The following is a 273,010-nucleotide window of genomic DNA, read 5'->3' as shown; positions in this document are numbered from 1 at the left end:
ACATTTACTTTCCAAGTATAAGGAAGGCAGGGACTGGGCCATAGCTTCCATAATGAAGAGCATTCCACCTCTCCAGAATCATTAAGTTAAAAACAATCTCATCTTCCAGTGGTATGGTATGATGGGAGTTGAAAGAAATCTAGTCAATTCAATCCAGATATCAGCTGAACTTGGGAGAGTTGTTCCTAAGAAGGAAGCACAACAATAAAAACAAAATTGTCCTCAATGACTCTTACTATACCCGACAGTGGGCATGGTGAACCCAGGCCTACCTTGCTGCTGTTATATCCAAATTTCTTCTCTCCTTTTCCAAGTTAGCTTTCTTAACTGATCGATATCCTTTCCAAGATGGTAGTCACATTAATATAAAAATTCTATTCACAATGTTAAAAGCTGTCCCCTCCCACCCTCTCTAGGTTTTTTGGAAGCACATTTATGTCTTCTACTTAGCTAATTTATGAGGTAAAGTTATGGTTCCTGTCACTGAAAGAGCAAAGTTGATCAGATACAAATTTGGTTTTTTAAAGGACAGGTCTAGTTGCAGTGGCTTCTTTGCATTTTAAAACCAGAAAATGCCTATGGAATTGCAGCCAGTGCTGAACTTAGCATTCAATTTATACAATTTAGGAATCTATCCTTGTAGTTTGAACACTCAGGAGGCAAATTCCTCCTTCCTTGGTCTCACAGATCCCACCCTTCCCTGATTGTCCTCTTCCTACCTTTTTCAAAGCTTCTTCTCTTGGCTCCTTTGCTAGTTCCTAATCTTTTTCTCAACCCCTGAAAGTGGGCGTGCTTTTATGGTTCTTGGCCCTCTCTCTATAATCTCATGCTTGGCAGTCTCATGCACTCCCACAGTTTCATCTCAGAAGACTCCCTTAACTGAACTTCCAGTTCTGATCTCTTTTCTCTTTTATTCTCAGACTCCTGTTTGCTATCATCTAAGGGCAGTCTATCTAATGCCCTACTGACATCTTAAATTCAGCTTTCCCCCTAGCAATTCTTCCTGATTTTCCTCTTCTATGTCTTTTCATATTTTTCATATTTTCTATATTTTCACCATTGGCTCAGTCTCCCAGATGGGAAATAGCTTTGATTCTTCCTTCTCAAATTTAATCAATTGCCAAGTCCTCCTCAATTGCTGTATCTCCCTCATCAGTCCAATTACTATTCTTTTTGCTTCCATACTATAGGCCTCTATGTGTATTATTATAACACCATCTTAATAGATAGTCCTATTTCTGTTCGCTTGGCTTTTCATCCTGATCCCAAGTCATCCTTCATACTATTGCCATAATAATCTTTTTACACATAGACCTGGGTGTGTGATTCTTCTGATCAAAAATCTTCAGTGACTTTATTTATAATTTAATACCATATTATGATTATGTTAGAAATATTATACTTAATATATGATTTCATATACTTAGTATTAATAGAATAATACAGCATTTATTATGTTATGGTGTATATTATGTTATAGATGCCTGTCAGGCATTTAAGTGTCTTATAATCTGACTAATCTAATTTCCCTGCTTAATCTCATATCAACCCCATACTTGCTCTAGGATCTAGTCAGACTGTTGGACTCTATGTCCCATCCCCCCAAAAACATACACTGCATTCTCTCATGCCTTTTGTCTTTGCCCAATCTATTACCACATCTGGAATGCCCCCCTTTCCTTCTTTGCCTATTGAATAGCTGCCCAGTTTTTAAAGATTGCCACAGTCTCTGGAAGGAATGCTAATTACAGATTGTGGAGTGGAAGGATTCTTAAGGGTTAATCTAGTCCAGCATTCTTATTTTATAGATGAGGAAAGTGAAGCTCAGAGACATAAAAATGACTTTTTTGAAGTCACAGAAATTACAAATGGCAGAAGGATGCTCATTGAAGTAATGAAAATGGACAGTCTTGTCACGAGTCAGAATACAAAAAGAAGGGACAAGGTTAAAGAAGAGCTCTGATAACATACCTTTTAAGAGGTGAGTAGACAAAAAAGAAAGTGTCTATGAGGCAGCGATTTGCGACCAGAAGATTGCAATCCCTCAGAAGCCAGGGGAGGTAAACGTATCAAGAAGTTATCTGATGTCCTAAATCATTGATACCACCCTCCAATGTCAAACTTAGTCTAACAATTTCCTGTAATATTTCATGTAATATTATGTGTCAAACATTATGTTCCGTCTTTATTATATTATATCCTTTCCTGACTGAAGGCTCAGAGCAAGAACTATGTCTTATCTAAACTTTGCATCTTTCTGGAACCAGATTGAGTCATGGTGAATGGGTACTGCATGGATGTATTATATTGTGCACATCAATGAGGCCAGAGATACAATCAGTACTTTAGTACCTGAGTGTTATTATTTTGTTACTGTTATCATTGAGACTGTGTCACAGAACAAAGTTCATTATTTTTTCTGCTTATACGATGCAGAAAAAATATTACCATTCCCATTTTTCATTTGAGGGAACTGAGGTTAAGTGACTTAACCAGGATCATACAGCTAGTAAAGATCTGAGACTAGATTTGAACTTGGGTCTTCCTGACTCCTGGGTTAACTCTCTAAAGACTCTACCACCCAGCTTCCTAATAAGAAAACTGAGCCTATAAAAGGCTAAATGATTTTGGCTGGAAACACAAAGCTATTGAATATCTCAGGTAGAGTTTGAACCCAGGTCTTCCTGCCTGCATCTTGCTTTCTATTCATTCTGTTGCATTCCTCCTTCTGCTAGTATGACAAGTACTAAACAAGAGATATATTTAAAGAATTTCTTCAATCTCTCAAAAAAGCAACTACTTTGATGTATTTGGTTTTTAAAATTTGTATAATATTTTTCTTTTCCAGATTACAGGTAGATATAATTTTTAATACTTGTTTTGTGACTCTCCCTCCCTCTTTCTCCTCCCCACTCCTCCCCAGACAGCAGGTAATGATATGATATGATAGAGGTTGGATGTAGGCGTTCATGTAATATACATTTCTGAGTTCATCATGTTGTGAAAAAAGACATATTGCCTATAGGGAAAAAAAACCTTATGAAGGAAATAAAGTAAAAAATAATTTTCTATGGTAGCCTTTTTCTGTCATGTGTCCCTTGAAGTATTCTTGATTCCTGCCATTGCTGAGAATAATACTTAAGTCATTAACAATTGATCATTGACTTTATTAGTGTTACTATATTTTGATGTAGTTGAAACTAAAACCATCTTCTCAGATTCCCCTCTGCAGAGAAGCAGACCTTGAGTGTTTTTCAATGAAGAGAAACTGACCTCAGATTTCTACCAAAGTCCATCTTAAAAACTCTACCAAAGCTGTGGAGAGATGTAGAAATTCCTAGAACTTGGCCAGCAGCAGGAACAGGGAGCTTTTATCCTGAGGAAATGAAAATCCTGGTTTCCAAGGGTCAGGATCAAGGTATTTCTTTTGACAGCCCTTCCTTGGCATCTGGATTTATCATAATAATCTCCATTTGAGTGCCAACCCATTCAGGAAGGAGACTGCAGTAAATAGATAGCTAAGTTTTATACAATAGAGTCTTTTCAGCAACCGGTTTTTGCATTGGATACTAACATCTTGATTATTACCACTAATCCAGATGTAGCAGGGGGCCGACCAGTCACTAATAGTACAGAGCACACATGAAAAGTAATAATGTCAGATCTAAATGCATCCAGAAAAAGATGCTTCCTAGCCACAACAGGAAGTATGACAGCTTCACGGGCCTGCAATTTCTGGATCTCCACTTGGGCAGAATGTGGAACAGATGGTAAACATATATAGTCACCATTTTCCCCCTCCAACTTCTCTGGTAATGATTGAGCCTATAGCAGATTGGGCAATCATACCAGGTGAGTCATGATTATGGAATAACTTAATTTCCATCTGAAGGTAGATAGCAAAATGTAGTGGGTTTTTTTTTTTAAATGAGATGATGCATTAGATCTTCTTATACATATTTTGATGAATTTAAATTGTCCCAGCATCTTTATCTCTGGGAATTGATCTGAGCCCTGATTTATTGACCCAGAGGAATGTGCAGAAAGTCCCTTGACCAATGCCCATCATCTAATATTTATATAACACTTCAAAGTCTGCAAATCACTTTACATATATTTGCTCTTTTGATCATCATGACAATCCTAGGAGATAGGTGCTCTTATTATCCCCATTTTAAATTGAGGTATCAGTTAAGAGATTTTCTTGGGAGTCACATAGATATACAGATGAAGTAGGATTCTAACTCAGTTCTACCTGACTCCAAGCCCTGCACTCTAGCCACTGGTACAGCCACTAAACAGTAACTTTTGTTCTTAGAGAGTTACTACCAAGGACCCTGAGAAGTTAAGAAGATCATAGTCACAAAGCTAATGTGTTCAATGCAGGATTCAAATACCAGCCTTTTCCATGTAGGAGTAAGGAGCCAAGCATAATGGGAAGAAAGGTGAATTTAGACTCTGCTATGAATAAAAAATAACCTTGGAGACATTTTACCAAATTTGTAAGTGTTTATTAGTAAAAAGAAAGAAATAGAGAAAGAAAAAAATACTACCGAGCCTAATTTTCCAATGTTGCCTGCTGAGTTGCTTCTGCCTCATCAGCTCCTAGATTTCCTCTGGCCCCAAGTCCAAAGGACCAGAGTTTCTGAATTCCAGGTGGCCGCCTGCTGTGCCACTTGTCAGAGATGGCACTTATCTCTAAGTGCAGAGATGGTTGTGAGAGAGACAGACAGATAAACAGAGAAAGAGAGAGAGAGAAGAGAAAGGAGAGACGGGGGCAGGGGATGTGTATGTGAGAAAGCCCAACTCTTCCCCTAAGATTTTCTAATTGGCCAGTGTTTCACTTCAGTCCCTCCATGTCACATCCTCAATTGCCTGTCAGGAATCTCACCTGCCATGCTGGCAAGTTAAGATACATGACTCTGTGACCCTATTAGGTGAGGCTTCCAAGATCTGGTGGTCTAGATATTCAATTCACACACTCAGAGGGCTGAGTTCAGATCTTGGCTGTTTGACAAACCACTTAATTTCTCAGGGCCCTGATGTAAAATTAGGAATTAGACAAACTGACTTCTGAAGTCTCTTCTGTTTCTAAATATATGACCTCTAAATCTATGGCCATATAGCTCATGGATTCATACGTCAAAGGAAGGACTTGAACCTATATCTTCCTAACTTTTAAGGCCAGTCTTCTATTCATGGAGATAGGGGTTAGTAGAAAGAAATTTGGAGTTGCCCTGGCTTTAAATCCTATTTCTACAACTTCCTACATATATGACCTTGGTCAAGCTACAACTTAAAAAAACATTTTTTATAATTTTTCTCTAGATTATATGTAGATACAATTTTTAATAATCATTTTCTAACATTTTGTGATCCAAGTTCTCTCCCTTCCTCCTTATCCCCCATTCCCAAGATGGAAGGTAATATGATACAGGTTGTATATGTGCTATCATATAATACATGCTTCCATGTTTGTTATGTAGCAAAAGAAAGCACATATCACTTATACAAGAAAAAACTCATGAAGGAGAAAAAGTGAAGAACTGCATACTTCAATCTGCATCCAGACTCCATGAGTTCCTTCTTTGGCCACGGATAGCCTGTTTGTCCTGAGTCCCTTGGAATTGTCTTGGATCCTCGCATTATTGATAACAGTTCAGTCATTCACAGTTGATCACTGAAAAGTATTGCTGTTACTGTGAAGCCACAACTTTTCTGGGCTTCAATTTTATCGTCTGTAAAAGAAGAGAATTGAACCAGATGATCTTTAGTATTTCTTCTCCAACTCCAAATCTTTTGATCCCAACCTTTATTTCCAATGGGACTACAAATCCAGCTTTCCAGTTTCTTGTTCTCAGTTTGTTTGCAATATACAGTATCCTGTAACTCCTAAGAATAGAGTAGAATGTTTTGTGATAATTTGTATTAATTTATCACAAGAAAAATTAATTATAATAATGATTATTAATACTAAATGCATCAGATGAAAGTATACTCTCACCAAAGTCAGATATAGTTGATATACAATACTTGGTAGACAGTAAATAGGTTTGTAATGTTCATTTTTTTATTATATTATTCTTCAAGGCAAGTAAATTGGTTGCATTGTATAAAACTCTTAAAAAATTGATTAGGTGTGTTGCTCAAGGTCATAGACTAACCCAGTGGTTGGAGGCTTCATTTTCAGAACTGGCTCCCCAGTGTCTTCCAGATCCCAGATATTCAGGGCTTAGGAGACACTCTGTGAATTTTAGATTTACTCCATCCTGCTTAGTCTAACAAAACAGGAATGTCTACACCCCTACTTAAGGATTAATTGTTGAGAAGGATGGCCTATGACAGACATGTGCTAGCAAATGACAAATCAGAAACAACTGACCGACTCCTGAGCTATCCTAAGTCAAGCTTAAGCTACCATTGTGAGATGCAGGAAGTGATGTAAAAAAATGGTCTATATATTTCATGTTACTACCTTTCTCTGTGCTTTTTGGTGGAGAGGTGGCTGGTGGCAGCATGCTGGGCATCTTGGCATCTTGGCGTGCCTGTAGCTATTGTCTGGGTTTGGTGGTGAGTGTCCTTGATACAGTAACTGGGAGAAGCTTAATATCGTGGGTCAGGTGAGGCATCTTCCCTGAGCTCTCTTGGAGTTTAGACTGATTCCTTTTTTCCTTTATCTTTCCTAAAAACGCCATCCTCCTTGGAGGCCCCTCATCTTGAAGGAGACCTTGTGGCTGGAAGGTCTCTGAATTCCCCTTGGCTCAGGCTAGACCAGAGCAATCTTATACCCTTTTCCCTCTCTCTTCTTCTTAATTCCTTCCCTCTATATTAATTAAATCAACATAAAATTCCCAAACTGACTTGAGTATTTTTATTGGGATTTGAATTAATCACTGGCAACCATAAGGATAATATATTAGTCAAAACTCCTAAATTTATCCCTTACAACTCCCAGTAGTAATTCCCAGAAAGCCTTTCCCTTTGCCCCTGACTTCACCTTGCCTTGAAGCCTTCCCTTTATTTGTTGGGTTGCCACAAGTTTAAGTAGGAGGGATCTCAAAGAAAGATCTAAAGAATGCAAACCCTGGAGGATTTCTGAGATCAGAACAGTTAGTTTTCTCTCTAGGGTGGATACATGCTTTTGATATGTCTAAATAATATCCTGGGAGGCACTAATTGCATACAGAGAAAGCTCTTTGATCTCCTGATACTGGAATTTAGCAACCTTCCTGGCTACCTACCCATTTACACTTGTCCCAAGATAGCTTCCTTGGGGCTATCCCTTTCTCTCCCACTCCTGAAGTGGGAATGGTGTCATTCATCAGGGAAATGTATCCTGTCTCTTCCCAGACCTCTAGGGAAGCAGCATTTGCTCTGCCCTTCTTCTGGGTTGGTCATCCTCAACAGTCTCTCCCAATTTCTGATCCTAAGGATTAGATGCCTTTGTCTCTTTACTTCTTCTTTTTCCAGGAAGGTTTGTACCATTCTTTGCCAGAGGACGAGGATGAAATGAGAACACAAGAAGTCACTGCCCATCTGTGAGAATTGCTCAACTCGGCTCAGTCCAGGGGTGGCAGCTATTTACAGCTCTGAGCTTCCTGACTCTTATGTATGGCAGCAAGGGCCCCTTGGCGGCGGCACACTTGTCACATGCCTAAAACCAGCTCTGCTCCAGTGTTCAGGCAGATGAACATAGAGCATGGTCAGTTTTTTAAAAAAGAAAGGCCTGCAAATGCTTTTCAGGCAACTCGCAGTTTTTCTTGGAGAAAACAGGACTTGTTTTGCTAGAAAGAAATAATAAGATCTCCTTTCCTCAATTCTCCACACAAATAAATTCCCCCAACTACCACTATTCCTTCCCTTCCACCCCACTGAGGTGACATAACAACATGAGCTGGAGTACTTTAGAAAAGATGAAGCTGTTTAAAATAGAGAGTAACACTTTCCTCACAGCCCCATTAATGACTTAGTCATGTAGCTATAGAATGTTCCAGCTGGTAGAGAATCATAGAGAAAGATATTTTATAAATGAGAAAACCTGCTCCCAAAAGGAAAGTGACTTGTCCAATTTCATAAAGCTGATTAATGATAGAGCTAGAATTAGAACCCATGTCTCTGGATTCCTAATCTGGTGTTTCTAAGTGAGATCTAAAGTATCTTGAATACATTTGGTTGGATCCATTTATTCATTCAACATGTGTTGAATCCTCTGATTGTTGATCACTCTATAAGGTATTGGGTCGGGGAGGTGAGGAGGAGGAGGAGGAGGTAAGGCCAACCCCAGGAAAAAATTCAAGCCAGCAACGTTTGTTTTTGCTTCCAAGCTTCCTGTGTCCTTTAGCTTAGGTCCCAGGGACTCCAGCCCTCAGTTTTCAATAAGAGTTTCTAGGACAATTAAAAGCCTTCAGTTCACAGAGAACAGGATACAGAGGTATTTGGAAAGGGAGAACGGATCATCTTCCCAATACCCCTCAAGTCATACCTTTTAGGTAGCCATTTATTTATTTCACCTGCCTGTAATTTCAGTTCTGGCAATGGACTCCTGGTGACCACAACAAGTCGCAGAAAGAGAGCTAGACTGGTTTCAATCCTGCCTCTAATATTTATTAGTTTGGGGACCTTGGGCAAATCAGTTCCCTCATTTATAAGGTGGAGATAATAATACCTGCAATGCATATTTCACAGGGTTTGTATACATGTCAAATGAGTTAATAAATGTAAAATATTTTAAGAGATTTTATAAAAGTCATATATCAATATTTCAAAGTCACATATTAATCTAGTTGGGGAAATCTCTATACCAGAGCCTTGCTTACTAATAAGTATCTAATTAAAGTGTTTGTTAGATTAAGTATTGGAACAAAACCAAATAATATATCCATAGGTACAGAATAATGGAGTATAAACAAGGTTCATTGTTGCTAAGGATTTGAGAAGCTTTGTCAGTAAGGAATTATTATGGAATGCTTTCAAAAGTACAGAAAAGTTTTGAACTATGCTTTCAAGAAAAATGTAGACACGGACTAGCAGAGAAGAAAAAGGTGAAATGCTTTTAAAGGGGTGGATGGGAATAAATGACTTATGGAAAAGCAGGAATGAGAATGATAGTTGCAATAAGAGGCTTATTCTGGCAGCAGGAGGCCCAAGCTTAGTGCCCATTGGAGACTGGAGCTTCCCTTAATGGAGGGAAATGTTGGTGGTAGAAGGGGTCAAGAAAGGAGCAAGGAGAACAGGGAGAGAAGAGGCACCCTCAGAACCAGTAAACCACATCTCCACTGCACAGCAATACAAAGAATGCAATGCCTACAGAACACTTCTCTGGTAGGAATTCTTTATAAAAGAAATTACATAGAAGAGGCAGCAAAAGGGAAATCCACAACAAGAAAAGAAATGTTCCATATCTGAAAAACCAAGGTAAAAACAGGAAGAAAATGGCAGCAAAATACAACCCAATGAAAATGATATCGTAACCCCCAAAAACATTTTTCTGAGACTTAACTATGCCATGTTAATGTGAGCTTGAAGATACCCACTATCATCAGCAAGACCTTTCGGAGGCATTTTCTTTGAGTGTCACCAGCCTACAGCTCCATTTTAAACTTGCTGTATACATAGAATGCTCTGTGGTATCAGGCACACACTCAGAGGGGCAGTGATGCCTGCTCCATTGTGGTGTGCATTTTTTACATGGGTGAAGGGTTTTCTCATCAACCTTTATGGCACCCTCTTTTTTTTTTATCGTTTTTCTCATGTCTAGAGAGGATGAAGGCTAATTATAATGCCAACTTTAGTAGCTTTTGCACATTGAAACTTCACTATCAGATTCTTACTGGTTCTATGAAAGCATAGATAAAGTATCGTTATGAAGGGCAGTTTCACAGAAACAATGTTGTAAATAAGTGAAGGGCTGAGTAATGTTACAACTGGATTGGGTTATGGTTTGTTTACAGTCTATTTGTGATGTTACTATGAAATAATATGGCATCATCCCTGGAGTGTGCTTCTGTGTGCATGGGGCATGCATGTGTAGGGAACTCCCCAATATAGAACGTCCTTCTACCCAGAAGGATCTGTAACCCTTCTATGCTCGGTCGTCAAACCTTGCCATTGCTCCCCCAACACCATCTCTCATATCTGTCTCATTCTTAACACTCACACGTCATCACCCTAGTTCAAGCCACCATTATCTCATGCTTGTTGTAATAGGAAAACCATCTAACTGTTCTCCTTCTCTCTGTTCCAGTCTATCCCCACACAGCTGACTAAATGATCTTCCCAAAACATAGGTCTGATCAGTTCATGTCCCTCCTCAATGAACTTCTTTGGGTCCCTATTATTAGCACGATCAAAAAGAAATTCCTCTGTTTGGAATGTAAAGCCATTTAGAACCTGGCACCATTCTAGCTTTCAGTTTTATTATACATTAATTTCCTTCAGAGATATTATGGTCTAGCTAAGCTGAGTTTCTTATTATTCCTCACAGATAGGATTCCATCTCCTACTCCTTAGAATTCCTAACTTTCTTTAAGGCTCATTTCAAATACCTCATTATAAATGAACCCTTTTCTGAGCTTCCCAGCTACTAACGTCTTCCTCTTCCAAATCATTCTGACTCTTTTTAATGTATTTTGTATATTCATAGTATCAATGATCTGTACATATGTATATATATACTCGTGATATATACATCACATACTTACAAATACACACGTGCATACATGTAGATACATGTATGTATGTATAAATACATATGTATAAATACCTACATACATTATATATGATGTGTGTATTGTGTTCCCTCTATAGATTGTAACTGCTATTGTAGTTAATATGCTACTATTTTAGTTTTGACTTTTTCTCTGCAGCCCCAAACATGATGCTGGCCACATAAATTCTTGATTGATTGATTGACCCAGCACATATTCTCATGAAATCAAGGATCCGTGAAGTCTTGGAAGTGTAACATACTTTGATGAGCACATTAAAGCATAGAATTCATGTTTATCTAATACATATTAGGAAAATCTGGTCTTTCCCTCCCAGCTCTAAAGAAAAGCAATAGAACATTTCAGACCAAACTTGAATTATTGTTGACACGTACATTTTGTTTCCTCAAACCAAGTGGGGGAACAAGCAGCTAGAAATGCTTGACTTCAAAGTCATATTACTTAAATAGACCCAAGACCAAATTCATGTAATTCCAACCAATCTGAAATGAGTCACACTGGTTGCCCTTTTCATATTCCTTGGGAGGCCCAGAAAAATGAAACCATTTTTGAAACAGTTCTCGAAGAAGTGCTCGAGGCTTGGTATCTTCAGTCAAGGAAAAGACTGTTGGGCAAATCTTAGATGGTACACCAATCACATGCTAGTGGAGAGGATTTCCCCCCAAACTTCATATATCCTTCCACAGAACAACAACATCTGATTATTATTTGTTACCATTTAAGTTAATTTTTATATAAAAAATAGTATATGCGACATAATAATATAAAACTCACTATTATAGCAATAATATATATCAGGAATATGCTAAAACATTACCTTTTTAAAATATTTAATTTTTCCCCAGTTATATGTAAAAAAACAATATTTGACATTAAAAAAATTGAGTTCCAAATTCTCTCTCTCCTTTCCCTTTCCCAGACATATTAAGTAATCTGATATAGATTTTACATGGGAAATCAATGTCATTACTTTTTAATTTTGAATCCAGACCTGCGATTTCACCAAAGTCTGGAGCTCCCTGATAAGGAAACTCCTTCTACCAATGCAGATCATCACTTGCTCTTTGGTTTGGAGGCTTTAAGAGTTGCCCTGAGTCACTATGTCATTAAGTTATTTGCCCAGGTTCACATAGTCTGTTTATCACAGACAGGACTTGAATACACATCATCCTCATTATATAGACTATTGCTTAAAAACTATTGAGGATTCCAAAGAGATTTGGTTTACATGGGTTATATATTTTAATATTTATCATAATAGAACTTAAAACATACATTTTGAAAATATTGATTTATTTCATTTAAAATAATAATAATAAACTCATTATAAGTAACATGAATCTTCTATGAAGAGTAATTTTGTCATCCCAAACAAAGCAATGTAATGAGAAGAGTGGCATTGCTTTTCATAGTTTTATAAATCACTTTTATGTCTTGTTTTAATAGAAGATGTGGAATGCTTCTGCATTCAATCTGTTGTGAAATATAATTTTGGTTGAATTATCTGAAGAAAATCTATCCTCATTCATATGTAGTTGTAAAAGGGAAGAGTGTTTTTTAATAGGCAAATAACAACTTAATAGTATTATTAGTTTAATTTTGCCTCAGGAACTATCTAGTTATGTGACCTTGGGTAAGTCATTTAAACTACAATTGCCTAGCCCTGATTGCTCTTCTGCCTTGGAATTGATACTTGGAATTGATTTTAAAATGGAAGGTAAGGGTTTAAAAAAGTTATTTTTGACCTTGGGGTTCCCCCAAAGGTCTGCTGACTAGGTTATGTATTGAGAACTACCATGCTAGACTTTTTTTCTATCTGATATTCCACCTTGCCTCTTTCCCCTCTTCTTCAATATAAAGAATGGTATTTTAAGCTAACAACACAGAAATTGCAGGCAATTAACCCAGAGCCTTAAAACTTGGCCACTCTGGACAGCTGAAGGAGGATTCTAACAAATCCATCCTCCCAGTTCACCATTTTGTAATTTTAAAATTGTGTTGTTCCTTGAGACTTCAATTTTCTCAAAGAAATGTATAACCCTTCTATTTGGAAGGAAACTTGTTAACTCTTTGATAGTTGTTTGTGTCTGTAAATTATAAAGTCATCTTAAGATCTGAGATGTGGAACATCTATTTATGGAAGAAGGATTAGTTGTGGTGTTACTCAGTGGTGATTAAGTAGTTATGAAGAACTCAAATACTAAAGGAGGATTTGATCTGACTCATAGGCAGGCATTTATCATAGCCCATAGAGCTGCAAATCTCATCTAGTCAGAGAAATCATGGGACTTAAAATTAGAAGTTTCCTGAAAGATTAAGTTTAATCCCTTTATTTTACATAGGAAGCCACTGAGGTCCTCAAATATTAAGTCACTCAGGAGTAAGTTGCAAATTTTGAATATTCAACCAAATCCTTGGCATTATCCAGTGCTTTTTTCACTAAATGTCCCACCAAAAACCCTGGACTCCCAGTTCATGAACCTTCTTGAATCCCAAATCCTATATTCCCATTCTACCTTACACTGATCACAACTTGGATCCCTCACAGTCGGTCACCATAACTACATGATTTCAAAGCCCAAGATCCCAATTCCTCACTTTATTTCTTCCATGAATTTTCTCTAGTTTAAGCAATCTGTATCTTGTTTCACAATATAACAAACAGGGAATGTTTATTATATGGAAATATACGTACAACCTATAGCATATTATATGCCTTCTTTGGGAGGGGAGCCCGGTAGGAGGGAGGGAAGGAAAAAGAATGAGACGTGGGTTTTTGGACATAGTCAATATGAGAGTTTCTTTTGTTTAATCATATTTATTCTAATGTGCTACACATTTATAACAAGACATGTTATGTTACATATTCTAGTATATATATAAAATAAAAATAAATAATATGAAAAAGAGTAAACTGGTTAAATTGATTACACAATGAATAAAGAAATTGTAACTAAAAAAATTATTAGGCACCTGCTATGAGCCAGGCACTTGGCTAGGCGCTAAGAACACAAAGACAAAGAAACAGTCACTGCCATCAGAAGTTTACATTGAGAGAAAACAATACATACATAGAGGCTTAAGTACAAAAATATATGGAATAAGATCCAAGGGAATTCACTAATAATTGGATGATCACAATAGGCTTCTCGTAGGGGGTAGTGTCTGAGCTGAGTTTTGAAGGAAGTAGGTAGGTGGCTTTGGGCAGCTAGGTGGTGTAATGGATGGTGGGCCTGGAGTTCAAATCTGGCCTCAAACACTTACCAGCTGTGTAACCCCAGGCAAGTCACTTAATGCTGTGTGCCTCCATTTCCTCATCTGTAAAATGAGCTGGAGAAGGAAACGGAAAACGAATCCAGTACTTTTGCTAAGCAAACCCCAAATGGTGTCACAGACACAACTGAAAACCACTGAATGACAACAAAAGAGATTCTATAGAGCAGACATAAAGAGTTCATTCTAGCTAGGGCCAGAGGACAGAATGTACAAAGGTACAGGGTTGGAATGTTATGCACCAGAAATAGCAAATAAGCCAGTTTGGATTTATAGAAGAAAATAATATGCAGTAAACCTGAAAAAGTAGAGCAAAACCACATTGTACTGTGGTCCAAAAACAAAAGTTTTTTTTTTTTTTTATCCTAGAGATAAGAGGGAGCCACTAGTGTGGTATGCTTTAGGAATATCATTTTGGCTTCTGGGTAGAGGATGGATTGATTACAAAGGGAAGATGCTTGATTAAGATGCTATTACAAAAGTCCAGGCAAGACATGATTAGAGAGAGAATCTCCTCTACTTCCATCTCTTCCTTTTCATACTCTTAAACCTATTCTTTCACCTCCGGCACCTCCATCCTTCCCAATTTTCCTAGTCAGCTGTCTGTCTTCACTTTTCTCCCTTCATAATCTTTTTAGCTGGTGCTACAATTCAAGTGTACACTCTCCTCCCCACCTCAAGTCCTGTGTCTACATGTTCCATTTCCACATGGACCCAACAAATCTAGGTTTCTGATATTATCTGTCTTTTCTCCTCTTTCTCTTGTATTGCTGAATTCCACTGGAGGGAATCATCTAGTCATGCTGGTTTTACTACAAATTTATATCTAATCTTGGTTAATCTCCAATATTGCTGTATGGCAGACCTTTGGGTCTTTCTTGGTTAAATTTCAGTCATACTCCTCACAGTGACTATTTCAAGTCTTCTACTCTCTTTTTAAGATCTAAAATTCTTTCTTTCTTAGTGGATTGCTTCACTTCCTATCTAGTTGAGAAAATGAAGCTATCTGTTATGACCTCGTCATTTTTCCTAGTTGTCCTCCCCTTTCTGTATTATCAATTTATCCCCTTCTTTGTTCCAGGCTCTGAAGTAAAGCTCATTTTGATAAATCCAGTTGTCTATTTATTCCCCTAATCCCATCCCTCTTGTCTCTTCCAGTGCTGGTCCCTTCAAATATGTTCCCCTGATGCCTTTACTTCTCATATTTATTTTTTCATTACTTCCTATTCTTCTGCCTTAAAGCATGCCCATACCTTTCTTGACTTTCTTGACCCTGATGTATTTCTTCTCTCCTTCACAATCAGACTCCTTTAGGAAAAAAAAAAGTCTCCTATACTCCTGACCTCTGCTTCCTTGTCTTGTTTACTTCTCAACACCTTGCAGTTTGACTTTTCATCCAAAACTGTATTTAAATTGTTCATTGTTCTTTTGAAGTTAACAGCAATTTGCTAACTGCTAAATCCAATGACATCTCTTCACCTTCATCCTTTGAACTCTCTATTTTTTTACATTATTACATTTTTACATTTTGTAATGTAAATTACAAATTACATTATTACATATTACATTGATCACTCTCAGAAAGAGGGCCAGGTTTAAGGGGAAAGAAAATAAGGTGTTTGGAACTTGTTAAGTTTGAGGTCACCTTGGCAGAAGCTTTATTGGTAGCTGAAGATAAGGAGCTTCATGATTCTATAGTGTTTCCTGTCACCCAGTTTGGCTGGGAACTAAACTGAAAAGTAGGTGTAGAAAGAACAGTTATGACTTTCATGATTCATTTACCTGCACCTACTCTGCCACCATCTGCTTGCTTACTTTATATACTGTGTGACTGATGATGGGGAAGCCACTTTTGAGATGGCCTCTTCTTCTGAAAACTCTTCTGGCCCCAGGTGTTTTCAGTATAGATGATGTGAAGATTAGTTAGACAGATAGTCCTCAGTCATTTCAAGGCAGTAAGACATTCCTGAGCTACTCACCACTTTTTTAGATTCTTGGGAACCATGTAGTAAGTACATCATGACTCCAAGGTAATATAATAGAAAGGTTGGGCAGGGAGGCCCAAGGAAATCTAAACTGCCCCCTCCTCAGCACAGCCTTCTCTCATTACATGGAAATGATGTGATGGTCTTCCTCCCCCGTGATCAACTCAGACATTTCTCAAAATGAAACTGACAGATGCTGAAGCTTGCTTTTGCTGTCTACAGAATTTGGTGGCCAAGTTCTTGACACAGCACTATTGTTCTGTGTTGTACATCTAGCCTCATTCCTATATAGAGCAAATACAAACAAATATTCAAAGGATTCAAGATTTTTGTCATCATGAGAAATTCTCCAGATAGAGATACTCTCTATCTAGGCAGAAGACACTTGGTAGATAAAACTTTAAGGAATTGATGGAGGCACTGGAAAAGTGAAATAACTTTGCCCAGATTTGCAGAGTTGGTAAGATTAGAGGTGAAATGCGAACTTGGGTCTTCCCGAACCCAAGTTTAGCATCTTGTTCATGTTACCATGATGCTACATATATACATACATAAGCATACATTTACCACACTGAATCAGACCTTCGGCATGTAGATTAATGCTCTCTTTTTCAAAGTAATCAGATTAGAACAATATACACTTATTTTAGTGATACTGTTGTCACTCCAAATATTTTTGGAATTCCTTAGGATTTACTTTCAAGAATGAGTTTATAAATAATAAGAAAATCAGAATCATTACATTATTGTCATCTTTAATAGGCATTGATGAGTTTCTTTGTTTTCTTCTTCCTTCCTTCTTTTTTCTTTCTTCCTTCCCTCCTTCCTTCCTTCCCTTTTTTCTTCTTTCCTCCCTTCTCTCTCTCTCTCTCTCTCTGTCTGTCTTAGAATGAATACTATGTATTGGCTTCCAATGCAGAAGAATAATAAGGGCTAGGCAAAATAGGCCTAAGTGGCTTTCCCAGGGTCACACAGATAGGAAGTATCTGAGGTTAATTTTGAACACAGGACCTCCAATCTCCCGCCTTGCTCTCTATACATTGAACCACTTAATTGCTTCTATTAATGCGAGTTTCTAAAAGGCATGAACTCTATGTTTGTTTATAAACATTGACACAGAGCACTTTAATGTTTGTAATACTCTTTACATATAGTATTTCATTTGTGCCTCACCATAACCCTATGAAAGAGATATTAAAGATATCATTCCCATTTTACAGATGAGAAAACAAACTCAGAGAGGGAAAATGATTTGCCCAGGGTCACACAGCTAGTGAGTGTTGGGAAAAAAGGATTTGAAGCTATAGCTTCCTAATTTGATGACTTTCAGTCCCTTAATACAAGCATAACTGAGAGAGAATCGGCACTTTGGGGAATCAGGGAATTGCAGAGGAGGGTCAAAATCATTGTGAGAGCTCAGTTCTGTTGAATTCTTCTACCACTGTCCTTCCCCACACATGTGGGAAGTTGTTGTTGGTTTTTAGTCATGTCTGACTCTGTGACCCCATGGACCCTGGGGTTTTCTTGGCAAAGGTACTGGAGTGGTTTGCCATTTCCTTCTCCAGTAATTTAAGGCAAACAGAGGTTATGTAACTTGCCCAGGGACACACAGCTGTTAAGCATCTGAGGCCAGATCGGAACCCTTCCTGACTCCAGGTCCAAAACTCTAGCCACAGAGCCACCTCACTGCCTCCTGAACAAACAGAAGTTGAGTGACTTGTCCAAGGTCACACAATTAGTAAGTGCAATGGAGCATTAACAGTACCATTAAAATAAGTGTATATAGTCTTAATATGATTACCTTGAAAAAGACAGCACTTATCTGTATGTCTAAGGTCTGCTTCCTTGTGGCAAATTTGTGTGTGTGGATATGTGTGTATATATGAAGCCCCAACATATAGTATATATGATAGGGAGTCATGTCTTTAATACTTCCAAAATGTATCAACATCAGAAATAGTAGTGAAAATAATGAAATTGTTCTCATAGTGGAAATACCATTTTGCGTACTGATTTAAGGGATAAAAATTGGATTTTATAAGACTATAATTTCAGTTTTGTGGATTGCACTGTGTGGTAGAAAAAGTGATGGATTTTGAGGCAGAGGACCAGTCAAATATTAGCTGTGTCAGTCACTCACCTTCCATGCCTCAGTTTTCTCATCTGTAAAATGTGGACTTCTAGGTGGTTTACCATATTCCTTTTATCTCTAAATGTGGGATTCATTGATACTGGAAAAGAGCCCTATGCCTGAAGTCTAAAAGAAACTAGAAAGGACAAAAAACACAATAACAAATAACTGTGAAACAAGTCAGAGCAATTTAACATCCTTTGCCTCTCTTCCTTATTCTATTGTTATTTATTATTCATAGGTCTTCAGAGGGGGAAAGTGGACTGGAGATATGGCAGACATAGGAGGAGAAAGGTAGGGATGAATGAGAAGATGAAAAGGTAACCCTCAAAAATGCAGATATTGTGTTCAATATAGATTTTGTTGGTAATTATTGGGGAGGGAGACTTGAAATGCTTATATTTCACACTATTGTTAACATTCCCAAAAGCATTCCTGCCATCATTGAATTTAAGTGATTCAGAATAAATGTCTTTAATGGTAATCTGTGTGATATATGCCTACTTTGAAACAAGTGTGAAATTTCAAATATACTGGAATGAGAGACAGAGAGAGATTGCAAGAGAGATGGAGATAAAGAGAGATAGAAGGAGAGTGAGAAATAGAGAGAGAGAGAGAAAGAGCAAGAAAGAGAGAGAGAGAGAGAGAGAGAGAGAGAGAGAGAGAGAGTATATATCTTCCTTAACCAAAGTCCCATGGGTAGATATCTTCCCTAGTGAGATCAAAGTCAGAAGAAAGGATCTCATAGATAATAGAATATTCATAGTTAACATCTTATGTTTTAGCAAAGAAATGGAAACAAAAAAGATTCCCATGAACTAATAGCAGTTAAATAATTTATTTTCCATCAATGTCACAGGATATTACTGCACCATAAGATGGATATGAAGAATTCTGAGAAGCATAGGAAGATATATGCATATACCTTGAGACTCAGTTGATGTGTTAATTTATTTTACTGAACTTCTTCCCCTCCCCTGCTCCCTTTTCTTTTATTCTTTGTTATAAGGAATGGCTCTTGGGGTAGGGGAAGTAGAGAGATAAATTTGGAAATGAAAGGCATTTAAAAACCAAAAATATTGATAGAAATACATTTTTGGAAACACCAAATGCTACTTTTTGCTAAGCCAGCTTCCCTCCTTATCCTGTATTTCATTTTTTACAAATTTATTTTATTGATGTCTCATGACTTTATAATTTCCTTTTCTGATTGAACTCTCCTTTATGACAAAGAAAATAAGGGTAAACATTCAATACAGAGTCCATATATGATGAGGTATATAGTATTCTGTCCTAGGAGTCTAATGCCTCCAATTCATTAGGATAGAAGCATATTTCATTGCTATTTCTCCTCATTTTTCATTGGTTTTCCCATCCTTCAGAGTTCAATTTCCTTCTAAGAAGGAACAGTAGTACTATCCTGGCAGAAAGCCATGCTGCTGCCATTACTACTGTCATGGAAATCAGTGGCATATTCTACCCTCAGCTTCTGGTTCCTCTTCAGTGATAGCTTCAGATGAGAAAGGTCTGGATGTGTCTCCTTCTTTAAGTTGCTCAATACCGTTACCACTGTCAATACACCTGCCATCTTTGCCAATATTAATCAAATAGCAAGAAAGTGGCCATCCTATAAAGATCCTGTGGTCTAAGTGTATATATACATGTACACATATGTATGGATGTGTGTATATGACAGATGTATGTGTGTGTGTATATATACATATATACACATATATATGAGACAGAACCTAGGTAAGTCACCTAACTTTTCTGTGCCTCAGTTTTCTTATCTGAAAAAATGAGAGGCTTAGTCTCAAAGGGTACCAACTCCCCTTCCAGTTCTAAGTCAATGCCTTCTATGAATTTCCTTGCAACTTAGGAAGTTGAAGAATTGCCCGAGACACTGAAAAGTTGTCATTTACCTAGGTTCACCCAGTCCACATGTGTCAGAAGCAGGGCTTTGAACCTAGGTCTTCTAGATTCCAAAGCCAAATTTATTTTCACTGTCACTACAGGATTGTTGCTTTGAGCATCTGTGTATGAATTGGGGGTACAGTAGAGGCTCAATAAGAAAACAGGTGCTATATTGTTATTTTCTCAATAGAGAAGGCATGTATTGACTGGGAAGATCTGCTTTAGTATTCCTTTATCCCTCTAGAGAGAGTAATTCCAGACTGGGGCTCCTGTATTTTAGTCATCCTCTTTGTATTTTAAAAGACTTTTCTTGAGGTTGGATTAGAGGAGGGGACATTTAAGGCTAGCTGCCATCTCTACTCCACCCTCGTCATTTCTCTCTCACTACATTGATGAAGATAGCTCAAAGAAAAAGAGGCTGGTCCTCCCCTCACACTCTCTTGATGTGGCTGACAACAAATCAGAAACATCTCCTATAGATTGAGAGTATTAAGGCAGAGATTACTCAAGAGGGAGAGCCTGCCATCTTTCCATTTCCATGCACCTCACTCACAACTCTCCATGGAGCCTTCCTTCTCACTTGAAATCCTCATCTATTCCTGGGTTATGGTCTCCAATACATTACAGTATGGTTTTGTTTTTTGATCATATTCATTAGGGCCTGCTGTTTTGGAGTCTTTTTTTTCATTTAATTTGTTTTTAATATTTTTACTAAGTATTTCTACTCCTCCATAAAATACATTACAATTCTACAGTTTATTGCAAATGAATTTCTTATCTGCTGATACTGAAACTATAATACATATTATTTAATTATAGGCACTGTAGAAATTAATATTAGATCTAAATAATAAAATATTATATTTTAGGAGGTTTATTAATGATTATTAGAAATCAAGGAATAAAGAGGATACAAAAGTAAAAGACCATGTGCCCATGTCTGATTAGCCATTTCAAAATTCCCACTCACCACCATCACATGCTGACAGGAAGCCCAAGAGTCAGCAGGACCACCCACTCAATATTTATTCCCTGCCTACAGGAAGTATGTAATGACAGGAAATCAGTGGGCTCCCAGGAAATGTAGTTCTTTTTTAGGGTAACAGATTTTCAAATATACAGAACTATTTACTCTATAGCACAATGGAGAATACCTTTCTAAATAAAGGGAAAAATAGCAATTCAATAGGAAAAATGTCAAAACAGAAGGTTCTTTTACCAAGATAATTATATATCCATACCAACTGTACACTGAAATTGCTAATTTCTGAACAGGAGCAAGATTAAAAAGTCATTATGAAAGTTAGCCAAGTTTTGTCCAGAAATGTGAGATGTGTGTGTGTGTGTGTGTGTGTGTGTGTGTGTGTGTGTGTGTAGCCTGTACTGTTTATTATTACTATTATTTTTTTTAGCAAATCCTAGTTTGCCAAACTTCAGAAGACAAAAGCCTAAAGTGTAAGTTTCAGTATTGTCCAACTAGTCTTCTTGCTCAGAAGAATCTGGTAACCTGTACTACTTTGCAAGAGAGCACACCATCACCAATGTTTTTATTGTTATTCCATCAAGTCAGCAACATTCTTGTCTTTACAATGCAAGACTAGCAAAAAGCTTCCCACAAATCTGCTGAACACCACTATATTCTGTTTAATAAATTCTGTTGGCTCTTCAATTATGGTATTGATTTCAGGTGCAGCTTTATTTGCTTTTCTTTTAATTTGTCTGTTTTGCTTTATTTAAATCTTTTTCAACCCTCTTTGAGTCTACTTGCACATACCCACTTTGACTGGCAATCTGCAAGAAAAGAAAGCCACCACCCACTGCAGTTGCTTCAAGTTTTCCAACTTTCTGGAACAAAAATCCTGCACACCATCCAGTAACTCCACCCATTACAATCTGAGTAGCTACAGAATATTTCTCTACAATAGGTCCAGAGCTATGGCCAAAAATATGGTTGCACCAATGGTGTCTTCTTGCCTACTCTGTTAAATCCAGGACTTCATGAGAGTCATCATCATTGTCATGTTCTGTGAGACAAGGGTCGCTGTTTGTCATGATCCTGTCAGCGGCCCATTGTCAAAAAGACACCCCTGCCCCCGGCCCCTAGGATCCCCATTTAGAGAACTGCTCTCCCCACCCATCTAGGGGCTGCTCTCTGATTTGAAGTCTTAATACTTCTCTACAACTGTCTTTTGGAACACAGTGATTGAAAGAAGAGAATTGGGAATACATTATTAACTATATTTCCTCCTTCTATTTACTAAGTAAGGGAAGTCATATTGTACTCTGTGCTCAAGTGGCTTTCAGTCAGAATATGCAATCTCACTCTTTTACAAAAATAAATAATATGGAAATGGGTTTTGAGTGCGAATACATGTATAACCCAGTAGAATTGTGCTTGTCAACTCCAGGAAGGGGGAGGGAGACCAACGTGAATCATGTAACCTTGGAAAATATGTGTAAATATGGTACAGGAATAAAATAAAGAAAAAAATACTTTAAAAAAGAATGTGCAATCTCATCAGGTATATGAATAATGATACACTTGCCAGCTACTGGGGGAAAAAAACCACAGCAAAACATGTTTGATATTAAGATATTTAAGTTTTTTTTCTGTAACCATATTATTCATGTAGTGAAGAAAGTCTACTGATAGTTGCATTGAAATATTTGTTGATATTCCAATAAAAAGACATAACTCTCATCTGAATCACTTTGCAGTTTTTGACTCTCTTGACCCCTTATCCCTCCTCCAGGATTGTTCCTTAACCCTAGTTCTTTTTCTTGTTCAAACACTCAGCCAGAAATATAGACAGACAAGAAAAACAACTCATTATAATTTTGAAAGTAAGATGCTCTTTTCAGGGATCTTAAATTCAGAATTTAAAAATAAAAAAAGAACCCTCCTCACTCTTCTCTTTTGGATCATCATCTGTGTCCTTTCCCCTAACCATGGATATCTCCCAAGCCTTTCTCCCGGTTCCTCTTCTCTTTACTCTCTATATTCTCTCACTTCGTAATCTTATCAGCTTTTTCTTGGTAAGCCCATCTGTTCCAGTTTCCATTATCATCCCTTTGTAGATGATTCTTCAATACAAATTTCTAACTCTAATTTCCTGCGACTCCAGGCCCACATCACCAACTGTTTGTTGGAAATCTCTGTCTGGATGTCCTTAGGCAACATGTTCAAAAAAGAACTCATTATATCTCCCTACCATATACTCCAATAAAATGCCATACCTCAGCTAAACTTCTCTGTTCAGGTAATGAATGCTGTGACTGTTAAGTTTATGTCAAAATTTTCCTTGACCCCTTCTTCTCCTTTATCCACCATATCCAATAAGTCGCCAAGGCTTAACGATTCTACCTCTATTCAATCTCTGAATATGTTCCCTTTTTTCCATTTACACAGCCTACTTCAGGCTCTCTTCATCTCTTGCCTAGACTATTCCAATAGTACCCATTGAACTGATTCCATCTTTTGTACATATGCCAAAACAAAGTTTGAAAAAAGTTGATTATATCTGACCATGAAATCCTTGTCCTAGCCCTACTGAAGAAAAGTCAGTGACTCCCTATTGTCTCTAGAATAAAATATAAATTTTTTTTCATTATCATTTAAAGATCTGGCTCCAGCCTATCTTTCCAGACATCTCATATTCCTCCTTTCATGCACTTCAGACTTAAGCTAAACTAACCTCCTTTCTATTCCCTGAACATTGTGTTTCATCTGCCATCTTTTTGCTCTTTGCACAGGTTGTCCCCAGTGCCTAGAATGTACTCTCTCATCATCACCTCCATCTTTTACTCCTTTGCAGACTCAACTCATATTCTCCTTCCTACAGGAGGCTTTTACTGATCACTAGAGTTGTTAGTGCCCTCTCTCCTCATTATCTTCTATATTCTCTGCTTTCATGGTGTATCTCCCTAGTAGACTATAATGTTCTTCAGTGAAGAGATTGTTTTTCATTTTGTCACTGTAACTCTACTGAAAAGTACAGTGCCTTGAACATAGTAGGTGCTTACTGAACTGGATTAGATTTGATTGAGTTGGATTGGGTTGGATCATCTGGGTTCATTGTGGCTGGCTGCCTTAAGACTAAAATCATTTAGGTTAGATTGCTGACAATTGTCAAACTGTCTTAGAGCTGGAAAGACTCTATCTCATCCAACCTTTCTATTTATTTAATTTTATAAATCAGGAAATAGCAACATTCTTCCATGGTCAATAAATCATAGAGCAGAACAATCTTTATAGAATCCTAATTGCGGATGATACAAAAGGCAATCTAGGTCTGATATCTAAATATACAGAGAGAACTTTGTCAAATGTATAAGAATATGTCATTCCCCAATTGATTAATGATTAAAAGATATTAATTGATAATTTTGGATGAATAAATCAAAACTATATAAAATTATGTGAAAAATACTCTAAATTATTATTGATTAAAGAAATTCAATAAAAACAGCTCTGAAATATCATCTCATGCCTACCAAATTGGCTAAAAGGATAAAAGGGAAAATGACAGATGTTAGAAGGAATGTGGAAAAATGGAAACACCAATACACAATTAGTGGAACTGTGAACTGATCCAACTATTTTTTGCTATTGTTGTTTTTTGTTTTAATTAGAATCACTACTGTGTATTGGTTCTAAGACAGAAGAGAGGTAAGGGCTAGGCAATGGGGGTTAAGTGACTTGCACAGGGTCATACAGCTAGAAAATGTCTGAGGTCAAATTTGAACCCAGGACTTCCCATATGCGGGCCTGGCTCTCAATTTACTGAGCAGCCCCTGATCCAACTGTTTTTTTAGAAAAACCTAGAATTATGCTCGTAGAGTTATAAAACTGTGTATGCTTTTTGATCCAGCAATACCATTATTAGGTTTATTTCCTAAGGGGATCAGGGAAAAAGGAAAGGAACTTTTATGTTCTAAAATATTTATAGTGGCTTGCTTTGTGATGGCAGGATGTCCATCAATTGGAGAGTGACTAAACAAGTTGTGGCATGTGATTGTGATGAAATACTACTGTACCAATAAAGATGACAAGCAGGTTAATTTTGGAAAAACATGGGAAGACCTACATGAAATTATGAGGAGTGAAAAAAAAGCAGAACCAAGAGAACATTACATACAGCAACAAAAATATCATTTGAAGATTGACTTGTGTATTTCTATCTCCAGAGAAAGGACTAATAAATAGAGATAAGTAAGACATAAATTTTTATATACATACATATTTTTTGTCAAATAATACCTTCTCTAATGGAGGGCAGGGAAGGGAGGGAGGGAATTTACTGGGGAATTTTAATATAATAAAAAACTAATAAATAAATATACTTTTTAAAAAATCATGGAGAATTGCCTAGAAGGTTAAAAGTTTTGGTCAGTGGCTTATAGTCATTTACAACTTCTCATGATCCCTTCTTGGGGGTTTTCTTGGTAGACATGAGTGTTTTTCCATTTCCTTCTCCAACTTATTTAAAGACAAGGAAACTGGAGCTGGCAGTGTTAAGTGATTCAGCTAGGATCACACAGCTAGTGTCTGAGACTGATTTGAACTCAGGACGACGAATCTTCCTGACTCCAAGCTCAGTGGCATCCTATCTACTGTGCATAAAGCAGCATATTATCACATATGACTTGTGCAAAAGAAATAGTAATTAAATATTCCATGAAGGAAATATAAGACTAGAAAAGTGTCTGATTAGTCATATTGAGAGAGACAGCCCAAACACTGCAATGGTAGCTACAAAATATTAAAAGACATTGAGACCTTCAGTGAAATGGGGAAATCTATGAAGGATTTATAAGAGAACACAGGCATGGAACAACTAGGAGCACTGGGTAGGAATAAGTATTTATTAAGTGCCTACCGTGTGTCAGATATTGCACTGTACGATAAATGTTAACTCATTTGATTTCAAAATAAGAAGGTGTAACTCTTTACCTTGGGAAGAGAGCAACATTGATGGGCTTATCAAAGTAGTTAGAAAGCTGAAAGCTATTAAACTCATTGTGAGCTTTTTTTTCTTTAAACATTATTTTATTTGGTATTTCCAAACATTATTCATTGGAAACAAAGATCATTTTCTTTTCCTCCCCCCCAACCCCTTCCCACCACCTCTCCCATAGCCAACGCACGATTCCACTGGGTATCACATGTGTTCTTGGTTCGAACCCATTTCCATGTGAGCTTTTTTTTTACTTTATACTTTACTGGAGGAGTAGTATCTCTGTTATGGAGGGCTTGTCGTGCCCTCCTAGGGCAGCTCTCCAGCCTCTGACCCCCACCTGACCCCCAGCTCTCACTTGTGGCTCCCAGTAGCTGCTAGCATGCGGCAGAGGCCACATCCTGAGCAACAGCTTCGACAGGCCGGCTAAACCTTGTGAGGGTAGCCATCGGGTCTTAGAGCCCTGGTGAACCAGGGCTTTGCTCACCCAGCATGTGAAGACTGCTTCGGCCGAACAGACGGAAGAAACCAATAAGAAGGTTCAACGGCTGAGAGGGCGACGCAGCAAAGCACTGTGGAGTGCTCGGGGCGTGTTGGAGCACAAAAAACAACACGGCCATCCAGTGCAGCTGAGGAAGTCTCCAGATGTAACAATTTTTCGTGCCACTGGACCCAGGCTTCTGTAAAAAATAGACTCGAATACAGGACTACAATCCCCATGAGCCTTTGCTCCACTTCCCCAGAATGCCTTGTAATCTCACCTGGGCCGAGATCGAGAATGGGAACCCCATTGGCATGGGAGGTTCCTTCTCTTCCCTTCTTAAGACTACTTTAGGACAGAAACCCTTTGCTGAACAATGGAAAGGACTTTGACCTATGCTTAAGCATAGAACAGGAATTTCTTTGAGTCTTGATTGATTTTAGAATTGATACAATGGAGATACTTGGAATAAATCTCCACCCTATTCAGTCCTAATAGGATTGAGTAAGGGCTGCAGCCTAGATCAAAATTTAATTATTCCAATCTCTACCATACTCAAGTTAACAGGATTTAGAAAGGGCTGTAGCAAAGGAGTAAAGATTTAATCATTTGAAAAATATGACCTTCAACAGACATGTGCAAAAGCCAGAAACTCTGGGCGGTCCTGGGTTAAGCGAGAGCCTCCATTGACAGGGACAATGCTGAGATTAGATTGTCATTCTTAAGAATTCTTAAATTAGATTAACAATAACTAATATGTTCTTTAACAATAACTAATATATTCTTGGCGCTACATAAATCTTAAACTGATACTAATATCTATCTTAAATGTATCTTTCTCTATTCAATGTTATTTCTCTATTTTTTAACTATAGGATAAGTTAACTGTAGAGTAAACTATAGAGTAAAACTCTATAAACTCTAGAGTTAAAAACATCGGGGGATATAAGGGCTAATCGCGATTGGTGCTGTGAAATTTGTCCCGTAAAAGACTTAGTTGAATTTATTCAACTAAGTTATTGTCCCCGTAAACCTATTGTGGTGTGCCATAACCAATTTATATTATGCATGTATATGTTGATATCTTAAATGTTTATCTATGTAACTCTTAAATGTTAAATAAATGTTTGCAAAATTAAAAAAAATCTCCAATGCCGAGAGAGTGGGACTGTCTCTGTGCATCGGCTTTTCCATTTAAATCTCCTTCACGCACACGTATCTTTGGGCACACTCATCTATCCTAACCCCGTACACCCTCTTCGAGACCTGCAGCGATGGGGGAGTGACGACGCAACAGGTGGAGGTGACCACTGGCAGTTGTAGTCACAATCTTGCACATAGGCGGCCCATGGACCAGTGGTCGCTCGGCCCTGTGGGCAGCAGGGACGTTCGGCAGCATCCTGGGCGACTGAGCAGCCCTCTCTAGGACAGCACTGCTCACCCTAATCAAGGGAGGGGACTAGAAAAGGTGTCCCAAACATTGCCTGCCCTACAAACACCCAGTCAGCACACCGCGGCTGGCGGGTCATCCCTTTAAGCGGTCGAAATCAAAGAAAAAATACAAAGAAACTCCTACTAGGAGTATGGAACATCAGGACATTACTTGACAGAGAGAATACCCCAAGACCTGAGAGAAGAACAGCTCTAATCGGTAAAGAACTGGCGCAATATAACATCGGCATCACAGCCCTAACCAAAACACACTTACCAGAAGAGGGATCACTCAGCGAACCCACCACTGGATACACCTTCTTCTGGAAAGGTAAAGCCTCAAATGAAGACAGAATCCATGGTGTTGGCCTGGCCATCAAGACCAGTTTGCTCAAACAGCTGCCAGACTTGCCTGTGGGCATCAGCGAGAGGCTCATGAAGATCCGTTTGCCTCTCAGCAAAGACCGGTATGCCACAATCATCAGCGCATATTCCCCAACACTGACCAGCACAGAGGAGACCATCGAGCAGTTCTACTCTGACCTGAGTGCCGTCCTGCAGTCAGTGCCCACAAATGACAAGTTGATACTACTGGGAGACTTCAACGCCCGCGTTGGCCAGGACCATGAAAGATGGAAAGGAGTGCTCGGCAAACACGGCATGGGCAAAATGAACAACAACGGCCTACTGCTACTCAGCAAATGCTCAGAGTTCAAACTCACCATCACAAACACTGTGTTCAGAATGGCGAACAAATATAAAACAACGTGGATGCATCCAAGATCAAAACAGTGGCATCTCATTGTCTACATCATTGTATGCTGGCGAGACATCCAGGATGTAAAGATCACCAGAGCCATGAGAGGAGCTGAATGCTGGACAGACCACCGATTAGTTAGAGTGACTCTTCAAATGCGCATTGCGCCTCACCATCCAAAATGCGCCCAGACAGTTCGCGCATTTTACAATGTGAGTCATCTTAGAGATCCATCTTATTTGCAAACATTCCAGTCCTGCCTGGACAACAAGCTGTCTGCCAAGGGAACACTCACTGGAAGCTCAACCGAGAAATGGAACCAGTTCAGAGATGCAGTGAAGGAAACATCAAAGACAGTCCTAGGCCCAAAACAACGCAACCACCAGGACTGGTTCGACAAGAACAACACTGCTATTGAAGACCTATTGAGCAAAAAGAACAAAGCCTTTATGGAGTGGCAAAATAACCCAAACTCTGCTCCTAAAAAGGACAGATTCAAGTCTCTCCAAGCCACGGCTCAGCGTGAGATCAGGAAGATGCAAGACCGATGGTGGGAAAAAAAAGGCAGAAGAAATCCAGCGCTTTGCTGATATGAAAAACTACAAACAATTTTTCAGTGCCCTCAAGACTGTCTATGGGCCATTAAAACCCACCACCACTCCCTTGCTATCCTCTGACGGTGACACTCTCATAAAAGATAAAAAAGGCATCAGCAACAGGTGGAAAGAACACTTCAGTCAGCTTCTCAACCAACCCTCTTCAGTCGACCAAAGCACCCTTGACCAGATCCCCCAAAACCGTTCCATTGAACAACTTGATGTCCCTCTTTCAATAGAGGAAGTCCAAAAAGCCATTAAACAAATGAGTGCAGGCAAGGCACCCGGTAAAGACGGGATCCCAACTGAGGTGTACAAGGCCTTAAATGGAAAGGCGCTCCAGGCATTCCACATAGTGCTGACCAGCATATGGGAAGAAGAAGACATGCTACCAGAACTCAGAGATGCCTCCATCGTAGCCCTATACAAGAACAAAGGCTCATGAACAGCCTGTGACAACTACAGAGGAATCTCACTACTCTCCACTGCTGGAAAGATCCTCACCCGTGTTATATTCAACAGACTCCTGTCATCTGTTTCAGAGCAGAACCTGCCTGAATCACAATGCGGCTTCCGACCAGATCGCAGCACCATCGACATGGTCTTCACGGTGAGGCAAATGCAGGAAAAATGCCTTGAGCAGAACCTGAGTCTCTACATTGTCTTTATAGACCTGACAAAGGCGTTCAACACAGTGAACAGGGACGCATTGTGGGTGATCCTCAGCAAGCTCGGTTGCCCAGCAAAATTCGTCAAACTGATCCAGCTCTTTCATGTCGACATGACAGGGGAAGTCCTATCTGGTGGAGAGACTTCCGATCGCTTCAACATCTCCAGTGGCATGAAACAAGGCTGTGTCCTCGCTCCGGTACTAGTCAACCTATTTTTCACCCAAGTATTATGACATGCTGTGATGTATCTAGACCTGGGCATCTACATCAAATACCGACTGGATGGATCACTATTTGACCTTTGCCGCCTGACTGCAAAAACAAAGACAACAGAGAGACTCATCCTGGAAGCTCTCTTTGCAGATGACTGTGCTCTCTTGGCCCACCAAGAAAATCATCTCCAAACCATTGTGGACAGGTTCTCCACCACAACAAAACTCTTTGGCCTGACTATCAGCCTCAGCAAAACAGAGGTGCTGTTCCAACCTGCACCAGGGAGGCCAACGAACCAGCCGTGCATTACAATCGACGACACACAGCTTTCTAATGTCAACACTTTCAAGTACCTGGGCAGCACCATCGCCAACGACGGGTCCCTAGACCACGAGATCAATGCCAGGATCCAAAAGGCCAGCCAGGCACTCGGGTGGCTGTGCTCCAAAGTCCTCCAACACAGCGGTGTAAGCACTGCAACGAAGCTCAAAGTGTATACCGCAGTGGTCCTCAGCTCGCTCCTGTACGGTTGTGAGACATGGACACTGTACTGGAAGCACATGAAACAGCTGGAGCAATTCCACCAACGCTCTCTCCGGTCAATCATGAGGATCCGATGGCAGGACCGAATCACCAACCAGGAAGTCCTCGACAGAGCCAACTCCACCAGCATCGAAGTCCTGGTCCTCAAGACCCAGCTACGATGGTCTGGACACGTCATCCGCATGGACTCACAGCGAATACCAAGACAGGTATTCTATGGTGAACTGTCAGCTGGACTCAGGAAACAAGACCGACCAAAGAAAAGATTCAAGGATCAGCTAAAGTCCAACTTGAAGTGGGCTGGCATCACACCAAAGCAACTAGAACTCGCTGCCTCTGACAGAAGCAGCTGGCGAGCCCACATTCACCATGCCGCCGCCACCTTTGAAGATGAGCGACGTCGACGTCTTGCTGCTGCGCGTGAACGCCGACACCAGGCCACAACCGCACCTCTCATAACAACTGGCGTCCCAGGCCCCATGTGCCACAGACTCTGCGCCTCAGCCTTTGGACTCCAAAGCCACATGAGGGTACACTGTAGATGATAATGCACAAAGGCAATAGTCATTCTCGGACACCAAGAGACTACCACTACTACTACTACTACTTTACTTTTTACTTTTACATCTTAGGTCTTTTTTCAATATCCATCAGACTTCCGAGTTCTATTGCCACCACCAAATGCTGAAGTAATAGCCACATTACAGAAACCTAACTTCCTACAAAGTATATACATTTTTTTCTTACCCTCTAAGATAAGAATTCTCAAACTTTTACATGTTGTGAGCACCTTTGGAAGTCTAATTTTCAGAATAATGTTTTAAATATATGAAATAAAACATGTAGGATTATGATGAAACAAGTTCTATTGAAGTACAGCTAGGTTTTTTTTAAGTTAAAACACTGTACATTAAAAATCCCTACTCTCAGAAGTATTTCTAGATTTAATGCTCTGTGACTGAACTTACTACTGTACTTCATGCTTTTTACATTTATATCACAGTCATTTACACTCATATACATGTAGTTTTATAAATATGTGTAAGAGAGATCTGAGGATTGGGGTCATAGTTTCTTTTTTTGTATCCTTTCCTTTTTCTTTATTGTAACTAGTACTATGCTTAACCTAAAGTAAAGCATGAACTCTTCCCAGTGTTAACTCGTCCTTTAAATTCCTCTGCTTCTTGACTCCTTTTGGCAAACTGTCTTAAGGTTTTCAGGTCTTGTTCCATTCTTCTTCTCCCTGGAGTCATAGTAGCGTATTCAGCTGGAAAAACCATGAGTTGACAAAGTACGTGTAGAATTTTCTCGGTATAAAATCACTTAAACGTTTAGATGTTTTGGTCAAACTTTCAGTTTGGTGACTCTATTACTGAATAAGGAGTTCAATGAATAGGAGTTTGACTCCAAACTTGGTTGTACTGGCCCCAGAAGTGACCTAAAATTCTAATGAATTTTAGCTAACTGTGAGCAAGTTATAAGCTTCTTTCTCCGAGTAGAATTGTTGAACAGGTGGCCTTCAAAGGGATCACTCAGTATATTTAGCTTCTGAAACTTGAGCAACTCGACATCCGATTGGCTGTTCTTGCCATCTGATAATTCGGGAGCTGGTGCATCTGGGTTGCTCTTGCCTGGGGTTCTCAGGAGGGAAGAGTTGGAGAGGCGTTGCTGCTTAGGAGATTTATTTTATATATTAATGGTAAGACTGACTTCTTCATTTGGGGGAGAGATTATTCTAGCATGGGAAATTGTAAAGCTTCTCCTGAGGTTTTTTATAAAACTTGGGGTTCAAACTGGGGGAAATGAACGAAAAAGAGAGGAGAAATTGGAGTCTCTGGCATCTCTTGCTACTTATTCATGTCCCAAATTCAGTGCTTTTAGTTAGAGTTCTTACTAACTAATTTGTTCATTCTTTGGTGATATTAGTACCCTTGCCTAAGAAAATCTATTTTTTTGCCTTCCATATTTCTCCTAATGTATTTGTACTAAAATGGGGACCATGTTGTATGTTCCTATATTTAACCTGCTCTACTGGGCTCCATTTGCCTCAGAAGGAATGACTGTTTTGCTAGCTAAACAAAACCAACCAATGGTTTAGGGGTATTGGCTTACATGGCAAATATCTTTGCCTCAAGGAACAGCTGTTCCAAAGTGTCATCTCCCACCATCAAACTTCAGGACTCTGTACACTCACATCAAACCAGGGAGTTCAAATCTGACAGGGAAAACCTTTCATTAGTCACTGAATTAGGAATTTATATCAAAGATCCTTCATCCGTGTATTTTAAAACCCATATTGTATGGATTTTGATATTTTCCAGGTTTGAACAATATTTGCAGGAAAAAACGAGAGAGTACCCATTCAAGCCAATGGTGCGTGGGGAGAGACTAACCCCAGTACTTTGAGGTCATTGTTTGTTTCTTTGTTTTTATTTATTTAGAGACATAATTTTGTATGTGTGACAAGTTTGAGTGTTCAATCAAGGCCTTTTCTCCTAATATATTCAGCACAATCCATGCTATACAATAAGGATATCACAATGTTTTCTTGTACTTTCAGTTAATTTCAAGCTTTTTCATAAAAATCACAATGAATTTTTCTTTTCTTGTCTATATTAAATGGAAATGCTTTTGATCCAAGTTGGTAGAAATGTCAACATTGTGCTTCCCATTTTCTCTCTAACTCTAAAAGCAACTCTAAGAAAGGGTATTATAAAACATAACTGAGGAAAACCAGTGAAAGGAAGATTTGATTTTGATGTCATAAAAATTGTATTTTAAATTTCTAGTCTCGCTTTTATGACAAAAATCTCTGTGCGTTTAATATTCATGTTGCTTTAGACTACTAGTGTTGTATACTCATTTTCATTCCTGAGAATAATGTCTAATGTGTTTTATTTCTCTGTAATATTAAAAGGTTAGAGATAACAGAGTACTACTCTAAACATGGCGGATGACGAAGAATATGAAGAAGTGGTGGAGGTAAGATGAATGATGTCTGATGTCTGAGTTGTTTTGTTTTGTTTTGTTTTTAATAGGGAATCAATCATTGCCTTGTAAGTGAATTAATCATTTTAAAGGGAGATTGTCTCTTTTACATTCACAAAGGCATTGCTAGTGTATAAGAAGGTGGATATTTTTAGTTGAGTTTAACTATAATTATGTGGGAATCAGGACTGAAAGGAAATCCTGCCACTGTAGCCAAACGTTTCTTTTCTTCTTAAAAAAAAGTGAGAACTAAAGGTTATTTTTCGTTTTACTTGGAAAACCCACCCCTGCTGTACCCACTTATTCTTTCCACTCCCCAACATGAACAAAGCATTAGTGAGGAGAGGAACAGAGGAGGAAGTATGTTCCAGTGAATCAACACCATTACTTACTGCTTACCAAAGAGTAAAGAAATAAATACTAGTCTTGACTTCAAAGAGAATTTCTGCAATATGTTATGGGTCAGGTTCTCATTCCTTGAAAAAATCTTTTTATGGATTCAGATTTATTTATCCAATTCAAAGCCTCCTCAATCTGCAGTTTCCATGAACAATTTCCCACTGATTCTCTGTTTTTGCCCAATAGAAACAAATTTGTATTTTGCTTTAATTAAAAATAGAAATCAAGAGAGAATGAGCCTGTGGTTGCATCTCAAAAACCTGATTTTCATGCTTTTTTTTTTCTCATAGCATAATATTATTCTATTGTTGAAAATCTAGGCATGAATGTTTAGGTTTGAAACACTATAGGATAGCTGGGTAAACTCTTAGGCATTCGTGCAATTGCAAGTGAAGTTCCATATAATTCGTGGTACACCTAGTGAAACTCTCCCAGCAAACCTTTTGAGGACTGATCCTTTTGGATCTTCTTTTACAGATTGGTGGTGTGTTTTGTTTTGTTTTTAAGTCTTAATGTCTTGAGTTTTTCTTCCTCTCCTTAAACAAACAAAACCCCTCAAAAGTCAAAACAAAAACAATATCACAGACCCATTCAGTCTATCTTTCCATCTCTCTCTTCCCCTTCCCTGCCTAATTGCTTCTTCCTCATGATATTCAATGTTCTATCCTGACTTCAGCCATATCGTTGTTTTCTGGTTCTTTTCCTGCCTCTCTGACCAGTCCTTCTTTGTCTGCCTCACTTGTTTACTGTCTTCCTAGTGAATATCTCCTGAAAATCTTCCTCTTTGTTTACACTCTCTTTTTTCTGTAAACCCTTGCCTTCTGTCCTAGAACTGATACTGTGAATCACTTCCAAGGCAGAAGAGCAGTAAGGGAAGTTAAGTGACTTGCCCAGGGTCACTTGGGTAGGGCCAATTTGAACCCAGGTGCTCCTGACTCTAGTCCTACTCTCTATGCACTGAGCTGCCTATCTGTTCCTGTCTATACTATCTTTGCTGGTGATATCATCCACTCTTTGCTTCAGCAATCAGATAACTCTTAAACCCATACATCTCGCTCTAAGCCCAAGCCCCAGCCTGTTGGATGCATTGACCACCCAGGTCCTACTGATACTCCACAACCAGCATGTCCAAAATTTCCAATTATCCCTCGAATTTAACCTGCATTTTGATTTCTCTGTTTTTATTTCCACACGGTCATCCTCCTAGTTACTGAAGCTTAAAACTTCAGTTTTGTCTTTGACCCTTCTGATGTCTGATCATTGCCAGGTCCTCTCAGTTTTCTCTGATGAGTATCTATAGCATGAGGAAATGACTATAAATTCTAATTAAAGCCTAAATTTTTATTCAATGAAGAGTAATTTTTAAATTTCCCTTTCCATTTACTCTGAAAACAACCTCATTTTGTTTTCAATTATCTCTCACTTGGTTAAGCTTAATAGCTTCCTGGATTATCTCCAAGCCACTAGTCTTTCCCCTTCTATTATATATCTCTGACTCTCTCTAATGTGCATATCTGAACATGGCATTCCTCTGCACAAAAGCTTCAAGTGAATCCTATTGTCTCCTGAACAAAAAACCAAACTCCTCTTGGCTCTCAAGATCCTTCAGGATCTCATTTTAACCTACCCTTTCAGTATTGTTTTATCTTTCATCTATCTTGTATTCAGCCAAAATGAATTACTTGCCCTCTCCTATCTTTGGGTATATATGCCAAACCCTTTTCCATTCCTTGAATTCTCAGTACCTTGAAATCCTCCTCTTCCCTCAAAGTCCACCTCTCCTGTCATTTCCTTCATGAAGCCTTCCCTTATTGCCCCACTTAAAAGTAATCTCTCCCTCTTCAGATTGTTCATGGCCCTTTGCCTGGCTCTTTCCTTTGCACTTTTCACATTTTACCCCATGTTGAACTTATGCAAATATCTCATCCCTCTGATTAGACAATGTCTTTTGAGAATGGAGATTGGGTAATTTTTTTTCATCTTTGTATTCTCAGCACTTCACAAAGGGCCTTGTACCTAGAAGGTATTTTACAAATGCTTTTGACTTTAATTAAATTTCCTTACACTAATCTCATTTCTTGCCTTAACATTCAGAGATGGAGACAGCAAGAGAGACAGACAGACAGACAGATAGAGAGAGAGACACAGACAGAGACAGAGAGAGGGAAGAGAATGGCAGAGACAGACAGAGAGATTCTTCTTTGGAAACAATTTGACTCAGCTCTCTACTGTCATGGACATGAAAATGTTCAGTAATTAACTCTTGATCATGGAGATAATAGAAATATCATCTGAATATTTCCAAATATTTCCTTTACTTGGGTGGAGCTCTGGAGAAAACATTAATTTCTCCATCTGACAATTGAGTTATTTCTTAGACTGAGGTTCAAGATCATATTTCAGATGAAATATTTGAAAATTCTTTTAACAAATTTTATGACTAACCTGAAAAAAAGTTTCAAAAAAACAGTAATGAAAAACTGCATTACTACAATCTTTTGGTTAAGAACTAGGCTAATACCTATCATTTCCCTATTTATTTGTTAACTTCATCAATGTCCTTATTAATCTGTGATGCCAAAATTGAACAGTCCCCCAGAGGAGTTCTGATGAGAGTGGAGGATAATGGGAGTATCACTTCTCTATTCTTAGAATTAATGCTTCTTAATACAGCCTAGGATCACATTAGTTCTTTTGCCTGCCACATCACACTGCTGACTCACTGTGAGCTTATAGTCCATTATAGCTCCAGTTTTTTTTTCCAGAACTGCTGCTTAACCATATCTTATACTAATTGAAGTTGATTTTTTGTATCAAAAATTTGCATGTATCCATTTTGAATTTCATCTTATTAGATTCAGTTTAATGTGCTGCTAGCCTGGCAAGATCCTTATGGATACTGTCACTAGTTAATTATCTCTGCTCTCCCTCCAACTCTGTGTCATTTGCATATCTGACAAGCACATAATATCTCTTTTTAGCCAAGATATTAAAAAAACTATTAGTCAGTCCATTATCAAGTATAGATCCATGTGGCATTTAACCGCATACTTTCTACATTTTCATTGAACATTTGTAGATACTCTTTGAGTTCACTCACCCAAACAATAATGAATCTATATGATTGTGTTATAATTAAATCTGTATTTCTCCATCTTCATCTCATAAAAATAATGTGGCATACATTATCAAAAATTTTGCTAAAATCTAGAGATCTATAGACAGCATTCTCTTCATTTGCTAGCTTGGTGAGACTGTTACAAAAGGAAATAAAGTTAGGCAGACTGTCCTGGTCTTGATAAAACCATGTTGCCTTTCAGAAAATCACCACTTCCCCTTTAAAAAACAAACAAACAACCCTTACCTTCCATATTAGAATCAATACCAAATATTGGTTCCAAGGCAGAAGAGTGGTAAGGGCTAGGCAATGGGGGTTAAGTGACTTGCCCAGGGTCACACAGCTGGGAAGTATCTGAGGCCAGATTTGAACCTAGGACCTCCCATCTGTAGACCTGACTTTGAATCTACTGAGCTACCCATCTGCCCCCTTTTGTGATACATTCTAGAAATTTTCCAGGAATTAAAGTCAAGTGTGCTAGCTTCATGATCTATTTCTTAGCATTGCCTCTACCTTCTATACACTTCTTATAATAACCTAAGTTGGTTGATAAAGTCCATGTGTATCCACATTAGTCTATTTAGAAAAATCCCATATTTCTTCCTCTTTGGAATTGTTTCTTTTTGTGTCTTCAGGTATAGTCCTATCTCCTTCCACTTACATGAATTGTCTCTACAATAACTCTGATCACGGACCATCCAAGCTCTGCTTGAATCCCTTCAAGGATGCGTAGCATTATATTTCTTGAGGCAACCCACTGCATTTGGGTTTAGCATGAATTATTAGGGAGCTGAAGCTTATAATGACCTGAAATCTTCTTTGTCTATCTTTTATTTATTCTAGTTTTGCCATCTGAGATCACACGGAATAATCCTCTTCCAAATGACCAACCTCTAGCTATTTGAAGTCAAGTATATAGCATTTCATAGTAAACTAATATTATTCTATAACACTAGCTTATAAGAGAGGGAAAAAAGTGATTTCTTAAGGGAAAATCTCAGGAACATCCATATTCACTCTGTCTTTTTAGGTCAATAAAATTATAGTTAGTACTTGAATTAATGTCATGAAAATATAGTAGGCAATTTTTAGTGATTATATCCTTGCTGTTTTGTTCCTCTTGTTTCTGTAATCTATTCTCCGCTCTGAGTCTGACCAGTGAAAATTAAATAAGTTGTGAACTGCTGTTATATTCACATCCATCAGAACACTCAAAATGGGGTGGTTGTATAAATTAGAGCAAAATGATCAATAAGGAACTCTACAGAGAGGAACTTGTTAAAAAAAAACATTTCCTTCTGAGGATATTAATCAGCTTTAAACATATGAAATAAAATTGTCCTGAGAGTATCCATCAGAGCCCATGTAAACATGAAAAGGAAGGAAATGATGAAGGCAAGGATGGAACATCTAATTAGAAGCACTAGAGTAGCAGATAATTATGGCTTGACATAGATGTTAAGGCCACCAATCTCAGTGTATCTTGTATAAGCAATACTGTGAAAGGTTTTTAGTCATGTTTCTAAAAGATGTGCTTGCTGATACTGAGTCTGTAGCAGAGGCAAAATGGAAGAGGCAGCAGAAAGCTATTTTAGCTTTTTGCTAAGCCTCCAAAATATTTCTAAATGTCTCTGGTTAGTTTAGTTTTCCCTCTAGATGCAGTGAATCTTTCTTGAATATGGAATAGTATCATGGTAGCATCTTCATCAAGAACTTTTCTAGGGCTTCCCACATAGTATCTCATCTGATCCTTACAACAATTCTGGAAGTTAAGTGTTATTGTTATCCTTATTTTACAGATGAGGAAAGGAAGACATTCAGAGGTTAAGTGACTTATCCAGGGTCTGAAGCTGGATTTGAACTCAGGTCTTCTTGATTCAATATGCAGTGTGTCCTACCCATTGTACACTTAGCTGCACAGAGATGTTTTCTTCCTTTTAGTAGAATATAATAAAAAAACATATTCAGGTAGACCACTGTGGAGTAAAACTGATAGAAAAGGCATTTGAACTCAAAGAATCAGAAAAGAAGTATCTATAAATGTTGCTAATCAAGACATGGATCCCTCAGTAATTGCAGGCACAAAAATGTTTGTTTGATATAAATGATTTGGATGAAACCTCTTAGTAAAGAGCATGATCTACTTCAGGATGACTTGAGAATGTGTCTTCCAAAATGGAGGACAGTGATGGAAAAAGTAGTGCTCAGGATTTTCCTGCTCCTCTGAGTGCATATTTTAGTGATGACAATAAAAAGAATGAAAAATATGCTGTTATATAAGTATTTTGATGACTGGGGAAATGATCCAGATCCTTTATTTTCATCTCTTTTCCTGTTGCATTTGACCTGAATGAGCCTTTCCTGCTACTTTATCCAACAGGATTGAGTAAGGCTGAGGCAGAGGGAGCTAAATTCTACTCCCTCTTACGTGTCTTCAGCAAAATGTCAGCCAGCTTCTAATTGTGGTCTCTTTATTGCTGATGATGTCAGAAGAACAAACATGGGCTTGGTTTACAGATATAGGTTACAGATTCCACAGAAACTGGTGATAGCAGAAAAGTTAAACTTACACCATCACTGTGATGGGTAAGACATCTTGCTTTGCTTCTCTGGCAAGGGCAAGTCTTGGAATGGACTTACAGGACTTGGAAAGATTAATTCAGCACTCTTGTTAAATGGGAAAGAAAGATCAGAACTTTAAAAAATATAAAGTATAGTAATATTTCAGATGAGACAGACTTAAAGAGAGAGAGAGCTGTTTTGTTATCGTACAGACATTTACTGAAAAGTAGCATATTCCTGGGGGTAAATTTAATTCAATTTAAAAAGGATTTATGAAAACCCTATTTATACACAAGGCAGTGTGCACTAGATATTGGGGACACAAAGACAAAACAAAAAGAATATATCTATTTATTTTTAACTAGTTTAAAGTAAATTAAAATGTATGCACTATAAATATATGTCATTGTTTTGTCTTCTTTATTTAGGATGAGGTATAATGTAAAGAATACTGGCCTTCTGACCATATATATATGACCTTGAACAAATCACCTCTCTCTGGGTCTCAGAAAATGTCCTTTCTGGCTCTAAAACTGGATGACTATATGAAAAGTTTATGGAAAGTGGGTAGTCAGTGAGTCAATTGCCATTTTTTACAGTTAATATTTCTCTATACAATATGCATAACTCTATAAATTCTTATTTCTGTTATCTGAATATTCTGAGCTTCTGCATCATAAAAGACATATTTCAGAAAGAAGATATTTGGAAGATTTGCATCATTACTTTGATTGTTGACTTACACCTTCTAACCTAAGAATTTCACATGTCCTAGCTTCAATGAGGGACAAAACAGCACTGAATTTTCTTGTCAACACTTGTCATCATTATACTTCTTGAACTGTTGAATGGGACACTGTGGGACCTAGATATAGAAAACTAAACAAAGAAATAGATAGATGGATGGATGGATAGATAGATAGATAGAAAGGTAGATAGGTGGATAGAGAGATAGATAGAGATAGATAGATAGATAGATAGATAGATAGATAGATAGATAGATGGATAGAGAGAGAGGAAGATGGATAGATGGATAGAAATGTAGATAGATGGATGGAAAGATAGAGATAGAGATAGATAGATAGATAGATAGATAGATAGATAGATAGATAGATAGAAAGGTAGATAGGTGGATAGAGAGATAGAGATAGATAGATAGATAGATAGATAGATAGATAGATAGATAGATAGAAAGGTAGATAGATGGATAGAGAGAGAGGGAGATAGATGGATAGATGGATAGAAAGGTAGATAGATGGATGGAAAGATAGAGAGTTAGATAGATAGATAGATAGATAGATAGATAGATAGATAGATAGAAAGGTAGATAGATGGATAGATGGATAGAAAGGTAGATGGATAGATAGAGAGGAAGATAGATATATGGATAGATAGATAGATAGATAGACAGACAGACAGACAGATACACTTAAGAATAGAGATATCCTAGGAAAGTTACTAAAACTACCTTAGGGAACAAAAAGCAAAAAGTCCTTTAATATCCACATAAGCTCTCTATTTATCACATTTCTCTCTTTGGCTTCTTTTCCATGGAGATCATAGTATCACAGACTTGGAACTAAAAGGAATCCTTGAATCATAGGTTTACAATTCTAAATCTAGAGACCTCAAAAGCCCTCTAGTCTAATCTGCTAGTTTTATAGATGAGATAAATGATACTTAAGAGACTAAATAACTTGTCCGAGGTCATCCAGGTAAGTGACAGAGCTGGGATTCAAAATCTGGTTCTTTAACTTCAAATTGAGCATCCTTACCACTGTACCTTTCTAAGCAAATGAGCTACTGGAATATAGAGAAGGATTCACATGAAGAGACTCAGGTGAAAACCAACATAGTCTCTTCTGATGAAGTGATGGCATTTGTACTCTGTTTTTAGTACTACACAGAAGAAGTTATCTATGAAGAAGTGCCGGGCGAGGTAAAGGCTCAGGACACTTGCACGTACAGCACACTCATAAAATCGCCATGGCTGTGGTGGTGTGCAAAGTCTCTATAGTACCATTTGGGGGAGGAGCTATTCACATCTGGATGGGGGACTGGGTCTGAAGGGTTATTTCACCATCTTAAAATTCAAAATAATAAACAAAATACTTGAGAATTATTCCTTAGAAAATTTTTTGGTAAGTCCTGGTTATGGTATGGATAATGTTAATTAGAATTGAAGGTCAAATATCCAATATTCATACCTGTGGTTGCAGTTATGATCTGCGATGCAGATGCATGCAGCATCATTGACAAAGACTGCCAACTTGCACATCATCATTTATGTCAACAAGGATGGCATCTGTCTGCTTCTGGGCCCTGTTGACATGATATATGTAATGCTACTCAGACTTAACTAATTTGAAATTCTGAGTAAACCATTCAGATAGATATTCCAACTTGGAATTCTTTTTTCAAGGTGAAATACCTCTCTTGTGATGGAGCTTCGTGTGGTTTTCTGCATGCAAATATTTCTTTTAATGCTTGGCAACTTATGAGTCAAGGGGTTAACACTGAATGCTTTCCAGGGACTATTATATCTGTGTAGAAACTAACTTCTTTAGAGAATAGTAAAGGGGCTAATTTTCTAATTAATACAACTCCATGCCTAAAAAATAATTGGATGGCCATGATTTGACAGTGCTTGATATCAATCTTTTGCTTATACATTTTCATCTTTAATTAAATGTCTCTATTCATAACTGTCCAGAGGAACTTTTGTGTCAAAGAAGGTCATTTTTGTTGGTTTAAAGAATATGTTATGATGGTGCTCAGCGCTTGGTGTTTTTTGTTGTTTGTTTTTTTCTTCAAAGACCACATGGTATGGGTTTCTTTGCTTATAAAATATAATTCAAATTTCCCAATTATCAGATAGGGTTGCTATAGAAGATAAATGGCATGCTATATCTGAAGCTATTTTCCCTCGTATGAAATAATAATTCATCAGTGAACATGACATTCATACTCATTTAATTAAAGAATAAGAAGGTAGCTTATTAACCTGCTGTATTTGATGTAATTAATGTCTGTGGTTTAAGGTTAATTATTGCTTTCAGTATAGTCTCAGAGGGATGAGAAAAGAAATAAAGCCTGTAAAATAAACAAGTTTTTTTTCATTAAAGCTGCCAGCCTTTTGTACCTTGCTCCTGCCTAATCTATTTCACAAGCTGCTATGAGAGCCACAATGTGAACTTCATGTGTGTCCATTTTCCCAGCTTCAAAATAATTTGAATTTAGTTTTTCCTTTGGCATGCTGGTTTTAAAAAGAACCAATGAAATCTTAATAACAAAAAAGAATGAAATAACATTTAATCCTAGTGCTTATTACCATTAATAAATGTCTGACAAAATGATATATATGAATAAGAAAAAAACTTTTAATATATGCTATCTATAGGAGCAGTCTTAATATGGTGCATCCAATGGTATGATATTGCATGCATTTATTTGTATATTGTGTGCTATATCTTATTTTATACAATATTATTTTCTTTGGTAAAATATGACCAGAATAAAATGTACTGACCTAGGTCAGAACTGTGATTCAGAACCCTAGTGTAATATTTTTCTCTTTATGATAATCTTGATTTGCCCATCACAATTTTTAGACCATAACAAAAGTTTATGAAACGACTACTACACGGACCATAACTGACCAGGATGTACAGCCTACTATATCTTACCACGAAGAACGGACAGTATCTCATGATGAACCAACAAAACCAGCAGAGAGGAAAAGAGTTATCAGGAAGAAAGTGGACCCTTCAAAATTCATGACCCCTTACATTGCACATAGCCAGAAAATGCAGAATCTCTTTAGTCCGGTAAGTTTGTATTGAAATGGAGTTCCCAAGTCATCTCCTAAAAACTGTCTTGTCAGTGAGAAGATGATATTTTGAAAGAGACTAGACTCCTCACGGGATTATAGGCTATCTTACGATTTCCTCTAAAATGTTTTCTTCACATATATAATCCTTGGGAGGCACTGTGACATAAATGGGTGCAGAGATGGACTCAGATTCCAGAATAACTGGATTCATGTTCTGCCTCTGGTACATAATGACTATGTGATCCCAAGCAAGTCAATTAATACCCTCCTGAACCAAGCAACTCTTTAAATCAAAAACTTTGCATAGCATTTGCCAAAATATTGGTAAAGCTGAATTGTTTTTGTCTTAAACTATATAGATGAGACATTACTATGTCTCTTAGGAGTTAATCCTACATTCAGAATACATATGTGTATGTCAGATTATTCTATAATAAAATCCTTCAGAATATATATTGTATATTATGACATTGTGTGTGTGTGTGTATATATGTGTGTAGGAGAGAGAATGTGTGTGAGAGAGAGAAAGAGAGAGAGATCACTATTTCAGCAATTAACACTATATAATGAGGCTAAGACCACTTTCAAAGACAAATTTTATTTAGTCATTAATCATTAGTCAATTTGACCTATAATAATGGTATGTTTGGGTTTGGTTAAATATATAGAAATCATGTCTGAGAAGAGTGTTTCTTTTTTAATTTTACATTTTTATTTTATTTTAAAAATATTTCCCCATATTTACCTGATTCATTTTTCCCCTTCCCTTTTCCCTACCTCCTCCAAGAGCTGACAAGCAATTCCACTGGGTTGTACAAATGTTATCATTTGATACCTATTTCCACATTATTCATTTTTACCATAGAGCAATCTTTTAAAGCCATATACCCATATAACCAAATGATAAGTGATGTCATAAGTTTTTCTTTGGCATTTATATTCCCATAGTTCTTTCAATGTGGATAGCATTCTTTGAGAAGGGTATTTCTTAATCATATAACATATAGTTAGATTAAACACACTATTATGATTAATAAAATAGGTAATAATATATAGAATATTCATTGAAAATACATAACAAATCTGCCAGTTGCTTAAAAAGCATCCCTCTTTCTCCCATCTTCTAACTTCTAAAATTATGATCCAGAATCACATCAATTCTGTCACTGTTCCTAAATGAGGTGCACTGATAACAATCCTCTGAGTCCCCACCTCATCTTACCCTTATCCTTCTGGACCATTGTGCTCCTTCCTGGTCACAACTGTCCTATCTGAGTTGTTTCAACTGTTAGCACATCAGTTCCTTGTAATCACAAGCTTCCACTTGCCTTCATGTTCTTACTTACAATTCTGAAAGTCATGTCACTGGCAGCAAATTTGGATCTCAGATCGATAAAGCAACTCTCTAAGACTATAAGTTACACAAAACGTTACAAATCTCTGTTGGTAAAGAGAGTTAACTCATTGGTCATTCCATATGTAAAAACACACACTCATAAGTCTCTAGTAAGTGTTTTAAGACAATATACATGTCAATTTTATATTTATCAAGTATCCACTAATAGCATTCAATTTGGTGTTGGGGATGTATATTAAATAGTGATAGATATGAGGACTACTGTATCCCTGGATTTAGTGTCTTCTAGTTTAAATGCTGACTTTTTTTTTTCAGAATAAGTACAAAGAGAATTTTGAGAAAACTAAAGGATTACCTTATGCCAGCACGACTGATACTCCAGAACTTCGAAGAATCAAGAAAGTACAAGATCAACTCAGTGAGGTGGGTTGGTATGTCTACATCCATTAGCCAATCAATGAGTACTTATCAGTATATGGCAGGCACAGTGTGAAGTGCTGAGGACACAAGCACAAAGAATGAGGGAACCCCTATTTACAATGAACTTACATTTTATTTGAGTATTTAACAAATCAATATACAAATATATACAGCAAAATAGAAAGTTAATAAATACATGTATGCAAGGATGTGCTGAAGCCAGCTGAACTGGCTCATACTGATTGCTAAATTTCTAGTGTGGATATTTACACAGCTAAGAAACTAGCATGTGCTACAAATTAGGGCTTAATTTTTGGTTGTGTTGATTGTCTAGATTTAAGAAAAGGAGGGAGAAAATGTTAACAATGCAGATTAAACTTGAAGCGTGTCAAGGATATACATTTTTCCCCAGAGAGCCAATTGTTAAACATTTACCAGTAAAATTCTATGTATATACAAATATGCATATTTGTGTATATATGTGTGTGTATACATGTTTCTAAATTATATACACCCAAACATATGAATGCATATATGACCATGTATACATACATGTATGAGATAGATTATATATTTGTATACATATACCTATAAAAGCTGTAGTCACAACACATGTGTGTATGCATACATGCATCTGTATGCTTACATATATTGGACATGTGTGTATATTTATAAAACATGTGCCTATAATACAAACCTATTTAATGCCTGTGTGGAATATCTATGCATATATTATGTGACATGTTACATGCATGTTTGTATATACATATTTATAAGCCATGTGCCCACAATAAATATGATTGTGTATACATATATGTATGACAAAGAGGCGGGAGATGGAGAGTTATGAGTGAGGAAAAGAGAGGGTAACATTGGAGATCACTGGGAAAATACATTGAACTCGAGAATGTTTTATTTTGGAGGTCACAGAAAGCCAGTGGAATTGATTGAATGGAAGAATATGGACTTTAACTACATGTTCAAAGTATAGAGTTATGGGAAGTTAAACAAGCCCAGAGGTTTAGAGGGAGCATTAACTCTAAGTTGTGGTACTTGGTATAAACCTCATAGGGCTGGTCAGAGATCCAAAGAGCAGTATGTATTTAGAGGGGGATGTTCAAAAGAACCTCCACTAAAATTCTGTTTCTATGCCTCTTTGTGGCATGGGGTTGACCCTACAATCTTGCAGGGTATGCCAGAAGGAACCCTTCAAGCTTCTCTTAAACACAAAAGTTTCAAATACAGACCCACTAATTACAAGAGAAGCACTCCAACATATGACCACTCATGAAGACTCCTAAGGCATGAAGAGGTTGTAATCTGTGTTGATGGATGGAGTAACACGCTGATAAAATCGCGAATCCCTGAAATAAGTAGAGTCAAAATAAATAGCAACTCAATCATGGTTCTTCGTGGTGATTCATTGGTGAACCCAAGCAGCAGCAGGCAAAACTGAATCCAAGAAACAATCTGAGAGGCTTGTAGAACCATAGATGGACAGCTTTAAGGGACCTCCAAGGTTAACTGATTAGTGTTTATTAAGTACTTTCTACACACCAGGTCAGATGAGATGATAGGAAATGGACAAGGAAAACTGTGGTTCCAGCTCTTTGAGCCAAAATAACGGAAGTATCCAGAGTTTGGTGTTAAGAAGCTGATATGTCTTCACTTGTGTCATCCTCTGTGCAACCAGAAGTTCTATAAGGTCACTACCTCTCGCTGACTTGTACTATTATTGTTGGTATAGGTGAAGTATCGTATGGATGGCGATGTCGCCAAAACAATTTGCCATGTTGACGAGAAGGCAAAGGACATCGAACATGCAAAGAAAGTGTCGCAGCAAGTTAGCAAGGTAAGACCAGAATGGTTCCCCAGAAGGTCAGAGGCAAAGAACCCAGAGGCAGGACTTAGAGGACCTGGAATCAAATTTTGCTTCTGATTGTTACTACCTGGCACAAGTCACTTGAGTTTTCTTGGCTTCCATTACCTCAACTTTTAGATGAGGGGATTGGACTAATGGTCTCTGAAGTCTCTTCTAATCCTATATCCATGTCATCTTTTATTGTTAGAGGAAGAAAATTGAATATAAAAGCCTAATCCTGAACATTGCAAGTTTATTTCATGTTCACTACTTCTGTTTAATTCCCTGAGTGGCTTAGAGCACCTAAAGCTGGACCTGGAATCAGAAGACTCATCTTCCTGAGTTCAAATCTGAATTCTGACACTTATTAGCTGCGTGACTCTAGTCAAGTCACTTAACTTTGTCTACCTCCATTTCCTCATCTGTAAAATAAGTTGGAGAAGGAAATAGCAGACCACTTCAGTATCTTTGCCAGAAAACCCGGGGGGGGGGGGAGGGGGATCATGGAGAGTCAAACATGCCTAAAATGACTAAACAAAGTGAGTTGACCTCTCTGGGCCTTAGTTTCCTCATCTGTAAAGTTGAAAAGTTTGGACAAGATGGCACTAAATTTGTAATAACCTGTGACAATGCCTGACTTCAGGAGAAAAAATAAAATATACAAAATCCATATATAATCCTTTCCCCCCCCAATCTTCTGTATATCTGGAAATGTTCCTGTTTATTGATGCTTGTCAAGTTCATATGACAAATTCTTTTTCAATTTAAATTTTTGCAGAATTTAACAAGGAGATAGATTTGAGCTATTCAGTGAAAATATTGGAGTTTACAAATTTTAAGCTTATTTCTAAAGGAAAAATATTATAGGAGTTTTTTGCATTAAATGCTTTTCATGTGACAAATCTTGCTCAAGGAGCAAAAGACACTTAACAGTTCTCCTGAGAACCTTTAATCCTAAAGATTAAATAACTGCCTCCTATTTAATTTTTTTCATCAAGGTTTTGTATAAGCAGAACTGGGAAGACACCAAAGATAAGTACCTGCTTCCCCCTGATGCTCCAGAACTCGTCCAGGCAATTAAGAACACGGCCATGTTCAGTAAGGTAAGGAACAACCTTATTTCCATCCCTCTACACCAGTTCATCAAACAAAATTAAATGCCTACTGTATGCTACGAACTGGGGGAGATAGAAAGTACAGCTAAGATAAGGGGATTTTCAATTGAATGGTGGAATAAAGTAGGTAGGTATGATATAGGTACAGGTAGCTATGATTTCCAGTATTCTGCCATACGTGTGCAAGAAAGGTTCAACGTACACTATGATATGAGTCCCAGAAGAAGAGTTTTTTTCTAAGGGAAATGTTGCTTGGAGCTGTCTTTCAAAAAAACCTGTCCAACTCAAGAATTTATAGTTTACAATTTCAAGAATTTACAGTTGATTCCTGAAGGTCTAAGAAAGGTGTCTCCAGCTTCTCATGAAGAAAGTAAATTTTTCATGGCTCCTAAATTTGGAAATTAGCCGAAGTAGGTGCTGATAGTGTGGTCCCTGAACAAAGTGAGGTGATGTGAGGGAAGATGAGAATGGGGAAAGAGACATCATGGCTGGTTTACTCCCTTCCTTACTAGGAATCCCCTAAAACTGAGGGAAGGGAGGCATAGTAGTGAGGTAGGGGATTGGGAGCAAAGGCAGCTGCAACTAGCTTGGCAATCTATTAGGCAAGTTGTTTCAATCCTTTGGTTGGGAATGCCTGACATAAGAGCCAATTACCCAGTTCAATGTTTCTGGCTTCTTCCCTCCCCCTCTTCTATCTAACCAATCAAAAGTATTAATTAAGCCCCCATTTATGGCATTCTTCCAACTGTTCCAAACATTGACATTTTTGCTTATATTCTTATTACAACTTACTGTAGACAGTAAATAAGAAAGAGATAAAGAAACCAAGTAATTCTACACCTTTGATAAAGATTTGGTAGGGGGGGGGAAAGGATAAAACTGTTAAAAGAGTCATTTGAATATAGTAGAAGAAGGCAGATTATGTTTGGATCTCATTTAGCTTTGCTATCTAGGGATTCATTTTTACCTTGCCCTCCATCACTTAATCTAACTCAGGGTTTTTAATCTTTTTTTTGTCATGGATCCCTTTGAGAGTCTGATGAAATGCATACAACCCACAGAATAATGTTTTTAAATGCATAAAATGAAATGTATTAATTATTAAAATCAGATTTATAAAAGATATGCAGTTGTCCAAATATTTCTACCATCTAAGTTCATATACTCACTAAAATCTAGCTATCTTCTTATTAAAATCTTCTGACATCTTTGACCCCAGATTAAGAATCCTCTGACCACTCTGAGATATCATCTCACACCCATCAGATTGAGTAGGATGTTAAAAGGGCAAAATGACAAATGTTGGAGGGGACATCAACACACTGTTGAAATTGTGAACTGATCCAATCATTTTGGAGAGTAATATAGACCTACCCCCAAAGAGTTATGAAACCATGTATACCTTTTGACTAGCAGTTCCACTATTAGGTTTATTTCCTAATGTAATCAGGTAAAAAGGAAAAGAACCTATCTGTCCTCAAATATTTATAGCAGCTCTATTTGTGAAGGCAAAGGACTGGAAAAGGAAGGGATGCCCATCAATTGGGGGAATGGCTGAACAAGTTGTGGCATATGGTTGTGAGGAAATATTATTGTGCCATAACAAATGATAGGCAGGTTAATTTTCTAAAAATTCTGGAAAGATCTTCATGAAGTAATTAAGAGTAAAACTAGGAGAACCAAGAGAACATTACATACAACTACAGAATTAGTATTTGAAGAATAACTTATGGATGTCAACTTCCAGAGAATGAAAAATAGAAACATGAAAGAGGTAATATATATATAAATATATATCTTTTTATTAGGCAATGCCTTTTTGATGAGGAGAGGGCAGCGAGGGGCTGTGATACCTGGGAATAAATTCTATTAAATAAATAAATTTTAAAAACTGAAACAATGGAAGTAAAGTTGCTAATAAGCAAAAAGTACAAAAAATGTAAAATATAAAAATGGAAAGACCTACATGAAAGTGAAACAAGCAGAAACAAAAGAACATTTTTAAACCAATAGAAATAGTTTGGGGAGCAGCTGGGTTGCTCAGTGAATTGAGAGCCAGGCCTAGAGATGGGAGGTCCTGGGTTCAAATCTAGCCTCAGACACTTCTTAGCTGTGTGACCCTGGGCAAGTCACTTAACCCTCATTGCCTTGCCCTTCCCACTCTTCTGCCTTGGAACCAACACACAGTATTGATTCCAAGATGGAAGGTAAGGGTTAAAAAAAAAAGAAATAGTTTGAAAAATAACTTGTGTATGTCCACCTCCAAAGAAAGAATTGATATAACAGAAACATAGCAAGACATAGTTATGTATATATGTATATACATATATATGCTGTGAAGCGCCAATGTTATAATGTTGTTGTGAGGCTCCAGTGACATAATGTATATAAAAAGTACTTTTCTCACTTTAAAGTTCTATATAAATGCCAATTATTACTATCAAGTCATTTAACCTATTCAGGTCTATGTCTTGTGAGGAGAAAATAACAGCTGCAAAACTTAACTTTTCAGGATTGTTCCAAGGATCCATTGAGATAATATATATTATGTAATCTTAATAGATGTTTTATATAAATGTGAGCTATTATTAAATCTATACCTACTTCTTATGAAAGGGAAATTGAATTGGATTTTCACCTTTCACATTTTCTTTCTTTTTTCTTTTCTAGAAACAGTACACTGAAGACTGGGAAGCAGACAAAAGTTTATTTTACCCATACAATGACAGTCCAGAGCTGAGGAGGGTTGCACAAGCCCAGAAAGCTCTCAGTGATGTAAGTGAAAATACAAATATGCAGTTGGATTCTGATGCCAAAATTATCTGGGGTTCTAACCCTCTTCTGGCCAAATTCATATCCCTTGGAACTCTCTAGGAGGAAAGTTTCGCCCTTTTTCCCCTTCCTAACCCTGATGGCGGAGTCATCTTGTATCCATGCAAAAATAGAATTTTGTATTTCTGAATCACAAGTGTCCAGATCCTCAACAGCTTTCTCAAATTAGCAAAAGTATTTAAATATCTTGTTTGTTCTAGAGATTATTTTAAATGGGTTCTAGAGTCAAACATCAAAGGCTCCAATGGCAGAATATGCCCCCCAGCTGAGATGGGCAGAGTAGGTTTCTTTACTGTCAGTCCTTTAAGAAGTAACATCTTTTGAATGTTCATGCATTACTTTTAGAAATGCTGATAACTCAGACTCAATTATTCCAAGAATGTGTCCTATACATTTATAGATTTTCCTTTTTTAGCGGGTCTAGAGATGCTCTAGGATCCTGCTATCCTTTTCTAGTCTACTTGTGCAGAACAAGTTATTCTTCACTTTGCACCTGTATGTTTAGATTTGTTTTCTTCTTAAAGTATTTGAACTGGCCCTACAATTACCTTAAATATGTTCCTCTGACCATGTTTTTAAGGTCTGCTATTAACTTAACAGGCACGTTCTCTATCCCATTTTCTGAGGTACAAATATAGCGCAGGTTGGTCTCAGTGCTCCCATCTTTTCCTGGTGGTTAGCTAGCTGCTTGAGGAAGTATATTATTCTTTTAAATCATTTAATACTTGGAACCAGTCTAATGCCCAGGACTGACTCTTGTACATCCCTGTCTAACAAGTCTCCGTTGCTTCTCTTCTAAAATGTGAACTCAACAACATGTAATTGTTGAGTGACTAGTAGGTGTCACACACTGTGCCAAGAGAATATAATGAGATCTATGTAGAAAATACAAGGAACTTGCTAAGTATCTGGAGAGACAAAATTGTCATTGAGATGATTTTGGAACCTTGAAATGCTGAAATAAATACTGTACTGACTGAGGTACAACAGGGATATCACACAATATCAAGGAAACTAAGGAAAATATTTTAAAGATAATTCAATGTCTCAGTGACATGCCTTATTTTTCCAGCATATGGAGATATAAAGATGGCATTAATTGAATCAATTCTATAAAAATCAGTTTGTCAAATCCTTTGATGTTTCTAAGGGAAAGTTAAATTGTAGTCACTATATACAATAATAAATTCAAATTCTTCTCTCACTCCATTCCAAAAGTATTTGAGGTGAGCTATATGTTGTATTTTGCTGCAGGCTAAGTTTACCAAAAGTATCTTCTTACTTAAATGTCTATTAATACCACAGCACGAACTTCTACAATTATTGGGCGTGGAGCCCAAAGCAAATTCTTATTCATAGTACATGCCATGTAGACTGGGAGTTCTATTCTAGAGGCTGTGTCCCTTGTATGTTCTTTCTGTAACTCCTCTTACCCTGCTTGTCACGCTGTCCTCATTCTGCTTTGAACAAGAAGACACTTTTCTAGTACTTGAGAGCCATTAAGCTCATTAGGTGTTAAATATGTAAACCAGAGAGAATCTTAAACAAAATCGCTTTAAATCATTGAAGCACATAGACCCTAATCTCCAAGAAATCAATTTTTATCAGACTGTCAGATCATCAAGAGATCTAGAACTATATGATGTGTCCCTTTTCTAACTCTATTCCCATCTCTAATTCACTTTCTGGCCCTAGAAACTATTAAATAAAACATCAAAATAGGACTAAGAAGAAACCAATGAGGTTTAAAGAAATTAGATAGTGAATTTCAAATAAATTAAGCATGAAAGTCTGTCTTCAATGTTTATTCCTTTCTTTTTTCTTCCTTCCTTGTTTTCTTCCTTCCCCTCATTTCTTCTTTCTCTCCTTTCTCCTTCCTTTCTGTTTTCCTACTTTTCATGGGTCTCTATGGAGGTGCTATAGAAGTGGTAGAGAGGGGATGGCTTTAGAACCAGAAAGCCATCATGAACTTGTAGGTGTGAGCACAGGTCTTTTCAACTATTACTTAGATCACAAATTTGGAAGCCCCAGAAGAGATAGAAAATACATACATGCATACGTACATACATGTATATAGATATTTAAATATATACACATGTCTTTCTTTTCTTTCTTTTTTCTTTCCTTTTTGTTCTTTCTTTTTCTTTATTTCTTCCTTCAAACCAGGTTCTAGCTGCATTTTTCAGTCTCATAAAACACAGATTCAGGGATTCTATTCATTGAGGGAGCAAACTGAATGGGGCAAAAGTACAAAGCCCTTTACAGCCCCTATTCACATGAGCATAGTAAAAGCCAGGAGAATATTCTCTGGCTCAGTAATACTAAATTGTTCCCATTTGTGCCTTTTTATGATGTTAGGTTGTCTACAAAAAAGGACAGGCAGAACGGAATTCTGAGTTTACTCCACTGGCAGATCCACCAGATATAGAATTTGCCAAGAAAGTGAACAATCAGCTGAGTAAGGTAAGCACTTGGATTCCAGGCATGGACTTTGGTGGAAACTTTACCAGACATAGAATTATAACTGCAATGTGCCTTTTGGAGATGCCTGGGTCTCCTACTGGAATGTCTTTCTTCCCTCCCCCAAGTTGTTGGCATTGTTTTTACCTAAACAAATAAGTAGTCTGATATTGTGAAAAGAGCAATGACTCTGAAGTCAGAAGACTTGGATTTGAATCCTGCTTCTATTATTTCTTCCCCATGTGTCCTTGGGCAGATAGTTTAAGTTCCCTGGGCCTCATTTTTCAGCTATAAAATTAGGGGATTAGGATTAGACTATCTCTGGGGTCCCCTGCAACTCTAGATCTATGATTCTGTGACTCCCATTAGTACAAAAAGTTTTTCGTAACATCTTGGAACCATCTCTGTACAACAGCAGAGAGGAAATATAAATCTGTAGAGTAAGACAACTGCTAATAAAGCTTCATGGTGCTAGCTTTACTGCTTTTCCATAGTTGTTAGTTCTGCTACTTTCTACTGTGTGACCTTTGTTGGTGTTGATCAGTCGTTTTGAGTTGTTTCTGACTCTTTATGAAACCATTTGAGTTTCCTTGGCAAGAATACTGGAATAGTTTGCTATTTCCTTCTTCAGGATATTTTACAGATGAGGAACAAGATTAAGTGACTTAACCAGGGTCACACAACTAGTAAGAGTCTGAGGCTGGATCAGCATGAAGATGAGTCTTTCTGACTTCAAGCCCCAAACACTAACCACTATATCACCTACCTGCCCCTGTGAACTTGGGTCAGTCCTTTAACTTCTCTGGTCCTCAGTTTTCTTCACTTGTCAAATGATAGACTTGGACTAGATGATGTCTAAGGTCTCTTCCAACTAAATCTTCATCTTGAGAATTTATCTTTGATAGCTTATCTTCAAGTAACTGAAAACATCCCATAGTAATTAACCTACAAAACCAAAATGGTACTGATTTTGAAAGCACAAGTGGCAAAGCATGTGTATCCCTATGAATTGACATGCTACATTTATGTAATAGACTGTTTTAATACATATGTTGTTGATTTGAGCAATGATTTCATTGGTATAGGGAAATCCTAGCAGGAACTCTACCTACCATTGCATATTGGCCACTGCTCTGTAACTATGAAACTTATATAATTGCTTAGGGGCACTGAGCAAAGTGTTGAGCTAATAGTAAATTCTCACATCCTTCTGATCATGAATGCCAAGTGTATACTGTGTGGCTCTGAAGGAGCAAATAGATGGATAAGAAGGCTAGTGATAGGAATAGGAATAAGAATAAGGATGGAGACTAATCCTGAAAATTCTAATTACTTAGGAATTTCCCAGAGTTCCACAGCCAGTATGTGTTGGACTTAAACTCAGATTTCCCAGATTCCAAAGGCCAGCTCTATATTCATTATCCCATACTACCCCTTGGATGGGATTATATTGATATTTGAGTATTTCCCTTCCCAAAAGAGAAGTTAAATAAACCAGCTAGATGAAGAACTTAAAAGTCTATGATCAAGGGGCTCCTGTGTCATTCAGAAAGTGGAATTTGAATGTTTGATGTTTTGGGGAAGATGCATAACACCACAGTCTCTTGTTGTTTTCATTCCAATGTGTTCCAGTGAAAAAAAAAGGAACACCCAAATGTGCGGTTTCCGGTTTTCAGTTCAAAGACTGGCCAGGCTTGGGGAAAATTAAAAAAAAATATTCCATGGGTTATGTCTCAAACAGGCAACAGTGGATTCCATGACTTTCGAGGGCACTGGCAAACAAGCCTCCTCTGTCTATATTTAGGGCGGTGAACTAGTCCTATGGAATGTAGGGTTTGAGTTGGAATGTACAGAGACAGATGTTAGGCTAATGAATAGGCTTGTGCTAAGGTTCTATTTTAAATAGAGTACAACAGGCAGCCTTTTCCTCTGAAACTTCCCACGAGCAACTTCACCTTATTCCATGTGGTGGGGATTCTCTGCCAGGCTGGCATTCTACTTAAATCTGGAGGAAATTTCAAGATTTCTGTTGTCTGTTCTTTGGGAAAGCATTGGGGAGGAGGGAGGCGTGCAATATGAAACAATCTTGTACAGTGGGAAAAGAATATCTCTAGAAGTTGAGGACCTGGGTTCAAATTCTTATTACTGATGCTTGCTGCCTGTGTGACTTCTTTGTTTTTTCATGTACTGGCTGTGGAACTCTGGGCAATACTTAAGTAATTTGAATTTTCAGGATTAGTCCTATCCTTATTCTTATTCCTATTGCTCAGTTTCTTCATCTGTAAAATGAAAGGGTTGGACTAGATGACCTTCGGGATCTCAGTTAGTTCTTAATCTGTTATTGTACAAAAAGGATAAAAAGAAAATCATAGCCCATGTAGATTGCACAGTTTTGCTTATCTGGTCTTTGCAATTCTACATGGTCCTGACTAGAGACATAAGGTATTTTGGAATGTAGGCTCTGAAAAATACAGTAAAACCACACTATTATGGACACTACTCCTTAAAAATTTTAAAGAATTATTTTCTCTTTTAAGAAGAGATTGCTAAGCACAATGATAAATAAATGGATTGTAAGAGTTAACTCTCTTCAAGAGTAGATTCTCAAGAACAAACAGGAGTCCTAATTTGCACACAATTCCATCTGTTTCATTCATTTTAAAATAGAGATGTCAAACTCACAGTACCAGCCTCCTATTCTAGGACACAGATGAAAATGTAATTGGAAAATATTTAACAAAATAAATTAAAATTTAAAAATCCAATTTAGCATAGACAAAAATGCTAATTTGTATTTTTCTAAGTCAATCTACAGCCTACAAGGATTTAATTCTATTTGAGTTTGACAGTTTCTCTAAAGAGTCAAGTAATCTTTCACCTTCTTGGAGTTTGTATTGACTTCACCTAAAATAATGAAAGTAGATTTCTTTATAAGAATTCTGTAACTCAGTCTTTTCACAAATGCAGACATATCACTTTGGTCTGGGTGATGAGGTTCCAACAAGGCTCAGAGCTTTGCAAGCATGCAGAAGTCAGTAGATGCAGAAGATTACTCAGAGAGAGTTGTCCAATCTCCTTTGGAATTTGGCAAAGGCTTTGTTGTCAGTCCTACTTACCCTACAGATTGACATATCCCCCTATGCCGATGATGGTGAACCTTTTAGAGACTGCGTGCCATGCCTTCACACACACACACACACACACACACACACACACACACACACACACACTTAGAGATTTCGTGCTATACCCTGCCCATGCCTAGCCCTCTGACCCATCACACCCCCACCACATGTGAAGTGTTCCCATTGGACTGCTGGGCAAAGGGGAGGGTGAAGTGAAAAAAATGTCCTCAACTCAGTGGAAAGAGGGAAGAGAGCAGCTCTTCAGCACCTCTGTCTTTCTAATAACAAACTCTGGCAGGCAACAGTGTGTGTGTGTGTGTGTATGTGTGTGTGTGTGTGTGTGTGTGTGTCCACAGAAAGGGCTCTGTGTACCCTTTTTGGCATGTATGCCATAGATTCACTACCATGACTCTATGCTGTTGGACATTTAAAAAATCCCCCAAACTGACACCAGTTAGGATTCCACATTAACAATGACCATTAAAAACATTAGATCCTAGGTTCCCCAACAACACTAAAGTGACTAAGAAATCTTGAGGTTTCCCCCAAATTAAAGAAGAAAATAAAAAAAACTAACAAAGGAACAGAATCAGGTGGGGAAAGTGAAGTGATCAGGGAAAGAATTGCAAGAAAAAGGAAGAAGAATGCATGTCATGGCAAAGATGCTAGTACTAATAAATAAGAGTTAGAGCTTGAAGAGATGATAAGTCTGTAAGACTCTTCACCTATTCCTTGAAGTCTTCTCATTCACCTACCCTCTTTGACTTAATGTGAAATACAATGGAAAGAGTGCTGCTGACTGGGAAGGTCTGAGTATGGTGAAACAGAAAGAATCATAAGATCTGTGTGATCTTAGAAAATAACCTAACTGCTCTGAGCTTTAGTTTTCCTTATATTAAAAAAAAAAGACTTGGACAAGCTGACCCCTGGGAGAGTTTCCTTAGAGTCCTTCCAATTCTAGATCTATGGCCCCAATAATTTTTTAGTGTGGAAGAATCTCTATAAGGAGACTCTCTCCACTGTTGTAGGTTGGCATTTCCTTGGCAATTATAGCCTCAGACAGTTGCCTAGTGACACCAAGAATTAAGTAAATTTCCCAGAGTTACAGTTTCCATGTGCTAAAGGCAGTACTCAAACCCAAAGATTCAAGGATAGAACTTTATCCATAACTGTTCTGTGATATCTACATTTATATAATAGCATTAACTAGATTCTTTATAGACACCTGTAAAAATCTTTCTGAACAATATAATTATTAATTATATATTATATATGTATATAATAATCTTTAAAATGTTAATATAACGCCTGCCCTTTCCTCCTCTTTCCCCTGCACACACACACTCTTTTTCCTCTTGTTTCTGTCAACAGCTATCTGCTGCACACATGCGTCAAAATACTAAAAGAGTATAGCTATGTAGATGTAGATGTACATATAGATGTAGGGAAATTTAACGGTGTGGATATATGTAAGAGTCATAACAATAAAGAGAAATAACATGGGGGTGTGGATAGTTGAAATAGGAAGACATGAGTTCAAGTCTCACCTCTGACATATACTGGCTTTATGACCTTGACTACATCATTTAAGCTCTTTTTTCTTTATAAGTTTCAGAGAAGACACCAACCTGCACTGCACTCACTGATAGAGGGATTTTCAGTGGTGGAAGTTCCTTCTACCAATGGATTTCAGGATTAGTCTGTATCCTTATTCTTATTCCTATTCCTATCACTCGCCTTCTCGTCCATCTATTAGCTCCTTCAGACACGCAGTATAGACTAGGCATTTGTGATCATAAGGAAGTGAGAATTAACTGTCAGCTCAACATTTTGCCCAGTGCCTTGTTGCTTATTCTTTGTGTGTGCCTCTACTTACCTCCAAGGCTACACCTATGAAAGAGGGGGCAGATAGACAAGTGCCTCCAAGGATGCTAAGTAAAAGGCATTTCACAAATGGCTTGTGATACAGCAGCATTGGGTGCTGAGCTAATGAAACTATGAGCATCCCTGGAAGAGCAGGATTTGGAAGATGCTTTGATTGACAGACGAGATTGGATTGAATCAAGCCTAGTGCTAGGCATGCTCTGTGCGATGCCATTATAAATCGGGACCCCTCCCACCTACTCACGGGGAGGTGGCTTTTACATAATGGCGCCCTCAGGGATCCGAATGTTCTGCTACTCACAGTAAAAAGAGAAATAGGAACATGATAGAAATAGATTGACTAACTGGCAGTAGCATTGCCTCCCACTTGGCAACTACGTTAAGACCACAAGTGCACACAGAGAAGGTTAAAAAAAAGGCACGTGTATTCACTTGAAAAGAAAATCTATTTGGAAAACATCATTTTATTCATCCATATACACACACAGAGTGTATGTGTATGTACTTGTATGTGTGGGTATCATAACTAGCCTTTATGTATGCAAGTATTCATTTTATTTACTTCTAAACTTACTGAGGGAGGGATGGACCAATAAACCAAGTTGTCTCTGGGCAAAGACAGAGGGCTGAGGGACGCTTTTCACACATGAGGCTTGTCAGCTCCTCGCTGGGCTTTCTGTCCTTTATCAATTTGTTTTTTTAATAGAGTTAGCAGGAACTTAGTCACTTTGATATGTGTTAGTGGCCTGGGGAGAGGCATATTGACTAGAGCATCAGAGGGGTTTCTAACAACAATTTATAGTGTTGCTGCCAAACCACTATTTATTTTGTTATAAGTTAAAAGAAGGCAATGAGCCTCTTTCCTTTTCCTTTCGGGGGATGTTAAGATCAGTGAGGTTGTGGGTTTGTACAAACACTTTCAGAACTATTGATTTATCTTTGTGTTGTGCAGGTGTGTGTGTGTGTGTGTGTGTGTGTGTGTGTGTGTGTGGCACCTTTCCCAGAATTCTGAGTATCTCTGAGTGTGTGATATCTGTGGGTGACCATCATACATCAAAGAACAACTTTGGTTCCAGGGCCCCCAGGACCATCCCAGAGATAAGAAGATTGGACCCAAGATGATCTTTAAGGTCCCTTCCAGGTCCCATCCCAGAGATAATAGTAGACACTAGAATAGTCCTTAGAGGATGGAGGTTGCCTAGCCCTGATCTCTCCCAGGAATCCTAAATTGTATTAAAAGGAGACCCAAACTAGAAAAGCTTCAGACCAATTACTCTGTCTGTCTTCTGTCACTAGGTAGACCCTCTCCCCTGTGTAGCACCACTAGTCTCGTTAGAGTTGCTTAAGATCTATGATAGAAGTATATTCATCAACGTGCCAGTTGATTATTTTGTATATTCTGAAAATAATGGAATGTTGGAAAGGGAGAAGATGTCACCTAAACCTCATCCATGACTCTGCTTAAGCCCTTCCAGTGACAAGGAGATCAGAACCTTCCAAGGCAGTCTATTTCATATGGAGACAGCTTTAATTACTAGAATATTCTTCTTTGGAAAGAGTTGATATTTGATTCACTGTAGTTTCCACTAGCTGGCCAGCTCCTAGTTTAGCCCCGTTGATTAGAATTTAATCCAGAATAACAGTTCCTTCTAGTTACTTCTCCCATCTGAGAGATGAAATCATCATCAGCTCAGAAATTCATCAGATGCTATATACTTTCATGGGGAGTTAGATGGCATAATAGACAGAGTTCCAGGCCTGGAGGCAGGAAAACCTGAATTCAAATCTGGCCTCAGACATTTCCTAGCGGTGTGATCCCAGGAAGTCACTTAACCTTGTTCACCTCAGCTTCTTCATCTTTAAAATGGGCTGGAGAAGAACATGGTAAGCTGCTCTAGTTATCTTTGCCAAGAAAATCCTAAATGGGAACCCCAAGTTGGATACAACTAAGCAACAACATATATTTTCATGGAATGAAATTTCCAGTAAATATCTAAGTAGATTAACATCCCCCTACCACTACTCTATCTTGCCTCTGTGCCAATTTTTGGACTCTATTAGGAAAGTTTCAATAAAATTCTCCATTTACCTGGGTGCTCGGTAGCAAGCAGCCAGAGTGATATTGCATTTTTTTCTCACTCTTTTTAATCTCCCTCATATATACATCCTATCTCTCATCAACCTTTTTGGTACACCTTGGTACTTTGTACTGTGCTTTTCTTGTAAATAAAAAATTTTTCTGTTGGTTGGCTCATTTGACATAGAAATCTGCTTTTTCTTTCTACTAAAACCTAAAAGGGAAGAATTGCTACTGACTCTCTTTCTAGAAAACCCAAATGGTCTCCACAGGACTCCAAGATGCCCAGCAGCTACTAAATTTAATCTCTGTGGGAAATAATCTTTAGGGAGTGAATAGGGCGAATTAAATAAATATAAAACTAGATTTGAAGAAACAAATCCTTTAAATCCCACCTTTAAACTCAGTTAAAAATCTTAAAGATGATACCTTATCAAAGAATCCTAGACCTGGAAGAGACTGAAAAGACGATCAGAGCCCAGACTCCTCATTTTAGAGAAAAGGACAGTAAGGCACAAAGAGATTATGTACCTAAATGTTATTCTTGTTATTCAGCCCTGTCCAACCCTTCTTGACCCCACTTTGGGGTTTTCCAGGCAAAGACATTGGAATAGTTTACCATTTATCTCTGCAACTCATTTTACAGATGAGAAAACTAAGGCCATCAGAGTTAAATAACTTGCTCAGGGTTTCACAGCTAGGAAGTGTCTGAGGTCAGATTTGAACTATGGAAGATTCCTCTATCCACTGTGCCACCTAGTTGCCATCTAGTTATATGGCTTAAGCTATTTATCCTCTCTGGACCTTGATTACATCATCTGCAAAATGAAGCAGTTGTACTTAGTAGCAGAATGATAACTAGGAAAAAAATTAAATTAAAGGGAAAAATGGTAACTAAGACTGAGATCTTTTGGTTTCTAGTTCAGATTTGTCATATTGTCTCCTTATGGAAGCATCTGTGTGGGAATTAAAGAGCACCTGACAATAAGAGAGGATGGTTTCCAATAGTTATTTTATTTAAAATTATGTTTGTAAATTCCATATTTCATTCCTTGCCTTGCTTTTTCTTTATTTAATTTTTTTTCTTTTTTATCTTAGAACAAATACCGGGAGGACTATGACAAAAAAATCAGAGGCAAGTGGAGTGAGACTCCTTGCTTTGAAATTGCAAATGCAAGAATGAATGCTGACAACATAAGTACTGTAAGTGACCATCCAAAAGACTTTGGTTTGAAGTTTCTCTTTTTCTAGCTTTATTCGTCATACATTGTACAAGATAAGAGTCCAACTCCCTCTCCCTCTCTCCAAGATAAATCACTTAAAGATCTTTGTGGAAAAGGATGCCAAGAACTCCCCTGGTAGCCACTGTCAATATAAACCTTCTACTGGGGAATGTTTTCTTTCAACCTCACCGAAATTGCTTCTGTTTGAATTTCCATTTCTGTAAGGACTGCTATAAATCTTAAGCATGTGCTCTTAGGATTCCAGGCCTTTTTTTCCCTTCCAGATGGAAAATCCTCCCCACATCCTTTATTCCATCATTGTTAGCAAGTTTATTTCAGTTGCACCATATTACAACAGCAATCTGATCAGTCTGAGTTAACAAGGAAGGTGTTACCTTATGGTAGCTTGTCTATATTCCTTTGTCATCATTCTTGCCATTACACGTGACACTAGCATGGCTTGCTCCCCATGCCACTCTTATAGTATTATTTACCATCTTACAGAGAAAATACCAGGAAGACTTTGAGAACCTCAAAGACCAGATTTACTTCATGCAGACAGAAACACCTGAATACAAAGTTAATAAGCAAGCTGGAATTGCTGCTAGTAAGGTAGGTGTCTTTGATACTCTGTCTTCTGGCAACTGGGGCCATGTTTTCTGTGCTCTCTCTGACCTTAAATTCAGGAATGTATTAATTCAGGGGATGATGTTTCAGGAATGTCACAGATTTTTTTAGCATTCTTCCCTCAGTTTTATGAGGTATCATCCATTAAATGGCCCAAAAAGCCACTGTTCAGTGAGCTTTGGTCAGTGCCAAAAAACTTGAGGGTATTTGGAATGTTCAGGGAGACTTAGCATCTCTGGTATGAGGGCTTGCAGAGTCTTTTTCAGAGCTTATCATCAACTTTTGGTATCCACCTGCCACCCAACTCTCACCTGTGACTCGAAAAAGTTGCAGCATAAAAAGTGGCCATACCCCAGCTAAAACCATCAAAGCAGGCAGGTAAAACCAGCTTGAGGAACATAGACCTTAAACTCATTGGTGAGTTAGGGGGATATCTACCCAATACATGTGAAGACTTCCTCAAGAGGAATGGGTAGAGGAGAATAATTTGTTCCAATGGCCATGATGGTGACTGAAGCAGGTTCTGTGGAGTCATTAGAGCTTGGTCAGGCACTGAAGACACCAAGGTTATCCGCTTCATTCTGGACTGTTACCAGTCATCTTGGCTTTTGTCTTGCCAATGGATATTCATGACTCTGAAAGAGAAAGTAAGGCTGACAATTTTGTGCAGCTCTGTCTCAATTTAGGCAAAAGTCAAAAAAAAGTTTTAGGTCTCTGGAAATTCTAGGAACAAGAAGATGTATAATATTTTGATCTCTGTTTCAGGGGTATGCTGGAACTAGCTCCTCTTTCTCTTGAGAAGTGATTAATAAATTTTCAGCATGTGCATTTATACTTCAGAAATTGGTTAACACCATAAATCAGGGTTTGCTTTGTTATTTTGTTGAATATTTAGACTTAAAATGATGGAAGAAATATCAATAATGCTGCTTCTGTGGATTCCCTCTCCCATATCCACACCCACACTTCCAACCAGTTATAATTTGAGAATTTAATTTTAATAATTTACCTGCATACCTCTGCCTACTTGCTTCTTCTGAAGATCAGATTCTTAAGCTGCAACTTCCTGAAATAGGTAATATGGTCAACATTGTAAATATATACTTATCTATGTCAAAATCAAGGAAAAGTATTCTATGTGATTTAAGATGGACTCTTGGCAGACTCCAAGTCTTTTTCAGATAGATAACTCTCCTTAGGGCTAGAACTTTAGCATAATAATTAAATAAACAGATATTTCTATTACTTGCTGAAGTCATTAGTTATTAGTAAACTACCTTGTAGTCTATAAACATGCCCCCTGGTCGGAATGGTATTTATGACAGTCATATAAATGGAACTAGTCTGAACTGCATTTATAATTAACTGTGATCAAGAGAAACTAAAGTACAAAAGACTAAGCATAATCTATTTATTGGCAAGGCCAGGATTGACCAATAATTGAGGTCAAGAGTCCCTCAATGACCAGAGATCCACCTTACAATTGGATCCGCTTTTTATACACTTTGATTGATACATAAGGTCAATGGATGTAAACTAAGATAATGATTGGTCTATATTAGAAGCAAGGGAGGGTTTACAGTTTGCTGACTTTCAAGAGGGGTCTCTAGAACTCATACCAAAGGCAAAAAAAAAAAGATGGTCAATATCCTCTGAAAAGCCCTGTGACAGATACATCCCATCTATATCAGAAAGACCCAGTGGCAGGAAAAACATCTCCTGGACTGGTGAATCATCCTCTTTCCATCTTCTTTATCTTCCTCCAGAGTCAGGCCTAATCTCAGTTATGTTCACTTCTACCAGATCCTATATAAAATTTTTCTACTGAGGACTATACAAAGTAAATCTCAATCTAAAGCCTAGAAATTAGTTACATTGATTACTAAAATTCCTAACTATTAATCAATCAGTAATCAATAATCAATTTCACAGAATCAAGGGGAAGAAAAGTATATCCATCGTGGACACAGACCTCGAAAAGTCCCTTTGCTGTCCCCACACCCCATAATACTAGATTGCAAGAAGAAAGGTAGATTGTGGTTGTCAAGTCAAGTCAACAGGCATTTAGGTGTCAGGTGCTGAGCTAAGGGCTAGGGTTACAAGACTGGCAAAAAGAAAGGCGGTTTTTAGTGGGAGAAGACAGGAAAAGGAAACTGAAGAGCAAGGAGGAGGGAAGGCATGGTGGCCACGTCCAGGGGGTCCGAAGGAGAGCTGCCAGAGAAAGGAAGGATGACCCTTCCTCCAAACGAAAGTTCTGGGGGAATTCATCGATGGTAAAAAGGAGGCATAGGAGAAGAGGGATATTTCAGGATGTGAAGGTCACAGGCAACGAAGGGGCTCCCAGGGAGAGAAGGTAGCTGAGGCACAGTGTTGAACGGTCAGCCTCCTCAAACATGCTCACTAGTACACACATCCTGGGACGGTCACTGCTGTCACAGTGCCCTTTCTCCAAGGGGGAAGTGGAATAGAGGAAGTTACAAGGGTCCCTTCCCCATCCTCACAGAATATGCTGGCAAAGGAGTATCAATATCTGGTTATGGGGTCATAGTATCATTGCTCTATATTTGGAAGGGACCTCCATGGGACTCTCATCAGATGAAGTAACTGAAGCTTAGAAAATTAAATGACTTGACCAGAGGCACATGAATATTAAGCCACAATGGCAGGATTTGAACCCAGATCCTCTGATTGCAGAGGAAGAGCTCTTTTCATTGTGAGAAGGGGTATGTGGGATGCAGCTTTTGTGCGTGATTGTTAGTGTTTCATATTTATGGAATGCCAAGCACCCCAGTGTGTAGAGAGACTTATTCATGGAGCTATGTGCCAACAGTATAATAGGGATCTTGGAACGTAAAGCTGACAGACACTTTCTCATTTCCTTTCACTCCTACAGGTAAAATACAAAGAAGACTATGAAAAGAAAAAAGCTGTGGCTGATTATAATGTGCTTCCTGCTACAGAGAATCCGCTACTCAGGCAGCTGAAGGCTGCAGGAAATGCCCTAAGTGATGTAAGTAGAACTCATCCAAAAGTATTTTTAAACCTTAGCTGAAAAGTGATAACAACAACAACAATAGCTAATGTTCGTCTGGATTTTTAAGGCTTGCAAAGAACTTGATATATTATCACATTTGTGCTTTTCACCAAAACAATGTCATGGATTACAAGTACTATTCCCATTTTAAAGATGAGCTAACTGAGACTCTGAGAGGTCAAATGACAAAAGGCAAGATTTGATCCCTGGTTTTTCTGACTCTCAGTATAACCCTCCCATCCTCCCAAAAACAACTCTACCATTCCCCCCCCAAGATATATTAAGTTTATAGTGGTTCCTCTAAGCAAAATTAATTCCTCAATGTGTTTCTTAATCCTTTAAGAGAAGCTAGACGCCAACTGAACATAAAGGAAAATAGCTGCAAGCCTGGAGTACTTATGACCTGGATGCAGATAGGCAGCACTGGACAGCCTCTTTCTGTCTCTTGCTATGAAAAGCAGAGTTGGGTTTGTAATGAAAAGGCTGGGAAGGGAGAGAAGAGGGACTAAGTCCCCTCAGATGCCCAGACTTTTCCCTCCCCAAATCTACTACCCACTGTCTATAAGACCAAAAAGGAAAAAAAAACATATTTTAGGAATGAATGAAAAAGTATTTATCAGACATTTACTTTGTGCCAGAGGGGCAACTAAGTGGTGCAGTGGATAGAGTGCCAGTCCTATCATTAGGAAGACTCATCTTCCTGTATTTAAATCTGGCTCCAGACATTTGCTAGCTACATGACCCTGAGCAAGTCACTTAACCCTATTCGCCTTAGTTTCCTCATCTGTAAAATGAACTGGAGAAGGAAATGGCAAACTGCTCCACTATCTTTGTCAAGAAAACTGCAAATGGTGTCACAAAGAGTTGGATGTGACACACAAAGGCAACAACAATCCCGAGTCACTGAATTTTAAATGCTTGAGCTTAAGAAAGGAAAAGAATCCTGCTAGATCTACATTAGAACTGAGGGGGGCAGCTGGGTAGCTCAGTGGATTGAGAGCCAAGCCTGGAGACTGGAGGTCCTGGGTTCAAATCTGGCCTCAGACACTTCCTAGCTGTGTGACCCTGGACAAGTCACTTGACCCCCAATGCCTAGCCCTGACCACTCTTCTGCCTTGGTGCCAATACACAGTATTGAATCCAAGACGGAAGGTAAGGGTGAAAAAAAAAAAGAACTGAGGCCATTGCTCCCAACCTCCTCCTCCCCGGTTCTTAATGGGCTATTGGGGAATTGGACTAGATTAACTGCAACATTCCCTAAACCTAGAAATTAATCAAGTAACATGAATTTGTTAAATATTTACTGTGCAGTAGGCATTTTTAGGGATCAGAGATACAAGGAACATCCCTCAAAGAACTTATTTTCTATGGAGAGGTCCCTGCTTGGAGGCAGGTGATGGAGTGTCATGTGTAATATGACTGGATCACAGAGTAAGTGGAGGAGAGTAAAGTAGAAAAAAACCAGTTGAGTGGAGCATAGATGGACAGGGAACAACCTTGAGGCAAGGAGGCCAATTAGAAGGCGATTGCAATAGACAAAGTGGAGGTGATGAGCCCTCGAACTAGAGTGGTAACTGTGAGTGAACATGTGGCGACATATGAATACTAGAAAACCTGCTTAATTTATTTAAACTATTTAAACACTTATAGGAACAAATAAAGCATCCGATTATATTTTCTCATGTTATTATATTTTTCTGAAATTTTCATTGTGGATGAGAGCTGCACATAGATTCCTCTAAAGACAAATGGTTAGCTCCTCTCTTCCATGGACACAGAACACCCATAAGTCTGGGCTGAAAATGTTTCCTTGGCCACAGGGAAGATTAGGCAAAAGAATGGAAGGATAGCAATAAATATATATCACCTCTCTCGGAAAAGCACTAAGTAGGTTCTTAATATTATCTTCCTGAAGAAAGACTGGCACCTTGTTTTTATACACATATAAAACTCATGTTCAAAAATATAATTTTATTTTCAATGACCAGAGTATCCCCATTGAGAGAACCTATCCTAGAAAAAAACAACTTTATAGTTAACAGCAATTTTTAAACTTCTAAATTTCAAAACTATAAGCATAAACACATCATTTAACAACATTATAATCAGTTGTAAATTGCCAGCAGTAAAATCAACGACTGTTCATATGGCTGTAATGGCTTAAGATAATGATCAGGTTAATATCCCAAGAGTGAAGAATTATTAACAAATCCATAACATATTTTCATTTAGGTTGCATTCATTAGGTGTTAGTAAACATAGGAAAGTATATTCTAAGCCTACATCACTGGTATGGAATGAAAATCTTGTGAAATTCCAACCTGCCCATGAAAGCTGGGTAAAATTCATTGAAAGTAATAAAGGCAGAAATTCTCATTTATACAATTAGCATAACTAAAAATACTATTCCTGATGGATTTTAAAATTTCCAGATTACTTAAGATTTTAAGATTAAGATTTAATTTAATTAAGAATTAATTTAAGATTAAGTTTATTTTTAATATCTTCTGATATGTTTTTCCCCGGGTTATAAAGAGAAAATAGAAATGTGTCTATGTCTGTTTAAATTGATAATATTTGTAATTGTTGCTCTTTTGAGGGACTGCTTTCTTATGAATCATTATTTAGGATCACTGCTAATCATAACATTTTTGTTTGTTATGTGCTTGCAAGTAAGGGAAGAACTTTAGTCAGTGAAGGGAAAGTCAGTCTTGAAAATCCTCGTATACACATTAGCTTTTAGCCATCTATGAATTTTGATTCTAAGGTGGAAGACTGTTTTTTTTTTGAGATCTTTTTCTTTCCAAAGATTATTTTTGAAGGCGTTAGGAACATAGACTTAATGTGCATTGCTAATGGCACATTATGTTATGATTCATAACACCCCAACTTTTGATTATAGGTTTTCAAGATAGTAGATGGAGAGCTTTTTTATTTTTAAAGTGTTTGAAAAATAAAAGCTATTATAATCAACGTGTAGGAGTGACAGAAATCTATTTTATCTGGTTTTTTTCCTCTGACAGAAATTATACAAGGAAAACTATGAAAAGACAAAGGCAAAGAGCATGAATTATTGTGAGACTCCGAAATTTCAGCTGGATACAGTTCTGCAAAACTTCAGTGATGTAAGCCTCACCAGTGTCAGTCCTTTGATGTAAACTAGAGACTTACTATTTCATGTATATAAACAAATAAAATGTGTTTTGTCTTCCAGAATAAATATAAAGATTCATATGTGAAGAATATTTTGGGACACTATATAGGCAGCTACGAGGACCCATACCATTCACATTGCATGAAAGTTTCAGCTCAAAACAGTGATGTAAGTTCATGTTTCCCGATGATATGATTTTCAGCAGTTACAACCAGAGCGATCCCTCATACTTGTGTTCTTCTTGTAGAAAAATTACAAAGCAGAATATGAAGAAGACAAAGGAAAATGCTACTTCCCCCAGACCATAACTCAAGAATACGAAGCAATCAAGAAACTAGATCAATGTAAAGATGTAAGTCTACAATACAAGTACTAGTGAATTAATTATATCTGTGTTTGGTGTCTAGAGAAAACAATGATATTCCAGGATCTTCTTATGGCATCTAATAGTCAAGACATAGTTGACAATATTATTATTTCCCTTAAAGTTAAAGTAACATAAAATGTGACATAAGAAACCTATTTTTGAGGTAGCCTTCATATTTCTTCTCTATAGGTCTAACAGAAATAAACTTTTTAGATCAGTTGTTTTTTTGGTTTTTTGGGGTTTTTTTGCCTTTGAAGGATAAAGAGAACCTTAGAACATCAATCTATTTTATAGACAACTATGGACATTTGAATGTCTCTAAGAAGCTGAAAACTAGTTAACAAACCTAAATTTGATTGACTAAAAGTTTAAAATCTATTTTTTATTTGCGTTTTATGTCTCCTATAATGCATTGAACTCTACTTTTTCTTCCCAGCACACTTACAAAGTCCATCCTGATAAGACAAAATTCACTGCAGTTCCTGATACTCCCGTCCAACTGCAGGCTCAGATCAATAGTAAGCAGCTGAGTGATGTAAGTATCTTGAAATGGTAGAGAAATCCAGCCCTTTATGACCCACTGTTTTCAGATAAAAACATGTGAAATCCAACAGTTTAAATATTTCTAAAAATACTCATGGCAATATCGCCAATCTGGCTATATTACATCCCTTATAGAAATGGTTTTTCATTATATTCATTTACCATATTCAAATGTTGCAAAGGCAAGAAGATGAAAAGCTCAAGAGATCCATGAAGAGACATTGTGGTGCGCAGTACCAGCTCTGGAATCAGAGGATCTTGACTGGAATGCGGGACCTGTTGTTTGCATGTCTAAACTTAGACAAGTTGTTTAAATCCCCTGAGCCTCAGTTTTCTGACCTGAAAAATCAAGGGTTCAGTGGCAGCTAGGTGGCACAGTGGACAGAGTGCCAGTCCTCGAGTTGAAATTTTACCTCAGACATTTCCTAGCTATGTGACCCTGGACAGATCACTTAACCCTTTTTTTGCCCAGCCCTTACCTTCCTTGCTTAGAGTTATTACTAAGACAAAAATGAAGGGATTTTTTAAATGAAGAGATTATATATATATATATATATATACATATATATAAGGTCCTTTCTGCCTCTAAATCATTAACCCTATGACAGGGGAAGCTGATGAAATGATGCCAAAGATATTTGGACTAGATAACAACCCAGGTCCCTCCTTATTATTATATTGTTTGTATTAAAAATTGAGGTATTAAATCACTGATTTTTTGCCTTTCTGGTAAACAGAAAATATGACCCTATTGGGTAATTCTGTTATATCTACTTTTAATGGATATTTAAACTAATGCAGAATACACAGAATTAAGTTCTTTGAGAAGGATATGAAGCTTTAAAATAAATGATAAATTGTAAAGTAGCAAAAAGAATGTGGATTAAAACACATTAATGAGCTAAATCATGAATATTGATAAAGCAGAAAGACCAACTCAACTTTTCCCAAAGAATAATGATAATAATATGAGTACCTTACATGAAATAACACTTGATAGTTTTCCAAGCACTTTCACATACAATATCTCATTAAATTATATATTGGCCTAGACTCAATGAGGGCCTCGTATAATATATAGAGTGTTCCCAAAGTTTTAGTGTAGTTTTAAGCTTTAAAAGCATATATTTCTCAACAGCTCTTAAAGCTAAAAACTGCATCATGACTTTTGGGACATCCTCTGTAGAAGGGGAAAAACATAAATGAAGTCTTCTTGATTTCTCTAATGCTTTACTGTGAACAAAGCCATGACACTGGTCTGCCATATTGGTTGTAAAATGTTATTTCCCACTAGGCTCTGGATCTTTCTTTTGATACACTCTTGATTCACTGAATGCCAAAAATTTGCAGTGTGTATAAGAATAATCCATTAGTGTTGGAGGACAAGTTTCCTGCAATAAGAACATATAAACTTTGTTTTTCAGCTAAATTACAAAGCAAAACATGAAAGTGAGAAGTTCAAGTGCAGCATCCCACCTGATGCTCCAACCTTCATTCAGCACAGAGTCAATGCCTATAACCTCAGTGATGTAAGTTCTCTACATAGAATTCTCATAGGGTGAGAATCTGCATTGTTTTGTGGTGGTGTTGCATTGCTTCTAACAATGTTGAAAATGACGACAGACTCAATGCCTATAAACCAGTATGTCTTTTCACTACAAAGTTCTCAGCCAGTATAACTATTTGAATTCCCATAATATGATGTGTGAATTCCCATAAGAAAGAAACTGGATTTTATTTGCAAAACTGCATGCTGATTTTCCCTAAAATATAAATACTTCTTTCTTAAATAGTAATATTCTTCTGGAAAGAATTAGCATGGCAAAGGAGTTACAGAGCTCACTAGCCTCAAAGTCAGAGAAATCTGTATTCAAGTCTCACTTCTGACACTCACTGATTGTGTGATCTAGGGCTAGTCACTTTACCTATGGGTGAAACCCTGGGGCTTATGGTAAATTCACCATACCTAAGGGCAGCTAAAGTGGTGTAGTGTATTGAGGGCCAGGTTTGGAATCAGGAAGACATCTTCCTGAGTTCAAACCCAGCCTCAGACACTTTCTAACTGTGTGACCTTGGGCAAGGCACTTAACTCTGTTTGCTTCGATTTCCTGATTTGCAAAATGAGATGGAGAAAGAAATGGCAAACCACTCCAGTACCTTTGCCAAGAAAACCCCAAATGGGATCACGAAGAGGCAGATATGACTGAATATAAATGGGAAGCAACAAAAGCCTGACACAAACTTACCACATGGCTCCCTGGTTGTGTTCATTCCATGTTATTCTACAAGTATCCTTTCTACCCTTTGACAGAGAAATAAATATCATACAGAGCTCTTGTGATTTTTTTCCTTATGTGATTTCTTCTCTAGAATGTTTACAAACAGGACTGGGAGAAGAGCAAAGCCAAGAAATTCGAAATTAAAGTGGATGCTATTCCTCTCCTGGCAGCCAAGGCCAATAGCAAGAATGCCAGTGATGTGAGTATTGCTTGGGAACCAGGGGGAGGAGATCTGGTTGGCATATGTATACTGAGAGGAGTCTCACACCTGTGCTGACTCTCTTGCTGTAGGTACTATACAAGAAAGACTATGAGAAGAGCAGAGGAAAAATGATTGGAGCCTTAAGTGTTGAGGACGATCCAAAGATCATGCACTCTTTGAAGGTGGCCAAAAATCAGAGTGATGTAAGTGCTTTTAGAAATCTCTAGTGTTTCCTATTTTGCCCAGCTTCTTCACTAACATTCCCCAAGTTTGATGGAACATATAGTATCTCAGGACAGAATAGAAACATAAAATTTTGAAATATCATGCATTTATATTAGAGTTTTGTTGGAAATGACTGAGTTTTCCCAAATATCTTTAATTTCCTCTTATAAGAAATGACTCCTTAAATAATGTTCAATTTTTATCCCCTTCTATTTAGGGACTCAATATCAAAATCATCATTTTGAATATTTTTCTTAAACATTTAACTTTTTTCAAAAGACTTTGAATGAGACATATTAAAAAAATAATCCTTACCTTCTGTCTTAGATCAATTCCAAGGCAGAAGAGTGGATTTAAGTCACTTGCCCAGAGTAACATGGCTATCAAGTGTCTGAGGTCACATTTGAACCCAGGACTCTTGTCTCCAGACCTGAGTCCCTATCCATAGAGCCACCTAACTGTCCTTAAATAATATTTCTAGAAAGAAAACTTAATAAAAGTCAAAATGATATAATTATTAAGAACTTAAAATATCTATGCACCATGTTAGATAAATACAATTATTTGCAGAGGAATTATTTCTGTCATTTATAAGAACTTATTTTTTGTTCTTGATAGAGATCAGAATAGGGGATAGACCTGTTATTTCTTTGTTAGAAATATTTCTACCAATGATCCTGGTAAAGTTGATACTTTGCCAGCTTTACATAGCCACTATCTAACAGAACTATGTTTTACTGGCTTACAGGCCAACTCTCTAACCATTATGATATACTACCTCTCAATTTTTGACAACTCTATCATTTTCAAAATATTAATATCCTCTTAAAGTATATTTCTAAGTTTTTATTTGAGTTCAAAAAGATGACAAGGGAATAGATGATATCATAAAGCACAGTCGTAGCCAGAGCAAGGTCACTGGAGCCTTTTTGCCAGCTCACTAAACTTTAGAGAATGCTGATAGGATTTGTATTGCTTCAATAGAGAGAAACAACTAAACTTAACCCATAACTGGCTAGAATAATTAACAAAAAAAGGAAACTACTAAATGGCATGCTTCTTCCCACTCCTAGCTCCACTGTATTCACACCTAGATGTGTTTTCCAATGACAAGACTTTGTATCTCAAAGCTCCAACCCCCACCCCGAAACTGAATTTATTTGAGGGTGCCTATCATGCAACTCCCACTCTTGATACCAGAACCACCCAGAGTAAAACATGGAAAGAAAGCCTGCATGATTAAATGACATTAATGAATGGAAAATGCATTTAAAGAGATGACACAAATGGCATTAACCATCCCAGAGTTTAATAGTCCTTAAATCTAATTCTATGACCAGGTTCTCTGTTTCCTACTTTAGTTAGTGGTAATCAATAGTGATTTTATTTTTCTGATTAGCTAGTGGCAGTGGCCTGCTTGAAATCACTGAGAAATATCAGAAATAGTCATGTAGTTTTTTGAGTATAAGCTGTACAATCTAGCATTGATAACTGCAGTATTTATTGTGTTTTCAAGGTTTGTTTTTTCCTTCTGTTTTGAAGTGGAATGCTAAAAATGAAAGACAAACTATTTTAAAATACTCCTTTATACTGAAATGAAATCTTGCAATAACTAATCTTTTGCCCTCCAACCCCCAACAGAGATTATACAAGGAAAACTATGAAAAGACAAAGGCAAAGAGCATGAATTACTGTGAAACACCCAAGTTTCAGCTTGATACCCTTCTGAAGAATTTCAGTGATGTAAGAATTTCTGAAATGATTCATTGGTCTCATTTGCTACCTGCAGCTTTCCAACTCAATGTGAATTTGAATTCAATGTGTTTTGTTTCCAGATTAAATATAAAGATTCCTATGAAAAGAACATTTTGGGGCATTACGTAGGCAGCTTCGAGGACCCCTATCATTCCCATTGCATGAAAGTTGCTGCTCAAAACAGTGATGTAAGTTCAGAGATCATTATTTAAACTCCACAATGGCGTTGTCTAAATGAAAATAGTAAGCTATTTGTTTGGTCTTTTTCGACTTAGAAAAACTACAAAGCGGACTACGAAGAAGATAGAGGCAAATGCTACTTCCCTCAGACAATAACACAAGAATATGAAGCGATCAAGAAACTAGACCAATGCAAAGATGTAAGTTGGCCACGGGAAAAAACAAATGAGCTTGGTTGCTAGTGTTTGGGAGGTGACTGTGACATCTAGTGGCCAGAATGAGCTTAGCACCTGAATTTAAAACAGGAGGGGCGGGGTAGGGGGGAGGGGGAAGACAACAGTTTCCATTATTCTAGCGATGGAAACAGAAAGTGTTACTGCCAAAAGTGGTTTTCACTGGAGGGAAAAATGTTTCAGCTTTTACAGACAAACCTTTTAATTTGTGTGACTTATTCCATGCATACATATCTATTCTATGAAGACAGAGATCATAGATTTAGAGTTGAGAAGAACCAGGGGGTGCACCGTATTACCATATAATCATTCTACAGATAAGGAAACTAAGTCCAAGAGGCCGTGCCTCGCCCAAGCTCACACAGGCTATATGGAACCAAGGGAGGATTTGAACCCAAGTCATCTTTTTTTAGATTTCCTCTTTTTTTTCCCACTGTAGAGATAAAGATAAATTTCTTTGCAAATCCTTGTGTGTTAGTGACCAAATGAACTCCGTATATTACTTAATCTTTTCTACACATCACATTAGTGTGAGTATAAATGCTCTACACTGATCACTAAATATTCCATTTTTTTCTAGCACACCTACAAAGTCCATCCTGATAAAACAAAATTCACAGCGGTCACTGACTCTCCTGTCCAGTTGCAAGCACAGCTTAATACCAAACAACTAAGTGACGTAAGTACTTTTGAATAATAGAGGACAGAAAAAGATTTTAAGTATTTAAAGGGTTGATAAATTTCTAGATGAAATAAACTCATAGGCAAGTTTACCGCCCACAAAATATTGTTATCCAATATCTCTACCTAGAACTTATTTTTGTTTTTGTCCTTGTTCTTATCAACATTTGCTCAGAGAATAAATGTTAAAGGGCTCTATTTTTATATGTATATATGTGTTTTAAAATTCCCTAACAAATTTGATTAGTCCTGAGGGGAATTTTCTAAAAATATATCTAAAATTGTAATATAGCCTTTTACTTAATAAGTACATTATTCATTCTACAATTTTTTTTTTCACGGAGTAACTTTTTAGTAACTTTGGGTATAGTAAGATTCATTGATTAAGATTATCAAGGAAATGTCCATGTACACAAAGTCAATAGTCAAACAGATTTATATTCACAGATTCAGAGGTAGAAGAATTCTGCTATTTTTCAAGTTTTCCATGTAAGCAGAGTCTTGTTGCATCAGAAAAATCATTTAATAACTGGTACCCAACATAATACATCAAAAAATTCAATGTACCTTCAAAAACCATGAATTTATGTTAGGAAAGGCTATTTTATGAATAGTACCCAAGATAATTATTATTAGATGTTATCTTTTTATTAGAAATTTTAATATTTTCCAGATTATGTCAAAAACAGTTTTTATATTCTTTTTTAAAGTTTATTTGTTTAATTAATTAATTTAGAATATTTTTCCATGGTGACATGAAAAGGGGGTTCTTTCATGCCCCTCCTCCCTCCTCCCCTCCTGGAGCCAATGAGCAATTCCACTGGGTTTTACATGTGTCGTTTTAAATATTCTTTTTTTACTTTTTGTAATCCATGTCCTCTCTCCTTCTCACCTCTCCCTCCTCCCCAAGAAGGGAATTAATATGATGTAGATTGTACATATATATAATACATATTTCCATGTTTGTCATATTGTATATTAATGCATCCTAAAAATTATCTGTACCATACTAGCTCAAGCAAAGGAGTCAAGCACTTGATTTAGTTAATATGCATTAGGTCACATACTGGATAACATATATTCATTTCCCCATCTCCTCCAAAGCATACCATCCCAAAGTGTCTTTCCTCCTTCCCTTTTATCCTAAAGCTTTGATAACAGAAAATCAAGAGGGGAAATAACAAAATGACAAAAACATCAGCAATAAAAACATTAATGCTATGATTAAGCTTTGAATCTCGATGACTCTGATACTTTGTCATATAATGATTTAATATTTTAATATAGTTGGATTTTGTCAGTACCAAAGAAATATTTTGATAGATAATTAATTTTTGCATTAATCTTTGATCATTTCTTTGCATGTGCAGATGCTTCAAAATGAAAGGAAAGATTCTACATGTTTAATTAGTCAGGTGATAAGCATTTATTAAACCCTTACATTGTGCCAGGCACTGTTTAGGTAGATTATAGCAAAGAGATTACAAAGGCAATAATCCATTTTACTTTTTCATTAGGATTAGAGATTATACTAATTCACAAACCAGAGAAATATTTAAAATTTAAAACATCTACGATGTGTTAATTATGTACAACTGGTTAAGCTCTTTGTCTTTTAAAACAATTCTCTTGAAAATGTTTTATTAGTGCTCTGTTACTTTCTGGTGATCTCTGTTCCCATTCTCAAATGAAGTAGAGCTAAGTAGAACAAATTGACATTGACAGTATCTGAAAACATGTTTCAATTTACTCTTCTCTATTGAAATGAATAGTGATACTTAATTCTGTAGTTATGGCAGCACACTGTACCAATCATAGGGTTTTTTTTTTCTTTTAAATCTCTTTTTGTCTTAGTATCGATTCTAAGAGAAGATTGGTAAAGGTTAGGCAATCAGATTAAGTGACTTCTCCAGGATTACACAACTAGGAAGTGTCTGAAGTGAGATTTGAACCCAAGACCTCCAGACTTTGGGCCTGGCTTTCTATCCATTGTGCTATCTAATTGTCCCACCAATCACAGTTCTGAAATATTTCAGTGCTATTTTCCTTTTGTTATTAGCCATTATGTAAATTATCCTCCTGGTTCTACTACTTGACTTTGCAGCAGTTTATATAAATCCTCCCACATTTCTCTGAATTCTTTATGTTCATCATTTTTTTATGGTGCAGTGATACTCCTCTCCATTCATTTAGCATAATTCATTTGGCAATTCCCCAATTGATTCTTCCCTCCAACTACTAGTCTCTTTCCCTCCAAGGTTATCTTGGATCTGCTTTGAATGTGTTTCATATGTACCTTTTAATGTGTAAGTTGTTGTTCCCCTTCAGAAAGGTATACCTAGCACCTAACAGGGTTGGTCCTAAAATAGGTTTATTAAATATATGTTGCTTAGTTCTTTTTTTTTTCCTTTTAGTGATTTTAATGATGTCAGTTTATGTTTAGATATACCATTCTTCTGTGAAAGGGGGAGAGAAATTCTGGAAACCTAGGACTATATTTTTTTCTTCAGATAGCAAAAAAAGTATTATTGTAATATGCATTTATGGTATTTGAATGAAGGTGTTCTTGCTGAGAGTTCTTATCTGTACTAACTATTTGGCCTTTGTTTTTTCAGCTGAATTACAAAGCAAAACATGAAAGTGAAAAGTTTAAATGCAATGTACCAGCAGATGCTCCAGCCTTCATACAGCACAGAGTCAATGCTTACAACCTGAGTGATGTAAGTATAAGAACTCTACTTCTCTATATTCATTGGATTTTTTACTGGACATATACAAGAGTAACTGTTTTCAGTAATAGAAAGGTTAAAAAGAAGAATAACTCATACTTCAGTAATATTTTACAACTCATGTTTTCCTCATAACAATCCTAGAAAGTAGATAATAATTATTGTCTCCATTTTATAGATGAGGAAACTGAGGCTAGGGAAGCAGTTATAACTTTTCCATAATCTCACAGCTAGTATCATTTCTGGAATTTGAATTCAAGTCTTTTAGAATTAATGTGCAGGACAGCAACTAGGTAGCTCAATGGATTGAGAGTCAGGCCCAGATATGGGAGGTCCTAAGTTAAAATCTGGCCTCAGACACTTCCTAGCTGTGTGACCCTAGGCAAGTCACTTGACCCCCATTGCCTAGCCCTTACCACTCTTCTGCCTTAGAACCAATACACAGTATTGATTCCAAGATGGAAGTTAAGGGTTTAAAAAAAAAAGAATTAATGTGCAGAATTTTTTCAGCTATACAAAGCTTCTCTTTCCTCTATAAATTATAACAAAATAAAGAATGACTAAGATAAAATACACAAAAAAATTGAGATGATCAACATCAGTGAACCATACTAACCCCTAATTATGAGTTTTAAACATCCTTTTGAAAGAAGTCTCACCTTATTCTTACTGCTTATCTTTTTTTTCTCAAGAAAAACTCTTTTAAGATTCCACACTTCTTTCATTCATCTTTCACCTTTAAAATTTAACTAGTTTCTTCCAAAGCTATTAAGTCTTTTTAACTTTTCCTGTATTCAAAATGGCATGTTTTATTAGAAACACTTGTACAAACATCTATACTTGTTTAATAACTACTTTTATTCAAAGAGATAAAAGAGGATCTACCTTCAAAGGCTATTGTAAAAATAAAATGAGAATATTTTAAGGTATTTTCCAAACCTTAAAGTACTATATTCATCTTTGTTATTATCATCATCATCATTATATTAATTTAACTTCATTAATTTAAAACAAAACTCTCAGGTTTTGAGCAACAGAGGGTATGTGCATTTGTATCATTGAAGGACATCTCTTCACTGAGAGTTCCCACAACTCCAGTCCTTCCCTCCACTCCACTCACCCAGAAGAAATTTTCAATGGATAATATAATACTTTTTCAGTTTTTCCTGCTAAATTCTTATTGGGAAAGTTCATTTTCATTCATTTTCCCACATATCCTCATAGTTGGTATGTGTGTTCCATTCTCCTAGTTTTGATTTAATTGTTTAGTTTACTTTTGCTTTGTATTATTTCAGAAATTTTTTCCAGTTTCTTTTAACCCTTCCAATATGTCCATATTAATAATTATATAGGATAACATTCAATTAGTCATCACCACAATTTTGTTAACCATTTATCTGATGTAAGACATTTAGGCAGCTTCTAATTTGGGGCAATTACATATAAAATTTCAATGAAAATCATCAGACAGCCCTTTTCCATTACTGTTTTGTCTTTGAAAACATTATCAGGGCATGTTACTAACAGTGCAATTATCGGGACTTAATCATCTTTTTTATCCTTTAAAGCACAGTGGATATGAACTTTTTGAAAGTTTGTAAAACTTTTAGATAAAAAAACTACATAAATACACACGTTAGAATGTCAGGAGGTGGAGCTGATTATAATATAGTACTTGTGGCAAAAGAACTATTTAGAAGTGGAATGGATTTTGAATAAATTGAAGTCCAGTAAGTTAAATTTGCTTCTTGTCTTTAACAGATAGATCCATGTTGAATATGGTACATATAATTCGTGTGTGTGTGTGTTTTTCCTTTCTCAGAATATTTACAAACATGACTGGGAGAAGAGCAAAGCTAAGAAATTTGAAATTAAAGTGGATGCTATTCCCCTTCTGGCAGCCAAAGCTAACAGCAAGATTGCTAGTGATGTGAGTATGGCTGGAGAACAGTGGCAAGAGAACTGGGTAGAGTTTCTCTGAGTGAAAATTTACCTGTGTGATGTCTCTATGCAGGTGCTCTACAAAAAAGACTATGAAAAGAGCAGAGGAAAAATGATAGGAGCTCTGAGCGTTGAGGATGACCCGAAGATCCTGCATTCTTTGAAGACAGCCAAAAATCAGAGTGACGTAAGGGTCTCTCTTGTTTTCTCTAGTCTTCACGTTTTCTTGGTCTCAACTCTTAACATGTTCCAAGTGTCTAGCATAGCACCTTATATACAGTAGATGCTTAATAAATGTTGATATAATTGAAAAGAACTGGGGATATTTTGTAAAATTTTGATTAAGATTATAGGATCAAAATGACAAGTCATTTATGAAGAATTGAAATGAAGTTGGCTTAGCAGATACAGGTATCTTTGCTTTTTAAGATAGGAAAATACTGAGTTGTACCTAATGTACATTTTATAATGAGAAATGCCTATGTGAGTAAAGATTATCTCTCAGGGAAAAGGGAACCAAAATGAAAGCCAAACAATAGTACTTGTAGAAACCTGGCACAGGGAAGTCCAACCTCTGGATTTGCCAAACAACCACTTCCTTGAACCTCAAAACAAGTCAATGGTCTTGTAGTAGATTCTCATCAGTCCCATAGGGATAGTTGCTCTCCTTGTCCTTGTGCTTCTTTGCACTGTGCAGTGGCTTCTTGGTTATCTCTTCTTCTAAAATCAGACACAAATAATAAAGTCCCATAATACTTAACAATCAATGGCAAGTTTCCGTAGTCTAAAGCTTTTGGTTATACATTGGTATTAGGGCTAATAGATACTGTAAACTTATTCTTCAAAATGAAAAATGATTCCGTGTACTCAACTACAAAAAAAAAGTAAGGAAAAAATCAAATATCCTATTGAAAATATAGAGAAAAAACAATTTAAAAATCTGGAATTCATATTGCACATCTCATTTGACAATGGATCAGCCAACCAGAGGCATAAAAGAAGGACTTCTCATTCAAAGGCAAGCTCTATTTCCTCTCTAACTTGGCCATGATCCATGCTGCTAGTGTACATATTTTTTTCACCAGGTAAAAGCTTGTTATAAACAGTAGTACAACTGCTAATACTAATACAAATTCTAAAAAGTACCACAATTCCCAAAATTATTAGGGCCCATTTGATTATAGTAACAAACAAACCAGTTCCCTGTAGCCATGAGAGGTACCACCAGTTACCATCAGGTGTCACATGCGTCACAAACAGGTCCAGTCAGCACCAAAACAAGGAAGTGGAGAGAGAAAAAAATCTACCCTTGTCTCAGTTTATCAAACCTATTCTCTGCCCCCTAATTCTAACACATGATGTCTCTGGAGCCAACTACGTTTTCTAATTTGCAGTGTAGGAAGGCAGTGCAGGGGAAATTGTCCTGCCCTCCTGGTCTCCCAATATTCTTGACTCCATTGCTCCATTTCTCCACTTTTCTGGCTGCTGTTCTATCCTCATGACCTAATTTACTCAATGATTTCCTTCACACAGTCCTGGCTTCTAAGCCCCATCCTAGGTACACATAGTCAAGGGGGGAAAGGAGAAATTTTCTTTTGCACAATAGAGACTAGGGCTATGAGTTAAGTTTGAAAATATGAATGAAAATTTTTTCTTGTTAAAGATAAGTAGCCCAGGGGAGAATTGAACCTATGACTTCTCATTAGTGTCACCCAATTGTTAACTTTTCAAGGCCTTTGAAACTACCCTTCTTGAGGCTTATGATCAGGACTCACTATTTATGAGCTCAGTGTACCATGGAGCTGGGTCTTAAAATACTTCTAATCTTACTTAATGTTTGATGGTTACAATTCAATCTGCCATAGGAAAGACTCTAGAGCACCCAATGAAATTGATATCAGAGGAGTTTCCAAATATTATTTTAACATGCTGTATAAAGGAAACTAAAAAAGTCCATCATTCGGTCCCAAACCAAATATTTTGGAAAAGCTAAAACACAAAAGAAAAGGATTTTCTTAGTTCTTTTACAATTTCCCATGAATTTAAAAAATTTTTTAAATTTTTAAAAAAAATTAAAAAAGGTTCCAATAAAACCCAAATTTCTCAGGGATGTCCAGGAAATCTTTCCTTATCCAGCCCTTTGAGGGCAAATCTACTCTTTTAGTTCTCATATAGCTCTTTGTTTTGCAACTTTCTAATGGATTTACAACTTCTATGTGAAATATAAATGTTGAATTTCAGAAACTTGGCTTATGTGGAAAAAAATCAAGGAAGGTAGATCTAGTTCAATGTCTGAATCTACTACTGAAACTTTTTAATGCTGCTCCTTAATTAGAAATTCCTGCATTTTCTAGCACTCTTTGGATAGTTATTGAAATAAATGATCACTTTTTTTTTCATTCACAGAGGGAATACCACAAAGATTATGAAAAGGCAAAGACTGTCTATACAGCACCTTTGGACATGCTACAAGTCACCCAGGCAAAGAAAACTCAAGCTCTAGTCAGTGATGTTGAGTATAAGAACGTCCCACATAATTACAGCTATCCCCCTGATAGTATCAATGTGGACTTGGCAAAGAAGGCTTATGCCTTACAAAGTGATGTGAGTAATGGAGACTTTTCTTTCTCCCCATTATTTGCTTTTTCTAGGTAAATTAGTGATTACTTGAATTAACTATGGTAGCAAAAAAAAAAATCTCCCATAGTCAAGGGGGTGGAAAATGTAAATGTCAGGGTCAATGAGGACTTCTTTCCAAAGCAAAAAATTAGTCATGACATTCCATGTACAAAGAAGAAAACTCACATTATGTAGAGAATTCCAAGATGACTGGTGCATTCTGTTTTCTCACATGTAATAGATGTGTGCATTAGCCAACTAGTTTCTCCTCCTCACCTAATAAGCATGTAATGGGTGAAATTGTTCTAATTTTATGACTGTAGAAAACTTGGGTTTTCCCTCTTCTATAAAAGAATATTGAAGATACTGACACAGAATATTAATGAATATAGGAATAGTTTCAAGAAGACCTTACAATCAAAATTTAGTTTCTTTGCAGTATCTCTTAGAATTTAATAAATATGATATTCAGTATTTTATTAATTTAAGAAATGAAATATTTAACAATATAAATGTATAATGTGGAAATGTATACATGTGAAAATAGATGATAGACTTTTAAAAAAAAAACCCTTACCTCCAGTTTTGGAATCAATACTGTGTATTGCTTCCAAGGCAGAAGAGTGGTAAGAGCTAGGCAATGAAGGTCAAGTGACTTGCCCAGGGTCTCACAGCTGGGAAGTATCTAAGGCCAGATTTGAACCTAGGACCTCCCATCTCTAGGCCTGATTCTCAATCCACTGAGCTACCCAGCTACCCCCATGATAGACTTTTAAATGGGAGTTTATGAGAAAATAATATGTAAGAAACACAAATTTTGCTTGTCATTTCATTAACATTTAAATATCAACTCAAACTCTTACCCTTTGTTTTCAATAAATTTTAAATAAATTCCCAAATGAAATAATTTTTTAAACATATCACTGGATAATGTGGACATATTCCTGCAAACACTATCACTTTTAAGATCTTAGATGGTGTGCATTTAATATAAATAATTACTATCTTAGGAAGTCAGGTAATTACAACTATTTCTTTATGCCATTGGAGACCTTCAGTTCTAATCTGAACATCAAATCAGTGTTTTTAATTGTAAAATTATCTTGGAGTTCATATAGGCAAAAAACTCTCAGTTCAATATTTAAATGTATTAATCTCCTATATCCCCTATATATACATTACATAAATTGTTTTTCCTATTATAATTTTAGTTCTAATTTCAACTTTAATTTCTTCAAATTAAAAGTTTAAATATTTATTTAGGGAAGAAAACTCTTTACATTTCATGAAAGGCAGCAAAAACATGTTTTTCCCTTTAAATTATTTTTTATCTTTAATATGTCTTATAGATTTAAAAAATTTTTTCTATGCTAACTATAAGAATACATTAACCTTACTAGTTTCATAATTAAAGCATTCTGACAGTTTTTGAAATCTTACAAATTCTCTATATTGGAAAAAAATAGGCAAAGGGGACATGGCATTTAGGAAAAATCAGAAGCCAAAAGGCTACTAAAATCTGGTTCAGGACAGTATTGAAAACTGCTTTAATGTGTGTAAAACTATATAATATAATAATATATCATATTGTCTATGGAAAGAATATTCATTTTTGCTATTTAAATAAAGCTGATACTTCATGATTGGAAATGTAATCTGTGTTTGGGGGTTTCAGGTTGAATACAAAGCTGACTACAATAGCTGGATGAAAGGCTGTGGCTGGGTACCATTTGGATCTTTGGAAATGGAAAAGGCCAAGAGAGCTTCAGATATTCTTAATGAGGTACAGAAATATATGTGTGTTATATGTCCATATAGTACTTGCATAAATTTATATGTAGTACATAGTACATATATTCTGGGTATAAGTAGATACTTTTATGCTATGATACTAAACATCATACCATGCATAGGTTATGATTGCTTTTTAATTTTTTTATACGGAACTCTATAAACACTCCAAAAGCATTCATTTCCATATACAGAGAATGGATAAAAAGTATTGCTCATAAAATTGTGAATCTCCACTTTATAGTTTGCTTTTCAATCTATGACAAATTTAGCAAATAAATTTCAAAGCTGCCCCACTTGTCTGTGTTTCCTCTGGCCTGCCTTTTGTTCTTTTCTGTAAATGTTGGTAACTTTAATGCAATCCTCTATTTCCCTTTCACCCTCACCTCATTAAAAAAGAAAAAGAAACCCTGGAAGCAAATATGCATAGCCATGCTAAACAAAGTCCCATGTTGGCCATGCTTGAAAGCACAAGTCTCATTCTGCATCAGTTGTGTAGTATGCTAAATCATCCATCCTCTAGTATTATTGATCCTTGTATTGATTGGAGTTCAATTACTTTATTTAAAAAACCAAATTTAGGACGGTTATTCTAAATTGTGATGTGCCCTGCCAAATTATAATAACATCTCATTTCTCCAGCATCATTGGAGATGAAGCTGTTCCACAAAAGTAAAAATTTCCAGAAAAAAAAATTATCCTCTTTAAGCACCAAAAGTTTTTTAGAAAAAAAAATTCAGCTGTTTTTTAATGTAAGAAAACCTTTCCAAATTTTACTACCTCCTTTTCAATCTCCTAAAATACAGAATGCTGAATATAATTTAACTTTTTCTTGATAACTTGTAGACATCATTGTGAACACTAGTTATGATGTTGTACAGCAACATAGCGATAATCCCTAAAGTCTGTTGACATTTTTATGCTCTCTTTATACCCACGGTCAATGGACTAGTTCTACTATTCTTTTAATTCTTCCTATTAGTTTTCCTGTCTTCTCCCTTTATATCAGGCTGTCAGTTGACACTTCTCCCTTCAAATAATTAAGCTTCTCAGAACGCATATATCAGTCAACAATCACTTTTATGAAACACCTACTCTGTGCCAGGCACTGTGCTTTATTCATTGAAGTTACAAAGACAAAAATGAAAGAATCCAGAGCCTCAAGGAGCTTTTGTTCATTTGATAGACTTACTCATGGCTCATTACTTTACTTTAAAGTAAATCATGGATTTTGTGACAAATTTTGCTGTCTCAGAAACCTATTTTACTTAGGGATTTGTGACTGTGTTTTGGAAGGTTTAGGATTTAGAGGTCTTACTTTTGGAGAAAAGGGGCCATACATTTAGACAAATGGCAACAATTTCCCCTGCTTCCTCCATCATTTCACATTATGATTCCTCAGAGTTAATATATGCAATCTCTCAGTTAGCAATTTGTCAGGTGCTTTCCATGTGCTGATCAATCTATGAACTAACCCAAGAAATCTTAACGGGAAAACGTCTCTCTTCTATTTCTCCTATTCCTGCTCTAGCCAAGCCCCCAGTTCTTTTTTTAGGTACTCAGTGCCAGCTGCTATCTTAATGAAAGAGAAAACTACATTTCTGAGATGTTGTGAGCCAGTGTCAGATTTTACAAAAATATGACTTCTGAGGAGCTCAAAAACCTTACTGTGTTTTCTAGTAATGCCATGGGAGGCCTTTACATAAATTCTCCTAAAATGAAGAGACCATTTTTATTATTGTCATGAGAAGGAATTAAACATAAAGTTTGATTGCTACCTTTTAAAAATTATATAGCTGATATGCAATGAATGAGGAAATCTCTGGGTTTAACCCAGTCTTCAAACTACAGCCTGAAGGATGTGTATTCATTTTTCAAAGAAACAAGGCTACTGTTGTTTATTTTAGAGCAAGTCCACTTCCTCTTACCCTGAAATAATTTCTTGAAGATTTTGCCCAGAAATGCTATGGGACTTTGGGGATACATAACTTTGTTTTTTCTCTGTATTTATCTATTTATTTTATTTACTTGAACAGAAAAAATACCGTCAGCATCCAGGCACTCTCAAATTTACAGCTATTGAGGATGCTCCCATTACAGTACAGTCTAAAATCAACCAGGCCCAGAGGAGTGATGTAAGTGGCAATTATATCCATGTCCTGATATGTGTCGATAAAATAAGTACCTAGTTTAAATGTTCTTACTCCCTACATCCAGCACTCAATGCAGAGTATCTCTGGTTTGCTAACATTTGTGTTTATCTCTATCAGCAGCTATAAAACCCCTCAAAATGAATAATCTTAGGAAATGCTATGCAATATTCAAGTGTGTTTTGCATGATAATAAAAATAAAATTTTTAAAAGAAAATACTATGCAATGGAATAATCCAGAAGACAATTCAGCCTTCCCATTTCCAGATATGACATGTTACCTATGACAAAGCTAAGAAATGTCTATGAGTGGGAAGAAAAGACTCAGGCTCATCTTTTTGTAAATCCTGAAAAAAATGAAAATGACAGACTGAACAATGTTAGGGAAATACTGCCATGGTCAACCTTATATGTAGGTAGTAGCCGGCTGCCTACATGACATAATTTCCATGATGCTAGGAAGTCCTTCCCACCTAAATATAGCTACAGACTTAGATGATAAAGATAAAGATCTTTGATGGAGGGAGGGGAGACTTCCTAGCACTCTTGACATATGAATATATGCACACCCACTATATTTATGTCTATATATCATATATATATATATATATATATCATGAGCTCAATAATATCTTAGGTTCCTTTATTATTAGCAGGGAGGGAAAATCATTCATTCTACAAATAGAGAAAAAAGTATAAGATACTTTGGAGAGAAGTAATATGTTAACCAGAATTGGCACTAGTATAAATTACTGACATGAGTCACTTTATTAGCATGGATTTTCGATAGGAAAGCCTCTAGGCATCTAAAGAGATGGAGAAGGGATACTAGAGAGAGGGGTAAAGGGCACAAAAGAAAGAGAATCAGTCTTTTAGGATAAAAACTTTACTCATTTTATAGTTTCAATAAGGGTAAGTCCTAAATCTAAGGATGAATCAATCAATTGGTCAATCAATCAAAAAATATTTAGTATCTATTATGTGCCAGACATTGTGCTAGGCTTTGGGAATACAAACACAAGAGTAAAATAAACTCTGTCTTCCATTGCTCCCTTACTGCTCTTCCACCTTAGAACCAATTGGTTCTAAGATAGAAGGGAAAGAAAGAAAGGAAGAAAGAAAGGAAGAAAGAAAGAAAGAAAGAAAGAAAGAAAGAAAGAAAGAAAGAAAGAAAGAAAGAAAGAAAGAAAGAAAGAAAGAAAGAAAGAAAGAAAGAAAGAAAGAAAGAAAGAAAGAAAGAAAGAAAGAAAGAAAGAAAGAAAGAAAGAAAGAAAGAAAGAAAGAAAGAAGGAAGGAAGAGAGGGAAGGAGAGAGGGAGGGATGGAAGGAGGGATGGAGGGAGGGAGGGAGGAAGGAAGGGAGGAAGGAAGGAAGGAAGGAAGGAAGAAAGGAAGGAAGGAAGGAAGGAAGGAAGGAAGGAAGGAAGGAAGGAAGGAAGGAAGGAAGGAAGGAAGGAAGGAAGAAAGAAAGAAAGAAAGAAAGAAAGAAAGAAAGAAAGAAAGAAAGAAAGAAAGAAAGAAAGAAAGAAAGAAAGAAAGAAAGAAAGAAAGAAAGAAAGAAAGAAAGAAAGAAAGAAAGAAAGAAAGAAAGAAAGAAAGGAAGGAAGGAAGGAAGGAAGGAAGGAAGGAAGGAAGGAAGGAAGGAAGGAGAAGAAAAAAAAGAAAGATAATGTGGTAAAAATGCATTAACCAAATTTATTTTTTAATTTTATTTTATTGATTAATTAAGAAAATTTTTCCATGAACACTTAGAATTTAGAAGAAGCAAAATCTATTATGTGCTAGACACTTTGCTCTATTCACTAATTGAAGGGTAGTTTTCTGCAGGTAGGACACTTTCTACAATGTCCAGGAGGCCTGATATTAAGAAAGAATTCTTCAGTTATCTATACCCCTCCCCACTACCACACACACACACTCCCCGAACCCCAACCAATTTCTGCTCAGTTCCTATTTGTCAATGTTCTTTCAGATTGGTTGGGAGGAAATAGCTAACACTTGCTCTAAATTCTAGTATCTCTTACCTTTAATCCCCTTTTGTCTTTCCAATGCTAAACTCTTTACTGAACTAGATTCCCTTCAAGGGGCAGCTAGGTGGCACAGTATGGTACTGGATTGGGAGTTGGGAAAACCCAAATTCTAATCCTGTCCCAGATACTACCTAGCTGTGTGACCCTAGACAATTCACTTGATCTTTCTTGATCTTAGTTTCTTCAACTGTGTTTTTTTTTTTAACCCTTACCTTCCATCTTAGAATCAACACTGTGTATTGTTCCAAGGCAGAAGTGTGGTAAGGGCTAGGCAATGAGGGTCAAGTGACTTGCCCAGGATCACACAGCTAGTGTCTGAGGTCAGATTTGAATACAGGACCTCTTGTCTCTGGACCTGGCTCTCAATCCACTAAATCACCCAGCTGCTCTTCATCAACTGTTAAATAAGATTAAGAGTAACATCTACCTCACAGGCTTATTATCAAGATCAGATGGTATAAAACACTCTGCAAATTCTAAAGTGCTATGTAAATGCTAGCTATTATTCACATAAATAAAACTCTCATTGGGGGGGTTTCCATAAATTCCAATCTATAGGGCAGGAGAGAGAGGTGAGAAAGAGGAGTTTATTTCCTGGGGAACTGAAATCAGAATTTTAGGGGAGCCCCAAACCAGCACAACTTCCCAAAACGCCTCTTAATTTTGAGAGTGGGTGTCATATCCCTATTAGATATCCCTTCAATATTGTGTGGATTAGGGACATGATGCCAACACAATCTGTAAAATCGGCATCATTTTTTTGTGCTTTCACCTTCTTTTCTCAGACTTTAACTTGTAACTTATTTTAATGATTTTTATGGTATTTAAAGATAAAATATGTTGATACTCTGCAATACTATATACATATATTATGCATTTCTGAGTTTCTAAACATTTTCTGTGTCATCTGCTGGCCTTTGAGTGTCATCTTTGTTTTCCACTCACTCAAAACTCATTCAAAATTCCCATTTAATTTCTTCTACTGAACCCAAGATATATTGAAACCTTGATGGGAAAAGTTGCAATGTACAAGGGGTACTTGTATAGTTCTAGATTAGAATAGCCCATCTTTCTCCAAATCCAAGGAGTGGACCTCAGAACCTAATGACTGATGAGTGACAGAGAAGCTGAGATTAATATGGGAATATGTCTGTGTTTCCTATGAGGTATGCCGCCAGCAAATGCTTTCCCAATGATTAATGATATTCCAGGGGCACATCAAAATGGAAGAAGCCCTTCCTGGATTCTTTAGGGGTCCATTAGAGCGTATCTTTTTTTCAAATGGATGTAGAAATAATAAAAAGCCCCTTTACAAAAGGGTCCTTTTGTATGTGATCTGAACTACTTATGAACGTAAATTTGAAATTATTGTCTTCTGACATCAAAATGTTTTCCTTGCTTTGTCTTAATTACAGATTCTCTACAAAGCCAAAGGAGAGGAAATGCTCCACAAATATAACCTGCCAGCTGACCTGCCTCAGTTCATTCAGGCTAAAGTTAATGCCTACAATATTAGTGAAGTAAGTTTATTCCACAGTTTGGGTGCTTATTTTATTTGCCTCTCTCTAATGCAGTGTTGGGTTAATCTGAATGTTACTTTCTTTCAGAATCTATACAAAGCTGACTTGAAAGACTTGAGCAAAAAGGGCTATGACCTCAGAACGGATGCCATCCCTATTAAAGCTGCCAAAGCTGCTAGACAAGCAGCCAGTGATGTAAGTTCAACCATTTCTCATGGTCTCCTAAGAGGTATTGACAGAAAACAAAATTCCATTGATTTGTGTTTCATTCTTATTCATTTAAAATGTTACTTATTTGCAAAATCCTTACCTTCTCTCTTGGAATCAATATTAGGTTATTGGTTCTAAGTCAGAAGAGAAGTAAAGGCTAGTCAGGATTAAGTGACTTGTTCAGGGTCACACAACTAGGAAGTTGAAGTCAGATTGGAACCCAAGATCTCCCATCTCTAGCTCTCTATCTACTGAGCCACCCAGCTGCCCCTTATTCATCTTTTAAGACCCAATTCAAATGCTGCTAACATGCTTATCTCATTAAAAGAAGACAATCATTGGATTCAAAGGACATGGATTCCAATCCTGGATCCTTGAGCAAATCACATTTGGGCCTCAGTTTCCTTTTATGTAAAACTAGGGGATTGAACTAAGTTCTCCACAAGATCCCTCCAGCTCTAAACTCATGATCCTCTTTGAAATCTTCTTTAATTCTGTCCTATTGTTGGCAACTCCCTATCTCAGACCTCATAAAGTACCTTGTTTTTACACTTGCATTATGCATCATAACTATCTTGTGTCTGTGCTTGTGTCTGATCCTAGATTGTAAACTCAATGAGGGTGGAACCTTGTCTTACCTTAACAACCTTCTATAAACAATGATTGTGTAAAGTCCAAAACCAAGATTAATACACACGAGGATATTTTTAATGTTGTTTGAGCTAAGGAAACTCAGAATCTGTCTCTTCAGGAATACCCATTATAAACATTAGCTCCATCACTGTACCTACTTACCTAATGCTGCTTATTAAATATTTTATATATGATTGTTGAATCAATGAAAAATTAATCATAGATTAATAAGTATCCCAAGAAGTCCTCATGTTTATTCTTCCAACTGCAGGTGAAAGTTAGTTGCAAAACATTATCTAAGATAGAAAATTGCTAGATCTTTCTCTTACATATCTTGAGCAAAGGACGTATGAATTTCAATGGTAGTGGAAATATACTAATCAATATACTTAAATTTATTGCTGGGCGCTGGAGATAAAAAGAAAGGCAAATCCAATCCCTGCCTTTGAGGAGCTTACAAACTAATGAATATATTATTTGAATTTCTTTATATCAAATAAACTAATGACTACATGCTCTTTGTTTAATACAAAGACTTCATTAATATAGACACAAATAGCATCTTTGAGAATTGTTTTTAAGAGTAATTATAAAATCCTGTCTTTTTTCCTATTCTTCTATAATTGAGACCCTCAATTTTAAAGACTTACACCTGTTTCAGAAGAACATTTTGAATGAACAATATCAGTTCTTTCCTGAGAGTCCTGTTTTCATCCATCAGCCTATGCAATCTTTCAGTCTGACCTATGTCTTTCACTTTTTATATATAATTATTCTTCTCCTCTCATAAAATCCCCCCCTTACACTTCATTACCTTTGCAAAGTGTTTCAATAAATTGCCTTAAATTGACTTGATTTTTTCACTACTACCCAATAATTAGGTTTCATCTAACAACAATTTAATTTTACCTTTCTATTTCTATTTTACAAAGCATCAAAACAGATTGTATCTAACTTTAAAAAAAAACCTCACTGTATAATTTCTGGGAAACTTAAATTTTCTTATCTTCAAATTACCTAAGGGATGATCTCATTGTTCTACCCCTTCCCCCCACCAAAAAAAATCAATCCTCATAACTAAATTGTAAATTTTTCACCCTTTGATTTCAACAGGTTCAATACAAGAAAGATTATGAGAAAGCCAAAGGGAAAATGGTGGGCTTCCAAAGTCTCCAAGATGACCCCAAACTGGTTCACTATATGAATGTTGCCAAGTTGCAGTCTGATCGGGAGTACAAGAAAGACTACGAAAAGTCCAAAACCAAGTATAATACACCCCATGATATGTTCAATGTTGTTGGAGCTAAGAAAGCTCAGGATCTTGTCAGCAATGTCAATTATAAGCATCAGCTCCATCATTATACTTACCTGCCTGATGCCATGGATCTGGAGTTGTCGAAAAATATGATGCACATTCAGAGTGATGTAAGTTTGTATGCACTTAGTGGAAGATAATGTTCAACTCGGATTTTAGATGTAGATAAAGAGTCTTTTACATTCACTTCCATTTTCACTCTCTTTTTAGAATGCCTACAAAGAAGATTATAATACCTGGATGAAAGGTATTGGCTGGGTCCCTATTGGCTCTCTTGAGGTAGAAAAAGTGAAAAAAGCTGGTGATGCACTGAATGAAAAGAAGTACAGACAACATCCAGATACCCTCAAATTTACCAGTGTGGTGGATTCCCCAGTAATGGTCCAGGCAAAGCAGAATACACAGCAAACCAGTGATGTGAGTATACTGGAAGAGAGAAAGTAAACCAAGTGAAAGGAGAACAGACTGTGTAATTAGCAATTTTTTTAAAACGTGAAGATCTGGTCAGCATTTTTTTATTTTCCAAAGGTTGTTAAAAAATTGAAAAAAAAAACTTGTAACCTTACCAACATTTAATTTTTCTTATGTTTTGCATTATTACTATTATTATTATATTTTACACAATTTTCCCTCTACATAAACTCTTTTTTAACCCTTACATTCCATCTTGAAATAAATATCGTGGTTTTTTTCCAAGGTAAAAGAGTGGTAAGGGCTAGGCAATAGGGGTTTAAGTGACTTGCCCAAGGTCACACAACTAGGAAGTATATGAGGCCAGTTTTGAACTCAGGACTTCCGATCTCTAGATTTGACTCTCAATCCACTGAGCCACCTTGCTGCTCCTTACAAACTATCTTTGAAGCACTTAGTAGATAATCCTGACAAGCAAAAATCTGTAACTCAGTAATACATGCATATGTATAGCATATTACACCCAGATGCCAGCCACTGTGCTCACTGTGTGCTTTATCCTTCAGTTCCTATGTTATTTCTGGCATTTGTTCATTGTAAATCATTACTATTTAGATCTATAATAATTCCGACTTACCTCGCACAGTAGGTATCTCATTCTGGAACATTTGTTTTGCGGTCAAATTTCATCCTATTTTATATGATAGCAGAGAATACACTTTCTGGCTTTCATGGAAAATGATACCTTAATATGTTTGCCTAAATACAATCAATACATGTATTATAGTTGTTAGAAGTGGTATGATGTTAACATCAAATGTATTCATCTCTTAATAGAGTTCATACTATGTTCAGAAAGGCAGTAGTTTCATTGCTTGTAGTGACAGCAGGCTTTTTGCCCAGTGTTAGTGTCTGTTAAGGTGGAGTACAGATATTTTCCTCAGATGGTTTTGATGCTTTGGTTTTTTTGAACATTTACAGATTTTAGTTGACAGCTGACAGCAAAAACTGAGAGTCAAGGAGTTGAGAGTTTATTTTTTTATTTCAGAACATATACTATGAGATTTTAAATAAATTATTTCATTTGAATGACTGTGAAAAGGAAAAGATATTTTATATGGAAGGTCTATGTTCCTCTTTGCTTCTACATAAAGAAAAAAGATAATAATAAAGTATAAAGATATGAGATAATGGAAAGATCACTGGATTTGGAATAAGAGGACATGACTTCCATTTTGGTTCTGTCACTTTCTACCTTGTGATCTTGGGCAAGTAATCTAATCTTTCTGTGCCTCGGTTCTTTCATCTATAAAATGAAGAGGATTAACCCTAATGACCTCTAAGATCTCTTCCAGTTCAAAATCTATGGTCCTATCACCTTATAATACTATGATTTTTTTTATCAACTAATAAAATCATGTGATTTAGGGACTGAAATTATAATTAGGCATGAGGTTTTAATCTAAGTTTTATTTTTATAAGAAAAAAATCCTAAAAACAAAAATTCAACTGGCAAAGGATAAATCCTTCAGATTTTATTGTATTCTGCTACTAATACTAATTTCTCAAACTTTTCAAATACCTTCCAATTTGGCTGTTAGTCATAGGTTTATGTTTTTTTTAATTATCTATGGGTAAAGGCAGTCTTATTTTCCTTAGAGTTTTTCTTTCTGTTTTTCTGCTATTAGAACTGAAAAGGGACTTTTTGCAAATATATATAAATGCCTGAATTTCTCATACTTAAGAAAGTGTAGTTATTAATCTTTTAAAAAATTAATCATATCTTAGAGATTAGACTTTTCATAGTCCAGTGTGAGAGTTTTTCTTTTTTATGACTTGAATTTTGTTTTGTGTTGTTATTCCCATAGATTCTATACAAAGCTAAAGGAGAGGATGTGAAACACAAATACACCATGAGCCCTGACCTTCCTCAGTTTATTCAGGCCAAATGTAACGCTTACAATATCAGCGATGTAAGTAGAATTGCATGTACTATGATGTATACATAAATCAATGAAATCATGAATTTGTTTAAACTAAAACAGTCTTTACAAATCATCTCCCTTTCACTCTTTGCAGGAATCCCTTTAATAATTACCTAAATATTTCCAGAGACAGAAGGCACACTATTTTGCAAGTCAAGTCATTCCATTATTGATAAGTTCTTGCTGTCAGAAAGTTCTTCCTTTTATTGATTGGATTTTGTTTCCTTGTCCTAGTCGACTTTAATCCTTCTTTCTGGAGATTCCCAAAATAAGTTTGTCTCTAATTTATGCAATATATGTCCACATTAATGTTTGAAAGTGGAGATATCTTTAATTCCAAGTCAGTGGTCTTGTTTATGCTGTCAGTTTTTCTAGAAGAAACATTCCCAGGTCCTTGCAGTAATTCCTTGCATGATCTGGATTCTAGACCCTTCTTTACCTAACTCGTTCCCCTTGGAACATGATCTATTCTGTTAATGTTCTTCTTAGAAGGTGGTAGCCCCTTACTGAACACAGAACTTTGAAAGCAATCAGTCTAAACCATAGTAAGCCTCCCTTGATGTGGTCAATATCCTTAATGCTTTTTTAAAATGTGCCATAAACAGGGCAACATAGATAATTAAAACTTCTTTTTTTAAGTAGCTCCATTAGTCTAGAATCAACTTTCTATTGATTAGAACTTGGAATGTTGGAATCACTTTGACAATTCTTTTCTAGGCATGTTATAAACGTGACTGGCATGATTTAATAGCCAAGGGAAACAACGTGCTGGGTGATGCTATTCCAATTGTTGCAGCCAAGGCTTCTAGAAACATTGCTAGTGATGTAAGTATACATTTCAAATGAGGTTTATGTGATGGCATTTTAAAAAGCAATCCAACGTGTGCTTGTTTAAGTGGTATTTTATTGGCAGTGTTATTTCAAATCCATCATCTATTCTAATTTCCTACGAATTGTTAATATTTTGAAAACCTGTCCACTTTTAAACCTTATTTATTATTCCTTTTAGCTGACCCCAGTTGGTAGAGCTGTCATGGAGCTGACAGCAGTTTGCTCTCCTGACTTATACTGCAAATTACCTCTGCTGACAGATTTCCATGACATTTTACTTTTATTTTCAATAAAACAGATTGACTGCCATTACCATACTGGATTCAGATGACTGCCTGCATTATAATTGTGCAGGAGAGATGTAAAGAATGTCAAGTAAAATGGATAGATTTTCATAGCCAAATGGAAAGCAACCCATTTCCCCATGATATTATTGTGTTTCATGTAAATAGATGCTCAAATCATCTGTAACCCAGAAAAGTATACATTTGTTTTTCCATGCAATTTTCCTATCAGTGGGAAAACATTTCTTAGGAACATTATAAATGGCCCAGATCCTTCACTGGCACCATGCTACACCATGATATTCAACCTGCTATTTAGAAAAGAGGAAGAGGGAGGGGATAGATTCCTTTTCTTTTTTATTACCTTCTTACACATAGTGGGAGCATAATACATGTAGCATAAATGAAACCATGTCAATGATAAAATGTAAAAATATTCTACCCAATTGTTAAAGTATGAATGAGCAGGGGGACATTTTTTCTATTTTTGTATATGAGACATACATATTTAGGTTGATTTCTGATTTAAAAGATAAAACATACTTTGTATTTTGTTAAATATAGAGATGGACTGTGACATTTGGACTATTTCATTAAGGGTTCTTTCATTTTTTAAAAAAGGAAGAGATTGTTTCCTAATCTTCCTTCAAGACTAACCAGGTCTAGGGGACGGCTAGGTGGTTCAGTGGATTGAGAGTCAGACCCATAGATGGGAGGTCCTGAGTTCAAATTTCGGCTCAGACACTTCCTAGTTGTGTGATTCTGGGCAAGCCACTTAACCCCTATTTCCTAGCCCTTATCATTCTCCTGTCTTAGAACCAATACACAGTATTGTTCTAAGACTGAAAGTAAGGGTTAAAAAAAAAATAAAGACTAACCAGATCTAACTCTGCTTAGTTTCTGAGATCAAGTAAGATCAGGTACATTCAGGGTGGTATGGCCACTTTGAAGTCTGGAAGAATTAGACTCAAGTCTTGCCTCTGATACATACAGGCTGTATAATCCTAGGCAATTCACCTTATTTCTGTTCTCCAGGCACGTTTTAGAGATTGTGCCAACAAACATTAATAGATGAAGCATTCCCATTTAGAAATTACCTATACCTACCCAGTGGAATCACATGTCGGCTACGGGGGGGTGGGAGGGAGGAAAAGAAAATGATCTTTGTCTTTAATGAATAATGCATGGAAATGATCAAATAAAATACTATAAAATTAAAAAAAGAAAGAAAGAAATTACCTATACCAATGGAATTCTAGGTCTACGCCTTACTGACCCTTCACTTTGATAAACCTTGAATTAGCAGGGGGGGAACACTTTGTAAAACCATGAGTGAACCAGTCTTATAAACTGGCCTCAAATTAATAATTTTATTAAATCGAAAGTAGTAGGGAAAGAAAGATGAAAAATAGGTGAGAGATATAAAAGGTACGTTCCTTATTGCTTCATTTAGCTGGCTATTCTATGGCTGCCATTTTGGTCCCCTAGCCACACTCTCAGTGTAGTCCAGCCTGCATGAAACACAGAACTGAAGGAAGAAAATTCCCTTCATTTATCAAACCTATTCTCTGCCCACTAACTCTCACACATGACTTCTTGGGAGCCAACTTGGGGTGGGAGGTAGTCCAGGGGGCATTGCAGGGAAGATCCCCCTGTTCCAGCCTCACCGTATCATGATTCCATTTGCTACATTTTTCTGGCTGCTGTTCTACCCTCATGACTCAATTCACCCTATGATTTCCCTCACATAGTCCTTGCTTACAGGGCCAACTTCAAACTCAAGAGTCATATAGCTTCCATCAGTGGCAGGGACAAAGGGATGCAGGGACACAGGCAGGGCAACATCCCATTCGGGACCCCAGGAGAGGGGTGTCGGATCTCTTCACACAAAACTGCTAAACCAAAATATACTCACATTTTGTACTAATTCTCCATTTCCCCAAATGTGTTTTACTCTCTTCAGAGAATTTCAGATTTGAATTACTTCAAGGTATAGAGTAAAGAATAAAAACAGGTTCGGGATTTATCTGTAAAACTCTTGAATATTCTAGGATTGATTATAATCATATTTTTGTCTGGTCTGGCATTTCTCATGTTGCCTCTAAAAAGACAGTCACAGGTTGAATTTTTCTCTGCATCTGAATGATACAACCTTACCTTACGTGGTAATGTATCTATTTGATAACTATCACTTGTTTTTGCAGTATAAATACAAAGAAGCATATGAAAAGGCAAAAGGAAAACATGTCGGTTTTAGAAGCCTTCAAGATGATCCCAAGTTAGTTCACTACATGAATGTGGCCAAGCTGCAGTCTGATCGTGAATATAAGAAGAACTATGAGAATACCAAGACTAGCTATCATACGCCTGGGGACATGGTCAGCATCACGGCTGCAAAAATGGCCCAGGATGTTGCCACCAATGTCAACTACAAACAACCAATACACCATTACACTTACCTGCCAGATGCTATGAATCTTGAACTTACAAGGAATATGATGCAGATTCAGAGTGATGTAAGTATGTGTAAGCGTTACAATTCCATGGCATTTATTTTAGTCATTTAATTAGCTATAATTTTTCTTCTGTATTTGACTTCAAACTACGCTAAGAGGTCTTAACACAGTTTGATATTTTATTATCAATGAGCATAACTGAAAAAAAAAACTCCAAAGCTTTTTTTTTCTCTCTTCATAATAGGGGACATTTTTCTCCTTAATAATCATGTAAATCAAATAGTAGATTACATCTCATTAGCTGTAAAAGCTAATTAATTTCTACCCTTCTACAATCACAAAAAGATTATAGTAATCCAAAATTTCCTGTTAAGAAATGAGATAAAGAACTATAAATCTGGAAGTTTTGAATGGCTTTCTTGAAAGTATAATCTCAGTATAATTTTTAAAAACTATTGAAATCTATAGCAGCTATAGCACTGCTGGGTTTGTACCCCAAAGAGATAATAAGGAAAAAGACTTGTACAAGAATATTCATAGCTGCACTCTTTGTGGTGGCCAAAAATTGGAAAACGAGGGGATGCCCGTCAATTGGGGAATGGCTGAACAAATTGTGGTATATGTTGGTGATGGAATACTATTGTGCTCAAAGGAACAATAAAGTGGAGGAATTCCATGGAGACTGGAACAACCTCCAGGAAGTGATGCAGAGAGAGAGGAGCAGACCCAAAAAAACATTGTACACAGAGTCTGATACACTGTGGCACAATCGAAGGTGATGGACTTCTCCATTAGTATCAATGCAATTTCCCTGAACAATCTGCAGGGATCTAAAAAATACTACCACAAGCAGAGGATAAACTGTGGGAGTAAAAACATTGATGAAAAGCAATTGCTTGACTACAGGGTTGGAGGGGATAAGACTGAGGAGAGACTCTAAATGAACACTATAATGCAAATTCCAACAACAGGGAAATGGGTTCGAGTCAAGAACACATGTGATAACCAGTAGAATCGTGCGTCGGCCATGGGAGAGGGAAAGGGGGGGGGGGGGGGAGGAAAAGAAAATGATCTTTGTTTCCAGTGAATAATGTATGGAAATGACCAAATAAAATAATGTTTAAAAATTAAAAAAAAACTATTGAAATCTAGAAAGGTTGTTTAATTTTTTTAGAACTTGAATTCAAGTTCTCATCTGTGTGCACTTCTGAGATGAGTCACTACTTAGCTAAATAGGAAGACAGTCTTGATTGTGATTTGTGCCTGTGCACTAAAGAGCTCTTCCATAAGCAAATGTTGCACAGATTTTTTGTTAATGTAGGAAATTAACTTTACTAAGAACTGTCCTTTGGTCTTGGAAAGTGATGATTCTTCACTTCTAGACCCAGATCAGAATTTTAGTACAGGCCAAAGTTAGTCAAGACATTAACTGACTGTAAATGTTGGGCATCCTGGAGCTTCTTATCATGCCTTTCATCTGGGCAGAATGGTAGATTTTAGAAACATTCCTTCACTATTCTCTGTGATGTTTTCTCACATAAGATTTCTCTTTTGTAGAATGTGTATAAAGACGATTACAACACCTTCTTCAAAGGCATTGGCTGGATCCCTATTGGTTCTCTGGAGGTTGAAAAAGCCAAAAAGGCTGGAGAGGCAATAAGCGAGAGGAAGTATCGACAGCACCCAGACACAGTCAAATTCACAAGTGTGCCAGATTCCATGGGCATGGTTTTGGCTCAGCAAAATACAAAGCAACTGAGTGATGTAAGTAGTTTGCTTTCACAAGTGTGCATGGTACTTGGTGACCAAAATGCTGACTTCTGCTTAAGACCTCAGGTCATGCTGCCGCACCATTCTGCAGTAGGAAATGTTTAGCTTCAGGAGCTCTAAGATAGAGCTTCCAGCTTCTGAGGGAATGTTTATGCCAACAAGGGAAAAAAATGCTATCAAAGCTGAAAAGAAAATATTTTCCTTTTGAAGTGGCTTTGCAGTTTGAGCATGTAGCAGAAGAGCTGAGGGAATTCACACAACATATTGCAGAGTCTACTGAGGGAAAAATAAAAGTTCAAAGAGGACAATTTGCCAAGTCCTGAAAGCTCTGAGCTCTTCTCACCTAAATATCTAATAGACAAAAATATTATTGTCACCCTTGACTGTCTCAAGTCAAATACTTTTTTACTATGGAGTGAAATGATTCTCCCAGGACTCAGTGTACCTTGAGGGATCTTAGTGCTGTTTTCCATATATAACTATATTATAATACCTTAAGGATCTGGGGAAAGGACACTTTATTGAACAAAATGGTTTCCTTCTTTTTCTTTAAAGTTTAGATGTCCCCATCTCACCCAGGGTAATAATGTAGCCCAATCCCAGTCCCATAACCCTGGAAACATTGACTTGATCCATTTCTGACCTGGACCACTTCACCCTTTTTAGGCAACCTGATCCCACCTAACCCTCACCCCCTCCCAAACTCTGGAGACTAACCATTTTGGTGCCAGGCTCAGGTAACCCTTAGGGATTGCAGGCCTCCACCACTACACCCAACAATCTTTACAATGAATGATAGTTATTCTCTTTGACTAAAAATTCAGTTCAATTTAGTAAATATGTATTTTTCTAATTTTTAAATTAATTTGCCCATATTTTCTATTGTGGCATTGACTAGACATTTTAACATAATCAAGATACAGGAATAGTTACTTCACTTTTCTCTTCCTCAGGCTTCTCAATTGAAAATGGGGATAATATTATTTATTCTACTTATACTGTGCAGTTGTTATGAGGAAAGTGCTCAGCAATTTTAGTTCTAACTCTTAGTACCATCAAAGCAGAAATGCAGGAGCTCAAAAGAAACATAAGATCTTCAAATTTAAAGACATCTCCATCCCCAATGTCCATTTGAGCTCTTTGTGCCCAACCTGTGTAGAGCCTTCTGGGCTTCTATTGGTCTCATCAGCTGCAGTCCAAAACACTAGTCCCTGACCCGACAGAGTGATGATATTTTAGTCTTCTTAGCACAAAGGACAACAACCAACTGATTATTACTATTGTTATTATTCTCAATAACTCTGGTATTGTCCTCCAGGTTCTTTCTTTAGCCTTTGTTATCTTACTGTTTGCCATTTGTCCATTTGAATATTGATTAACACCTCTATCAGAGAGTAGGGAATAGACATAAAGGGAGGACACCAGATCAGCCAGTTCTGAAGATACCAAATCACTCTTATAAGAATTTCCAAGGAAGTACACACTAAGAAGAATTTAAAATTTTTTTCAATCAGGTTTGGAGTTTGTGAGTTTAATTGCCTTACCTCCTTCTTGGGGCAGTTAGTTGGCAAAGTGGATAGAATGCCAGACCGGGAGTTAGGAAGACTCATCTTCCTGAGTGCAAATCTGGCCTCAGAGACTTACTAGCCATGTGACCCTAGGCAAGTCATTTAGCCCTGTTTGCTTCAGCTTGCTCATCTGTAAAGTGTTCTAGAGAAGAAAATGCAAACCACACCAATATCTTTGCCAAGAAAACTCCATATGAGAAGACTGAAAGACATGGTGGGGAATGCTCTCCACCTCCAGAAAAATAACTTTTTTTTTTAAACCCTTACCTTCTGTCTTGGAATCAATACTGTGTGTTGGTTCCAAGGCAGAAGAGTGGTAAGGGCTAGGCATGGGGGTCAAGTGACTTGCCCAGGGTCATACAGCTGGGAAGTGTCTGATGCCAGATTTGAACCTAGGACCTCCCATCTCTAGGCCTGACTCTCAATCCACTGAGCTACCCAGCTGCCCCCTAGGGGGGAAAAAAAAAACTTTTTGAGTCATCTTTCACATCAGTGGATCTTTGGTTTTATTTTGGGGTTTTGGTTGTGTATGAGTTTGCTCTTACAACAATGACCAATATGGAAGTGTATTTCATATGACAATAAAAATAAAAAAAGAAAGAAAGAAAAGAAAACCTCAAATGGGGACATGAAGACTCAGACATGGCTGAACAAGAAACCCTTTTTCTTTAGTATCACAGATGAGTGGGAACTAAAGAAATACTATCTTTTTTTCTGACTTCACACTGGACAATGTAGTTCCATATCATGCATTTTCAAATGGCTACAAAATAATAGTTTTTGTTTTATTATGTCATTGGACACTTATCCTCAAATAGCCTGAACCTCTCATAGGACTTTGATTTATATGGCTTATATCTATCAAAAGGTGTTGCATTTGAAATGAAAGCATCTTAGTATCATTATGAAAATAATTTTGGCCCCAAGTACTTCTTGAAAGGGTTTCAAAGACTCCCAGGGCTCCCAAGGCCACATTTCAAGAACCACTAGCAGAGGCCATTAGAACCCCAATAGCAGCATGTAAATAATAGCAAGTATTTATTGGGATGTCATGAAGCCAATGGGCCATGAACTATACAAAGTGCTTTATGTTTCCTCTTTTCTTTTCAGTTGAACTACAAGGTGGAAGGAGAGAAAATAAAACACAAATATACTCTGGACCCTGAATTACCTCAATTTATTCAAGCCAAGGTCAATGCTCTCAACATGAGTGATGTGAGTACTTAAAATGCTATTGATTTAATGTTGGCTTAGCTGAGATTTTTTCATGTGATTCTTCTCAACCTAAGTGATGTTAAGTTTACACATTGGGAACTCTTAAGACCAAGTACTGAACCTTTAGGATTTTAAAAGCAAATCTCTAGCATAGAACTATAGGACTAGAGGAAGTGGATCTTTGAGTTTTGTCTTTAGAGATTTACAAAGAAAATTATATCTTTCTTCTACTCCAAGTATTTAATGTACCCTCAAAAGTAGCACTCAGTGGTAGTTAGGAATTATTATTCCTGAAACTTAATCTGGGATAAAATGTAATTTTTCTTTATCTCTTCCTCAAAGGAGCTCACCGTCATATAGTCATTTTTTAAAAGAAGGCTCATCTTAACCTTTAAAAACTGTTTTAAGGGTTGTTTTTATGTTTTGTTTTACATTTAAATTATTACTACCATCACCACCACCCTGACATCTTTTTTCCGGGCTGAAAAAAATCCCTCTTTGAAAACAATATCAAGCCAAGAAGAAAGTGAGTGTAGTTTGAAAATGGTTTGTTAGAAACTTACCTAGAGCAGAGAAGGCATGTCACTTCTCAGTGTTCTGGGGAACTTTTCAAGACTAAAAGTTGCAAAGGCTTTTCCACATCTATAAGTTCACTATACTAATGAAATCTCAGATCTAGCCCCTTTTCCTATCCTTATATTGGCTTTTTAAGTACACCAATTTCCTTCTTATTTAAAAATAAAAGGCATAAAATGCTACTTTAGTTTCCATGACATAATTGAATTCTCTTAATGAAAATGGTCTAGATGTCTGACTTCCCATCTAGACCATTTCCATTACTACTGTGTGATCTGAGGCAAGTCTTGCAAGCTCTTGGGACCAGAGTTCCTTCATCTCTCAAATGATGGGATTGGAGTAGATAACCTCTAAGGTTCCTAACACCTGGAAATCAATGACTCTATAATCCATTGTTTGTAAGAGAATTTTTGTATCCTGTTCATTTCTCAGGTTTGCAGAATATAATCTGTCTTCTGTTTCTTTAAGGCTCATTATAAAGCAGACTGGAAGAAGACACTTGCAAAGGGCTATGACTTAAAGCCAGATGCTATTCCACTACTTGCTGCAAAAGCTGCAAGGAATATTGCTAGTGATGTAAGTATAATCTGAAGGATTTTTCTTCTTTTCTATATCTTTCTATACTATGTAAAGGTCTACTCAACTAAGTTATACTCTTCCACCAAGATAATGGAAATGTCACATAAATATGTTCTCTGACATCTGAGTTTATATTTGATTGCCAATATTTTCTAACAGCATCACTTTTGATTTATAGGTCAATTTAACCAAAGCAAATATTTTGATATTTTCTCAGCTGTGAAATATTTGGAATTCCCATGATCATTATTCCTGTTAACTCTCTATGCACTTTCTAATTTAGATTTCATTGTGGGAAAAATATGAATTTGTGTAATTCTCACAAAGAAATATTTCAGCAGTGGCAAAGACTGTATTATGGCAAGTCAATAAATCAGCCAACAAACATTAATTAAGCACCTGTTATATTGTAGGGGCTATGCCAATCAATTCTTATCCAGAGTAAGGTAAAAGACTGTTATCTATTTTCAAGGAATTCACAGTCTAATCAGGGAAGCAATACAACATGCAAACAACTATGTACAAACAAGAAATACAGAATGAATGGTAAATAATCAACAGATGGAAGACACTATAATAAGTAACATTTGCATAGGACTTACTAGGTGCCAGACACTGTGCTAAGTGCTAGAATTAAAAAGAGTAAGGAAAGGTCTTATGCAGAACATGGGAGTCTCACTTGGGACTTGAAGGAAGCCAGGGGTGCTGAGAGATGGATATTAGGAGGGAGAAAATTCCAAGCATGGGGGAGAACCAGGGAAAATATTTGGAGTTATGAGATGGGGGATCTTGTTAGTGGAACAGCAAGGAGGTGACCAACAATAGATCACAGAGTATGTTGTATATGGGGTCAGGGATACTTGGAAAGGTGCAAGGTGTACCCTGTAAGAAGCCTGGGAAGGTAGGGAGAGCAGGTTATGAAGGGCTTTGAATACCAAATACTGGATTTTATATTTAATTCTGGAGGTGATAGGAAGCCACTGGAGTTTATTGAGAAGAGAATATAGAATCAGCATCTTAGATGTGAGCTATAGGAAAAATCACTTTGATGACTAAATGAAGAATGGACTACAGTAGGAAGAAAATTGCAGAATTTTTTATGGTGAAATCAAAGCAAAACAAAGAGAATGAATTATGGTTTAAATAATGAGGCTCTAGTCTTAATTTGTTTGCTGAATATAGGTCATATTCTTACTGTTATTTTAGTAGGTTATTTTTTTGTTAAATAGAGGGAACCTCATTAATTTGCATATCAACAATTTGAGCTTTCAGTGATTACTTGAAGGAATAGACTGATTTAGTGTTACAAAGCATGTCATTTCTGCATAGAATACACAAATTCATAGTACAAGCACACTCATCAAAGGAGCCAATGAAAATAGTTAGGAGAGCCAGCTCAAACTTTCAAGACTACCATTTATTCAATCAGTCAATGAGCAATTATATACTTCATTCATGAATTACATATCTTTTCTTTCTATTGATTAATGCAAGTCCCCTAAGGTCATCTACTGGTAAAGAATTCTATAACTTCAGTTATCATAAGTACTTGTATGTAACTATATTTCTTTTAAAATGTTAGAAATGTAGATGTTTCTCTAATCCAGTCTGGATTTGATGTCTAAGTGAGTCCAAAAGAATGATGTTTTACATTTTAATACTTTCTTGCTAGAGAGACATATTTTATATCCTTTTGACACTTTCATTATTATTCTCTTTCCTCTAGTTCAAATATAAGGAGGCATATGAGAAAGACAAAGGAAAGCAAGTTGGATTTCTTAGTCTTCAGGATGACCCTAAACTGGTCCACTACATGAATGTGGCCAAAATACAGTCAGACCGGGAATACAAGAAAGGTTATGAAGCCAGCAAGACCAGGTATCATACACCCTTGGATATGTTCAGCGTGATAGCTGCAAAGAAGTCTCAGGAAGCTACTACCAATACCAACTACAGACAGCCAATCCATCATTATACCCTCTTGCCCGATGCCCTGAATATGGAGCATTCCAGAAATGCAATGCAGATCCAGAGTGATGTATGTATTAATCAATGGACTTGCTAATTGATTATATATAAACTAGTAATATAATACCTACTAGTTATATATTAGTGCATCTATAAACAGGCATTGTGCTAAGTGCCAGAATTAATAGCGTAAAGGAAGGCTTTATGCAGAATATGGGTCTCTCACTTGGGATTTGAAGGAAACCAAGGAGGCCAGGAGATGGAGATGTGTAGGAAAAAATTCCAAGTAGGGTAATAGCCAGGGAAAATACTTGGAATTGTAAGATGGAGTATCTTATTACTGGAATAGCAAGGAGATCACTGTCACTTGATTAAAGAGTTGGCTTGTGTGTATGGAAGGGAGCAAGATGTACCCTGTAAGAAGACTGGAAAGGTATGGGGTTGTATAAACCAGTAACTTATCTAGTCCAAATAATCAGGATTAAATTTTCTTTTGCCATAGTTGGGAAGGAGTCGGAATCCCATGAACTCTATATAAAAGTTTATTGAGGAAGCTCCTTTTCAGTGCTCCTGTCTGTTTCCAGAGATTGGTAAAGGATCAGTTTAAGCAGTTGATTCATTTAGGCTATATTCTGCCAGAATACAGATAGGCAATGTGGTATAGTGCATAGAGAGTTGGAGTCAGAGCCAAGAAGATTTGACTTCAAGTCTGGCTTTTGACATATACTGACTGTTACCCTAGGTAAGTCATTTAACATCCCTTTGTCCTGAGCGACTCTCTAAGATTCCAAGTTGCAAAGGAGATACCAATCTGCATTGGCAGAGGGAATTTCCTTATAGCAATTAAATCATAGATCCAATCTCTATACTTACCTGACTGAGTGACATAAAGCTAATTCTTGGATAAAAGGTAGATTTAGGAATAAGTTTATATTATTCTGTGTACTTAGCTACCTCATTTTTAAAGTGAGAGGACTAGATTAGAAGAACATTAAAATCTCTTCTGGCTCTGCCAGTTTATCATTAAATCTCCTTCATGAAAGGGAGATTTGAAACATATTAGACAGCTATTCTTCATGTCATCACCAATGCTTCTGGGAGTTGAGGTTCATCTGAGGAGGTCTGTCTTCTAGTAACTCTACTCAACCAACTCAATACTCTTTAAAAATCATTTTGATTCATAAAAAAAAAACAACTTCTTAGCTTTTCTTCTCTTTTCCCCAACAAAGTATAATTGAAAGCTAAAAAGGAATGACCCCATAAACTCTCCTAGGTAGCAAATATATGTTCTATTCAAGTGATCCCAAAGAGTAGAAAGTAGGTTGCTCCCATTGTATTTGCAACAATGAATAAATCATTCAGGGAAAGAAGCCCAAATTCTGACTGTTCCTGCCTGGATGTTTCCCTTTTGTTTTCTAGAATCTTTATAAGTCAGATTTCACCAACTGGATGAGAGGAATTGGGTGGGTGCCAGCAGAATCCTTGGAAGTGGAGAAAGCAAAAAGAGCTGGAGAGATTCTCAGTGAGAAGAAGTACCGCCAACATCCAGAAAAACTGAAGTTCACCTATGATATGGATGCTATGGAACAAGTGCTTAACAAAAATAACAAGCTGACAATGAACAAGGTAAAATCCAACATTTTATAATCAAGCAGAATCTTCAAATAACTTTTCTAGGCAGTTCTATCAGATGATAAGATCATTTTCCTTAAAGTTTTTATAGTAGGGGATTCCATGATTTTAATAATTTCAGGGTCTAATAATCCACTGGTACAAAGGAAAACTTTGCCAATTGGGCCCATTCTCTTTCTTGGTGCATTAGAATTTCTACTTGACCAAGAATCAGAGGCCCAATATTTTGATTTTAGTCCTACTGTCTACTAGCCATGTGACTTTGGACCATAGTTTTCTCTTGGTCACAATTTTCTCATCTATAACATGTGAGGGTTGGTCCACAGGATTTTTAGGAATCCTTCTATTTCAAAAGATATGACTCCTTGATTCTTACTAGAAATCTCTTCTTTAGATCAATTATTAGTCATCTTCTCTGTGTCTAAACTATGGCTAAATTAAAAACCATTGTCTATAATTGAGCCAAAAGAGGACCATGAAATTTGGCAGACATTGGTGATCAGTACCATGAATCAATGGATTTGTTGCTCAAGTGAAAGTGGATTCACAGGGGATGAGGCCAGACAATTCACTCATCTTGTAGCAATTTATGCCAAGTTCCTACTATTGCCATTTATTCCACTTTCCTCTAATGTTATATTTAATGTTACTGGGTGAATAAAAGGAGTAGCTAGTTGGTTTATAAATTAATATTTTTTAAAGCATCACTTTATTTTTTTAAAAATTGTTATCACTCCATCATTTTTGCTTCTCCAGGATCACTGATCTTCATCCATTTAACTTGTTACTTGGAGACCATGTTCTTAGTCATTTTGCAGTTCACTGTGCAACCTCAGCATTTCCTTAATGTCCTTATTAAAGTTCTGAGTTAAAGAACAGATAGTACCCAACCCTTTATTTTAAAAAGGGGTCCTCAACAAGAATAAATGGCATTCCTGTTAATACATGCCAGTGTAGGGTTCCCCCACCAATAAAAGCATAATATTGCGAATAGCTAAATCATCCCGAATCAACAGAAAACCACAAGAACCTAATTGTGCATAAATCTTATTTTCTGGGATCCTCCATATGGGATCACTTCTCAAGTTTTTCTCACTCTAAAGTACTTCAATCTTCTCATTGCAGAGACTCTACACTGAGAAATGGAACAAAGACAAGACTACCATCCACGTTATGCCTGACACTCCAGAAATTCTATTGTCCAGAGCAAACCAAGTTACCATGAGTGATGTAAGTAGATAAAGTCAAAAAAGGACACTCAGTCTTCAATTAAAACATGCCATTGTGTTTTTTTAAAGAATTCCTTATCTTCTGTCTTGGAATCAATATTCTTTATTGGTTTGAAGTAAGAAGAACAGTAAAAGCTAGGCAATGGGGGTTAAGTGATTTGTCCAGGATCACACAGCTAGGAAGTGTCTGAGGCCATATTTGAACCCTGGACCTCCTGATTCTAGGCTTGGCTCTCAATCCACAGAGGCACATAGTTAGTCATTGTCATGTTTTATACCTGATTTTTTAATCAATCCTGGGGGGGCAGGTGAAGAATGACTTTCTTGCCTGAGTAATAAAATTATCTTCTTTTCCTTTTTTGTGGATTAGAAACTCTACAGATCTGGCTGGGAAGAGGCTAAGAAGAAAGGCTATGACCTGAGGCCAGATGCTATCTCAATACAGGCTGCAAAATCCTCTAGAGACATTGCTAGTGATGTAAGTACTCTTACTGAGCCTTAATTAAGATAGAAGTACAAAATCAGTGTAAAATGTAACAGGCTTAAATGACTCATGAATTGCTTTCATTCTACACCTGGGCACTATTTATCCTTTTTTTTAACAGTTTAATAATATTTTATTTTTCCCAATCGCATTTAAAAACAGGTTTTAACATTTATTTTACAAAATTTTGAGTTACTTTCCCCCCACTCCCCAATTCCCTGAGACGGTAATCAATTTAAAAGAGGTAATACATTTGAAACCATGCAAAGCATTTCCATATTATGCACGTGTAATCATGCAAAACACATTTCCATATGTTGTAAAAGAAAATACAGACCAAAAAAATTTAAACTCATGAAAAAAATAAAATGAAAAATAATATACTTTGATCTGTATTCAAACGTATTATTTATGCTTGAAGGGGCCTCCATTCTGCATAACCCTTATTGAAAATGGAAGGAATTCAGTAGTTTTGCTCAGTTGCCCTTCTAAACACATTGTGGTCAGTTCTCTAAAACTTTTTTCTTAGCAACTTTGCACAAACTTTGATGCCTTTGGACTCTAATTGAGTTATTTTTTTACTTAGCATAAATGTGAAATTATAATAGTAGCTTATATTTTTATAGTATTTGAAGGGTTACAAACACTATACATATTTTACCTCATTTGATCAAACAACTGAGGAAAGGAATTAAATCTTTTTAACCCAATTTTTCCCAGGAATTTCTCATTTAATTCACACTGGTCTGTCAAGCCAAACTACAGTATTAGTTAAAAGGGCATCATTTACAGCTTTGATTCAAGAATCAAATGACCTGGACATTTCCAGAGCCTAAAGATGCTCTTTGGGACAATTATTCGGGAGAGTCTCCTGATAAGTAGATAGCAGGGTGAAAATAATTTTTAAAGGATTTTTATGAAACTTTTCAAAAAAACTAATAAGCACTTACTTTTCTTCCCTTCTCCACTGGGAAAATCCTCATAACAATGTACAAAGTCAAGCAAAACATATTCCTATATTTGCTATGTCCAAAAATATGTCTTATTCTGCTTAGTCAATCACCTTTCTGTCAGGTGGTAGGTAGCATTTTTCACCGCTGTTCTTTTAGAATAATGGTCGAACATTTTATGTTAATAATAGTCCTTAATTCTTTTGAAGTTGTTCATTCTTACAATATATCATAGTTCCAGTAAAAAGTATTCTCCTGGGTCTATTACATCAGTTCATCTAAGCCTCCAAAACTGACTCATGACACAATAGTATTCCTTTATATCCAAATATCCTAATTCAGTTATTCCTTCTTCTTAACACGCATGTAAAGAAATTATGCATCTTGAGTCTGCCTTCATTTTTGAGTTACGGGGATTCTAAATGAGCTCATTTTCCCTCATGTAGACTGAACTTTTGGGGGCTAATGAGGAAACTTGAGATGAAATCTTTTATTTCTTAATCCATCTCTATTTAGCTTCTCTTTTGCTTATTTTAAACCAGCTGAAACCAAATACATTTTAAAATGGTAGCCACCATATGGCTATGGGAACCTGTTCTTTTCACTTACTCATTATCATTGTCCTACTTTCTCCTTCCTGTGACAGTACAAGTACAAGCAAGCCTATGAAAAAGCCAAAGGGAAGCACATTGGCTTCCGGAGCCTTGAAGATGATCCCAAGTTAGTGCACTTCATGCAAGTGGCTAAAATGCAGTCTGACCGAGAATACAAGAAGGGCTATGAGAAGTCAAAGACATCATTCCACACTCCAGTGGACATGCTCAGCGTTGTGGCAGCAAAGAAATCACAGGAAGTGGCTACCAATACCAACTATAGGCATTTGATCCACACGTACAACATGCTGCCAGATTCCATGAGCTTTGAGTTAGCCAAAAATATGATGCAGATCCAGAGCGATGTAAGTGAAAGACCAAAGTATTTGTGCATATTGACTCAGGGACCCTTGAATACTTTGAAAGTCACGGCCATAGAGAAGAGGAAGAGGAAAAGCAGGAAAACAAATGTTACTGATTATCTTTGCTCTTTGTCCTGATATTGCCCCAACTTTTGCAATGAACAGTGACTGTGACATTTTCTAATGTTGCTGTGGCACTCCACAGATAGTAAAAAGTATTATGTATATATAACATGTAGATTATATATAAATATATTTGTATAGGAGCAGCTATTAGAAAGATTATACTAAATGATACCAGTGAAGATAGAAAGAGGCATGTAGATAGAGAACTCAGCACTTATGACTACTCATTTGCTTATATGTTTGGGGGAAGGAAGGAAGGAAGGAAGGAAGGAAGGAAGGAAGGAAGGAAGGAAGGAAGGAAGGAAGGAAGGAAGGAAGGAAGGAAGGAAGGAAGGGGGAGGGAGGGAGCAAGGAACGAAGGAACGAAGAAAAAAAGAAAGGGAAGAAGGATATACAAAGTACCTACTATATGCCAGGCACTGTGCCAAATATTATCTATTAGGCACTTTATAAATATTATTTCATTTGATCCCTCAGAATGCCTGCCTCTTGGAGGTAGGTGCTATTAATATCTTCATTCTACAGTTGAGAAGCCTGAGGTGAATAAAGACTAAGTGACTTGCCTAAGGTCACATAGCCAATAAGTGTCTGAGGTCAGCTCTGAACTTGGACCTTCCTGATCCAAGGCCCAGAGTACCATCCACTGTGCCACATAAGAGAAAAAAGACTAAAACTAGGAAGTACATATTACCTGGGCCAGAGAGAAAGAAATGGGTTGAGAGGGCATACACTATCCAAGCAGAAATAGATATAGTGCAATGTGCACAAGGCAAAAGTCAGAGCTGAGGGAAAAGCCCCGTTTACCCCAAACAGCTGTGAGGTCTTTAAAAAGCAAAGGTATGTAGTGACAGACTGATGAGTGGGGTGGGGGAATGGCTTCCAAGAGGCTGCCTGAAGTTTGATTAAAAAATGGAATATATTCAGGGTGACAAGATATAGAAACCAAGTTGCTTGTAAAATCTAGAAGTAAATTAGTTTGAGAGAATGTTCCTCAACAGAGTGCTGTACCACAAAAAAGAGACTTGAACTTGGATTCATGGAACCTGAGTATAAATACCAGCTCCCCCATTTCATTGCCTATATAACCATGGGGAAATTACTTAGCCTCTCTGGGACTCAGTTTTCTCAATTCTAAGATGAAGGCCTGGATGAGATGACCACTAAGGTCCCTTTCAAGCTCAAAAGCTATGATCTAGGGAACTGTGACTCAGAGATAAAATTCCTATAGGAAATTATTTTCTATTTGCATTTGAATAGCATTTTTCTCTCTAAGATAATTGTGAAAGGAAACTGACACAACAACCCTAAACTTAGTAAAATTATAACATGAGATAAAATCCAAGCTTTGTTGTTTTCTAGATGACTTTAGGAAATTCACTTAACTTCCTTGATTCTCAGTTTTCTCATCAGTAAAATGGGAGCAGGGAATGTGGTTTAGGTTATCTTGATCTTTTTCCATTTCCAGGATTTGATGTCTCTTTTGATATAGTAAAAAAAGGAATGGAAGTTGAATGTTTAAAATGATTGAATTTTAACATTTTATTGTTTGAAAACAAAAATGGAAGCCATTAACTATAATGTATTCTGTTTTGTTGATCTGTACTACCTCTCCAATGCCCACAAGACTAATCAATGTCTCATTCTCTCTCTCAAAACCTTTTTAAAAAAAGAATCAGTACAAAGCAGACTATGATGACTTCATGAAAGGTATCGGGTGGCTACCCCTAGGCTCACTGGAAGCTGAGAAAAATAAGAAAGCAATGGAAATCATCAGTGAAAAGAAATACCGCCAACATCCAGACACTCTCAAGTATTCTACTTTGATGGACTCAATGAACATGGTTCTAGCACAAAATAATGCAAAAATTATGAATGAAGTAAGTAAACATTTCAAAATTTTAGTTATTCAAAGGGAGCATAAAAAATGAAGTCCTTGGAGTGAGAAGAACTAGGACCTATTACAAAATGTCTGTGCTTCAGCAATGAGATACTAAGAAAGTCACTTGAGATCTCTGAGCTCAGTTTTCTTCCCTGAAAAATAATTGTAACAATACCATGCCTCTCAGGGTTGTAAGAAGCCTACAAAATAATGCATGTGAAAGTGCAATGTATATCACAAAGCTGTGACAACTTAAGGTATTATTATGTATTTGATACTTTAAGGAGATTGAGAATTGAGTGGGATTTGCAGTAAGACAGATATCATAGGCATGTAGGGAAAAACTAAGAGAGAGCTGTCCCAAAGGGGACAGAGGTCTTCAAGCAATGGCTGAATAGTCATTTGTCAAGTATCAATCCATCAACAAATTTGAATTAAGTGCACTCCAGATTCAGAGACAAAAATGAAGTAGTTCCTACCTTCAAGGAGTTGGTATTCCATCAGGGGAGATGAGTACTTAGAGGAGAATCTTTTTCAGATAACAGGTTGGACTAATGGCCAGAGAAGTCCCTTCTCACTTTGGAATTCTGTGATCAATGTCATGGGGAGATTACAGACATGGGTATTCTCTTTACTAGTAAAGATTACCATCCAGTATTGTTGTTTAGTCTTTCAGTCACATCTGATTCTCCATGACACCATTGGAATTTTCTTGGCAAAGATACTGAAGAGATTTGCCATTTCCTTCTTCAGCTCATTTGACAGATGAGGAAATTAAGGCAAATGGGGTTTAAGTGACTTGCCCAGGTCACACAGTTAGTAACTGTCTGAGGACAGATTTGAACTTTGTTCATCTGGGCAAAATTCTCAAGTTGGAAAGAAAGGCAAAAACATTCTCTTGACTCAGGTCTGATCAGTGTGCCACGTGGCTAGCCCATTATTACTTAAATTGCATTAAAAGTGTGTCTCTCTATAAGTATGCTTATTTTTGGATAAGTACATCATACACTTATTCTACAAGTCTCCATGAAGTTTTAAACTACTATAGAAGCTCTTTAGCTTAGAGAGCAGGGCTCAGTGACAGTTAATTAAGTTTGGAAAATAGAAGTGACCTATGGATAAATCTTCCACATTACTGATGTAGGAAGTGCTTTAAAAACTATAATGAGATAAATGCAACGTCCATTCAATACTACTTACCCTGCATGAATTGGAACTGCCTTATTGCTGTGAGGAACCAATGCCAGTTTGTGAGAATCAGGGGCTCTACAACCCACTGTGCAGATGTTGGCATGCAGAGACCCTGCTCTTACCAACTGAACTGCTCTCATATGGTCACAATCTAGGTATCCCCATGGCCATATGAAGACACCACGAGGATATTCAGTTAGTAAGCAGCAATGGTGAAGAACCATTCTAGAACACAGAAACATGGCACTGTATCTTCATTTTTTCCTCAACATCAGTTCTACAGAATAATAATCCTTCTTACACAGGAAAATTTTAATTGCATCTCCTAAAAGAATGTTGGCCTAATAGGTAATCTTCACTTCTCCATTTCTATTTCAAGTCTAGAAATGCTGAAATGCCCATAATTATTTAAAAAAAAAAAAGGACCTGGGAATTCCTCCAATGAGTCAGCAAGAGGTCTCTTTAAGCCTGTTTCACATCTTTAGAGGTTGCATATTCAGGGCGTGATATAGGACTATATGGGGTATCTGAGATCTAAACCAATCCCTAGGAAATCGAGACCTGGGGGAATGAGGTGGTTAATACCAAAGGTAAAATTGTGAGTTGGGGCCATAGCTGGAGTGAGGTCCTTACCTGAACTCTAGTCCTCTTGCATCTTTTCACTTCAACAGAGCTAATTCAATCATTACCTTAAAATTAAGTTCTTGAAAGAGCAGCAACTGTTTACATATAAACAAGATGAATTTTTTGGAAAGGCTTTAAAATTTTTATTTTACTATTTTTCAATTAAGCATTAATTTTCTCTACTTTCCAACTCCTCCCTGTTTCCTCATTGATTAAACAAAAAAAAATGAAAGAAGGGAGAGAGGGAGAGAGGAAGGAAAGAAAAAGGAAAGAAGAAGGAAGGAAGGAAGGAAGGAAGGAAGGAAGGAAGGAAGGAAGGAAGGAAGGAAGGAAGGAAGGAAGGAAGGAAGGAAGGAAGGAAGGAAGGAAGGGAGGCAGGGAGGGAGGGAGGGAGGGAGGCAGGGAGGGAGGGAAAGAGAGACGGAGACAGAGAAAGAAAGAAAGAAAGAAAGAAAGAAAGAAAGAAAGAAAGAAAGAAAGAAAGAAAGAAAGAAAGAAAGAAAGAAAGAAAGAAAGAAAGAAAGAAAGAAAGAAAGAAAGAAAGAAAGAAAGAAAGAAAGAAAGAAAGAAAGAAAGAAAGAGAGAAAGAAAGAGAGAAAGAGAGAGAGAGAAAGAAAGAAAGAAAGAAAGAAAGAAAGAAAGAAAGAAAGAAAGAAAGAAAGAAAGAAAGAAAGAAAGAAAGAAAGAAAGAAAGAAAGAAAGAAAGAAAGAAAGAAAGAAAGAAAGAGAAAAAAAAGAAAGAAACCCTTATAATAAATGAACATAATTAAGCAAAGCAAATTCCCACACTGGGCATGTACAAATATTTATGACTCATTTTACATCTTGAATCTATCATATCTATTTCAGAACATGGATATCATGTTTCATCTCTGGTCCTCTAGATCTTGGTTTGTCACTGCACTGATCAGTGTTCTTCAAGAAGTTTTTTATTCTAATTTCTCTAATTTTGGGTTTTCTAGCATCTCTACAAACAAGCCTGGGAAGCAGATAAGACCAAAGTTCATATCATGCCGGATCATCCTCAGATTGTTTTGGCAAAAGCAAATGCAATTAACATGAGTGATGTAAGTATGTATGTCCCAAACATATTTTCCCTATCTTTTCTATTAGAATCTATTAATTCACTGATTCTTTAGATAAGCAAGTATTTATTGAGCATCTATTATATACACTATACTATGCTCTCAGGTGATGCTGTAAAGATATAAAAGGAGGCATTCAACTTTCAGGAAAGACTTCTATGTCTGAGGAACATAATGGTGGTATTCCAGACAGGAAATCAAAAACGATGTCCTTTCTCATACTGTGTTTATAAACTCCCTCTGTTAGTTGGACATAGGATTGATGATGGGATGGGGCCTAGATGCTTAGAGGTCTAAACTCTGAAAAAGTGATAGCACAACTGTGTGACAATAGAAATCTGTGGTTAAATTTCCTTTAAGACTAAGGAGGAACACTCTGGCAGCAGGAGAGGGATAAGAGAGAAGAGGAGCCTGAGCTTTCATTTCTTTTAACTGGATTTGTTCATCTGGGCAAATTTCTCAAGTTGGAAAGAAAGACAGAGCCATTATTGAAGCTGACAATGAGGAAATACCATACTTTATATTCCAGTGTTGGATATTTTCTTTTTCCTTTTTTTTTTGCCTAACTGGAATTGGTATATGCTTTTTCTTTTTCAAAAAACACTTTTCCTTGGTTGAGATTCCTTTCATGGGGTTTAGGAATCACTGACATTCTTAGAGTGACACAATTCCATATATTTAAAAGAACCAATTAAAACTTTATTAGTTTGATTTGAAGTATCACTGAATATATGGATTTTGCTCTCTCTGTCCCTTAATTTTGACCTTGCTATATGACATCAATATAGTAGTGTTATTACCTAGTTTCTGATCCAACCTGTGACACTCATTGTGTATGTTCTTTGACAAATTTTTTATACTCTCTGGGCTATATTTCTTTCAACAGTAAGGTAGAAATTAGATTAAACTAGATGACTTTTTAAGAACTCTTTTTCTTCCTTTCATCCTTCCTATATTTTTCTTTATTCTTTTCTTCCATGTTCTCTTTTTCTTTCTCCTTTCACCCTCCCTCTTTTCTATTTTATTTTTTCTTTCTTTCTTCCTTTCTCTGTTCCTTCCTCTCTTTTGTTTCTCTATTTCTTCTTTCTTTCTTTCCTTCCTTCTAAGTTCAGTCTTTTAATGACCCTCATAATAGAACCTCTGAGTTTCCAGTTCCTGCTATCCTTTGCTCTCATCAGACCACATCTCTGAAGTATCAAGTTAGTTTAAAATGCTATATTTTGTAAATGACACTAATATGCTACTAGACATGTCTAAGGGAAACAGATCAGAATAGTAAGGTAACAGGTGATCATAGGTTGGGATATTTAACTTGAACAAAAGAATACTTTGAAGGGACACAATCACTGTCCTCAAGGGCTTGAAGGACTGGTTCTGCTAAGTTCCAGAGGGCATAATTAGGAGACCTTGATAGAAATCAGAGAGAAGCAGATTTTAGGTAGCTCAGAGGAAATGGACAAAAGCAGAGATTGACTCAGAAGGAAGTAGTTCTTAAAGCAGAAAGTGGATAGTCATTTATTGCAATGCTGCAGAGATGGTTCATTTGGCTTCTGATATCCTTCCATTCTCCATATTCTGTGATATTGTAGGAACATTTATTCTGTGCAACTTTCACACCATCACTAGAGCATTCTATCCAACAAGAAAAAGGACTCCATTAAAAAAAAAGATTGAGGATTTCCCATTTTTAAGGCAAAAAAAAATGTCTGTTTCTCTTTACAGAAACTATACAAACTTTCCTTGGAAGAGGCAAAGAAGAAGGGATATGATCTCAGAACTGATGCAATTCCTATCACTGCTGCCAAAGCTTCCAGAGATATTGCTAGTGATGTAAGTCTGAATGGAAACAATTACCTGAACTTTATTTCTCCCTACAAGCACACTTCATCAAGATTGACTTCTGGAAATACTAAAGAGAAAATGTGCCTGCTGAAAGGAGCATTAGATTGCTTAGCTCATCTTGTCTATGCATACACTAAATTCCTCTATTTTGTCTTTCTATGACGTCTATAAATTGAAAAATTGATCTTCAATAGATGAAACTTATTGTATAATTAAAGAGCCCTGCATTCTATAAAGTCCAAAAAGGCAATTTAATAATGTTATAATGCCTCATTCCTTAAGAATAGGTCCTTACTGGGGGCAGCGGGGTAGCTCAGTAGATTGAGAGCCAGGTCTAGAGACGGGAGGTCCTAGGTTCAAATCTGGCCTCAGACACTCCCCAGCTGTGTGACCCTGGGCAAGTCACTTAACCCCCATTGCCTACCCCTTACCACTCTTCTGCCTTGGAGCCAATACACACTATTGACTCCAAGATGGAAGGTAACGGTTTAAATTAAATTTTTTTTTCATGAAAAAAGAATAGGTCCTTACCCATCATTCAGTTGCTCTGACTATGATTAAAAATCAGATGGACAATCTCCATTTTTTTATGCCTGGGAGTCATTGGGTACAGAAGAAACAGTGCTGGTTTTGAAGTCAGAAGACCTGAGTTTGAATCCCAACTTTGTTATCTACTACTTGCATGATATTAAACAAGTCATGTAATCTCTACAAACTTCCTTTTTCCTTGCTGATAAATGTGTGCATCTAAGGTTGAGGAATGGACTAGATGATATCAGACCTAAATTCATCACCCTGTGAATTAGCATTGTTTAATATCCTTTTTGCTTTGATTTTTATTCAGGAGAAGTTCTCTGACATATCTCTTATCTTCTTCACAGTATAAATACAAATATAATTATGAAAAGGAGAAGGGCAAGATGATTGGTTTCCGTAATCTTCAAGATGACCCTAAACTAGTCCATTACATGCAAGTGGCTAAGATGCAGTCTGACCGGGAATACAAGAAAAACTATGAGAATACCAAAACCAGCTACCACACTCCTGCTGACATGCTCAGTGTCACAGCAGCCAGGGACGCCCAGGCCAACATAAGCAACACTGCCTACAAGCATCTCATTCACAAGTACATCCTCCTTCCTGATGCAATGAACATTGAACTGTCCAGGAATATGAAACACATTCAAAGTGAAGTAAGTGCCCATTTCCTTTGGGGTTGTGGATTGTTGGTCCCAAGATATGAAAAGAGATTGCATTTTTCTGTTTAAGCAGACAAATTCTTGTCAAAGATGGGCAAAGGTAAGGTAGATTTTCTTCTTCTTCTTTTTATAGAATGAATATAAACAGGACTACAATGAATGGTACAAAGGCCTTGGCTGGAGTCCAGCAGGATCTCTGGAAGTAGAGAAGGCCAAGAAAGCTACTGAATATGCAAGTGACAGGAAATACCGTCAGCACCCTAGTAACTTTCAATTCAAGAAACTGAGTGACTCTATGGATATGGTGCTTGCAAAACAGAATGCACACACCATGAACAAGGTAAAATACATGTCATTCATTCTGAATTAATTCCCCTCTTGCTCCTCCCCCTCCCCCCCCAAAAAAACTGGTGTAGAAAGGAAGGGATGTTTGGTTGGCAGAACTCTTGTTTTTCATTTGGAGCCTTTAATATCTTTCTCTCATTTATAAACAGTTGAAAAATAATTCAGAGTATCTTTCTTCTCCTCCTTTCTTCTATTTTCTTCTCTTTTATATGCCTTTGCCTTTTTTCCTTAAAATTTGCCCTACTTTTTATTTTCCCTCCCAAAGTTCCAAAGTTGGGTTGGCAGTCAGTTAGAGAGGTCAGGGAATTATTGGTAGGGAATATAAGGCAAAAAAGCTTGATTGGTGGACAATAATTCTAATATCCATTCCCTTTCATCTGCCCTTACCCTTGATGAAATCTAAATGCAAATCTGATTAGTTATTATATGATTATTGCACATACTTATCTGCCTTGGAACCAATACACAATATTGATAGAAAGTAAGGGTGAAATTAAGAAAAAAGAAAGAAAAAATAGAAGCAATATTGATATTTGGAATTTTTTTAAAAAGACATTTCCTCCCCACCCTTTACGATTATCCTAATGATTTTCCTATTCTGTTTCTCTTTAGCATTTATATACTGTTGATTGGAACAAAGATAAGACTCAGATTCATGTTATGCCCGATACACCAGATATTCTACAGGCCAAGCAGAACCAGACATTGTATAGTCAGGTAAAGATATTTAAAGCTGCTTGATGTTAAGTATAAAAGTTTCTTTTTATATTTGGTCAAACATATTGATTAATTTAATCAAGGCCATGCTATAGAAACATAGAATGAAAAGAAGTAAAATACTCAAAAAATTCATTTTAATTAGTTTTACATTCTCCAATACACCCACCATAAGTAAATTTGACTAGCCCCACAAAAGGATATTTTTGTTATCAATTTATCATATGTATCACTTGGTCAGATCATACCTTAACTTCTGGGTCCAAATCTTGAACAGAGAAGTTGCTTAGCAATAGTAGAAAAAGTACTTTAAATTATTCTTTTTCTTCCTGCCCTAATAATGGACACAACCAAAAGTGATGAGCTCACTTGGGGCTCTCAGAGATTCTAATTTCTTATTTTGCTATTTCCAGCCATAAAACCTCAATGACAATAATGAAATATTTTGGCATACTCACCAATAATAGTCAAAACAGCTGTAAGGAATCAATCAACAAATATTTCTGAAATGCCTCTAGTAATCCAGGCATTGTTTCAAGTGGAATAAAATGACTAATATACAGATAGAATCCAAAAGTCACTCTCTGCAAAAACTTTACATTCTATTTGGGAAAAAAAGTGCATACATAAGTTTATATAACTCTAGAATAAAAAAAAGGTGTCCTGTGACTATAAAGTGCCTTTCAAGCTTATGTCGGACTGGGAAAAAAATTAGAAACTAAATGAAAATGCATATTTACTAAATGTTGAGACTACAAAAAAATAGCTTTTAAAAATGCCCAAATGGTCTCTTGTCCTATGTTTAAAGTTATAAAAGATGCTAGAATATGGCTATTCTCTCTTCAATTATATTTATGTTTTAAAAATCTATTAAAAATCAAGGGAAAATAACCAAAATGTCTTCTAATTTTAGAAACTGTATAAACTTGGATGGGAAGAAGCTTTAAAGAAAGGCTATGACCTCCGACCTGATGCACTCTCAGTCCAACTGGCCAAAGCTTCAAGGGACATTGCCAGTGATGTAAGTAACATATCAAATACTATTATATCACCTCTGTCTGAAACTATGACTGGTGTTTTACATGAACAGTTGCCATTAACAATAATTATTTAAAATACATTCAGGAAGACTATTCTTCAAATCTAGACTTCAGCCTTTTAAAATACTTTGTTTCTGACATCTAGACTTATTAGCCATTCTTTCCAAGTTTGTGGTATTTTTACATTTAATATATTTCCCTTCTGTGTCTTCATTTAGAGTTATTGATAGAAAATGTTGAACAAGAAACCATAAAACCAAAATCAGTTGCAAAAAATCCATTTACAAACATGTGAAAAGTGTGTTTCTTTTTTGTGAACCCCTAAAATCATCTTAGAGTGGGTATTTTTTACCATTTTTATATCATGCCCTTTGGAAGTCTAGTGAAGTTTATTTACCCTTTCCCAAAATAATGTTTTAGTTATATAAAATAGAAGCCAATTAAAATGAAATTTTACTAACATATTTTTAAAAGCTCATAAATTCAGAATTAAGAAGTCTTGTCCTATAGGTATGGCTATGAATGTTAATGATCCAATAAACTCTCTTCTGGAAGCCATGGATCTACATAAACACTTTGTAATCTGGTACTCTCTCTTCTCTTTCTTTTTTTTTTAACTCTTACCTTCTATCTTAGAATCAATACTATGTAACCGTTCCAAGCAGAAGAGCAGTAAGGGCTAGGAAATTGATATTAAGTGACTTTCTCAGGGTCATACAGCTAGGAAATGAACCCAGGACCTCCCATCTCCACTCTCTTTTCAATGAGTATACAAGGACAGATATTGTGACATGTCTTCCTGCAATCTAGATAAGCTTCTTTGACATTCTAGGCTATCCCTATGGCTCTACTCAGGTTTTTCCATGTCAGAAAAAATAGGTGCTCCTAAATATACCCACATTCCCCCCCCCTTGGTCATCTGTTCCCATTTATTTCACTAAATATCCCACAGAATAAACTTATGTGACTTATTAACTTAGTATAGAGAGATTTCCATGTATTTGGACTTCAAAGAAGAGGTCATCATTCAGACTTGGGAGATTTGAGTGAACTTGCTTTGTCTTTGTGTTAATTTTTCAAAATTGTATTGTGTGATTTCAGTATAAATACAAGGAAGGCTACCGCAAACAACAAGGCCACCATATTGGATTCCGTAGCATTCAAGATGACCCTAAACTGGTACTATCTATGAATGTGGCTAAAATGCAGAGTGAGAGAGAATACAAGAAAGACTTTGAGAAATGGAAGACCAAGTTTAGCAGCCCAGTGGACATGCTGGGAGTGGTTTTGGCCAAGAAATGTCAGACTTTGGTCAGCGATGTAGACTACAAGCATCCCCTACACCAATGGACATGTCTGCCAGATCAGACAGCTATCATTCAAGCTAAAAGAGTGTCTGAACTACAGAGTGAAGTAAGTTTCGTTTAATTAAAATATTATAAAATGCTATTGTTATTATATTAAGTAAAATATTACATTTCAAAGGATTAGTTATTTTATAGAAGAGAAAGCAAACAAAACTATTAATGGTATTTATGATGCATGCTAAAAAAGCTAAGTAAAATATTGTAAAAGAAAAATAACAAACTTTGCTGAATGTGATTTGTCCCTTCACAGAACGTGTACAAGTCTGATCTGCAATGGCTCAGAGGGATAGGATGGAGTCCACTGGGTTCTCTGGAGGCGGAAAAGAATAAGAAAGCTTCAGAGATCATCAGTGAAAAGAAATACCGGCAACCAGCAGACAAAAACAAATTCACCAGTCTTCCTGATGCCATGGACATAGTTTTGGCAAAGACGAATGCCAAAAACAGAAGTGATGTGAGTTGCTTTAGGAGACAAATTATATTTGGAGAGAGATATTTTATACTTGTATGTTTTACTGATGTTTTCCTCATCCATTATGAATCAAGTAATGACTGGGTTGCATGTTTTTGTTCTTACTCAAGACAAATATGAGGGAGCTGATATAATTACAACTGTAAGTCCTTCTAGTTGACTTATATGCATATAATTTAGTCGAATAGAGACAAATTTTGTCAGAGTCAGATTTCTCAGAACTTGTGATTTTCCTTTCCACCTCCAACCTACTTGTTGACTCTTCTGACATTTTCAATGGCAAGATAGCAGTATAGATTCCATTCTACCCCTGGGGGGTGGGGGATCCCCTATTTCTTTTAAATGTCTGAACCAAAAGTCTAATCCTATAACCATAGGAGGTTGAGTAACTACTCTGTGATTCTGAAGCTAGGGAAAGAAAGGTTATGGTTTAAAGAATTTTAGAGACAGAAAGGGCTCGAGTCATCTAGACCCGATTTTACACAAGGAAACTAAGATACAAAGTATAGTAAGTATTCTTATTGTCCTGGGTTAACTATGGTTTAAAAGTCAAGAAATAAAATATTGTTCCTTTCTGCTAAAGTATATCGGGGGGGAGGGGGGCAGCTGGGTAGCTCAGTGGATTGAGAGCCAGGCCTAGAGACGGGAGGTCCTAGGTTCAAATCTGGACTCAGACACTCACCAGCTGTGTGACCCTGGGCAAGTGTAAACCTCAAAATATCCCAATGGTGAAATTTCCAACATTTATAAGTCTAAGGAATTTTGAGGTTTACACAAGTCACTTGACCCCCATTGCCTAGCCCTTACCGCTCTTCTGCCTTGGAACCAATACACAGTATTGATTCCAAAATGGAAGGTAAGGGTTTAAATTTTTTTTTAATTTTTAAAAATAAAGTATATCTCTGAATAATGTCTCTGTTTAGTTCAAATGTGTTAATTTGGCCAAGTTAATATATCTATCTAATATCCTATCAGTTTTTACTAGAAAATCTTTTATTCCTCATTCTAGAGACTCTATCGAGAAGCATGGGACAAAGATAAGACACAAATCCACATAATGCCTGATACACCTGACATCATTTTGGCAAAAGCAAATTTGATCAACACGAGTGATGTAAGTTCAGTTTGAGAAATATACTTTACACGAGTTCATTAATCTTTAAAGTTGCTACCAGACTAGTCAATTTTTTATTTTTAATATTTTAATTTAATGATTTTTTATTTTTAATATTTAAGTTATATTAATTAATAAAATACTTATGAAACTTGATTTCCCCATATCAAGATATTGTGCTTTCGAGTTCTGAAGTAATATGAGACATCTGCAAAAGATGAGCATGCAGGCAAACTTAAATGGGATACCACTGTCATTTTCCCAAATCCATAATTCTGAACCTCAATTTTTGGGAATGATTTTGGTGATATAAATTCTAAAACATGATAGACCAAACTTTGGGCCCATATAATATCTCAAGGCAGTCCAAATAAATGTATTATTTGTTACATATGAACATCATGAATATTTTAAATTAGTAAGAGCTTCCCATGCCCTGAATTTAGGACCAGCATACATTTAAAACAGTAGTCTAGACACACTAATTATGTGAGAAGTTGCTATTGAAGTAGCAACTTGAACTCACAATTTTCTTCTGCATTCTTTAAAGCAACACCAAGCACACACACACACACACACACACACACACACACACACACACAAACCTAACTCTTCAAAAATGACAAAGGACACTTTGCTTTTATAAACAGTCATATCATTTTTCCTTGACATTAAGTAGTCGTATATTTTAGCAGCCTTTTGGTTGTATTCAGAGCTTACATGGTTATAGTCTTCTATCCTATTCTTTAAATTTTTTTTTAAATCTATGCTATTCTTAATTACTTATAAAACCTCTTATAAAACACTGAAAACTGAGGAAAATATTTCACAAATATATGTAGCTGAGCATAGTGTCTTTTATTTTAAACTAAGAATGTTAAAAATCAAGTTTATTCATTTCCAATTTCATTTGAGTACCCTGTCTCATCCATGCTATTTTCTTGGAATCTATAAAAATTTTGCTCCACCAGATTGTAAGTGATTTTTCAGGAGAGCATTTGTTAAAATAATCACGTTCCTTTCTCAACAGAAACTTTACCGATTAGGCTATGAGGAGTTGAAGAAGAAAGGGTATGACCTTCCTATTGATGCCATACCAATTAAAGCAGCCAAGGCATCCAGAGAAATTGCAAGTGAAGTAAGTTTTAATTTTTTGCTTTGTACCAACCTGACTACCATTTGACATTTTAATTGGATTGTTCAAATCACTTCTGAGCTTAAAGCAAATCCCTTAAAGAGTATCCCATTACAACAGATGCCTCTATAGTTCTGGAATGTTATATGAAAGGAAAATATGTCCTTGACAAGTTTTTGATATGTATATAATTGCATATTTTAATTTGATCCAAATTTGAAATTTGAATTCAAACTTGAATCTCTTATAACAAATCTGTGAAATCAGTAAACTCTTGGAGTTAAAATTATCTGTAATCTGCCACATGGTGGTAATAATTCTGACCTGCTTTCTCCTTTATTTCTCTCTAGTACAAGTACAAGGAAGGCTATCGTAAGCAGCTTGGCCACCATATTGGAGCCCGGGACATAAAGGATGATCCCAAAATGATGTGGTCCATGCATGTAGCCAAGATCCAGAGTGACAGAGAGTATAAGAAGGACTTTGAGAAGTGGAAGACCAAATTCAGCAGTCCAGTGGATATGCTAGGGGTTGTACTGGCCAAGAAATGCCAGACCCTAGTCAGTGACATAGATTATAAACACCCTTTGCACCAATGGATATGCCTACCTGACCAGAATGATGTTGTACATGCCAGGAAAACATATGATCTTCAGAGTGATGTAAGTTTAAATTTTTGACTGGTCAAAAGAAAAGCACTTCTCTGCATTTTTTATCTTCCATGGGCATCACCTCACTGTGGGGTAGGGTCAGTTTTCAAGAGCTTAGCACAATGGACAAAGTTTTCATATAATTATGCCATCTGGAATTGGAAAGGACCTTAGAGGTAACTTGGTCCAAACTTCTCATATTATAAATGGAGAAACCAAGGCCCCTAAAAAAAGTTAAGTAACTTGACCTGGGTCACACATGTAAACAAATAACAGAACTGGGATTCAAAGCCACTTCCTGTAATTCCATGTCAATAATTCTTCACCTACACCTCAACCAACTCTCTGCACAAATACTTCTCTTCACAGGATGAAATATCTGAAAGTGCTATTCATTCAATTGTGTTCAAAATAATCTTCTGTTGGCAGTTTTAAAAATGCATAATAATTAATAATTGTTTGGGTTGCTCTTTGGGGTAAGAGTATATGTTTTTGAGAGATATCTTTAATATGATGTTTGCAGTTTATGATTGTGATTTTAATGGCTACAACTTAACTTATTCTATAACTTTTCAAAGTAAAGTCTCTAAAAGAATTGAAAATATAAGCTAAAAAAAATTTTAATCTCTCCCTGAATTTATTATGGCTTTTATATTAACTGGTTTTTAATCTAACATTTCAGATCCAGTATAAGGCAGATCTCCAGTGGCTAAAAGGCATTGGCTGGTCCCCTAGTGGTTCCCTTGAGGATGAGAAGAATAAAAGAGCAACTTCAATTTTGAGTGACCACGTATACCGTCAGCACCCAGATAAATTCAAATTTTCTAGTCTTATGGACTCTATACCTATGGTTTTGGCAAAGAACAATGCTATAACTATGAACCATGTGAGTCTTCTCCTTATTCGGGGGAGGAGGGTGGTTTTATTTTGTATAATTTATGGAAATGTCAATATACCTATCTCCTGTCACATAAAGTATGTTCCATGAAAAATTATTTGTAAAGCAAAAATCCATTTAATGAAATGTCTTTCTATTCATTTTAATGAGGAAATTTATGGAGCATTCTGGACTTTCTCCAAGTCTCCTACTTTTCATTTATAAATGCCCAAATGACAAATAGATAAATAGGACTTTAATTAACAGTAATTGTAGAAAGGAGAAAAATTGTGTGTGAATGTTGAGTTTGTGATGAGGGGAATGAGTTAACTTGCTACGGAGGGTGTCCTGGAAGCCAATGAAGAAGACCTGCCACCATTTGGAGCCTCAGCTTCTTCTGAGTTGAAGCCATTTGCAGAGATGTTAGAAGAGGACCTGCAATTCCTGAGGTGGATTCTGAAGTTCTTCTTGGGCAGATGATTGCAACTGGGGATGAGAAAAATATAAATGGAAGATTGCTTTGCCTCTCTAAGTTTATAGTGTAGAACTCACCATAGTAGTATATTGTTTTAGTGTTTCCCAAGGTAGTTTCACTGTGACCTTCAAGCTATATAGAACTGACAGACTCCAACTCCCACCTCTCCCTATTCTATATATTGTATTATGCTAAGTATCTGTTCTCATTTCTGCTACATGAAGGAATTTGCCCCTCATAAAATAGTGAGGAGGAGTTCCCTTTCATAAAAGAAGTAGATTTAAAAATGGTTATCTCTTATAGCCGTCTGTTTTAGCAAAAATCCATAGTTAGCATTAGTAAATAAAGGATAGAAATATTTATTTTTGTAAAAACATAGTGATTTTAAATTTCTTCACTTAATATTAATAATATATCTTATGGAAACTTACTATCCCCCACCGGTTAGAACACTTTACAGTTGCTGACACCTATTATTATATTATTATAGTTAGAAAAAGGAAAAGTGTTTTAGCAGGCTGGTTCATTATTATGTCATCCTTTTGATTCAACATGACATGTACTTGTATTTGTTTCAGCGTCTCTATACCAAAGCATGGGATTCAGATAAAACCACCATCCATATTATGCCAGACACCCCTGAAGTTTTACTGGCAAAGCAGAATAAAATTAATTACAGTGATGTAAGTGATTATTTTATACTACATTGATGTTTTGAATATTGAAATTTTTTCTAAATAATTTTTTCACATGAACCTCTATTTATCATTATCTTAGAAACTATATAAACTTGGATTGGAAGAGGCCAAACAGAAAGGCTATGATTTGCGGCTAGATGCCATCCCCATCCGGGCAGCTAAAGCCTCCAGAGATATTGCCAGTGAAGTAAGTAAATCCATGCAACGTTTCTCCATCACCTTAGCGAAAAAGTTCCTCAATATCCTGAATTTACAGCATGGCAAATATATATTGGGACCCAAACTCCCACAATACATCCATCACTCTAGAGATTTTTCAGATTAAAGTGAATGTAAGTAAGCATAGTGAAATTCTCAAACTCTACATGCCTGAAAGTAAACAATGCAAAGAAACATAGCCTCTAAAACTATAGTTCCATGCTTCTTTTCAATGGTAAAAAGATATATGAACGCACATGAGGGTTATGTCTTGGCTCATCCATATGAAAAATATATTTGCCAAAATTTCCCATACATTGTAGCATTTACTTCAGAGTTCATACTTAGGCTTGGTAGGTCTATGTGCTTTACTGGGCTAAGAGTAATGATAGACAGTATTCCATTCAAAGTCTTTCCATCAATTACATATCCCTCCCTCTGTGCATGGTGAGACTGAATAGAGAATCACAGTCAGAAGAAGCATCATAACCATCTAGTTCAACCTATTACCAACTACAACACACCTGACAAAAGATCATCCAGCCTTTTACAGGAGAGACCATCAGCAAGGACAACCCAGTATATCCTTCAGCAGACCATCCTACTTTAGGATATGACTAATTATGAAGAAGTTTTTCCTGACATCAAGCCTAAATCTAGTTCCTTTCCACTTCTATCCATAACTCTGAGATCTACCTTTAAGGACAAGCAGAATGGACCTAATCACTCCTCTTCATGGCAGCCGTTCAAATATATGAAGAAACTATCATCTCTGTTCTCTCTATACTCTCAAATTTTCTTCTTGAGATTAAACATCCCCGGCTCATTCAACCAGTCCTCCTATGGTATATTGTAGAGTTCCTCTTAACAGTCCAGTCATGACGCTCTGGACACTCTCAATCATTATAAACCTTTACTCAAAATTCTAGAAGCACCTGAAATGCTAGAATATTTCCCAGCCTTATAAGTAGAAAATATAACTAGGGAAAACCCCAAATCTAGGACAATTCCTCTTGCATCTTAATCCACTCTTACATTTCCTTTTTCCCAAAATATGAAGAAATAAATATTGAGTCAGACATTTCCCTCCTCCCCCAAACTCTAGTTGTAAATCTTTTTATCCCCCTAACAACTGTTTTTCACTAAATGTTTCTCTAATGTCTCATCATGGTACAGAGACACCAAGGATATTTTTAAGGGTACACCAATGCAATGAACATTCTATTAGGTCCTACCTATCTCAAAAGCCTTTAAATGGCTTCCATAATGGGCTTTATGTCTGTCACCATAGGACCAGCCTATTTAAGTTTGACAAGGTTCACCATGATGGGGGGTGACCAATAGATGATATATTGGGGGAATCACACAAAAAGTTTGATACCTTACTTAGGTTCAAAGATGATTACAGTCAGTAAGGTAAAGGGCATGCCCACACAGACTAAATAACACATTCCTGAAGTACTAATGGTATAAAAAAAAAAACAAATCAGGACTTTAGTGATTGCTTGCTATGATAGCAGATCTTTTCTACCCTCTAGTACAAATACAAAGAAGGTTACCGTAAGCAGCTTGGTCACCACATTGGAGCCCGAGCCATTCATGATGACCCCAAGATGATGTGGTCTATGCATATAGCCAAGGTCCAGAGTGACAGAGAGTACAAGAAGGACTTTGAGAAATGGAAGACAAAGTTCAGCAGCCCCGTGGACATGCTGGGAGTTGTTCTGGCCAAGAAATGTCAGACATTGGTCAGTGATGTGGATTACAAGCATCCTCTTCACCAATGGACCTGCTTGCCAGACCAAAATGATGTCATTCATGCTCGTAAAGCATATGACCTTCAGAGTGAAGTAAGTATTGACAACTATAACTTTAATTTTAGGGAAAACAATTGATCAAAACCCATGGAAAATATAGCAGTAGATACTCCAAACCTCATTATCAGATCTGTGAGGAAAGCAAAATATTTTCCTTTCCCAACACTATTGATAGTTTTCTCTGAATAGATGCTAATGGTATAGTTGAGCAGATAGATAAATGGATAGATAGACAGATAATTATTTTCTGTGTGAATACTTTCCAATTTAGCCAAATGGATATAAAATTGAGACAATAACATGCCTATATACAGATTAATTTTTATAAAAGTTTGTTTACATTAACTTTCATATGCTTTTAAAATGAGTACTCATGACAATTTCAAAGATAGGCTTCATTACTATTTATTATTACTATTTATGTCAACAGAATTTATACAAGTCAGATCTTCAGTGGTTGAGAGGCATTGGCTGGGTGCCAATTGGTTCTTTGGATGTTGAAAAATGCAAACGAGCAACAGAGATTTTGAGTGACAAGGTCTACCGGCAGCCTCCAGACAAATTGAAATTTACCAGTGTGACTGATTCTCTGGAACAAGTGTTGGCCAAGAATAATGCCATCACCATGAACAAAGTAAGCCCTCAAATTTCTGGGGAAAAAAAGTTCAGTGTTTCTAAATGAATTCAGGAAATGTAGAAAAAAATGAGTAAAGAAAAATAAGTTGAATTTTAAATAGTAATTGTCTGGCACTTATTGTGGTTTTCTCTAAGTATTTACCAGCTTTTGTTCTTTGATGTTTCTGAAACTTGGTTTTAGAACAAGAATCGTTGGCCCATTGAATATAGTAATAGACTTGTAGTCAGGAGACATTGACTCCTGCCTCAGATATTGACCAGGAGTGTAGCCATGGGCAATTCACTTAACATGACCCTTGGTATAGCACCTTCCACCCAGGGTTGTTGTGAGGTTAAAATAAAATGATATTGTAAAGTGTTTTGCAAAACTTAAAGAGCTATATTAATGCTAGCTATTGTTAGTGTTATTATAAAGAAAATTAATTTTCTTTTTGCATTATTAGAATGTTTCATGGCATCTGAAGTTATATATTTTTCCTTCTTATCATATACTTAAGTAGTTGTTATATGATCAAGCCCCCATTAGAATTTTCATTCATTTATTCCAATATTCACTCACTCAAAAACCACTTACTATGTGCCCACTATGTTTTGTATACTATATTCCTACTATGTGCAAAGCACATTGCTTGACTGTGGGAGAAATGTCTAGGTAATAACACATAGCTTTGCCTTTATGAATCTCATAATTTATTATGGAAATGCATAAATACAATAAATATATAAAAATTTTAATGTGATCAATTTAATGTTGAATAGATTGTTTAAAGAATGTAATGAAAATTTAAAAGAATACTATGCACAGTGAGGGAAGGAAAGCACATTTCCAAATGTATTAATTCCAAAGTCATTCTATTCCATTTGGAGTACAATTGTTTTAAAGTAATTTTAGAAAAAATAAAAATCTCTTATCACACAAAAAATAATAATAAAATAAAATAAAGTTATTTTTGTATAGAACATAAGCAATACACAAATCCTTGTACTTCTTTTTTTAAAAAAACCTACTAATGTGATGAAGAAAGTTCTACTAATTAATATTTTGTACCATTTTCTGATATATTTACTTCACTTATTTCCATGTAGCGTCTATACACAGAAGCTTGGGATAAAGACAAGACCCAGATCCACATCATGCCTGATACACCTGAGATTATGCTAGCAAGACTCAACAAGATTAACTACAGTGAGGTGAGAATAGACAGAAGTCACTGATATGTCCAGTATTTCTCTTCAGGTTTTTTTTTAACACTTAATATTGAGCAATAGACTAAATGGATGTACAGTCCACGTTTCCCCAACAGCATTAAGTCTAAAAATGTAAAATTACATTTAAAACTGGCAAATATCAGAGTTAAGCTCAAGTATTTTAAAATAACTATGATTAAAATGTAATACTAAAATGTTAGTCACCAAATTTGTAAATCATCATTTTTGAAGCTTTTTATAAACTGATGATGAACAAAATAGAATCAGGAGAACAATTTATATACAAACAGCATATTAAAGATAAGCAACTTTGAAAGCCGTAAGAGCCTTGATCATTAAAATAATGATCCATTAATGGTCAAAGTTTGAGGAAGAAAAATACTATCCATATCCTGATTGAGAGATGATAGATCTAGGGTATGAAATAGAATATATATATATATATATATATATTTGTACACAGAAAATGAGGGAATTTACTTTTCTTACCTATGCATATTTGACAGAAAAGTTGCTCTTATTCTACTCCCAGTTTTCACAGGGAATCTATATTTCACAATTCCTGAGGCAGATTATTTGTCATATATCTGCAGTCTTGTAATTCTTATCTATATTTGCAAACTATATAATTCTTTTTATTTTAAAAAGAATATAAACTTGAGGATTTCAAAGTTGGAAAAAAACTGAGAAGTTACCAAGTTCAACTCCTTCCAAAATCATCTAGCCCAATCCCCACATTTTACTGATGAGCAAAATGAGACCTAGAAAGGATAAATGACTTGCCCTAGGTCATATAGGAAGTTAATAATGGAGGTACAATTTAAACCCTCTTTCCTTTCACCATACTGTAATAAATCATCTCATAATTTCAAGGTCTCTTGAAAGAGGAGTTATTCTCACTCCTTTCTATGAAAAACCCCTTCTTTGTTCATAGTTCATTCCCTTTTAGCTCTTTTAATATCTTCCTTTGTCATATCCCTACTCAAGCTAATCTTCTCTCGAACAATTTAAGAAAATCCACATACTTGAATAAACAAAACAGTGTGATTTTCTCCACATGCACCATTTGTACAAATCTAATGAGAGCAAAAATATAGAAAGTTTACTCCTCCTACGGTAAATTGATTGCATGCACTTCTCTACAAGATGAGTGATTCATTGCAGGCTTTTGTCAATTTTTTGTTTCAAATGTGAATATTTCAGCAATCTTAATATTGCTTTTCCTTTTTTAAAAACTTAGAGTCTATATAAACTTGCCAATGAAGAGGCAAAGAAGAAAGGCTATGACTTGCGAGTTGACGCCATTCCAATTGTGGCAGCCAAGGCATCAAGAGACATTGCCAGTGATGTAAGCTATCATTTTTTTTATCATCTGTCAGCTTTCTGAAGCAACACATTCACATTCACAAAGGGAGACAAAGTTAAAAAAAGAATTGTCCTTGACATTTAAAAATGTTTTGTGATGTATCATAGCAATTGATATTTTTAAAAGCTGAGTTCTGATTCAATGAAAACCACAAAGGATGAAAAAATAGGGTTATAGTCTGCAAAACTTAATGCATTCAGTAAGGGCTGACTGAGTGCTCAAAAAGTAGAGAAGCCTAAGCTGATGCATAAAGCATTGATGCAAATGGATATAGAAATGAAGGTGTGTATAAGGATAGATTTAACTGGACTTTCACTGCTTTAGAATTCTTTATTCATCTGAATGCCTGCAGGTAGGATCAAGGTCAGTTGTCCTATAATGTTTCAAATGATAGCTTTGAAAAACATATACAATGTGTGCAAATTATAGGTCGTCCTGCTAAAGTCATGGAAATAGGCTAGAAAGAGGCAGATAGCGATAGACAGATAGATAGATAGAGATACAGATGGATAGACAAACAGACAGACAGACAGACAGACAGACAGACAGACAGACAGACAGACAGACAGACAGATAGATAGATAGATAGATAGATAGATAGATAGATAGATAGATAGATAGATAGAAAATTGGATGGATGGATAGAAAGAGAGACAGACAGAGACAGAGACAGAGAGACAGAGACATAGAGGGAGAGATAAAGAAATAGGAAGTAGAAAAGTTAAGAGTGGTGGATAGGGCACAGAAATTTGAGTTAGGGATCTTGCTTCAGGAAGACTTCCTGAATTAGAATCTTGCTTCAGAGACTTACTAGCTATGAGATCCATAGCAAGTCCCATGATATCTAGTGGCCTGTTTCCTTATCTATAAAGTGGGATTTAATATCTAGCTCACAGGTTTATTGTTTGGATTTTTTTTTTGAGTGCTCAGACCTGTGCTTAGGTGTTATTCTTCCATTGCACGGGGTTTACATTTATTTTATAGCTTCAATGAGTACATACTTTTCTGACACACAATCATTTTTCAACATATATGATCTTCTACAGATAATTGGATGTGTCACACTTAACAAATCATTTAATCAACATTCTGTGATCATTTACCACAGAGGTTCTCAACCTCTCAATTTGTAGCAATGAGAATACATAATGCATGTCAGGTATTTACATTCCGAATCAGAACTGTAGCAAAATTGCAGTTTTGAAGTAGCCACCAAAATAATTCTTTGGTTTGGGGTCACTGCAACATGAGGAACTGTATTGTGGGGTCATGGCATTAGAAAGGCTGAGAATCACTGATGTACCATGTTGCCACAACAGAAATATTTGTGATGGAGATGAATGATATATAGGGTGATCTGGAGATTAGTTCCTCCTGACCTGTGCGATGACCAGATAGGAGAATCATTGTTGCTTTTGATCAACTTTCACAATCAATCACAATTACTTAGAAGATGGGTAACAAAACAATTCATAGCTAGGTACAGGGTTAGAGGGTAACTTAAAACAGACCAGAATTGAAATTTTCCTCAATTTCCAAGTTACATTTTTCTTGTGTTTCATTAAGGAACCTTGACAATGTTGCCTGGTTATCATAAACATAATGAACCAGCAAAGTGTGTCAGTAGCTTGAGCTTCAGAGGAGTGATTAATTGTGGTGCTTGTGTGTTTGGCTAACAGTTGGGTGTGGGGCCTCTGAGCTTACTTCTTTTTTTAAATTTTATTTAATTGGATGATTTAGAATATTTTTCCATGGTTACAAGACTCATAGGTTTATTGTGAGGATCAAATGAGTTAACAATATACATAAAGAATTTTACAAACCTTAAAACACTATATGTACTAGCTATTATTATAAATTTTATTGTTATATGATTAATATTATACATTTATATATTGTCTACTATCTTATATATAATTATTATATAATTAATATTTAATTTCAGTACAAATACAAAGATGGTTATCGCAAGCAGCTGGGCCACCATATTGGAGCCCGGGACATAAAGGATGATCCCAAGATGATGTGGTCTATGCATGTGGCCAAGATCCAGAGTGACAGAGAATACAAGAAGGACTTTGAGAAATGGAAGACCAAGTTCAGCAGCCCAGTGGACATGCTGGGAGTTGTTCTGGCCAAGAAGTGTCAGGTTCTGGTCAGTGACATAGACTATAAACATCCTCTACACCAATGGACCTGCTTGCCAGATCAGAATGATGTCATTCATGCTCGCAAGGCCTATGACCTACAGAGTGATGTGAGTAAAAATTTGAACTTTAAAATGTGTCAGAATGGAAACTTTACATGATGTATGGAAATGAGCAACAATGTAAAGGTAATAGAAATCATCTAAATAGTTTAACACATTATCACAGGCTCTTGGGAAATAGATGATCATTTAGCCTTTTTTGAGAATGCAATTCTATTTTAAAGTACCAACTAAATGGAAATATAACAACAAACAGCAACTTTTTTTGATATGGTAAAAATATTAATTCATACATAGAATATACAAATATAAACTTTTTGCTTGCAAAAGATATGAATCATTGTTGTATAGCATTTTGAGTCAATATGTTATTTTAAAAGTTATTCTCTATTACAAGTACTCTCATTGCTTTTATTGATATTTTAAGTTACACATAAATTCATTATTTTATAAGCTGGGCATATTTTATTAGAAAATCTATTTTACTCTCAATTAATATTCCAAATCTGCTAGAGGAAGATATAGTCTTTGAATATCATTAGGGGATAAAGATACCCCCTTTAAATCAAGAATGATTGCTCTATAATTACATTTTTGCTTCTTTGAGTTATAAATACTATTCCCAGAACCTCTACTCTTAAAGAAAACCTTGGTTGTATTCTTGTGGAATGAAAAGGGAAGTTTTTTTTCATCTTATTCAATTGTTACATTATAACATATGTCTTATTCTTTGCTTGATCATATCTATTTAGTGGATAATGACTCAATTCAGTGTTTTCTTACTATGTGGGGGAGTCACCAAATGTTATCAGAGCCAAATAGGAAATGGAAAGAAATATGTTTATCAAGTCAGAGATTTAAAAAGCACATTTTCATTGCTGGTATTGTGTACTGTGTAAATATTTGAAAGAAACAGTCATCATTAGAGAGCTTTGGAGAATTAAAAAGAATTTGCAATAATTATGAAGGATTTTATATTCTTTAGTTGATTCTAGAAACTTCACAGTCCACCTGCTCTAACTCTTACATCTGTTCAATAACATTTAAAATACAGACAGCTGTATTTTAAGTTATTGCTACAAAGAAAGACTTTACAATTAAAGATAGTTGGAATAGCCAATGTTCTCCCCAAAATGCAATCACTATCTGTCTGGCTTATTGATTTGTTCCATCAGGTTCCTTAATTGTATTTCAAAAGATATTAATGTTGGATTCATTTATTCATTCAGAGTGCTGTGACTAGTCACTGGGGAACATACAAAGACTTTAAAAAACAGACTTTTATGTAAGCCTGGAAAGAACACATAACCAAGTAGGTTAATGTGGGTTAGCACAATATTCTTTCCAAGTTAAATAATGTAAATAAAAAGGTATTAAACATAATTATAAAATATTATTATTGTCAGTATTTCAGTCTTTACTGTCAAAATTGTATTTCCTTTTACATGCAGGATAGTGAACATTAATATTATTACCTGAAGAGACTGCTGGAATGTTTTGGTTTGAGGGCAGTCCTCCTCTAGGGAACAAAAACCAATTAGAACAATTTCATTGGAAAATGTCTATTCTACACAAAATAAACTATCAATAAAACAAACAAACAAAAAATATGATCCCTTCTAGCTAAGCATAGGAAATCTGAGTTACTTTTCAACAGTTCCTTTGTTTTTATCTGATTAATTCACTAAAGAAAAATTTCCAGTAGAAGGAAAGTGGGTTGTATTTAATTACTAATCCCTTTGCATCTTTTTCTTTCAATTAGTCATCTTTTTTTTCTAGCTCAGTGAACTAACTTATCTGATTTTTTTTTTTTTGCTATCAACAGAATATGTACAAGTCAGATCTTCAGTGGTTGAGAGGCATTGGCTGGGTGCCAATTGGTTCTCTGGATGTTGAAAAGTGCAAAAGGGCAACAGAGATTTTGAGTGACAAGGTCTACCGGCAGCCTCCAGACACACTGAAATTTACCAGTGTGACTGATTCTCTGGAACAAGTGTTGGCCAAGAATAATGCCATCACCATGAACAAAGTGAGTCCTGAACTCTTTGAGAAAGATTCAAATGAATCACAATTAAAATCCTCTTCCAAACATGATTGAGGATGTAGACTCTAAGAGATCTCCCTAATGCAAATATTAATAATAGGGAAATAGGTCTTGATCAATGACATATGTAAAACCCAGTAGAATTACTTGTTGGCTACCAAGGGTGGGGGGAAAGAGAGGGGAGAAAGAACATGAATCATGTAACCATGGAAAAATATTCTAAATCAATTAATTAAATAAAATTTTCAATTCTTAAAAAATATAAATAAAAATAAAAAATAAAATCCTCCTCCAAGTCATCAAAATCTCATAAGATTGCCACATGTGGTAATTACATTCTAATTCCTAGTAGGATTAAAAGAATACATGAAGTGGTAGACTCGTACTTTTAAAATTATATGGTGCCTTCATTCATCTAAATAATATGTATTATTTACTGTGTCTCCCTAATGTAAATACTAGCAATCACTATTTTTCAGCATCCAAATTTATACATTGTATCCATATGTAGAAATATTTCTCCTGATAATAATGATTCAATTTTAATTTGGCTTACTAGAATCTCCCCAAAATGTTATTTCTAATATTTTTGCTAATACTAATTTACCTTCCTTTTTAGCGCTTATATACAGAAGCATGGGACAAAGACAAGACTCAGATTCACATTATGCCTGATACCCCTGAAATCATGTTGGCAAGACAGAACAAAATCAACTACAGTGAGGTACAGAACCCCATGGTTCTAAATTTATTTTGCATTTATATTCATTTATCATCCTCCAACTTGAGTCCTCAGGTTGTGTGGAAGTCTTTAGGAAGTATTAAATTTTTTGTATTAGACTACTAAACTTAATAGATTCTATAGGACATAAAGTGGCCATGTAACTCTTGGGGTTAATGAAGATTAAGATTGATTATATTTTGTTTTAACCATATTTGGGTTCCAGAATCATCTCACTGAGTATCTTCACCTAACTGGATTTTTAAAGGGTAAAACCAAACACATAATCAGAACTCATGTTTATGAGCTAGAACCAGAACTTGGGAATCAAAGTTATAGAACTTATTACTTATTGCCCATTTTGAATTGTTTGAGTGTGATGATTTGATAGTCTCTAAGTGATTACCTCTAGCTTTTTATTAAATTTAATTTTTTTTCCTATAGAGTCTCTATAAACTTGCCAATGAAGAAGCAAAGAAGAAAGGTTATGACTTGAGAGTTGATGCCATCCCAATTGTGGCAGCCAAAGCATCAAGAGATATTGCCAGTGAAGTATGTAGTCTTATTGAATTCCTAGGATATAGTTGCCAATATAGGGACTTTTCTTTGAACTATGAAAATGTACCTGCTTTTCAAGTGGACATTATAAACTCAAGTTTATGAAGTGGAAGAAAAATTTATAATAAGATAAGCCAAAGAAAACAATGGTAACAGCAAAAAAAAACCTAAACATACATTCATAGCCAAATATTTCAAAATTGACTAGACCTCCAATGAAATGTAAAATTAAGTTTAATTCTTAATTTATCCATTCGTACATTAAGGAAAATTTCTCCACACCATGTGATCTTATGACCCTTATAAAAATCACACTGATGGAAAAGTCAGACATAATGCAATATTGGAATTAGTTAATGTCCACTCTAATACCAAAGGAAATAAAATATTTGTAAGCCATTTTGGACAAAGATAATCTTTTTGGCATAACAAATAAGGTTTTCATTTAAAAATTTTCCATCATTGAAAAAGTACTAACAAATAATAACAAGTGAAACGAAATTCATTTATTACACAGACAAATTATGAGAAATGAGTGGTTGAGTTGGGGAGGTTAGGAAGAGAAGATTTGGAATAGTTGTGGAGGTGAAAAATGCCTGTAAAGGGCTCTATAACCATAAATCACAAAGTAATATAAACCATACTTGATTGTCACCAAAAAGACACACCTTTTTTGTATTATGCAAGAATGGAAAACTCCTCTTGCTTTTTAGTCATCTATTTTTCTCTAAATTACCCTGTGATTCCTTTTCAATATTCTTTAAATAGAAAACTTCATAATAAGTCTAATCTTACCTTTATCTTGCATCCCTGGTGGAATTATTTAGGGAGGCTAGAAAAAGGCAGGTTTCCATAAACACAAATTAGATTTCTTACATCTATTATATGTGGAAGTCATAGAAAAATAGCTTCCTTCACAAATACAGACACACACATACATAAAGCTCTTATGTTGGATACATTATGAGACATTTAGTAACTGAATCTGGTCTGGGCTAAAATAAAGAAGAGGCAAAAATGGAGCCTATAAGATGTCCCACTATTGATTTTCAAGGAGCTTCCTTGGGATATGATATCTCAAAGGAAGGAACCAGTATGAAGGACCCAACTAGGTAAAAAATGCAGAACCAAAAATGCATTCCTTCTTATAACCCAGAGGGAGCTGCTTTAGCTTTTAGATCAGAGGTTTACTTGCTACTGAGTTCATAAAATAGATTTATTTCATTAGAAGTCTTGCTATTTCCTTTGCCCTTTGAATCCTTTTAGCACATATATATACTTCAGCCAATATTTTCAACAAAATTATGCTAGTTATGACATGGAAATCAATAGAGGACCATCCATAACCTTCTCTTCCTATGATAATAAACTAGGGGACAATGTGGTTTAATGGGTTTGTTGGAGCAAGAGAAGAATAGATGAAAAGGAATCATGATGTTTCAAGTAATTGATCTCCTGTAAGACCTGTCATCCTTATTATGAGAAGCTTATAAAATGCATAACCTACTTATATCAGCTTTAAAATATAAAAGTCACCATTGTTCCATTTCAGTACAAATACAAAGATGGTTATCGCAAGCAGCTGGGCCACCATATTGGAGCCCGGGACATAAAGGATGATCCCAAGATGATGTGGTCTATGCATGTGGCCAAGATCCAGAGTGACAGAGAATACAAGAAGGACTTTGAGAAATGGAAGACCAAGTTCAGCAGCCCAGTGGACATGCTGGGAGTTGTTCTGGCCAAGAAGTGTCAGGTTCTGGTCAGTGACATAGACTATAAACATCCACTCCACCAATGGACCTGCTTGCCAGATCAGAATGATGTCATTCACGCTCGCAAGGCCTATGACCTACAGAGTGATGTAAGTACTAAGAATTTGTAGTAGTCGTGATAGTAGTGCTAGTACTAGTAGCAGCTAATCTTTATAAAGTGTTTAATATAATTACCTCACCAATAAATCCAACTGATGACCAAGATTCAAGATAACTGACTGTGTACAACATCCTTTGGGTGTATAAAGCTGAAAAGCGGCCCAGTCCTTGCCCTCAATGAGCCTATATTCAAGCAAAAAAGATAAAGCATAATGATGATAAAAAGATGATACAAGGTTGAATGTTAAAAGGTCATTGGAGCATTAGAACATTTGAGGAAAAATCATTTTCCTATGGGAAGATTTGAGGTGTCATAAAGGAGTTAATCTTTGTTAGAGGCCTTGCAAGAATAGAGGCTTTTATAAATAGAATGATGGAATGAACCAATTCAGGCAAATGCATCCTACCAGGAGAGGCCAGCACATGATCAGGGAACAGTTAGAATTCCATTTGGGATGGAATAATGTGCATGAAGGACAGTAGTGTAAAATAAAACAACAAATATTGGTAAGAACTCTATCTAGCCTTCTATCAGGCTAAGAAATTTTTATTTTATCCTATAGCTTTGAGGAATCATTAAAAGTTTTTGATCAAGGGAGTGACATGGAGGGAAAAGCACATTAGGAAGATTATTCTGACAGCTATGTGAAAGAGAAATTATAGAGGCAAAAAACTAGATGGCAGAGATACCAGATAGGAGACTATTATAATAATTCAGGAGAGAGGTAATGAGGGTCTGAACTTGGCTGATGGCAGTCAGTATGGGTGGAAAAGTGGAAAGAGATGTGGAAGAGAAAACAAGTAGAATTGATAGGACTTGTCAATTTATTAGTCAGGGAAGAGAAAAGAGTTAAAAATGACTTCCACTTTTTGTGTATGAGTGACTGGGAGATTGGTGATGCCATCACTGGAAATAGGGAGGCTGGGAGGAGAGGTTTTTGGAAAAGATTGTAAGTTCATTTTGGGACTTTTTGAATTTGAAGTGACAACTGGTAGGTTGTTAGAATTGCAAATCTAAAGTTATAGGAAGAGATGGAAGCTATCTATATTGATTTGGGAATTATATGAATAGAGGTAATGATTAAAATCATGAAGATAAATGAAGTCACTGAGAAAGAGAATAGAGATAGAAGGGAAAATAGCCCAGAACCAGAGGTTAAGGGATGACCACTACTTAGGGCCAGAAGGAAAAAGATGAATCAGCAAAAGATTTCAGGAAAGAGGGGGTGATGAATATTGACCGGTGTTGGAGAAAAGTCAATGATAAGGACTGAGAAAAAGGCAGATGCAGCTGAAGGCCAAAGTAGATGTGGCCAAAGTAGAAGGCCAAAGTATGGAGGAGAAATGACTGCTCCATTTAAAATTTGTGATAGAAAAAGAGAAGAAAACCATATCAAGTCTGAGCTGCACCTTGGACTTCAAGGAAACAGATTAGAAAGGGTTCAGAAAAAAAGATAAGTAGAATTTCATAGCCTAAAATTTGACAGGTAATCCAGCCCAGCAGGGAATGGAAGATCTCAACAATGAAATCCTGAAGTCTCAAAAGAAAAAAAATTGTTTAATAAGAAAGAAACAAGGGAGTATCCTATAGAGATTTGTATAGCTACAAGAAAAGTCATCGACCAATTTAGCTGTAAAAATAAAAAGCGTAGAAGATGGAAATGAGGACAGTTGATAGAAAAGAATTAAAAATGTAGTCCCATAAAAATAGTATCAGGAGCACTAAAGCTCAAAAGTAGTTAAAGCTAACAAAAAATGCTGAGAAAAAAAAAGAGATGTGAGAAATTTCTAACTATTTGGGGGGAAAGAGGAAAATCAAGAGAGCCTGTCCTCAAGTAGATAAATCAGTAATAATGTGCGATGAAGATAAAGCAGAACTACTTAACCTTTATTTTGTTTTACTCTACCAAGTAGAATAATCTCTGGACTAGAAAATATAGAGCAGAAATTACCAAGAGGGAGTTCAACTCTCAAACAATTAGAGAGAGAATTGCATGAGACCCTGGCTGTTTTGGATGAGTTCAATTTGCCAAGTCTGGATGAACTAAATCAAAGTTGCTAAAAGAATTGGCAGAAGTGTTTCCAAAGATAATGCTAAACTTTTTTTAAAACCTTACTGTCCATCTTAAAATCATTACCAAGTATTTGTTCCAAGGCAGAAAAACAATCAGCTAGGCAATTAGGGTAAAGTGATTTACTCAAGGTCACAGGCCTAGGAAGCATCTGAGGCCAAATTTGAAGGATGTATTCTTAACGAGATGTCCAGTGAACACCTAGAAAAGGAAGTGATGATCATGAAGGGTCATCAAGGCTTCATCAAGAAAAGATTAATAATAGATTAGACATTTCTTTTTCTAACAGGGACTGGTACATAGAATAGACTGAGATTTCAGCAGGGCATTTTACAAGAACATCTGTATTATTCTATGGACAAGATGGAGAGATATAGGTTAGAAGTAAGATCCGTGAGCCAGACTCAAAGAGTAGTCTTTAATGGTTTGATGTCAGCTTAGCAATGCATCTCAAGAGGAGGACTCCCAAGGATATGTGTTTGGTCTCACACAATTTTATAAGTATTTTTATCAATGTCTTGGATAATGATACATATGATATGCTCATAAAATTTTCAGATGCAGCAAAGATGAAGGAATAAACAACGTGATGGAAAAATATTTTGACAGGTTAGGAGGCTGGGTCAAAAGTAATCAGATAAACTTGATTAGGATAAATATAAAGTCTTCTACTTGATTTAAAAAAATCAGTCTCCCAAGTTAGGGTAGACCTGAAAAATATCTGATTAGTTTACTTGACTTTAAGTTTCATACAAGAGGGCAGCAAGTTGGCTCAATGGATTGAGAGCCAGACCTAGATAGGGGAGGTCTTGGGTTAATATCTGGCCTCAGACACTTCCTACCTGTGTGACACTGAGCAAGTCACTTAACATCCATTGTCAATCCCTTAGTGCTCTTCTGCCTTGGAACAAATACAAAGTATTGATTCTAAGACAGAAGGTAAGTTTGTTTTAAGCTTCGTTTAAGATGATAATAGTAATAAAGGAAGAGAAAAAGGAGAAGGAGGAGGGGAAGGAAGAGAAGAAGAAAGAACAAGAACAAAAGTTAGAGGAGGAAGAAGAAACTCTCTTAAAGTATCTAAAAGAACTGTCAAGTGGAAGATTTCTGCTTGGCACCAGAGGGCAGAACTAGGACCAAAGTGTTGAAGCTCCAGAAAGTCAGACTGAAGCTTGATATAAATTAAACTTCCTAATGGTAAGAACTATCCAAAAATGAAACAGGTTGTTTCAAAAGACAATCATTTTCCCTTTCAAGAAGTATTCAAGAAAAGACTGGATAACCAACTTGTTATTTATGCTGTGGGGAGAATTGTCACTCAAGTTGTACTAGATGGTTTCTGAGTTTCCTTCCACTGTGGGTTTCTGTAATTTGGCAAATCTTGGGCAAGAACAGTTTCAGTAGGAATGGGGAGCATGAAAACTAGATTCTGTGGGTTGAAGGATGAATCAGGCATAAAGAAATAAAGAACAGTGAACAAGAGCAGTGACAAGAGCAGTGTAGGACAGTTTTTGAAGGGGTAGCAGGATTAAAGACAGTTTTGAGTTTTTTAGGTTGGGAAAACCTGATAATGTATGTAGATAGATGAGGAGCCAGAAGAGAAATAGAAAATGAATACATCCCTACACAAATCATTAGAAAAGAGGATAGTCTACCCTTAGAGAAGACAACACCAACTTGTAGATTAAACATAAGGCTATGAGTCAGAAAATATTTGTTCTCTTCCTGAGTTGATTCTGGGATCATTGTGCCCACTCTTTGTGGAACAGTTAATTTCCACAGATCAATAATTTTCCACTCTCCCATTTAATCCTCACAATAGCCCTCTGAGGTAACTGCTCTTATTATCCTTATTTCACAGATGAAGAAACTGAGACTGGGAGAATTTGCCCAGAGTTACACAGCTAGCATCTGAGGCAAGATTTGTAACTTCAATTCTAACAAAATCACTCAGCCCTCATGACTTACTGTCCTGGCAGTGGGCTAATAGTTTCATCTTTGTGAAAAAGGAGTATATTTTAACTTTTTTGCTCCAGGGCACTAAATGTCTCTTTGCTATCTTGAAAGATGTTACATAATATCTCATTTTCTATTTATTGTTTTCTCACCCATCACATTTTATCTGCCACTGGCTACATATTACTATTAGTTACGAGTATAATAGGAATAGTGAACAACTGAGCTGCAGTCCTTTTATATACTATTGCTTCTTCAAGGTTTATCTTGACATAGCAAGGCAGTAGGGTCGCCTTTGGAGCCCATTTCTATAGGACAAAATTGGGTTCCTCTTGAATTCATAAAAATCACAAAATTTCATAGAATCAGAGATTTGGAAGACACTCCAAAGGTCATTTGGCTTCAGTCCTCACATAAGGAGGCAAGGTGGCTCTACAGAAAGAACATTCTGCTATTTAGTATCAGAATGACATGGCAAGTGACTCTGGGACTCAGTTTCCCTATTTTAAAAAGAAAAAATTGGCCTAAGGGGTTGTAAGGTCTCTTTCAGGTCTATTTCTGTGATTCAATTTTCCTATGGCTTTTGTGTATGTAACTTCTCTTGTAACATTTGATTAGCTTTCTTTCTCAATCCCCTTCTCCCCAACATGTGCCTAGTTATTGTTCACTTGTTTTTCAGTCACATCCTACTTTGTGAGCCCATTTGGGGTTTTCGTGGGGAAGACACTGAAGTGGTTTCCTTTTCCTTCTCCAGTTCATTTTACGGATGAGGAAACCAAGGCAAACAGGATAAAGTAAATTGCCCAATGTCACACAGCTTGTAAGTGCCTGAGACCTTATTTGAACCCAGGAAAGATCAATATTCCTGACTCCAGGCCTGGTACTCTTATCCACTGTACCACCTAGCTACCCATGAGTGCCTAACACAGTGCTAAATATATACTGATTGACTATTTTGCTTCACCCAAATGTCATGTTCTTTTGGTACCTCCACTCTCTTCTTGATGGGGGAATAAGAGTCCTGAAGACATTTATATTTAGATTTCCTTCTTTAGTTTCTCAAAATACATCTGGCAATATTGTGAGATTTGATGAGCTAATAAGAGTAGTCAGATGAAGAATAGTATATTCTTTTCTTTTATTTCTTTGAAATAAATTTCAAAACAAGTTCAAATTTAATGACTGCTTTACTTGGTTCCAACAGAATATTTACAAGGCTGATCTCCAGTGGTTGAAAGGTATTGGCTGGGTCCCAATTGGTTCACTGGATGTCATCAAGTGCAAGAGGGCTGCAGAAATCTTAAGTGATAATGTGTACCGTCAACCTCCGGACAAACTCAAATTTACCAGTGTGACTGATTCTCTGGAACAAGTGCTGGCCAAGAATAATGCCATCACCATGAACAAGGTGAGTTGACAACCTTAATTAAAGCACTAGGGTCATCCACCAGCAAGGATTCATTTTTTTTCTTATCCCCAGAGTGTCCCTATTCATTTTATAACAAATCATTATTGTACTATATCCAATCACTGATTAATTCTGAAACTACAATTAAAAGTTATCTGAATGAATGAATAAAAGACATTCATTCAGTTCTTTCTATGTGCCAAGTATTGTGCTCAACAGTGGGGAAATAATTAGAAAAAGTAAATTGGTCTCTGTTCTGAAAGATCTCACCCACTAATTGGGAATGACAACCCACAATTAAGAAAGTTTAACTACAGGGTACATGAAAGTCCCCATAAGGTTTAATGGTGCAGGGATCTTCAGAGAGCATTGAGAGATCTTATAGCAAGGTCCACAGGTCTTGAAGGTATGGTAGCAGAGTAGATGATAAAGCCCAAAGGGTCCTATTTAGTATTCCATGGTAGGGCGATAAGACCAGGTAGTCCTCTAACTCAGAGGAAAGACTGTGGCTGATGAGTTCTAGCTTATCCAAGAAGTATAACCAACCATGTTGTTCTTTCCATTTAATTAATTAATCATTTAATTAACTAATTAATTGCTCTTCCCTTTGGAGTTTGAGCATTTCTGGCCAGGGGAAGAAGGGAAAGAAAGAGAAGAAATCCAAAAATAATTTCTGTTAGGCTCTATTGCTACAATAAAAAAGTAGGAACAGTTACATTTACATTTAAATCCTTTTGCATTTTATGTAAATTTGAGTGACCTTACACAGTAGTTTCCATTATTTTCCTTTTCTTGCCATATTTATACTTTGATCTATGTGACTGAAATCTTCCAAGTAATTTATATTAACAAATGAATGCAAATCCCCTTAAAGCATTTTCTATTATCTATCAAAAAAGATTCTAGGGAAGAATTATCCAGCTGCTTCATGTGGACAGCAAGAAATTATCCAATGATCTAATCAATCATAAAGAACTGAGATAGTTTTTTCTAAATGTAGAGATAGTATAAATCTAACTGTATAAATTTTTTTTTCTTAATCACCATGACTTACAAAACAAGTTTTTCTCAGCATTTATTTTTACTAGTTGATTTTAATTTAATTGGGAAAAAATCCTCTTATCCAAGAATTATCTTTTTTGTGAATTTATATATGTGTATGTATATGTATATATATATATTTCATATTTGTAACTTATGTCTCTAAGAGACAGCCTGGCTTAGTAGGTAAAGAGTTGTCCTCAGAGTCAAGAAGATCTGAGTTCAAGTAATACCTTTGACAGTCTAGCCCTGGATAAGTGACAACTCCAGTGTCCTTAAGCAACACTGTAGGCCTATAAAAGTGCAGAGTAGTTGAAAAATTGTTGATCTCCTGGAAGAAGGAACTTTTTTCGCCAGGAGTTCCCTATGCCAATGAAATCATAGATGCAGTGCATGGATGGATGGATGGATGGATGGATGGATGGATGAACAAATTAGCAAATGAACCAATACATAAATGAGCAGGATGGCAAAGTGGATAAAGTATTAGATTTGGAGCCAAGATGACCTGAATTCAAATCTTACATCAGATGTTCACTATATATCATTTAATTTATCTGAGGCTAAGGCATTTCTTTTAGATAAGCTATATTTATGACTATGAAAGATATTTTAATTTTTACATATTTTAAGGTGAAATATCCTCTACTGTCAAGGAGTCTTTAAGAAGTGCCAGCATATAATGGCCAGCACAGTTAATAAGGGGTCTAACTTTCAAACTTCTCATTACTGCATTCTCAGCTGCCAAATAAGAAGAAACAGGGTTTTCTTAACCTATATATTTCTGTTTTCTTCACAGCGCTTATATACAGAGGCCTGGGACAAAGACAAGACACAAATCCACATCATGCCTGATACACCAGAGATTATGTTAGCAAGACAGAATAAAATCAACTATAGTGAGGTAATGCTATCAATTTTATTTCTAATATCTGTATCAAGTTACTCTTCTGTTAGAAAATCATATTAATAAAAACAAGGTCCTGACTTCTATTTTCCATGTGGAACAGTTAATTTTGTGCTATTCCAAGAGCTTAAACCTGTGTAATAAACATATTATGGGAAACTAAGGCATATAATTATGTACCAAACTATCTCTTCTCATGGGAAAACTATGTAAAGTCTATACCCAACTAATGATTTGATCACCATCTTTGTATTAGAGTGTTACTGTTTGGTACAAAATTGATACTCAGAGCTCACTCACCCCCTCTGGTAACAGGAAACTTAGACTCATCAAATTTAAGAAAAAATAACTCAAAGCTGATTGTTTTAAAACAAGAAGCCTTAGATCTAAAAAATTAAAATTTGCCTGAGGACAATGAAGTAAATATTTATATCAATTATTTATACAAGGAAAACTACTTTTATGAATAAGATATTAAAAGCTTTTGTCATGTGTCTATTTTTTATTTATTTATATATATTTTTACAGCTTTGAGAATACATCCTTGTCTATTTGCCTATGGGTAATCATTATTTTCTTCAAGTAGAAAGAATATTGCTTTCCTTCAGGTGGGAAAACAGGCAAAGATAAAGAAATGAAAGGGCTGGTAAAATATCAAATACTTATTTCCAAAGCTTCAACAATAATACTTCACCACCCAAATCATTCATTTTTGCCAATAGATAGTGGAATCTAGTGATCATATCAAGTAGACACAATCAGGAACATGAATTTCCCATTGTTTTGTATTATAAAAAGAACAAAGGCTAAAATCACCTACCTGCAATCATTTGGATATTTTGTTAGAACTTTTTTAAAAGAAAATTTTATTTTTTATTATTGTCTGGACTCTGAGCGACTTTACTTGAAGTCAAGAGTCATATTTCACCCAGGAAGTTATTTCTAATTAATACCTGCCCTGGACTGGAATAAAACAACCCATTTTTCACACTTTAACTGTGTTAAATCAGGTCTGCTGGTGTAGAAAGTTTACTTTTCAAATGGTACTGAGATGCCATCAGAGCTCTGTTTAGTTCTGAGGGCTTCACTTGAATACTCTGATTTCTAGAACTGGGTCATTATATTGACATCCAAAAGGCTGTCTTTAAAAGATTAGATTTCAGAATGACCCACTTTAGAATTATCAACAACAAAAAAAGGGAAAACAGATTTTCTTTCTTTCTTTCCTGTTACCTATTCCATTCCATCAGGATAAATAATTCATGGAACAATCTCTTGCAGAAGACTTGAAAATAACAAGAGAGGTAGTTTGAAAGAAATCTATTTGTGTCATCCACAGCTATAAGATGAATTTGTGTTTATAAAACCACAGAAAGACAAATGTTTATGATTATTTCTAAAAGCAAAAAATACAATAGATAAAGTATTAGCTTCCCTGCTTCTAAAAGAAACATACAAGACACTGAAGATATCATCTTAAGGATTTCAAAACATTATTTATTAGTAAAATAAGCAAATATTTTTAAATATTATTTTCATTTTTCTTTTTTAAATCTTAAATCTGAGACAAATATAGCAAGCTACTTTTTATAGCATATATAACACAATATAGCATTGTCCTAAGAGATTTACAATTATCTCATTTCATCCTCAGAACAGGACCAATGATGGCACAGTGGAAAGAACACTGGTCCTAGTGTCACTTAATTGCTGACTGTCTCAGTTTCCTCAATTGTAAAATGGAGATGATAATAATAGCCCCTACCTCCTAGGGTTGTTCTAAGGATGAAATGTGATATTTGTTAAGGTCTTAGCACAACATCTGTCCCATTTTAAGTGCTTAATAATTGTTTGTTTCCTTCCTTCCTTCCTTCCTATCGCCTCTGATAGATCCTTGTTTGTGATGAATAACAGTCAAACCAAATAAAGTAATGTTTTGACTAGGTATGAACCTGTATACCTCAGGTCCTAGAGTCCTAGAAGAGAATTCTCTTCTAAAATTCTTCTCAAGTCACACAATCATAAATAGTCACAGAATTGGTCACAGAATCTATCAGAGTTCTGAAGTCTTTTAGTATTATTTTCACTTACATTATTGTGGCCTTTCTACTGATTTAATTTCTTTTCCAACTTATTTATTTATTTTATTATGACTTTAAGATATCAACTGAACTGAGTATTTTCATATCCAATGTAGAACAGAGAAAGAGAATTGTGCACAACACTGAATCTCTATTATAGGCATACTATTTGTTTTGCTTTTGAGTATATTATTAATGTATATTGTCCTATTTTCAATCATTGAGCATTTGCAAAGAAACTGCTAAGACTGAAGAAAAAGCTTAGCATCTTTGCAAGAGCCAGTTAAGACTTAATAGATATGGTATTTTGTTTTAAAAATAATGGCTTTATTGACTATATAAGGCATAGTTTCATGAGTGCTTAATAACTTAAGCATAAACAGTGAATTATATAGAGTGTTTATCTAAATGATATATTTTTGACGAAAGCATAGCATTTTTAGTATGCAAACAAATTATTCTGTCTTTCTTCAGAGTCTATATCGTCATGCTATGGAAGAAGCAAAGAAAGAAGGTTATGACTTGAGAAGTGATGCTATTCCAATTGTTGCTGCCAAAGCATCCCGGGACATTGCCAGTGATGTAAGGACAATTAGGTTATGACATTTGGTACAATCACATTAAGCATTATTATTTCAAAAAATACTAAAAGTTATCTGAAAAGAGAATAATGAAATTTTAGAGCTTCAAAAGAGAATAGTCATTCAATGCTTCCTTTTTATAGATCAGAAAATAGAACTTTATAATTCTAAGGTATCTCCCCACTTGTTCTCCACTACCGTCGCCAAGGTAACATAATAAATTAATACTGAACTGGGTCTAAAAATTGGATCTCTGGACTGGTATCCCAGCACTTTTTATAGTAAAAATGAAACTTCTTCATGGAAAAAATGTTACTGTTATATTTTAAGGGGCATGTAAAGGGTAGTCAATGACTAGGAGATCTACCTTTTCCTCCATGAAAGAAATGATGAGTGATGATTTGGGTTTTGAAGTTAAAAGGAAGATGCTTTAGAGAACTTCTATCCTCTTGGTAAATTAGGAGATGAAATCATCAGCTGAGAAGGTAGTGGTTAGAAGGCGAAATAAAGGGTCTTGAGAATGGAGAGTTAGAACAGGTGCATAGACAAAGGGAAAAGAATGTAATAAGGCATAAATGAAGAGATTCTGAGCACTCCTGAGAGCCCAACTTTATTTAGATAATTATTCTGAAGGATTATTGTACATTCACTTTTCTCAGTTAGAATGATGAATTTGAAAATGAATAAATAAATTTTCATGAATTTGTGGCTATAGATTTACAAATCAGAATACATTAATAGGAACAAAGGATCAGACATTTAGTATTATAAGAGATCTTACAGTCAATTTAATCCAACCTCTCATTTTAGAGATGAGGAAACTTGGGTCTGAAATAGTAAAATGACTTTTTTTTTGTTACCCCCTTAACCTTTTATCTTGGAATTAATATTGTGTATTGATTCCAAGGCAGATGAGCAGTAAGGACTAGGCAAAAGGGGGTTCAGTGACTTGCACAGGGTCAAACAGCTGGGAAGTATCTGAGTTCAATTTGAACCCAGGACCTGGCTCTCAATCTACTGAACCATCCAGCTGCTCCCATAATGACCTTTTCATATGAGAAAATTTTGACCTAGATCATCCTATAATTGAGCTGTCCCTTACTATGTATACTCTCTGAGAAATTTTCTACCACATAATTCTTAAGTGCAGCAATTTAAAACAATATCACAAAGTTGTTCTGTGGTACTGTCAGAATCAAGAAATCATTTTACTTGAATGGATATAGGGAATAAATATATACCCGTTTTCTGTGTTATAATATTAAATTAAATTCTCTTAATTTTATTTATTTTTTCATTTATTACATTTTATTTATTTCATTTTTATTTAATGTTAATGTATTTTTATTTATATATTATAAATTATATATTCTATATTATATGATAATGTAGACTATATAAATATAGAATATAATATAGAATAAATATGTCTTTATATTAATTTATTTAATTTTACATTTTAATTAAAATTCTTTTAAATAATTCAGTAATTTCATGACATTTTAATAGAAAAAAACTATGAATAGGTCCAACTAGAATAATAACAATTTTTGTCACTGTTCAGTCATTTAGTCATATCTGACTTTCCATGACCCTATGGACTATACTGTCCTTCTCCAATGGATTAAAGCAAACAGAGTTTAAGTGACTTGCCCAGGGTCACATAGCTAACAAGTGTCTAAGGTCAGATTTGGCTTCAAGTCTTCTTGACTCCAGTCATCTAGCTGCCTCAATAAGAATATAAACAATAAAAAAATTAACATTTCTATAGCCCTTTAAGGTTTTCAACTGTATTTTTCAAATAATGTTTTATTTTCACAGCAATTGGTATTATTAGCCCCATTTTACATATCAGAAAACCAAGACAAAGTTTAAGTGACTAACACCTAGTCCCAGAGCTAATAAGTGTCTGAGGATTGTGATCTAATTTACAGCTTCTTTTCTGTTTTGCCTTCTTCAGTACAAATACAAAGAAGCTTATCGCAAGCAGCTTGGTCACCACATTGGTGCCCGAGCTGTACACGATGACCCCAAGATGATGTGGTCACTGCATATAGCCAAAGTGCAGAGTGACCGAGAGTATAAGAAAGAATTTGAGAAATACAAGACAAGGTACACCAGTCCAGTAGACATGCTCGGCATTGTGTTGGCCAAGAAGTGCCAGACTTTGGTCAGTGACGTGGATTACAAGCATCCTCTGCATGAATGGACATGCCTGCCGGACCAGAATGACATCATTCATGCTCGCAAAGCCTATGACCTACAGAGTGATGTGAGTATCTCATCTTGATAGAATATGTTCAAAAACTATGTGACTGGAAAACACCCGGGGAAACTAATTTGCTGAAAGTGAATTTGAATCTCATCATGATAAAAGATGGACAGACTTTATTTGGTTCAAATTTGTTTCCGAAAGTTACTTAAGACATCTGAATCCTTTCTAATTTGGCCCCATTCAAAAAATCCATGTATGAAATCAGGAATGTGTTTATAAAATTTAATAACCAGATGTTTGAAAATAAAAAGGAGCCTAAAATGCCCTTTTAAGCTTAATCTATATTATCAATAATTTCCCTTTACTTTCTTAAGTCTGGACAATCAACAGAATAAACAGCCCTAATTTGTAGTATTTGTTGATGTTCAAGGGGCAAATTCTTACACTGAAAATTTAACAATCGGCTTGCTGTTGTGAACTGGCTCAAGTATACTCTAGTAAGAAATGTAGTTATCAAATTATGCTTTTTTGAATTTAGCTCATATTTACAAGTAAGCTTTATATGAGGAATAGATGGATGTATCCATCAATGGAGAGCCCCAGAATTTCTGTTTACAAAACCCTCCCTTAGTAATGGTTTTTAATGCGTTGTCATGACCAAAAATAACCATCATTTGGCAACCAGTATGCAAATGAGCCTGTCCAAACCTAATTAGCCTGGTATTCAGGTAAGTGACATACCCTATGACATCATTGGGTCTATACTTGAAGCCTTCCAAGTTTGATGGGAATCTACCTATTCTCATGATATGCTAGTCTAGTCTCCAAGAGCCCAGAGTCACCTCTATGGCCTGATGTGTGCACATAGAAATGTTCAATAAATGAGCCACTTGAGTTCTAGGATTTTAAAACCAGACATTTTTACCTATCTCTGGTGAATGGTGAAGTAACCATCTTAAATGTGCATTAACACATTTTGCCTCTATGTGTTCATTTACAGAATTTGTATAAGTCGGACCTCGAATGGATGAAAGGCATTGGCTGGGTCCCAATAGGGTCTCTAGAGGTTGTTAAAGCCAAGAGGGCTACAGAGATCTTGAGTGATAATATCTACCGGCAGCCTCCAGACAAACTGAAATTTACCAGCATAACAGACTCTCTGGAACAGGTGCTAGCCAAGAATAATGCCATAACTATGAATAAGGTGAGTCCTTCTCTTTAGACCAGTGATCAGAGCTTCTGGTTATTAAGCATAAAAATGTATCAATAACAAATGAAAAGGTTGACACTGGACTATAATGACCACATAGCCTGGAGTAGCGAAGATCATTTGTATTTCAAGGACATAAAGTGTACTTTTAACACTATACCCAAAGAATACCCTGTGTCAAACCACATGTCCTTATTTTTGATCCAAAAAATATGGTCACCAAAACCATGAGCTCATTTTTTAAGATCATGCCTGCTATAAGGTTCATATTAACCACATCTGAAAATGACTACTATTATACTGTTCTTTAGTGATATGAATGACAACTTTGAAAAATGAAATCAGGGGGCAGCTGGGTGGCTCAGTGGATTGAGAGCCAAACCTAGAGATGGGAGGTCCCAAGTTCAAATCTGGACTCAGACACTTCCCAGCTATGTGACCCTGGGCAAGTCACTTAACCCCCATTGCCTAGCCCTTACCACTCTTCTGCCTTGGAGCCAATACACAGTATTGACTCCAAGATGGAAGGTAAGGGTTTAAAAAAAAATGAAATCAATGCTACATGTTATCAATGCATTGTAACTTCACTAAAACAGTTTAGAATATGACAAACCAAATGATAATTTTCCAGAATATTCTAATGAGTACATTTGAAAAATTATGAGATCATAGATTTAGAACTTTAAGGAATATCAGGTACAACTGCCTCATTTTATTGATGAGGAAAGAGGCACAAAATGGTTAAGGGAGTTACCCCAGATCACACTGTTAGTGTCTAAGGAAAAATCTGAACCCAAGTCTAGTTTCTTAGCCACTATATTACAGGTAACACTAAAGAATTCTCAACTAAGAAAATATTGCACAAAACATCCTTGGGAAATAATCAGTTGTGTAGTTATAAGGGTAAAAATTTATATTAGTATGGTTTTTTGACATGGCCAATTTATTCTCCTTGATAATACAGTTTAAGGATTCCATTTTTCTTTGCTTTCTAATTCAGAGAGTAGAGTGGTAGGAAGATCAGGATAGAGATATGCTAATAAGAAAAAAGAAGAAGAAAAGAAGGAAAAAAAGAAGAGTAATTAAAACATCATTTTTAATGTACAGAAGGAAGGCTAGGAAGAATTACAGAGAATTAGGAAAACTATGAAAATTACTTTTCAGGAGAAAAGTAAGCTATTCATAATACAGGTGCACAATTTCACACATGATTCTTTTGTTTTGTTTTACTATGAATTCTTATTTTATTTGATGTCTAAGTTAAAAAGAAGAAGAAAGGAATTTGTGTAGAATAAGTAGGGGGAAAATGGAGATTCCTCCACACACACACACCATTTTATTATCTCCCACAAAACAGAAAGAAGATGATTCTGGCAAACAAATGTTTACAGTCTAGAAAATAAATCTTTTTCCTTTTTTATAGCGTTTGTATACAGAAGCATGGGATAATGATAAGAAAACAATTCATGTCATGCCTGACACACCAGAAATCATGCTTGCTAAACTCAACAAAATAAACTACAGTCAGGTGAGTAGTTTTTTAAATGGATGGAAGAAGACACTTATAAAATAATACAAAGAGAAAAAGGCTGAATCCAAAGAATTCTGCATGTACTTGTTTGTAACCCTATAAGAGGAAAAGGAAACGAGAATGAAAAGATAAAGAATCTACGTGAAAATTTAAAAAGTTAAAATGTTTATGTTTTGCATTGAAATGAATTCATTTAAATTTGAATTAGTTGCTTAGCAAGTTTAGTTGCTTGTATTGATGCTCAATTTTAAGCTTTGCAAAAAATTTTAATAAAAAAAGACAAAAAAGTTAAGAATAGGGGTAAAAATAGACAAGATATGATCATTGCTTTTCTTAATAGAATCTTAACAGTTATTTTATGATGGGTTGATAAGTGTTAAAAAAAATCTTTCCCCATCTTCAGTTATGGGACAAGAGGGTAGCACCAAAATTGTTTACCTCTGTTAGAATGCCATAAAATGTGAAAATTGACCAGGGAATGAAGGGTGGTAAGAGAAAAGGTTATAGGATTTATATATCCTTAAGAAACAATATCAAGGAAATGAAAGACTTCCTCCAGGCTCAAATAGGTATCAGATCCCAGATATCTATCACATACTAGACAGCTCGGTGATAATGCCGATACTATAAGATTGGCATTATTCTCAAGAAAACTTAGAGACTTCAAAAGACACATGCCCTCCTCCTAAAACTGTTTCCTGTGTTAATCGAACTTGTATTGCAATTACCTCAGGTAAAAATATACTTATGAAGACCAGAGTTTCTTGTCAAAGAATGATTACCAGTATTTTTTCTCTACAGAAACTCTACCGACTTGCCCTGGAGGAATCTAAAAAGGAAGGTTATGACCTACGTGTAGATGCTATTCCAATCCAATCAGCTAAAGCATCTCGAGATATTGCTAGCGATGTAAGTCAACATTTCTGAAAGTCTCTAGAGAAGTTTCTCCAATTGATGGGCTCGCAGCTTGTCGACTCTGAAAAATTTTTGTTTTGTTTTGCCAACATTTCACCTGTTTATATCAGTCTCTACTTTCAGTCTCTGTAACTTGCGTAATATCTACTCTGTACTGACCTAGCAGAAGGTGATTGCAAACTGTTAAAAGTTTCCCTTTTACTCGGTGAAGGAAGAAATGTTCATATGTACATACATGTATATATATATATCTATGCATATGTTTATATACATATTTACATGTATACATATAGTCTAAAATAGTGGTGTGCTCATAATTATTCTACTTTTTCTGTCATAGAAATAAATCCCAAAAGGAGTAATTAATTCAATTCATCAAACATTTATTGAGCTCCTACTGTGTTCCAGAAAGTCTAAGGGTACTGAAACAGAAACCAAAATTAACTTTATTTTCAAAGGATTTATGTTTTAATTCAGAAATATAGATGTACCCATATGAAGAATTACAAAATAAAATCAATGTACTTAGGGGTAACACAAGAAATTGAAGAGATCATGAAAGATTGTGTCAAAATTGGCACTCGAACTGAGTCTTGAAAGAATTTGGTTTTCTAAGAGATAGAGGTGAGGCATTCCAAGCATAGTCTGTACATGGAAAAGATTGCTCATGGTCCTGTAGAAAAGCAAGCCAGTAGGCAGTTTGAATAGAATGTAAACTGTATGAAAGGGAGTCACGTGTAATAAGATTGAAAAGAAAGACTAGAACCAGATTACAAGAAGCTTCGAATACCAAATGGAGGAGATAGAATTTCATCCTAGCAGCAGAAGGGAGCCACTGAAAATTCTTAAACAGGGGAGTGACATGGGACTATGACTGTAAGTTTGAGAGTAGTGTAGAAGAAATACTGTATCCAAGGCTATCAATCAAGAGATGTGGTAATAGTCCAAGTGAGAGGGGGTAAAAGTGAAAAATAAAACAAAACACTAAGGTAGTTGCACTATGAGTGGAGTAGAGACGATGAAAAAATTGTTGAGGCAAAATGGACAAAACTTGGCAAGAAACTAGATAAGGGGAGTGAAGAAGAGCAATGACTCCAAGTTTGCAAACCTGAATAATTAGAAGGATAGTCGTGCTCTCAATAGTAATTTATGAAGAGGGATAAGTCAGGAGTTGAAGATAATGTTGAGCTCTAGATTTCCATGGGATGTTCAGTTTCAAATTCCCAATACTCATTTGGTATTTCAGGGCCAAATTATAAGAAAAAGACCAGGACTGGATTTATTAACCTGGGAATAATCTATAAAAATGGTAATTCAATCCATAAGAATCAACAAGATTGCCTAGAGTATATAGTAAAAGGAAATAAAATTCAAAAAACTGTGAAATGCTCTATAAATGTATTCATATTAGATAAATGTGTATGTCATCTGCCCCCTCCAGTACAAGTACAAAGAAGGCTATCGTAAGCAGCTGGGCCACCATATTGGAGCCCGGGACATAAAGGATGATCCCAAAATGATGTGGTCTCTACATGCAGCAAAGATCCAGAGTGACAGGGAGTACAAAAAGGACTTTGAGAAATGGAAGACCAAGTTCAGCAGCCCAGTGGACATGCTGGGGATCGTGTTGGCCAAGAAGTGTCAGACTTTGGTCAGTGACATAGACTACAAGCATCCTCTGCATGAGTGGATGTGCCTACCAGACCAGAATGATGTCATTCAGGCTCGCAAGGCCTATGACCTACAGAGTGATGTGAGTATACAAAAGGTCTACCAACAATGAGTATAAAAACTTCAATTCTGAAACAGAGGCAGAGTGCATGCTTTTTTTTTTTTTTGACTACTGACCATATGGTGAAGGAGAGGCAAAATATAGTTAGCTTAGATTTCAAAATGGAATTTATTAAGCCAGATTCTCAAGGGCTCCCTAGAAGTATTTAATTTTGGAATCTATGTTTAATTTTTCAAGTTCCTTTGCTAGTCTTAGAATGAGAAGTTTTGGTCAAAACACTACTTTGCCACTCACTAGCTCTGAAGTCTAATAAAATAATTTATTCTCTCTGTACCTCAGTTTTCTCATCTCTAGAATGGAGATGGGGTACTTCCTATACTACCAAACTCTCTAGGTTTCAAGACTTGGATAAGATAACAAACATTAATTGCTTTATAGTCTTAAAGCACTATGCATGGTCTCAGACACTTCCCAGCTGTGTGACCCTGGGCAAGTCACTTGACCCCCATTGCCTAGCCCTTACCACTCTTCTGCCTTGGAGCCAATACACAGTATTGACTCCAAGACAAAAGGTAAGGGTTTAAAAACAAAAAAAAGCACTATGCAATTTTAAGATTATTATTTTGAAATGTTGAGATATGTGTAATCAAATTGAAAGATAAACATTTTCCCTCAGGACATAAAAAGTAATTTTCTTCCAAATAGTACTGCATAATTGGAATTGAGCATGTTCGAGAATTGGTGTTTTAGTTGCCTTGAAAAGTCTCAGATTGGCCACCTCGATACAAGATATTTGACTACATAAAAAAATATTTGGAATCAGAATAAACAATACTCAATGACTATGAATAAATGCACGTTAATGGGTTTGCTTAGCATTTTACTCTTAGATAAATTAAATCATCACCAATGTTTCCAAAATAATTCTGCTTCATTTCTTTTTCAGGCTATTTACAAATCTGATCTGGAATGGTTGAGAGGTATCGGATGGGTTCCCATTGGTTCTGTAGAGGTGGAAAAGGTCAAGAGAGCAGGAGAAATCTTAAGTGACAAGAAGTACCGTACACCCGCTGATCAGCTTAAATTCACTTGCATCACGGACACTCCAGAAATTGTCCTGGCAAAGAGTAACGCTCTGACGATGAGCAAGGTGGGTTTCTTGCTGCCTCTTTTCTTACCTGCCCTTAGAGATGTCCTCAGCATTCATTTCAGAAATATCTCACAAGGGAAAGCCAGAAATATCTTTAAAGAGATCACAAACAAGAATCCTGATTCACATGGAAAAGACCAGTCACCCACCCACCCTGCTTCCTTTATTTGTAAAATGAGTATAACAAGGGGGCAGCTGGGTAGCTCAGTGGATTGAGAGCCAGGCCTAGAGATGGAAGGTCCTAGGTTCAAATCTGGACTCAGACACTTCCCAGCTGTGTGACCCTGGCCAAGTCACTTGACCCCCATTGCCTAGCCCTTACCACTCTTCTGCCTTGGAACCAATACATAGTATTGACTCCAAGTTAGAGAAATAAGGGTTTAAAAAAAATGAGCATAACCATAGCACCCATCTCCCAGGACTGTTGTAAACATCAAATAAAGTAATATTTGTAAAAGGTTTAGCACAGTGCCTGGCACATACTATAAACATTAATCTTAGCTATTATATTATTACTATTATAAACTAGTTTTATGATATTGGAGTAAGTCACAATCTCCTGTCTGTTTCCACATTTGCAAAATGTGGGAGTTGAACGACATTTGTAAGTTCCAAAGTCCCCTCAAGTTCTGAGATTCAACATTTTCTATCATTTTTCATTGGTTTTAACCTCATTCTTCACGAGGGCATGGAAGCCTGTATTATGACATTTCACCTCTTAGAGGACAGATGGAGAATTGATCTTTCTTGACATCATCTTCTAGGAATCATTCAGCAATGATCTGAGACTATTATTGAATGACCACATGCACATATAATTAATTATACATATCCTGTTGTATAGTGTGAGCTAAACAAGGTGACATTTCTTTATCCAGCCAGACTGGGCTATATGACAATCTTAATTTTTCATCTTGACTGGGTTCAGGGAAAAGGAAAATTTGATGGCAGTGACAGTTCACCCTGTCAATTCAGATGTATTACTTGAATTAATCCACTATGGGGTTATAGAAAAATTCATTATTTCAATCTAGAAGTGAGTGACAAAGGACTCCTTTATTTGTTCATAACATGGAATTACTGATCTATTATCTCAAAAGTTCTGTTATTTCTTTATGGATAGTAGGCTATTCCTTTAGTCTTTTTTTTTCAAACCCTTACCTTCTTAACCAAGGAATAATGTTCTAAATCGACTAAACAAATTAACTTAAATTTTTAAAAAATGACTATAATATAAAAATAAAATGAAATCCAGTACTGCTAAAAAAATTAAACAAACAAAAAGCGAAACAAAACAAACAAAAAAAAAACACCCTTACCTTCTGTCTTAGAATCAATACTAAGTATTAGTTCCAAGGAAGAAGAACAGTAAGGGCTAGGCAATTGGGGTTAAGTGATTTGCCCAGTGTCACATAGGTAAAATTTGAACCCACCACTTCCCATCTCCAGATCTGGCTCTCTATCTACTGAGTGCCTTAGCTGCCCCTTCCTTATTGTTCTTAAGGACACATAATCAATATCCATTGAACTGAATTGGACTAAATTCAGATCACCATCCACACATCTGCCTTCTCCACATGCCTCACCTGAAATTGTTTTTGCTATTGAATCAGCAGATGTTTTTGGCTTCATATCATCAGATAAGAGAAGACTCTGAAAGAGACCTATAGAGATAGATTCTCAAGATCAGAAACTCGTTTCCTGCATCATAATATAATTCTCATTTGATCATAAGTCTTGGAATCCTAGATCTCTAGGATCCTAGCTCTAATTTGAAGGGGGGTCACTGGCCATATAGGCATCCATGGGCAAGGAAATCCTCAGCATGAATGAAATAGAAACTATCCTGATTTCACATTTTTTAAAATGACTTCACATTCCTTATGGAACTTCTTATCTGCCGCCTCAAGCGTTATAACAGTCTATAAAGAAAGCCTTTTGGTGGATGTGGCTTTGCTGATTTTTAAACTATTAAGAAGGATAACTATTTGTTCTGCTTTGTTTTTGAGATGAGCATTTGTTCTTGGCCCCACAGCATCTGTACACAGAAGCTTGGGATGCTGACAAGACCTCTATCCATGTGATGCCAGACACACCTGAAATCATGCTGGCCAAGAGCAATTCTGTTAACGTCAGCCAGGTAAGGACGTCTCCTGGTTTGGTTTGGTTTATTACCATACGTCATGTACCCATTTCATCTGAACACTTTGCTGCTTTCTACTTTTCTAAGCTGCTTAGGCTCAGCTTGATTATTGTTCTTTGCCCTAGAAACTTTATACTAAAGGATGGGATGAGTCAAAGATGAAAGACTATGACTTCAGAGCCGATGCTATTCCAATCAAAAGTGCCAAAGCCTCAAGGGACATCGCCAGTGATGTGAGTGCTTTTCAACTGAATTTCCACAGATCCCAGAATATGAAGTGTTCCTATAATTCAACAGGGTACCTTCCTTGGGAGTCCATATGCTTCCCCAGCTCCACTTTCTAACTTTCTGTTCTTCCCCTGGAACTTTATTTTGGAAAAAGAAATAATAAGTATATTGTGGGCCAATATATTTTCACACACAGAGAGAAGACATTTTTTGGCAGTAGTAGTTAAAGTTGCTTTTTTTTTAAACCTTACCTTCTGTCTTAGAATCAATACTGTGTGTTGGTTCCAAGGCAGAAGAGTGAGAAGGGCTAGGCAATGGGGGTCAAGTGACTTGCCCAGGGTCACCCAGCTGGGAAGTGTCCGAGGTCAGATTTGAACCTAGGACCTCTCATCTCTAGGTCTGGCTCTCAATCCACTGAGCTACCTAGCTGCCCCCTAAAGTTGCTTTTAAATGGATTTGAAAGAGTACCACATATGACCCTGGACAAGTTATTTAATCCCAGCTGCCCAGCTCTTTCTGCTCTTCTGTCTTGGAACCGATACTTAGTACAGATTTCTCTAATAAGAAAAATTTAAAGTGCAAATGTTTAATTTTGTGATATTTAAGATTTGCCTTATCCAAAAATATCAAAATGTTGACAAACCAAAATAAGATATGAAATTATTATTTGTGTTAATTGTGTTGTTATTGTTGTCCGCAGCTTGATTATAGCAGTTTCTTATTATTTCCTTTAAAAATGTATTGTCTTTTTTTTTTATTAGAATAATTTCCCTAAATATTTCACCCCATCCTCCAAAACTCTCCTGCATAACAAGAAAAAGTCAAACAAAACAATTTACTGTAGTCACTATTCCTCTCCTCTCTGTGGTAGTATTTCTAAAATCTGATTTCTGGTGTTTACTAGTACAAATATAAAGAAGCTTATGAGAAGCAGAAGGGTCACCACATCGGAGCCCAGTGCGTGGAAGATGATCCCAAGATTATGTGGTCCATACATGCAGGAAAGATTCAGAGTGAAAGGGAATACAAGAAAGATTTCCAGAAGTGGAAGACCAAGTTCAGTAGTCCAGTGGATATGTTGGGCATCTTGCTAGCTAAAAAATGCCAGACTCTGGTCAGTGATATTGATTATCGCAACTATTTTCACCACTGGACATGTTTACCAGATCAAAACGATGTTATCCAAGCAAGGAAAGCCTATGAACTTCAAAGCGATGTAAGTCATATATTCTCTAGTTTCATTTCTTAGAGTTTGGTAAATAGGGGATTGGAATGAGTTCAAATGGCATTTTTTAATCTTTATTTGATATAAAACCTATGTGCCAAGCAGCTTTATTGCAAGGCATGGGAAGAGGCAAGAAAAGTCTTTCTCATTCTTATAACTCTCTCCAAATGTAAGCTAAAAAATAGTAAAGTTTTTTTTTTAATTTTCAGTTAAGTGTTGGTTCTATCTAAAACACATCATAAAATGTAAAGTGTTACATTTTACTTGTAGAATGTATACAAAGCTGACCTGGAATGGATACGTGGCATTGGCTGGATGCCTCAAGGTTCAGTGGAGATGACTAGAGTGAAGGGTGCCCAAGACCTCATCAATGAGAGACTGTATCGGACACGACCCGAAGCCCTGAAATTCACGAATATTGTTGACACCCCCGAAGTGGTACTGGCCAAGGCCAATTCTCTGCAAATGAGTGAGGTAAGAAACACCCTAGGGCTCATGTTCCCTGTTTTCAGCCAGTGCTACCTAGATCGGACTAGGAAGCTACGCATTGAAAGAATGTTAGTGATAGTGTGGTTTAGAGGGGAAAATATTAGACTAGGATTCAAGCCCCACTTTGGAGGTTTACTAGTTCTATGATCTTTGGCAAGTCCTTAATAACTTCAGCTTTCTCATCTGTCAAATGGGGACATTAAATACACACACACACACACACACACACACACACACACACACATATACTTGCACTAGCTGCTCTTCAGGATTGTTCTGAGGTAAAACACTTTGTAAGTCTTAGAGCTATATAAATACGAACTATTTTAATTTTCACAAGAATTTTCTCTCTTGGCCATGAGACAGAAGCTTGTGAAATCTTGGCATAATCATAAGGGAATCTCACTTTTTTTCTTCACTACTTGAAAGTCAGATTTTTCAGTAGGATGAAAAATGTTCTTTTTCCCTAAATAACTGTCAATAAATGTTTACCAGGTCCCTACTACAGGCTAGGTACTTATTACATTATATTAAACATTTCTACAAATCAAATAGTTATAATAACCTCACATTTAAAATTAAATTATGAAGCAGTCATTCTGGGCAATGCACATGCCAGGCACTAGTGATACAAAGGCATAATCCTTGCATCAAAAAGACATTATATGTAGAAAAGTATTCTATAAAGCAGAATTATGTCTTTAAAATAAATTCCTCAACTTTATTGGAATTAGAAATAAATTATCTAACTCTATTGGAATAACAGTATTCCTATTCTCTCATCAGTGGTTGTATAAAGATGCCTGGAATAAAGATAAGACAAACATCAACATTCCTTCTGACACGCCAGTGATGTTGCAGGCTCAGCTCAATGCCATGCAGATCAGCAAGGTAAGATTCGTAGAGATGAAATGTTAGTTCTTTCATGTAGCAATATCTATTGGTCTATTAACCATATGGGAAATTACCAAATCAACCAAGTAGAACTTGTGACGTCTTTTAGTGACATTCAGTATTTTCCCCTTTACTTCCCCTTCACTGAGAAGAAGTAAAAAGAGGGCCAGTTTTTGAGTAAGGAAAAATTGAATTTAAGCCTATCTAAAGATACATAGTGACTCAGTATGGAACAGTGCTGTAGGCTAAGACTGTAATTAATAGATATTAGCATTAGTGGAGGGAGTTTCCACACTGGTTGTTGCTTTACACTGAGGAAATCCCAGGACAAACTAAATATAAGTATAAATAGATTTCTGAAATTAAAGGGAAAAAACACATATCAAGGTAATATAAATTTTAAAAAATTCTAGTAGAAGGCAATTTGGATACATAAATAGATTCCTAAAGAAAGTACCATGATCCTAGAGTCCTGTTTCTGATTTCAATGGTAACTCTTTCAGATTCAAAAAGTTATATACTGTATCTGGTACTCAGTTTCCCTATATAATAATTGGGATTAATGACCCTAATACTCTGTGGAAAAATGAAATCTCCTTTTCCACTAGAGACCCAGCACCTACCACCTGGTTAGATAAGGTCCTATGGGATCAAGGAGAGAGAAATATAGTTTTTGCAACATCCAGGTGAGGCAGCAGAGCATCACACTATCACAGAATGAAGATTGGGGGGGCGGGGAGCCTCAGCAGCCATCTAGTGCAACATCTTTTATTTTTTTCATTTTATTTTATCTCTTCCCAATTACCTATAAAAATAATTTTTATCATTTGTTTTCCTAAAGTTTTGAGTCCCATATACTCTCCATCTCTCTGTCCCTCCTCTCCTCACTAAGACAGTAAGCAACTTATATATTTTCATATTCATGCTGTGGAAGGAGACACATATAAAAAACTCCACAAAAAAAGTAAAGTCGAAAAAAAGTACATTTCAATATACATTCAGACACCATCAATTCTTTCTCTCCAGGTGGATAACATTTTTCGTCATGTGTCTTTTGATTTGTAGTACAACTTTTTTCTTTCAAAAAGTGGATTTTATTGATATCTTTACTTTTTACTTCTAGATTCCCTTCACCATCCATCCTCCACATTCAAGAAAGTCATTACTTAGTACAACTTATTTCTAAAAGGAATTTCCATTACAATATACCCAATAAATAGGTACTCTGCTTTTAAGAGAAATCTTAAAGGAGAGGGAGGTCATGTCTCTCATGGTAGCCCATTCTACCTTTAGATATCTCTAATTGTTAAAAAGCTTTTTCTGACCTCAAGCCTATATTTCCCTCCTTGAAATTTCTACCCAATATTCCTGGTTGTGCCCCCGGGACTAAAAAAAATGAAAAATCAAATCCCTCTTTTACAGAATAGCACTTTAAATACAGTATTTGAAATCTACGGCTATTTCTCTTCACCCCATTCTCCCCCTTTCCTCAAACCCCATTTCCCAATCTTTTATTCTCTGGAAAGACTTGCAAAAACATCATACAGTTTTTTTTTTCTTGGGCATAGCCTCTTGTCATATATTTTGTTCTTTTCCTCCTGTTAAGAGCCTGAATTGGAGGCAGCTGGGTAGCTGAGTGGTCTGAGAGCCAGGCCCAGAGATGGGAGGTCCTGGGTTCAAATCTGGCTTCAGCGACTTTCTAGCTGTGTGGCCCTGGGCAAGTCCCTTAACCCCCATTACCTAGCCCTTACAACTCTTCTGCCTTGGAATCAATACGCAGTATTGATAAGGGTTTAATAAAAAAAAAAAAGAGCCTGAATTATTTTCAGATGTACATTCCTGAATAACAAATGTCTATCAACAAACATTATGGGGGTGCATGCATATTTGCAGGGACTGGAAGAGAAACTTGCTCAGATTTTGCTCAATTTGCTTATTCCACCTAGGTAAAATGAATTGTCTTTACTTGTAAAATAATGTCTGTGTTTCCTCAACAGAAACTATATCAACAAGCCTGGGATGAGGCCAAACAGAAGGGTTATGACATAAATGAGAAAGCCATTGAGATCAAACAGGCAAAGGCAGCCAGAGACATTGCCAGTCAGGTACAGTTCCGATTCTTTTCCCATTTCAGTTGAGCTGCTACTCAATTCCATTAAAATGTTTGAAATGAGAACAGCTAGTTTTTAAAGATCCCTAACTTGTTTTGTTCTCTTTTTGAAAATTTCATTTTGTTTTGAACTTCAAAAAACAACTAATGGGTTGAAGATGCTAAAACCAGACAATGAAAACTCATGATAACTGAAAGCAGATTTGTAAACTATGTTAATGTTGATTATTTTTTAACCCCTCATAAGTGTTTTGAATCAGAAATAGTACCATGGAGTGTCCTCAGTTTGGGGAAAACAATTAGTAATTAAAGGAAACATAAAAATGTCACAGTTAGTGTCTTTTCCATAACATTTCTGTGTTCTATGTTGATCATAAACAAAAACAAAACAAAATAAACCCTAAGGGATAGTTTTAATGAAAGTAAACAAACAGTAAAGGTTTGATCATTTATCAGGGATTCTTAAAGAGGAGTCATTGGATTTATTTTTAAAAAATATTTTGATAACTTTATTTCATCATAGCTGATTTCCTTTGTCACCCCATTTGTCTTGATGCATTTAAAAATATTCTTCTGAAAAGGAATCCATAGATTTTATCAGACATGACAAAAAACAGTTATGAATCCTTAATTTAGACAATTATTCAACATGAGACTTCTGGTGGCTCAACTATAACAAGCCTAGAAATGTTAAAGTTTATCTAACGGTAACCAAAACAATTAAAATGATGGCTACAACAACTTATTATTCAAACCCTACTATTTGCATCCATTTATTAAGGAAAGGTTAAGTGGTCCCCTTGAATCATTGTCAACAAGTAGGCAAAGAATCCAGACAACAGGAATGTGATAGCAAAGAAAACCTGGTACCATGGATAAGTTTGATCAACAACATGGAACCGGGTTCTGATCAAGGACACATGTAAAACCCAGTGGAATTGCACAGGGGAAGGAGGGAAAGAGTATGATTCTTGTAGCCAAGGAAAAATGTTCCAAATTGACTAAATAAAATTTTCTTTAAAAAAAAAAAAGAAAAATCTAAGTTTGCTTATGATGAAATAAAATACTGTAAACATTGACCCCGTTTACACAGAAGGTATTTTTAAAATTTTAGAAAGGCATTTTTAAATGTACTTAAAGTAAAATATCCTAGGTTAATTATTTTTGCATTGTATATTTGTCTGATTCTTCACTAATCTAGTACAAGTATAAAGAAGGTTACCGGAAACAACTGGGCCACCACGTGGGTTTCCGCAGCCTGCAAGATGACCCCAAGTTAGTGTGGTCTATCCATGCTGCCAAGATCCAGAGTGACAGGGAGTATAAGAAAGCTTATGAGAAGTCCAAGGCCCACTATAATACTCCATTGGACATGATGGCGATTGTTCAAGCCAAGAAATGCCAGGTCCTGGTTAGCGATGTGGATTATCGCAACTACCTACACCAATGGACGTGTCTTCCAGACCAGAATGATGTGATCCAGGCTAAGAAAGCCTATGAGCTTCAGAGTGATGTAAGTATATAATCATTTTATTCTCAGGCAATGTTTTCAAAGTCGGTGTTTCCTGATGAGAAGATTAGCATTAATACCTTAACAAACCTAAAATAGCTTCAGGAATACACAGATTATATTTGTAAATCCTTTCCATCCTTTTTGCTCTGCATTATATTAGATCTTATTCAATTTTCCTCAACCATTTTTCTCATCCTATATCTGGACTATCTATGAAGTTATATAGAATGACAAGCAGATCTCCTGAATCAGCTTTTCAAAATTAATTGTATTAATTAAATTAAAAAATTTTTAAAACAGATATATCTAGTTTTACAGGAAATCTATCAGCTTTGTCTTTCAAATTTTCTACTGCCATTCCAAAGGCAAATTTTTAATAATAAAGCCCATACTAGGAAAAAAACAAACCATTTGCTATTTACATTCTCAGTAAAACTGCTTTTGAGTCCTTGCTAGCAGCCTGATGAATGCCCTACTCATCTTTCGTAGGAGTATAATATGTATTGGAATATATGGAGTGTTGGAATATAAATTCAGGGTTGACTGCAAACCAAAGAATGCTTTGGCTCTAATGGAGGAGATAAAATGCAATTGGGATAATTAACAGACTGCCTGTAGTTCAAGGCCAGAAAACTCTTGCCTTCAGATTTAACTCTCCTTTGTGTGTGCTTCCACTGTCTCCTTCAGAATGTATACAAATCAGACCTGGAATGGTTGAAGGGTATTGGATGGTTGCCGCAAGATTCTGTGGAAGTGAATAGAGTAAAGAATGCCCAAGAGCTAGTGAATGAAAGGCGCTACCGTACGAGGCCTGAAGCTCTCAAATTCACAAGCATCGTGGACACCCCTGAAGTTATCCTGGCAAAGACCAATGCTCTGCAGATCAGTGAGGTGAGATGGGCACAGCGTTACAGTGATTAAACCTACGGTCCATTGGGCCTTCATTTCCAGCCCTTCGAAGGCAATGCATTGTAAAGAGATCCATAAACACATTCTTTTTCAACTGAATGAAACGGGCATTTTAAAATGCTTGCACAATCAATTGTACTTTGCAGACGCACACATAAATTTTGTTATCTATTATTCTCAATCGATGTGTAAACTCCACTCTGACTTTGTTAACAAACTAAAGCTTGTTGACATTTACAGATTTGGCAAACATGAGTATGAGGGACATTTTCAGACTTACTTGAACATTTTGCAGGTTCTGATAAATCATTTTGGCCAGGCAACAACTTATAAAAATGGCAGTTATACATTTCTCTCTGTCCAAAGATAAGATATCAAGTGAGTCAAAGGAGAATTTCAGAATGGTAATATGAGTATTCTCAGATTTTTTTATGTTCATAGGATAGGGACTGAATGCACGGACACATCCAGGCACACTCAGTTCACCTCTAACCATAGCAAAATTGATGAGTTATGTGTGGTACAATGGAAAGAATGCTAGTACAAAGGGAAGAATGCTAGAAGAAAGGCAAAGGACCTGAGTTCAGATCCAGTACTGCTACTCACACCTGTGGAACCCTGGGAAAATTATTTAGCTTCTCTGCACTTTGTTTTTCTCATATCTATAAAATAACTTGAAGTTATATGAACTCAAAGGGCTCTTCCCCTCTTTAAAAAATGTGTCTATAAATAAATTTTTCCTCATATGACTTTTTAGTACTATAAAGCTTAGATTTTATGAAAATGAAAATTATTTATCAATAAAATAACAAAATGATTAAGATAATAATACGATTAAATAATGATGTCCTGTCTTTCTATCTGGGCATGCCCATTGGCAATTTTAAAAATATACCTCTGGGTTCCTTTGTGATGTTATAGAATATATTTGTAATACTCTTCCTTTGGTTTATATCCTGCCAGCCACTCTATCGAGATGCTTGGGATAAAGAAAAGGCAAATGTGAACATCCCTGCTGATACCCCTGTGATGCTACAATCAAAGATCAATGCCATGCAGATAAGCAACGTAAGATCCTAAAATAAAAGCCATCTTTTTTCTATAGTAACGTGTGTGTGCGATATCTACTTATATGATGTCTTTTCCCATCTAAATATTCTCAATAATATCTGACACCTGACATTTTCACTACTATTCTTTCTATTCCTACCCTTTAAGACTAAGATTTTTCTATAGTGTAACAGCCTTGGGAATAAAATTTAGAGAATCAAATGCAAGGACTTAAGAGAAGTCAGTCTTTTAATGGGCTATAATCATTACCTCCAGAGGCTAAATGCTGCATTTTAACCTTTTCTTTTTTAATAAAAATATTGGAATTGTAATCCAAAATTTCAATGTGGGGAGAGCAAAAAAAATTCTCTTTGAAAATAGTTTCGTGTCCATTTTTTACTTTTTCCCATTTAATTTAAGCTTTCTTAAATTTCCATTCTTTAAAGGAACCCTTTTTGTCATTGAAACATTTGTGTAATGTACAGGACAAGACAGAAGGAAGTTCAAAAAGGAGACAGAGAACAAGATAGCTTTGAAAGTAACATGTTCAGTTTATCACATTTTTAAGCAAGCTCTCTTTAGAAAGATAGAGGCAAAAAATATGGGAGAAAATTTGGAAAATGTCAAAACAAAAGATAGCAATTAAGATTTAATTTTTTAAGCAAGCTGTATGTAATAGAGATTAGCAACCTCATAAGTTTTTGTTGTATTTAATATATGCAAATGTTCTTTTTCTTTGGTAGGCTTGTTAAAATCCAAATAAAGTAGCCCCATTTTTGTTGGGTGACTTATTTTTTATTATCAATTTTATTATATCTCAAGCTCAAATCAACCTAACCTGACCACTAATAAATCTTTAGGCACGATTAGTTTGCAATATATTACCAGTTTCCTTGTTTCCTAGAGTCTTAGTAAATACTGGCTACAAATATTTTCTGCAAACTGATTGTGGCATGGTGATTTCTGTTTTTAGAAACAATATCAACAAGCTTGGGAAGATGTCAAGATGAAGGGTTATGACATACGAGCGGATGCCATTGGAATTCAGCATGCCAAGGCTTCAAGAGATATTGCTAGTGAGGTAAAAGCTCTACCTTTTTCCTTTTCACTTCTGGATAAGAATTTGCCTGTCCTTATCCAGGAAGAAATCCAAAATTGTATTAGTGAACCTATTTGATGCCTTTGGAATAGCAAATAAAATGAACTATGTGCAGACTTTCCATTGTTTTTCCATTGCATTCAAGTCCCACCTCCAGCAAGTCTTCCTCCAAGTAGTTTAACTTAAGGGCCCAATTGCAATTATAGTCCAACTTCCATTTGTTATCATATTTAGGTATAGTCATTTATTTTTCAAGTGTCTTTTCAATGCCAATTAATTAGTATTTACTGGATACCTATTGGGTGTTGGGCACTACGTTAAAAACCATAATTTGGAGAAAGGAAACCATAATTAAAGCCCAGAGAAAAATCAATCCTTTTTCTTGAGGAATCCCTTGAGCGGTAAAATAACCATTCATATTTATTATAGTAATTTAAGGGTTAATAATCACTTTCTTCCCAATACCGATATGAGTTAGGTGATTTGATATTTTTCAATATTTATTTTATTTATGTCTCTGTGCATCGACTTTTCCACTTAAATCTCCTTCACGCACAAGTGTCTTTGTGCACAAAAACGCACAAAAACAATCGTCATTCTCGGTTACCGAGAGACTACTACTACTAATAATAATTTAAAAAATTTTCCCATGGTTGCATGATTCAGTTTCTTTCCCTCCCCTCGCATAGCCAACTCGCAATTCCACTAAATTTTACATGTCTCATTGATTTGATCAATTTTACCTCCACTTTACAGATGGAGAAGCTGAGTTTTAGATTGGTTGTGTAACTTGCCCCTGTTCACACATGTAGAAAGTGTTGGAGCTGAGGCAGAATCATGCAATTTCAGAGCCGGCAGGGACTTTAGTGGTCATGTAGTCCAATATATGCCTAAAAAAGAATTGCCTTCTTGGCACAGTGATGTGAACTCATTACACCAAGGGTTTATCCAGTTATGGAAGGCAAAATATATTTAGAGAGAATCTATTGAAGGAAATGGGCATGTTTAACCTGGAAAGAAAAAAGACTCAGATAAACATGACAGATGCATTCAAATATTTTAAGGAAAAGTCAGTTTGGGATCAGTAAAGAGTTTCTAACAATCAGAGCTCTTGGGGCAGCGAGGTAGCACAGTAGATAGAGAATCAGGATGACAGGGGTTCAAATCTGACCTCAGATATTCCTAGCTATGTAACCTGGGGAAAGTCACTTAATCCTAGCTGCCTAGCCCTTACTGCTTTTCTGTCTTAGAATTCAGAAGGTGAAGTTTAAAAAACATTTTTAAAAACATTAGAACTGTCCAAAAGTCAAATACACTGCTTCTAGAGGCAGTGCATTCTCTCTCTTTGGAAGTCATTGAAAAGAGACTAGATGACCACTTGGTGGGTATATAAATTACACAGGAAATTCTTTTTGTTCTTGGGTTGGATTGTCTGTCCACTAAGATACCTTCCAATCTTCAAATCCTATGGCTTTGGGTAACATACATAGAATGATGTGATAGAAATGACAAGGTAAAAAATCAATGAATGCTAAGTTATAAAGTTGACATAGGAAAGGATCGATTAGAGTAGAATGGGGATCATCAAAAAGTCTTCCTAGCAGTAAAAAGATTTGTTGAAAAATAACTTCTTTTTTTTTTTATTTGGCCTTGTGCCTACCAGTATCTCTACAAATCTGCTTATGAGCAACAGAAAGGCCATTACATTGGATGTCGCAATGTAAAGGAAGACCCCAAGCTTTCTTGGGCTGCTCAAGTGCTGAAAATGCAGAATGACAGATTGTATAAGAAGGCCTACAATGATAACAAGGCCAAGATCTCTATACCAGTGAACATGGTGTCCATCAGTGCTGCCAAAGAGGGTCAGGCATTAGTGAGTGATGTGGATTATCGCCAATACCTCCACCGCTGGTCATGCTTTCCTGATCAAAATGATGTGATCCAAGCCAGGAAGGCTTATGACCTGCAAAGTGATGTAAGTATATGGATCTCTTAAACAGTACCACTGGGATAATTAAAAGATCCAGGTTTAATTTAGGTCCAGTGAAATTCTTAATCCTTAGAACTTAGAGGTTGGTGGAATACTATATTAATCCAAGAAAACTCAGTCTATAGAAGAATTTCACATTGTTCTCCTTAACCCAAAATGATCTCCTATTCCTAATCCATTCAGTGATGGGAATCAAGGACAATATTAGACTTTCGGATGACTAATCCAATAAGTTTATTTTTACTAGTGAAATTTCACCTTTATATCTCTATTTATCCATGAAATAGGTACCATGGATAAATATGGCATGGCAATTTCACTGTAGCCTGATATATTTTAAATATCTCATGAATAAGCTTACTTATTGTAAACATTTGGTCTTCTCACAAAATATTACTTGGAAGAAAATATCACATATAAAAAGAAAATAACAGATTAATAAGACAAATAAAATCAAATGTATATAATCCCAAAATACTGAAGTTCCTCTTGTTCATGATTTAGTCATGTTAAGTTATAGAAGTCTTTTCAAGGTCTACTTATACTTAGATCACATTTCGTCTCTTGACAATAATGATTTCTGTAAATTTAATATTCATTAGTCACATTACTATTTTTTATTTGTTCTAAACTTAACTCTCTCAAACTTCTATATAATTAATACTAAATTATATTTGTTATGTTAAGCCCCAGGAGGTAGCAATAAGAATAATGGATGGAATTTTGCAGCAAGACAAATTTATATTTAATGTCAAGAAAGGCTTCCAAATAATTAGATATATTTGTGAGTAGAAGGGGCTTCCCCAGGAAGGAAAAGATTCCCTCTCATTGGAACCCACAGAAAAATCAATCATTTTTTTCTTGACAAATTCTAAAATTGAATAGTACAGTAATAATTCACATTCATTATGGTGACTTAAGGGTTACAAATCACTTTTTTCCCAACACCCATATGAGTTAGGTCTTCAAGCAAAAGCTAGAAGACTGCTTACAGGGATTTTTGTAATGGTAATTCTTTTTTCAGGTAGATGTTACACTAGATAGCCACTGAGGTCCTTTCTAATTCTAAAATTCTAAGATTCTGTGATGGATGGTTCTTGCTAAGTCATTACTGAATACATATCGGTTGTGTCCCTGAAGAACCAAAGAAAAGCAGAAGACGTGATCAGTCTTCTTGAGAATTGTCTTCTTGAAGAATGAGGGTTATGAACATATAGGACCATGAATACATAAACAATAAAAAAATTCATCCTTTCTAAGGCATAATGTTTCTTCCACTGTTGCCTTATTTCATTTTTCCTACATCCTATTAATAACTATAAGTGAATACAAAATGATGAGTTTTTTTAAAACCAGTATCCTATATGATATCATCTAATATTGTTTGATCATCATCATCTGGGAAACAACATGGTTCAGTAAGAAATTATACATCAATTTTTCAATGCAACATTTATTTATTATTTATTCCTTCAATAAGAATTTATTAAATGTAAAAACCATAATAGCCACTGGGGATACCAAGACAAAAACTGAACACTATCTGCCCCTGATGAGATGATATAGATAGATATAGATAGATAGGTTTTCTAAATGGAATCAATTTATCTGATATGAGAAATACAATTTTCAAATAGACTTAGAAAATACTGTAGAGGTTTAAAATATTCCCTGATAGGAGATTATGGAGGATACTAGATTTAGGAGATGTTGAACTCATCTATAGCCAGATCTGTCTATAAAAATGCCCTCCCTACAATAGGGCAAAGTGAAAGGTGCTCTAAAAGAGTGGGAGAAAGTGGGAAATTAAAGATAAATCTTATCTATAAAACTTATTCATTTCCTTCACTGGGAGAGGAACACATACACAAAGGAGCAGATATAAAGTAATTTAGAGTGGGAGGATATTAACAACTAAGAAATATTGTCTTTTCTTTAAAAAAAAAAGGCATCAGTTTAAGCAAATAATTCCTAGTACTCTGTTGATAACCTAAACCTTTTGTGAACTCAGTTGTAAACAAGAATTGTCATACTGGGAAAAACCTCTTCAAATGGTTGTTTCTCTGTAGTCATAACCAATCAGCGCTACTCTAAAAATCCATCCAGTATAGATGGTAAGTATTGGAACATCTCAAAAAAAACTTTCCAATTAAGCTTACTATTATTTCTAAGAAAATGAAAGCCCTTAAACATCCCAAATTAGACTCAGGGAAAAAAAATCATTGTAGTTCATAACAAAAAGCATTTTGTCTGTGGTACTACTGTGTATCTTTATATCGGACTTTTCCGTTGCTTAGATATTTCAAGTACAACAAAAGGAGACAACTTGTTCTTTCTTATTCTGTCTTAGGCCATCTATAAGGCTGACTTGGAGTGGTTGCGTGGTATTGGCTGGATGCCAGAAGGTTCTCCTGAGCTCTTGAGAGTCAAGAATGCCCAGGAGATTTTGTGTGACAGTGTCTACCGGACAAATGTGAAGGACCTTAAATATACGAGTATTGTTGACACTCCCGAAGTTGTCCTTGCTAAGTCAAATGCTGAAAATATCAGTATTGTAAGTAGCTTGTATATCACAAAATAAAGTTAGCTAAGTATTTATTCCCATCATCATATAATGCCTACTAAAAAAATCAAATCATTAATGTTGGCAATATGGCATGTTATTAGTTACCTAGGTACGTGAACTACAATTCAAAGTGACAATAAATATTTCACGTCAAATATAGGCCATTTATTTGTATCTATTAAAGAAATACGTGTGTTGTGTATGCTCTTAGAAGTTTTAATTTTAAAAAGTAAAAAGTTGCATAATAGAACTGGTAACGCAAGATGCATTACAGAGTGATTTTCATTTATTGTATTTTTCCTCTTCTCACAGCCCAAGTACAGAGAAGTTTGGGACAAAGACAAAACCTCAATTCACATCATGCCAGATACTCCAGAAATTAATCTAGCCAGAGCAAATGCTCTTAATGTGAGCAATGTAAGTACATTAACGATTTCAATATTTTTGAAAAATGACTGCTTTGGTCTTGTTATATTACTTCCAAAAGTCATTTAGGGACACTTGGCTACAAAATCCCCAAAGTCAGTGGTGAGAACATTGGCTGAACAAAGGCTTTAACTGGAAGTCAGAAGATAAACAGCAGATCCCTGACTCTCCTCACTGAGTTGCTTGGCATACTAGTGTTGGTGCTATGCCAGCTATAACAGTGGGAAGGGGAAAAGGGAATAAGGCTAAAGTGGATAAAGAGAGATTCGACCTTTATTTGTAGCAAGGATTTCCTGGCTCATGTGGGATTTGTGAAAAATGTACATTGACTCAAAAGAAGAATAATGTTATTTACAATGATTTGAAGGTTTACATCTTTTCCAGAGAAATACTGAGTCCTTGGCACTGTAACTAAACAGGGATATTTGCTAGTTAATACTACTACACCAGATAATATTTACAATCCTAACATACAAGTGCTTTTGTGAAACTAAGCTTTCCAGTGACATTTTGTCAATATTGGCTGGAAAAGTTAGAGCACAGAACTCTCTTAAGGATTTCTTTAAATCAAAGAGATTATAAATGTAACCTTTCATTCCTTCAAAGTAGTTAAATTGATAGGATGTTCAGCACTGTATTTATGGAAAACAAGATGACCCCTAAAGGCATCTTTGGTGAAAGGATTTGATATTGGAAATATTTTTTTTATAAGTTGCTAATATATTACGCCATAAAGTTAACTGAGTGTAGGAAAAAGCTGAGCAAGTTATCTATTGCCATCGTCCATACAATGGACAATTTAAGGACAAATGTAGGACAAATCAAGATGCTTTTTTTGGACTAATTCCCAGAACTCAAGTGTAGGTGAACAAAATTATATGAGCAATATAATTATATGACTTAAGAAGTATTAGAGGCTATGGATCACAGAGGTAGGGCTTTTTTTTGGTTGGTTTCTTCTAGTTTGTTTGTTTTTTTCTCAAATGTACTGAATTTAAGGAGAAATTGAAGAGTCCAGAACTTAATAGCCTCTATTTGATAACTAATAAAATGTAAAACTATTTAATTTATTGGTACCGTACTATAACTTTCCTACCCTTATAAAACACAATGTTCTTTCTGCCAATTGTAAAGAACTACTTCAAATAGTTCTTTAACTTTCCTTTCTTGAGGGCACACTGCATGGCCTTGAGCTTTTTGTCAGTTTTAATCATCAATCCCCATCTCATGTCCCTAGTATGATATTATTATCCTAGCTAATTCTTAGGACCTATTTCCAAATGTGATTTATCCTAAGGCCATCTATTTCTTTCTCTTAAGAAAATTTACAAAGAAGGCTGGGAAGAAGTAAAGATGAGCTGTGATGTGAGGCTAGATGCCATTCCAATCCAGTCTGCCAAAGCTTCCAGAGAGATTGCCAGTGATGTAAGACTGAATTTTTGTAGAGTCTTTCTTTTGTGCTTTCATTTGAATATGTCTAACGATTATATGAAAAGGATTATTTGTGATTCAAATTGTGCTCCATATTTCTTCTCCAGTATAAATACAAACTGGACCATGAAAAGCAGAAGGGCCACTATGTAGGAACCCTTACTGCCAGAGATGATAATAAAATCCGCTGGGCCTTGATAGCAGGCAAGATTCAGAATGAAAGAGAATACAGGCTGGACTGGGGCAAGTGGAAGACCAAGTTCAAAAGCCCAGTGGATATGCTTTCTATCTTGCATTCTAAGAAGAGCCAGACCCTTGTCAGTGATGTTGATTACCACAATTATCTTCATCAATGGACATGCCTGCCCGACCAGAATGATGTGATTCAAGCAAAGAAAGCCTACGAGCTACAGAGTGATGTGAGTTTGCTACATTTCAACTCTCTTTATTCTGGCATTTTTCCCTGTCACTCAAAATGTACTTATCGTACACTTGAGTATTGGAGTTGAAGAGGCCATAATTTAATAGCCTGCTCATTTGATAGTCTAAAAATATATAGTTTATTTGTTTTTACCTAAAACTATCTTTCCAACCCCAATAAAATACCAGATTCTCTCTGTCAATTCAGAAGGACCACTTTACATGATTCTTTCCTTTTCTTTTGGTATATGCTTTGAATCTTTGGTCCAGTTGTAAATTTGGTAACACCTTTTGGAAACCTTCAATGATCATCATTGTCATTATTATTGATTATTACAGTTGCCTGTAATAGATGTGGGAGCAAAATCAGGGTAGCCAAGGAGATATTCCAACTTGTAATAGACACAAATATCAATGGGAAAATATTCTTTGATTGTATCATGTCAAAGAAGAAGCCTGTGAAGATGATAATTTTATGTATCTTGGGAGGAAAAATGAATGCCACATTCTATCCAGAAGGTGTACTTAGAAAGAAATATACATAATGTTTTATAATATAATTTTTTTTAGTCCCATGGAAAGGTAAAAATTGATTCCTTTGAAATATTGGTAAGGGACAACAAGGCTACCAACCTTATCATTTGCTTTTTGTCTCCACAGGCAGTTTACAAGGCAGACTTGGAATGGTTGAGGGGAATTGGGTGGATGCCAAATGACTCTGTTTCAGTGAATCATGCCAAACATGCTGCAGATATCTTTAGCGAGGTAATGATTTTCCATCACCATTAAGCATTTTCCACAAGAGGTTGAGCAATAAAATGGTTCAATCTGCAATGTCCAATCTTTTTACCTCCACAGACCATTTCACCAATTAGAAACACTTCTATCTGATTAAGACTCACATTTATCCAAAGTGATCCTGCCCTATCTCTGTCACATTCCATTATTCATGATCCAACTAAAAGCTTGAACAAATTTGAAGCATACATGATTCTACTAGGAATCCTATAGATAGTAAAATTGCCCTCCCAACAATAATAAAGTTATCCCTGTTCTACATGTGGATCTACTGATTCTCCAAATTTCAGGACAATGTAGAAGTAGGGCTGGGGTTGATGTTGCTAAACAAAAATGAATGGATTCTGTGGTCATGTTGATTGTTTTGTTTCTAAACATAAAAATAAGAAAACTAAAGTGCCAAGAAAATGCTATTTTAATATATATTTTATTTAGAAACAAGGCACTTTAAATAACCATCATAAATGAAAAATTGATGCTACATATGTTCTTCCATATATAGAACAATATGCTTTGCCTCACCATAGTGTCTTTTCCCTGCAGCAAAAATATCGGACCAAGGTTGAAACTCTCAATTTTACACCTGTGGATGACCGAGTTGATTATATAACAGCAAAACAAAGTGGAGAGATCCTAAATGATGTGAGAATATTATTTTCTTTAATAATATTAAACAACAGCATTAATATTTGACCTTCTTTAACATTTAATATAGCTTTTCTTGTTACCTCTACTCAAAGCTTTTCTATACACTCTTCTATTTATTTTCTAAGATATAGTTACCTAGATACTTATATTTACCTAATGGTATCTAGGTTTGATTTCCCTAAACTATATTGTGGAGAATTTCTTAAACCTTTACCTTTTCCACCATCCTCAACTTCAAATGCCTTATTCCCTAAATGTTCTCTTTTTTAGATCAAATACCGCAAAGATTGGAATGACACCAAATCAAAGTATACCCTAACAGAAACACCACTACTTCACACTGCCCAGGAAGCAGCCAGGATCCTAGACCAGGTAGGTCTACATTTGCCACAGATACAGATTGATTGGCAATCATTTAGACAGTCAAATCTAAAGCATTAATATGAATTCATCAATGATACTCCATCCCTGACCAAGTTCATAGCATACATGGTTCTACTGGGAATTCTATAGATAATAAAACTGCCCTCTCAAAAGCAACATTTTCCTGGGAATAAAGTTATCCCTGCCCTACACATGTGTTCACTGACAGAATATTCCTACTACTTTGAGCTTCTGACTTTAATCTTTGTTTTTCTAATTGCATTCTATTCCTTAGTACCTCTACAAGGAAGGCTGGGAGAAACAGAAAGCCACAGGTTACATTTTGCCTCCAGATGCTGTGCCCTTTGTCCATGCCCATCATTCCAGTGATGTCCAAAGTGAGGTAATATATGCTCACTTGGGTAAATCTTGGGAAGATTGATCATTGGTTATGGGAAATACTATACCTTGGACTTTGGAAGTGTTCTTTTGAACTCCTACAGTCCAAGGTTGACTTTCTTCCTGCTTCCATATCTAAGACTCTCTATCAAAGGCTTATTTTTCTCCCTTTCTCATGTCTCCAAATGTTCCTTATTCTTCCTGGAGCTCTTCAAAAAATGAGTTTCCCACATTTTCACTAACTTTGTTAAACTCTGTAGACAAGGGAATTGGGGGTCTTATAATTAATCACTGTATATATGAGTACATATAGTAATAATGAGATGAATCTGCATGTTTTCTTACCAACAGCTCAAATATAAGGCTGAACATGTTAAGCAAAAAGGCCATTATGTTGGTGTTCCTACTATGAGAGATGATCCCAAGCTGGTTTGGTTTGAGCATGCAGGGGAGATCCAAAATGACAGACTATACAAAAAGGACTACCACAAAACCAAGTCCAAAATCAACATACCACCTGATATGGTGTCCGTCATGGCAGCCAAACAGGGTCAGAACCTTGTAAGTGATATAGATTACCGGAATTACCTGCATCAGTGGACATGTCATCCAGACCAGAATGATGTCATTCAAGCAAAGAAAGCCTATGACCTACAGAGTGATGTAAGTGATTTCATGCTTTCTCATTTTACCCATATTCAATTATCTGTATATGGATTGTATCTAGTAATCCAATCTCTTCCCTGTCATCTACCTGAGAGACTTTAAGGTGTCAACAGTTAAACTGAGTCAAGAGGGGAAACAAGACCAGTCATGGAAGGGAAGGATATGTGCATTTCTGATTTTTATCTATAACAATTCCATAACTTCCTCTATTTCAAAGTCAAATACAATTTTCTTTTAAATTGTCATCGATTTTGAATTAACTGTGCCTTTCCCCATTCATATGCCTGCTAATATGATAATGGACAGGTAACCAAAAATATTAGCTGATAAGAAGTCATACATATATGGATATATGTGGATTTATGTATGTTTTTGTAGAGAGAGTCAGAGAGAGAGAGAAAGAGAGAGAGATTCTCTTAACAGCTACTGGAATGCTTTCCAAATCTATTTTAGACTAATTAAGTCAACAAGCATTTATTAAATACTTATAATATGGCACAATGCCAAGTCCTAGGAATACAAATTCAAGTAGAAAGACAGTCCCTGCCCTCAAACAGCTCACATTCCAATAGGAGAAGACAACACATAAAAAAGAAGCTGAATAGCAGAGGGGGAGGGAAAAGAATGTTAGGGAAAGTCCAAAGAGTCAAGAGTACAGCCTTGAGAGGAATGAAGACATGGTTGGCCCACACATCTTCCTTAAAATGAAGGCTTCCTAATCAAAAGAAGAGGCCATAGGGACAGAGAGTACTTCTAATGTGTGAGGTCCAAGGGTGGAGTGAGCTTCCAGGATGAAAATATTTTTCTGCATGGTTGAGAGTCTGGAAAGACAGGGGTAAAGCCTGAAGAGGAATGTCTTGGTCATTTATGCCCATATAATACATATTTCTTCTTTTCTCCTTTGGCCTTAGAATGTCTATAAAGCAGACCTAGAGTGGCTCCGTGGTATTGGTTGGATACCCTTAGATTCTGTTGAACATGTGAGGGTTACAAGGAATCAGGAAATGGTGAACCAGGTATGTGAAACATCATTTGAATTCATTCTTAACATGGGGTGATCTGGGAAGACTAGCACCTCTAATGAAAGGGCTAATCAAACCCTTTTCAGAGCTGCTCCTCCACCCTGGGTAGCCACCTACAATCCAACTCTCACCTATGGCTCCAAGAAGCTGTAGCATGCTCAGTAGCCACACTCTAGTAAACTCTTCCTGGCAAATGATCTAAACCAATTTGAAGGTAACTAACAGTTCTCAAACCCATCAGTGACTTAGCTGGGATGTCTATCCCAAGTATGTGAAGACCTCCCCCCAGCAGAATGGGCTGATGAGAACAATTTGTTCAAACAACCATAAGGATGACTGAAGCAGGCACTGTGGAGCACTTAGAGCTTGGTCTGACATAGAAGACCCCAACATCATCCACTACATCCTGGGCCATTTCCAGTCATCATGATTTTAGCTCTGCCACAGAACTTCAGTGACTCTGGAAGAGAGACAGTGAGACTGATGACTTTGTGCAGTTCTGCCTCACTTAAATTTAATTCACACTACAAACAAGACATCTCTGTGATGTCATTGGTCCTTTTTGAAAATGAAGAATGAACAACAGCATCAACAACAACAATATTATATTTATAATATGGACAGAGGCTCCATCCATCTTAATCTATTCTGTTCCTTTACAGATAAAATACAAGAAAGATGCTCTTGACAATTATCCCAACTATACAAGTGTGGTTGATCCTCCAGATATTGTTCTAGCCAAGATTAATTCAGTCAATCAGAGTGATGTAAGTATTCCTTTGACTAACTGTGTAAGTATGCTGAATAGTTCAAATATTTGTTGATCTTAGTCATTTTCATGCTTATAGAATTATTTAAAATATTACCTATACAAACTATGTTGAGTTAAATATTTTGAAAAATCACTAGTAAATATATTTCTGTTTCTAGGCAAGAGCAATGCTTTGATCCAGGCAATTTCTTTTTTAATAGCTGAATCTTATCTGAAATGAAACCAGAACATTTTTATGAATGAAATTTACTCATTGCAAATTGTGACTCTGAACCTGGTCTCTGCACTTCCATGAAATAGGTTTGATTGTTGAGAATCTCTGAGGATTATTCAATAAGGCTCATATCCTCAGCCATGATATCCATGAGATCTATTAAAATATGTCTTGTGTTGTCTCCTTAAAATAAGAGGATAATAAATAATACTAAGCTACTCTACAAGGTATCAAGAGAGTCAATAAAGAATATGCTTTAGTTTAATCTCCTCCAATCCCCCCAAAAAAGATGTTAGACTAAGAATTATGGTGATAAACCCTATAGGAAGACAAGGGCGTACTTGTCTTAACAGGCAACTTTTGTTTTCATTAGGTAAAGTACAAGGAGACATTTAACCGAGCAAAGGGCAAATACATTGGTTCTGCAGATACTCCACACCTGTCCCACTCCAGAGATATGGCCAAACTCTATAGTACGGTAAGAACTGTTTTATAATGTATATTTACTTGTAATGCAAACCATGCTCAAGTTCATGTCAGTATTTTTAATCTTGTCTGACTATATCATGAGTCATCATTTTCTTCTTGATGGGGTAGAAGTTTTCTTGTTCTATATAAACACACGATTTCTTTCGTTTTGCTTATTTCTCCTCTAGAAGTGACACTTTATTTAGTGACAACTCATTCTTTCCAGGGTAGGATTTTCTCCTCCAGATAGCCCGCATTACTAGGCTATTATAGACAACTTTCTTTCTGTCTTGAATTATTTATGACATAGGGAGTTGATCATTACTTAACAATGAAGATATTTGCAAATTGATTAACCAATTCTGCCATTATCATAGAGAATTGAAAAGGATTTTAGGGATTAATTCATCTAATCCTCTCAAATCCCCCAAATCCCAACTGTGTGTCCTTAGATAAATCATTTAAATTCTTTGAGTCTCAATCTCCTTATCTATAAACTGAAGAGATTGGTCTTTATTATCTCTAAGATTCCTTGCTCTATAATATATGTTCTACAATCCATTATATCACTCACTATAAAGTGCCTTAACTTCTACTTATTTGATTTACTCATCCTGCCTGTCATTTAAATAGTCAGAGGTTCTTAAATTCTTGTGTCTGTGTGTATGCGTGTGTGTGTGCATGTATGTGCTATAGATCTTTCTCAACTCCTCTCCTCCCTTCTGAACCCATTCTAAGTGTGATGTTTTTAAATTCATAAAATAAATTCAAAGGATTTCAAAAGAAACCAATTACACTGAAATGCAGGTACCAAAATATTAAACAAATAAACAAAAAACAATTTCATGGATTCCAAGTTAAGAACTCCAACTCTGCCATAGATGGACTATGCCACAAACCTATAGAGGTGGTTTAGCCTTTCCTCTGACTCAAGTATGTTATACAATTTTCTAATCTCTTGATCACTTTACTATGTATGTATCTAAAGGTAAAAACTGATTTTGTCTCATCAAAATCAATCCATTTTTTCCTTGTATAGATACTGTATAAAGGATCCTGGGAAGGAAGTAAAGCTTATGGATATACCTTGGATGAGAAATATATACCAATTGTTGGTGCCAAGAATGCTGACTTCGTGAATAGTCTGGTCAGTATGATTTTTTTTTCTAATATGGTATGGATCTTTTGGTGGGAAAGATTGAATGGTAAGAATACGCCCAGTGATTCTCAATGGTGTTAATGGTTCACAGCTTAAATACAAAGAAGTATATGAAAAGCAGAAGGGCCATTACCTGGCTGGAAAACACATCAGTGAATTCCCTGCTGTTATTCATTCTCTGGATTTCCAAAAAATGAGGAGTGCGGTAAGTAAGAAAAGCTACCATTTTGTTTTCTTTGTTTATTTTGTACTGGTATTTTCTGGGTTGTTTTACAACAAAATGTCATTTCTCAATATGCCCCCATTTAGACCACTCTTCTAACAAGAAAATAGTTTAGAAAAACTAACAAAGCAAATTCGTCTGACAGCAGATACATCCCCATCTGTCCCAATAATGCCCCAATTCTCTACTAGGTAGAGGCTTTGGAACCAAGATTTTTCGTTGTTATCAACTGGCATTGAGATGCCTTTAAGGGTTATTCTCATCTATATTGTTTTAGTTATTGTGTATAATATTCTTTAAGTCCTACGTTTTCAGGGGAAAACCTTCATTTTCCATAATGCATTTTTGCATGTCTGTAGTAGCAGTGTTTTCATATTTTTCAAGTGATTCCTAATAGAAACTAAGCTACCTTTGCCCTATCCTTATATACTCCCTGGACTAAAATTGGGCTGAGGGGTAAATGAATTCATTAAGATACATCCCATATCATTGTCACCCCAGCAGACCATATTAATCTCTGGATTGTTATATATGTCTATCTTTAAAGTGATACCATTAGGATTGTAGGACATGGCGATATATTTCCCACCTTTGGACCTTTGTACAGGCTGCCCTTCATATTCTCTATCCCCTCCACAGAAGTTGCATCCTCCTTCAAAGCTCACCTTAAAAATGCTGCCTCCTAAACCCCTTATACAGTTCTTTCCTGATCCTTCCAATTACTAGTGCTCTCTCTACTTCACCCCCCTCAGATTACTTACACTTATTTTATATTTATTTATGTCCTCATATGTTATATTCCCCCAGTAAAATGTTAGTTGCTTAAGAGTAACTAACTTAAAGGACTGCTTCTTCCTTGTTTTTTAATCTCAAGCAACTATCACAGTACCTTGTACATGGTTGGTGCCTAATAAACGCTTGTTAAATTAAACTACTTTATGATAAAGAGGTAAAAAGAAGTTGAGAAAAGGAAGTATTAAGATTTTTCCACAAATTAATAATTAATCAACTAAAACCTTCCCATTTTAGATACTAATATATATTATAATTTAGGTCTCAATATGATTAAGTATTCTAACACATTTTAATTCCTCCTACAAAATTAATGTCCTTTAGTTGAACTACAGAAGACACTACGAAGATACTAAAGCCAATATCCATATTCCAAATGACATGATGAACCACGTACTGGCTAAAAAATGCCAATACATCCTCAGTGACCTGGAGTATCGACACTACTTTCACCAGTGGACATCTCTGCCAGAGGAACCCAATGTCATTCGTGCCCGAAATGCCCAGGAGATTTTGAGTGATGTATGTATTTTATACATTATTCGTAGGTCACAAGTTTCACATGCTTCTACATTTCATCTGCCCACCCATATTCTTCCATAGTTCTGATTCTTATATGATGTCTGTGCTTTAAACAAAATAATAAGGAATATAATATGGATAGAAAATGGTGTTCAGACCCAATGAGACTCTTCTTTAGTGTGCCAGGACATATGGATATGCATGTATGTCTGTCTCTACTGGCTGTCAGGTACAGCTGACCTTCTAGAAGTGGAGAGGGGATCTCAGGGACACGTATTAATAACATAAGCAGTGCCAGATAAAGATACTTGGCGGTCCCTGGACACCATGATTGCTTGAACTCATCAACAGGACACTCAAAATGAGAGTCCACCTCGATTCTTAGTAAGCTGCAGAAATGTTTGATGAAGGATAAATAATGAAGTGTTCCTATATGCACTTCTTTGCCATTTTCTTCTTAGTCCTAGTTCTTATAAATCTTATACAGAATTTGTGTTGGTTTTCTAACTCAACTCCATGGTTCCTCATTACATGAGTTATCCTTCCTCATGACTTGTAAAAAGTAGATCCAATCTTGGCGCCAGAGGGAGGGAGTAGGAGAGACTGTGGGACTCCAGTTTCCTACCACAGAAATCTCCAAGTAATAAATATGAAATCTCTCTGACCTGGAAAGAAAATGGCCAGATTTAATGCTTTCTTTACTCTAATCATTCAATAGTCATAGTCCTTTATTGGATTGTGAGTTCTTGAGGATAGGGATTATTTTTTTCTATTTTCTTATCCCCAAACTTTAGCACAGTGCCTGGCATATAGTAGGCATTTAATAAATGCTTATTGACTGACCAATACTAATGTTTAGAAGGAGTCTTTAAACTTCTGTCTAATATTTATTGAAAAATCCAAATCTAGTTCATAAAAAGAACTATGGTAGATATGCTGATAATGGCTGCCTTCCACCTCTTCCCCTTTTCAGAATGTGTATAAAGATGACTTAAACTGGCTGAGAGGAATTGGATGCTACGTCTGGGATACACCTCAAATCCTCCATGCTAAAAAATCCTATGATCTTCAAAGTCAGGTAGGTAAATCTCCTTGAAGGATTGAGGATCAAGAAAAAGTTGACTTTTTAAAAAATAATGCTAATTTTTAATTTTTTTACTTATTTTGAATTTATATAATCTGTTCATACCCATTATCTCTTAAGCCTCACAACAATCCAATGAGATAGAAAGACCAGTCATCTATATACCCTTTTAACTGAGGAACTAAGTGATGGTAAGATTAGGTATTTTTGAGGAACAAAACTTAACTAATAAAAAGTGACAAAACTTAAACATAAGTATTCAAATTCCTAGTTGAGTTTTCTTTCTAAAACTCAAAAAATCTCCATTTTTGATAGTAAGGATAATGATTTAAGGGAAAGCTAAAGATCTTCTGCCTGAAAAATATCTTTATTACTATTTAACCTCAAGTGCCCTTGAAATTTCCATTATTCCATCCCTTATTTATCTTGAGGCATTGCAACCTTAACCTGTGAGATTAAAATAGAATTCTATTTTCCTGGAAGGTAGGTGGAGAAAGGGCAGAAATAATCCAGTAAATCATATCAGACCATATCATCAATATCTCTAAAGGGATTAGAGGAAAAGGGAAAGAAAAGTTCCAGATAGATATAGAAAACACATATCATTCACCTCACCATTTTACTATTAGATCAAGAATATGGAAAGAACATGGCTTTGGACATAGCTTTGATCATATTGCCAACTGTTTAAGTCAACGTTCTCACTTTCCATGTGCTTTTTCTTTCTCTTACAGCTGCAATATACAGCGGCAAGTAAAGATAATTTACAGAACTACAATCTGGTCACAGATACGCCACTTTATGTGACTGCCGTCCAAAGTGGCATTAATGCCAGCGAGGTAGGCTTCCTTTAATCTTTGCCTTCTATCTTTGTCTTTAACTGTTTGTCTGCTAATTTTTAAATGATGGAAATAAATAACATTTTCTGTTTGTAGGTGAAATATAAAGAAAATTATCATCAAATTAAGGACAAATACACTACCATTCTAGAAACGGTGGATTATGACAGAACCAAGAATCTAAAAAGTCTTTTTAGCAATGTGAGTTGGGTTGCTTTTTTTCTTTTTATCTGCTTTATGATGTGAGGAGAAACTTGGTGGTGAAATGAAAGAAAGGATTTGGCCAGAATATTGTTTTTTTTTTTCCTGTCCTTCTCTCTGCTTCTGCCCATGATCACCTTAATCTGTAGCATACCGCTGTCCCCAAAGCCATAGTTATAATTTATTTGTATGTGCAAGGCACTATGCTGAACATTAGGAAGAAATGCAATCCTTCACCTATTCAACCTTGTCTTTAAGCTTGAGCTTATCCTCTCCTCTCAGCTAAGGTCTCTGATGATCAGCAAGCATGACGCTTCCTTTGCATCTTTGAATAGTCTTGTTAGACCAAGACTAAGATTTATTAATCTTATGAAATATTTGAATGGTTAAAAAAAATGGAGATTTGTGGGCATCAGAGAAGGCTAACATTAAAAGAAGGTTATGTTCTAATTATAATAGCAATAACATTTATATAGCACTTTTAAGGTTTACAAAATATCTTTTATATATCATTTCATTTGAGTCTTACAAAAACCCTGGGCAGTATTTAATATAGATGATACTATTTATTATCTATTATATATATGGATATATGCTTATTATAGATTATGTTATTTGTTATAGATAAGAAAATTGAAATGGACATAAGTTAAATGACTTATTCAGGATCACGTAGTGAGTGAATGTCTGAGGCGGGATTTAAATTCATCTTCCTAACTCTAAGTCTGGTGCTCTATCCTCTATACCATCTAGCAACTGCTATGCTTATATAGGCTAAGATGTAAGTTAAAATATATTTTCCAGTAATAACACTTTGTTCTTTGAACTCCTCAGAATCTCTACAAAGATGCCTGGGAAAAAGTGAAAGCTACAAGCTACATACTACCAACCAACTCAGTCTCACTGACACATGCCAAGAACCAGAAACATCTGGCTAGCCATGTAAGTGCATTTAACGTGTGATATTTAAGCCTGGCTTTTTCCTAGTTACTTCATCCTGTCCACATATATCCTCCATTCTCATGGGATACACTAACTCTCAAGACAAGTTATTGTAGGACTTACCCATAAGCTTTTTAAAAATGTCTTTTGAATGACTACTTAATAAGCCAGTTGACAGATCTACTGCATGCAAACAGGAAATTCTTCTTCAATATCTTCTGGAGTAGATTCAGCTCTCAAAGTTTTTTCAATCCTTACCTTCTGTCTTGGAATCAATCCTAAGTATTAGTTCCAAGGCAAACGAGCACTAAGGGCTCATTTACCTGTTCCCATTCTTAGGAATTGCTTATGTGGCAAAGAAAGACTTGAATGGCTTTGCTCACAATGAATCATGAAGGGGTGAACCTCTTAAATATCCTTGAAGTTAATGGGAAAGTAGAATATTAGAAAGGAAGAGATAATAGAATATACCATAAATATAGCTTATTTTCTAGAATAAAGGATTTTGTGCGACCACTAAATAAATAAACAATAAATGAAGGGAATTCATCTGATAAAATGTCAATCTATTTGGTTTTAAAGTTGATTGATCTTTTTTTAGTCATTCAAATCAGTTATATGTGCCATATACATTATATATGAGGTGTTCAGGGAGAAATAATGGGCCCTATTCATGGCTGCACATCCATCTTTCACCCAACTCTCACCTGTGGCCCCAGGGAGCTATAGCATACTCAGTAAAACTTCTCACCAGGCAGGTCAAATCCATGGGTAAGTTAGGAGATGTATCCCCCTGCATGTGAAGACTTCCCCCAGGAGAATGAGCAAATGAGGATAATTTGTTCCAATGGCCAGGAAGGTGGCTAAAGCACACAGTGTGGAGAACGTAGAGCTTAGTCAGACATCAAAGACACCAAAGTCATCTGCCGCATCTTGGGCCATTGCCAGCCATCCTGACTTTTGCTTTGCCCCTAAACTTCAATGACTTTGGAAGAGAGATGGAGGCTGACAAATTTGTGCAACTCAGCTTCACTTAAATCCAACTCACACATAAGTCAAGACATTATCATGTTACGGCACTGGCCCTCTTTGAACCACAATGTGCCACATAGATTTTTTTTTTTAGTTTTTGGAACTTTAATTGTCCTTTTCTTTATCTGAATAGATGAAATTCCAAATAATTCTTATATATAGATATGGCTACAAGAACACTTGAACTATGGAAAAATTAGAGGCAAATGAAAAGTCAGCCTAATACACACAGTCCTGGAAAGGATGCTTCCATCCTCTGACCTTTCACATCTGAAGCATCTTCTGATACAACCTACTACTGTGAAATCCATAGTTCTTTTGCCCATGGTTGATGCTACAACCTTTGTAATCTAATCTTATTCTAGAAAACTTCAAATAATTTTTTTCTTAGTTTTAGTTTTTATTTGGGGAACTTTGGAAGCATTTAGACATAGTAATGAGAATAGCATATAGTTTCCATGCATCACCAATTTATTTTTTGCATTGCACTTTTTAATTGCACCAATAGTTTTAAATGATAAAATGAAGAAAGCACCTCCCCATAGCCATGCTCACATGAAATAAATCATATAGCAAGCATTTACATAGTAAATTTTTGTAATTTTACAAAAGATTTCTAATGTTCACGTTATCCAACCATAAATAATGAACAAGCATCCCTCCAACAGCTATTTTCTCTGCTAATACAAACAAAATGAAGGACTTCACTGAAGGGGGGGGAATGTTGTAAAGTGGGAAGGGCAGAGAAAAGCAAAGGAATCACGCCTTATCTATCTATTTTATTCATGCAGTCAGATAACAGTACTGACTTCCCTTAAAATTTAAAGACTCCAGTCTTGCTTCAGACTATAGGAGTTAGCTAAGAACATCACTTGAGGTGTTCTTTGGAAGCCCCGCCAATGGATATGTGATATCTCCTTAATCTAAATCAGGAATTTTTAACCTTTCTTCTTGTCATGGGCCCCTTTAGAAATCTGGCAAAATCTATAGACTCCTTCTTTAAATTCATAAAATAAAATGCAGAAGATCACAAAGAAAGCCAATTGAACTGAAATATAGTTGCTGTTTTTTAAGTGCCCAGACTCCAAGTTAGGAACACCTGACAAACTTAGAACATATGAAGACTTAACTAGCCAGAGTAGAGGACAATGAATGGCATAAGACTAACAGCATTTAACCATTATCTCCTAATCTTCTAAATTTTATGTAAAGATTGATTTGGCTCCTTCTTTCGGAGCCATTTTTGACCCAGTACACCTATTCTAGTCAGATACTCTCATCACCCTTTTATCCCATCAAAATGGGATGAAGATAGCAATCTGCCATTTTTGATACTACTCTTGTCCATTCCTCTCACAAGTTCACTTCAAAGAACCTACTTAATATTCTGGGGACCTTCTTTGATTTCTCCCTACCTATAAACAAGGGTAACAGAGGAATACTCAGACTGCCCACCACTTATCCTCACACCTCATCCTTTTTTATCACACATTTCTTTGATGACGTTCTTCACTCTAGTTCTCCCTAATTCCTTATTTTTTTTGTTTGTATGTTGCAGCCTCCCAACACCCACAAATGCACCTCTTCATTGCCTTTTTAGTGATGCTCCTTTTAATTCCTCAGTGGCTATAGTATTCAATGACTCACAGACACACTACAACACTGATAGAATGGTGGCATTAAAAATGGATCTTAGTTCCTAAGAGAAGATTATGATCATTAAAGTAACTTTCCAATTTCCTGAAGGCAATTCATACCAGTTACTTCCTATTGTTTAATTCTGGGTCCATCTCATTATGCATTTGGTCTATATGTCCAAAATACATGTCACTGAAAAGATCTACCTAGGTTGTCTATATAAACACATCACAATCTGATTGACAAACATTCTGTACAATTCAGTTCATCTTGTCTAGATGATCAGGCCAAATTTGGGAGTGGTGATGGATTTTTTCCTGGAAGCGTTTTAGAGAACATACAATATTAATTGGAAACTAAATTTAAATACCTAAACTTATTTTTAAAGAAAAATATTGCTATACACTGAAAAATAATACCAATCATAACCATACTTATGCTTTATATAAGGAAGATATTCAAAACAATATAGTCATTCCAGGACATTATAGTGCTTAGCAAATGCTTAGTATATATGAGGTACTTAATGAATGTTTATTGATTGATTTCATTATAATTGTTTGAAGCACAGAATCTAGAAGTATGAAAATTACCTTAAAGTTAGTTTTTCCCTTATTTATAATATTTTATGAAAGGAATTAGACAGAGCTTCTGACCAAGAGTTTCAGGTTTCCAGTCAAATCTTTTAAATGCAGAAGTTACTGGGAATATCATTATTAGTTTTTACTGATATCAAAAGAAACAAAGCTTTTAAGACTATGGAATATATATATGTATATATATTAGAAAGGATTGTATTTTTCTTAAAATCTGAATTCTTTTGACTTTACTCTGCAGCTCAAATATCGTGAAGAGTATGAGAAGTTTAAAGCTCTCTATACTTTACCACGAAGTGTCGATGATGATCCCAATACAGCAAGATGCCTTCGAGTGGGCAAACTTAACATTGATGTGAGTTACTCCTAAGATGATCCTTTAAATGAGAGCAAGTAACCAAAACTTCTGTATCACATACACTAGAATTCCACCTCCTAAACAAATTATATGGAAAGTATGTGTATCGAAGAAACTAGAGCAGCTTCTAAATTGCCTTCCCACCTCCCTTCCACCCACTATGATTGAATGGCGTGGAGTTTAATCTGCAAGCTAAGTATCTTCTTCTAACTGACTGCATTATGCATCATGCATTATGTATTATGACTATATCACTGCCGTTTCTACATCCTAGGAAAAATGAGCTTCAAAAGTAAGGCATTATTATAGGGCTCTCCGGTCTAATCGTACTATTTTTTAACCTCACAGCGCCTCTACAGATCTACCTATGAAAAAAATAAGATGAAAATCCACATTGTGCCAGACATGGTGGACCTTGTTACTGCTAAGGATTCCCAGAAGAAAGTCAGTGAAATCGATTACCGCCTCCATCTGCATGAATGGATCTGCCATCCAGACCTGCAGATCAATAGTCATGTCAGGAAAGTCACTGATCAGATAAGTGATGTAAGTGCATTTGTTTTCTGTAGAAGAGTTGTTTACCCCAAAACAAAATGAAATAATCATTTTGTGTTGCTTTCCCTCTTGCTTTACTCAATGTAATTTTTATTTAGTACTTCAATCTCTGACCAGGTTCAGGTATTGTCCTACCTGGAAGAGTAGAGTAAGAAATCTCTTGGGTAATTACGTAGACTAAGTAATCTCCTGAGAATGTGGCAGGGTGGAAAGAGTGCTGAGTCTGATGTCCCAGGATTTGACTTATTTCCCATGTGACTTTGGGAAAACCACTTAAATTCTCATGGTTCTAGTTGAAATTAGACAAAATTATTTTTAAGGTTCCTTCTAGTTCTAGATTTCTTTTCTATGCCTAACATCTCTATGCTTCTGTGATAATAAAAATACATCAAAAAGTTATATGGCACCCTTTGCTTTGGGTTCCTACAACCCAAATGGAGAGAAGGTCATAACAGCATTCTTGGTTTTCCTTTTTTAGTTTAGTTGTTTGATCTGGATCCATGACTTTGGTAGTTTAAGAGAATGTCCACTGTGGACACTCCCTCTACTTACTTAGACTAGCAATTCACCTAAGCTTAAAATCTTAGAGAGTTTCTAGGGACAACAAGAGGTTAAGTGGTTTTTTCCATGGTCACACAACATCAAGGTGTCAGAGGGAAGACTCAAATCCATATCTGCCTTATTCCAAGGCTGCCCTCCATCCTCTGCATCATGTTTCCTCTCATTGTTGTTATCTTGACATATGTGTGTGTGCAGTATACACATATAAACATTATATATACAAATACGTAATAAAAAGAGTGAGAGGTAAAAGGTAAGGAGAAAAGGAGATAATGGAGAGCAGGAGGGAAAGAGTATGTCTATTGAATTCTTGTGTGTTTTTTCCTATTTATTAAAATTTAGATTATCTATAAGGATGACCTCAATTGGCTGAAAGGTATCGGTTGTTTTGTCTGGGACACGCCTGAAATTCTCCATGCCAAGCATGCCTATGATCTTCGTGATGATGTAAGTTTGACTTAATGAATATATGGGGAGATATTAATTATATATATATTTATTATTATTAATTATTAATTATATATAATATGTATGTGTATATGTACAATATGTATTATATAAAAAAGGTTAGTATCTATCTTACCCTCTCTAATTAAAGAGAAGGAAAGGGAAGCAAATCTTCTTTGTATTCCAGGCTCATGGGTTAGGAGCTGCAAATACAACTTTATTACAAGCAGTGAGATTCCCCCAACAGATTTAAAGTTAAGTTGCTTAAATGATAAGAAGAAAGAGCTGAAATTAAGAAGAAAGTGTCAGGAATGGATAGATGAACCACAGACCTGAGTATGACCTGGTGATGATCTCTCCCACACAGCAAGCCTAAATAAAATGGCTAGACAAAACTTTTAGGTCTGTACATGGAGCTCATTGGTCTGCATTTCATAAAGCCTCAGCAATTTGGAATTTGTGATCATGTGAACTGAGACTGGGCTAACGTTCCTCTTTGGTGAAGTAGAGACTTACCAAATAAACTGACAAATTTCTTGCAGAAAAGTTTAAAGTCCTTGAGAGAATGGTTTTCAAGCATACTCAAGAACTTAGAAGTACTTATTTGGTCAGAAGGAATATGCCATTTTAAGTAATAGCTGAGAATTAGTTGTAATTAGAAATAGGTTATTAATAAAATAGAGGCAGCTACATGGCACAAGAGATAGAAAGATGAGCCTGTAGTCAAAAGACCCAAGTTCAAATCCAGTCTCAGACATTTAATAGCTGTGTGACTGGGCAAATCAGTTAAACTCTGACTTCTTCAGTTTTCTCCCCTGTAAACTTGGGCTAATAATAGCACCTACCTTTCAGGGTTGTTGTGAGGATAAAATTAAATAATATCTGTAAAATGTTTTGCAAATCTTAAAGTATTATGAAATAATATCTGTACAGTTCTTTGTAAACCTTAAAGAACTACATAAATGTTTCTTATTATAATTGATAACAATAATAAATTGTATTTATTTCAAAAGAATAGCTTCTTCACTAATTCACACTGGCCTTCTCCAGCTTTTCTATGTCACAGAAGACTTTATTGTTTTTTAATATTTTAGTTTTTTTAATTACATGTAAAAACAATTTTTAACATTTATTTTTTTTAATTTTGAGTTCCAAGTTCTCTCCTTCCCTCCTTTCCCCTCTCCTTGAGATGACAAGCAATTTGAAACAGGTCATGCATGTTCAGTCATGCAAAACCTATTGTAGATTTTATTTTTTTCTGATATGAAGTTTAAAAAGTTTGAAGGAGCACTAATGAATAAAGCTGTTGAAAGTAATAAATAAATTTAACATTTTAGGGAGAAATTCAGGAGTAGAAAATAATGATACAGCTCTAGTAATTCCTTTCTTCCATCTTTTCTCCTCCTCTCCCTTTGTTTCTTCCTTTTTTCTGCAGATAAAATACAAATCTCATGTAATGAAAACAAGAAACGACTACAAAATGGTCACGGATACACCAGTCTATGTACAAGCAGTCAAAAGTGGCCAACAGCTGAGTGATGTAAGTGCCGGTGTGGAAAGTCATTCTTAAGGCAGGGTGGGTTCAGAGAGGTGACCTTCAAAGGGTAGGTCATTTCAGGCCTGACGCACTACGGTCAGAGTCCTTTCTACCTAATAGGTGAGGGTCTTGGTCTTGGGATCCTCCAGCCTTAAGAGGCTGCTAATCGGTTCATTATTTTTTTGTCATTTACATTATTATTATACTAGTTTCCAGATTAGAGGTGTAAGTCGGTGAACTCGAGATTTGGAGCTTTTAGAAATTACTTTAATACTGAGATACTTTAATGGCTCAACAATTTTGATGTAGATACTCATCCATTCCTTCCCAACCTCTATGGCTCTCATCCACATCTCCAACGATTTTCCTAGATAAATGGAGGCAAATGGGATGTTTTGCAGCCTTGGACTGTTCTTATAAAACTGCCCTAATAGACAGCCAGATAGCACAGTGAATAAATAATGTGCTGGACCTGGAGTCAGGAAGACTTAAGTTGACTTCTGGCCCTACACACTTACTACCTAGATGACCCTGGGCAAGTCACTTAATGTCTATCTGCCTCAGTTTCTTCAACTGTCAAATGAGGATAATAATAGTACCTACCTGCCAGGGTTGTTATGAGGATAAAGTGAGATGATATTTATAAAATGCTTTGTAAATCTTAAAGCACTATCTAAATATGAGCTATTTCCAGTCTCACAAGTGGCCAAAAATATTGCAACACATTTCTTTGGTACTTCCAATAAAAAAATTATTACTGCCTCTCACTTCTTCAACCTGAGTGGCTTTTTCCCTCCTTGGTTGTATCAGAGCCTGCTTCTACCCAATAGACAAAATGATTTATAAAGGATAATTTTCCAGTAAGAAACAAATCTGCCAGACTAAAGTCTAAAGCTCCCTGTTCTCTGTTTACAACTAGCTTCTCCAGCTATTTCATGACCAAAACCATATAAAGAACCAGCTTCAAAGGTAGAATGTCCTGGTTCCCAGACCTACCTCTGACTGACTCTGGGCAAATCACTTACTCTCTCTTGGCTCCCCAGCATCTCTAAGAGCCCAAGTTGTGGAACAGGTGTTAATTTCTGTTCTTTACCTAGGTTCTTCTCCCAAAGTTCCCCACATTAGTGAAATCATAGGTCCAGATTTATTTTTAAATTGTCTATGTGTTCAATTGTTCCATTGACAACTTCCCGTGATATCAGAGGATTGCATTAGACTCCCAAAATTAGAAAAAAAAAAGTGTGAGCTTCCATTTCAATTCAGTGAAGATTGGCTCTAAAAATGCTACCCTACCAAGGAAATATTATGTGTCAACTCACTCATTTGGGGTTTTCTTTTATCAGGCTGTCTATCGTCATGAATATATACACAATGTTAGAGGAAAAGTGATTCCCACTACTAAGTCAGTGGATTTGGACCGATCAAAGCATGCTTATAAACTACAGAGTGAAGTGAGTATTGAAAACACATTTGTCATAATATTTTGAGTCTGAAATAGAATCAGAAAGGAAGAAAACTGGTTATAGGATACACAGGTAAATGTATCATCCCAATACAGGAGAGCTATGAACCCTTAAGAACTGAAAAGAAAACTTGCACTTAATTCATGATTTCTTGTCTAACCAGTGTCCACCTTTATAAATCGACCCATCAGTAGAATTTCTAAAGCACTGGATTGAGAAGCTCAAGATTTGAATTCTAATCTACTATCTGTATCACCTAGCATTAGGTCACTTTACCTTTCTTTTCTTCATCTATTAAGTGATGAAGTTGGCCTAAATGATCTCTAAGAATTATGATGGTTTCATTCTTTCTCTCTCTCTGTCTCTGTCTCTCTTTCTCTCTCCCTATCTCTCTGTTTCTCTCTCTCTGCCTCTCCCTCTCTCTCTGTCTCTGTCTCTTCCTCTGTCTCTGTCTCTGTCTCTCTTTGTCTCTCTCCGTCTCTCTCTCTCTGTCTCTCTCTGTCTCTCTCTCTGTCTCTCTCTCTCTCTCCCTCTATCTCTCTGTCTCTCTGTGTTTCTCTGTCTCTGTCTCTCTCTGTGTCTCTCTGTCTCTGTCTATCTCTCTCTCTTTCTCTGTCTCTCTCTCTCTCCCTCTCTCTGTCTCTTATCTCTACACTTTCTCCCATTCCCACCCTATTCTCCATGGGTTTTTTTCCCCAGTATTCATCTTAAAAGCTAAACTCTACAATAATAGGTCACATGTGGTCCTGTAATTCTATGACATGTATTAAGTACTTACGTTAGATTCCAAAGCTAGAACATCTATCTGCTGCTGGACTTTCTATATATTAAGGATGGCTTATGCAGTGCCATTTAGTGGTGGGGTTATGGTTAGAGGCAGTGATAGAGCCCAGTTCCTTTCTTCTGCTTCTCCTAGGTCCTTCCAAAAAACTTTAGGGTGACCTATTGACCAAATAAATATCTTCTAGAATCATTTACTTTCATCCCCCAATAATCATCCTCCTAGGCACTCCAATACCCCAAAGCAGCAATCGTAAAGAAGTTTGATACCCTTCATATCTCATTGAGTATTTTCTGAAATATTTAATCTGGCTCAGTTAAACCCAAAGATATTAGTGATCAATTGAAAAACCCAGAGTGAAGACTCAACTCGGGTCAGTCACTTAAAAACAGATGATTTTTAACCTCTTTTTTTTTACTTATTTTTGCAGTATTTATACCGAAAAGATGGCTTACGTTACCTGCCCACTGGATATAGAATTCCAGGAGATGCTCCCAACTTTAAGAAGGCTAAGGAGGCCCAATATATGAGTAGTTACGTAAGTAATGTCTTCAGTATAAGATATACAGACAAGAGTTTAGAGATGTTGAGATATGATGATCAAAAAATAGAATAATTTTTGACAGCTTTAAGTACCACAAATAAAGGCTACTTCTTTCCCTCCAGCCTCACTCTACTGGTTCAACCTGATATCCAGAGGGAAGTGATGAATGGAAGATTCCATTGGCCTACTCACAGAGGGCCAACCACTAGTTAATTCAGTAGGTTAGAACTGAGCACCAGTGATGAAGTAGCCATGAGCTTCTTGAAGATGTAGACCATTTGACTTTGCTTTGTTCCTTAACCACAGGCTCTAATTGCCCTAGTTTGCCATCCCACAAATACATGCTGTTGATCATTCATGGGACCTAAGCAATAAACTGTGGATGGATTCATGCAACCCATCCCTGCTAGTAAGAAAACAACTGAGAAGCACTTGTCCTACTGAGAGTAGTAGATCATTAAAAGATGGGATTCATTTAATGTTATAAAGTCTTGACAGAAAGGTAGGGGATTCAAGGTGCCAATTGATAATAGACATTTTTGGATACATATGGACATCCAATGTGTGAATTTGTTTTGCTTAACTAAACTTTTATTATAATTGTTTTATTTTAAAGGAGGTAGAGATGGGTAGCAAGGTGGCTCAGTAAATAGATCAACAGACTTAGAAATAGAAGGTCCTGGGTTCAAATCTGGTCTTAGATACTTCCTAACTATGTGACCCTGGGCAAATCATTTAACTCCATTGCCTAGCCCTTAACCATTCTTCTGCCTTGGAACCAATATTTAGTATTGATTCTAAGAAGGTAAGAGTTCAAAAAAAAAACAACTAAAGGAGGTGAAGGAAGAGACTGGAGACTAGAAGGATATTAATGACAATAATGCCAAAAAAGAAGAAAAGAAAGAAGAGTCATTGTAACCTTTTTAATGCATAGACAAGAAGAGAGGGATATTCAGAAGGAGACATAGATAAGCATGAAAATTTTCAAAGTATGTTGAATTTTTTTAAATGCAAGTTATATATAATGGAGATCTAAGACTCTCTATATAAGATAATACAGTGGAGAGAGTGAGACCCAGAGTCTGAATTCAAATCTGTTTTTAGATGCATAGTAATTTTATGATAGTAACTCAATGTGTGAAATCACTTAGTGTCTGTCAACCTCATTTTTCTTATCTGTAAATTGGGGACAGTAATAACATCTACCTCCCAAGGTTGTTGTTAGGATGAAATGAGATAATATTTGTAAAGCATTTTGCAGATTTTAAAATACTATATAAATGCCAGCTGGGACTTTTTTGTTCTTCCTATGCAAATGAAAATGCTTGTTTATTGGTATTTTCAAGGTTAGAAGAACAAAAAAAATTAATGATAATAATAATGCAAAATAAGCGTCAGCTAGGTAACTCAGTGGAAAGAGATCCAGGTCTGGATCTGAAAGGAACTGGGTTAAAATTCAGCCTCAGATATTTCCTAGCCGAATGATCCTGGGCAAGTCACTATGCTTTCCTTTTTCTTTCATCTCTTTTTGTTTTTCTTTTTTTTTATACTGTATCCCTATCGTCTCTCCCACTCCCATCCTACTTCCCTCAGACTTTCTTCCAGAATTTATTTTCATAGATGACTCTACATTCTAAATCACATCAGAAACTTTTCCTTCTGCTAAATTTAAAGGAATTTTCTAATCAAAAGGATATTTTTTCCCAGGGACTAAAAGACAAAACTGTAATGTTGCCTTTAACTTTAAAAAAATTTTATTTCTTTTCCTAATTCTGACTTTGATTTTACAGTTCAAATACAAAGAAGTCTATGAACACCTGAAGGCAAATGGATATACTCTTGGTCCCAAAGATGTTCCATTTGTTCATGTCCGGAGAGCCAACCAAGTTACCAGTGAGGTACTGTGACTATCAATGGTAGAGTTAAATATTTCATTTCAGTTAATGCATCTTTTTCTGAAATACATTAAAGAATTAAGCTAAATCCAGTGGCAGTATCAAATGTCAGCAGAGCAAGAGACCTTCACTTTGTTCTAGTCTCACTTATTTAAAATTGGCAATGCCTTTGTCGAGACTTAACCCACTGAATGTAGAACTCTACAGGGAAAGGCTTCCCTGTCCATTTTCTTCTATAGAGATTTCAATAGATTAATGAACAGGGATGGATTCATAAAGTCATTCCTTACTTAGCAAAAATATCAATGGTCATTTTAAAAGGAAACTTGGTGCATTTATTTCTATATTAACAAATCCTTCAGGCCAAGTTACTTTTTGATTTAATTACTAAAAATAATATCTTTTGTGCCCATTCCTTCCAATGTTTACTTTGACTTTGTGTTTAGTCTTTCTTTTTTAAAAAACCAAAATTATTTCCCTTGTTGTCCCCAACTTCAAATAACCTTCTCTCCCTAATAACTTGAGTATTTGATTGTTGGCCAATGAACACCTATCTTGATTATTCTGTCTTCTGCTAAATACCTCCCATGTTTTTGTTTTTGTTTTTTCTTCCTTGATATAGCGCCTCTATCGGGAATTATATCACAAATTAAAGGACAAGATTCATACCACTCCAGACACACCTGAAATCCGCCAGGTCAAAAAAACACAAGAAGCTGTCAGTGAAGTATGTCTTTTTCCAAGCCAAGGGGAAAGTGGTTGCAATTTAATACTGAATCCAAAAGTACACTGCTTTTCACATATATGATATTTTCTCCCCACAGCTAATCTACAAATCTGACTTCTTCAGGATGCGAGGACACATGATCTCTTTGCCATACACACCTCAAGTTCTACATTGCCGCTATGTGGGGGACATTACAAGTGATGTAAGCAGCTTATAGGAGCCCAAGTGGTTAGGGTAGGACTTAGAGATGTCCATCCTCATCCAGAGCCTGAACTTCTGTTTCCAGCAACTCTGAGGCATTCCACATACTTCTAAGCAACTAAGACAAGTGATGCTCTTTGGAGTACCTTCTTCCCTTATTCATATTCTTTTGCTCCCAAAGCTTGTTGGAAATGATCAGCATCAAATAAAAGCCAACTAAAAAATTTAATGACCTCCTTCTAGAGCCCTTGCAAATGTATCAGACACATTGACAATTATTTTTGGCTTGATTTCTGCCCCCTCCATCAATTTATCCTGCAGCATCAATTCCCCCTTTCCCTCTTGCCACTCTGCCTTTCAAAAGTCACACTACTGCTATCGTTGATTCTCTGTGTGTTGTCCATTCTATAAAATGGGAAGATTATGCCCATCCAACTATCTCTTAAGCTTAGGAACAAGAGGCTTAAATGAATTTATCTGGCATGAAATAAGCCAGTTAAGTTGAGTCCGCAGAGAGAATGTTAAATTAAAGGAGGAAGGAATCTATAAATATTTGTTGAGTGTTGTTACCTTTGCCTAGCTTTTAACTTTGAACCCTGACACCTCTGCTTCTATTGTGGCTTCACAGATTAAGTACAAAGAGGATCTACAGATTTTGAAGGGCTTAGGATGCTTCCTCTATGATACTCCTGACATGGTCCGTTCCCGTCACCTGCGTAAGCTTTGGGTATGCTCCATCTCTTTAATATGGCATGCCATATTTAGGTACCAGACCCACAAATATGTCACCTAATATTGGGCAGAAACAGGTTACATGCATACATTTCCTTTGGGGGTAAAACTTCCTATGATTCTGCCTGGGCGGTGGAAACCCATTTGAAAGAAAAATGTCCTTGAATTAATATAAGGGATGAGCTTGATTAACCTCTGAAGAGAGGGAGGAGATATCTTTCATCTACTGGGAAGTGGCATAGGACACAATAGAAGCCATATTATTAATACATATTTCTTAACAACTACTTTAGAGGAAAACATATGTCAATGACAGTCACAAGAGGGACCAAATAATTATGTATTACCTTCAAGAGACATCAGAATGTATTTTTTTCCTCCTAGTCCAACTACCTGTACACAGATACGGCAAGGAAGATGAGAGACAAATACAGTGTGGTGCTGGACACCCCTGAATACAGAAAAGTGCAAGAGCTGAAGACACATTTGAGTGAGGTGAGAGCGCCTTGTTTTATATGTCAAAATGCTGATGCTAATTGGGGTACACCTACTTTGCTTTCTTTTAAAAAATATCTTTATGAACTGAAGCATAAACCTTTTCATATAGAAAGTAGAACAGAGAGGATTATATATGAAATTATCACCATCTACACATATGGAGTTTAACAGCAGTACTAATACCAGCCTACTTTTCTATCACCTCCTAAACTTCCTTCTGCTCTTTTCTATGTATGTAAATGATTCATTGACACTTTCCTTCTTTCTTGTCTTTATTTTTTGCATTGCTATCACTTCCTCCCTTTCTTCCTAACCCTACTCCTCTCAAAATATAATCTCTCTCAAATAAATAGTCAAATGAACATACAATACTTTCAGTTTGTAATTTCAAATGTCTGACCTTTGTCCTATACAGAAGACCCTAGCACTATTGAATTCCCAACTCTACCACCAACTAGCAGAGCAACATTAAGGAAATCAGTTGACTGCATTGGACCTCAATTTCCTTATGTGTAAGAAAGGGATAATAATTATCTTTTAACTACCTAGCAAATGAATTATAAAGATAAAATGAAAGAAGATCTGTGAGAAGGGTTTAGAAAGTTAGATGTGTTATACAAATATAAGATCGTCTTGTATATATTACTGATTGCTAATAAAAAAAGATTATAAAGATATTAAAATATTGTAGATTTTAAAGAAGATTATAAAGATGACTAAAAAGAAAAAAGATTATAATCATGAAGTCAGTTCATCATCTGTTTGTATTATTACCCTCTCAGCTTACTTAATGAAGTTAAAGTATAAAAAGAATGCCAATAGCTAGGTCAGCTTATCTTTCTCAAGAGCTTTGACAATTGCTGATTAGAAATAGTTTATATTCTTAGACCCCAAAATATTTTATATATGTATATATATGTACATATGTAAGTATTGAGAGAGTGAGACATATAGACATAATCACATACACACATATGTGACCAAATCATGGATATAAGACTCTCCATATAGAACTATTTACTAGACTAGACCTCAAAAAAGGACCTAGCCCATCCATCCCAAAGCTTGTCAGAGTTTTTATTCCATTGTCACAGCCATTAAAAACCAGGATCATCTTTATTACACAAAGAGTAATTTAAGGACCATTATCATGCAGTATATCAACAGGGAATACAAATGGAAGAGGAGATCCCTGTGGATGTGCAAAACATCTCCCTACTGATTGTAGATAACAATATATTAACTAAATCAAGCTCCAATATATTTCAAAACTCCCTAAATAAGAACCATAATCACATAAAAAAGTTGAGTAGCTGTCCACAAAGGAAAGACTAAGTGATTGTTCATACTATGATATACAGATGATGATTGAACAAGCTGTAAGGTTGCTCCATCTGGACACACATCTTAGACAGATGAACAGTGAATTGGCCCCAAAATAAACAGGAGGTAGAGGATAGGATAGATAGGTTAAAGATAGATAGATAGATAGATAGATAGATAGATAGATAGATAGATAGATAGATGATAGATAGATAGATAGATAGATAGAAAGATAGATAGATAGATAGATAGATAAACAGATAGAGTGAGTGAGTCAGTGAGCATTCCTTAAACATTCATTATGTGCTAAACTCTAGAAGTACAAATACAAGCAAGAAAATTCCTGTCCTAAACAAATCTACATTCTTTTTTATTTTTAACTCTTACTTTCCTTCTTAGTAAGGACTCTAAAACAGAAGGGCAAGGGCTAGGCAAACAGGTTTAAATGACTTGCCCACACAGCTAGGAAGTGTCTGAAACTAAATTGGATCCCAAGTCCTTCCAGCTCAGGACTTGAGGCTCTTCCCAGTGTGCTATCTAGCTGCCCCAGGAGCTTACATGTCTAAGGAAGGCAGCACCTAACAGTGTGCTAGAAAAGGAAGTCTGGAGATTATGGAAAGGCTTAGTGATGGTCAAGGAGTGAAATAGATTGCATATAGAAACTTGCACAGGATATCAATATTCTTCCAGGAATGCTGTCTACCTCCTAAGAACTAAAATTAGAAATCACACAAAGAGCGGTGTTCAGATATATGTTGGGCTTTAATAAGCCACATTACCAATTAATAACTAGTATAGGAAAATCATGTAAACAATTACTAAATAAATATAGGCATTAAAAATGGAATGGACTAGTCATACACAGCAAGAGAAAAATGAACAGTCCATAATCCTCTTTGTTACCCACTCAGTGCTAAATATCTAAAAGAAAGCTAATTTTGGTGAATTAATCCACACTCCCCAGTGGATGATATATGAGAAGATATGGAAAAGAGTCACACAGGATGAAAAAACATAGATAGGTTGCCATCTATTAAAGAGAATTTCCATATTAATTGCTTTTCATTTGTTTCTATGACTTGATTGTTCTTCATTTGTCCTTATTCTTTTGATTTTCATTCAATCCTATTATCTTTGTCTTTTTTATAAAAATATTTTATTTTATCAATTACATGTATTAACAACTTCCCACAAAAGTTTTCTGAAGTTATATGATCCAAATTGTCTTCCTCTTTCCCTTCCCCTCCTGAAGATGGTAAGCATTTTGATCTGGATTATACATGTATTATCATTCCAAACATATTTCCATATTGTTCATTTTTGTAAGAAAATAATCATATAGGGGGCAGCTGGGTAGCTCAGTGGATTGAGAGCCAGTCCTAGAGACGGAGGTCCTAGGTTCAAATCTGGCCTCAGACACTTCCCAGCTGTGTGACCCTGGACAAGTCACTTGACCCCCACTGCATAGCCCTTACCACTCTTCTGCCTTGGAGCCAATACACAGTATTGACTCCAAGACGGAAGGTAAGGGTTTTTAAAAAAAGAAAAAAGAAAAAAAGAAAATAATCATATAAAAGCAAAATCCCAAACAAACTAAAGTAAAAAATTGTGTCCTTTGATTTGCATTACAACTCCAGCAGTTATTTCTCCTCTTGGTAACTTTTTTTTTTTAGTTTTTAAATTAATTAATTTAGAAGATTTTTCCATAGTTACATGAATCATGTTCTTTCCCTCTCCTCCTCCCAACCCCCCTCCTGTAGCTATATCTTTCTTTTGATCAACTTGAGTCAATATATTTTATATTAATATACCTAACAGAAATGTTGATAATGATTTGTTTTATATTTAGTTGGTGTACAGAGCTGTAGGCAAGAAGCAAAAGTCAATATATACTTCAATTCTTGATACCCCCGACTTCTTAAGAGCCAAGAAAGGACAGAAGCTTCAGAGCCAGGTAAGAAAACTTAATGGGAAATAGAGCATAATAATCATGCCTCATAGAAAGTTACCAGTGAGAACCATAAACCTAATGCCAGTATCAATATCTGCTTCTGCTGCCACCCCATTAGTTGACCCCCTTCAGTAGATATCTCTGGATGTTAATTTTTGGCCTTTGAAGCAATGTTTCCCTTAAAATGAAGAGGGGCATATTTCAGGATGGTAGACAGTGATTCTTTGTGTTCTTCTAAATACTCTGTTATAGTCTTCCTATACCTTTGCCATTGGCTGAATGATCTATTGACTCCTACACAGTCTTTCAGAATGTTTTGATTGACTTCACAAAGATTATACACAATCAAATTAAACTTCATTCCATATTCTCAGGCAAACACTCATAAGCCACATTCCTTGCAGAAGATGCAATGAACAGGAATAATCATATCCTTCTTTCAGTCCTTAAAAGACTCTGTTGGTGAGACTCTCCAAACTTAGCTAGGCTGGTCTTAGTAAAACAAACATTCTCTGTTGCCGGGTAATATTCTAAGACCCTCCTGCTTCCTAAGACCCTCCAGTGGTTATACCCTGAGGGTATTGCCTTAGAGAATCCAACTTTGCTTCTGTTGCAATCAAGCCTCAGAGAAGAGCTTGAATGGAGGATGATTGCCCTAAGCAAGAGAAAAATTTGAGAATGAAAGAATTTGACTAGAATAAAGAGGGGTTATTCTATGTGAATCCATGAAAAAGTAAAATTATGATAGGAATTTAGTCATGGAACCTCAGTTAAGATCATCTGATTATTTCAAGCTATGGAAAGAATGAAAGAATATACTATAAATGCCACAATATCAATTGTGATGTTGTAATGACACTCTCCTGTTTTTTATAGTATCTGTATGTTGAATTGGCCACCAAAGAGCGACCCCATCATCATGCTGGTAACCAGACTAAAGCCTTAAAGCATGCTAGAGATGTTAAGGACATGGTCAGTGAGGTAAGATGGAAAACCAACACTACTACAGATTTTTAAAAAAGTTATAAAAGATTGTAGGATATGATAGTTCATTAAAATCTTTATCATCAAGCCTTTATGTATAGTAACTTTTGAAGAATGCTTATCCAGAGTAAAAAGTAACAGATAAATCAAAGCACTTAAAGAATATGAAGTATAACATTCCTAAAGCTTTGATATTAGCCTGACCCAACTGTGTGGCAGAAATTACAGTGGATGAAAGCACCTGAACTAGAAACGGATTCCATCTCTCTATTTTGTTCTTTAGAAAAAGTACAAAATTCAGTACGAAAAAATGAAGGACAGGTATACTCCAGTCCCTGACACGCCAATCCTCATCAGAGCTAAAAAGGCTTACTGGAATGCCAGCGACGTAAGTAACCAAAAATGTCCTCTTCCCTTCCTCATTCCCTCTCTATTCTGATGGGATAGGGCTGGGGCTGAAGCACACTCAATAAATATACTAAAATAAAGTCATTTCTAGATCTCTAATGCCTATCACCTAACTAGTGTCAGACAACTAATGTAAAAATGAATGAAGTCAGACCAAATAGTAGAAGACACAGCTGAGAGGGAACTCACAGACATATAGCTGCTGCTTCAGTGCTAATGGAGGTGAAATCCAGATTCCCTTCTCAAAGTGTCTTAGAGTCTTTTGGAAAGGAGAACTGTCAGATCCTAAGAATCAGAATGGACAATGGTGTTAAAATAGCATTAATAGGTTGACTCCATTCGTTATTCTAACCTCTGGGTGCCTGCAAGTAACTTTCTAAGAAGCTAAGTTTCAGGGCAGTTATTAATCTGATTTGGTAGAGGGGTTTCCTCACTGAGACTTCCCTATACCAATAAAATTATAGACCTTAACATACACACACACACACACACACACACACACACACACACACACACACACACACACACACACACACATTGACCAGAGAGGGTTAGGTATGAGTTCATCGCTATACAAAATCCTGTGTGAGGAAACTCCTTCTACCCTTGTAGATCAGCACCTTCCCTAAAGTTTAGTGTCTTAAAGAATTGTCCAAACATTAAATGATTTACCCGGGGCAAAAATTTAAACCCAACCCCTTCCTGCTTGAAGACCAGCTCTCAAAACATCACTCCATTCTCAGGTAAAATATTCACATTTTGGATAATGAAGACTAGCTTGCAGGATCATCAAAAACCTTAAAAGTCGCCTAGACCAACCCCTTCATTTTACAGATAAGGAAATAAGGCCAGAGAGGAGAAATAACCCATCCAAAGTCACACAGCCAATAAATGATGAGCTGGAATTCAAACCCAGCTCCGCTGACTCCAAATCTGGTGTTTTTCCTGCTATACCATAATCAATCATCAAAGGATAGGCTCTTTACCAAAGTTGTATCTCAGTGCCCAAACTTGGCCATATTATTCCCAAGAATCCCAGAATTCCACTGATAATGTGGGTTGGAGCTATTAGATCATAAATTGAACCCTTTTCCCTGTTTCCCCTCTTCTTCTAAACTCATAATAGCACAATCCCATTTAGGAATTTCTGGGCACTCAAAGACAGGTTAAGTTCTTGGCCGGGTCTTCAAGGAGAAAATATTCCTAGGGAAAGTGGCCTCTAGAATATGGCAAATTGGGAAACTCACTCCAGGACCCAGCATTTGTGGACTCCTGGTTATCATGGGGATCAGGCAGTTAGACTTTTAAGGATGTAGCTGATGGGGAAAAAGGAAATGATATTTCCAGCTGCCCTAAAAATGACACACATATATATGATAAACTCTCTTCATCTACACAACCTTTTGGGGTTATATGTTACTCTTTTGTGACTTCTTTTTCACTATACTCTTCCCTTTCAAGACTATACACAGTCTACATTTTAAATATTAGGGTAGAATGCCATATTATATCCTTTGTCCCAAAGGTTTGTTCCTCTTAGATAAATGTTTCTGGGTTTGAGTGGTGACTAGATTGAGAAGCTTTAACCCTCCAGAAAGAATTACAATATATGACTAGCATCTGGAAAATAATTGACCATTAGAGCGAATGTTTATTTTCAGTACTGGGAGAATATTTAAGTGGCTTGCATAATGACCAAAGTGAAAATTAATTACCTTTGTTTAGATAGTTTAAGTTATGTCTGACTTTTTTTACGCCTTTTGGGATTTTCTTAGCAAAGATAGTAGAATGTTTTACCATTTCCTTCTCCAGCTCATTTTATAGATGAGGAAACTGGGGCAAACCAGATTAAATTACTTTCCCAGAGTCACATAGCTACTAAGAGAATGAGACCAGATTTGACCTCAGGTCTTTCTGACTCCCAGCCAACACTGTAACCACTATGCTACCTTACTGTCCCCAAAAGTAAAAGCAGACATGATTCTTTTAATGCAAATCTGCTCAGAAAACAAGATTTAGCATTCCACATAGTGCACTTATTTACATCTAAAAATCTATCTTGACACAAATAGAAATCACAGTCCAGTTTTAGGATTGGTGATTTGGGGTAAAAGGACACAACTACAAAACTAGACTTAAAATTGAAATACAATGTGGCCTAGAATCATGGCCACAGCTCATAAAGAGTTTTCTGTATCCCAAAAAATTAAGGTTTTAGTACCCATCGATATACTTCAGGAGTAATGAACCTATTTTTTTCCCTCTTCAACTAAGTTTGTTTAGTCTTACAGTAAGGTTATTCAGGTATAAACTGATGGAAAAAAAGGTTATGCTGGAAAGAGCTCTCCATAGTTAGTTTTTCATCTTTTTTTTTTTGCAGTTACGCTATAAAGAAACATTCCATGCCACCAAAGGGAGATACCACACTGTGAAGGATGCCCTGGACATCGTATATCACCGCAAGGTCACGGATGACATCAGCACCGTATGTCCTTACTTTCTTCTTCTTCACACTCATTTAAATGGTGTTTTTGCCAAGCTTTTTTCTTAGACTTCTTAATTAGAGAGGCTGCCCTGTAGCTGCCCACCCTGGCAGCACTAACTACTCATCACAGTTTAACACCCACACTTTCCAAAAATAACTGAATAGAGGGGAGAAATCAAACTGGTCAATGGATGAGTCATGGTTTATTTTAACACTGAGAAAGAATTGTTCACTTTCTTTGTGGGTTTTTTTTTTTTTTGGTCACAGGTAAAATACAAGGAGAACTATATGAGCCAACTAGGATTCTGGAGGTCAATTCCAGATCGTCCAGAACACTATCACCACCGGGCTGTCACTGATGCTGTCAGTGATGTGAGTCTTAACGTTTTTCTTTATTTTTGTTTATACATAAACCTATGTATAATGTTATTTTTTACGTGTCGTTAGAGATTCAAACTTCTGTCATTTTAAAAACTCTCAAGTTTTAAAGATGGGGAAAGCTAAAAAATCTACCTCTAAGTGAATTGAGCAAAGGAGAAATAAATGTTAAATTGATGAGAATTTTTTTCTCCTAAAATCGCCATTAGCTTTCTCAGAACAGCTACACTGTGTTGGCTTATTCCAGAATGACTTGACACATGATTAAAATTGTTTTGATCTCTTACAGAAGAGACAAATTCCACAAAGTTCACTGCATGACATCATGGAGTCATTCAATATATGAGTGAATCACTCGCTTTATGATTAAAAATAAAAAAGACATGAGGGCAAACTTTTTTCTTGGCCTTTAATTATTCATTCCATTCTACTTACATAGACTCCAGTATCAGCCATATTTATATAGGTATTTACAAGTATTTCATGCTGACTTGTTTTTAGGTTAAATACAAAGAAGACTTAACATGGCTTAAGGGCATTGGCTGCTATGCCTATGATACTCCTGACTTGATGCTGGCAGAACAGAACAAGACCCTTTATAGCAAGGTATGCCTTTATTTATGAGTTATTATTACATACTTAATTATTGCCATTTTGTTTTTAACAACAATTTAAGACATAGAAGATCTCTCATTAACTATTTGACCAAAAACAAACAAACCTATACAAAATTAAAAAGAGAATCCATTAAAGTATCCAATGGCATATTCAGGGATCTCTACACAGAGATTATAATTAGTCATTTGAGAATATATTCTCATATCAACTTTATAGTCCATAAAGTGATAAAAAAGAATACATGTATTTAAGAAATTCAGGTGGGAGTGAGGGGAAATTAATGACCATTGAATGTTCCCAGAGGAGTGATAGCTTTCGATATTAATTAATGAATCCTAACTAGAGGCTAAACTCAGTTGTTTAGGAATCAGGGTATGTGTTCAAATTTGGTACCTTGAGCAAAGTTCTGTAATTCTGCTTTTTCAACTCCAAAAAGGGAAGGAACAAACATTTATTAAGTAGACTCTGTGGCAGTCACTGTGCTAAATATTTTACAAATATTTTCCCAATCCTTAAAACAACTCAGGAAGAGAGGTTCTATTATTATGCCCATTTTACAGTTGAAGAAATAGAGGCCAATAGCAATTAAGTGACATAGCCAAGGTAACCTAGCTAGTAAGTATGTGAGGCTAGGTTTGAACTTATGTCTTTCTGATATCAAGTCCAGATCTCTATCCACTATGTCACTTAAGTGCCTTTAAGATTATATGCCTTAAAAAAAAGTATATTCCTATTCCTACCCTCAATTCCAGACCTTCTGATGGGTTTATTGGCTGTAATTTGTTCAATTTCCTAGGAAAATTCTATCTTCGATGCCTGGACCATTGTCCAGTTATACTAATTGGATGAAAGAGAATCTTAGTCCATCTCTACATGACAATTCTAATATTCACTTCCTATTACTATACCATGGGGAAATGACTTCGTGAGAATCCATGCTATCTCAAAAAGATAAAGTGGTTATTTTGTGTTGCTAACTAGTTGTGTGACCTTGGGCAAGTTACCTTAACTCTCTGCCCCTCAGGTTCTTCATCTGGAAAATGGAAGCAGTAGACTATGTAATTGCTAAGGTCTCTAAATTTCAACATTATATAATTATCTGTGACTAAACTCAGTGAAAATTGTGTTCATGTGAATAGACAAAAAACCACCCCCTTTGATTACTTGAGGTCTTCCCTTGATGCCAAAGATAATCATTATGGGCAGAGGAAGGGAAGAAATCAGCCTTGAAATATTTTGTCTAAAAAGGGAGATAGAAAGATCGATTATTAAGTTGGCTAGCTAATGAAAAATATCTTTTTAGGCTAGTCTTCAGGGGAGATGGGTCTATCTCTCATTCTCTTGAGAAATCATTTTATTCCCTGAATTACTTAAGACTTTTAATACAAGCTATGCTTAAGAATTTCAGCATCCCATGCCAAAGCATATTGTGTTCTAAAATGATAATTCTCTATTTGCTTTCTAGTACAAGTACAAGGAATTATTTGAAAAGACAAAGTCTAATTTCAAATACATAGCTGACTGTCCAATTAATAGGCATTTCAAATATGCAACTCAACTGATGGATGAGGTAAGTATGGCCTTTTTTAATACTGGACTTATTTATTCCCCATAAGTATGCTAGGGTATTTACTGAAATGAACTAAAATTACAGGAATAGGAAAGTAAAGAGTAGATTAAAATCAAGGGAGAAAGAAGAATATGATGCCATTAACCAATCGAATCTACAAATCTATTCCATACATAGCAGAAAGACATTTCTAAAGGCTATCAGAGCCTTCTGAATACACTCAGAGCCTCCACTTACACTGAAATAAATGGACCATGGAAGGAAGGAAGGGAGGGAGGGAGGGAGGAGGGGAGGGAGGGAGGGAGGGAGAAAGGAAGGAAGGAAGGAAGGAAGGAAGGAAGGAAGGAAGGAAGGAAGGAAGGAAGGAAGGAAGGAAGGAAGGAAGGAAGGAAGGAAGGAAGGAAGGAAGGAAGGAAGGAAGGAAGGAAGGAAGGGAGGGAGGGAGGGAGGGAGGGAGGGAGGGAGGGAGGGAGGGAGGGAGGAAGAAAGGAAGAGAATTTAGTAAATATAAGTATCAAACTGCTCATCTTCAGAGCTATAGTAAAACCTGGCCATTTGCCACTGCATCTTAGTAGGTAGCTTTTCTCCTTGCTTTGTTCAGATGAATATTTAATTGAAATAACATGTCTTTGTAAAGAGAAACAAAGATTCAAGTGTTAGTAGAGTGAAAAGATTAGTGCCAAGAATTTAAGCATCACATTGGAGTAAAAGACACCCAAATTCTCAAAATAATGTTGGTTGACTGACTGGCTTAATATTATTTGTAGCCCAGTAATCTGATTAATTGAAATTATAATAGTCAGAGATTGATCAAGAATGATTGTTGTGGTTTATAACTTCATATTTCTGCTAATTATTATCCTTTGCCCAGAAAGAAAGCCAATTACAAAGAATTTTTCAGTACCCTCTGCCAACCCTTCCTCAGTCAATCCAACGATCTGTGTATGTTTATTAACTTAATTTTAAAATAAAATCTTCAGAATTTTTGGCAATTCTTGAACTTACCTCAACTGGATAATTTTATCTTTAATTTCCTGCTTTTCCTTTTTTGTGGGGGAGGCTTTTGAGTAAATGAGAATGGTTTAAAATGATGATAAAAATACTGGTTGCTTGAAAAACTGAAAACGTAGCCTATTTCTTTGACTAGTTTGTTAAATTAATTTACACTTATTTCATCTTTATTAAGATTCTCTACCCATGAGTTTCTGAAGGAAACCTGGCAATACCTTCCTCCTATTGTGCACAACAATTTCCAAAATTTTATTTCCACATGGATAAAATGAACTATTGTCAGAAACCTCAGGCTTCTTCTTGAATAACTACAGAATTTTAGTGATGCTTAGATTTCTGACCCATATCCCCAAACTGTAAACCAACAGTGTGTCCAATATTATTTTTAAAAGAGCATAAGGAATAATGAAACCTGACATTGTTAATGGCATTATAATTAAAGATGACATACGTACAGGTACAAAGTATTTGTATCTCGGGGTCAATAAAACCCAACACATCCATCTCCGGCCCCAAGTCTACTTTAGGCAGAAATTCCATTCCTTTGAATCTCTGTGATTCCTCTAGTTCACAAAAGGGCTGAGGAAGCTCCTCCTGGAATTGTTCAGTTTCACGGTCCCTAGGATTTACATCTAGAGACGTGTCTCTATACCCTTGATACTGTGTACTTGTTATAATCTGATATGCTATTCTGAGCAGAAAAAGTACAGAGCTGATTATGAGCAGCGGAAAGATAAGTACAGCCTTGTTGTGGATGAACCTAGACATCTGCTGGCTAAGACCGCAGGCGAACAAATAAGTCAGGTACTGTAAAAGTGTTGGCCAACATGGCCCAGACAGTGCTGTTCTTCCAAGTTCTCCATGAGATGTTCGTCATGTCTGCAGCCAAGGATGTCATAGGGTTCTGCCTATGATATTGAACTGTTCTGTTCCTGCGTTCTCCAACAATATCTGTTCAGCCACCCAAACAGCTCGTGAGCTCTTTGTGTGAGCCAGTCCACGCTCTACGTACTCTCAATGATATGGGGAAATAGAAAAGGGAAGCCTCATCTGGAAAATCTTCCCCCTCCTTTTACTGGTACTATTTGCAAAGGCAAATTAAAACTTCCTCCTGCTAATTATTTTGAGTTGCACGTCAAAGAAAAAAAAGAAAAGAAAAAGGGGAAGGGTGACATTATTATTGATATTTTCCATTTATCCAATTTATTTTGATAAAGCAAATTCACTGGTATCATAAGTGAAACTTTCCTAGTGGCACTAGTTACGACTTCTAAAATAGTAAGTGGTCAACTTAAGACACCAAAGTCTTTCAACTTGGCCCAACAGATTACTTAGCGTATTTACCCAAATGCATCTATGTGAGTACGTAAAGTGTTTCTGCCTACATCTCTTCACTGTGAGGTGACTGGGATATAGAGCTGTGTTCTTCCCTGTCTTCTCAAGTCTCTCTTGTGCTTCACTGCTCTTTGTATGGACAGAAAAAATATAAATCTAGTGCCAAGATGTTTCTACGACATGGATGTAATGAAATTCTGCGTCCAGATATGTTGACTGCACTCTACAATACACACATGTGGAGCCAGGTAATGTTGTGTGTGGTGTAGAGTCATCTTATAGGCCTTCTCATTCTTTTGACTTTTAAGCTTTCATTCTCTCTTCATCTCATCACTTCTTTCATTCCATGAAGCTACATAAATGATCATTTTTTTATCATGTGACTGATAGTGAAGCTGCCATAATAATTGTCTCCATGGAATGGGCCAACCACCATTTGTCCCTCTTGGAATTCTTAGCAATCCAGAGACTAGAGATTCTTTCAAATTGAGCATGGAAATTGATATTTTGCCAAATTTACTTTTTCTAATTTTGTCAAAAATAAATTAAAGTATTCCTTGAGAGATGACTTCAAAAGATATTCATTCATCTTTGTTTCTATTTTCTATATTTTTCTATTCTGTTTTCTACATTTTTATCTTTCTTTTTCTCTTTGTTATCTCTGAATTACAACAGATGGGCAAAAAGAAAATTATAACGTGGTTCTTTCAATAATTCACATATTTATGGCCTTCTGAAGTCAGCTCCTTTTTCAAATGTTTAAATCTTACAAAATTTTACTCCTACTGTCTATACCCTTCATGAGAACTGGTTTCCAACATCACTGATTAAAAGACACTCCTTCAACTGAAATACCTGGTGTTCCATTTTAGTGGTATCTGAAATTTTTGCCTAAAACACTGGAGAATAGTGAATATACACACTAAGAGACTGAAGTGAAAATGATTACCAAAAAATTAAATGCTTGACCTCCCAGATGGACAAAAAAGAAGGTTTCTTCAGTTGAGTACAGAGACAAATTAAAACTTTTTTTTTTTTTACTGTGTGGTTCAATGAACCATTGTAGGATTATAAACTCTCTATAAGCTACCTACTCTCTGGCACTCATTGCTTTTTTCAAGTGTGATCATCAAATGTTTGTGCTCGTAGTCTTGTCACCATGTCGTACAATTTGCTTAATATGGCTTGTGTGCATGAAAAATGATTTACTTTGTGACCATCAAGTTCCAAAGGTATAGTTGCATGTGTGTTACCCCATTCCCATAGTCATGATATTTTTTAATATCTCCATTTCATGACTAAACTGATCATTCACTCCTAAAAGACCTCTGACAGCTGTATGACCATGAGCAAATCACATAAAGTCTTAATGCCCTTGGCAATTAAAAAAAAAAACAAACCCTTACCTTCTGTCTTAGAATTAAGACTGTGTATTTGTTCTAAAACAGAAAAGTGGTAAGGGAAGGAATGCAGGATAGATTTGTCCAGGGTCATACAACTAGGAAGTATCTGAGGCCAGATCTGAACCCAAGACCTCCCATCTCTGGACATGGTTCTCAGTCCATGGAACTATCTATCTGCCCCAACCCTGGCAACTTTCTAAGAAAACAGTATCAAATTTTTTGGTCTCAGTACCCCATTATACTCTTAAAAATTACTGAGAACCCCCAAAAATATTTGTTTATGTGGATTACATCTTATCCATATTTACTACATTAAAAATCAAACATATTAATGTTCTTAAAAGTTCTGTCTCTTTCTTAGCACTAACTTTTTCTCCTCAATCATTAGATCAAATACAAGAAAAAATATGAGAAGACAAAGGACAAATTTACATCTGTTGTAGATACTCCAGAACACTTGCGTACCACAAAAGTCAACAAGCAAATCAGTGATGTGAGTATCCTGAATGCTACCACTAAAACTCAAACCTTATAAAAAATAAGGTCTTAGAAATATTTAAGAAGTTCCTATTCCTTGCTTTAAAATAACTCAAGCCAAAAATGGTATCTGGAATTTTTTATTGTAGAAAGATCAGGGTTGCCATAGGATCTTTCTGACTGAATCCTTGTGGTTTTTTTAACCCTCCCAGATCCTTTACAAGTTGGAATACAACAAAGCCAGACCCAGAGGCTACACCACAATCCATGACACCCCCATGTTACTGCATGTTCGCAAAGTGAAAGACCGAATCAGCGACGTAAGTACAGGAGTGACTTTTAGGGCACATCATTTTGAACTCCGCAATGCAATGATGTGGGTAACAAGTCAAGCTCTCTTTCACAAAGAGAAGAAATAAATAATAAGGAAATGGATCTTGATCAATGGCACATGTGAAACCCAGTGGAATTGTGCGTCACATATGTGAAGGAGTGGAGGGAGGGAAGGGAAGGAGCATGAGTCTTGTAACCATGGAAAACTATTCCAAATCATCTAATTAAATAAAAATTTTTAAAAACTTAAAAAAAACAAAGAGAAGAAATATGGTACTGGGGAGGAGGGAAGCAATGACTGGAGTTGGGGAGCCTGGGTTCAAATCCCTCATGTGACATTTGCTATTTTTGTTACCATGGGAAATTTAATCTAACTGGTCCTCAGTTTCTTCATCAATAAAAAAAGGAAGGTGAGATTATATGGCCATCAAGGTGTTTTTCAGCCTTAAGTCTATGATCCCATAATCTATAACCTTTATTTAACATATAGAATCAATAGCTTAATATCCTATTTTGAGGGAAAGGGGCGGGGGGAATGTCCTTTCCACTGTGCATCTAGGTTTCATTATTCAGGAGTCTAGACTTCCTGATTAAAGGATTTAATGAAAGAGTAAGAGTAAGCACAAGCTCTCTGTGATTCTATGATCCTAAGACCTTATTATATACCTAGAAACTAATCTATTTAGAACATAGCCAAAAACTAGGAAATAAACAAATAAGGCTGCTGAGAAGCCACCATCAGCGTCCTACACCTTACTCACTGAAGAGCCATCCAGACCCTGCGAGACCCAAGGTCTCAAATCTGACACCAGAGGTTCCCATGGCTTCCTGCAATTGACGACTTTTCTGGTTGTGAAAATGTATATATTAGATTAAGCTTTTTATTATTTGTTTCTAAAACTTTGGACAGCTTTGGCTAATGATGTCTCTTCCCACAGCTGAAATACAAAGAAGCATACCAAAGGACCAAGTCTAATTGCACCATTGAACCTGATGCAGTTCATATAAAGGCAGCCAAGGATGCCTATAGAGTAAACACTAATGTAAGTGCCAGGATAGTGAATAATTATTTACATTGGTAAGGGTAAAATTCAAACCCAGCAGCCCTTCAACTGCATTTTTTCATGTGTTTTCAGGTTATTGAACTTTAAGTTCAGGAGACAAGTTATATGAACTTGCCATTTGACACTGACATGAGTTATTGCATTTGGTTCTTACCGAAATATATTGGGAACAATGATGGTAGCCCAGTCTTAAGGTGCAGAGTACAACTACTCTCATGTCAGCTGAATAGGTCTCAACCATTTGGGAATTAGATCTAGTAGTTAAGGAACAGGAGCCTCAACTCTGAAATCAATGAGACAGTTTTAATGTAATCGGAAATTTGGAAAGGTGTCTTTTCTTCATTTTTTTTAGATGATCAGGAGCATCTTTCACACACACAATTTCATATTATTATCAGCACCAAAGTCCAGAATCTACTTGTGAAATGGAAATTAATTCATCAGTTTAATACACTGTGGAACTGGACTTGGCAACTATCAGGCCACACAGTAATTCTTTTTTTTTCCCCAATTACATGTAGAAATAATTTTTTACAATTGTTTTCTGACATTTTGCAATTCATATTCTTTCCCTCCCCCTCCCCAAGATTGTGAATTATCTGATAGAGGTTATAACAGGCATTTCAAGCAATTTATATTTCCTATTCCTCATGCCATGCAGAAGACACACCCCACATAAGATAAAAAAACTCATGAAAGAAATAAAGTGAAAGATGGTCACACAATTCTTTATTAGTGGAAAAGATGTCTTTCCACTCACTCAAGAGTCCCTTCCAAATTGATTAAATTCAAATATGAATGGTTCTTAACAGAAGTTATTACTTTTAGAAGATGTCAGTCATTTTTTGTCTCCCCAAAGGATCAAAAAGACACAGTCTTAAATTCTTTGAAGAGAAAGCTTATTTAGAAACAAGAAATAACTTTTCTCTGAAGATGATTATACTGGAATAGCATGCCAAAAAAAAAAATAATTAATTAATTTAAAAGGCTGTGGAATCCTCATTTCTGAAGAGCTTTAAAAATAAATCAGATAATCTTCTCTCTTGGATGCTTCGGGAATTTACCTGCCTGGAGGCAGGGGGCGACGCCAAATCACTTCTTGAGTTCCCTTACAGCTTCATGAAATACATTCAAAGCATTATTGAGCTTTCATTTGCATTAATAACCATCACTTGGCAAGTGTTCAGAGAGAAGAGTAAGCCCCCATATGCTATTTCTACTCTACTGAATTAAATTATTCCTTTTCATTTTTATTAAAAACAGAGGGATTATAAGAAGCAATATGAAGCAACCAAAGCTCACTGGAAGTGGATTGCTGACAGACCTGACTTCATACAAGCTGCTAAATCAACCTTGCAACAAAGTGATGTAAGAGAAATGAAAGCATGGCCATGCATAATTGAATGAAACATCCATGCAATGATGAACAGGGAAAAAACTAATTACTTTCCAATATATTTCTAGGTTATTAAAACAATCCACCATCCCTCCTTCTTCTGATCAGTAAAGGGAGATGCAGAGTGACATAGACAAATACTCTAAACCAAATTTGGGGGTATCGTGTATGCCTGCAAGACCAATTCTGCTCAAACTGTGAAATAGAACAAACCTTTACAGAAGTAGCTGAAAGCCAGATAATCCTAGATGGAGATAGAGAGTAGAGGCAACTCCCAGGATAAAGGGATAAAAAATTTTCTCAAGTTATTTGATATCTGCATTTTGCTGAAAGTCACAAAAGTCTTTCTTGCTCACTTTTTGTGTCAATTCATCTTTACTCTTGTGAAAGAAATTCCAATACTTAGCCATCTCTAGTTACAATTTCTTGGGTGACTTGTTAAAGATTCCCATTGCTTCCTTCGGTGATGACCATCCTGGTCTCTTACTCATTTCACTCTTCCTTCCCCTCTCTTCTGAGATAGTTTGAATACAAGCTGGACCGAGAGTTCCTGAAGGGTTGTAAACTCTCTGTCACTGATGACAAAGATATGGTGCTGGCCCTGAGGAATTCCTTAATAGAAAGTGATGTGAGTATCTTCTCCTTCTTTGAGACCCTTGCTTGGCTTCCTACTCCTTTTCTCCTGTATATCAGGAGCCTAGACCCATCACCAGGACTGCGAAGTGTTAGTCCTGAAACTTGCACTATTTGCCCCATGTAGTCATGCCCAGGAAGGATAGGTACAAAGAGACACATTTGGGTTTGATATAAGGGAAAACATCCTCATCATTAGAATGATGAACCACATTTGATCACATGAATTGATGGGGATATGATTGGGGATATAGACTCTAAGCAATCACCCTAGTGCAATTATCAATAATATGAAAATAGACCTTGATTGATGACACATGTAAAACCCAGTGGAATTACTCATTGGCTACAAGAGGAGGGTGAGAGGGTTAGGGGAAAAAACTCATGGAAAATTTTTCTTTATTAATCAATTAAATGAAATTTTAAAAAAGAATGATGAACCACTACCCTAAAGTGGAATGTGTTGCTTGAAATATAATGGATTCTTGCTCACCTGGAGTCTTGAAGCAAAAGCTAAAAAGCTTCTTGCTGGAGATAATATGGAAAGAACTGCTTTCAGGAACAAGTTGAACAAGAGGGAACTGCTTTCAGGAACAAGTTGAACAAGAGGTCCCTTCCAATTCTGTGAATTTTGTGATAGATAAATACAAGATGTATTCTTGTTATTGTCACAACTAGATGCAAAAATAAAAGGTGCTTTCTAAGATCATATAAGGTGAGCAAATATTGCATTTCTTTAGGAAAGTTTACAGAATTTTCCTGATTCAACAACAAATCCATTCCCTGTTGTAATATATATATATACTCATTTGGGGGGCATTTGAGAAATTTGAAAACAAGCTTGCCAAGGTACACCAAAGAACTAAAGAATGCTATTTCTTTTTTCACTGCAGTTAAAATACAAAGAGAAGCATGTCAAAGAAAGAGGAACCTGCCAGGCAGTACCTGATACTCCCCAGATCCTTCTTGCTAAGACTGTCAGTAACCTGGTATCAGAGGTAATTAATTTCTACATTTCACTTATATTCATCCAAGATCTTTGCTCACAACCAGACTCCTTCATCAACTGCTTTTTTGTGTCCTCAGAACAAATACAAAGACCATGTGAAAAAGCACCTTGCACAGGGTTCCTACACAACTCTTCCCAAGACGCGAGATACTGTTCATGTCAAGGAAGTGACCAAGAATGTCAGCGATGTAAGTAACCAGCCTTCCTGAACATGGTACCTTGGATTCCACTGTACTGTCGAAATATGAAGTGACAACCCCAAGTCTCTTTGTGAGGGACAGAGGCTCTTAGCCAGACAGAAAAAGGCTCTGAGACATCTTTGAGTTTTGTACAAAGTCCCATGTGCATTTTATAACCTTCTTATTGCCACCAACATAATTCTCTGTGGAGTCAGAACTTCCATTTAAAAATAGAAATCATATTTAGTGACATTGCTGGAGGTAAATAGGATCAATATTTGGATTTAGAGCTAGATTCATTTAAGATATTGAGCTTTAAATAAAGGATATACAAAAAGTCTAACAAGTTATTTTGCAGCTCTCAACAGAGAAGCAAATAAATGACTACCAGGGCAGGCTAGTGTATGTTGTCAGATGTGGTCATTGAGTCGAGGGCTTCTTACTTTTTGCTATTTTTCTGTTCAGTCATTTTTCAGTCATATCCTACTCTTTAGGGCCCCATTTGGCATTTTCTTGGCAAAGATGCTGGAGTGATTTGCCATTTCCCTCTCCAGCTCATTTTACAGATAAGGAAACTGAGTCAAATGGGGTTAAGTGATTTGCCCAGGGTCACAGAGCCAGTAAGTGTCTGAGGCTAGATTTGAATGTGGGAGGAGGAGTCTTTCTGACTCCAGATCTACTGCCAATTTGCTATTACAAGAATTCAATTTGGAGGTAGGGAAAGAAGAGTTATTTTTAGAAATGACTATAATGCTTTGGTTTTATCCAAAGATCATCAAAAACACATTATTTTTTTAAGTATCATAAATGTTGATTCTTCCTAAGGAAAGGCTTCCAAGCAGGACACAGACCAGTATTAACCAGATATACCTGCTCCTTGTAACTAATATTAGTTCAGGGAAGACGGTAATGTTGAACAATGCATAGGCACCGCTCCAGCATTGTCCTCTTTAAACATCAAAACAATTTTACCCAGGGCCTATTTCCCTACAGATTATTCAGTCGTAGAGAATAGTAGAAATTTTAAGGGATAACCCACCCAAATACAGGTAACAGCCTTCCTGCCCTCCTTGTCAGAAAGATGCCAGAGCTGGTCATTGGAAGATTTATCAGTGGATGGTATCAAGGGTCTTCGAGGTCATAATTTCCATTCCTACCCCTGCTCAAGTAGAATTTATATGACAAAATTTTAATCTTGTCAATATTTTTTACCTATTTAGACAAATTATAAAAAGAAGTTTGTAAAGGAGAGAGGAAAGTCCAACTACTCCATCATGCTTGAGCCACCAGAGGTGAAACATGCCATGGAAGTTGCAAAGAATCAGAGCAACGTAAGTGTTTTCTAGTTCTCAGAGTGCATTGCTTGGCCAGCATCTGAGTTAGTGAAATCTCTTCACTCTATAACTTTGCAAAAGAACCCCGTCTCCCATATCTAGTAGGCACTCTCTCCTTAGTTTCCTTTGGATCATTCCCTAGGATCCTACAAAATACAATTCAGTTACCTGCATTAGACCCTTCCTGATTTAACCCCTTAAGTTGCTTAGTATTGTTCTGTATTTACCCATCTTATTGCCAACTTTTCCCCATCTGTAAAATGAAAGTTCCTTGTTACCTGGGACCACTTTTTTCTCTTTGTATCCCCTGTACCTCACACAGGGCCAAGAACACAATAGTTGCTAAATAAATGCTTGCTGAATTTAATTGAAATAGTTAAAGCCACATTAAGGAGTCTTTGCTTGATTTTTCTAGTGGACTTTTTCTCCTTTAAACTTTTAATCACCTGACTGTTTCACATACCTGTTTTTAAAAATTATTTATTATTTCTATTAATTCTATTCTATTAATTTTCTATTCTAGTCTAAATTATTTTTTTTATTAACAAACTAGTGTTTCCTCTTCCTCCTGGCCCATTGAGAAAGTAAAAAAAGAAAACAAAATCTTTATAATAAATATGCCTAGTAAACAGAACAAATTCTTGTATTGGTCATGTCCAAAAACATGTCTCATTCTGCTTCTTTTTTTCATTTTAAATACTTTATTTTTTCCAATTACATGTAAAAAAACAATTTTTAACATTCACTTTCAAAAATTTTAAGTTACAAATTCTCTCTCTCCCTCCCCTTTCCCCCCTTTGAAAAAACAAGCAATTCGATAAAGATTATGCATATGCAGTCATTCAAATATATTTCCTCATTAGACATGTAACAAAACAGACTGGAAAAAGAAAAGTCATAAAAGTTTAAAAAAATCTTTTTCTATCTTCTTTAATATAAAAGTGTTGGGAATATATTTTGATTGAAAAGCTTACAGCTTAGATTTGATTAGAATCCACAGAAACATCCAGTGCTTCCCCTGGCTAAATGGACTTTTGTTTCTTGCTTTGGTTAAGATTGCCTACAAAAAAGATGCCAAGGAGAACCTACATTACACCACTGTGGCTGATCGACCTGACATCAAGAAGGCCACTCACGCTGCCAAGCTAGCCAGTGAGGTGAGAGTGTGGAATTCTCTGGTGCCCATTGTCAGCAAATGATTCAAGGCACTTTCAATTAAATGATCTCTGGGGGTTTTACCAGGAGGACACTGTTACCCACTCAATGGCCATTTTGGTTTTATTTGGTCTAGGTGGAATATAGAGCCAAGCACCGGAAGGAAGGAAGTCATGGATTAAGCATGCTTGGTCGTCCTGACATTGAAATGGCCAAGAAGGCTGCCAGGCTGAGCAGTCAGGTAATGGTGTGGTTGAAAGAGAAGGGAAGGATCAATGAAAAGACTTTTGGGATTGAGATTCTTTGATAAATCATAAGTTCCTCTATATAATCATAATTCTTTAAAACAAAAGAAAGCAAATATTTGAATGACATTTCAAAACTTTTTTTAAGATTCCTCTAAGAGACCAAAAGAAAGGATGATTAAAATTTCTCAGTTGTTTTTTTTTTCCTGGTAAGGCTACCTGCCTTTATAAATCCTATTCAGCAGTATATGCCTCTGTAGCAATTTTCATGTATAAAGAAGAACAGATAACATTCATTTCATAAGTACCAGTCTTTCAAATTAGTAGGAGTTTTTGGTTGTCGTTGGTTTTTTTAAGTATGATAAGTATGGATTTTGTTGGGTTTTGTTTTCCTGGCAGGACACAATCTAGTATAAACGAAACTGTCCTGTTGACCTTTGTAATTAGTGTTTGGTCAAGAAAAAGGTGATGTTGAATAATTCATAAGCACAACCATATTGTTATCCTTTCTATGATTAAATGAATGAACAACTCTCAAATCCTATTTCCCTAATTAAAATCTGCAGCTTCATAAGGTTCTTTTACTTTTTAAGATTGTGGCGAGAGAAGAAATGATATGTTTGAAGTAGCATTTGAGCATCACAGTTTATGTTTGTGTGTGTGTGTGTGTGTGTGTGTGTGTGTGTGTGTGTGTGTGTGTATACTGGGAGAGAAACTTGTTCATTGGAGAAGACCTTATTCCGAGAAGATGTATCTTGCTGCCTTGAAGTGGTACTTTAATGAGCGTTTTCCAGAAGTCCTAATTTGTTCCAGTTATACAAGTTATATTTGCTTCAGAAAACACAAGGATCTATCTCTCTCACAGTTTTCAGACATTTCAGAGGAGTCAAAATATAGGACCTAACCAGTAGAAATGTAGTCATCTAGCTCATAAGTCTCAAATTTCTCCTTGTACTCAGCTGCTTCATCAAATGCATGCTAGTCTATATTTTCTCTTTCTTTTCTTTAACATTTGTTCATTTTAGTCCAAGATGGATATAGACCATTTGGAGCACTTTTGGGTAATACTTATACCATCAATACTAATTCAGAAGTGGAATTCCAGTCTTTTAAATAGAAAATTAATTAAAATCAATAATGATAATATCTCAGAAATTAGATTTGAAACATAGATGGGATGAAATAATTAAATATATTATAAATAATTCTATTGGTTTGTTTTAATGTTTTATGTTTTTAAAAGTCTCCAGTAGTATTTACATTTTATGTGCTATATAAATGCTTACTATCATTATTACAAGGAAGTGTTCAAGTGTTATTAAGTTTACATGAGATTTCTGTTGTTGATTTTATACATATATATATATATGTGTGTATATATATATATAAATGCCATACCATAAGGTCAGAGCCAAAGATCTGATTTTGGAGTCATGGAGACCTGGGTGCAAGTCCTACTGGAGACAGATAGATAGACAGACAGACAGACAGGCAGGCAGGCAGGTAGACAGACAGGCAGACAGATAGATGGATAGATAGATAGATAGATAGATAGATAGATAGATAGATAGATAGATAGATAGATAGATAGATAGATAGATCTATATGGCTGTATGACCCTAGGTAATTTCCGTAAACTCATTGCTCCCAGGAAATTATAAGACTGAAAGGTTACAGAATAGATATTCATTAACAGAAAGAATTTCCTCACCAGGAGTTAGTTCCCTACACTAATGAAGTCATATTGACACAAGACTTCCATGAATCTTCTCTTCTCATGCCTTCTCTGATGTGGAGATGATTATGGGTTACCAAAAGTTATTCTAGGAAAACCTAAATTTGGAATGCATGTTCTTCTTGCACATGAAAGAGATAAAGTACAATTTAGTGATGACTTCCGTGACCCTAGTCTAAGGACCGGCCTGGCTAAGTTCATAAAGGTTCACCACTGAAAAATTGGCCACCAGCTAATAAAATAAACCTTTAAAGGCCACAGAAATTAATGAAAGTTTCAGTAAGGTGTGATGCAATCTGCATCGTTTAAAGTAATGCATAATGATAAGATCACAGATTTTTAAAGTATTAGTGTATTGAGTGAGTACCAGCAAACCAACAAGTAAACTCTGGGATAAATTAAAGTTGAATTTCTACAATTAGTGAAACATAGCAAGCAATAATGAACACTGAAATTATGTTTTAATTTGTTTTTAAATTGCCAAGTGTTGTCATTTAAAGGTATGAAAGCCAAAAAAATCACTCCAGTGTTATCCTTTTTAAATAGACTCACTATATTTTTAAATAGCCACTGTTATCCCTGACCATAAATTACCCTCAATTACAATGAAGGGGAAAATACCAACCTCTATTTGAGTAAGTCCACTCTAGTGGATTTTCCATGAGAGTTTTTCCGGTGAGAGTTTGAGTCTTCCTCACAGTGCAAACCTATGCTCTTGTGCTATCCATCTGTGTAACGGCCCGTGTCTCCCTGTTCTGATTGTGCTATCTTGCTGCGTACTCTAGGCGGAATACCTCAAAGGACAAAGGAAGGGGCATGGCGCCGCATCTTACGACACACCCATGATGAGGCATCTTAAGAAAATTAATGTCCTCATCAGTGATGTAAGACTGACTGCGCAACCAGAGAGTGCCGACTCTGTCATTCTCATTTTCTCTTGGTCTTTGTTGTTGCTAGTCCTAGTTCTGGAGTAAAAGTTGTACCTGAGGTGCTAATACCCCAGTTGCACTGTTTTCTTTATGGTATATGTGTGTGTGTTGATAAGTGTAGAATGCAATGGAAATCTGTCAAAGGAGGTCATTCTGCACAAACCCCTTTTTTCCTATGTGAAATGTACCTCAATGCTGCACAGTAGCATTGAAGAAAAGTCAAGTCTGGCACATAGCACATAATCAAAGGTGTAACGCAAAAAGGCAAATCATTCAGTAGGCTTGACTGGGTCACGAAGCTTCTTTGGAGACATTGACAGTGATAAAATGAGATGACATCACGATGGATTTACCAACCTAGGAGAATCAGATGAATTTTTATGATCTAGATGCTGTTTTATTTTAGTGTCTGGTTCTATCCAAAGAGGCAAAAAAAAAGTATAGTAGGTAGATATCCAGCCTCCAGCTTCAAGTCTCTGAAACATCCTGACTTATGTCATTTAATCATTCAGTATCCCACACCGTCAATGGCAGAACAGTTTCTAATATGCATTGGCAAATAGGAGCTGCCTCACCAGAAATTCCTCCAACCAATCAAATTCTATATCCTAGGCATTCTATCTCTACCCAAAAAGCAATAAATATTAGGAGACCCATTTAAAATGTTCACAGTATAGTATTATCTTTGAATGCCTTAAAACAGCTAATAGCCCTATGGATAAAGATCCTGATCTGGAATCAAGAAGACCTGAGTTCAAAGTCAGCCCTCAGACACTTCCTAGCTATGTGACTTTGGCCAAGATACATACCGCTGTCTTAGTCTCATCAGCCTTGTAAATGGGTTTGATATTATCTCCTACCTTGAAGAGTAGATGTGAGGATCAAATTATATTTGTAAAAAAGGACTTAGCATAATATGTGGTAATAACAGGCATTATATAAATGTTAATTCCCTTCCTCCCTCTTTTTTTGGTTTTATATTCACCACCATCAGCAAGGCAATCTGATCTTTTTCCCTATTCTAAAAATGCCATTCATTACCAATAAATCCTCAAGGGAGGAGATACAGAACAATTGTAATGGGAAGTCTTGCAGTGTTGCATTGAAAAGACAATGCAAGTTGAGTCTTGGAAATCACTTTCCTACACTAAGTCTACAATATTCTAAGTTCCTGAGCCTGGAAAGATGCAAAATGGCAGCATTGTCATATGTCAAAACATGGAGGAATATACCATCACCTATTGCCATTTGGAAAAAAGGGGGTCTTCCAGTACCTGATGTCTTCATGTTGTTTTGCATGCACATTCTGCATGGTCAAGCACCATTTCTTGTACACATTTACTATTCCAAACTTCCCAGGTTTGGAACTATATGCATGCTATTATTCTTTAAGAGACTCCAGTTTTTATGAAGGTCAATGCAACCAGGAAGGCAAGAAAAAATGAATCTTTATAATACCAAGTCATATCAACAATTGTGCTGAGAAATATCAGCCCAAGGTCTTCGAAGAGAGAATCATTTTTGTGGACCTCTTTAAGAAGACATGTTATCGTCCTCTATCAATGGATTTTGGATTACTTTGCTTTTCTATTTTGTTTTGTTCTGAACAACTCTTGGGATCTTTCTTTGTTTTTTCAGTTCCTTTTAAGTTATCTTCATTTCTCTTTCTTTTGAGGGTAAATTTCCCTTGGGAAGGGATAGATCATCAGCAACACTGGAATATTTTTCAAATTAGTGTTTATTCTTCTTTTTAACGCCTGCTTCTGTATGTCTTGAGTATTGCATCTTTATTTTTTTTCTTGTCTTTTCACTATGGATTCATTAAAGGTAATTAATTTGAGATTTTCTAAGGGCCCTTTTCTCTTGGATGCAGGATTTTTCTTTAATGCATTAGAGTGCCCAGCATTGTTCTGACCTATTTGCATAGCAACAGGAAGGGCAATGCATTACTGTTTAAGTGTGAGGCATATGGAATGTGCTAGAGCAAGAGTTCTTAACCTGAGGTCCCTAGACTCTCAAGAGGTCCATAAATAGATTCAAGGTATTTGTAAACTTGAATGGGGAAAAACACCACATTTTCATTTTTATTAACATCTAACTGTAATTTGATATTTCTCTCAATCATTAATGTAAATGACAATATCTAAGCTTTTATAGAGCTCACCAGATTTCCAAAGGGGTCCATGACACCAAAAAAAGTTTAAGAACTCCTGTTCTAGAGAATGGAAGTGTCTTTTTATGAATGGAATGTGCTAACTCTGCATAAGTCCATCTTTTACCATACTAACCATATAGTACAGAAACTGTACCTAGCTATTAATTGACTGATTTTTTTAAACAACTTGCTTTTTATTTTTTATTACATGAATAGACTATGGGAATTTATTTGTAGATTTGTACCTGGAATATAATTAATGCGCAAGTCTCATTAGTAGCAAGAAAAAAAAATACTTTTTCTGCCACTATTGGATTATTCTTTAAGTTCTTAAGTGCTCTTCTTTAGATTACTCTTAATCGTATATAATAAATGTCTAATCTTTTTTATAATCTCATCTTTAAAATATCCATATTCTTATGTATATTCCAGAAGTATAATTTACATTATATTACATATCTTTTTTCCTGGTCTTTCTGTTCTAACACAATAGTTTGAAAACAGTTTCACTCACCATATCTTCTTCCCTAATAATTCTATATTAAATTCTCCTCATTTAGGGTCTTACTAAGCTTTTTGACAATTTCTCATTCCTCTCTAATAGAATAATGATTTCTTTTATTTTTCTAGTCAGGACCTCCTTATTGCTCTAAATTAAATCAAATTCTCAATGGATAATTTAAAAGTGAATTTTAACTGAATCCTACTTCATTTGGTCTTATTCTCAACTGCCTATGCAACCTAAAGCTTTTGCCTTTTATCATTCTACTATTCCTCAGTTTCCAGACTGATTGATACTCTGAAATAATTGGTGTTTGTCTTTTTACATTAGGTAAAATACCGAGAAAACTTTGACAAAGAGAAGGGCAAGACACCAAAATACAACTTGAAAGATAGCCAGCTCTATAAGACCATGAAAGATGCCAACAACCTCGCAAGTGAAGTATGTTCCCTCGATGCCACCTTAGATCCTCCTCCAGGGTGGCGTGTCCTGCTGTGGCTGACATTAAAGAGTAGACAGTTTCCTCATCTTCTCTCTGAGGTAGCCTCAACTTTTTTTTTTTTAAATTTGCAGGTTAAGTACAAGGCTGACCTAAAGAAACTTCACAAACCTGTGACTGACATGAAGGAATCTCTGATTATGAATCATGTGCTGAATACAAGCCAGCTTGCCAGTTCTGTAAGCTCAGTGACTAACCCTCAAATTAGTTTGATTTACCATTTCCTTATCATTTCTCCTTCTGCACTCACTTTTAACCAGTTGTCCAGCCTTTCCTGTTACTACATCACTTGGAAGTTAATTCTTCCTCTTTGATCTAGTGCAACTTTTTCTGCTCAATTAGCAACATTAATCCATTTATTCTCTCTAGAATAACATTTTCAAGTTCTGCAGATAATGCTAATACTCAGACATTTGACCATTTAAAAAACTATGTGTTTTCTCCTAAAATTTTTTTTAACTTTCTTTCCCTTCTTTTTTGCTGTTGACTTTTAAAATAAGCTTCATTTTCCCCAAGTCGTGTTTTTTAGTGGCTCTTACACAACTGCTGACTTCCTTTGATTTTTGTTATTTCTTTGAGACCTACCTAACTTTTGCTAAAATGTTAATATGTTCAAAAAATACTATTTTTCAGCTTGGCTAAGACTTACAAACATAAAAGAAATCATTAAAATATTTGTCTTTATTTATCCCTTTTGGGGGGGTTGAGGGTGCCTTTTTTGGCATGTATCATTTGGATTTAACATACAGTTGGGTAAATATGACCTTGGAAGAAGTAGAAATAGTGAGGGACTTTTCACTGAGCTGCTTCTTGCCACCTTCCCTTCAGTACCAGTACAAGAAGAAATATGAGAAGAGTAAGGGTCACTACCATGTAATTCCTGATAACCTGGAACAGCTCCATCTAAAAGAAGCAACAGAACTACAGAGCCAAGTAAGTTAACAAATACCATTGCCCAGGAAGATGGGTTTAAATCCAGCATCAGACACTTAATATCTGTGTGATCATGAGCAAGTCATTTAGCCTCTACCTGCCTCAGTTTCCTCAACTGTAAAATTAATATAATAATAGCACTATGGTCATTGTGAGAATCCGATAAGATAATATTTAGTAATTGCCAATAAATACTTATAATTTGACCCATTCATTTCCCAAGTATAGCTACATTTTTCTCATGGAAATCAAGATCTCTTACATCTTCAAGTATCTATACAGATAGCTGTGGACTCCAAATTGAGGTTCTCCTTGTGTTGCTGATTTCAATGATATTAGAAACAGCTCCTCTTTGTTTGGATTTAAATTGCTTCATCTATGAGACTCCTCACATTATTTTTAAAGAAAGAAAGAAAGAATTTATAGACCCTCACTGGAGAAAGAATTGCATTTGAGTGTTGCCCTGATGCTATGTCAACAGATTCCAGATTCTATTGCATATCATCTAAGAATGTTTCATTAATAGAAATAGCTATAACACTTAATCTCACCTATAGGAATAATGAACCCAATTTCTGAGTCATCTCCATGTTTCAGTTTTCTATTGACATGAAGATATAAATCAAAATAAGAGATCAGTTCACTTCAACTCTGTGCCTCTGTTTCTTTACCTTTTAAAATAGTAAATAGTAATACCTACACTTTCTACTTCAGAAAACTAGTGAAAGGGTAAAGGAAATAATATCTCTGAAAGGACTTTGACAGCTCTTTAAGAAAGAAGTGACATAAATCCTAGGTGGTATTACTTCCTAAAAAGGTTTTGAGCTATAGAACTGATAGTTGAGGTCTAACAAAGTATGAGAACTTATCAAAGAGGGTTGTTGCCAGGTGAAGCTTTATTGTTATTGTTGTCATTAGCAATTTAAGAAAGCACTCACTAAGTTATACAGGGGTTTCATTTGGTGTCATTTAAGTATACCTGAAAATATGAAATAATAGATCTTCTACTGCACAAAAGTCTTTATTTTAACTCTAATATAGCTTAGTTTTCAAAAGGCTCACTTCTTATAATCATAAAAAAGGAGTCTAATAGTCATTTTAAAAACCTTACTATATTCCTCAGAATTTGCTTCATTCACATTATTGACTTTTATTGACTTAAAGTCATAATCACAAAAATCACAAAAATGATGCAAAATTCAACTGAACTTATCAATAGTACACTTTCTTGAATTTTCTTGAATCCTAATTCTGTTGAGTATTACAAAGTCAATTATTTTATCTTCTTAAAATGAATAGCCACATTGAATATTTAATTGTATTTTCTTCCATTATGCCTTTCTATTTATTCTATCAAGGCAGCTGGGTGGCTCAGTAAACAGAATACCAAGCCTGGAGACAGGAAGACTCATCTTCTTGAGTTCAAATCTGACTTCCAATGCTTACTAGCTATGATCCTGGACATGTCACTCAACCCTATTTGCCTCAGTTCCTCATGTTTAAGATTAGCTGGAAAAGGAAATGGCAAACCATTTTAGTATTTTTGCCAAGAAAACCCCAAAAGATGTCAGCCAAACAAAACTAAACAGCATCAACTTTTTCTATTAGTTCAGAGAGCTGAATTAGAATACTGGCAATAGTATCTACAATTCACTTAAAGAGGAAGCCACTGGTAGTCTGGCATGAGCCACATTGCCTCTGGTTTTTTGGTAGTATGTAACTACATTTTACATGTGGATAAATCAATTTCTTTGCTACACGTGATCCATGTATTGGATTCATGGATCCACATGTTGAAGACATTTCAGAATGACTCCCCTAGAAACCATCATTGACTATCAGTTTTCCTAATTCACTTTAGTTAAATTTGAGTCCATTTCTAAAAAGAAGGCATCAATATAAAGGAAAGTAATCATGGTCTGAGTGTTTGCCACCCATTGACTTGATGAAAAAGCCAGGAAGTGTTCATGTTTTTCAAGCCCATAATAAAAAATAATTTTGATAAAACAAAAATAATGTTAACAAAATTTTATTATGACAATTTATTACTTGGGATTTTGATGATACAGGAAAAGAAAAGGAAACTAACTCCTCCTCCTCATTTAAAGGAAGAGGGAGAACAACCTAATCTTTAGGGATGTAGTTATTTATTTACTTACTTTTAAAGAAGATGACCTGAAATACTAAACAGCCCTGAATAGTTGTCTTGATGGAAAGCTTTATATATTTTATATGCTCTCTAATACTAGGTGAAATATAAAGAAAAGTATGAAAAGGAACGAGGAAAACCCATGTTGGACTTTGAAACCCCAACATACATCACTGCAAAGGAATCTCAACAGATGCAGAGTGGGGTAAGAAATAAATGAAACTGAGCTCACATCGATAATCAAAACTGTTTATCAGTTAGCATGCCTAGAATATTCTTGTCAAGTAGATAATTGAGGCCTTTGTCAACTCTAAAATTCTGTTATTCTTTAATTCAAAATATTCACATTATAAAAAGTTGCCGTGCATAATATACAAAGATAGCCATTCCCTCCCACCCCCTGTTAGTACTTAATACAATTTAATATTTTTGGTTGAATCAGAAGATCTCTGGGAGGGATATATATGATTAAGGATTGCTCCTTTGAAATCTCATATCCAGGTAAGTCTCCACAAAGGAAATCAATAGAAATTTATTGAGTTTTACATTTTAAAGAGAAAACTCTGAATTACAAAAATGGATTTGCATCGCTAGAATTTACCTCCTACTTAAGATAAAAGTAGATTAAATTTATAAAGAGTTTTGCAAACCTTAAGGTGCTATATATATATATATATATATATATATGTATATATATATATATATATATATATATAAATGGTTTCTATTATTATTCTTTATTCATGTAAAACAGTAAATATTTGACATTGGGGATACAGGCATAAGACTTGAGATCCTGTCAATTTCTGCTGAGGAGGGAAATTAATGTGTTGCTTTTAAACAGAGTGAATAAATTGCGATCTTATTTTAAAGTCTGCATGGTCCAGTTTCATGAAGCAGCCTCCTTATATCATGGATTTTAAGGATATCATCACTAGAAGCCATTTTTTCCCATGTTATATTTTCACAACTATAAACAAAAGTGTTTTTAATGGCACTATAAGATCATAAAAAATAGTTCTATTTGACAAAATTCCACATAATCAAAAGTAGATACCAAAAGCATAACAAAGCACTTCATTGTCTGTTCAGTTTTCTCAATTGTTGAATGAGGAAATTGGACTAGAATTTTATTATGACTTGTTGGACTAGACTTAAGAGTCATAGAGAGAGTGGTTAGATAATTAGCTTTGAATTCAGGAAATTCCAAATTAAGTCTCTGTCTGGGATGCATCATGATTTGGTGACCATGACCACCTCACTTGATGGCTCACTGTGTCCCCACGCAATTCTCCAAGATGGTAATAGATCTGCACTGCTGGAGGGTACATTTATATAGCACCTTAAAGTTCATAAAGTGCTTTAGAAATATTATCTAATTTTATCCTAACAAGGAGATAATTCCTAAATCAATGTAAATCTATTTTTTATAATATAGACTTTTCTACTTAAAGTGGAAAACTCAATGAATACTTATTGATTTCCATTGTGAAGGCTTGCATGAATGTGAGATTTTGAAGGAATAAACACTTCTCTTTGACTGTAAAGAACAGATCTGCACCAATGGAGAGAAGTTCAACACCAAGATTTTCCCACACTAATGAAATCAATGAGTGGACTCAACAATGATATTTGTTTGTTTGTTTTAAATCAAGGAAAGAGGTTGGATCATTTAAAAAGATGGAAAGAAAGAGAACTTTTCCTATCAGAATCTGCCTTAAGAAAAAATTCTGACATTAAAAATGTATACTTTTGTATTGAAGTAAATCATTGTGTTGCTTTTCTCAGGTTTATTTGCTTTTTTAATCTTATTTCTTATTGTAGAACAAAAAGCATTGTCCCCATTTGATATGTATAGAAAAAGTTCAGAAAAAGGAAGATAGTCTGAGGGATAGGTGAGGTTCTTGCAAAACTGAAATTATGTGTTATAAGTGACAGCTCAGACTTGCTTTCAGTTCAATTTGCCTTGATCAAAATCTTACACATTTCTATGATAAAGATGTTGGGTATTTGGGTTTCTTCAAGCCTATTTCTTTCTCCTGGTTAGACTTTTTCCCAGTAAAAGGAGATATGTTCTGACACTTTTTAACATTGGTCAGAAATACTATCAAGTTTATACTTATTTGTTACAAGATATTTAGGGACTTAGTTTCTAATTTGAGAACTGAAGGAGAAAGAATAGAGTAGCATCCCAAAAAATAAAGGAGAAAAAATAGAGAAAAAATAAAAAGAAAGAGGATCATTTAAGCACTTTCAATTCAGAAAAGAAGGGAGACCATAAAGAATCACAAACAGGAGAGCTTTGAAAATTATATGTTGGTTTATTATGTATTTTTTAAAAAATATGTACAAAATAATTGGTGATTTTGCATATAATCATCTGTTTGTTTGGAAATGCTCATTTTTATCTGATGTTATTAAACTCAGAATTTTTAAAAATATTTTATTCCAAATTTTACAAAATCAAATAAAACAAGCATTTCCATATGTAAAGAAAAGGATTGTGCATGAATGAAATCACAATTCTCTTATATATCTAGCTTATTTTTCTTCATATCTACATGATAAATCCCATCCAAGTGTTCCAGCCCTTTCTAACCCTCACCACACCAAAGAGGTATCATCCAGGAGACCAGCATGTTCATACACATTAATTCTTTCATGTTTTCATTTTTTGAGTTCATTCCTTGGAGGTAACATCCACAGTTTATTCTTCCAGTATTAATTCTGGAGCTGTGTGTAAAGTTCCTGTGGTTCTATTCATTTCACAGTTCATTATTGCATGTAGCTCTTTCACAATTAGTCTGTTCATCACTTCTTGTGGTCCAGTAGTATTCCATTACAATCAAATACAATAGTTACTTTAGCCATTCCCCAATTGATTGGCATCCTCTCAATTTCTTAATTCTTTGCTACCACAAAGTGAGCTGCTAGAAATATTTTGAAATATGAAGTCTCTTTTCCTTTTTCCCTGATCTCCTTGGGAAACAAATCAGTTCTCCAAAGTGGTTGGATCAGTCCACAGCTCCAACAACAGTATATTAGTGTCTCCATTCCTTCACATCAAGTTCAGAATTTTTAAAAAGAAATTTAAAAAAAGAAATGCTTTAGAATTTGTGGGTAAGCAAGAAATAAAAAGCATTGAAGGATGTAAAAAAGGGTAATTTTTATTTCATGAAATTAAAAAAGGTTTATACAAATAAAACAAAAGGAAATTTGAAGGAAAATAGAACATCATGGGGTCAGGGAGAATTTTAAAAGCCAATTTCTCAGATAAAGGCCTCATATCTCAAAAATATAAAGAACTAAGACAAATTTATAAGAATACAAGTCATTCTCCAACTGATGGTCAGACAGTTTTAAGAAGTAGACATATAAAAAATGTTCTAATTATTGATTAGAGAAATGCAAATTAAAACAGGTGTGAGATATCATCTCATACCTATTATATTGACTAAAATTAAAAAAAGGGGGAAATGACAAGTGCTGGAGAGGATGTGGAAGAATTGAGACCCTAAATCCACTCTTGGTGGAATTGTGAATTGACCCAACTATTTTGGAGAGCAGTTTAGAATTATGCCCAAAGAATTATAAAAGTAGGCATATCCTTTGACCCAGAAATACCACTATTAGATCTGTTTTCCAAGGTGATCAGGGAAAAAGAAAAAGAACTTATATGTTCTAAAATATTTATTGCAGCTCTCTTTGTGAATGCAAAGCATTGAGAAATTCCCCATCAATTGGGGAATGACAGAATAAGTGGTTTTATATGATGATGATGGATTATTGGGCTATAAGAAATGATGATCAGGTTGGTTTTGGAAAAATATGGAAAGACTTGCATGAGATAATGCAGAGTGTAATGAACAGAACCAAGAGAGTGTTGTATATAGTAACAGCAATATTGTGCAAAAAGTAACTGTGAATGACTAATATATTGAGTAATATTATTATTCATATCAACTATGAAGGGTTTATGAAGGAAAATGCTATCTACCTCCAGGGAAAGAACTGATATATGGAAATTTGTATTACATGGTTCCACATATATATCTCTATCAAATATTGGCAATCTCTAATATGGGGTTGGGAGGGAAGGAGGAAGGGAGACAACTTGAAGTTCAAAATGTAGCAAATGATCTTTTTTAAAAGAAATGCATTTCAGAAATTGCTTAACAAAAATGTTAAGGCTTTAATCTACATATTAAAAGGAAAATGTGACTTTTTCTCAATAATTTTTCTTCCCATAGATGAAAAGGAAAAAATCAACACAGATATTTGCTTTTTGACTTTATTTTTCTTTCTACTCATATTAGAAAGAATATAGAAAGGACTATGAAGAGTCCATTAAAGGCAGAAATCTTACTGGCCTGGAGGTTACACCAGCTTTATTACATGTCAAATATGCCACCAAAATAGCAAGCGAGGTAGCAATTACTTGGTCTTTTCTTCCTCTATTGGTTCAAATAATTCCATAATTCCACTAATGACACTTATCAATGTGTTCCTTTCACTACTTAACTCTTGATGTTCCCAGTTGTTTTTTCATGTGTTTGGTTCTTTTACCTAATCAACTATCCATGTTAATTCTTCTAATTGTTTAATTGAAATCCCATAATTGAATTTAACTTTTCAGACTATTCTTTCTTTCCTTTTTGTTTTTAACACCACCTGATGGTTTGCCCCATGCTGTGGTCCACATCTTCATGAAACTACTAAATTCTATCTGATTTAAAATATGCACTTTTTTTTTTTTGGTTTCTCAGCTAAGAGAAATATTCTCAGCTCTCTTTGGCAGTTTTGTTGGTTTTATTTTTGTGATCTAGAAAGAGTACAGGAAAGATCTAGAGGAAAGCATCCGAGGAAAGGGTCTCACCGAAATGGATGACACACCTGATATGCTACGAGCAAAGAATGCAACTCAGATCCTCAATGAGGTAGCCCCCAATGCCTCCCAAGATCTAACAAATCACATCCAACTCCAATCTTCTCTTCTAAAACACAAGAAAAACCCAAGACATTTTGGTTTACAGAGAATATGCCACCATATTTGGCCTAAAAAAAAAATTAGGTTCTTCAGAAGAAGAGTCTAACATAATGGTCAAAGTTTAACTAAAAATCTGTTTCATTTGTACATTGATATTGTACTGGGTTGATCAGTTTCTTCATATGTAAAAAGGAGATATTAATATCCATACTATCTGGCTCACAAACTGGTGAGGATAAGATATCATGGGTATCAAGGATTTTATAAGCCTTGAGTTTTATATAAATATTAGCTTCTTATATACTGTATACTATTATATATGATTCTAAAATAAACACCAGCCATGATTTCTCAGTCAACACACATTGTAAGAAGAAAAACATATTTATAGTCACTGAATCCCTTTAATACCTAGCATAGACCCAAGAAATTAGTTGATTTTGCTAAAATTCATGATTTTCTTTTACAGAAAGAATACAAGAGAGACCTAGAGCTAGAAGTCAAAGGACGAGGTCTGACCACTATGGCAAATGAAACTCCCGATTTCATGAGGGCCAGGAATGCTACAGATATTGCCAGCCAGGTCAGTGTAATGCCCAGCGCCTTCTGCATCCTCTTACCTGCAATTTACCAAGATGCACACATTTTATAAGCTTAGTGCTAATCAACACTGTCCTTAATTTGCATCCAAGCCACTTAACTTGCTCAGCTTCCTTCTGGTGTCTACTCTTCCCTCTATTGCAAGGTCCTCTGACATCCCTAGTGAAGCCCACCCCCAGTGATTTTGTTCTTTCCTTTTCCCTCCCCAGAGACAAGCATTTAAGTTCTACATTAGCATTTATTGTCTTGTACCAGCACTCTTGCCATCTCCTATGCATAGATCCCCTCTTCCCAACTTGGTGGTCAAATTCTTAAAGAGATGGATGCCCTTTACTTTCTTTGATGTCTCTGAAGCACAATGCTTTAAGCAGGAATGGAATAAAAATGGGTTGATGAATGAATGAATCTCTTATAAATTTGTATCATTTCTTGACAAAACTAAGCAAATCTGTTTTTAAAATCTTGAAATCCCATATCTACCAGTTTTCCTTATTTTTCAGATTAAATATAAGCAGTTGGCAGAAATGGAAAAAGGCAACTTCACATCTGTTGTTGATACACCAGAGATCATTCATGCTCAGCAAGTCAAAAATCTTTCAAGTCAGGTGAGAGCATTAAAAAAAATTACAATGTGATACGACAGTATTTGGGGTTTTATTTGGGGGGGGGGGTGTTTTGTATGAGTGTGCTCTTATATCAGTGACCAATATAGAAGTGTGTCTTGCATGATAATAAAAAAGGAAAAATGAAAAATAATAATTTTTTTAAAATAATGTGATAACACACTGATCAGGCAGAAGGGGAGGGTGATGTATGTTTGATCCACTACCATCGATTCCAAAAATGACTTTTTATAGACAAGGTTTTGTAACATCATAGAAAGAAAGGAGCATAATGTAACATAAGTTTGGTGGTGATTTGGAATTCCTTTATCAGAATTAAATAGTTTAAATTAATGGATTTTTAAAAACAGACATGGCAAGCTACAACCAACATTGTTATCCCAAATGAATGTTTGGAGAATTATTGTGCAAATGGAAAAATTCCCCAAATAGGCATGAACTCAAAAATAGAGCAAGTTTCAGTCAAACAATAAACATCATTAAGCACCAACTGTGGACCACACACCATGCTAGGTTCTGAAAATATACAGTCATACATTAAAAAGTCCCTAACTCTGAGAAGCTTATATTCTAAAGCAAAGGCTTTAGTATTATTCTTTTTAAATTAATGAAAATAATGGATTTCCTGTCTTCCAACATTTCAACAATTAGAGAGCTGTAATATAAAATATTTGAAATAATAAATAAGTAAACTTTATGTATTACAAATTTAAAATAAAACTAATGTTTATACATAGAAATATACATATGCACAAGATATAAATAAATCTATAAATATAAAAACATGAATATCTCTTGTATATAAATGTATCATCAGAACATACCCCAACTTTTTTTTAATCTCTTATTTTGTCAGGTGCCTTCAGTTTTCATGAATAAACACTAGGTGGTGATCTTCCCATTTCTGTAGCTTAAAGTCGTTCTACTGGATAATGGAATCTATAGAAATCAAAGCTACAATCTAGGCTAATTCAATTTCTCAGTCAAAAAGACTTTCGATCTCTAACACTGGCTAGCTGTGTGATGATGAGCAAGTTCACCTCCTACCGCATAGCTGGGTTACTTTACTCTCTCTATGCCCTTTGTGTTTCCAGAAAAAGTACAAAGAAGATGCTGAAAGGTGCATGTCCTACTATGAGACAGTGCTGGAGACTCCAGAGATGCAGAGGGTCCGAGAGAACCAGAAGAATTTCAGCCTTGTATGTGTTTAATTTGTTTGTAGTTCATTTTGTTAGATTATATTTATATCTTACAAGATACAAGGGAAGGCTACTATGGGATAAGGGGATAAGAGGAAGGGACCATAGTGGATAGTGATGATGATGTTAAAAAAGAAGAAGAAAGATACTTTTATAAAACTTTAGAGAAATATACTGAAGATAGGAAAGGGTAATTCAGAAGGAAACATAGAGGCAAAAAAATTCTGTTATCTTAGTTAATACAAACTCTTCAAAGCTAATATACACTTTTAAAAATGAGAAAAAGTACATTCATAGTTTTATTTACAACTCTCTTTTTTGTTCTTTGTTTCCTGAAATGTTTATACTTATTCATGTTTGTTAAGCTCATAATTTTTAAAAGAATTTCTTTTTTAAAGTGTCAGAAGATTAATCACATAAATTAATTCCAAGATGCCCCTTTGGGTCTTAACCTTCAGTGTGGGCACTATACTTTAAAATGAAATTCTTTTAAAAATCATGAGCAACTGGCTAGGATCAGGTCCACTGGTCAACTTCCACTTTTTATTACCTTCCTTGAAAAATAAGGGCCAATGTTTTAGCATCACTTTCTAGATTGAGAGATGATCACAAAAGCCAAAAATAAAGGTCAAGTAAAAATTTGAACTGTTCCCTTCTCTTAATATTTTAATTTCTTCAAATATAAACATTCATCATCCTGTGTCAGTCAGTGATAACCTGTCTTTGTCAAACCTGAGATTTAGCTCCAGCCAAAAGGTGGCTTTATATTGGGAGTATGTTTTTCACTTCCCTTCATTCTCCAGTCTCCCTTACATTAAACCAAAATCTGACAACAAATCTCTCTGGGGAATTTTTTTCATCTTTGCAATAATTGATATTTCTCAGTTATATATTTTCCTCATACATAAGACTTCTCTAAAATTTGGTTTGTTTGCTACACTTTAGAAACGACTACACCAAAATGCTCAAAATTGTAATCAGGTGTTTATTTACTTTTTCTTTATAGCTCCAATACCAGAGTGATCATAAAAACACTAAAGGAAAAATTACAGTTGTACAAGACACGCCAGAAATACTGCGTGTTAAAGAAAATCAAAAGAATTTCAGCTCGGTATACTTATTTTGTTTTCCATTTCGATGCTAACCTAAGTAATTCCAAACTCATTTTAGAAAAACTCATCTGTAATGACTCTAACTCCTTAATATTTCAAATAATAACCCCTAACTCTAATAGTTGATCTAGTAACTGATAGTAGGGTAACCAAATCTCTTACCAAGACAAGCTTCATCCAAGAGCAGCTGAAGTCACTAAGAAATGTTAACCAAATTGTTTTTCTCTCTTTAAATCCGGAAGCAGTAACCCTGTTGTCTGTTTTTGTCTTGTGGCCGATCATTTGAAATCCTCTTTGATGTCGTGTATTGTTAGAGTCCCTGGTCCCCCAAAAGTTGTGTTTAAAGTAAGGACATGTTTCGTCTGTCCTGTCTTCATTCCTGTTTCTCAGGGTGAATTTTGTATTCTATGCGGGGAATGAAGTTCTGCCTTGTTCGGTCCTGTGCCAGCCAGGTAGCATCATCTGGGCAGTGGGATGGGTTCTAGAAAAGCTAAAGTATGACTCCAGTGAATGCCTTTCTTGGACCCTCCCCCCTCCCCCACTGGTTTAGGTACCCCTTCCCCAAATTACTATGTTTTCATCTTACATATATTTTATATACATTCCTAACTTTATATATTATCTTCTCCATAAGAATGCTTGAGAGCAGAGCAGAGATTGTCTTGCTCTTCTGTAAAAACACTAGCAATTAGCACAGAGCTTTGCAAATAAGTAATAGGTGGGTGATTTTTTTTTTCATTCATTCATTCATTCATTCAAATGTAAGTCTCTTGGAAGAGAGGGGTGATTCCAGGTTGGGGCTTTACCATCCTAACTTTGCTTGACTCCTCCCTCATAATAAATGCTTTCTGATTTACTGAGTGATTGGATATTTGTTGAGTAAGCTGATAATCACCAAAACTGACTACCAAAGCAGTCAATACAATAATATTGCTCTGGGCAGAGGCTGCAGAAGTCTAAGAAAACTCTCTAGCCCAATTATTTCCACAGAAACCTTCTTATCTTATCCTAGTCATTCTCCAGGAAGAGGCAAAATTCCGTTTCTTTTCTGGTAATGCTGTCCTTGTTCTGAACAACCAGGTTTTATATAAAGAAGGCATCTCTCCCGGAACAGCGATTGGACAGACTCCTGAGATGATGAGAGTCAAACAAACACAGGATCACATTAGCGCGGTACCTCCCTTTCTCCATTTATTGCCTCATACCAGTCTCTTCATTCCCTTTCATAAGTCACGCGGTTCTCTGAACCGCACTTTAAAAAGATGTGAACAAGAACAATGCAACTGGGAAAAGGGTCATCCAAGAATTTTCTGTATTTGTTGGACTGGGGGCTCTCCAGGGGATCTAGGCACGCACTGACTCCCGGAGCGGGACATTGATCTAACCCAGTGTCCTTTGCGATGGACATTGACTCCCCACGACAGGCAACAGAAAGCCAAGAGGGATTTTGTCATTCCAAAGGATTCACTCCGCCAGGGCACAGCCTCTCTTACAAGTACCCCAGTCTGGTGGAGCAAGGGGCTCCCCCAATTATTACCTTCATATGGTTCCTGCTCAGTTTGAATACTTTCTGTGCCCTTGCATTAAGTCACTTAACCACTGTGAGCCTCAGTTCTCTCATTATCAGATCCTTATCTATGGATCTAACGCCATTTTTTTTCTTTGCTTTTTTAAACTCTTGCCTTCTGTCTATGTCAGGGTTCAAGGCAGATAAGCAGCAAGGTCTAGGCAATGGGGATTAAGTGACTTGGCACAGTTAGGAAGTATCAGAGGCCAGATTGGAACCTAGACCTACTTCCCAAACCACTGGGCCACCTAACTCCCCCTTCTAGGGTCATTTCAAGTTCTAAATCCTAGAATGGAGGAATGACAAGCTGAGATTCTTATAATGACTGCCATAAATAGTAACCATCCCCACTGGCAGGATTCTCATTCACCTACAATTATTCTATTCCAGGTGTAATTAAACTCGTTGGTCTGCTTAAAGCACAAAAGAGTTTCTTAAGTATTGAAAATAGTTTTTAGAAAAAAGATAGATAGCTCTGGTGATGAGTTACCAAAAAGTTGAACAGTCAATATCAAGAAGGCAGAGAATTTCCTCTCTTTAAGTAGAATCTGGACAAACTTTATAACTGATATTATTGAGAGGATCTGGGAATGGCAACTGTTTAATTAGAGGACCCCCTTTCAACTCTGATATTTTGTGGAATTAAAGGGAATTTGAATACATGTAAAACCCAGTGGAATTGCACATCAGCTTGGGGAGAAGGAGGGGAGGGAAAGAACATGAATCATATAAACATGGAAAAATATTCTAAATGAATTAAATAAAAATTTTCAATTAAAGGAAATTTGAAGGAATTCATATATATATATATATATATATATATATATATATATATAGACTCTTACCCTAGCTATCTGCAGCAGACATCCATCTATCTTTAAGACATATATATGTGTATAACATAAATATATATAAACATGTATATATATAAATACATGTGTTTAAAATATGGATTTACATCTGTTGTGGATAGATTAGCTCCAGCTCTGTGATGAGACAGTATGATGGACTCTAATCTCTGAAATTTCCCTTCTGCCTCAAGGAATCAGTATTTATTAAATTGCATTAGTCTGCCAGACAGCTTCTCTTTTACAAAAAGAGGTTGTGGCATGGGGGTGGGAGGGTAGAGAATTATAGGATCTTTAAGATTCCTTTTATCTCTAATACACTGTAAGTTTAGGAATGCCCAGCTTAATTAATTGGATCAATATAGTTCTATGATCAATTACCAGAACCCAGTTTGGGACAGAATACATCTAATACATATTGTCATTCATTTCTCATTTGTGTGACTGCAGGTGAAATACAAGGAAAGTATTGGACAAGGAATCCCAATTCCTGACCTTCCTGAAGTGAAACGCGTCAAGGAGACCCAAAAGCACATAAGCTCGGTAGTGGCTGATACTTTCTCTACTTATTTCTCTATGATTGCCTCTTTGTATTACCCGGTAGAATCCGTCCTTCATCACCAAGGGTTACATTGCACAAATGCAATCCAGTTTAGGGGAGTGGATGGACAGACCATAATCTAGAGAGACAATAGGAGAGAGAGCGTCAGCCCTACAGTTAGAAGAACACTGGATTTGAATCCTAGTTTTGACACATATTAGGTATATAACTAAACTTTCCGAATATCAGTTTCTTCATCTGTAAAATGAGAGTAATAAAACTACCTACCTCATAGAGTTCTGAAAAAAAGAGCTTTGTGAGCTATGAGGATGATGATGATGATGACTTTATGTTACCCAGTGATGACCCAAGGAAGGTTCCAGAATTTGTTCGAAGCTGTGCTTTTGGCTATTTTTATCCATGTTGATTCTATTTTTTAAATTGCAAGTCTCGTTACTTCTCTAGGACTTGCTTTCCTTATTGGTAAAATTGAAAAAATTGGAGCAGATAGTGCCTAAAGCATTTTCCAAGTCTAAAGATCAGAGATCAAATGCTTCCATGTCTAGCATTCTTTGATCTCTGATAGAATGACCCCAAATTATACTTTAATTTAAATAATTTTAGATGTTTTGTAGAAACAACTTTTAATATTGTTTTCTAACGTTATAGGATTCAGATTTTCTCCCACTCAGCCTCCTCTCATCCCCAAGGCAGTACATACTCTGATATAGGTTATATCACTACTTTATGTAATGAAATTATGTTATTAATCAGTCATCCTAAACATTTAGATGAGATTGGATATAATTACTACTACCACAGTTTTAAAAAGTGAAGAAACTGAAGATTGGGAAAGTAAAATGAGTTTCTCAGGGTCACACAGCAAGTCAAATATGTGATGTACAGTAGGGACCCAAATCCTAGTCTTCTAATCCCAAATCCACTGCCATTTTTACTGTGCTACACTGCTTCAAAACACATTTTTTCTTCCTCTCCCACAAGCTATTGGGGCACCCTCCCAGAGTTCTAGTTAGCCTATGAGGTGAAAAAAAGTAACCATTTGTATTAATTAATTACCCATTAACTCTAGAATAAGCATGTTAGGATTCTTTGGGCTTTCAAAGGATTAATTTTGCTTGTAGCGAGAGGTGGGAAAGGGTGTAGGTTAACAAAAGAGCAGAACAATGAAGAATCCACATATTTACATGTCCTTCAAATGTCTTTAAAAAAGCCAATTTCCCTCACACCCCTTCACTGGAATATCAATATCAAAAATATTGATCTTTTATACTGCTTTTCCCCAGGTGTTCATCAATTTTCCTTGCTCCAAAACTTACCAGCTATGATTCTGGTCATATAAAGACTTCCAAAAAGCTAATTTACACCATCATTTACCTATTTAAACAAATACCCAGCAAACAAAGTAAATCTAAGCCATGTTAAATGTTGCTTAAATAAAAGGGGTTTACTTTTTATGGGAAATTTTGGTAGTGGTAGTAGCTGGCAAATGAACTGTAGGTTGAAATGTACAGAATGAACTAAGTTCCACCTCCATTGGTGAAGTTTTTCATTGATTATTGATAATAACTGATGAATAAATAGATGTGACTTTTTTGAGATAGTAGAATTAAGATGATTTTTGAAAGAAATCATTCTTTAATGAATCCTTTTTCTTCAGCTAAATATATTTGAACATTAGAATGTTTTTGCAAAATAATTTTCTTCCCATAAGTCCATACTGCCTTAATGATTTTTAAGGACTAATCATCTTACCATTATTTTGGGTGTCCTCCTTGTATTCTACAGGTTATGTACAAAGAGAACTTGGGGACAGGCATCCCAACCACTATCACTCCAGAGATGGAGAGAGTCAAACGCAATCAAGAGAACTTTAGCTCGGTATTTGTAAAAACAAAAACCCGAACCCCTTTTTAAAATTTACCACCATAACTCATCCTTAAAAGTAACAGCCTAACCATGATGCTCTGTGTGTGTGTCATCATCTGATCAAACCATGTAGATGATACCTAGTGATTCATTTACCCCACTGAGCCTTAACATTGTAGGTGACTGACAAGTGTGAAAGACCCTCCTGAAATTAGCATGGAATTCTTCATGACTGCTTATATCCCATAACTCTATTATCTCTTATTTCACTGATAATCCAAAGCATAATTACCACCATAGAATTCATCTTTATAATGTGTGGAATAAAATGTAAAAAGCCGTACCCCTACTAAATGTAATCAACTAAAACATCCACAAAAAAATCTTTCCTCCTTTCCATTCCTGTTTTCCTTCCTTCCCGAATTACTGTGCCTCTGTTGAGTGGGTTTATTTGGGTGCTGTCTTATATCTCACAGGTGTTGTACAAAGAAAATTTGGGGACTGGAACCCCAACACCTATTACTCCAGAGATGGAGAGAGTCAGACGCAATCAAGAGAACGTTAGCTCGGTATTTCTTAGAGGGGGGTAAAAAGTTCCCTTAATATCATGCTAAAAATAATCTTAACCCTTTACAAATATCTTCTCCCTTTAAAATAACTAAACACACAAAAAATGGAGGGAATGTGACCAGATAATACTTTAGTTTTCAATCCAAATCTAATATATTTATATTTTCGTTTAGTGTAATATATATATATATATATATCCAGTTTTGATGTGAAATTTTAACCCTGACTGCCCTAGCATACATATTCATCAGTGCCCTAAAAACAGCAACAACAATGTACGTTGTAGTCTTTCCTGTTTTCTTATAAATAACAGTAGATGTTTCTAATGTGTTTATTTGTGCCGTGAGTCTAAAGTCTAATATTTTTTAAAGAAAAAGAATTAGAATTTCACTAGTATTCTTTGTCACCTTGTTGGATGCTTTCCTTGTGTTTCACAGGTCTTTTGGGAGAATGTGATTCCCAGTCATTCAAAACTCCTCACCTGGAGATGTAAATCTCCAGATCTTAGTCATTTATATAGAATAACTACTACAATAATACAACTATACAAGATGCTTGCATTGTCTTCCTCTGGAACACTTTGGGGTCTACAGACAATATGTGGCTAATATTTCTTGCTTTCTCCCCCACATATCCTCTGTTCTTAAATGAGCAAATTGATTTCCAACTATGTGGTGGACAGAATGTCCCCTCACTTAGGTGCTGTCCAACACTTATCAAGCCCTAGATATTTATTGCCTGACTGGCTTCCTCATATTATCTTTCTACCCATTAGTGACTTGTACTCTCTTTTCCCAAACAATTAAAGGCAGACCAGCATAGTATAAAGAGCACTTAACTCAGAGCCAGATCTTAATTCAAGTTCTGGTTCTGCCACTTATTAGTTGTGTGACCTTGGGGAAGTCACTTCACCTGTCCGAGCTTGTTTTTCATCGTTTATAAAATAAGGGAATTGGACTCGGTGACCTCTAAGCCCTTTCTAGTACTAACAGTTCTGATTACAAATTCTGAGCCTAAGAAGATAGAGGACTAATCCACAATCGAGGCATTGATGGATGTCCCTAGTTTGGCAGCTGCACAACTCCCAGAATCTACCTGTCTCTCTGGGAGTATATGCCAGAGATTGCTAGTTGCAGACATGACACGCTGATTAGGCAAACTTTAAAGTAATCCTTCTTGGGGTCTCTTATTTTATCTATTTAAGGGACAGCCCATTCCCCCTGAATAATAGAACTTGAAGACAAGCCTGAGCTGACCCACGTAGGGCACTGTGCTGATGTGATTTGTTGATGCTTTCTTGTGCTATACAGGTGTTGTACAAAGAGAACCTGGGCAAGGGAACCCCCTTGCCAGTCACTCCTGAGATGGAGAGAGTCAAACACAATCAAGAAAACTTTAGCTCGGTATATGGGAGCATAAAAGTTCCCTTTAACCATATTAAAATGCTTTTTTTTTCCCCTTTTAACTTTTAAAAACAAAACTTCCTATTCCCTGACCTTCCATGTAATCAACTTAACCAAAAAAAAAAAAGAAAAAATGCTCCTTTCACCATCTGAACCCTCTGATTTTCCAGACCTTTTACTCACCTTTTGTTCTTACCACTTTGCAGTTTCTATAATCCTCCCTCAGACCTCTTAATTGGTTCCTTTCCTTCCCTTCCTACCTTTTCTTTTGCCTCTGAAAGTTTTAAGGTACAAATATATTTGATTTCTAAAAATAATAATCCAGAATTCCAAATTGTCTTCACTTTTTGCTCTTGTTCGGGGTTTCTGGATTGGAATGGTAAGAAATAAAAGGATCTGAAGTCAATGTGTGGGGAAAAAAGTCAACTGGCTCTGGTTCAGGAATGGCAATATTCTTGACCTTGATCATAAACACAGTGGGTGCTGACTGACCCCAGAATACTAACCACAATCTCTGGAGCACAAAGTAGCATCACTTTGTTAATAGAAGTTAATGATTGAGGTTGTAATCATTTTACTTTGGTAATTGTCCGGTCATATGAGCCTATCACAGAAAGAATCTAGTTCCTTTTCATTTGTCCAAATGAAGATGTCAAATCATGGCATTTTATTTAATGTTAAAAGTTTCTAACACACAAATATACAGTGAAAACTGATATAGGAATTCCTGTAACTATTGCTCCAGAGATAGAGGATCAAATATTGATAAGAAAAACAGAAGTAGATCTTTTATTGGGGAAGAGGTAGTGGATAAAATTTCCTTTTTCATTCTAATTTTAATGTGATTTTCCACCCTAAAACTTCCACTCTCAGTAAAACCAGCTCATTCCAATATTGTCATTTTCCATTATTCTGTTACTAACTATTGTTAATTCTGTTGATTTTTCATTGTAGTTTAATGTATCTTTTCTGGATTGTTTTGTCCCCTTTTCAAAAAGTTTAAATGTCTTTAAGCAGTGTTTGTTTTCTTTCTCATAGAAAGATTATTATAAAGCATATATTTCAGGCTCCAATGATCATAGTGGTTAAGGACAGATCTTTTCCCCCACATTGTAACCCATAGAGGAATATTAACTGGTGCCAATAGTTAAAGTTAAAAAATATTTTTATTCCAACATTTTATTATTCCTGAATTCCCTGAGTAATTGCCAGCTGCCCCCTTTCCTTTCCTTTGTGTTTTGGTTTATTTCACCAACTATACTCAATTCAACCCATAATGCCAATATTACTTTTTATTCTATTTATTATTCTATTATATATTAAATATATAATCATACACATTATTCTATTTTACTATTTATTCATATATGGGATATATAACAATTTTTCCAAAACCACAAAATTATCTATTTACCTTGTAATATTTTTGTGGTTTTTAAAAATCACCAGAAACTTTTCCAGAATCATTCCTGAGAAAAGAAACTATTTATAAAATGTTAAGATTCAGGATCTGAATGTCCAATTCAATAGCCTTTATTAAATGAAATCTCCATTGTGTAGTCATGATCAGACCTAGATTAAAAGAGAGAGAGGGAGAGAGAGAGAGAGAGAGAGAGAGAGAGAGAGAGAGAGAGAGAGAGAGAGAGAGAGAGAGAGAGAGAGAGAGAGAGAGAGAGAGAGAGAGAGGATGATGGGTATGTTTCTTTTCTCAGTCTAATCCTTGAACAATGTCAAATAGATTTCCAGTCAGATGGCCCAGAAATTTTTGCTGATTCCTCTTCTTTTTCCCTCTGGATTCTTTATGTCATACAGGTGTTGTACAAAGAGAACCTGGGGGCAGGAACCCCAATCCCAATTACTCCAGAGATGGAGAGAGTCAAACACAATCAAGAAAACTTTAGCTCGGTATTTTAGACAAAAAAAATCCATCTATTTAAAAAATCTTAGTGATGTTTTTATTGCTTTTATAAATTAATAGATTAAAAAGTCTCCATTCTTAGTCTTTTTAAACTAACCAACTTATCCAAATAAAATAATTCCCATTTTGAAATAATTTTCAAATATTATTTTAATATTTCCTTTTTCTTTTAGCATATTTTTCCTTATAATATACTGAAGAATTGAAATCACACTAATAACTTTGGTGTTCATTAATTTACTTGATACTGCACAAATTGGATTGCTCATAGAGGCCAAAAAACATAACCAAGCAAAAAACCAACCAACTTTCTTCTTCATTTTGCTTTAGTTCTTTGTTCCTTCTAGTATATTTTTTTTCCTACTTCATTATAGACTTATTTGAGGGTTGGGGGTTCAAACAAGCAAAAAATTCTCCATTAATTAGATCTCTTCCTATTCCCTGCTCACCTCAACAGAAAATATAGAAAAAGTTTGTACTGATTACTGCTTTTTCTTTGGATGCCTCTTTTGTTACACAGGTGTTATACAAAGAGAATCTGGGGACAGGAACTCCAATCCCCATCACTCCAGAGATGGAGAGAGTCAAACACAATCAAGAAAACTTTAGCTCGGTATTTTAGACCAAAAAATCTATATTTCAAAAATCTTAGTGATGTTTTTATTGCTTTTATAAATTAATAGATTAAAAAGTCTCCATTCTTAGTCTTTTTAACCTAACCAACTTATCCAAATAAAATCCCAGTAGCTCTTTTCCTCCTGACTAAAAGCTGCCATTTCTTCTGATTCCCTTTAACTTGCTATGTTCTAGTTAAATTTTGAGATAATCCTTCAGAGATCTTTAATTCTTCTCCTTTGTAATACAGGTTAATTGCTCTCATTTCAAAATGTAGAAACTAAGCCGCCAGCTACTTAAAGGTCTTAGTGGCTGAGATTTTCCTTTATTCTGCTTTGACAAACATAGATAATGAAACCCTTACCACAACCTAAAGCTCATAAAAAAGACTGTCCTGGCAAGACCCCTCTCTGTAGCTTCACATTTTATTCTAACCTTATCTCTTTTAACTGTACAAGGAATTTGAACCTAAGCCTTCAACATATTTTCATGTTATTTTGTAGATTAAGTTGTAGAAACTTGCCATGAGCATCTAATCTAGGTAGCTTTTTTTTAAGTGCCTAATGTTTCATGTTAACCAAAAGTGAAATTATTCTGCTTTTGTTTTAAAACTAAAAAAATAATAATAATAATAACTTCAGAAAAAATTGCCTGTGAACAGAATAAGTAGCAATATATGTGACATGCCCCAAAACACCAAATCTCCTTGGTACCATTTATTAATATTTCCCATTTTGAAATTCTTTTCACATCTTATTTTAATATTTCCTTTTTCTTTTAGCATATTTTTCATTAAAATATGCTGAAGGACTGAAATTATTCTAACTAATAACTTTGGTGTTCATGAATTTACTTGATACTACACAAATTGGATTGCTCATGGAGGTCAAAAAATATAGCAAAACAAAAAACCAACCAATTTTCTTCTTCATTTTGCTTCTTAGTTCTTTGTTCCTTCTGGCATATTTTTTTCCTAATTCATTATTTGAGGGTTGGGAGGGGGGCTCAAACAAACAAAGAAGTTTCCATTAATCAGATCTCTTCCTATTCCCTGCTCATCTCAAAAGAAAATATAGAAAAAGTTTGTACTGATTGCTGCTTTTTCTCTGGATGCCTCTTTTGTTACACAGGTGTTATACAAAGAGAATCTGGGAACAGGAATCCCAATCCCCATCACTCCAGAGATGGAGAGAGTCAAACACAATCAAGAAAACTTTAGCTCGGTATTTTGCAAAGGAAAAAAAAAAAGATGCCATTTAACATTATAATAAAAATAGCTCTTAACAGCCTTAAAAAGTATTTGCCTACTTTAGCTTTTTAATATCATTCCCATAAGAATGGGAAAAAGAAATCCTTTCACCATAATACTGCTTCTGCCTCAATTCCCCCTCTCCCTTTTAAAAAACTTTTTGTTGTTACTGTTGAAAGGGAGGGAGGTGTTTAATTTTTAGAGAATAACAAAGATTTTTCTAACAATCTCATACTCTGAATAATCATGTTCAGTGACTTTACAGCTCTTAAAATGGAAAAAAAAATAAATAACCAACATCCCAGTAACCTCTTTGATTAAAACTGATTAGATCAGCATCAAACTCCTTATTCCTTACTGCAGATGTAATACCAGGGCATTGCAAGAAAATGGATCTGATGCAACAAGTTTCCAAACCAAGGAGTCTTATTCATTCCTGCTTTTCTGGCTGCTTTCTCCTCATGCAGGTGTTATACAAAGAGAACCTGGGCAAGGGAACCCCCTTACCTGTCACTCCAGAGATGGAGAGAGTCAAACACAATCAAGAAAATATTAGCTCGGTACTTTGGAAAGAAAAAAAAAACAACCCCAAGAGTTTTTAACAACTTAAAAATAATGCACATTAATTCTAGCTTTAAAAAGAAAAAATAATAAGTTCATGTAACTTCGTTTGTTAGCCCATTTACTGCTGTTTTCCTTTAGGACTACTTTTAAATTTAACACTATGGTAATAAGATTTTAATCCATAATATGAAATTTTACTTGTGGAAATAACAAATTTTCCTTGAAACAGCAAATCTTTTTCCCACACCTTTCCTTCCTCCCCTCTCCCCTAAGTTCTCTTTGTTTTCATGGGCTTTGAAATTCTGGAAAAACAAATTTTCAAAAGCTTTATGAGCAGAATTTCAGAAATATTAAGGTTGAATGTTTTGTAGTATTTCTTTTCTTACAACTTTGGGCTTTTCATTTACCTTGTCAATTTTATACAAAGAGAACTTGAGGATAATAACCTCTCTACCACTCCCATAGAGACAGTGACATAAAATCACTAATAGTTTTAGGTTCTGATGACCAAAAAATAATAATAAGTAATTTTCTTCTGAGTAACATCCTAACCAAAAATGTTTGTTTAATTTTACAATGTTCTCTAAGCATACAGCCCTATTGTTTGTTCTCCAAATGCAAGTTCTTAACTGTATCTTGTTTCTATACTGGCGTTATCATACTTGAGGAAAGGATCAGGTGAGGAAAAGTACAATGTCAAGTTCAGATGTTGTGGCCTTTGCAGTTTAGGGTGAGCATAAATTCCCCAAAGGTCTGGCCAGAAGTATCCTTCCTCCCCATCTCCTATATCTCTTGTTTTCAAGCTGCCTAGATCTTTATTTTAGACAAAGGGGAAAAGGAAATTATAGATGCTAATGAGGAAAGGCAGGGGAAAGTCTTTGTTTTTTATTAGAATTTGCAAAATTCCATGATAACATTAATTCAAGTTAACCATTTTCTCCTCTGTTTTTGTCTGTTAATTACTTTCAAGGAAACTTTCAGGGCCATATTCCATCCAGGGACTAATCCAGAGGATTTTCTTTTATGGAAAGTACTGTAACCTCTGTCTTACAGCACCTTAGAAGAAAAATAAAAAGTCATTAAAAGATAGGGGTGCAGGTTATGACTTAGGAAAAGGAGAAAGCTCTTTGGTGGTTGTTCAGACCATTCTAGGAGACAGGCAGTTCTCTGTCATCGTGCATGGTTTTCTGAACCTTTCCTGTCTTGAAAAGACTTGGGTATTTTCAGATTGAATTGAGCCCCAAGATTCTTGGAGAGTGCAACTCATCTGAGATACCTTGTAACATACCCTCCCCATCCTAACCTTCCTGATTTCCCAAGTGTTGTACCACCCGGGTCAACTAAAGAGCCGTTCTGTGTGTTCGTATGATCATTTGGTAACGTGCCTTTCTCTTTTCTTTTTGGAATTCTGCATTCCACGGTATCCTATAGGTTTTGTACAAAGAAAATGTGGGGAAAGCCACCCCAACCCCTGTCACTCCAGAGATGCAGAGAGTCAAACGCAATCAAGAAAACATTAGCTCGGTATTGTCTTGAAAAAGAAAAACTGCTTCATAATCTGCAAAATAACCACTGCAGTTTGGTCTGCTCCTAACTCATTCCAAGTTGTCTTGTTGGAATTTCCCCAAGACATAGCCATACACCCCCAAATTCCTACTGTACTTAAATCCTTATGGATATTTCATCAATGCCTTTAACTCGTACATTAACTTTTTAATAGCTTTCGTCCAAAGAGCTCTTCTCACTCACAGTGATAGATTAAAACCTGGAACTTTTCTAAGTGGAATTAACTCAATGATTTCTTGGTCGATGCCCTCAGTGATCTTTGGATGCATACATCTTTGTATCCCATAGGTATTATACAAAGAGGGCCTGGGGAAGGCAACCCCTACACCTGTCACTCCAGAGATGGAGAGAGTCAAACGCAATCAAGAGAACTTTAGCTCGGTATTTGAGAGAGAAAAAATATATACTTTAAAAGTAACGAGCCTGCCAGATTTTTTTCCTGCACCTAATTCTTCCTGTGTTTTCCAAACACCTCTTCTCTGCACATCTCCTTTCCTTCCTCCTTCACAATTAAAAAAATGAACCAACCTGCTTTCCTTAAAAAAAAAAATGTTTTGCTTTATGGAATAACATTTTAACAGTTTCCTTTCCCAAGGTGCTTCTTTTCTGCAGTGATCAGTAACCCCAATTAAGCATTGAGTTTCAGAAGTGGTTGTCTGTGTTCTGATATCTGGATGCTTTCTTGGATTCCATAGGTTTTATACAAAGAGAACATGAGAAAAGCCACCCCAACACCTGTCACTCCAGAGATGGAGAGAGCTAAGCGCAACCAAGAAAACATTAGCTCGGTATTTTCTAGGACAAAAAAAATGTTGCAACTCCTTGGATAATAACATTTTAACACTTTAAAAATGTGTACTTTCTCTAGCTCTGAACCTAAAAGTGACCCTAAAACCCTAACTTTGTGCTTTTTTGGGGGGTTCAAAATGATCATACTAAGATATAACATTTAATTCCCAGTGTTTTCTCCCCTTCCTTTTCACCTCCAAGCTGTATTATTGTAGGAGGAAGGGGGAACACTCATATATAACTGCTTGTGACAAGTTGACTTCCTAACAGCCTAAATCTCTGACCTGTCCTCTATGTTTAAAAAGATAAAGATGTGAAATGACTGATATTCTGAAGGAATGCACTTTCTTTCATCTTTCTGACATAATTCTTTTTATCTTTCAGTAACGAGGGTACTTGAATTTATACATTAACATATTAATTATGAAATAAGATGACAACTTTCTCCCACAGGAACAAAATTTTAAAGGGAAAAATTCATCCTTTAAAGGAATGGTTAAGTGTTTCTTTAAGACTTCTAAAAGAAATTATATTGATTATTTAAAAACAAAACAAAACTTCTTTCCCACTTCCCAGGGATAATTTACCTAAGAAGATGCTTTTATAAGGAAGAAAGATATTTAAATGAAACAAACCAATATACTGACCATTTTTGACAAGTTATGATTCACTATCTCTCTGCCAAGTAAAGAAAAGTCTTTATATCCCTTTTAAGACTTAACATAATCAGGGTGGGGGACAAGGCATTACCACTCTTCTGCCATAGAACCAATAGTCCTATTCTTTCCAAGACAGAAAGTAAGGGTTTAAAAAAAAAAAGACAATATAATCCCAGTGAGACTCATTTTCCATTTCTTTTTTCTATCAAGAGAACTTGAGGACAATAACTATTATTCTTCTCCTCTAAAGAGAGTGACGTAAAATCGCTGGTTGGGTAGTCAGTTCCTACTATAGCAGATTTGAAATCATAAGACTCCAAGCTGGAGTCCAGGACTGCTCCCACAATTTGCTAACTGTGACTGTGAACAAGTCACTAAATCATAGTTTCCCTGTAAATACCCCCATGAACAATAAGAATACAACTTTCCCAGCACCTGCTTCACAGGATAATGGTGAGTTTCAACCGGCAGAATGTAGGTGGAATGAAATACGGCTCCTGTCGGCAGATTCACACTTCAATTTTCCAAGTCCTAGATAAGGAAAACATGGATCAATTATTATATTCCATTAAATTTTTCAAAACGACTTCTCCCCCAAATCAGACCGCCCCCTTTTCCTCGCACCTAGAGATGTTTCAAAACCAAAGAAAGAACTCTAAGAAAGAGCAGCTGTGTGTTCTCGCCATGCCTGACTCTTGCCAGCCATCTCTCTGGCTCGGGATCTTTGTTGCCGGCCATGGTTCCCCAGTGAACACGTCTTAGGTCTCAGAGGCGCCATGGCACCGGGAACACAGCTCACTGCCTCTCTCTTGGTTAGGTCCTGTATTCTGATAGCTTCCGTAAACAAGTGCAAGGCAAAGCCGCCTACGTCTTGGATACCCCAGAAATGAGACGAGTGCGAGAGACCCAAAAGCACATCTCCACGGTGAGTGGGGGAGGTGTTGGCACATCTGCCTGCCCGTTTTGAAATGGAACGTGGGATCTATCGGCTTACGTCAATCATCTACTGACTTCATGGAATTTCAGGTGAAATACCATGAGGATTTTGAAAAGCATAAAGGCTGCTTTACCCCAGTGGTGACGGACCCCATTACTGAGCGAGTGAAAAAGAACACACAGGACTTCAGCGACATTAACTACAGGGGTATCCAGAGGAAGGTGGTGGAAATGGAGAGAAAACGGACGGATCAGGATCAGGAGACTATAACGGGTAAAGAGCCTCCTTGGAGCTGGAAGGATTGGACAGATGGAGAGCTTGATACCTAGAGGGGTGAAGGGGACTGAATCCTCTTTATTCCTTGTCTAATACTTTCTAGATTATTCCAATTAATTCCAAAAGGAAAAGAGTTAAATGCTTGCAAATTGGGAAAGCTGTGCATCAGAAAGATAGCTGAGGGGGCAGCTGGGTGGCTCAGTGGATTAAGAGCCAGGCCCAGAGATGGTAGGTCCTGGGTTCAAATTTGACCTCAGTCACTCCCCAGCTGTGTGACCCTGGGTAAGTCACTTGACCCCTATTGCCTAGCCCTTACCACTTCTTTTTTCTATCAAGAGAACTTGAGGACAATAACTTGGAATCTGCCTTGGAATCAATTGATTCCAAGATGGAAGGTAAGGGTTTAAAAAAAGAAAAAAAAGATAGCTAAAAAAATGGAAGGCAAAATTCTGGATGTGAGGTTAACAAATAGCTGAGAATAATCTTAATTATAACTGAGACCATCTTGGTGACTAGCATCCTGCAATAACATCCAACAAATAAGTCCAACAAGTAGCATAAAGCAGCAGCTAGGTGGTGAAGTAGATTGAATGCTGGACCTGGAATCAAGAAGATTCACCTTCCTGAGTTCAAATCTGGCCTCAGACACTTACTAGGTGGGTAACCCTGGGCAAGTCATTTAACACCACTTGCCTCAGTTCCCTCATCTTTAAAATGAGCTGGAGAAGGAAATGGCAAACCATTCCAGTGTGAATCGGGTACAACCGAACAATGTTAACAATGACTTCCCATTTATATAGTGCTTTAAGTTATGGAGCTTTTTATGTACATTCTTTCTCTACTACGTAATTCTGACATAATGCTGGTGCTACCATCCCCATTATAAAGGAAGAAATAAATGGAGCCGAAGATTTATAGACTTATTCAAGGGTGTCACAATCAATAAGTGGTTGAGCCAAGACTCAGTTCCAAACCTGACCCCAAAGTACACTCCTCTTCACAACATATCTTCCTGCTACATCCTCCCTCCCCTATGTGGAGGAAATACTAACTTTTTTGGTATCAGTCAACAAGCATTTATTAAGTGCCTGCTGTTCTGAACATTGAGGATATAAGGACAAAAAAGAAAGTCTTTGAGCTCAAAGAAAGCTTATTTACATTTATTAGGAGAAACCACATGCATAAAAATATAAAAAATACACATGGAAGATAAATTTGGGAAAGGCACTAGCAAGAGAGAACAGAAGAATAAGCATTTATTAGACACCTAACATGTGCTGGGTGCAGTACTAATTGCTGTACATATATGCTCTCAGTTGAGAGATAGGGAAAAACTTCATCAAGAAAGTGATGGTTGAAGAGGCAACTAGGCAGTTCACTGGATTGAAATCCAGACCCAAAGACAGGAGATTCTGGGTTCAAATTTGAACTCTGCGTGATCCTGGGTAAGTCACTTATCTTCCATTGCCCTGCACTTACAATTCTTTTGCCTATTGATTCTAAGATGGAAGTAGAGGGTTAAAAAAAGAGTGATGGTTAAGCTGAAGGGATCAGAAGTCATTCAGGTAGAGATTTGGAGAGGAATTGTAAGACTGAGAGTTCTTACAATTTATTTTCCTTAAAGGCTTACGGGTTTGGCGTACCAATCCTGGCTCAGTTTTCGACTATGACCCAGCAGAAGACAACATCCAATCTCGAAGCTTACATATGATTAATGGTAAGAAATTCTTGAGTTGTTTTTTTTCATCTTTGACAATAAAATACTCAGACAAATTATTCCATTCTGTTTATCTCATAAAGTATGAATCTTGGCAAATTTCTGCCAGAGTAATTTTTTTTTTCAGGACCTAAAAGCTCTCTCCCAAATTTTCCATTTCTCTATCATAAAACCAAGGCAGATGCCAAAATCACTTTCTAGTTTTGATCCAAGCTTATAAATCAAACACTTTATTCCATATATATTTCAAGCCATTTTTGGTCTAGGATATAGTAAAATGATTTTAATACTAAATATCATCCTTTTGGTTCTTTCCTTTCTTATTTTTGTGCTGATCCTTATTACTACTTCTTCCTCTCATTTAAAAAGTAAAGAAGTACCTGAATAATCTGCAGGGACCTAAAAAACACTATCCACAAGCAGAGGATAAACTGTGGGAGTAAAAACACCGATGAAAAGCAACTGCTTGACTACAGGGGTTGAGGGGATATGACTGAGGAGAGGCTCTAAATGAACACTCTAATGCAAATACCAACAACATGGAAATGGGTTCGAATCAAGGACACATGTGATACCCAGTGGAATCATCCGTCGGATGTGGGAGAAGTTGTGGGAGGGGGGAGGAGGAAAAGAAAATGATCTTTGTTTCCAATGAATAATGTTTGGAAATGACCAAATAAAATAATGTTTAAAAAAAATAAAAAGTAAAGAAATAAAAAGTAAAGAAAACAACAGTGAAAACAAACGCTGTTTTTAAAAGAGGGATTAGATCTACCAAGTGAGAAAATATTTAGTAAACACCAAGTATTTCTTTCATCTACTTAAATTTGGAATAAGACTTAATACATCCATTTGTATGGTTGATATTGATGTTATCGCATTCAGACTGAGGTTACTATCTGTTTTCAGACAAAAGAAAATTATATTCTTTGAAATATTTTCATTATTTTTTCCTTCCTGTTCCTCATTTAAATTAGTGCAAGCCCAGCGTAGGAGCCGGGACGCTTCTCGATCTGCTAGTGCATTGAGCATCAGTGGCGGAGATGAGAAATCAGAGCATTCAGAGGCAGCCGATCACCACCTTTCCCATTACAGCAATGGAGGAGGAATCTTCTTCTCAGCAACCTCATCAGGTACTTACTATAGCAGAACTAGATGGAGTTTGTCACGTGAGTACAGGGAATATTTGGTAAATAACTATATAATTCTATTGAAATTGATTGATCTCTTTATTTTCTGTTTTATGTGCAAATGTGTGGTAAACCATAGAATTTATTTGCTGTTCCTATTGAATAGGGGGTACTGAAAGGTTTCCTGAAACCTTAAGTAAAAACCTTAAGTAGTAAATTTATTTCCATTCATATTGAATATTCAAAAGATCCATGAATTGTAAACTCTAAAAATGTATTTCTTTTCCTATGTAATGATTGGTTTAAGATGGCTTACTGAAAAACAACTAAAACTATTTGGTTTGAGAACCTCTGATTTAGGGAATGAAGTTAGTGGACTTCAAAATAAATTTGACCAAAAGTGAGTTGATTTCTAGAATACAATTGTCACTTGCTATATCACGGTTCACTTATTGAGTCTTCACTGTATTGTGGTTTTGTTTTGTTTTTTTAAACCCTTACCTTCCCTCTTGGAGTCAATACTGTGTATTGGCTCCAAGGCAGAAGAGTGGTAAGGGCTAGGCAAGGGGGGTCAAGTGACTTACCCAGGGTCACACAGCTGGGAAGTGTCTGAGGCCAAATTTGAACCTAGGACCTCCCATCTCTAGGCCTGGCTCTCAATCCACTGAGCTACCCAGCTTCCCCCTGTTTTTTTTTTTTAACCTAATTCTATATCATGAAGTTTTCACTATAACAGGAGATTTTGTGGATGAATACCATACTATACACAATGGAAATGCAGTACACCACTACCACTATCGCAAGTTTGTCTACTTGAGATTGTACCCAGCACACTATCAGCTGCTGGAATGAAAGGCAAACAACCACATCCTGGATGCTGATTGGATCAGAGACTAGCTTTGGTCTGTTTACTCTCCCTCACTGCGCCTATACATTCAGCATCTCTCCTTGTCCACTTTACATCCATGTCTGATCACTTCACATCCGTGTCTGTTGCTTTGTAGTGTTGGTTTTTTGTGAAGTTTTCATAAAAGTTTGATTTTATATCAAGCCCAAGGCCACCCAAACATTCTGTGCCTTCTAAGGCTTCTGGCAGCGAACCAAAGTGCCAAATTATAGAGGTTTAAGAGTGTAGAAAGTGTTTAAGAGCATATGAAGTGTTTATAAGAATATATGGGAAAGATTATTAAGAGTGTGGAAAGGATTTATAGGAGAGTGGGAAGGGTTTATAAAGTCTTAAAATATATTTAAATAATAAAATAAATAAAATGTTGCTACTTCATGGATTTTCACCTATGTGTCTCTGGAACATAATTCCAGCAACAGGTGAGGGATCACTGTAAGTAAAAAATTCATTATGTTCTGAATTTGTTGTTTCTTAGTAGAAAGCACTAAGATTTTTATTCCTTTCTCCAGATTTAGGCTTTGTGGGCAATTGATAGGACAGGGGATTCATTTCAGTTAAATTTGCATTACTGTAGTGTCATGGAAGTTATGGATTATGCAGAGAACTTGTTTTGAGCCAACTCCAGCTCTCTAAGTTTTGGAAAAGGAAATTCTGTTGAAAGTAAAAAGTCAATAATTTGTGATCTACTTTTTCCTCTAGAATTAATTGTTTCTCTTTCTTGTAGCTTACAAACATGCAAAGACTACAGAACTTCCACAGCAAAGATCATCTTCTGTTGTTACCCAACAGACAACAGTATCTTCTATACCATCCCATCCCTCTACTGCTGGAGTAAGTGAATTGTAATGCTTGAAAATAATTTTCGTCCCAAATCCCATTTATTGACATTTATAAAAATTATCATAGGATCCTAAGATGAGGAGAAACTTTCAAAAGAATTTTTTTTCTAGAGAATGATACTTCTTAGTCACCAAGGTCTATTACATTAATGTCAAAATATCTTCTTTAGCAAACTTAAATCTCATGTATTGTAGGTTCCTGAGCTAAATGACAACATATGTGTGTATGTAAAATATATAACATATAGTATATATTAGACATAGATATATACTGCATTGGCCCAAAATACACAGCCACTGAATAGAGCACAATTCATTAAAATAATATGTTTCAGTCAGTTGACCAGTATTTAGGTGCTTTCTTTCTTTGTGCCAGTCACTGTAAAATACTAGGAATAAAAATATAAGTAGAAAGACAATCCCTGCTCTTAAGAGTTTACATTCTAATAAAGAAAAACATACCCCCCCCCAAAAAAAAGATGAAGTGAATGGGGAGGGAAGGTAGAGAGGAAGATAAGAGTGCCTTTTAAAGAGAGGCAAATACAAATTGTACTAAAAATATCATTGTATTACCAAACATTTATTTGGAAGAATCTTGTTTTCTCTGAAAATACTTTGTTTTTATAAATAGTGCATCTTGATAGCCATTATTTTACAGCTATATCTTAGACTACATCTGTCACATCGTCACCTTAGAAGCATTCTATCCAGATTAAATATGAGATTTGGGATATAGAATGGGCTAAGAGGTTCGAGGAAAACTTTGGGAAAGGGAAGTTTTACCAGCTCTCCTCTCCCTCTGATAGTCTACTTCCTATGATAATGGTGAGACAGATTCAGCCCCAAACTCTCCTCCCCATCCCACCTCATCCATCCCTCTTCCAGTTCCATGTCATCCACCACAATTGTCTTCCCTTAACACTCCATGAAGGATTTAGCTGACAAATCTGGGCTTAGGACTTAGGGCCCAGCTCTCCAGAAACTCAAAACTAAGTATGTGGACACTTTCCAACTTAAAAGGAACATTACCAGTATTTTTTTTTAAATCCTTACCTTCCATCTTGGAGTCAACACTGTGTATTGGCTCCAAGACAGAAGAGTGGTAAGGGCTAGGCAATGGGGGTCAAGTGACTTGCCCAGGGTCACACAGCTAGGAAGTGGCTGAGGCCAGATTTGAACCCAGGACCTCCCATCTCTAGGCCTGACTCTCAATCCACTGAGCCACCCAGCTGCCCCCCCCCCCCAGTATTTTTTTTTTTCAGAAACAAATAGTCTTGGACCAGCACTCCAAGACTTAAATTGGCTATCCCACAAGATGATTTAGAAAAAATGATTCATTTTTACTTGCCTTCTTCCCCTCCTTCCCTTCTTTCCTACCTTCCTTCCTAGGGTTACCACAAGTTCAAGATCAAAGCTTTTGCTTTTCTTAGAATTGTCAAGGTGGAATCTTGAAGCCCCCAAACGTAGCTTGGAGGGATTTGGTGATCCCCAGTTTATTTAGTTTGGAGGTAGAAAACCCAGGTTTTGAGCTTGTCACAAGAAAGTTTCTCCCTGAAGGAAAGTCCTACTTCACTGGTCTCAGGCTAACAATAAACCTTGAGGTATAGAGCAGTAGGTAGCAAGTCAGTCTCATAAGCTGAAGGTCCCCAGTTCAATGATCCTCAAAAGCAGGATGTGGTACAGTGGGAAAGGGATGTGGGTACAAGGCAAAAAGAGGCATCTGAGAGGATTGGCCATCCCCACTCAGAATGAACTCAAGGTAGCCAAGTCTGTCACAGTTGATCATTCCACAAAGTTGCTGTTACTGTGCACAGTTTTCTCCTGGTTTTGCTTATTTCACTCTGCATCAGTTTCTCCAGCTCTTTCTAAAATCATCCTGTATTCCATCACCATGTGATGCTTTAAAAAATTTAATCTCCAACGCTTAGCCCAAGACCTGGTATATACGTGCTTAAGAAATGATTTTTCATTCATTCATTAAGCTTTGCAGAGACTCAGTAAATATTTCTGTGATGTATAAATAAATAGTCATTAAATCACTTAGCCAGTAAAAAAACAAGTGGCTTAAAAGAAAATGTGGTCTAATAATGAAAAGATCATTAGCCAATATTTGGGGCCTCCAAATGTGGCAGCATCATCCTATAATAGTCCATTAATGCCTAGCAGCTTCCGAGCTGTCTTACTGCTTTTCCTTGTTGACATAGTTTTATTAAATCCCTTAGTTAGCCAGTAAAAAAACAAGTGACTTAAAAGAAAATGTGGTCTAATAATGAAAAGATCATTAGCCTACTCTGTGTAAGATGAGAGAAAATGTATAGTAATTTTAAGTGATAGCTAAAATCTATATATTACCTATTATGTCCTAGGCACTGTGTTTTTTTAAAAATAAGCTAATATGATCTTCACAACAATCCTGGGAGAGAGATGCCATTAATATCCTCATTTTATAGTTGAGGAAACTGAAGTTAAGTGATTTGCTCAAGGTCACACAGTTAGTAAGTATCTGAAGCAGGATTTGAACACATATCTTCCTTTCTCCAGCCCTAGCATTCTATCCACCAAGCCACCAATTGCTCTAAACCATAGCAGTGCTTCAAAGATCTGACCTCTCTGCCACAAAAAGAAGAAAAAGTGACTTCACACATTGCCTTTTTCCTTTTAAAGAATGGATGTGTTAACCTTCTTGAAAAACTAAAGTTATAGAATTTGTCTCCTTAATTGATAAATCAATAATGTTGTTCTTTTCTCCCCATCCTGATACCACCAACAGAAAACCTTCCGGGCCATGTATGACTACATGGCTGCCGATGCTGATGAAGTGTCCTTCAAAGATGGTGACGCCATTGTCAATGTTCAAGCTATCGATGAAGGCTGGATGTATGGCACCGTGCAGAGGACAGGCAGGACTGGGATGCTCCCAGCCAACTATGTCGAAGCTATTTAACCATTTAATGCCAATATTTGGGGCCTCCAAATGTGGCAGCATCATCCTATAATAGTCCGTTAATGCCTAGCAGCTTCCGAGCTGTCTTACTGCTTTTCCTTGTTGACATAGTTTTATGATGAATTATTTCCTGATCCTTTTCTTGGTAAAACAATGGAGATTTTAAAAATTCTCCTACCAGACAAATGACAAACAATCTCATCCATTATTAAGCTACAAGCATTTTCTATAACACTGACTGGACTTGCATAAAAATTTAATGGACAATATAATTAAACTTGTCATCTAGAAATAAATCCTTACTTGAGAAAATTTGTTATCTGGCAAGATACTCAGTTTTGGGTTGTTTTTTTCAATGGAACTTTTAAATAAATTTTGGTTTTGAAAAGAATTGAACTTTCAGAAAATTCGACAAATAAAAGTTTTTTGCTGTGTCAGGCCATTGGCTTTTTCTGTCCTGAGACCTAGTATTTTTCTGCATTGTGAAAAATGTTTTGAAGCAAGAACATATTCTCAAAACAACTATAAGGACAATGCAAAAAAAAAAAATCTCTTTTCTCTTCTCCTCCTTCTTGCTTACTGAAGGCTAATGCATGCATCTTTTCAGCCAGGTATTCTGGGGCATAAAGCTGATGTTCTCTGTAAATTAGTAATAAAGTTCACATTTCTGCAACCAATTTGGCTGATTTAATTAGAATCACTTATGTGGTCCATTGCTGGGGGTAGGGGATGGGAGGGCAAAATGAGGCAAAAAAAAAATAGAACCTTTATTTGGCACACATTATTCACAAGGGTTACAAAGTCATCTTGTTGCTATATCGATTGGGAGAGGTGCCTTGAGAGTCAGGAAGACCTGGGTTCGATTCCTCCCTTCTATACTGGTTATGTGACCATTGGCAAAGCATTTAACTCCAGGCAAATCTCAAAGACTGAAAGTGGAAGGGCAGATGATGAACCGTATTATTGGCAGTGAGAAGAAAAATGGGCATGTCAACATGGAATCTCAGTCCCCAGACTTGTAGCCCGGAGGGACCCGGGGATCCCCAGTCCACTTAGTTTGGAAGGTGGAAGCCTCAGGTTTGAGCCTGTTCCTGGAGGATCCACCCCAAGGGGAATCTCAGACTTAACTATGCACTTCAGATGGGGACTAAGGCCAAAAGGAAGTCCAGTGACTCTTCAAAGTCTCCAGAAGCCTCTATCACACCCTCCTTCCCAGGATCGGGACCTTCAGCTAAGGAGGCTGATGCACTACCTACTGTGCTAAAGAGTCACTGGACTTCGTCTAATTTGGATAATTTAAAAATACATAAAATCAAAAAGGTTTTGTACAAATAAAGCTAATGTAGCAAAGATAAGAAGAAAAGCAATAGGGGGAGGGAATAGAGTTTGTCAGAGAGAAGTCTCATATCTAAAATACACAGGAGGGGGCAGCTGGGTGGCTCAGTGGATTGAGAGCCAGGTCTAGAGATGGGACATCCTGGGTTCAAATTGGGCCTCAGACACTTCCCAGCTGTGTGACCCTGGGCAAGTCACTTAACCCCCATTGCCTAGCCCTTACCACTCTTCTGCCTTGGAACCAATACACAGTATTGATTCTAAGATGGAAGGTAAAGATTTTAGAAAAGAATAAAATATATGGGAAATTTCATTGAATATATAAGAATATGAGCATTTTCCCAATTGATAGTCAAAAGACATGAACAGATAATTTTGGATGAAGAAATTAAAACTATATATAACTATGAAAAAATATTCTAAATTATTCTTGACTAAAGAAATGCAAATTAACACCACTTTCAGATCAGCTAAAATGATTGAAGGGAGAAATGATAAATGTTGGAGGGGATGTGGAAAAACAAGGACTCTAGCATGTTATTGGTGGAACTGTGAAATGATCCAAACATTTTGGAGAGCAATCCAGAATTATACTCAGTTATAATACTATGTATGCCTTTTGACCCAGTTATACTACTATTAGGTTTATTTCGTAAGGTGATAAAGGAAAAGAAACTATATTCTAATATATTTAGAGCAGCTCTTTTGGTAGTGGCAAAGAACTGAAACTGAAGGGATGTCTGTCAATTGGAGAATGGCTGAACAAGTTGTGGTATATGCTTGTCATGGAATACCATTATGTCATCAGAAATGACAAACAAATATTCACAAAAAAACCTGGAAAGGCTTATGAAGTGATGCAAAGTGAAGTAAGCAACCAGGAAAACATTGTTCATGGTAACATCAATAATGTACAATGGACCACTGGGAATGATTTAGCTATTATCAGTAAGTCAAGGATCCAGGACAATTCCAAGGGGCTCATGATGAAAAAGGACATCCACCTGTCAACGTGGAATCTAGAGATCCCCAGTTTATTTAGTTGGGAGGCAGAAACCCCAGATTTTTACCTTGTCACAGGAGAGGTTTCCCCCTGAGAGAAGGTCCCACTTCACCAGACAATGGACCCCATCCAAAGTCAAGTAGCTCTTTTGTCTCCAGACGCCTTTCCAAGGATATCACACACCCCTTTCCAGGATCGAACTGGGGATGCCTTACCTACTGCGCCAAAGCTAGAAGTGGATGTTTACTCTCTGGGGAAGTGGGACCTTCCCTCAGGGGGAAACTCTCCGGTGACAAGGTCAAAACCTGGGGTTTCTGCCTCCCACCAAATTAACTGAGGACTTCTAGATTTCCACGTTGACACACCCATCAAAGAAGGAACAGAGTCCAAATGCAGATTGAAATATCCTGTCAACGTGGAATCTAGAAACCCCCAAACTTTGTAGCCACGTGGGATCTGAAAGCCCCCCAAGTACAGTTAGCTTGAAAGTGAAGACCTCAAGGTTGACCTTGTCACATGAGAATTTCTCCAGGAGGAAGGGAAAGGATTAACAATAGACCTTGAAGCTAGCAAATTCAATCACGTGTTGTTAGCCTTCTTGCCCAGGTAGTTTCTCTCTTTGTGGAAGAGAGAAATTGGGAAAGCCTGCAACAAGACAGGAACAGCTGGGACTGATGACCTGTCATTCAAAGGAGAGCATTCTGTTTGGAATGTGACCAGGAGAAGCAGTTGGAGGAGGGGAGCAGACCAACTGAAGTCTGAATTCTTGGTTTGGGAGACAGAAAGGTGTGTGTGGTCCCTTTTGGCTTGGGAGACAGAAGAGGTCTGATGTCTCTTGGCTTTTGGAGACTGTAGCCTGAAGGTTGTCTTTGGCTTTGAAGACAGAAGAAAGAAGGGCAAAGTCCAGCTCTCTCTGATTTGCTCTGTTGTGATAGCGACTGAACTTCCAGACCCATCAGCCATTTTCCAAATTGAACTATATTCCATCATCCTTCAATCTAAGACTTATTTTAGTATTAGGGAAATCCAAACCCTCTTCCCCTCCATTTCTTATATTTTCTTTCTTCCCCAATAAACCCCTTACTTAATTTAGAGAAGGGAAAGAGTATTTTATTTGAGACACTATAAAACTCATGGGGAGTTGATTTTAAAGACCAACAGAAGGAGGGAAGAAGGGAGACTAAAGGGAGGAAGAAGGGGGGAAGGGAGGAAGGAAGAAGATTTACAAGCCTGATCTGTAGTTACCACTTACAATTCAAAATAGACCCTTACTGCAGGGTCAAAGTCCTTTCTTAGGTAGCCCAGCCTTTGGCTAGATCTTTCCCTTTTGTGTCCATTGTAAAGCATCAGCCTCTTCCTGATAATCCATTCGGGCTCCTCATTTTCTTTGTAGCCATGGTAAAGCCAATCAACTATACTCCACCATTCCCTTAAAAAGTATATAAATTCCCCAAATTCTTTTATTCCTCAGAGTTGTGGTCTCCCCGCTTGGCACTCCCTTGGGTAGATAGATATCCAGACTCTGGACTCTGAGTGGGGTTGGGGAAGTCTTGAGGAAATGTACTGAAACCTCTGCCAGTGGGATCTGGTGAACACCAGATTTCAGGATTAGTTTATAGGTTGGAGACACCAAAGCTTGAACTTGTTCACAGTTCTGTGGAAATCTACCCTGAAGGGAATTCCAGGCTAGCAGTTTCAGACAAAGTAGGAGACCCTCAGGGGAAAGACAATACTAATTGGGTGGGACTAAGCAAATGCTAAGGACCCTCTTTGTTTTAGGTAGTCTCCCCTATTGTATCAGACCCTTTCCCAAGAAGACCCACACCGGGGCAGGAACTGTCCTTTAGTATCCATGGTAAGCAGCCCCTTCTCTTACACCCTAGCCTCTAGCTATGATTCCTTTCCCAAGCTTGATTGCATCCAGTCAGTGCAGTTTGAAAGTTCCCATTTTCCTTGTAGCTATAGTCACGTCAATCATCTTTCCCAGCTCCTGGATTCCCCAAAAGGTATATAGGTTCCCCAAATTCTTTTGTTCCTTGGAGTCATCCTCTAGCGTGGTGGTCAGTGACCAGAGCGGCCAGAGTTCAGTTCTCGGACTCTGTGCAGTCGTGTGTGGCACGCAGTTCTGTTGTCAGGCCTATTAGCACTGAACCCCTTTGGCCCTTGATTAAAGAGTGATTTTGACTATTGAATAGTTCTGTATTTTTTCCCTGTCAACACCTCCTAATTAAAGATATGGTTTTTCTGACTATTTAATAGTTGTGTTTTTTCCAGTTCAACAATACCATTCCTCATTTTATTTCCTCCATGAAATTTTCTCTACCGTAAGCAATATGTATTTGGTTTCATAACATGATGAACAAGGAAATATGTATGATATCATCATAGATGTATAAGCTATACCATATTAGCTGTCTTGTTGGGGAGGGGAGAAGGGGAAGAGGAAAAGACAAAAAGAGAACAGACGGATTTTTGGACCTCGATAATGTGAGAATTTGCTTCTCTTGGATAAGCATATTTATTACAGTTTATTACATTTTATAACATCACATGTATTATAGTGTTATATATAAATAAATGGCAACTTTTAAAAAGTGTATATTACACCCTATAAGATCTTCTAGGGAGATGGTTGAAAAAAGCTACCAGTGGCTACTCTAATTGTTTCACAACCTTTCCATAACCCTGCCCACATTCATTATTATCCCATCAACAAGGAAGGAAGTGAAAGGAATAGGAAAGGAGCTAACAATGTATGTGGGAAAAAATGAAGAACTGAAGCTATGGAAACTGCCTCCCCAAAACAACAGATTTGGAAGACTAAACAAGACTACCCATCTCTATCCATCTATTCTTTCCTCCACTGCCATAAGGCTGACCCAAGCCAGGATAGTCCCTCCAACTTCCTAATCCTAATGTCATGGGCATCGTACCCCCAGAAACTCAGGCAAACTATTATCAAGGAAATTCCTTTACTCCCTTCCACCCTGGGACTCCCAACCCCAAACATCTGACCCCGAGAGGATTATCCTCCTTTGATTTGTCCCATTGATTTGAGATGGACAAAGAGACATACCTCATCCATCTGTCTTCCAAATCATAAGAACCACCCCCATGCCTTCCGAGTAACCTCCTCCCCAACCCCTAGCCCCAAAGTCATGTCCTCATTGCTGTAAAAGAATATAAAAATCCCAGAACTGAGGCATTCTGGGAGCAACCTTCCAGGTTGTTTCACTCATGCTGTCATACTGGCTGAAAATTCAACTTTACTAATAAATCTCTTTTTACTTTTAAGTTAAGTTTCAGAGTCTTGCATTCTTGCAAAAGGTATCCTTTCCGAATCCCAGGGGTACACCTCTACACCCCACAACAGTAACACCCTGCCTCAGAGAAGCAACCAGTATTCTCTTTAGGCCAACTCACCAGTAGCCAGGGATGTGACTCATTCTCTTCATCTTTCCATCTCTCAGGAAATTCTCAACTGCTGTGGGGTACCTTCCCCCTTCTCCTGAAGAAAAATAAACTCCTCCCATGAGTCATTGAGGATGATAAGGAAGTTGTTTTAGACACAACTCATTTCTCCATAACCTGACAGGAGTCCCACTCCTCCCAAACACTCAGGAAAGCAGGCCCCAGACTTCTGAAATTTAACAATTTTCGACTCCTTCCAAGTCCTACTACCTAAGAAATTATTCTTTTCCCTCCCACCCACATTTCTTTCTTCCCTTCCCTTCCCTTCCCTTCCTCCCACACTTCCATGGCTACCACCATCACCACCAGACTCCATTGGGTTTAGAGTTGTCCTCCCAGGCTTGAACCCTATAAAATCATCCACCTGATTCACTACACTGAATAGCTCCTAATCGTGTTATTTATTGATTGATTAATCAATAGAAGTATCAAAAGATAAATGAAATTAGATTATAAATACATTGAAATAATTTAAAATTTATAAAAGATAATAGTTAGCAAAGAAATCATAAAATGGTACCCAAGGATGAAAAACATCAATGAAAATGGAAAAAAATAGGCTAAATGAAGTTTTTGCCTGGAAAAAACCCAGAAGTATTAAATAGTCAAAATCACTCTTTAATAAAGGGAAAGGGGTTCAATGCAATAGTAGGCCTCAACACAGAACTACATGCCACATGACTACACAGAGTCCAAGGATTGAACTCTGACCACTCTGGACACTGACTCCTGGGAAAGCCAGTCACTGTATTTGATAACTCTGGCCACTGATCCCTGGGAAAGTCAATCACGATAAATTGAACAATTCCCCAAAGTGAGGCTTGAACCCATGACACTGAGATTAAGAGTTTCATTGCCTACCTACAGAGCTAGCCCAGGTTGATGCTTTACAATGGACACAAAAGGGAAAAACTCAGCCCTGAGCTGGGCCACCTGGGTAAAGAACTTTTGCCTAAAGGGAGAAACCTTTGGGACAAAAGAGATATTTAACATCTTAAAGTCTATTGTCAGTCTGAGATCAGTGAAGTAGGACTTTCTCTCAGGGAGGAACTCTCATGTGAAAAGGTCAAATCTGGGATTTCTACTTCCGAGCTAAACTGGAGGAACCCTAAATCTTTCTAAGCTACAAGTTTGGGGACTTCTAGATTCCAAGCTGACAAAGTACAACAGATAAAAGAAAAGATAAAAATAAAGCTGAAGAAAAACAGAAATTAAAAGGGAACTGAAGAAGCAACTAATGGAATGCAAGACAAAATAACAGATTTAGAAGACAAAGAAAGAAGTACAAAAAATTAATTAAGGTGGGATTGTTGTGGGGAGCTTGAGATGAACCCTCTGGGTTCCTGAAGGATACTCTTTGCAAGAATGCAAGACTCCAAAACTTAGCTTAAAAATAAAAATGGAAATTTATTCATTTTGAAGATAATGGTAAATCTGGCCATGAGAACAACATAGATGGAAAGCTGCCTCCCAGAGGACATCATTTCTTTACAACAGGCAATACATGACTTGAGGAGGGCACAAAGAGAGGGGTTGGTTATCTGAGCAGAGTCAGCCTGAAGACATAGGGGGTGACCCACATAGTTTAGGGGACAGATAGATTTTTTTGGATACAACCTGATGGTATCTCTATGTACATCTCAAAATCTAGAGGACTATCCAAGGAGGATAAATCTGTCAGGGTACTTTCCCTTTGATGTAGCAGCTCTTATCAGGAGTCATCAGATGTTTTAGGGTTAGGAGTCAGTCACAAGGACCCAAGGAAGCAAAGGAATTTTCCTGCTTACTGTTTGTCCTAAAATACTTCTATAATTTGGGGGGTACAAATGTCCCATGCCCAGGATGCCAAAAAGAAAAGGCAGGGAGCAAGGGGAATTAGATATTGCATTCACTTGCCCTGGTCAGGGACTGGTGGCGAAAGATCAATCAGCATTCACGGACCTTGACAGATAGAAACTTTCAAACTGCAAAGATCAGGTAACCTCCTGAAAGGAGAAGATTCATAGCATCCCAGCCATACACATATTGGCATATCAGAACACACCCACGCCCACATTGTTGTTGTCCTCTATTTTTGAAGAGGACAAAGGCATCCATCACGAGGTGATGTCTAGACTTGCAAGTAAATTGGATTTAAGTGAGGCAAAGTTGTACCAAGTCCTTGGCCTCAGTCTCTCTTCTAAAGTCGCAAGACAAAAGTCAGGACAATTGGCAAGAGCCTGGGATACAGTGGATAATTTTGGTGTCAATGTAGACACAAGTTACACTTGAAAGGGAAGATGCTACCAATTGCATATGTGATCAGAAAAGAACTCAAGTTGCTGCTTGAAAGAGACTGAAGAGACTTAAAGACTCTTTTGAGAGAGTACAAGGTGGTGAGGAACAGTTAGTGCAAAAGCATGGGCCACAGAAATAAAATCTGCATGTGAAACAGCATAAGGTTTAGAGAAAGCATAGAGGGAAGTAAAGAGAAATAGGCTAGAAAGGTAAAATGAGGCCAGGTTATGAAGAGTATTAAATGCTAAACAGTGGCATTTATACTCCATCTTAGAGAGTCATTAGAGCATATTTAGTAGGGGGTGGGGAGGAAATGATGATAGTAAATTATGTGGTGACTGTGTGGAGGATGGATTGGAATGAGAAGAGAAAAGGGAGGGAGACCAACTATCAAGCTATGGCAATAATTCAGGCAAGAAATGCTGAACTAGCATGGTATATGAGTAAAAAAAGGAGATATATGCAAGAAATGTTGTGGAGATAGAAACAATATTTGTCAACAGATTTGGAGATTTCCAATTCAGCAAAACTACAAAGAAAAGGAAAAGATCTACAAACCTCAAGGAAAAAAAAGGAAATTACACTTTAAAATAGATGAGTAAACTAATCTTTTCAAAAACAAAGGAACAACATCAAAAGGGATTGAATTGTTTTAAATACATTTTTATTATTTTCTACTGAATTCTCTCCCACTCGCACTCAGAGAAAAATAGCTTTTAAGAATGAACATAAAAGAGGAAGAAAAAAATCAGCAAAACTAACATGGTAAAAAGTCTGATGTTATATATATAGTGTTCTGCATCCATG

General features: G+C 36.2%; 1 protein-coding gene across 40 annotated transcripts; it reads left to right on the top strand.

Annotated features, from left to right (window-relative positions):
• Positions 1-32,278: 32,278 nt before the first annotated feature.
• NEB (nebulin) lies at positions 32,279-264,790 on the top strand. 40 transcript variants are annotated; one of them, XM_056793832.1, is made up of 166 exons: positions 32,279-32,378; positions 33,001-33,086; positions 33,597-33,661; positions 41,644-41,685; positions 43,358-43,573; positions 45,251-45,358; positions 47,103-47,207; positions 48,215-48,319; positions 51,002-51,106; positions 53,522-53,626; positions 61,808-61,912; positions 62,437-62,544; positions 65,453-65,569; positions 68,617-68,718; positions 68,808-68,915; positions 68,995-69,099; positions 69,551-69,649; positions 71,082-71,186; positions 72,028-72,135; positions 72,228-72,341; positions 74,005-74,106; positions 74,199-74,306; positions 74,394-74,498; positions 75,112-75,210; positions 77,828-77,932; positions 79,764-79,871; positions 79,956-80,069; positions 82,289-82,486; positions 84,177-84,284; positions 86,329-86,427; positions 89,888-89,992; positions 90,080-90,187; positions 91,949-92,260; positions 92,361-92,567; positions 94,430-94,534; positions 95,264-95,371; positions 97,866-98,177; positions 99,675-99,881; positions 102,566-102,670; positions 103,715-103,822; positions 105,552-105,863; positions 107,213-107,419; positions 108,551-108,655; positions 109,025-109,132; positions 110,735-111,046; positions 112,840-113,046; positions 115,826-115,930; positions 117,671-117,778; positions 118,672-118,983; positions 119,123-119,329; positions 119,947-120,051; positions 120,965-121,072; positions 122,193-122,504; positions 122,709-122,912; positions 123,940-124,044; positions 125,075-125,182; positions 125,530-125,841; positions 126,512-126,715; positions 127,760-127,864; positions 127,959-128,066; positions 129,616-129,927; positions 130,325-130,528; positions 131,617-131,721; positions 132,980-133,087; positions 135,051-135,362; positions 137,140-137,343; positions 137,978-138,082; positions 138,524-138,631; positions 140,190-140,501; positions 145,741-145,944; positions 147,785-147,889; positions 150,448-150,555; positions 152,515-152,826; positions 153,770-153,973; positions 155,403-155,507; positions 156,312-156,419; positions 157,867-158,178; positions 159,104-159,307; positions 161,343-161,447; positions 161,576-161,683; positions 162,583-162,894; positions 163,174-163,377; positions 164,179-164,283; positions 166,284-166,391; positions 167,598-167,909; positions 168,597-168,800; positions 169,782-169,886; positions 170,842-170,949; positions 172,631-172,942; positions 175,308-175,511; positions 175,836-175,940; positions 177,270-177,374; positions 177,488-177,799; positions 178,461-178,565; positions 179,142-179,240; positions 179,517-179,618; positions 179,905-180,012; positions 180,360-180,671; positions 181,586-181,690; positions 182,359-182,463; positions 183,056-183,160; positions 184,190-184,297; positions 184,401-184,514; positions 185,649-185,846; positions 186,820-186,924; positions 187,665-187,769; positions 187,866-187,970; positions 188,805-188,912; positions 192,420-192,533; positions 192,885-193,082; positions 193,995-194,099; positions 195,535-195,639; positions 196,980-197,087; positions 198,311-198,418; positions 200,215-200,322; positions 200,942-201,046; positions 201,144-201,248; positions 201,876-201,974; positions 202,364-202,474; positions 205,650-205,754; positions 206,628-206,732; positions 207,019-207,123; positions 209,524-209,628; positions 209,896-210,000; positions 210,508-210,612; positions 212,090-212,194; positions 214,684-214,788; positions 216,332-216,436; positions 216,633-216,740; positions 217,692-217,796; positions 219,081-219,185; positions 219,737-219,841; positions 220,740-220,844; positions 220,933-221,043; positions 222,255-222,365; positions 223,424-223,525; positions 223,660-223,764; positions 226,289-226,387; positions 229,420-229,530; positions 229,663-229,767; positions 230,417-230,521; positions 232,771-232,875; positions 236,987-237,097; positions 237,497-237,607; positions 238,127-238,240; positions 238,758-238,862; positions 239,975-240,079; positions 241,086-241,190; positions 242,272-242,364; positions 244,057-244,149; positions 245,954-246,046; positions 246,511-246,603; positions 247,915-248,007; positions 249,820-249,912; positions 250,446-250,538; positions 251,671-251,763; positions 252,257-252,349; positions 253,785-253,877; positions 254,208-254,300; positions 254,615-254,707; positions 256,185-256,292; positions 256,394-256,577; positions 258,205-258,297; positions 259,275-259,430; positions 261,059-261,165; positions 263,944-264,790. In XM_056793832.1, exons 3-166 carry the CDS (start codon positions 33,626-33,628, stop codon positions 264,115-264,117), a joined length of 22,677 nt encoding a protein of 7,558 aa, XP_056649810.1. In that variant the 5' UTR covers positions 32,279-32,378; positions 33,001-33,086; positions 33,597-33,625; the 3' UTR covers positions 264,118-264,790. The 40 variants fall into 40 exon arrangements, with proteins under 40 accessions (XP_056649810.1, XP_056649811.1, XP_056649824.1 ...); XM_056793833.1 differs by lacking the exon at positions 214,684-214,788 and adding an exon at positions 213,905-214,009; XM_056793834.1 differs by having other exon boundaries at positions 32,295-32,378; positions 33,001-33,052.
• Positions 264,791-273,010: the final 8,220 nt, after the last annotated feature.

Source organism: Monodelphis domestica, chromosome 4 (assembly GCF_027887165.1).
Source record: "Monodelphis domestica isolate mMonDom1 chromosome 4, mMonDom1.pri, whole genome shotgun sequence".
NCBI classification, from domain to species: Eukaryota; Metazoa; Chordata; class Mammalia; order Didelphimorphia; family Didelphidae; genus Monodelphis; species Monodelphis domestica.
Note: the sequence above shows the minus strand (reverse complement) of the source record. Positions and strands in the feature narration are given on the sequence as shown.

Coding starts and splice junctions, on each gene's coding strand:
- NEB (XM_056793832.1), top strand. CDS start 33,626: ATGGCGGATGACGAAGAATATGAAGAAGTGGTGGAG. Junction 92,568..94,429: donor ATACACAGCAAACCAGTGAT/GTGAGTATACTG, acceptor TTATTCCCATAG/ATTCTATACAAAGCTAAAGG. Junction 210,001..210,507: donor TCACTGATGCTGTCAGTGAT/GTGAGTCTTAAC, acceptor ACTTGTTTTTAG/GTTAAATACAAAGAAGACTT.